Source organism: Pavona decussata, unplaced genomic scaffold (assembly GCF_977016875.1).
Source record: "Pavona decussata unplaced genomic scaffold, jaPavDecu1.1 SCAFFOLD_156, whole genome shotgun sequence".
NCBI lineage: Eukaryota > Metazoa > Cnidaria > Anthozoa > Scleractinia > Agariciidae > Pavona > Pavona decussata.
Genome location: NW_028145568.1, coordinates 4,432,501 through 4,692,500, shown reverse-complemented (window position 1 = coordinate 4,692,500; position 260,000 = coordinate 4,432,501). Strand labels below are relative to the sequence as shown.

General features: G+C 38.9%; 17 protein-coding genes, 2 long non-coding RNA genes and 2 other non-coding genes across 32 annotated transcripts in view; 11 read left to right on the top strand and 10 right to left on the bottom strand.

Annotated features, from left to right (window-relative positions):
• LOC146465449 (uncharacterized) overlaps positions 1–3,189 on the bottom strand; it is a 4,585-nt gene extending 1,396 nt beyond the window's left edge. The window contains exons 1-2 of the mRNA XM_085128635.1: positions 2,767–3,189; positions 481–813 (exon numbers count right to left, since the gene is read on the bottom strand). Coding sequence (XP_084984761.1) covers positions 481–813; positions 2,767–3,126 — 693 coding nt within the window. The 5' untranslated portion in view covers positions 3,127–3,189. The remainder of the gene's footprint in view (positions 1–480; positions 814–2,766) is intronic.
• Positions 3,190–8,656: 5,467 nt separating this feature from the next.
• Positions 8,657–12,116, top strand: LOC146465448 (putative myosin light chain kinase DDB_G0292624). Its single transcript, XM_085128696.1, has 2 exons — positions 8,657–9,077; positions 10,984–12,116. Exons 1-2 carry the CDS (start codon positions 8,712–8,714, stop codon positions 11,605–11,607), a joined length of 990 nt encoding a protein of 329 aa, XP_084984822.1. The 5' UTR covers positions 8,657–8,711; the 3' UTR covers positions 11,608–12,116.
• A 524-nt stretch (positions 12,117–12,640) lies between these two features.
• LOC146465447 (uncharacterized) lies at positions 12,641–14,930 on the bottom strand. The gene is made up of 2 exons (XM_085128841.1): positions 13,584–14,930; positions 12,641–12,670 (listed from the first exon to the last, which is right to left on the bottom strand). Exons 1-2 carry the CDS (start codon positions 14,928–14,930, stop codon positions 12,641–12,643), a joined length of 1,377 nt encoding a protein of 458 aa, XP_084984967.1.
• Positions 14,931–15,100: 170 nt separating this feature from the next.
• LOC146465444 (neuronal acetylcholine receptor subunit alpha-7-like) lies at positions 15,101–35,146 on the bottom strand. 3 transcript variants are annotated; one of them, XM_085128886.1, is made up of 10 exons: positions 33,366–33,477; positions 32,211–32,953; positions 30,205–30,344; positions 22,838–22,882; positions 21,460–21,569; positions 19,987–20,211; positions 18,018–18,291; positions 16,917–17,072; positions 16,411–16,504; positions 15,101–15,900 (listed from the first exon to the last, which is right to left on the bottom strand). In XM_085128886.1, the coding sequence occupies exons 2-10, from the start codon at positions 32,254–32,256 to the stop codon at positions 15,683–15,685; spliced, it is 1,308 nt and encodes a 435-aa protein (XP_084985012.1). In that variant the 5' UTR covers positions 32,257–32,953; positions 33,366–33,477; the 3' UTR covers positions 15,101–15,682. The 3 variants fall into 3 exon arrangements, with proteins under 3 accessions (XP_084985012.1, XP_084985013.1, XP_084985011.1); XM_085128887.1 differs by lacking the exons at positions 32,211–32,953; positions 33,366–33,477 and adding an exon at positions 34,983–35,146; XM_085128885.1 differs by lacking the exons at positions 32,211–32,953; positions 33,366–33,477 and having other exon boundaries at positions 30,205–30,715.
• LOC146465445 (uncharacterized) lies at positions 23,439–29,019 on the top strand. Its single transcript, XM_085128888.1, has 5 exons — positions 23,439–23,903; positions 24,816–24,968; positions 25,935–26,147; positions 26,775–26,890; positions 27,433–29,019. The coding sequence occupies exons 1-5, from the start codon at positions 23,544–23,546 to the stop codon at positions 27,665–27,667; spliced, it is 1,077 nt and encodes a 358-aa protein (XP_084985014.1). The 5' UTR covers positions 23,439–23,543; the 3' UTR covers positions 27,668–29,019.
• Positions 28,651–28,734, top strand: Trnal-cag (transfer RNA leucine (anticodon CAG)). The gene has a single exon. It is a non-coding gene; the product is annotated as a tRNA-Leu (tRNA).
• On the top strand, positions 34,237–83,506 carry LOC146465443 (voltage-gated inwardly rectifying potassium channel KCNH6-like). Of its 7 annotated transcripts, none has more exons than XM_085128879.1 (10): positions 34,237–34,372; positions 38,335–38,424; positions 71,628–71,853; positions 76,206–76,474; positions 77,654–78,050; positions 79,343–79,542; positions 80,168–80,420; positions 80,789–80,991; positions 81,613–82,883; positions 83,491–83,505. In XM_085128879.1, the coding sequence occupies exons 2-9, from the start codon at positions 38,362–38,364 to the stop codon at positions 82,252–82,254; spliced, it is 2,253 nt and encodes a 750-aa protein (XP_084985005.1). In that variant the 5' UTR covers positions 34,237–34,372; positions 38,335–38,361; the 3' UTR covers positions 82,255–82,883; positions 83,491–83,505. The 7 variants fall into 7 exon arrangements, with proteins under 7 accessions (XP_084985005.1, XP_084985006.1, XP_084985007.1 ...); XM_085128880.1 differs by lacking the exon at positions 34,237–34,372 and adding an exon at positions 37,667–37,738; XM_085128881.1 differs by lacking the exon at positions 34,237–34,372 and adding an exon at positions 38,050–38,244.
• Positions 83,507–88,116: 4,610 nt separating this feature from the next.
• Positions 88,117–123,634, top strand: LOC146465441 (uncharacterized). Its single transcript, XM_085128459.1, has 20 exons — positions 88,117–88,294; positions 90,035–90,245; positions 91,675–91,868; positions 92,276–92,443; positions 93,298–93,441; positions 93,875–93,997; positions 94,636–94,758; positions 96,397–96,534; positions 110,294–110,377; positions 111,087–111,170; positions 112,718–112,789; positions 113,429–113,560; positions 115,159–115,239; positions 116,022–116,150; positions 117,575–117,697; positions 118,098–118,220; positions 119,345–119,455; positions 120,255–120,378; positions 120,763–120,899; positions 121,404–123,634. The coding sequence occupies exons 1-20, from the start codon at positions 88,228–88,230 to the stop codon at positions 121,646–121,648; spliced, it is 2,613 nt and encodes an 870-aa protein (XP_084984585.1). The 5' UTR covers positions 88,117–88,227; the 3' UTR covers positions 121,649–123,634.
• Positions 99,073–109,201, bottom strand: LOC146465442 (LIM domain only protein 3-like). The gene is made up of 4 exons (XM_085128680.1): positions 109,059–109,201; positions 102,561–102,705; positions 102,026–102,242; positions 99,073–99,427 (listed from the first exon to the last, which is right to left on the bottom strand). Exons 2-4 carry the CDS (start codon positions 102,562–102,564, stop codon positions 99,196–99,198), a joined length of 453 nt encoding a protein of 150 aa, XP_084984806.1. The 5' UTR covers positions 102,565–102,705; positions 109,059–109,201; the 3' UTR covers positions 99,073–99,195.
• A 1,122-nt stretch (positions 123,635–124,756) lies between the features above and the next one.
• Positions 124,757–143,204, bottom strand: LOC146465440 (uncharacterized). Of its 3 annotated transcripts, XM_085128457.1 has the most exons (16): positions 142,826–143,204; positions 138,782–138,870; positions 137,244–137,706; positions 136,086–136,330; positions 134,438–134,602; positions 133,389–133,659; positions 132,615–132,886; positions 131,884–132,326; positions 131,032–131,197; positions 129,739–129,928; positions 129,194–129,241; positions 128,072–128,144; positions 127,664–127,713; positions 126,459–126,701; positions 125,379–125,496; positions 124,757–125,325 (listed from the first exon to the last, which is right to left on the bottom strand). In XM_085128457.1, exons 1-15 carry the CDS (start codon positions 142,911–142,913, stop codon positions 125,420–125,422), a joined length of 2,883 nt encoding a protein of 960 aa, XP_084984583.1. In that variant the 5' UTR covers positions 142,914–143,204; the 3' UTR covers positions 124,757–125,325; positions 125,379–125,419. The 3 variants fall into 3 exon arrangements, with proteins under 3 accessions (XP_084984583.1, XP_084984582.1, XP_084984584.1); XM_085128456.1 differs by having other exon boundaries at positions 124,757–125,496; positions 142,826–143,203; XM_085128458.1 differs by having other exon boundaries at positions 124,757–125,496; positions 129,194–129,232; positions 142,826–143,201.
• Positions 143,205–145,985: 2,781 nt separating this feature from the next.
• LOC146465439 (RIB43A-like with coiled-coils protein 2) lies at positions 145,986–150,448 on the top strand. The gene is made up of 6 exons (XM_085128774.1): positions 145,986–146,240; positions 146,509–146,590; positions 147,279–147,561; positions 148,434–148,842; positions 149,301–149,467; positions 150,095–150,448. Exons 1-6 carry the CDS (start codon positions 146,124–146,126, stop codon positions 150,174–150,176), a joined length of 1,140 nt encoding a protein of 379 aa, XP_084984900.1. The 5' UTR covers positions 145,986–146,123; the 3' UTR covers positions 150,177–150,448.
• Positions 150,449–151,512: 1,064 nt separating this feature from the next.
• LOC146465438 (histone deacetylase 11-like) lies at positions 151,513–181,015 on the bottom strand. Its single transcript, XM_085128772.1, has 14 exons — positions 180,782–181,015; positions 175,806–175,954; positions 174,485–174,585; positions 173,765–173,881; positions 173,378–173,420; positions 167,831–167,907; positions 167,028–167,090; positions 166,258–166,354; positions 165,694–165,763; positions 165,216–165,271; positions 164,702–164,754; positions 162,681–162,767; positions 155,929–156,010; positions 151,513–154,344 (listed from the first exon to the last, which is right to left on the bottom strand). Exons 1-14 carry the CDS (start codon positions 180,943–180,945, stop codon positions 154,277–154,279), a joined length of 1,227 nt encoding a protein of 408 aa, XP_084984898.1. The 5' UTR covers positions 180,946–181,015; the 3' UTR covers positions 151,513–154,276.
• A 1,819-nt stretch (positions 181,016–182,834) lies between these two features.
• Positions 182,835–182,906, top strand: Trnap-ugg (transfer RNA proline (anticodon UGG)). Its single transcript has one exon. It is a non-coding gene; the product is annotated as a tRNA-Pro (tRNA).
• A 192-nt stretch (positions 182,907–183,098) lies between these two features.
• LOC146465433 (ubiquitin-like modifier-activating enzyme 1) lies at positions 183,099–220,215 on the bottom strand. Its single transcript, XM_085128758.1, has 35 exons — positions 219,922–220,215; positions 219,764–219,834; positions 217,692–217,777; positions 217,062–217,144; positions 216,547–216,681; positions 215,163–215,269; positions 214,120–214,210; positions 212,956–213,039; positions 212,752–212,800; positions 212,519–212,616; positions 212,238–212,330; positions 212,101–212,154; positions 211,853–211,915; positions 211,477–211,587; positions 211,085–211,186; positions 210,574–210,654; positions 209,035–209,190; positions 197,783–197,879; positions 197,371–197,439; positions 196,564–196,646; positions 195,934–196,047; positions 195,751–195,815; positions 194,994–195,042; positions 193,420–193,566; positions 192,777–192,851; positions 192,058–192,121; positions 190,790–190,861; positions 189,655–189,711; positions 188,180–188,268; positions 187,430–187,522; positions 185,887–185,973; positions 185,175–185,279; positions 184,807–184,908; positions 183,836–183,936; positions 183,099–183,452 (listed from the first exon to the last, which is right to left on the bottom strand). Exons 1-35 carry the CDS (start codon positions 220,033–220,035, stop codon positions 183,317–183,319), a joined length of 3,183 nt encoding a protein of 1,060 aa, XP_084984884.1. The 5' UTR covers positions 220,036–220,215; the 3' UTR covers positions 183,099–183,316.
• On the top strand, positions 198,003–199,985 carry LOC146465436 (uncharacterized). Its single transcript, XM_085128808.1, has 2 exons — positions 198,003–198,271; positions 198,392–199,985. Exons 1-2 carry the CDS (start codon positions 198,120–198,122, stop codon positions 199,983–199,985), a joined length of 1,746 nt encoding a protein of 581 aa, XP_084984934.1. The 5' UTR covers positions 198,003–198,119.
• LOC146465435 (uncharacterized) lies at positions 200,200–201,701 on the bottom strand. Its single transcript, XM_085128673.1, has one exon. The coding sequence runs from the start codon at positions 201,670–201,672 to the stop codon at positions 200,464–200,466; it is 1,209 nt and encodes a 402-aa protein (XP_084984799.1). The 5' UTR covers positions 201,673–201,701; the 3' UTR covers positions 200,200–200,463.
• LOC146465434 (uncharacterized) lies at positions 201,712–207,974 on the top strand. The gene is made up of 2 exons (XR_014868292.1): positions 201,712–201,906; positions 207,924–207,974. It is a non-coding gene; the product is annotated as an uncharacterized LOC146465434 (long non-coding RNA).
• An 884-nt stretch (positions 220,216–221,099) lies between the features above and the next one.
• On the top strand, positions 221,100–242,472 carry LOC146465431 (IQ motif and ubiquitin-like domain-containing protein). Its single transcript, XM_085128637.1, has 13 exons — positions 221,100–221,823; positions 227,660–227,794; positions 228,434–228,601; positions 230,614–230,843; positions 231,264–231,362; positions 232,388–232,598; positions 233,192–233,367; positions 234,189–234,453; positions 235,267–235,349; positions 236,904–237,004; positions 239,238–239,385; positions 240,368–240,553; positions 242,093–242,472. Exons 1-13 carry the CDS (start codon positions 221,208–221,210, stop codon positions 242,255–242,257), a joined length of 2,583 nt encoding a protein of 860 aa, XP_084984763.1. The 5' UTR covers positions 221,100–221,207; the 3' UTR covers positions 242,258–242,472.
• On the bottom strand, positions 223,917–226,773 carry LOC146465432 (uncharacterized). Of its 2 annotated transcripts, XR_014868286.1 has the most exons (3): positions 226,340–226,773; positions 224,839–224,900; positions 223,917–224,764 (listed from the first exon to the last, which is right to left on the bottom strand). It is a non-coding gene; the product is annotated as an uncharacterized LOC146465432 (long non-coding RNA). The 2 variants fall into 2 exon arrangements; XR_014868287.1 differs by lacking the exon at positions 223,917–224,764 and having other exon boundaries at positions 224,844–225,170.
• Positions 242,473–248,277: 5,805 nt separating the features above from the next.
• Positions 248,278–249,390, top strand: LOC146465430 (uncharacterized). Its single transcript, XM_085128850.1, has 2 exons — positions 248,278–248,363; positions 248,935–249,390. Exons 1-2 carry the CDS (start codon positions 248,306–248,308, stop codon positions 249,267–249,269), a joined length of 393 nt encoding a protein of 130 aa, XP_084984976.1. The 5' UTR covers positions 248,278–248,305; the 3' UTR covers positions 249,270–249,390.
• Positions 249,391–253,668: 4,278 nt separating this feature from the next.
• The window catches only part of LOC146465429 (uncharacterized), a 7,652-nt gene continuing 1,320 nt past the window's right edge, over positions 253,669–260,000 (bottom strand). Inside the window, exons 2-8 of the mRNA XM_085128679.1 lie at positions 259,064–259,978; positions 258,260–258,403; positions 257,594–257,781; positions 257,108–257,159; positions 256,021–256,157; positions 255,226–255,315; positions 253,669–254,012 (exon numbers count right to left, since the gene is read on the bottom strand). Coding sequence (XP_084984805.1) covers positions 253,820–254,012; positions 255,226–255,315; positions 256,021–256,157; positions 257,108–257,159; positions 257,594–257,781; positions 258,260–258,403; positions 259,064–259,978 — 1,719 coding nt within the window. The 3' untranslated portion in view covers positions 253,669–253,819. The remainder of the gene's footprint in view (positions 254,013–255,225; positions 255,316–256,020; positions 256,158–257,107; positions 257,160–257,593; positions 257,782–258,259; positions 258,404–259,063; positions 259,979–260,000) is intronic.

Sequence of the window (260,000 nt, the reverse complement as noted above, 5' to 3'; positions counted from 1 at the left end):
GTCCCTAAAAACCTTGATAGATATTTTTCTGAATAAGTTCGATTGCTTAGTTTACGAAATGTTGCTAATTAGAGAGTTAACACCATCTCTCAATGTGCAATCGGACTCAATTCAAGCTACATTATATATTCAGACATTATGTTATTTTTTGGTGAACTATTTCTGAAATTGACTTTATTTATTTCTATCACTTTGAACTTAATAATGGCGTCATGACGACTCCGAAACGTTGTTCGTTTTTATCGTTTGTTTTTATTTGTCTATGTATAACTAAGCCTTGGTATCCCGAAGAAAAATACGGGACTGCCGGTATTCTAAGAATATAGCAGAAAACTATCAAGATTTCTTGTTCACCCAGAGATTTGTCTTCTTGAACTCAAGAGCAAAAGTGCATTTGATTTTTCGAGCAAATGGTTAACGCTAACTATAACTTTTCAATTGTTGCGTCCTCTAAGAAATATTCAAATTAGCTAACGTTACCCCAAAAAGACCGACGTTGGACAGGCTGAAGGACTCGATCAAGTTCCAAGCATAACCAGGCTCAGCGTGAAAGTCACAGAACACTTGCAAGGTTCGATTGCTGTCATCAGTGATGTTGTATAAGCCAGAGGTGACCTCGCCTGCTGCTTTGTAGGCCTGGCAGCTGGTGGCCCTTCGATCGCAGTGCCTGTCAATAAATGGAACGGGACAATGACAGCGGTATCGAACACTCGTGGGCTCACATACTTCTTCACAGGTTCCTCCATTGACACAAGGGTTGCTCTTGCAACAGCCATTAACGCATGTAGCGTCATCATCGCATGACGTCATACCCTGTTGTTATGGAAACAGAACAAACATTTGTGACTAACTGCAGTTTCTCGAAAAGGTCCTGTTACACCCAACAATTTTATGCAAGTGGTTTAGACCCAACAGCTGCCACTGAGCGCACAAGTTTTCGAAGACTGTGATAAGTCTGCCGGTCCTCTTATTTTTCCCTGGGAATAGTAAAGCAGCAAACCATGTGGGAGGTTGTTGTCTTGTCACACTCGTGTGTTGGATCGCTCAGTTTACTCTGTGCAAAATAAGAGAAAACTTGTAGCCTCAAGTTTTTTGCCGCATTAAACCTCCCTTGCCGTGGCACATGAAAGTACATGAAAACTTAAGATTATTTCTGGAACAATTTTTCCTAAGTTTAGCCACAATATATCTGTGACTTGTTCCTTTCACTGCTACATTGTGTTGAGGTACGTCCTTCATGCTTTTGCATATTGAGCGGAAGATATGGTCAATAGCGCCGGATCATTCTTTCGGCATTCAAATGAAAGCTAAATATCGAGCAGTGCTTTTTTACTAGAAGTATGTTACTGTTTATATCAAATTCTGGTTACAAATTTGTACGAAAACCCTTAAATTAAACTGAGCTTCTCATACGACTCGGCTGTGGTACAAAAAAAAAACTTCTTATGATTTTGTTCGCTCTTTATTATTTTGCCGAATCAAAATTGCGACAGGCTAGGGACACCTTAAAGAAAACCTCCTACCATATTGTCTCCTATGTTTAGAGATCGTTTCGTTCCTTTTTAACGACCAATGTTTAAAAGCTAACACAATATGATCTGTTCTGATGCTTGAGCGGAAAATTTAAGTTGCAGAAAGTTTTGAGAATTAAACGGAATACTCCTCCCCGAATTCACTGGAAAGCTTCTGTTGGCTTTATGAAAATGCTAGCTGACCTTACTTCGCATTTTTATTGAGATATTTGCCCCTCCGCAAATGATAGGAATTAGTTTTCCACAGTTGCGAAATTTTGAACTGACATTTTGCCGATAACAACTTAAGATTTTCTTTCAAACTTATTCCTAATTTCTGAGGCGATCGAAGCATTCGGAACAGATATGAACCGTTACGTGCTCCAATTACAGCTCTAAACCGTCTTGATTATTTTGGGATAATAGAAATGGAGGTTAGGCTTTTTTCCCGTAAAATATCCATCATAGACAGCTCTTAATAAGTCGTACACTTAGTCGAGTTAACAAAACGTATATCCAGAACTTAGTGACATCCTAGTCTCCAAATAGAGCCGGAATCGCTATACTCAGTAACACTTTCCCCGTCAACTCGACGAGAACTTGGCTTCCTCACAAGCTACAAGGATTGCAGTCCGGCGTCGACATGTGGTCGTGTGTGGCAAGCGGCCCTAGCGTTGGTTTCAGGGCTTGGTTATCTTTTATATGCTATGTTACGGGACATTTTTCGGTAAAAATAGATTTCACTCAGTTTAGGAAATATCCGGGAGCCTTTGTAGCCGTCAAGTAACACACATAGGTGTTGAACACCTGCTGTTCTTTCGAATGAGAAATGAGCTTCAGTTTGTAAAGGCGCGAAAAGTAATTTTTTTAGAATTTCCTCCATTTGTTAAGCTTACGCAAGTGAAATTGAATTGTCAAAATACTATTGGCTACGGGTCTTATATGACAAATGTTCTTCAGTAAAAGCTTTTGAGTTCTGCTTGTAAGAGAATGAGTCAAGATCTACAACAAACGCTATGTTCCTGTGAAGAAGATCTGGTCCACTTGATGTAAAAGATCCCGGTAGGTAGCAGGGCACCTCTCGCTTAGCCGCAGAGCTAAAAAAGCCCCAAAAGCCCCTGTTACAGCTATGACACTGCGCTCTTAAGATTATATATGTAGAGAATATGTTTCTGAAATTAAAGTTGTCTCTGATATCTAATGAAAGATAAAATTCACTATTCACACCGAACATGCAAGAACTGTATTAACTAACCTGTTTACTGGAGTTTCGTCGATGGTTATAATATCGTGAGCCGTGCGAATGCTTGAGGGAGCTCTTTTTGGTGATATGGCTTTCCTCGTTTAATTCGCAAACGTCTTCATTGGCATTTTCCTTATAGTTAAATGACAAACAACGACAATGGTCCACACACAAGCTATGGCAAAGAATTGGGTTCAGTGTCGCAGACTTTTTAAAAACATGACCAACTAACTCGGAGTTCTCCACGGCATCTCCGTAGACATCAAGTAAATAGTTTTGGCACTTTCCTTTGCTGCAGCTTGTTTCAGCTTCAGCAATTTGCAACTGAAGTAGAAAAAGGAGGAGAACAAATGTGTCAGACCTTGCGGCCATCGTCTTTCTAGCTAGATTACACTAGCTTCACATCAAGTTAAGTTTTGTAGCGTCATATGTGCTAATAATGTGTGCGAAGCAATCCTGTCGAAGTTGTCCATATCATGTTTTAAATTCAGTTACTTCTTCTCTTAAAACGATCATCTTCTGTTGCAGTCTTTTTCGTATTTGTCTAAGCTATGTCAGGTAATAAATAATTTAGAGTTATTAGCAAAGTTCGTCATTTTTTGCATCTATAGATAGATGTTCAGGTGGCTCCTTTGTATCGTTGAATTATTTCGGAGAATAATTTACTAAACTTTTAAAGCAGATGTACTGTTTTGCGTCAACATGCCACAAAACAAAACTCAGAACTTCCTTTTCCTGCAACATTGAATTTTTACTTTTTTAGCCAGTGTAGTTTTCTTTTGTGGTATTGAAAACCTAGTTTTGGTTATTATTAGAAGCTTATTTAGCAACACACAGTTTTTGGAAACGGGATTATATTCTCCGAATTTATTATCTAGCTGTTACTGGCCTTTTATCACATTTTTAACGACATATCAGCCTCTTCGAAAACGAAAGAAATTATTTTTGTAGTGTTAAGCGTGGTTCACACTATCGACAAAACGTCATCAGGGCGAAGTCACGCCCCGGGGGGGGGGGGGGGGGTTACTCCCATATATGGGCTAGATAGGTATGTCAGTGCCGCCCGATAGGGTATGGTTTTTGAGAGTCTCGATCCTTAAATAGGATATCATTTTTTGCACGTGTAAGCATTGTGTTCCTGGTGTGATCCTTAGATAGGGTACCTAAGTTGTATGAGCTAAAATTCAAGTGCGTAAATGCCCAGCTACACGAGAAACAAGTCATCTGTTATAGAAACGAAATAAAGCCGTTCATGATTTTCCATTGAATAAGGTGTCATTTTTCGGGTTTATGCCTTTAATAGGGTATCAATTTTTGTTTCTCTTATCCTTAAATATAGGGTCAGGGTTTAAAAACCTGGGCGGCACACACCTATCCGAAATTTATGGGAGTACCCCCCCCCCCCGGGAGTCATGCAATTTATGAGCGTGTTTCGTAGCTCTTAGAACCCTAGCCCTGACAAGTATCTATTTTCTTCTTGCAGTTATCAGTATCAGTGAACATACAAGTTATATCATGAGAACAATAAAACGGCTCGATTTTAAAACAAATTTCTCTAGCATACTGATTAATTGATAATGAGAATTGTATGCGTTAATATTGGGGTAAAGAGTGGACGTTGCAAAAGCAATAAGTTTTAGGCCACGTCTTTGTATATAATTTTAACTGACATTACTGATGTATGAAAATTCGCTGTATTTACTTTCCTCGCGACAGACCCAGAAAATTTTCCAAATATTGTCTCCAATTCAATGTGTTAGTGGTGCTTGCTACACGGTCAATTTTTAGTTTATCTATAACTTATCTCTTCAATGATTTGTTAAAAGGTAATTATGCATTTTCATTTTGGTAAGTAATATTAATTTTTCATTTGGTGTGTTTATAAACAACCTTACCAAATAAATAAAGTAAAAAACTGCAATAAAAGATGAAAACGAAAACTACAACATTTTCCTACGGTTTCGCAGAACGAAATGGACTAAACAGCTAAACAATGCAAGAAACGTTTATGCTCTATGTTATAATTAATAATTAATAAATAAAATAAAAAAACTGCAATAAAAGATGGAAACGAAAACTACAACATTTTTCTACGGTTTCGCAGAACAAAATGGACTAAACAGCTAAACAATTCAAGAAAAGTTTATGCTCTATGTTGTAATTAATTGACTTTTCCTGCAAACGTTTGTCCTAAAACGCGCGCGTGTATTAGTTCGACGCACACCGTTTCAAAATATAATTTGTATGAGCTAGTCGAATTGGATATAGAGTTGGGGTATCGAATGGTCCCTTAAAATTTTCTAGTGCTTGCAAAATTTTCGCAATTGCTCAAAATTTCGTAAATCATGCTTTGTACCTAGGTTTTTGGGTACAGAAATATAAATGTATCTCTGCGTAGTACTGAACTCCTATATGAATCTGGTTGTCAAGTTCAGTTGAAAGTACACGACAATAACAAAAGTTAACATCGAGATAATTAAGATGTTAAAAGTGTTGCGTATTGTGGAGGTGTCACTCAGACTACAAGTTGCATTCTAATAACTTTCACCGTTTCGAGAATTTAATGTCGATTTGCAGACTGTTCTTGTTAGACTAGAAGCAGTTCCTTAGTTTTCTCAGAACTCGAGAGAAGCGAGCGATCCACGCGAGCGAGCGCGCGAAAATTGACTCCGCGAGGAAACAATTTTCGCGCGCGAAAATTGCCTCCGTGAGTGAACAATTTTCGCACGCGCTCGCTTGGTTCGCTGGCTTTACTGTCCTAAAGAAAAATAAGAGATTTCTCGTAGTCTAATTCTCAAGGAAGTTTCATATTTACATATAGGTACACAAAAATAGCATATGCAAAACCTGTGAATAGCGTTTCTCTCTATTTTTTCAAAGCACGCTTTGGATTTTTAACAATTCTATGATCCTGCGAAATTGCGCGAAATATCGCCCGATACCTAGCCGACGAGAGCGTGGGCCAGGATTGAGGAAGATAATTGTTTTATTATTCAACACATTGAAATGAGATGATAGATTCTGGGAGCATCAGAAATTGCGTCACCTTAGGCAGTTTCAGTGGTGCTTGTGCTTGGAATCATTTCTTTCCAAGACAAAAACCAATCTTTAATATTACACCGGGAGCTAATAAAGTATAGGTCAGTTCTTTCCGGCACAGAACGTTTTGAAGCAAAACAATAATTATTTTGACAAAAAATTCTGGTAACGCGGGAAGTTTATACGGTACTATCAGCCGGAGTGATTCGGTACCAAATTACTCATAGACATTGGCACTGTGGAAGGAAGAGATAAAGTGTGATCACACAGAGAGATTCTAAGAGGACTTCCGCAGACAGTTTAATTACTGATTTTATTTCCACCGCAGAAGTAACAAAAAATTTTGTCGTCACTTGTTTTATGGTCTCTGAAATCGGACCGAATGACGGTATATCTTGTGGTTTATATTTATTTTTGGTTTAAAAATTTTCAAACCAGTTTAATTTTTCAGTTTCCTTTGTGCAGTATTCATTATCATAACATGAGACAAAGGGAAATAAAAATCAAAATGGTTTGAAAATTTTTAACCCCCAACAATTTTGAACCACAACACTGATACACGTACGCGGGCAGAAACTGTTGTTACTTTCAAGTCACTCGCAAGCATCGGATGCTATAGCTCCGCAATAAGGTAAACGCTTTTTAACAAAAAGCTTTTACTGATGTGTGTTGCCGCAATTCTGGTGGACATCTATTGAAGCCAAAAAAGGCGCTTGGCTAGGGATATTTGAGCTGTCTGGTTGTGACGACTTTATGGTAACGAATTTGCGTGTGGATTTGAAAACCCATCGCGTATGCGGGAGCTTAAATTCATTGCTGTGACTCAGATTTTTGTGAGCCGCTGCAAGAAATGGCTGTTGAGCCCCTTTATGCCATTTTTGTGGAATAAAAACAACGACAATTTATTATAAGAAAAGACAAATTACAATATTACATACCCACAATTAGCAAGGGCTATTCGAGGTGGGTAGCATTTACAGTTGTTTGCACGCTCAAAAGGAACGGAAAATTAACAGCACAAAAATAGAAATGATTCATTAAACAAAGAGAAAGAGAATTAAATAAGAAAATAAATGAATAAATAAGACACCTAAATGACTAAAAATTATTTAGAAAGTTAAATGCAAGCTAACTAAGTAGTGACATAAGATTGATACGAGTTACAGAGTTTATATCAACATACACCTTCTCAGTCTCCAGAACCTTTAAAAGCAATTCATGCAGTTTACGCTTGAAAAGTGTTTTACGTAACTTTCGTAGGAATAGGTGAATAGTCGGCGTCGATCCAGAATTTGTTTCAGTCATGGCTCTCGGCATTATTAGCGGAAATTTCCAATCATAAAGTTCGTCAGTTTCCGATTCGCACGCTTTTAATGTTCTTCTCCCAGTGCTGTTTAATTGGATCACACATTAGGTGCATCCGCAAGTAACCTGTAAGGTCCCTTATAAGATTTGTGGTAGGAAAATAAAGGATTACGGTTAAAGAAAACTCAACGAAGAACCCTCACCCCCCCCCCCCCAAAAAAAAAAAAACCCTGATATTGTGGGATAATTTCTGAATCAATTTCACGGATGGAACAGAGAGGCAAAATGTACAAGGCAGCGCTAACGCTGTATCATGAATGCAAATTTCTCCAGTATAATTAAGTCGGGTTGTAATTGAGTGTTAAGAGTTAAACCAGTCCTCCCACATTGCTCAGGGGATTTTGATCAATTTGAGCTGTGATCTGCTCAGTGGTATCGAGTATCTCACGCCAGGATTTTTTAAAAAAGCTGGTTAAGCCACTTTAAACTATAATGGGGTTTTAACTTTTGAGTCCTTAGATAAAACCCTCATGTGTGAGATTTTATAGTACTTTCCTATGGCAACACCCATTTTAATTAAAAAAAAAAAAAATTAAAGAAGTTTCCGTGTTTTGACTATTGTCTTGTTTGGATAACCCTATAGGTGCCAGAGGCTGACTAAACTAAACATTTGAAAAATCCACAGTCAATTTCCCTGCTACAATAGCTTAAATTACCTCCAATTAAATTGCATACCCCGAATTTTGTCTCCGTTTTCTTACCTTGAAGCCACGTTAAAGCTGAAAAAAAAAATGCCTCTTAAAGTTCACCTCTTCCCATCTGGAAATCGAGCTAACGAAGGCTAAAACACACAGGAGATGTGTCGCGCAATCTTTTCAGTGTCTTTTGCGGACTCAGCACTCGCCAGTTCACAAGCTGAAGAGGACTGTATTTTTCCTTTCCTGAAGGTTTATTCTAACATTCCAACAATCTCCGAGATCAAGTCACTATTCTCTATTCCCAGTAGAGAGTATTCCGTTCTCAATTCTATCGTTCTGACTCGATCTGCCCTTACATTACAATTGTTCTAAGATTTACTCAGTTTCATCTGAGCAATAAGTACTTTTCCTACAATCACGAGCATAGTAAAATCCCAAGCCTTATATAACACTATTGTAATGCTTCTAAATTTATGTAATTCTTATTATACAATTACACGCGTTTCTTTTCTAAATTAGGCTAATGCGTGCAGTTACATCATTGTCATTTAAGTGCGTTAGACTTTGCAGGTTTAGAATAGTTCAGTTGCGTTTTATTAAATGGTTACTCTTGAGCGTTTATCAACAGACACAGTAGTCAAAGATGACGGTCAAGCTTTGACTGTTGTCAAATGTTATCATTGGAGTGTCAGTAAATGGCGCGGAAGCATGTCTAAAAATAACGCGGATGAGCCCTCTTTTCATCAACGCCCACGGAAATACTGAAATGGACGCCTAATCGAAACGACGCACATCGATTGGCTGGTTTAAACGTGACGTTTGATGGGTTCTGCGACAATAAAAGGCGCGCTTCAACTCCATCCTGGGAGAATCAACAGAGAGTTCAAGCTGTGCTGGTTTATTTAACTTCCGAAAATGCCATCTCAATATTTTGAGTTCAGTAATTCACAATTGTTCGAGGAAGAGTTCGAAATTCAAGGACGTCTTGGCGAGGGATCTTTCGCCAAGGTTTACAAATGCCTCGAGAGGGAAAGCGGGAAAACGTTTGCTGTCAAACAACTGCCACGAAGTCTGGACTTTTCAGAGATGCAAGCCAGAGAAGAAGAAAAAGAAATTTGGAAAGATTTGAAGCACGAAAACATCGTCGCGCTACACAGAACCTTCAAGGATAATTCGTCCTTGTTACTTGTTTGCGAGTACATGGATGGAGGGAGTTTATTTGATGAGATCGTTGAGCAAAACGTCTACAGCGAGGAACAAGCTCGCTGCATTATGAAACAAGTAAGTAAACTGAAAAAACTTGTGATAGCGGTTGACTATCTTCTTTTTAATTGAAAGATACTCCATTCTTCAAGTGTTTCACAGTTGGCAATGATTCAAATGTTAGAGTTTCATTTGTGAGGTTCAAGAACAAGTCTACCCGCTAATAGCACGATTCCGTTTGGTCAAATGTGTAACAGTTTTGAAATGCCTTCAATCGCCCTCTTGTTGACCATTTTGTTGAAGATCTGTAATTCCCATTCAACTGATCAGTTTTGTTTTGCACGTTTTAATGCACAAATATGCGACTTCCGTTGTACGATCTCTATCGGCCTCAGCGTTCTTAGAATTAAGGAAGTGATATAAACTACTAAAGTTGGTGACCTGACAGCAGTCGAACCGAGTGTTTTCAATCGTCACGTGCACGTCACAAGAGAATCATGTGACCTTCCCACCCATGACGTTATCATTGATATATTATCATGATTCAAACAAAGAGGACAACGGAATTTGTTAATGGCCTTTTCTGCCAGAGTGATTTTAGCCGTTCTGTGTTTGTTTAATCGTAAAGACCCGTGACCGGGTGGTTTTCTCTATCTAGAAGAGTGGGCGTTGAAAACATTTTTAGTTATTTTTGGCATTATGTGACGACCAAAACAAAACGTCGAGATATGTTCATCAACGAACTGCGAGATGTGTTTCTTTTAATTTAGTTGGCAACCATATATTTGAGTCACATTTACAAATGTTTAACAGGCTTGAATACTGATTTTGAATAATTTTGTCACCAAAACCAAAAGTGTTTGCCTCTTGTAATCTGCATCCAGTGTATTTTATACAAAGGATGCAGTCATATAAACATGTGATCGGTTGAAATTTGACCATCCACGACACTTTCCAAATCCAAAAGTGTTTGCCTCTTGTTGAAGATCTGTAACTCCCATTCAACTGATCGATCAGTTTTGCCCTGGTCAAGCACTATGATAACGATCTGATCTCAAAAACATGCCCAGAATTTTGATTCAAACGAAGAGGACAACGGAATTTGTCAATGGCCTTTTCTGTCAGAGTGATTTTAGCAGTTCTGTGTTTGTTTAAAGGGGCAGTATCATGGGAGATTGATGGGAGATATCATGATTTTTGGCCAAAATTCACTAAATTTAAGCTTTGAACACTGTGTTAATTAATTTCTCAATCGCTAATTTAAAGAAATATTAATAGTGATTGTAAGACGAAAGGTTGAACAAAAATATAGTACAACCAAACAGCGAAATTTGAAAACGTCCGCCAGACGTTTTCAAATTTAAACCCCTCTCTATCTTGTCATAGGATAGTTTCTTTGCATTCTGATGGTCTTTTAATGGAATTTTGTCATTATATCTTGGCTGCAATCAACCGAATAGCGTCTTTCCGATTTTCGATGTGTTACTGAAAATAGCGTGATTCTGTCCCTCTAACCGTCAAGACCCGTGGCCGGAAGAGTGGGCGTTGAAAACATTTTTAGTTATTTTTGGCATTTTGTGACGACCAAAACAGAAGGTCGAGATATGTTAATCAACGAACTGCGAGATGTGTTTCTTTTAATTTAGTTGGCAACCATATATTTGAGTCACATTTTCATTTGTTTATCATGCTTGAATACTGATTTTGAATAATTTTGTCACCAAAACCAAAAGTGTTTGCCTCTTGTAATCTGCATCCAGTGTATTTTATACAAAGGATGCAGTCATATAAACATGTGATCGGTTGAAATTTGACCATCCACGACACTTTCCTGTGTGACTGTTTATTTGTTGTGCAAGGTCTTTCAGAGGTGCCCACGACCATTTGAAAACTAGCGCATTCATTCCTTCGCAGTTTCTTTGTTTTTTTATCATTTTTGATCTGACCTAAGTTTGTCTGACTCAATATTTTATTTTTGTGGCAGCTTTTACAAGCCCTGGAATACCTTCACGAAAAACGAATTGTCCATCGTGACGTCAAAGTAGATAACCTTCTGCTCAGCCGATCAAATGACTCCTATCACGTGACCGTCAAACTCGCTGATTTTGGTCTGGCGCGAGAACTGCCGGATAACTCTGACGTCATCAGTTGTGATGCAAGCGGCGCACCCCTGTTTCTTGCGCCAGAGACAATTTTGGAGGACATGATTGGCTTGCCAGTTGATATGTGGGCCTCCGGTGTCATTCTGTTCATTCTTCTAGCGGGTTATCCCCCATTTTGGAGCAGTAGCGACGAAAAATTATTGTTGTCTATTCTACAAGGACATTACACGATGCCTTCGCCATATTGGGACAATGTATCACGTGAGGCTAAAGATCTTGTTCAGCGATTACTTGTTGTGGAACCCAGTAAAAGACCAACAGCTTCAGAGGCGCTTAGCCACCCATGGTTACAGATGGAGGCGCCGCAGTTACCACAGAAACATATTCAGAGGAGAAACTTTGCAGCAGTGATTTGTGGTGTGCGCGCCATGTTGAAGTTTCGAAGAATGAACCTCAAAGACTCTACACTCAGAAGACAGCTGCCAGAGACGGACGTTTTAAGTTAGAGAACGTCAGACTGCTTCTGATGAAAACACGAACAATATAACAAGTTTAAGCTAAATGTTTCAGACTACTGCAGATAAAACTACGAAAAAGAAGACAATTTAAGATCTGCGTAGTTATAACCTCTAATATCTAAATATTCGTCAAGGTCCAAAAGACACTAAAAAAGTAGTCGTAAGTTTATCTGTAATATAATGTTTCACTATTCGTCAGCGATTGTCCACATTGAGACAATGTACGGAACCATCTTTTGATTATGTAACTGTAAAATGATTTTTCAAAGATCTCGACTTTTAAATAATGCGTTTGAGAACGTCTGTCCTAGTTATGTGATTTAATATTCATGTACTTTCAGGTTTTGTTCAAATCTCCAAATACGGGGATCTTCTAACACTGTCAAGGTGCTAAATATACGTTTAATTTTTCATGTTATATCAGTACATTTCAGTGTGATCAGTCGGCTTTGGTAAAGTTGTTCCATAGAAATGAAAGTGAATGGTGGTCAGGGTGAGATTTGTTTTGTTCGCTAAATTAGGTCACAAATAAAATAGTCCATTTGTTCCGAATTGCTGCGAACCTCATCAGGAAAACGAGGCTAAGTGCAAAGCTTTTCACATGGAAATTAGTTTTGTTTGCACATGAATGGAAACTAATTTTTATGATAAAAGCTTTGCACTTAGCCTCGCTTTCATAATGAGGTTCAAAGCAACTCGGAAATGGCCTATTCATTTTGGTGTTTTCCGCGCTTATAAACCCGGCAGTATTTCCAGCTAGGTCTAAGAAAATTGCTCCGAACGGATCGAGATTTATTTTGTTTTATTGACACGAAACTAACTAGGCCCTTTATAACATTTTAAATACTATGCTGAAGTTAATGATGAACACAAAAAAAGGATACGAGGAACAAATAGACCCAGGGAGAGATGGACACAGAAATGTTTCTGTGCACTGTTCAGACATTTCGCCGGCTTGAGGTCAGATTGTCTGTGTGGTGGCATGTAAAAACATTTAGCCCTCTTTTATTTCTTTCCCCATTTACATTCGTCCACTCTGCCGCGCATGAGTCTTGTACAGGTAAAACAAAATTAACGTTTGAATGATTTTTGAGAGAATTTGAGAAGAAAAGAATAGGATGGAGAATTAATCAACAACTCCAGGCAACAATACATCCACAAAGCTTTAAAATATATAACAATCCTAGATTTTGCGAGCATAATTACTCTGTTTCCACAGCGCACAGTGCAAAAACCGCCAAAGATATCGATTGTAGAACCACTTGTTGAATGCAAGTTAGTATGTAGATATTTCAGAAATATCAGAGATTAAATTTTACTGGACATATATTTGGACGAGATATGAAGGTATTCCACGTCATATGAATCATTTTTTTAAAAAATAATATGAATTCAAAGATTTTATATTGCCATTATTTATTTATTTATTTATTTGTTCATGTTGTCCTTCAGCAGCATGGTTAAAAATATATAAAAACTGTTCAATTGAGGCCTTACACTGCTGTTTAAAAACTAAAAACTAAAAACTGAAATCCAAGCTTTCGCCGATCAACGGCATCATCAGGGATGAGAAAATATTCCGCGCGCGCTATATATATATATATATATATATATACAAAGAGAGTGTAGGGTGAAGGGTGAAATGTGTAAAAAATGCGACGTATGTGTGAAAGCTATAGAAATAAAAATAGAAATAAACTGCGAGCGTATACAAGGTTCTAATGATGGCTTGTAGTGTCTAAAATTAAATATTAAAATAGCAGTTCCGCAAATTCAGTACATTCCTCTCGGGAATTGAGTGTCGGTTTGTATTTTCTGATATAAAATGCTTCGTAGAGGCGTAGATTAGCGGGATCGTTTTCGCTCATAATAATTTTGATGTTGATGCCTTTATGGTCGTTGTTCTGGCAGGAAGAGATGTGTTTTTTGACGGAGGAGCTATCGTTATGGATGTGTTCTCTTACGCGGTCATGGATGAAGCGTGTTGTGCTACCAATGTAATGTTGATCACAGCTGTTGCACGTGAGCTGGTACACTGCATTTCTTCGTAAACACAATCCGGTGTTAGCGATGGGGCATTTGTCTCTGGTGCATTTGCGCTCCGTGGAGGTGTGGGATAGGGCTTGTCTGAGCGTGTAGGACTTGTGGGCAACGCGTACTGGGATGTTTTCCTTTCTAAAAATGTTAGTGATCTTGTGATTGAGTCGCTCAGAAATGTAAGGGATCTTAAGGTACGACCACTCCGTGCCGGTAGGCTGAGAGTTGCGTTGAAGATTTTGTGGGCATTTAGTTTGCTCTATACTATTCTCTGGGTAGCCGTTAAGGCGAAGGATGTCATCGAATGCGCCCAGGTGTTGTTTTGTGGATGTGTTTGAGGAGCATCTGTCTTCAATGCGTTTTCTCTCGTTGCGAATGAAGTTGAGTTTGGATTTGGTTGGCATGGCTGACTGATAGTGGACAAATAGTGGTTTTTTGGCTGGCTTTTTGTAGAATTCAAAAGAGCTGTTGCCATCCTGTGATATGGTGACTTTGAAGTCCAGCAACGACAGCGACAGGCCATTCGGTGTTCCTTGTGGTTTTTCGATTTCAAATTTCAAGTTAGGGTGCACATTGTTTATTATCTTGTGGAAGTGGTCAGCTGTTTCTTCATTAGTCGTTTGGAGATAGATGTCGTCTACATATCTCTTGTAAGGGTTTATCATTAGGTGCGAGGAGAGGGCGATGGATTCAAGTTTATCCATAAATAGGATGGCCAATATGCTTGAAATGCTAGAACCCATAGGTAGGCCTTCTCTTTGGCGAAAGACTTGATCTCTGAAGGAGAAGTACATGTTGTTTAGCGTGACTTGGAGGAGGTCTGAGACGTCTTGTTTGGAGAGGTGGAGTACTGGGTTTTGGATTCTGTCTGTAGCGTTGGTGATGGCTTCTTGTATAGGTATTGTGGTGTATGAGGACACCACATCGAGGCTACATGGATAAGGTAGCGCTTTGTTTGTGGTGAGACCGCCAGCTTGGATGCATCTAATAAGTTCGAGACTGTTTTCTAAATGGGCTGGGACATTTTTTAGCATAGGTTTGAGGGCGTTGGCGAGAAGCCATGAAATCCGTTGGGTGGGTCCGTTGACATTGGATACGATAGGTCGTAGTTTGATATCGGGACCTGCTTTGTGGGTCTTGATGAGATGGTAGAATTTGGGCAGGTCTGTGTTTGACGCAAGGAAGCTCTTTTGGACAAAGGGAGGGAATTCATTTTGAGGGCAGATCTTCTTCCAGGCTGTGTTTACTTTATTTTCGACTGTCTTGGCTGACATGCGGGACACTTTTTGGTAGGTGTTGGCGTCATTAAGATGGTCAAGGGCGACCCGTGTGTATGTGTCCTGTTGTATGACGTAGAATTCAGTACCTTTATCGCTGGGAAGGCATACGTAGTTCTTCTCTTTAAGTTCTTTTATAGTTTTCTTGTCTGTTTGTCAATATTTGACCATTTCCGTTGGGGCTGTAGTGCTTTGAGAGTGACTTGGAGTTTATGATGTATCCTCTGCAACTTGTTCTCAAGTTCGTCTTCAGACTGGGGTCTGTAGATGTGTCGGGTTTGTGGATAGGTGAGAAAATCTGACCTTTGAGGGTTTGACTCGCTATATTATTTATTTATTTATTTATTTATAAAGTACTACACGACTTTCCTTATCAGTAGCAAGAACAGCGTGGGCGCTGCGTGGTTAAACTAGTGTCATTTGTTACTTCTTTCATCCAAAGAAAGCACGCTAAATTTTACGTAACTACTCTGAAAGCAGTCTATTCCTCTCTCCTCCGGAGAGGTTTCCTTCATAAAAAAAAACTTGAGGGGAGCGAAAAGTCGGAAATGGGGGAAGAAAAACGGAAATGGAGTAAAAAGGGGGGAGGGGCGGGGGACACTCTCCCCAGTCCCTTATTTGTCTCCGCTTGATCCCCGCGTTCCTAGAATACCCTTATTTATTCGCTCGAGCGCCAGAGGCCTCTGCGAAGGAGAGAGAGTCGATTCCATGATCTCTTTCTACATGCAATGAAAGAGCGTTCTAATCAGTCACAATTCCCCACTCCTAAATCGCGGCGACTTCAACAAAACGGCCAGCAGTGTTACGATAATAGTGAGAAGGTAAATCCAAGCAAAAAGACGGTTGATAATCATGGCAGCCATCCGCCATTCCTCCGTCATCGTGTCCGCCTGTTCTTGTTTGAAGATGTTGTCTGTTAGGATGGTCATGTTGGTTTGTTCCTTGCCTCTGTTTTCTCGCAGCTTTGCTGTAAAGACATTAAGAGCATGGCATGATTATACAGCTTCCACAAAGACGGCAATTACACGTAAAAACTTGCAAGTAGCAGTATGCTCAGCTGCCATTGCTCCTGAAGGTAATGTTGCAATATGTGATTTGTAACGCAGCGCATGGCCAACGCACGGGTTGTGCGTAGTTAAGTTTGGCCACGGAGAAATCGGAGCGATTGATACACGCATCAAGTCGATAGATTAACTCCTAAAAGAGAACTAAAATTATTTCGCGGCGATCGTTCTTCCGTAAAAGCGTGAAAATAACATTTCGAGCTGCTTTAATGCCTAACTTACGTTAGCCTGTATAGCTGGCGTTTTAATTCACGCGGGGTCAAAACTTTGGCGGCGGAGCCGCCCTCATTGAGCGACCAAGCCGTGAGAGGAATGGGGAGGAGGCAGCTGATTGTTTTCGCGGCTTCGCCGCCAAAACATTTGATGCATGACCCTGCGCGAAGAAAACCGCCAGCTACACAGGCTAAACTTACCTTGTCGAAACTCTTGGACGATCTGTGCTTGTCGTACTCGTCCAGCAGATGTGCTCAAACGCACCAATCTTGCACAGTAGTTAAGCACGCAAACCTATAGAATAAATGGAACTTAATAAAGTCAGAGAAAGTATTAAGGATATAAATTATCTGCTTTCATTGTTATGTTTTAATTTTCTTTAAAAAGAATTTAGTCGCAAATCAATCGAAATTCTTGCGCCTCTTTAGTAGTATTAATTTTGTTGAGGAGGTGAAATATCTAATGTATGCCAGCCCATTCTTTTGACGGTGCTTATTAGCTTATGGTGCGGTGATGGTCTGATGCAGGTGTGAAGCGCTCCTGTGTTCAATTGTTTCTGCTTTGAAACGTCAACCTTCCGGCTCTATTCCATTCTCTACGCTCCTTCTGTACCTTGCCATACATAACGCCCAAATCGAAGTTTGAGGGGGAAATCCCTCCTCTCGGGCCTCGGTTTAAGTCCATTAGAGAAATATTTCTGAATTACCCGGATCCACGCGGGGATTGGGGCCGAGGAGTTGTCTGGATGGTAAAAGCGCAGCATGAGGCACGCCATGCCCATTGCAGCTGACACCTCAATAATGGTGCATGCGTAGTAGACGGCAATCAGTGGAATCACCTTGGAGGTCGCGGGTAACTTGGCCTGGAGGTGAAAACAGGGTTAAAAGTATGTTAGCTTCTAAAGTCATTGGCACAAACCATTTTTTTTGTATGAGGATCATCCCATTACTCGCCAAATGCGCTGTTTTTAGCTAGCTTATTGGGTTTGTTGGAACCTCAATGTTTTTCAATAGTGCACACATTTAAAACTTCGCTTCCTCACACTGAGATCAGGGATTTTAGAAAAGCTAGATTTGTGCAGCCAATTCGATCAGCGTAAATTAATTCAGACAGCATTTTGCGCCAATGTAGCTTGATCAAAGCTTGAGAAGTCAAAACACTTTTAAGTGACTTAAAAGTCAGTTGTAGATTGATGATTCAGGTGAACTTATTCATGAAATCAAATTATAAGTTGATTCTCGTAACGTGTTTGTGATTTTCTATTGTGTGGATCAAATGTAAAGTGTTTTCATTCGAAAGAAAGCCAATGAGCAGCTCTTACGCTTTCTCTTAAGCCGTTTTCTCCCCACATCACTTAACATTTTTTTGATCCTATTTCGAAAATGTTTTGTAACTTTTCACTGCGATTGAATATGGCAAAACGGAGACACGTTTTTTTTAGCGCTTTGGGTCCGGAAACTGAGGAGCAAATTAAATTAGCGAAAAACAAAATTCGCTTTGACTTGTAGCTTTCAAAAGAAGATTCGGACGCTGACATTTAGAGGTGGTGAAAAATTTGCCAAATTATATTATTTTAAAATTCTTAGTATAGTTTGATAGCCAGCTCTATAAGCCTTAATTTGATATAGGGGTTTAGGTATCTACAGTTAAAACTGGACGCGCTACATCGCTTGGACGCGAGACACCTCTGAAGGTATACGGTAACTTAAGCAAAATTAATTTGGCATTTATATTATAGTTTTAAAATCCCCTTGGAAGCCAACACAGGAAAAACAACACATATAGTCATCAAATAAAATTCACTCACCATCAACATCAACAGGAGAATAGTGAAGGACAACAGGACTGTCACACCAAATGACATTCTCTCTCCAGACTCCGGCGGCAGTAAAAAGACGAGGAGGGTTAGGACAGCAATCAGCACACAGGGCAGAATGAAGTTCATCATGTAAAATAAAGTGCGCCTGCGCAACTCGAGGTGGTAAGTCACATCCGAAAACTTTCCCTCGCAGCAATCGTAAGACAAAAGATTGCGTATGGATTTGGCATCAAGAAGGATCCACTCTCCATTCTCCACATACCTGCCGGTATTGATTTTGTATGTCATTTGATGAGATATTTCTAAACTAGATGTCATTGTGTAAAAGAGCTTGACATGGTTATTATATCCCGGCCAATTTGATTGAAGGTCAATCAAGCTATGTGAAACAATCTTTGTCTTTTCTATGTCTGTTACTAAACTTGCCACAAGAAGGTAAAACATGAGCGACGAGCGAAGGAGTCCGGGAGGATACCTCTTTTGAAATATAGGTTCTTCACATTCTCTGATTAGACTCCGTCTTCTATTAACATCCCTGTTTTAAAGCCACTTCTCACTTCAATGTCACCGGTCGTAATTATAGAAGTTTTGACTGTTATGCGAGAAAAAAGTTGTGAAAGAAATGTGCTGTCATGCTTTTAGCCTGTTGAATAAATGATAGAGGAGAACGTAACAACGCATTTCTTTAGATGCGCATATGCCACTCATCGACATTCAATTCCTTGCAGTATGCAGGATGTTTGTCGCATGAATCTTAAGTTTCATGATAGCTGCAGACGAGTCCCTTAGAGCTCAGTGGTAGAACATCCCAACTTGTAATCGGAACTGAGCTCATAGAATCGGCTTCTTTTGGGAGAACTCGAATTTTATTTTTCCGAGTATGCCTTGTCACTGACTGAAAAAATACCTCGACTAAGAAACAAAAAAATAAAAAGGTTGCACGACAAAGTCTTTCAAACGGCGCCATTAACCGGCAAATAATAGGCACCTTACGAAAGCATGACGGCAACGCTAACTAAAACGTTACATAGAAATAAATCGTATTAAAGTTTTCTGATCTACTTTGCGATGATTCCAACCCGTTCAATTTGTAGAATGTGAACGAATAATCAAGGAAAATGATTAGTAGCAACGGCGTTCAAGTCCATAAAGAGAAAAGAGAACTTCATCGCCCTGTGCTCAAGTTCCCCTTGAAACTTTAAATTGGGCCATGTACATGTAGCAGCTCTCATACTGGTCTCACGAGACTGGCTTGTAATCCATCTAGAAAACAATTGCGACAAACAACAGAACAATACCCCCAGTCCTAAAACCAACAGCAGCTGTACACAATTAAAACAATTACAAGCTTACGAAGAGCTTCCGCACTTCTGTTTAAATTTGGTTATTTCTCGTCGTTGTCTTGCAGCGGATGACAAAAAATGTACTAATTTTTGAACAGGCACAATTGCAGAGCCAATGTTTAGCTCATTACACCTTTCGTCTTTTGACGTTCTCGTTGCCGTCGCTGTCGTGTTTTCTTAAGGCGGGGGTAAACCTGAAAGCCGTTTTCACGCCGCTTAAAATTGTTTTAATGGAAATATCTCGTTCGCGTTTCAAGCAATCTAAAAACTTGCTGCTCATCCCGTGAATCTATGTTGTGGGGTGTTTTGTGAATTTTTGCGTGATTTTTTTGGTATATTTGGAAGGAGATTAGAAGGATTGGTAAAATTAATAGAAATAAGAAGTATTGAAGATTTAGTGAAGTTTTAAAATTAGAAGTTGTAGTTAATAATTAATAGACGGATACCAAGTTAGTCCACTAGCAACCTGGGGTGTTCTTGCGTGGGTATCAACTCTCTGTTGGTGTTCCAAAAATCATTTTCTTTCTTTTATCCGTTCTTTAAACCTCTTAAAATTCCATTCAAATTCACGTTTAACCCCACCTTAAGGCCCCTCATATCACAAACAGACTTACGAGCTTAAATCTGCGCTAGCTCTGCGAGGGTGGACGTCCAGAAAGTTACTGCTGTAAGACCACGAGCCAAACTTCAGTTGACAGCTCTGATCGTCCAGCGGGAAAAACGTGATGTCAATTTCACACGAACTCGTGAAAATCATTGGATTCAACCACGAAACATTCCCATCATGCTTTACGATCAGGCGAGCTGCAGTGCCACGTCCATCTGTCATCGCCTCAGCACTTGAAAGAAAATTCAGTAATGAATAAGTCTCAAGGCTAACTGCACTGCTGGAATTTTCGTTGCCGTTTTGAAGTTTTCCAAGCTGAGTTTTTGTTTTCACTATACATTCCTCCAGCCGTACTGGCAGCCTTGCTCCATCTATAGTTAAGTATCAGAGCGGTTTTCACTTGAATGTCGTAACCAATTGCACTCTGTGATTGGTTTGCAATACTTGCGCAACTTTCTGCCGGAACTATTCAATCTCGTACCCAGAGTCCCCTGGCTCTTTGGTCAGCGACTTGTCACCTGGAGAGAATTATTCCTCTGTGATTGGCTGGCCTGTTAAAGGCACTGCTCTTCTACTGCCGGATTTCTGCGTTAAAAGTCCCTTAAATCAGGGTCTCTCCAGGAAGCCAACCGCTGACCAAAGAGCCTAAGGACTCTAGGTACGAGATTGTGAACCAATGAGAAACAAAACTGAAACCAAAACCATTCGCACGCATTCAGTTCCTGCGATAGGCGACGGTTACACGCATTTGCTTTGAATCAGTTCCGATTTGTTCAGTTTCGCTGTTTACCTCTGTTGTGACTGGTCAGAGTTATTGCGTTGGTTTTGCTTTTTCGACGAGCAACTGAAAACCGCTTCATTTTGTTAGTAGCCGGCACCTCTGCATTATTGGTTGGCCCGGCCCTTGTAGGAATTTAGAAGTATTCACTGGAAAGGAAGGAGTGGGGAGTTTTAACACCGTAAATTATTTTCCGTGATCCAGTCGCTGGAAACTAATTAGGAGTGAAATGAAATACACTAGCGTTGCGCTGGAAAGATTTTGTACAGATTAACAGCTGCGAATGAACCAATTTAAGAATAATGGTTTCATAATCATACTCTCATCTAACACAAAAAGTAACTCCCGCTCCTAAGTTTGATAAAATTTTCCATCATCGTTTGTTTGTTACACTTTTTACAGAAAATTGAAATACTCCATGGTCGAAGAAGACAGTGAGAAAGTCATTTTAATTTGTTTGGTTGAAAGGACTGTTCAAGTGATTCTGAAACGAAAACGTCCAGCTTCATTCGCTGAATGATTCATTTTCTGTCATTTTTTTCGGCTAGCTTTAATAAAGGAACCATTTTCTCTGACTTTGTTGCTTTCAATTAATAAAGAAACAACCTCGTTCCCAGGCCCCCTATTCCCGTCCACTAGGACAGGAAGAGGGGGACCCTGGGAATGAGGTTGCATTTTCTTCGTAATCGGGCCATTTCTTACCTGTTGAGCAGCATAACATCAGGTATCCAGGCCTTATCTGGATTAAGAATCACCTGAGAGATGCCGCCATACTGGGTTTTATCCCAAGAAAGTCGAGGATCACTCCAGTACTGCAAAAGAAGAGAACAATTAGGGAAATCAGAAAGACGAATGCTTGCTTTTATCAACAGACTTGATGAGGCACTGAAGGTAATTTGACCAACGCATCTGAGGTTTCACTTTTTATTTATATATTATTTATATATTATAATTCACAAAGGTTTCGCATCACTGTGAATCAGTGCATGTGAAAGATTAAAAATACAAGAAAAAAGCGGCGCTATTATGTTACAAAAAGAAATAAGTAAATAAATAAATAAATAATAATAATAAATATACAAAATCAGTGGGAGAGACTAAAATAGTTCGTCATAGCAGATTTGAAATCGTCCACAGATGGCTGATCTAATAAAAAAGAAGGTACAATGTTCCATTCTTTTAAGGTCCTGGTAAAGACGTTGTACTTGTAGATGTTACTGTTACTTTGGCCAAGATATTCGAGGTTGACGTTTCGAGCATTAGCCCCTTCGTCAGAGCAAAGATCAGAAAGCATATCGGGAAATTGGTTGACAGACTGAAAAAGCTTCAGAAATAGTTACTCTGAAATAAGTACAAACGCAAACATAAGAAAAGAAAATAGATTATTATATAAACACCAATGAAATACCAGGTGAGCTTCCGCGCGAAAACATGCTATCTTTACACGTGAAAATAACATGTTATCTTCAAATGTGAAAAGATCACCGCTGCTATGGTTACATGATAAAGCGCGCCTTTGCAATCGATTACATGGCCGCTTGGAGATACGAAATTTCTCTTTGAGTGTTGAATAATATTTCACTCGTTCGCTGTGCTCACTCGTGAAATATTTTTCAACACTCGAAGAGAAATTTCCCTCCGCGCGGTCATGTAATATCCTCTATTTCATTTCTTGGGCTTATTGTTCAAGAGTAAACCAGAGTTACGTGATCTAATCAGCCTGAACTATGTTCTGGTAAGTATACGGGGATCTGAAACAGTTCTGTTGAAAAAACAAACAAAAACAAAACAAAGCATTGTTTTTAGTTGGGAATTTTGTACATATTTTATGTGTGTTATTTCAATGTAAATTATATTCTTACTATCGATATTTAATTCAAGGGACTCCATTTAAACTAGATCTGCTGAATTGGACATAACTACTTGTTTCATTAAATAAATAAATAAATAAATAAATAAATAAATAAATACATAGATAGATAGATGGATAGATAGATAGATAAATAAATAATAAATAAATAAATAAACAAATAAATAAACAAATAAATAAATAAATAAATTAATTAACAAATGTTCTCACCTGTCTTATCCATAAATTTGTAGTAATGATTTCTTCTTTCTCATCCTTTGGAAGAAGAGAAGATTTATTACCAAAGGAATTGGCCTGTGTCGTTCGTACTGAGGGCGCGTGTTGCGAGCATTGTCTTTACTCATAAATTTGCATTTAAATTGCATTCACTTGTGTTGAAGTGACTCCTTCGAGATTGCAATCGTACTCGCGTACATGGTTCGCTCGTTCAGTACTTTCCCTAAGAAACCAAGGGACTATTCGTAGTGTACCTTTCAGAGAATTGAGCAGAGCCGATCACATGCTGGCAGTAAGGGTGGTATCTACGGTGGTCCAATATTTCGGTTTGACAAAACTAACCAGCCTTAATTTTATTGCCCAATATTTCGGTTTGACAAAACTAATGAGCCTTGCATTTGGTTATATTGCTGATCCTAATCTACAAAAAGCCTTGGATTACTCAAGAGTTGCCTCGTTAATACACCCTAACGCTGAGGCAATAATCATATTCCACGCATCTGCAATGAAGTGTGCATGTGATGTCAATATCGCTGCGTCACATAATAACGTTCGAGACTCCGACTTTGATCCCCTTGACTGATATCGCGTGACCATATTCTCCATGACAAGTACTGAGGAACAAGTACTTGTGCGCGCAGAGTTAAGTGGTCGACAGCCGTTTGAATTGTAGCAACGGATCAGTTGTAGCTTTGAAATAATGTCTAAAAGCGAAGAAGCTAGAGTTGAAAATTCCGACCATGCTAGTTTAATGAATTATAACCGTACTGCTTACGGGCCTGATTTGGTGAACGATAATGTAAAGCGTTATGTCAAACAGTTCGAGCGGGTTAAGGGGGAATCAGAAAGGGAAACCAGTAGACAGAAACGAATACAAGAAGTGCACGATATTTCGAACAACTTCTACACGCTCGTTACGGACTTTTATGAGTATGGATACGGAAGATCTTTCCACTTTGCACCGGTGTTAAATGCGACGAGTTCCATGCAGGAGTGTATTGTAGCCTACGAGAGAGATATAGCGAGCACAATCAAAGCTGGGCCAGGAATGAAACTTCTGGTAAGTAAATCTTGTTATTCTGTTATCCCACTTACATCATGTGCAAGGCTGTATGCATAGGATATCACACTGATCTCACAAATCTAACATTTAAAAAATGAATTAAATTTCTTGAATTTTAAATCCATTGTAGAAGCAGTTGTTAATGTATTCAATGCGTGTGAACCTGTCAAAATCTGGCGCTGTTTCATTGGCTGAAAGCAATCACCCCACCGCATAATTTCAAAGGGCAGTCAAGTATCGTTAAAAGTCACCGAATGTCAAGATTATGAACAACGAAATTATGAACGATATCAAATGGAAGCATTCATTTTAAATAATAATAAAAGAAAGGTTATGACTAAGTGCTTTTCCTAGTCTCCTTTGACTCTTTACTTCTCAGTTCTTAGGATAACAAAGCAAATGTGACAGTTTTGTAAACATTTTACAACTGAGAGGTCACGCTTCAATATTTTTGTCTACAAAACGATTAAGTTGTATGTATACGTCTGTATAGTGAGTGGAATACATTAGCTGAAGTGGTTTCAAGGTTTTATGCGGGATGTTCGCATAATTAAATTTCTTCCCAGTTATACTGAATTATAAGAATAGTCTTAGCCAGTATGTGTAGGAGACAAATGCTTTTCGTTATATGTTTTTTGGTTCATTTCATAACCACTCAGTGGCTACCATGATAATACATATATGCTAAGACTTTCAAGTGGCTACGTCGTAAGTGTTTCTTTGCGTGCACCGTAGTGAGCCTTTTTTTTGGGAAAAGTTTGTTCTGTTTCATCCCATGGTAGGGTCAATAGCTGCTTGACAATGGAAAATATCTCGCCCGTACGAGAATTTCAAGCGCGTGATAGCACGTGAAAACGCTCTTAAAGCCGCACCTTATTGATTCATGCTATACACACTGATGTGTTTTAGGATGCTGGTTGCGGTGTGGGGGGACCTATGCTGGAGATTGCCAAGTTTTCTGGAGCCCAAGTTGTTGGGCTAAATCCCTGTGAATATCAGCTCAAGCGAGTTAAACACCACATTGAACAAGACAAAATGCAAGACTACTGCAGTTTTGTCAAGGTCAGTTATAGACTTAAAAGATTGAGTAGTTTTTACGTTTACATTATAGTACAAAGTACATCCGTTCAGGACACAACATCACGCCGCACCACCCTCACTAGTGAGGATATGGCATGGAAAATACGCCACTCGGGTTCTGATAACTTTGGCGTGCAAAATCAAGAGTTGGAACTAAGGGAACTTCTCCTCTTGAACTCTAAAAAGTGTAGAATATTTAATTCAGTGCTGTCGTTGGTTCTATTTCTCTCTGAGGATACACGAGGGTCATCTAACTGTACGAGCCGTGTTTGCCAGCGGTAAATTATTGAGATATTATGTGATTTTTATGTTTTAAGTTATATTTGTATTAAGCGAAGGTCAGTATTTTATTCAGGATTAAGGACTTGGTACTAAGGATAAAAACATTAACCTTAATCCTGGTTTCCAAACGATCACACAATCGTCTTACGTTTTTCATTTGTTTGATTGCAAATAATCCCAGAGATCCATGTTTTTTGCATAGAATCACGAATGATCGCAAAACCAAGTGATATTTTGTGTAAAATTTCCCAGTGTGATTTTACATGGGATGAGGTTCGATTTCTACTGATCACAGAATTGCAGACTATCATCCGCCAAAGGATCGCAAGAGTTTTTTCGAAGTGGTCGTTGATTTTCTGGTTGGTGAATTTGCGATGGTCTGTCGATGTTTCACTGGATCATTTCGTAACCCTAAAGGGTTAATGCCCCTTTCACCAGCATAAGGCCAGTGATCAGTTCTTTCCTTTTTTTTTCTCATGACAACCGTGGCATCGTTTATTTTCTTGTTGATTTTCTGGTTGGTGAATTTGCAATGGTCTGTCGATGTTTCATTGGATCATTTCGTAACCCTAAAGGGTTAATGCCCCTTTCACCAGCATAAGGCCAGTGATCAGTTCTTTCCTGTATTTTTTTCTTACGACAACCGTTGCATCTTTGTTTTTGTAGGGAGACTTTCATCACATGGATTTTGACGACAACACTTTTGATGGAGGATATGCATTTGAATCCACTCTGTACGCGAAAGATCCTGAACAAGTGTACAGAGAGATTATGCGCGTGCTAAAACCAGGAGCTATCTTCGTTGATTCTGCCTGGGCTATGACAGATACTTATGACCCTCAGAACCCCGAACATGTCAAAATCAAGGAAGACATTGAGGTGATAAGTAGCAAAAAGAATTACTGACAATTTGATTATGATTAGCATAAAGGCGTCATACCGCACACCCTATCTCTTTTACAAACGATTACAATGAGATTGAACAGTATGAAATCACAGAGGTTAAACGCTACATAGTTTTGTAACTATCAAAAATTAAATCAAATCAAACCGTATCCATTAGCCAACAAACCAACCAGCCAGCCAGCCAAATAGTCAGTCAGTCAGTCAGTTTGTCAAGTCAGACAACAAATCGATCGATCGCGGTTAGTCAGTCAATCAGTTCGTTCGGTTGACAGCTCATCAGTCTAGCAGTCCATTAGTCTGTCCGTCCATCCGTCAGTAAGCCAGCTCATCTTCAGTCGGTCAGTCGTGTGGTCAGACCATCAGTACGTCCGGCCTTCAGTCAGTTAGTCAGTCAGTCAGTCTGTCCGACAGTCAGTCAACAATGATAATGACACGGAGAACTCTATGACCTCGAAATGTCTCTGAAAGCGTATTTTATCATGAGGTACAGAGAAGACGTTTCGCTGAGAATCTCAGTGCAATTTCTTCCCACCAATTAGCAAATTAACTCTGTTTCGTTACCTTCATGCAATGCCTTACTATATTTTCCGTGTTTTTCAGATTGGTAATGGCGTACCTGATATGAGAACGCAGGCTGTGCTGTTGGAAGCAATCAGGAGATCTGGATTTGAGATCGTAGAGTACAAGAATGCACATTGTGATGGCGAACTTCCGTGGTAAGAACTTTAGCAAGCTAAACATCTAATCTCACGAGTTAAATCCAAAGAGGCTTATCAGTTGTTGTTGGCTCTAGTCCTTGCTCCGAGAGGTTTTTCTCCGCGTACTCCGGTTTTCCCCTATCCTCAAAAACCACATTTCAAAATTCCAATTCGATCTGGAAAGTGTCCCCAATAAGTGCTCTGTGTTAAATACATTGACACTCAAATAAATGGATTTATAAAGTGATTTATCAACTGTTGTTGAGTTCTAGCACTACAACAGATACTTAAATAGAGTTAAAATTTCGGATGCTTTTTAAACAGCGTAAACTTTGAAATTCAGACCTTGGCTTATGTTTGTCAATTAATCAAACTCCGACCATGCTCTCTTTAGCAATCATGATCGACCAGCACGACTCTCAAATACTCCAATTGACCGCGTAAATATTTATCTACAGTGTAGAACGAAACTTTCGTTACTTTTTTTCTTATTCAGAGTGATTTTCAAATCATCTTTAACATGCTAACTTCTAACTTTTCACCTTTCACTTTCTTCAAAGGTACACGTTCCTAGTTGGCAAACACGCTTTCTCTCTTGAAGCTTTCAGAGTGTCATCCGTTGGTAGAAAGCTAACTCATTTCATGCTGTCAGCCATGGAAATGTTCCGTATTGTACCACAGGGTTCTACTGATGTACACAATGTGCTACTTACAGCAGCAGATGCACTTACACAAGCGGGAAGGAAAGATATATTTACGCCAAGTTTTAGGCTCGTGCTCAGAAAGCCTCAGTAGAGCGTTTCCATTTTGACTGAAAATTTGCGTGTTTGAAGTAACAAAATGTTACAATTTATAGGGCTAAAATAAGCTTTTTTGTGATTGCCATCTGGTTTTTTTATTATGCTGCAAGGTAAAAGGTGTTTCTACGCGTGCTTATAGTTCTATGGTAATTCTCAGCCACTATTTCTCGTCTCAACAAAAAGTGAAAAACATTCTCCGGCTATGACCGTCGTGAATTCCTTCTACAAAAATCAATACTTGTGGTCTTCCCAGGACGCCACTGAATCTCATGCCGTGATTAAGTCCCGGTGAAAACAAAGAATCCAGTCCAACCAGATGTCATGATTTTCTAATACTAACCGAAACAAGAAGAAAAAAACGACGGTATTTCTCAGTAGCTTACACTGATTTAAACGAGCACCGTCTGGTTCTTTCCCAAATTCAAACTGAAAAACCTTCAGTCAGATGACTGCATGGAAACGTGGCTTTGTTCTAGGTTTGAAAAACGAATTCCTCCGTTAACCTTCACGTGATGAAATCAGTGACATGCACGAGGAAAGTACAGGCTTCTTTGTAAATGACAACAAATTAATCGTCATGGGGCCTGTAAAGTATCTATGAAGCTCTTGTAACAGGCAAGACAAATAAGCTTCTTTATAATCGTATAGGCTTAGGTTGCTTGCGATTGACCACGTTCTGGAATAAGAATGAGTGGAATTATAGCTGTTAGATTTCTCTTCAAGTAAATTTGGGAAGACATTTCTGCAACCGTTTGCAGACACATGATAATTTTAGGGCCATTTGTACACTTCAGCAACTGCAAAAACCTCTTACGAGGGATTTATTGTCATCATTGTATGTATTCCTATTCCGGAATAGGGTCAATCGAACTTACCCTTAGTGTATTAAGCTTAGACTTTGGAGCTGCAACGTGCAGCAACTGGGCAAAAGGACTCTCAAATCGACTCTTCAATAATACGGCTAAGAGTATCAATGAGGTCAGGATGGCCGAGCGGTCTAAGGCGCTGCGTTCAGGTCGCAGTCTACTCTTGTAGGCGTGGGTTCGAATCCCACTCCTGACATGTCTCATTTCATTTTTTACATCCGGCGTTCAGAGAAAATGTGAGGCTGCAAAGCTTGTAAACAGCGTGTGTGCAGTGTTTGCCATGCAGCCTACTACATTATTATGGATTTTTGTTTTCATAATTACATTAGTATACACTATTATTATTATTATTATTATTATTATTATTATTATTATTATTATTATTATTGATGTTACGATTTCCGCAGGTTTAATTAGTAGTATCTTTGATTTGTTGATCGGCCTTTTCAGTTTAAATAAATTTTGTTATCAGTGGGGTAAATTGTGTCCAATGCATTGCTTGGGTGCGGCAAAGGCATGTTGATTGCGGGAAAAATTACTCAAGTGCTATTTTTTAGTAGCAAGGTCATAAACCAAAAGTAACATTTTCGTCAATGGGCGGTGAACCTAAAATAACTTGTGACTTAGTCCTGAACAACCAATCGTTATCACGCATTTTACATTTTAAATCTTCATTTGTAACGATCCTTTTATGTTTCTCTCACTTTTCTTTTTCGTTCAGCCCCCGGGGAAGGTTTGTATTGCTAACCGAAATATCGGGCAAATTTTTTTAAACAAATATATTTCAGTTATTCTAGCCTTTGTTAATTATTCTATCAAGCTCGTCACCTCCGCTGTTAGGATCAGTCTGCCGTCAGTATTTTGTATTTAAAATAATGGCCCAGATTTGTCAAAAGTTATCATACCAATGAGTGGCGAGGATGGAAATGAATTGCAATTGTCCAATTTTATCAATATCCTTTCTTTGTATCATTAAGAAGTCGATAAAAACTGATGATTATATCTCTCAGTTATTACGCGCGGTATGATTGGTCAATTTTGCGGGCCGCATTTCACTGTACGGCCCACTAAATTTGAAAGTTGTTCCTTTCCTCGTTTTTTCCCGTTGATTCATAAATCAACGAGTAAAAACTCGGTCCGTAATACAGTGCGGAGCAAGAAAACGAGGTTAGTAAGAGGTTCGTTCTTCCTTCAAGGGCGGTGACATCCTTTTGCTACTGCGCATTCGTGCTACGCAGCTCGGTGTGGGGTTTACAAAAATTCACAATGACGGGACAACCAAACTTATGGAGACTGGTTTTAGATGTACAGAATGCAAATGTTCACTGGCAACGCTATTTCGTTGTCTGTCCCAAAATATATTGGTCGGGATTGTAGGTTTTCTAACATTGCTGTCAAATCAGCAAAGTAGCTGCATGATTGTGCAAAGTTTTCATAATAGTTTTCATTGTAGTCTTAAGAAAGCTTTAGGAATTATTATTATTATTATTATAGCTTGATGCAGTGAGCTGTATCATAGATCATTTGTTAGAAATCAGCAACTGCAATTAATACCTCTCGGAAAGTTCAATGATGTGAGTGCCATTGTTAGAGTCTTTCAGTTACACCTTGCAACTCTAAAGCTAGCTTTCATCTAAATAACCAAAAAGACTTAGTATATACTCACCACTTTCATCAACTGTGGCAATGCAATATCAATGAAAATATCAACCACATCTGTCTCCTTCTGCACAGGGCGAGCTTTCTTGTTGTAGCCTTTTAGAATGGTGTTCATTAACCTCTCTTCCACGCGACTGGCATAACATACTAAGCATAGAAGAATTAGTAGTGATGGCAGTGTGATGGGTAACTGACTCCTAAGTTTCGTCATATCTTCTTGGAATCAGTTTGTTCAGGCTGTGCTAGTTTGCTACATTTGCATGCTTCAATTCTTGGCAAAGACCGTAGTACCCAATATGTATGCTTGCCATTTTTTTCGTTTCTTTTTTATCTATTTGAATTGATTTTAGTCTTGAGGGCTACAAGTTTATTAGTGTTAGGCACTATTCTGTATTACCCTCGCCAAAAACATACTCTACTATACTAATTCCATAATTACTTAACAAAAAATTACAAATTTACTTTATTTTACACATTTCTGTAGAGAATGATCAGACAATTAAATGGTTTCACTGCTCACCTAACAAAAAATGCGAACTCACAACGATGCCACATTGTTTTTCATGTCACGTGAAGTCAGATGTCTATCGTCTGAGCTTCATTTCGCTGTCATAGAATCTTTGCTGACGTAATTGTTTGTAGTTTGCCTCATTAGCATATATATAAAACAACTATTTCACAACACAGTTTAAAAGAACACGTCTCTTTTGGTAGTCAGTATAAATATTGGTGTCATATGTTGAATATTCTCAGAGAAATTAGCTCTCAGAAACTGTGAAATTTACACCGAATGTATGACTGCACCCAGCTACATTTCTTGTAAAATCTTGACCACTTAAAGGTACTTTTCTCCAAAGTTAATGAAAGGGAATCCTTATGGAGCCTGGCAAAACTTCTTTGTTATATGTTTTTGTTGGCAGTTTTGGCCTTGTCTGTGTACAAACCACAATAGAGTTTGGAATGTGTTGGAACAACTGACCAATAGAAACGTTCCTGAAGACATTCAACTGTAGTGTGAACGTTAAAACAAAGGACCGTGCAGGGTTGCGGCCCTTCCTACATAAATTGCGGCACCATTGTTGTCATGGCAAGGTTTCATAGCCAGTTCCTCATTAAACAGTATATGCTTTCTCAAAATACCGGGCACAAATTTTCAGAAAATGCAAAGTTTGCCAACCTCTTCCAGTTAATGGCAACCAATTCTTTGTATAGGTAGTTTTGTCGTTGATGTTAATGTTTCTAATGAGGCTACTGCATGTAAACAAACTTATGCTCCTACGCTCTCGCAGATACGGGAGGCCGGGTCGTAATCTGTTCCCCTCCCCCCTCCCCCGCGCACAGCTCAGTGGCTGGTGGTGGTGGATCCAGAAACGGTTGTCAAATGATTTAAAATTGGAAAACTAAGAAGAAAAAGGGGGGGGGGGGGGGGGGAGGCAGGACTTAGGCTCCACTAATCTACTACAGTGTTTTATATTAGAGCTGGAGATCCCTAACATTACCTAAAATTTAAAATTTGGGTGCACTGATCCGGTAGGATTAAAATAAAAAATAAGACAAGATCAGACTACGATTTGTTAAAAATTTTCGGCAAAAAATAGTTGTACTTTCTACATGGAGAGTTTAGGTGAAAGAATTTTAATCTCTGTGAACACTTAAGCAATGGACGCGCACTAGTTTATCGCGTTAGGGAGCTTCATGATTCTTTTGAAACGAATTCAGTTGTTTACATCCCTGAGAACATTTTGCCAAACAAGCTGACCGCGAGAATCAACTTACGCCTTTAATACTGAACAAACTGACGCCATGGAAACTAAAATTCAACGGAAAATCATATGTGAATTGATCATATATTTATTGCAGAGCGTTACGCGGGAAGACGATAAGTCTTCTCTTAGTATAGACCCGCTGAGAAATCATCACAAAAAGATTATAATTAAGAACCTAAAATTGTTATAGATGGTCGCGGTGCTAATTGTTTGTTTCGTGGTAACTAAAGTAATGTAAACCGCTTACCTTGGTTGATGAAGGCGAAAATCAGAAGAAAAATGATCAACGACATGTTCTGAATACAGCTAATTCGACGATAGCTTGATTCGCGATTGCCGGATAATAATGTGTTGTACTTGCAAAAATGTCCCTCAACTCAAAGCCGCAGAACAGGTGGTGTCATTGAGTATTTTTTTAAATATTTGCATAAAAACGAGTTCACTTGCAGGAAGTGACAGTTTTGGGGAGGGTAAGAACTGCGATGAAACTATATAAAGGTACTAACGAAATGTTTTATTGTGTTCTATGGGAAGTGGATGATATTATTTCATTGCAAAAAGCAACAAGGCGCGTTTTGAGCAGACGTGAACTGAAAATTGTATTTAGGTGTATAAATGTAGAAAAATATAATATGGCCATTTTGAGTGTGTAAGCCCTGCAGGTTACACTATGATTGAGAGAAGTATTATTATATATCCAAACTGCAAGGTGAACAGCGTTGATATTATATTAAGTGCTCTGACTACAGCATGGTGATCTGTATCAGCGGTTTAGCTGACTTCCCATACGCGTGCGCACTTCCCGCCATATTTTAATTTTTCCGCGGTTATTGCGAAAGAAACACAAATGTCCCGTAAAGGACTTCAGCCACATTTGAATCCTTTGAAAATTCGTTGTTATTCTACATCTGGGTAAATTGTTGAACAACAGAGTTTCCACAAGTGGTTTGTTCTCCGCCCCAAGAAAGCTCCACAGCAACACCTGTGCGCCTTAAGGTGGGGCTCTACCTGAATTTGAGTGAAATTTGAAGAGTTTTAAGAATGGATAGAAGAAAGAAAATGATTTTTGGAACACTAACAGACAGTCGACAACCACGCAAGAGCACCCCAGGTTGCTAGTGGACTAACTTGGTATCCGTCTATTAATTATTAACTACAAATTCTAATTTTAAAACTTCACTCAATCTTCAACATTCCTTATTTCTTTTAATTTTACCAATCCTTCAAGAAAAATTATTTCCTTCCAAATATGCCTAAAAATCACCCAAAAATTCATAAAACACCCCAAATCATTAATTTGTGCTATGAATGGAGGGTTTTTGTATTGCTTGAAATGCAAACAAGATATTTTCATTTGACCGATTTTAAGCGGCGTGAAAATGGCTTTTAGGTGAACCCCCACCTTAATATCAGTATATTTTGTAGATACCTTGAAAAGGACGAGGTCTTGAAATTACGCAGTAGTGAATTATGTAGTCTGAATGAGAGAAATAAAGAAATCTTTACCTTATTTTAAATGCCTTGCATTTTCTAGAACAATGATAAAAAACAACAACAATACCCAAGTTGGGACGGTTTAGAATTTAATCATTTTTTAGGTTGTTGCCGCAGGTTTGGAAATTTTCAGTTTCTAGAGTTTCTAAGCGAATTGGATATGCCCGAGAAATTAAACTTTTTTCAAATCGCTGTTTTCTGCAATAAATGCGAGTGCCATTTAATTTTTAAGAAAATGTATACAAAAGTGACATCCAGCTGCGATAGGGCTAACCATTTTCTTGTCCTTGAACTCGAACTCGTCCATTATTTGAAAGCCATGCTTGTTTCGCAAAAACAACGACCACTATCATAGCATGTACCTGTTTTGAAGAACAAACGACGAAGAAAAACAAAATCTGACAATGTATAAATAGGTTTGACACAGGCGCATTAAGAAATTATGATACGCAATTGATCAATCCCGCAGTTGTAAAGCTTCAGGCAAGAAAAGTGCGTGATTTTGAATATCTTATCATAATTATTTCATTTGTCAACAAGCCTCGAGTAGCAGCTCACGTGCTATATTAAAACAGGTACATCTGCTATTTGGCGCATATTTACTCTTAAAAACCCGAACTCGAACGCTGTGGTGAGAGCGGACTCTTGTGGCAATGTAAATATTTTCACAGAGAAAGCTTCCAGTTTCTTGCGAAAAACAGCAGCTACCAAAAGCTATTTAAAGTTAGAGATAAGGCTTTTTATTTCTCAGCTGTCACGCCACCAGATGATTGCTTTTTCTCACGTCATACAATTGTGTGGATTTAATTAGCTAAACGGTGTTTTGACAGTTATGAGTAAACTGACCCTGTTAAACTTCGAGTCAGTGTGTTCCTGCAGTAATTTTGGAAGCGAGCATTAAGGAGGTCTGTACAGGTAAGTAACAAGTCAATTTGTTTTTGCTTGATTACAAATTACATGTTGTTGAAGCAGTTACAGAATGTTTTGTGTTTTACGCGTTATTTGCCATGGTTTACCCACTGTACATAATGCGGCAATAATCGTAACACTGTTTCATTACTCACAATAGCATTTAGCAGATAATGTTCTGCTAATGTTGACGACAGAAATGTTAGCGTTTGAAAAACGTTTGTAACCAGCTAATAATTATCAAAACGGCACAGTTAAATAAGTCGATCGTCAAGGCAGAATTTAGAGTTTTCCGGCGCTGTTGTTGACCTTTCTTTTTGATATGTTGTGACAAGAGGTCTGGTTTAAAATGGTCATAATTCCTTACGGCCTATCACGGAAACATGCTGTTTTTTAAGCTTTGATCAGGGCATAATAAAATATAGAAGTTTATACCTAAATTTTTCACTCGGCTGGAGGAGAACTACAAAACAGACTACAAAGCAATCCGTAGAGACGTATTTCAAGTAGTGCACGCGCGCGAGACTTCGTGAATTCTCGAGAAGAGCTTATCTGTTGAAGATAACGACCATTGGCTCTCTAGAGGTTAACCAATCTAATATCAAATTATGCTTACCTCCAAAGTAGCGAAATTTAGATCAATCCTATGGAAGCGTCGTCTTGTTTTGCATTGAAAACTTAATAAATCTCCAATTTTACGCGCGCACTACCGAGTTAAAAACGTTGTACTTCGAACGCTCCGTGCATGCCATGGTATGCTTCATACGTTTCAGCATAGATCAGAGTGAAGAGGACTTAATTGCTCCCTGCCACTTCTCACTTAAAGAGTGTGGTTTTTCAGAATAAAACAAAAAATGTGGAATCCCAACAAAAGTGAAAACCAAACACTGGTTTGTGTGGGCATCAAGTTAGTGAAGAACTTTTGTCAGGGAAACTGATTATACAGTTTGGACAAGGAAAGTACAGTTGGAACTCTGTTTTATTCTTCTAGGTTTGCCACTGAACTTTCATGAGAAGAAAGGTTTTTTTTCTACGTTTCCAAAGGCTTTAAAGAACTTCTATGGAAAAAGGCATGGATTGAATGTCCAAAAGATGGAAAAAGTTAGTAAGCCTATTATGGCCAGTTTGTTTTCTCTGTTAAGTAACGTGACAAAAGCACTGGCTTCCCGTGCCAACTTCAATAACTCCTAACCAAACAAAGAAATTGATTGGCAGATAAATTTAGGATTTTTAGTGATTTTCTCCTGCATTCTGTGTGGTTTACATAGATTATCTGCGATCTTAAACGAACTGTTTGTGATTAAATTCACGATCGCTGAACACCTAATTACTGCTTTGTTATCTGGAGAATCCGAGGAGTAAGGAATAGGGGCTTGAGAGACCCTGTGGGATCTCCGTTACCTATTCAACGCAAATTCCACCCCTAATAACAATAATCAGTCTGGAGGATACCTACGTCACCAAAGTGCTATATAGGTTATAGATAACTCCTCGGAAAAATTTAAATACTAATGCTTATACTAATACTAATATATAGCCTGCGTAGCAAGCGTTTTCGGTGGAGTGTTTGACCGCGCGGAAAGTGGGACGAGAGAAAAAAAAAGGGAGAAAGGGGAATGGGTATCCCTGAGAAAAAAAGTGCTTGCTCATAATTTTCACTAGCGCGGCATACGAAAGGCTAGAAAAATCGTGAAAAGGCAAATATAGACTATCAAAGCGAAAGTCAGTGTGTATTATAAAGGTTCGCACAAACTGAGCAGAAATCACAATTCAAAGATTGCTGCGTATCAAACTGTGGCGAGTCGATATTCGTGACCTGTCTTCGCCTGTTATCTTCAAATTACAAGAATGGGGTGAATGTTTTGTTTTGTGCATGTGAATCTGAGTACCATAAGTACCATGGCGGTAACAAATGACAGGATGGAACCTCAGGGGAAATCAGTTGCTTTTTGCCTTTCAAATGAATCGAATTACCGTTCTTTTATTATGCGTATAATAATGTCTTTTTTTTGTTCAGAAATTAAATTAACCGCAGACTATCATCGTATTATGAGGCCCGTACATACTTCAACAATAGAGCAAGTAAAAACATATCAAGAATGAAAGCCCATGGCTATTATTTTTTTCTGAGACAAAAATGTGAGGGATAATTTGTTTTTAATCGGTCTGGTTTAGTAACTGCTATGAAGCGGCTATACAATGCGTCTTTCATATGCGAAAAAATCTTTTATGAAACTAACAGTGTTCTTGGCTATACATAACTTTGTAGTCTGTAGGGAGCAGAATGTTGTAAAGGAAACAGTTGTGCAACCTAGCTATTCATTACTAATTCTGAAACTTATTGGCTTACGAACATGAACTTGTCATTTCTGCACTACAAATCCTTGAAAGCCCGTTAAACCACTTAAACGAATGCAGTTTAACGTAATGGGCATTCGTATGAAGGTTATTTGGAAGGCATTGGTTTTAAAAAAGGGATTATCCTTTATATCTTTTTAAAAGACATCTGATATACGGTAGCTTGAACATTACTAGTGCCGATGTTGCAATGGCTCAGAAGGCTATCGATCGCCTGGGATCAGTCCTTAACTTCCTTGTGTCCTTTTTAACTGCAAAATTCAATTACCGAGTTTGACATTCTCTAAAGGGAGAAAAAAAAAACAGTTGATTATTTCTGGCAAATATATTTTTGTAAGTTCTTTGCCTCAGTCGCTTAGAGACGTTTTCTAGCTTTTAATTATCTGCCACAAAATAAACGAAACAAAAATTTTACAGCTTATTAGAAATTGAAGCCGGACCCCTGTCAGTTAAGAGCCGGTAAATTATTCATTGAAGCAGTGTGCCTTGCGATCTTTAGTAGGAAGATTTTTTACTTGCGTAGTCTCCATTTTGGAGTTTAGAAATAGTCATCGATGGATATCGATCGTAACCAGTTAGCTTAGTAAACGTTTGGTACTTTGCAGCATCGTTCAAGGACATTTGTATCGCGAGTTCAGGCAACAAAGGAACTGGTTGGCAACAAAATCGCTGAAAATGAGTTACGTGCAATTAGAGAATCATTCAATATTTAAGGGTGATATTTAGACATAAGAATGAGCACGATAAGTCTGTTATTACAAGGCCACTGTGATAGTTGGATACTAATACTTTGACAACAGATGGCAGTGATTGTGGTCAGCAAAGAACTGAAGCTTATTAGAAAACACAATTAAAGTTAAAAATAGGTCGACTGAGACTTGCTTCGCGTGACATCCGAAAGGTTTCATTTTTCAACAGTTTACGTGCACGATTTTTTACAAGGGGAATTTTTTTATACTCTAAAAAGTAGTTGTTAGGAAATTTACCCCGTCACGCAGATGCTGGGCCTTGGAGGTATGATATCGGAGTTGATATTAGTTAACATTAGTTTATACGTTTATCTTAGACTAATTAGGCCAAAAATATCATAGGGCCAGATGCTGGTTGAAAACCAATCCATTTGCCCAAAAATACACTTATCAGAATAATTATCAGTCATCATTAGTATAGCTTAGACTACCAAAGCGAAAAAGACGCTTTTGTTTGAATGTTACTAGTTTGTACAGTGCTCACATTTTCCAAACAAGCACAATCAAACAAAAGTAGCGAGATAATTATCGTTTACTGGAGAACAAGGGGCCCTTCTATTCCAACACTTGAATGTTTTCTTTGGACCAATACGTAAACGGAGTCAACAAAAAAATTGATGACGTCACCCCTGGTAGCGGCGGTGACACAAAAGAGAACAATTGTATATCACTTGGTCTTGTGTGAAGTCGTGATCCTTTTCACTTTTGTCTGACAATAATTTATTCAAACGATGCGTCAGTCCACAAACAGTGTGGAAACTGGTAATTCAGGCATATAATTACTCGGTAAATTTCACGCTGAGACGCGAAGATTTCGCCTCCAATCTGATTGTCTCTGTTGTTCCGTTTTCGCTCTCGCAGAGCTGCCACAGAAGCAAATTTACGAAGATGTCACAGAGGAAAGAAGCTTTGAGGGGATTGTTTGAGTGCACCTGGAGGCCGGACTTAAAGGTAATGATACTTTAAGGATAATGTAGGTATGAATCATCAGTGTTACTTTGCTGAGCGGTTAACATTCGAACACAGAATCTGTTTACATAAGCATCAACCGTGAACTCTCGGTCACGCAGGCCGAATAAAACCTTCGATTATTGTTTAGAGTCGAAGGCTGTACAAGGTTAAGCGCTCAGTCGCCAAATTGCGAATTGATTAACCGACGGTATTTAACGTTTTCTCTTCGTTATACCGTGAATGTGATGGAATGTGTTTGTTAGATGTCGTGTGAATGTCACCAGTTTGTTGACTGATTATCTAGCCGTGCCTTCTCGTAGCGGTGATTTGACACTTAAATTTTTTTGCGGTCGCTTGAGTTGATCGTTGCTAATGCAGCTCACGTCGCTTAGAGAAGGTGAACTCAACTAAAAACCTATTTACCTATTTACCTGTACTTAATGAAACTTGACAGCCTATGTATTTATCTGTTTTACTGCGCTTAACACTTGTCAGTTTGAATTTCTGAGCATCTATCCTAGCAGCGGAGTATATTTTGCTTGACAGAAATTTAGCACGCAAGATAGCATTTCACGCATGAGCGATTTGTTTTGAATATACCACATCAATTTCGTTTTATTAACTGTTTTTTTTCTCTTAACTCATCTTTGGTTGGTAACATACATTCGGTATATTTCTTCCAGTTGCGCGAGTTCTAATCTATGTTATGTAAGTTCCCATGGCTCGTTTGTCTTTTACAAGACATTTATCTCATCGCCAAACGTTTGCTTTGCATTTTCACACGGTGTGCAGCATTCAAACAGTTCAAAGAACCTTTTAACCATTCGTTTGTTGTTCATTTGCAATTGTAGTATGGGACGGCTTCTCTTTCTTTTCAACACAAAAGCTCACAATGGGAAAGAATGTTCCATCAGCAAATCTGATAAACCTTTGGCGTTTTTCTATTCATTAAGGAACAAGTTTAAATTGAACTCTTCACGTTTACAAAGAGATAAGGCCAACTCTTATCACATTTACCTGTTCCACTTATCTGACCATATACTTTCTTCCCAAGAGTGCCTTCTAGAAGAAACGTCTTCACAGAATTTGCTAAATGACATTAATTTCTTTCGAACCCTGTTTCTGAAAGTTCTCAAGGGGTGAGGTAAACAGAAGCCTAGTATATCCACTCCGTAACTACTGTGACTCTGGCAGAAGTCGAAGTAAGTTTTCTCTGCTTAAAATCCCGCCAAATGTTTAGATTTTTGGCAGTTTTTGAAAGTCCCGATAACTGTAGTATCGCGATGTTGCTCTGAAGGCCAATTTTTCTGGCCTCAATTCTGGATGCTTCACATATCTCTGCTGAAAGCCCTGGAGCCTTAACTGTATCCAGACCGGGTGGGAGGGCGAGGGAGAGAGTGAGGGGAGGGTGGGGGGGGGGGGGGGTAGATTCTACTCGCATGGACTAACATGAAATTCACGACAAAAGTAACAAACCTTTTGACGTTTCCTAGAATTTATCTGGGAACAGTTTACAGTGAACATGGTATTGATAATCAAATTGCCTATACAAGGCAACGGTATTTTGAAAGGTACACGTACTAGGCTTTACAAATGTTCTTTTCATTTTCTTGCGCCGGAAGGTTTTCAGTTTGTTCGTTTCTTGGTTTTGTTCACCTACTGGGATGCAGTTACTGCTTTGGTCACCTTTTGTTGGTTCAGTTCGGCTGTCAGTTGAATTCATCAACTCAAGTTGTAGACCTCAAATTTAGAACGTAGTTTTTGGACGTACATTAAGCCAATGATACGCGGTTCAACATTTGTTGAGCAACAAATGTTGCAGCTGCTGTTCAACTAATGTTGAACGTTGAAATATGCCGTTCAACATGTAGAAAGTTGTTGAACGAAAATAGAGCTTGGCTCTATTCCGTTTAACAAGTTGCCGCAACAAGTCAACAAGTCGCAACAATGTTCAACATTTGTTTATCAACAAAAGTTGAACGATGTTGAACCGTGTATCATTCGCTTTAGGGTTTCACTGTCCAGCTTTGGACTCCTGGGCCCAGTTGCTGGAAGCATGGCTAGCGCTAACCCGGGTTAAATACCATGACAACCTATAGGTTTTAATACCTCTTAACCAATGGTTAGTGCTAACCATGCTTCGAGCAACTCAGCCCGGAAGTTACAGATAAGGAGAATCCCCCCCCCCCCCCCCCTTTTCCTCTTACACCCAAAGACCAAAATAGCACTGTCTTAATAGGGCCAACCCCGTTGTACTGAAGATCAGAGGCTGACTGATAGTGTTTTCTTGGCACATTTCTCTGTTTCGAGAATTCAACGTCCCGCGCCAAGAAAGCCAGTGGAAAAAGTGTATAAATATAACTCAATACTTTTAAAGTGCATGAATAAACCTCGCTTGTTTCATTTCCAAAACAAAAGGTGATATTTTCCTTTCCTTTTAATTAAGCTGAAGATACCTGACATGGAAAACTTGTGTGAAAGGTCATTGCAGATAAAACCAGTAGATTTCCATCTCTTTGTCTATCTGTGTGTTATGACTTCCTGGCCTTATTAGCTGATGTTTCATTCGCTGTCTCTTGAAATGTTTCTTTGTGCGTCTTGTATTGAATGTAAATTAAAGAAATCTGTGCAGGAAAGAGACGGTAATCGTTACCTCCATAGAACCTAACTTCGGTTTTACAGATATGGAGTAGCCGTTGATCGTATGCGATCAACCACTCTCCCCTCCGAGTTTCTTTTCTTTGGGAGGGAGGGGGGAGGGGGGCAGGCGGTTCAGTGTACACAGTCTCTTAGGAATTATATGTATTCATGTACGCGATAATGGATTAAAAGATTTTGTGTTCATTTTGTTTTGACTTACATGACTTTCAGGGTGGGCAAATTGAGTGGACGAATCACGTGACTCCTTTCCTTACTAAATCTCGTTGATAAGGGAAATGAAAACGAAGAGTATCACTTGGACTAGAGGTAGTGTTATAGCTATTATAGGTTATTATTGTAGACTCGAAGTTTTAATGTGAAAGTAAGTGCTGCAATTAGAGCTGGAAGAAAATGCTGAGAGTAAAAGGCAACGAGAAATGAAAGATAACGGGTGTCATGCGTATTCATGAAACCTTGTCGGCGTTTTCCAAATTTTATGCTGTAAATGTTACAGCAATTACGCTTATGTTCTTCAGAAATCGCTAGCCGCCTTTCAGCAACACAAACGCATTTTAAAGAATCTCTAGTGTCAACGAGCGAACGACGTTTTAATACTGTGCTGGAGACTGAAGTTTTCTTTTCTCTCAACGTTTGGAAAACAATTTTGACTCGACGGTCGAATGGATGATCTCAAAGGTTGAGAACGACGTCTCAACGGGCGAATAATACTGCAAATAGTTTGCCTCAACGGGCTAAGAATGTTGTAAATGGACTGGAGCTGTATAAGATCTCTCTCCACGTGCAATTTTAAGTGACGTCTTCGCAGGTGTGGATAGGCCGGATAATAAAAATCCAACCAATTGCGCATGCTTCCGATCTTACATCCGACAAATTTTTAGACTTTTTCCGCTATTGTAAAGAATAGTGTGCTGCTCGCTAACGCTCGCCCGCAATTATTATATATTATATACATATATCTTACTCAATGGTTTTATATATATGCGCGGATATTTTGCGAGTTGCGTGGTATTTTTCCGAGCCCCGAAGGGGCAAAGAAAAATACGAGCAATGAGCAAAACGTCCGCGTGTAATATATGTAAAACCAAAGAAAAGGAGATTTATTATTCCACTACAAAAAGGGTTTGTTATATTTGTCTTCTCTTTTCTGGTAAGAGTGTTGAAATACACCCGGCATTATCTGTCCATCAATATATGGCGCGTGCGAAGGGCGTAAACAACACAGAAAGCCAGTGAAATGTCGTTGCCCGTATTCGCTGTTGTAGATCGGTCAAACTGGGACACATCAGTGTATCACGGTCTTATATTTTTTCTCTTGACCTCATTTGGTAAAATGACATAATAGTGGAATAATAATAGTTGTTATTTAACAAATCGACGGCAGTTTTTTATGGCCGATTCTCTTATAGACCATGAAATGGCGTCATAAAATGTTCCAAACTCAAGTGGAACCACGAGCCGCAGGGTGGTGGTTTCACTGCCATGTTAGGTGCCCGTTCCAGGGCCCTGTGCCCGAACACTGAAAAGGACGTTGTTCAGACTCCTTGGTACCTAAGGACCAATCCTTTCCTCGTTTGTGTATTTAGCGTCTGCATTTGTTCACTGGTCACTGTATCACAGGAAGGCATGAGTTAAAAGCGCGGGAACTGTTGAGACCAATAGCCATTGAGGTAGTGCCCATACACTGATACTGTGCTGAGATTTTTGCTTGTGCACCCAAAACAAGCTATTGTTACGTTCACACTAGTGCTTGGGCGCCGGGCACAAAATAGCAATGCGAGCACACAGGGAACCGGTTCCTACTTCAGTGCCTGAATATAAGGTCTCGTCCTTGTACTCGGGCAGGTACACCGTACCCGAATTCTGGCGTAGATACTTGATTAAAGGCTGCGTTCACATTAGTGCCCAGCGAGAATCGTTCTTGGGCACCGTGCTCGGGAACCAAGGGTGAACATAGCCACACTCACACTAGTACCCGTGCCTGAGAACCAGACCATAACAACTAGTCTGAACGGAGCCTAAGAGCCGTGCTGTCCAAATAGTTTTAGAGGCAATAAACGGTAAGAATTTTTCACTGAGTGGATAACACGTCAAACACAATAACGTCCCTTCACCTTCCAGGCCACGTCCTCAGTGATTCATAAAATAATGTCAAAAGAAAGATTTTTAACTGGCTTTAATGCGTGAAGCAAATAATTCAGCTTTTAGTACACGTGTATACTGTTGTTGTACAGCATCTTTATAAACAATATCTTCACCTTGAGTAAGATCCGTTTTCTTCAGCTCTCCTGAAAGTATTAAATGACATCAACAGCATCACCATCTTAAATTTCAGCACCTTTATACTAAGGGTATTTTGGCTTGGTACAACAGTCAGAATTGTTGTAATAATAATAATAATAATAATAATAATAATAATAATAATAATAATAATAATAATAATAATAATAATAATTTTTTTAATTAATAATATTTTTTTAATTAATAATATTGATCTATTTTATTGAATAACGAATAATAAAATGAATTTTACAATCAACATGACTCTAAGCGTACTGTACAAGTATGGTTGCATGCAATAAAATTCATAAACATAATTGGAAATCAATTTTTGCACACTGTTTATATCGTGAAATGGATAACAACTCAAGACATTCTCAGTTTACATTGCATTATCCAGCCTAAAAATACAGAGCTTATAAGAATACAACGCGACATTCTTCTTCTCTCCTCCTCTGCTCTATTTCCTACTTCATTTCTCACTTTCAATAGTTTAAAAAGCGTCGAAAAGTTAGTAAAAAATAAATAAATAAATAAATAAATAAATAAATAAATAAATAAGGACTTTCTAAAAATAATTCAGACTGACAAAAAAGTCACTACTTAAATTCTGGCTTGCGCACTTTCCAATGTATTAATAATAATAATAATAATAATAATAATAATAATAATAATCGAGTTGTATACAACTCAAGAAGCGGTCAAAAAGAGCAAAAAAGTTTCTTTTAACTTGGAATAGATGTTTTGATAACAATACACTATTTTTGTATAGCTCTCGACTGTTAAAGGATTGGATTTATATATCTTATTCGATGGTTTAACATATAATACGCGCGGATATTTTGCGAGTTGCGTAGTCGGGGCGAGGAAAAATACGAGCAATGAGCAAAATGTCCGCGAGTATCATATGTAAGAACATCGAATAAGAGATTTATTACTCCACTACAAAAAGATTTTGTTATTTTTGCTTCTCTGTTTTGGAAACAGTTTTGAAATACACCCGGCATTAACTGTCTATCGGTATATGGCGCGTACGAATGACGTAAACAACACAGAAAGCCAGTTAAATGTCTTAAATTTGATTGGATAAAATGAAAAGATAAATGACAAGTTATTGGCATGCTAAAAACTTTGTTTGAGCTTGCATCGTTTCAAAACTATTCTTCGTCCAGTCCGGCCATTGTTGCTCCTTTTTTTTGCCTTTTCCGTCCGTATTCGCTCTGTTATAAACCGGTCAAACCGGGACACTACAGTGTATTACGGTCTCATATTTTGCGCGTTCTCTTGACCTTATTTGGTGAAATGACATAATAGCGGAATAATAAGGATTGGTATAAGACAGCGATTAGGGGATTAAAATTATGAGTAGAAAAGTCAACGCATGTTAATTTCTTAAAATATACTGCTGACATCAAAAAGACTCAGATTTGATTTCACTTAATACACTCGATTGCAAAAACGTTGACACCTAAAAAGCATAACCCGTGAACGATGAGACCCAGCGGATTTGTAGGTAGTGTTTAAACAATAACCTCATTTCCATAACCAATAATTTACCATTCTCATTGTTTGCAATAAAATATACAGTGCGGACTTAATTCTTCCGAATATTTTTCTTCCAAATATTGCTTAAGTTCATTGCCTGTTTTGAACTGAGTCAAATCGGGAATGGTATGTCACTCAAATTGGCCCTTGTGGCCAACTTGGACACTTTACCGAAAGCTTGGACAGTTTCCATCATTCACCACGTGCAACTAATTTTTGTCATCAACCGTCGCACGAGAATAGAATATCATGCAAATAAATTTAGTACACTTATACCCATAAAGCCATTGGGTCTCATCGTTCACGGTTTATGCTTTTAGGTGTCAACGTTTTTGCAATCGAGTGTATATAGAAAATCAATACAATCAACAATATTTTTATCAGTTTCCGCTGCTCCGTTTGCGAGACATATTTTAGAAAACTGTTCGAAGACTCGGGCAACGTGAAGCTTTGTTATAATTATGTCAAGCTTTAAACATTTTAGTAAATCCAATGCAACAAATAACAAATTTGCAAAAAGGGATCCAGTAGGAGAGCAATTCGTGTATTCTTTTTCTTTTCTTTTTTTTCAAAGTTGATCGTTTTCGTTTTCAATGGGGCAAAAAAAAGGCATCGATTTATTTTCTCTGCTTGATCCTGTGCCAGATAAGCCCCCTGGCTTCGGCATCTCATTGTAATCGCTAGTGCTATGTTAAAGAGTTATTACAAAGCATTATTATTTTATTGGTATCATTATTATTAAGAAAGACAGAGAAGTTAGAAGAAACTCGAACTTATAGAAGCTGTTGTCAAACAAAAGGAATTGATAGCTGAACCAGTGCACAGGGGACATCACAAAAAGGAGTCCAAAAAGGGACAGCAATTGATGCATTCTTTTTTATTCTGGTTTCAAAGTCGATCGTTTTCGTTTTCAATGAAACAAAAAGGCATCAATTAGCTTGAGTCTTTAATTTAGATTCAGTAAACAATATTTCGCTAGTTAATTAGCATAATTCACTTTATGAGTATCCCGTGTACTTTCAAAAGTACAAAGCATTTATCACAATAAGATTGTGATGTGACTATCAAAGCCAATTGTCTTGCAAACATGTTCTATTAACTCATATCTTGCGGTATTGTTCAGTAGGTTCGAGCTAAGGCTGGCAAATAATTAAATATCTGCATTTAAGGTTGGCTAGTTCTTTTGTGTCTTGTGGAATGTCCTTATATTTGCATTGGGTTGTTTTTAGATTTTTATCTACCGCGGCGACCACTATTACGTCGTAAATTTACTAGTGAATTTACTAGATATAGGAAGCTTGTCCGCCTCCATATCTCTCCTATCTCGACGTACAATGATCAGTCAGTCTGAAGGTAGCATTCAGCAAGGGGCGTGATTAGTTCTGCTTCCATTGATTACTCCAGAAAAGTAACATTCGCAGCTAGACCAGTCCAGATTATCTTTTGATCACGGAGAAACGTACTGAACAAATCAACCACAGATTCTTCATGAAAACGTGGAAGAAGATTTTCCCTAAAATGAGGGATTACCAGGTATGTCATTTTGTCTTTTTGAGTCCTAGTCAAACACAACAGCGACTAGCGCATTGAAATTTCGTGGTACTCGCAAAAAATCGTACCAGGTGAATCAAGCGGTTGAAAGGTTGTTCGTGTAAAAGTATTTCTCCTTAGTGTACCAGACTGAGAGAACGATTCGGCCTCAGCAAAATGTGGATGGTATAAACGTGCTCTATGAAGCTCTTCGCCACGACCATTTGCAACAGCCCTTCGATTGCTTTCATGTTTGTAGCGATATATGCTTTAAACTATGTGTGAATTAAATAGCACCGTTTTATTTGTTACCGAAGGAATAACCCGTTTTTAGTCATTATCGTACAGTTTTTGTTAACAGATTTTTGTTCGCTGATTGCATATTTGTCAACCGCAATCTTTTTGAAGTATTCTTCCTCTGTTAGGGCACCGCGGGATTTATTTGGATTGTAGATTTGTTTACTGTCGAGAACTATTCTTCGATGTGCATAGTTTAGAAAGCTGATCGCTTCTTAGACGATCTAATTGAGTTAAAAAGTTAATTTTGAAGTGAGAAACTGTTGTGAGCATCCCGTGAAAATACAACTTGGAATACTTCGTTTGTTTGCTTCGGTAAACATTCACCATTCCGGTACTTGGCGTATAATTAAGGCGACAAGCGAAGTTTTCTGCTTTATTGGTTCAAAATTTAGATATTTTAGTAGCCTGTATAGTTTACCTCACGTATACTAAATAGCTTATAAACTTCAGAGCACGTGCTTTTCATTAAACCAGACACCACCAGTTAGGTGGTGCTGGGGTTCATTTCCAATTGAGAAAAAAAATTGAATCGTCAACGGGAAATTGGTGTGCTTTGTTTATTTCCAACCGAGGGTTTATATAGTTAAGGAAATTTTTAACCTCTGTTGAGCTTGAATTTAACTGCAAAGTTAGCATTAGGGAAGAAAGAAACGTTTTGTTTATTGTGTCAGAGCTACATGTATAGCAATATTTTGTTATAAGTTTATTTGTCCTTTCTGTTCCAGAAAGAAGCAGCTCAATATCACTTTCAATTGCTTAAAATTTCCCGACGATATTGTTACAGTTTTTTCCCTGATGACGTCAACTAAATTCACATCCTAACACCTCCCCTCCCATCCCAAATAACAACAAAATACAGGCCTGTGTAGATATGTAAATTAAGCCGGAAAAACAGGTTATTGATCGAAACAGCAACTTCAAAGGGTTAGTTGTATTTTTTCAGTTACTCGGTAACAAAATCTATCTACCGTTTCTTCGCGAAGCTTAAAGGTGTACTATCACGGAGCTTTTGCTGTCCAAAACAGCTCAAATATTTGAAAAGAGAACCCATTTTTTAACGTGAAATCACTTTTAGAGCAGCGGGAGGAAAATAGAAAATTATTTCTCCGGAAAATAACAAACTAGAATCACTTTTTAGCAATTTTGCCAAAATTCACAGGAGGAACGTGAAAAAAAATTGGCCAACTTTTTCAAGCTCCAATCCGTTTCCATCCTAGCCATCCGCAGACAAAAATGATTAATACTAGTTTCTGTGCCCTAGTAGGGTTATTTTTAACAAAATTGAACCATTATTTTAATGTTCCCATCGATACAAATATGTTTTTCCTCTATTCAAAGTGACACTAAAATAGCTGATAGCGCCCCTTTAACACATACGAGGGGACGCATTTATTTCAACTTCAAAGAAGCTTTCCAGTTCAGTAGTGTGAGTATTTTTTGAATGGGTAAATTCAGTGCAGTATCAAAAAAAAGTTAAGGCGGCATGACATGGCAACATTTTTCACAGCCACTACACTCTCCCTCTTCACAGCTAGTGAGGCATAAAGCCACAAAACATTTTTCCAAAAGCTGTCATAAAATTACATACATGTAGCAATACTTCCTCCACCGCCCCATCTCCCCCAAGCAAAAGGGAAAGACCTACGAAAGACGCTTATGAGCATTTTACAATGCCTGGACGTAGGTCGAATACATCCATTTTATTGAATATTGCCGGAAAGAAGAAGATTTTGAATGGCTAAATGATAAAAAAAGTTGTATTAATTGGGGTACATGTAGCAAATTCTTAATTTTACATAACTCAACATTGGGCAAAAAATCGACGTTACGTCACGCGTATGACGTTCAGCGTTTAATGATGTTGGTCTGAGAATTCCTTAGAATACCGACATTTCTGTTGAGTATTGAGAAACAAAAATATTTACACGGAAGTTGCAGGAAATGAGGTGCAAACATTTTTCATGAGCTGATATAACATCACACAGTAATATCACATATAAAAGGAGCGACGTAACTGAAGCAAGCATGAGCATTTTTGTGCCTTTCTCGTCGGGTATATCCATCGAACCCTTCTTCCTCTGTCTATTTACTCTTCATTTTTATTCCATTTTCGTGTGGTTTTCTCCGTTGTAGTAATAAGGACAATTTGTACAAGTATTGGAGAACTTCCGTAGGTCATATGTAACGCAAATGCTCGAATTAGCGTGCGGGGCACTTATTTAATTTTCTGGATCGAGAGGGGCGCTTATTTTGTTTTTCAAATTTTGGCTTCGGACTAATACTGTCTTTATTTCAAGGAAACACGAACGGTAACAAAAAGTAAGAAAACTGAAATGAATCTGTAAGGAGAAACACAAATCCGTGTGTACTTGAGGAGGGGTGGGGCCCCCCGCTTATTTGAACGGGGCGCTTTTTAAATATTTTTAGCCTCAAGGGGGGCGCTTATTTGAAGGGGGCGCTAATTCGAACATTCATGGTAATTCCTTTGCATACCATACCAAAAAAGGAGTGCTTTACATGTAATTCTGTTGTGAAAACAAAAATTAATTTTTTGCTTCTCGAAAAAATAATAGACTGTTTTTTCAAGTTTTTTACGAAATGTAAGGGAGAAAAGACACAAGGCTACTTCTCTGTCAGTTTAATGCGACTTAATTTGAGAGAAATTATCGAAATGCATTTTTCCAGAGCCCATGATGTGCGTGGAATGCATCAGGGTCAGTCTGGGTTGTTCTGATTGCGTTTTTTTTCTGTAATAGCGACGCAAAACGCAGCCGGCCTTTGCTCCTGTAAAACATATTTTGATTTGAGCAATTCATAATGGTATTAAGATAGGGTTTGTTTCAATGGTCTCCCTTGACAAGATTTCGCTTAGAAAGTTGCAGGGAAATTCAGTTTTATCCGGTACCACCGATCACTCTATTAAAAGAAAAACAAACAAAAACAAAAACCTGATGATAATGTCTCTACGCGTTTGGACTTATGCGTGTTGCATGAAGCAATCGCAGATGAAACTTTGATTGCATGAAAACGATTTTTTTTACTAAATTGATTGGGCAACAGGAAGTACAATCAAATCTCGAGCCGTTGATGAGGACAAAACAAAACCTATAATGATTCGCACTGAGTGTTATTTCACTCTTGTCCCGTGTTCGCGTTATTCGTAGGCTCAGATATCAAGAATTAAAATTAGTGATAAGAGTTTTGCACAACGCTAATTTTTATCCTTAATTGTTTGTCCAAATTTAATCTCACACAGATACCAACTCTCAAATACCCGAAGGCACCGAAAAGTGAAGACGACAGAAAACTGAATAAAATCTATGAAAACTCTTGTTTATCGTAAACTAAAATAATATGATGCCATGGAAATTTTATAATTAATTTCACGCGAAAGTACTTTAGAAACTTAACACGTAGACTGCTAAATAACGTTTGTGGCAGCTTATAAATATTTGAAGTGCTTTCTTTGTTTTTAAAATTTATCTGTTTGTTGGCAGAGCTACGAGTTAGGATCACTTTTTGAGTAAAGACTAGTAAGGAAAGGATGTGAGCTTCTTGGGCATTCCAATTAGATTTATGGATATTAAACACCAAACCATTACCCTTGGGTGGTTTCCATATTCTACCTATAGCTTTCTCGAACTTTTGAATTCACGGGCTATAAACTAGGCTCGATTACCAACCGCTGTTCGGGAAAATGAGTCCGCGCCGAAATCGAGCCTAGCTTCTGCTTCTGCTCCTAAAATTCTGTGTTGACGAAAGCATTTTCGCGCTCGTTAAAAATGCCACTAAATATCCGTCTAAGGGTGCGTCGGAGCGGAGTATACATGAATCGCATAATTTTCACAATTAGGGGGTGCGCCAGACCGGATGCAGATGAATTGGCGCGCATGACACAATGAAATATTTAAATTATCACTTATTGTAACTGCAATTTTCCCTGGTACTTATCTTGTATTTGGTGAAGATTCTTTTGAGAGTTCTTCTAATGGACAGTTACGGGGCCTTGAACTGTAGGTCACGTAAATTTTACAGGCTTGTTTTCACGTTTGTCACAAAGAAAACTAATCTCTTGGGCCGTTTACAATCGAGACAAATAACTCTTCTATTGTGTACGTTCGTGGGCGATTTAAATGGTTTAAGCACACCACGATCGTGAAGGGAGATACAGTTTTGCGTTGCACAACCATTACAGATTTCGAAGTTTCTTATTTAAATGACTATTCCCCTTGTTGAAATTTTTTTATTCATCAAATAAGTAAAAATTGATAGAAAATGCTTGTCCTGAGAAAAAAGTTTCACTCGAGGTGTAAATGGATCTGTTGGCAGGATATAGATAAGGCGTGTTGTTTATTCATGTATCATTCAATGCGTTGAAGTAATACAAGTGTTGTACCACTGTGAATTTTCATTCATTACGGTGAAATTCAATTACTGTGTTATCAGGTGCGTTCACCCTATCAATGGGCTAATGAACTTTTGTTCCCTTTTCCATTGGAGAACTCACCCTCATTAAGCTTGTTTGTCAATAATTTATGAACAGAATTCTCGCTTTTCAGCTAGACGAAGAAAACGCGAGTGCTTAATGAGATTTGTGATCGATATTGGCTATTAATACGAAAACGAGAGCGCAAACAGCGTTCGCATAATTATGGCATCGTGTGTTTTTCCTTAGAATGCCTTTGGAGGTTTATCGGCGTTCATTCAGCGAAACTGTTCTTGAGGTATGGGATGTATTTGTTGGTTTAAATTGTCTGATCTCTTTCGAGCAAATGCATGAGAGCGGGTATTATTCAAGGTCGTAAACATTTGTGCTGTAAATTCACTTATCGAAAGCGTGTCCTTATAAGAGAATTACTGGAAGTCAGTGACGAGAATTTTAGTAGTGAAATAATTTGTTTCTGTTACACCAGATCGAAACAAACAAAAAACAAGTAAAGACTGCCTTTTCTCTCGTGCTAAAAATTCTGCCGAGTAATTATAAGTCGATGTTGTTTGCATTTCGTTATCAAACTAATTTGATTAGCTCATTCGTTCTTCGATTCTGTTTGACATAGACTTTAAATTGCTGAGAACTTCAAAAAGAAGACCTTCAAATTGCCAATCTTAAAATCTTCAGACGAAGGTCTTGAAAAACAATTATTCATACAAAAATTTTGAACAGCGACTGAAGAATCTTGTGAAATCTAACCACGTTTGTTACGTATTTGCAAGCGCGCACAATTTGAAGAGTGTTTACAAGGCTAGTAATCTTCTTATGCCTCTGAAAACACTGAATTGGCTATTGAGCTATTGAAGTACTATTTTTTTTCCATAAGACTCACGTATGTATAGCAAAGATCAACAATATCCACACTTGTTACTTGAAGTAATTTAGCGCGTTTACCAAAACTTAACAATCTCGTCGCTTTTTATTTAAATTAAGTGATGTAACATATGTTCACAGGGGCTCTAATATGCTTGTATTTTTTCGTTTCACTCATTAATTACCTTTTTTTGTTTAGTTTCGTAGGGCACGCAACAATTTTTTTTTAATATTTGGGCACGTTGTGCGCGCAAAGGACATCCTAAAAGTGCACTGTTTTGTTTTTGAATAGTAACCCTCAACTTTGAGTGGGAGTTCTAAAGACTGCCGACGTTTTGACATAAGGCTTCCGCGTTGTGCAATACCTGCACATGTTTACGACCCGTGAATTGCCGCATCTCATTTAATAGGCAGTAAAATTTTCTCCAACATTGCTAGGTAAGCTGCAATTAAACGGTTTGAGAGTCGGTGAAGAACGAACGGGCCTTAATTCTTGCGTACGGTACAAATATTATCGGGAAAATTTCATCCGTCTCCTTTTTGGGTGTTTGAAGGCGAACGTGATTCAGATTTAATGCGAATGAGATGGCCCCTTCCGGGATACGGACCGTGTGAGCGCAGAAGTAATAGACTTGTGTTAAAGCTAATGCAAATTTTGTCGCATGAAATTTAGATCTGGGGCAGAGTAACTTCGTAGTAATTCAGTAAAAACTGATTCATACTCCAGCTGGCAGGCGAATAACTGACCATTGTTTCTACCCTCATCGCTCTCATCGCTCTCATCGTCATCATCATTGTTATTGCCATTGTCACACTGAGCAAGGAAGCGGACATTTCTGTCATCATGCTTCTGTGGAGAAAGGTAGTTGCATGCACTGTCCACGAGATGTGGTTGTTATCAGACGTAATCACAATTATGACATCTCAACAAAAAAAAAATGTTTAGTCATGTATGAGAACAAATCCCACCCCTTAATTTCGTTCTTTGTTTGCTTTCGTTTGGAAATATGTCGCGTTTTGAAATTTAGGATGGTTTGGGTTGGCAGAATGGTACGGTAACCTGACAACTTCAACCCGTTGATAGATTTTTATTCATAACAAGCCTTAAATTGTGAACTCAAAATAATACGAAATCTATTTACAGAAGTTTTACGGTATTTTTAGACAGTTTGTGGGCTGGTTATTTTGGCCGCCATGTTGTTGCCAAGAATCTGTACATCGACATGGCGGACTTAAAAGAAGTTCTCTAAATTATGAAATCTTGTTTTGTCAATACTAAACACGTTGTAATTCGTGTAAATGCGATAATGTGGCTTTAAACATTATCATTGTCATCGATATTCAAATTTAAACAGAATGCAGGTTGTTTATCATATGAACCTAGTTTAATGGGCTTAGCCCCCACGAGTCTCCTGTAGCTCAGTGGTAGTGCATCCGAACTAGAAATCGGAATGTCTTAGGTTCGACTCCTGATAGGAGCACTCGGATTTCTTTTTTTCCGAGTATGCCTGCGTCACGATACACCTGTCATTTATTCACCAGGCTTTAAACAAAACATCACGTCCCTTTTATGTATTCACATTGTTTAAGAATCAGTTGAAAAACAAGCTACATTTAACTAACTAATAAACTCACAGTTTACTAAAGGTGAACAATTACTGTACAAAAAACCAATTTCCACAGCTGCTAAGCCTAAGAATACAGAAAAAAAAACTAGTCACATTAGAAAACGAAAAAAAGTGTATGGATGGATGATTATGCGAATGTCCTTCACTTAATTGAATGCCAGCAAATTGTGGCATCAGTTTGTCAAACAAGATTATTTTAGAAATATTACAAATGGTTTAATAATATATTAAGTTATTTATCATGTCGTGACTGAGCTTAAAATTCACCATTTTTTCTTATTATCGCCGTACGGCATTGTAATTGACATTGCTGATCCTAGCGCCTAGCGCGAGTAGTTAGGAGTCGTGCTACATACGAACTAGGTGATGGGCCTAACTTGTCACGCGTCTCTCAGTAACTGAGTCGTTACAACATCCCTGTCGTGTATGGAAGGATTCAAGTCCCATCGAGGAGTCAGATTTTTTTTCGGCCTGTCGCTCGTGACATTACAAACACTACATCGCTCTCTCAGAATATTGTTTTTTCAATAATAAATGAATATGAATATATGCTGTCACATTGCACATAAGCTGCATATATAAGCTATGATCTCATGGTGTTTTTTAATTTCTACGGAACCGAACACTCTAGAATATATGTCTAGTGAATCACATACGAATCGAAAGATTTAACATAAACAAGGAAAGATCATCCGTACTTGATGGTTCAGTCTTTAGAATCATTTGTGGGTGACTGTTGTCACAAATAACCATGAATTTCTGTGCTGAATTCCTCTTCTCTCCTCCTAGAGAGGTACGTACATCACATCACTTATTTCTAGCAAGATAGTTGTATTTTTTTGTTCATGCTCTTGCTCTTCACTCTCACACTGGCTCGCCCTACCAAGCTCTGTAAATTTGCTTTATACGAGTTTTGAAGAAGATTGTATGTAAATAGACTCGGTAATTTGTCAATACAACCTACGTGCCAACGTGCGGGTGGATGCTTGGTGATGTCCTCAATCTGATATTTGGCAATTTTTATGAAGGCAGGAAGGCTGGAAATGAGCGAAAAATCCTCAGAACAACAATGACGAGAGAACGAAAAACAAAACTTAACCCAAACGCCGAGTAAGTGGACTTTTCTGTGGATGAAATTCTTGAGTACGATTATTCAAATGAAGCTTATAGAGTAATAACGTTCGGAAGTTACATGGTCCTTATTTCTTACATATGGATTTGTTTTTAAGAGTTCTAAAATGTGTTTTTAGCATAGACTTGATTTGTGAGCCGAAGATTTTATGTGTATCAAATAATACAAACTTAAGTCGAGGGTCTCTTGGTAACAGTCAGGCTTGAATACCATGCAGGGCACTTCAATGAAATAATTATGAATTCTTATTTCTGCGCCAATTTCCAATTTACAATGATAGAAAACAATCAGCCCATAAATTATAATGGCAGATGTGTTTTTCTTTTATGAACGCTTTTATAATAATAGTGTACAGGATGTAGGGCATTTTTTTTTCGACGTCTGCCTTACAGGAACTTAACCACAGTTTGTACTGAGATGCTGATAACAGAAGATCTTATATGGCTGTTTGTTGCCGTAAGACAACGATCTTATGTGGCCATATCAACTACAAAATACGGCCCGTTTCATTATCATTACGTTACCATGTTAGTGATGTCTTGAGCGAACTAAAGGAGAACACTTCTGAATATGTTACTAACCTGATATGTTGGTAAATTAGCAACGTTAATATAAATATTATTTATAAATTGATATTTTTGTAAAATTATCGGTAATCAGAACTCCATTTCATACTTGCTAGAAACCGTTCCTTTTGCCGACAAATTCAAACAGCGACATCAACAAGTTTATAATGTAGAAACATAAAGGAAAACTCCGGAGGCTGTCCCAATCAAGGATGTTTCGTAACAAGTAAATTTTAATAACACTAGAAAAAGTCAATGTATACAATTTTAAAATATGCCGTTAAAAATCGACAGCGTTCTTTTCTTTTAAAAAGAAGTACAGGCCCATAGCTGTACCAAAATTATTACCGAAGCAAAATTAAAAAAAGAATCACAAAAAAAGAAAAATTGAAAAAAAAAAAAAAAAGAGGCAAATTCTATGCAATCAATGGGCCTGTGCTTGAGTGAATTATCTTTTACCAACTTTTCAAACAAGTCATAAGTACGTAAATTATGATCATCTGGGTGAGTATAGTCCTGAGAAGGACTGTTTGAGGTGACTCTGACTGACGTTTCGATAACCTTAGCGGAAGTCATCTTCAGAGTCAAGTGAATTGTGGAACGTCAGTAGATGGTATATAAGTCTCTGGTTGTTAACCTAAATGATCAGCGAAATCGAGATTTTATTGATCGTTTGTCAGTAAGCCGTGATGTAATTGGCTGTGAAGATTGTAGAAAGTGATTTGTGCGTTTCGATCCGTCTTTTGCTAGTCAAAAGTCCGTGGGTCTATTATTAGTGAAATGTCTATTGTTTGTCTGTTTCGTTGATGTTGTCAATAAGTCGTTTGTATGGTGTAGGTAGTTGTAGGCAACGGTTGAGTGGCGTTTGTTGTAAGTTAGTAAACCAGCTTTCCAGAGTGAGTCGTTGATAGTAATTTGTACTGTAGGTAATGCACTTGGTAGAGTCCCAGTCGATTCTGTGCTTCGTTTGTAAATGGTGCTCAGTAATGTGATTGTTGATATCACCATTTCTAGTTGCTCGTTTGTATTCAGTCAGCCGTAGGTTTAAATTTCTGCCGGCCTTACCAATGTAGGTGGCCTGACCTGACCTTATGACTGGACTCCTTGTTTCAAACCATTTACAGTTTTCCGAACTAGGTAACCCTAATATTTGAAACCTTGAATAATCTGCAAGCTTTAAGCTCGCCTCGTACCGCAGCTAAATCAAATTTGACTGTGTACATCAAACTCATTGAGGGTGTGCTGAGATCTGGAGGGAAGACATTTTTCTCTCCTCGATCTCATCGGCGCAAAACCATCATGGCTGGCGATCGCCAAAACTATTTCAGTCTTGGAAATCTTTTCCAAGGTCCTAACTAAATTCAAAATGTTTTGCCGGACTTTCAAAAGAAAAAAAAAAAAAAAAACAAGAAAAAACAAAACAAAAAACAAATAGAAATTCTTGCACCTGCCGTTTTAATTCAACTATTAACAGGGGAATCCAAAGAGAACATTGTTTTCTGTGTTCTTAAATCGTTTTGGTCCCTTTTAAAGACATATCTGTGTAAGCTAATACAGATTGATCTGTTCGGGTGCCTAGCTCAAAATTTTGTTGCAGAAAGTTTTGGGAAACAGGAATTTTGTAGCTGTTGTTCGTTTTACGAAAATGCTAGCTTATTTCTTTTCGTATTTTTAAAATCTAGAGATTTTCTATACGACTATATTCGAATTTCTGTGGTGATTATAACCGAACAGATGTCCACCGAGATAAACGCTTGGGTTCTGTGGTTGGTCGTGGTTTGTGTTTTTTTGTCGTAATTCATGTACAGTTTAGGAACTTTCACATAAATTTTGCGTCTAAATCCAGTGCAAACTGACACCACTTGACCGAGGATACACTGGTTCACGTTTTGTATGTTGCCACAATGTCAATATAGTACGATCCGTTATCGTTTTATGTTACGTCAGGAACAAAACGTAGAACACCTTTTTACGTGCGCACGCCTCACGCTTACAATTTAGACTTTTGCCGCTCTCTAGCAATTAAGCCCCAGCGCAATTATAAATATGTACCCATGGCCTGCCTCTCACAACGAAGCAACAATTTACGAAGTTTATTTCCTATTTGTGCGCGAGTGACTTTGGATTTTTTGTGTAGCTTTGTTGATAATTTCTTCGGTCTAAATGAAATAGCTGAGTGTAATTTTATAAGTAGACAGGAACTGATAAACTGGTATTTCTTTTACAAAGAATGAAAGAAAATTATGGTCCAAATTGGTCGTCTTGCGTTGGCGGCTGTCTCAACTTGCAAACAGGTTTTTTGCGTAATTAATAGGCGGCGGGAATTTATGTAGTCTCCGATTGGAGGACAGTAATTAGAGAACACAGGATGAAAAAATGTCCCTCGCAACGAATTCTTTCTCTCCAAAATCATTGCCCTGGAGTTGGAAAGCAAGACTTGATCATTTTGGGAGAAAAATAGCGAGGTTAAGCTGCTGGTTATGTAATCCTAATAGGGATTTAACTTGGGTTTTAATGGGATTCGATTTATTTTGGTCACTGGCACAGATTTTGTGGTTGACCGACACTTTGTGAACATCGCTGTTGATTCCCGCTGTTTACCTGAAGTTAAAATGTAAATTAGGGATATCACTGTTTGAAATATCTTCCTTTCTTTGTACTATTTTTACGGGTTGGTGAATTGGCAGCTTGATAGCTTGGCATTGATCGCCGACTTATGGATTGGCTAAACCTCTAAACATTGAACACCGCATTTATCTGTCAGTCAGTCGTTATAACTTATATCAGTTAAAGCTGAAAAAGGCACAAAAAATGGAAAGGCAATAATAACAAGGCTTACAATGTCAACCGAGTCACTGATCGTCCGCACGGAGGAATACAGTCTTCTCCAGTTTCCTCTTAAGGTAAGCTTCTTACATACATCGCTTATTTTGGAGAACATAACCCGCTTCTGTAAAGCTTATTTTAGTTAACGCATCATAAAGTCAGAAGATGTCTTAATGCTTCGGTATCAGTACTCCAATGTTTACTTTTCAATTCAACGGCTTGTCAACAAATGTTGCAACTCTTAGTTTGGTGCTAATGACCATTTCAGTGATATCCAGCCATCGATGATTCTCTGAACTACCTCATAAGAGTTTTGTATGGACTCATCCGAGATTCTTATCCGTACTGAATAGTTTTATTTTACCAAGATAGACGCTGTCGTATTAAATTTCAAATGAATCATGTGTATGTCGGTAATTAAAATCCACTTGTCAAAGTTCTTCAATTTTTTCAATGTGTGTATATTAATATTTCAGTCTCTTGCGAAACTTGGCGAGCATTTTCCTTCACGTGGCATTTCTTGATTTTATTCGTTTAGCAGATTAAACCATTAGTTTGTTTCATTGAAAAATTAACCACTGTAAATCAAAACTTTTCAGAAAAGACAATTTTGATGCTGGTCCAAAAATATTCCACCTTTTGTCAAAACATTGAATGGTTATATCATGTATGTTTCGCGCCTTAGGGCAAAAATCGTGTTTGATTGCTTGTGAAGTGATTATTGTTGTACCATATGGATGGCTAATATATTTTTGCTCTTCTTTAACACTACTTTGTAACAAAAGTGTGAAGGGCTGTTTGCATTTTATTGTAAAGCTTCTTTTGTGCTGTAACTCTGATTATCGCTGACTGTGTTAATTCAGTCACATCTAATGTGAGGCATGAGGATTTTTTTTACGTTTCATGTACTGGTGAACGTACCGCCTTGGACAAAGCGCCTTTGCCGCGCAGTAAATATTTCAAACATTGTCACTGGTTTCGTGAAAACATGTCCTACTGGCTCCAGTCGAAAGGAGCGATACTTGTTTTGCTTACTACGTTAATAGTCATGACAGACAAATCGTTTGGAATCAAAATGATCGTTGAATCAGTCCTTCCAAAAGTATCTCATTCTTCGTGTGGGTTTTTGACATTCATTGTTTGTAGAAGACAATAAAAAGGTGAATTGAAAGTAGAAAACGGAGCACATGGGATCCAAAGTGGCACATATGTAGAAACGAACCGATTTCCATTTAAAAGGTGGGATGTGGGGATTGAACGGTATATGTTATTTAGTTTTCAAGTTTTTCAACAGATGTTTCAATCTAATATTCCGGCAAAGAGAATACTAAAGCCCATTACTTGTAATAAGGGTTCATTCTGTTTGTCTTAGATCGTTTCAGTCACCTTTTAGTTAAGCTGACAAAGTTTGTTCTCTTTCGAGGCGAAAGCCGAAATGACAGACCTTAGAATCAGAATCTGTACTCCGCATTTCCGAACTATTATTTAATTTATTGGCTTTCGGAAAACGAAGCTGGCCTCATTTTCTACTCAATTTGACAGCTCGAGCTGACATTTTATAAAAATTAACTCTGGTTTTTTTGTCGTATTGTCACCCAAATACTAGTGTCTACTGACACCTTACGGACAGATGCATGGTATTGTATGCGCTGAAACGAACCACCGTGTGGTTTCCATTGTTTTGATAGAACATAAAGCATTCCTTGACCGCAATGCAATTTACACAGCACGCCTTTTTTCCCTACTCTTTGTTTTGCTGTTTTCACCAGCACCAGTCAGTTCACAGCCAGTTTTGAATTCTTCACGAGGCAATGGACGGCCGTTAAATGACGGTCTTCCTTCTTTCGGTGGTTTTTATTTCAAAATATGATAGTGCAAGTGGGTGCATATTTTTAAATTTAGCGTGATTGCGTGACAACAATTAGGTCACGCAGGTGCGATAGCTAAAAGCTATATGGGGGATTTTTTCCATCTTTTTATGCTTTTTTTACTCGACTATTTAGTACGAACTATTCCTTCCCCACTAAAGCGTTTGACAACTCGGTTGAAATGATCGATTGATAAATTGTTCGGTTATGTAAATCGAAAAAGTATCTGTAACGCAATTGCACAATCGTCTTCGAAATGTGTATTTTCTTTTTTTTTTTTCTTTTTTAATTCTTTCCTGCTAGCACAGTGTTTCTTGACCATTCTTTGAGTTTTACGATTATTGAAGTAAAAAAAACATAGACTTCAAATTACCTTGTGCGTGAAGAACTGTCTCGAGTCCGATCTTTTTCTATGGGAGCCTTACAAAGATTTGGAAATATTACAACTAAAAAAAAAACTTATTGAATGAAGTTTACCGAAGCGTTGAGTAGAATTCAAGTTTTAGTTGAGAATCATATCTGAACTCTGTTCGAGTTTTCTGCCATTCACCTCTCATTCCTAATTGAAGTGAAATGTTTATTTGGTTGATTTCCTTCGATTTTTGTCAGTTTTCTGAGCTTCAATTTCTCTCGACGCAAGTGAAGTTCGTCGTATAAATCTCACCTTTGAAGGCGCAAACTTTAACAATTTTTTTTCTCGATACATAATGTTACACCAATTTCACCATCCTAGTCAGAGTTAAAAACTGAAGCTGGTGAGAATTTCAATTATCCGCTCCGGATTCACGGCCTCTTTCACAGTAGTTTACCGAATAAGCAAATTCAAGCGAAGGCTATTACCGTTGTTGCACTTGTCTCGTTGCCAGCTGTTCTAGAAATAAGGAGATTTGTTAAAGGCGGGCCCGGACCAATGAACTGCCCAAGCAATTGTTGTAAGATTAGGCGGTGATCACGCTGCAATAGCTACTTTTAAAGTTGACAATTAATTTTGTGTTGTTGACAAACGCTGCATATCAGTGCTTGGTCATCTTCGGAGCGTGGGCAAAAAAAGAAGCATCAAGGTAAATGTTATATTCCAAAGGGTCACTCTTAAAACTCGACCAAGAAAAATATTTCAATATGTATACGATACTTTGTCATAGTTGTCGAGAAACCCACACCACGAGTTGTTGTTTTGAGTGAAAGATAAAGAGCGATATTTGGCAGTCGAGCGGCAATTTATGCTGTTATAAGGAGACACAAGAAACAAACATATGCGATTCTTAACCGGACGCCAGAACTTATTACCACAATTAAACGTAAAAAATAGACCAACTGAGAGCCTCGCTCGTACTGTATATGTACTTTGTGATACCGACTGAAATATACTTTGTTCAAATTGGCTAAAAATTCAGTGCATGGTAATTATAATAACGTACGCCTATTTTAAGCTTACCATTCTCGCTTTCTACTAATTACATTTCCATACACGACGTAGCATTTGTCCTATTATAACAGTTTTTGACTGTTATCTTTGTAGTTATCATTTTTATTATCGTTTCGACGCAAGCCTTCAATATTTCTTGTATTTAGAATTCCGCAACGTGCAAGAAAAAGTAAGTTTTGCGAAGGAGGGGAAACATTTTCGCTGAATTTAAAGATGTAGACCAGATGTATCCACGTTAAAGATTGGTGACGCTTTTGGCCATGATGTAGGGAGGGAAAATTCGTGGCACCGCGTGAGTGAGTTGTTTATTTGTGGTTTCAACGTTTTCTTGAATTGAAATAATAGTACTTTTCGTTCAATTTTAAGTAGATTTAATTTCTTTTAATATTTTGGACATAACATGTAAGGACTTTTCTCCAAAATCTTTCTGGAGAGGTTGATCCTTGTATTAAACAAAATTGGAATCGGCCACCTGTCCTGTCGACATGGTTTGTTTTCCTTTTGCGGTTTTAGTCTTATCGTTTTTCAAATACATAAATATGCGCTACGTTACGAACTACTAGCTCTTCCGTTTTAAAATGCACTTAGGGGCGCAAATAAAATCACTGGAAATTAAACACAATTATCATTAAAACTGGTTCATAATAAAAAAGGAAAATTTGTTCAATTGCACCAGAGGTGTTTCAAGTGTCTTGAAAGCGTTTTAGATGAAACATGTCATCCAGGTTTTTTTTATGTAAAAGATGTAAAACCACTTAACAGGTTGACTAGTTTGGTCAGGGCAGGCAAACCCCAAACAAAATGTTTATTTTTTTTATGTTGTATTCATAGAGAGTAGATGATTTATATATATATATATTTTCTTTAGAAACAACAGACTTATAAAACGGATGTTGTCGGCATACGCCATTTCCACGTATGGCTTCTTTCACACAATTTTGCGTTTTGCTTACAGATAAATTGTCCAAGTTTTGTTCAACCGCAGATGGTATCAGAAGAGATTTATATGTATACAGTATCCAACTAGACCATGCAACGAAAAACTATCTAAACATTTCATTTCAATGGTCACACGTGAGGATTTTAGACTTACGGCCATTTTGTGCAGCACGATAAACAGTACATCGGAAAAATACGTAATTTAATAGCTGTCTCGTGCACACTTGATAAAACCACAAATTGGAACCACTTTACCTCCTGAAAAAAAAAAACTACGTTTAGTCGGTTATCGTTTGACTGGTAACATTTGGGAGAAAATCTAATTACAACTTGCATCGTTTCGTTGAGCAGTACAGGGAAGAGTGCCCCGCAATAGAATTGGCTGAATAGTCGCACTAGCAAGAATTTCATCCTTCAACTCGAAAGTTAGCTACTTTAGATGGTTCAAGGCTTTACCCAAGAGAAACTATAAACAGTGTGAGCCTCATTAAAGCTCGTAAACACTTAATAATTAATACACGGCTGTTTTCAATTTACCATCAAAGTTTAAGATTCATCACGGTAGGCCTGTAGAAGCAAAATTGTGCAACACTCTTCATTGGAGCCCTGCATTCAGTAACAAAGCTACGGGAAGGCCACCAAAAGTTGGGTCTTAATTAAAAGGTTTATTTCAAATTGTGATAATTGTGAGAAAGGAGATCCACCCGGAGAGAAAATAACGGAGGAAGGCAGCAGAAATTCGAAGACGAAATAACTTTAAAACCTGCTGACAAATACAGTTGAAACAAGAAAGGTTTGAAGTTTTTCTATTGTTAATTTTGCTTGCTTTTGTCACTTACGCACTGGGTATCTTCGAATGTCGTATTTTTTAGGTAAATTCGTGAAGAAAGTAACAGCTTGGGACTCCAGAAAGTCGCTCATCGGATTATTGAGGTTTCAGATATGACAGTTAGTTAACTCTCGTTTGACTTACAGAAAAAGTTGTCAGGTTTCAACTCAGTTTGTGGTTTAATTCAATTAACCCTGAAGTCCCAGTAGTTATCAAGATGAAATTTCGTCTTACATTGTCAATGAAATGTCGTGATGTTCAAAAATTATCCTTGCTGAAATTATACACGTACATAAAGGAGAATGTTCATGTTGATCTCGTCATGTTTTGCTATGTAATATTTTCTGAAAATTAAAAGATTGCTCAAAATGGCTAAATGGCCTGATCGAGATATTTCATCTCCCCTATCCTGGTTGAATTTCCTGTGAGACAAGTTCTAGTACTGGCCCCAGTTGTTCAAAGAGCGGATAACTTTATCCAGCGGATAAGTCGCTATCCAGCGGATAAAATGTATTGGTTGAAGTCCATTTTATCGGCTGGATAGCGATTTATCCATTGCTATCCGCCTTTTGGACAACTGGGACGACACCGTCATCGGATTTTAGGACTAGAACACAGTTTTTTCTCCATGTTCGTGCCGTCCGGCATTTTCCAGCCCAAAATACATTACAACGAAACAATAATATTATTGTAATAATACCGCCGTTTAAGTATGATTTAACATACACTTATTTAACACATTAATATTTCACTATCCATATTTTTAAAGGTAGGCACCTTTGTTTTTATTATAAGTGTACTATTTTTTTCCTTATTAGAAGCATCTCGTAAATAAGGCACTCGAATTTCCCGCGGCATTTCTTTAGGATGGCAAACTGCTCGTCAAGATTGTTCGGTCTTTGATCGTGTTGGTCCTTAAGATGTTTACCGATGACGGAATACTTGTGCTCCTCAATGCGGAGGTGGAGGTGACGGCTTGTGTAGCCTATATAATTCGCATCACACGAATTGCATTTAAACTCATACACAACGCCTTGTTGATTTACCAATGAGGGCTTTGTTTCCGTGACTTTCAGGTCTTCCGAAATTTTCCTACTTGTAAACACTGGTGGTAGAACACAATCGATTTTCTTTCCAAGATCGCTTAGTTGTCTGCGCACGGAGTCGGCGGATTTCTGATCTTTAAAAGGCAAGATGATTCGTACGGGGTTGTCGACTGGCTCAATTTGGTTTTGGTTCTGGTCTTGGGAAGCGTGGAAACTCTTGAAAATAGAGTCAATAAGTTTCTCAGGATATTTCAGTTTCAGAAACATTGTTCTCAGGTCCTGGCATTCTTTTGAGAAAAGGTCCGGTGAGGATGACAAGCGGTGTTTACAAGTAGGAAAATTTTGGAAGACCTGAAAGTCACGGAAACAAAGCCCTCATTGGTAAATCAACAAGGCGTTGTATATGAGTTTAAATGCAATTTGTGTGATGCGAATTATATAGGCTACACAAGCCGTCACCTCCACCTCCGCATTGAGGAGCACAAGTATTCCGTCATCGGCAAACATCTTAAGGACCAACACGATCAAAGACTGAACAATCTTGACGAGCAGTTTGCCATCCTAAAGAAATGCCGCCTGAAATTCGAGTGCCTTATGTACTATTTTTGGGATTATTTTTACATCAAAGTTTGCCACATTCGCGATCAAATTGTTTTGGTTTTACTTGGCTTCCAGACGTTTTACACTGCCATAATGATAATGATGATGTGATTATGATGACAATGTTAAATGGGAGAAATGTTACACATTAGATTTAGGATTTAGCAAGGGAAATAATATAAATGTTGGTAGTTTTTCATACTTCTAATTTCAGTCCCCTTGTAGCTTTGATATAAGACATTGTAAATTTACAAATTCTCTTTAAACACATTGTAATTCACGTTTAGGTGCGACTATGTGATATTTAATAAACATCATCATCATTATCATCAAATGAGAGAGATATAAAATACTAAAACCAGCTTCCTCTTCAGCGAGCAAGATGTATTTATTTCAGTACGATGAAGGACGTTGAATAGAAAATTTTTTTTATTATTATTTTGAAACGAATTAAAACGTATCTACAAGTTCTGCATACAAATCAACTTTAACAATATGTTTAATTTCAGTTTTTCAAAGTGCAGCGCGAGCCAAATTAGTGCTATACCCATAAGCATTGGTCGAGAGGTTAATTTTGTGATTCAAAAATATAGCTTACCAGCTGCTTCAAATGCGCTTTAGATTATTTTGCTCTTAACCAAAATATTGCGACGCCAACATGCTGTCATGTTTGTATTTCATTTGAAATGATAATTATGCGCCCGCTTCAATATTGATTAAAACGTTAAAATTGTCAACAGTTGATGAAGTTTATTTCGGGCGGCTTTCATGTGGAGCCAGTCGCTGAAGTCATGTCTGCCACTAGCTTGGACATTGTTTTTATCATTCAAACCTGGTATGTCGACTATCAATTTTTTAAATTCCGGGAAAAAAGGTAGCACGGATTTACAAAACAATTCAATAGGCGCTGTGATCCACTGTATCCGTATACGTGTATCCCTTTGTTTTGACACTTGTATATAAAACAACAGCTTAAAGCCAAAACTTTTCGGTTACAGCCACAATTACCGTGCGATATGTTTTCGTTACTCGTTGCCTAATCTTTCAAAGTATCTGCAGGGAAGCATGATTCTTTCTTAAAGTGCCCCTAACCCTTCAATTTGTTTTCTTTTGGTAGATTTCCATATCTTTCAAGAACTCATTTTCGAAAAAAATTTTGAGAAATATTGAATTCTTTTTTTTTTACGAGCGCTAGAAGTGAAGGCAGTCTTGTCGATATTTTCACCTATCGTTCGCATTAGTCCCCCACTCGGCCAAATGTGGAGCGTGACGTAAGAAAAGGACATCGTGCAAAAATATCCGAAGATTCGCGGTAATGCTTCAATTGTAAACAGAGAAAATGGTTGGAAAATGTGTGGTTTTTGGATGCAGCAACTCTCGAAATGTAGAGAAAGGAATCAGCATGCATAAGATTCCTTCTGAATCCTTCTGAATCCTTCTGGTGTCCTTTTCTTACGTCACAGCTAAGAAAGTGTCAAATATCGGACGCTTCTCATTGGCTCGTTCCTAATGAGCCCACGAGAGAAAAATTTGTCCAGCGGGGCTTAAAGGGCGCAAAAATTTAAAAATTTCAGTAACTTTTAGCGCTCGTAAAATAAAAAGGATTCAATATTTCTCAAAAATTTTTTCGAAAATGAGTTCTTGAAAGATATGAAAATCTACCACGAGAAAACAAATTGAAGGGTTAGGGGCACTTTAAGCTTTCGTGTTGATCTCGAAATTTCCCATTGTAGTTGCAAGGAAACGATTTTTAATAAGGGTCGCTCTTTGTTTACTAATCTTGTTTTGTCGTGTGTTTTTACTGATGCTCAATCGCATCATGCAGCCTTTACTAGCATTCTGTAGATGAAATTGTATAAGTGCGCCGGGACCACTCAAATGAAAATGATCGAGCGGGGCTTTCTTTGTTGCTGTTTGTCATGCTGTGCAATGTGGTTGCAACTTTGGATCTGTGAATGAAATCACGTGGTTTGATCATTCAATTGAAGTGCGACAGGTTTCCGTGCCGCCGTGTATTTTCAATTTTTACTTCAGCAAAGGAAATGACAAACTTTTGTGTCACAACATAAGGGTCAGAATAACATTCATCTGAACAGTATTGTTACCTTCTGGGTCTAAAGCTGTGAAACTGCATTGACATTAAACGTAAGCACCTTTCCTCGTACAGATGAGGAATGCCCCTAAAACACCAGGCAAGGAAGATGTTAAGTGATTTTGGAGCAAGGAGAACAAACAGTTTTCGCAATTTTGGCAAGACAAAAGCTATTCAATCCATTTCCATCCTTGCCCATCAGTAGCCAAACACACTTATTTATCGATTCAAAAAAATTAGTCAAGTAATTTTAAATTAACCATTAGTTTTAATTCAGTACAACATGCCTTTTTAACTTTTTTGTTTTTAAATAATACTAAAAATGGGTAGCATAGCTTAAATGATCGCGTTTGCGAAAAGAGAGAATAGTACATACAAACATACAACAGATATTTTCTGATTAGTTTTGCATACAACCAAGAACACCTGCCGATGCATTTAAAATTCAAAATTCTGATTTCATGTTTAAGTGAGATAAAATGACGTGAAGGCCGTCAAAATTGAGGATTACTTTAACCTTATCGATGATCTCGGTTTGGCGGAGTGGTTAGAGTCGTGGGCTCGTAATCTGAAGGTATCAAGCTTGAGTCCTTCTCTTACCCACTAGCTGAATTAAAATCGAACTGTGTTTAAAGAAATTTGCTTTACTTTGCTTTTTTTACTTTTTTTTACGACTCGTTAGTTCCTACAGATTTTTAGAAAATCAAGATCGTTTTGGAACTAACAGCAGATTTATTCATAGGTAATTTCACTACATCATCTAAAGATTATGGAACAATCTACCTGATTGTGTTAGGAGAGCCCCATCTCTTAATGTTTTTAACCCTTTAACCTTTTTTGTTCGATTTTATCGTTCGCCGGCGAACGATAATTTTACTCGATCGGTACAAGAGGAGAATAGCCTATGTCAGAAAACAAACAATGCCAGATACAATGTTTTATGAAGAGATTTCTGGCATTGGCAGGTCAAAAGGAGTACTTTTAACGTTCTCTGGCAATTTCTAGTAAACTTTGTACTCTCAAGGTAGTTTAATGCAAGAAAAATAGGTTTAAAATGCGACATGTTCATATCTGCCTGTGAAAGAAATCATTCATTGCATGCAACCCACATTTTGCTAAATACAGTGAAATATCGGGCCATAAATGGGGACGGCAATAAAAGGTTCTCAGCTTAATTTCTCAAGCTACCGCCTGGCAACATAATGCATTTTTCCTAGTTCAGGGACCAAAAAAGTGGAATATTTGACCTTGTAACCCCACGAGGGGCCAACTATCAATGCGAACACAGAAAGAAATACAAAGGTCTCTCGCTGTTCTTAAAAACGATGTGTTGTTGTTGACAGTCGCTGTCACTATAATGTTACAAAATCAACCCAGAACAAGGCGAACTCAAAAACATGCAAATAAAACGAACGTAGGTTTAAAGGGTTAAGTCAATGCTGAAAAATGAAAATTTGACAACTGGAGTTAAGTGCAATTGTAACCTCTGTACATAGTTTGGATTTTATATTGCTAGTTTTTCCCTCAGTATTGTTGGTTTTCGAATATTTTTTTGCTATTGATTTATTTAATACTTTTTAATAGGTACTGGATTTATAGTTATTTGGCACGTTCACGTTTAAACGAGTCTTGTAGTCATCCGTGTAATGTGGATAAATAAAATACCTACATACCTACCTACCTACAAACGAAGTGGGGCAATGTTACTTTGTGTTTGGGGAAAAACTGTTATTTCCTGTATTTTGTGTTTTGTGCCCTGGTGGACCATTAAAATTAAGTATTTAATCTTATCTAGACCGGGATTTCTTTTCTTTTCGTCTTCTCATCTTGTTGGGCCGAATCCGTCCCCCCTCAATAACTTTGCAAATATAAAAGCTATGACAGTGAAACTTCGAGGATAGATAGTTCGTCTAAAGATGTCTCCTTTGAGTTACGCAGCGCGAAGTGATGACTAACTAGGTCATGATTCCCAAATGGCGACCATCTTGGATCTCTGGATTTTCCCAAAACTGCCGAAATTAAACAAAAAGTGATCAAAACCAATACAGGAACACCAGTATAAGCTAATAGGATAAAAGTTACGGAAATAAAGTTATTTTTTTCTATTTATATCTTTTCACAGTTTTATCTAATCGCTTAGCCTTGTGTAGTTTATTGAGCTTTTTGCAGTAATCACTGATTACCCAGCATTTTATCGTACATATTTAATCGTCTCTTAGATTTACCGTATTACTTGTAGTCGTTGTAAGTTTTATGCAAACAGCTGCATTTATTTGTACCTTTGCTCATTTTCCTTTGCTTAATTTAGCGAGCGTTGAGATTTCTGGACGAGACAGATTTATGTTAAAAGTAAGGCGTTATACACAAAAAGGAATATGCAGCGCTTAGTTGAGCAAAATATTGTTTATCTTAGTCTGAGCAGCTGACGTACTGTGCACGTGTTAGTTAACTACTGTAAGATTCAAACAGACTCAGCATATCTTTTGTTCCACACTTGCAGAGTTAGCGTAGCTTTTGTTGATACGCAAACAGAGTCATTGTTTCCTTCCGTTCATAAATGCTTAATGTTGAGTTTTCTTTCAAGGGGAGTTCACCAGTTTGCACTGCCAATCTTAAGTTTAACAATATATCTCTCGACGTGAACTTTGAATGTTAAGTAGTTTGTTTTTTTAACACTTGTTGCACCTCGCGCTGTACTTTTATACAAAAACATTTGGACTCAAACCAAAGGACTGATGTACACAACTAAGAACATTAACGTGTGCTTGTGAATTGCTAATGTTGTGAGTCGGAATAAATCTATGCCGGTCTGAGTTTAGATTTGTTTTATGATGTCGTCTAGTTCCAGAAGCCAGATCCCGCGCACTGCAGAAGTTGTGACGAGCTTCTTTCCCGCGCGAGTGAGTTGCTCTCGAGTTAATCTTTCTCCCGTTATTGTCGCCGAAGTCGCCGAATTACGTTAAAAGTCGTTTTTAGCATTTGAGTCACACGAGTAAGAAAAATCTATCGTCGCATTTGAACAACCGAAACATATATTGTATTGGTTGAAACATTAAAATAATAGACTTATACTGCTAAAGTGCCAGTAATTAGGGAAGTGGTCAAAACTACTATACTCGAACAGGACTCACCGAACCACAAAATAGACGGTGGCCTCTGCCTGCACCCCCCCCCCCCCTCCCCTTCGTCAACCTCAAAAGATGGTGTCTCTATTACATAGCCACGCCTCTATCCAGCAGTAAAAAATGACAGTGAGATTCAAATATCACTTTTCTTTTTATCTTGCAATGCTGACTTTTGCTGAGTATTTCTGTGTCAACTCAAATTTTAAAGCCAATAAAAGTTTGTCGGTGATGTTCATGAGACAGGTGGTGTCTTCGATAACCCCCCTACCCCAGACAACGTGGGCCCTCTTCGAACAAACTTGTTATGACCAGTTCCCTTAGTATTAGTTATCTGTTGTCTGTGGATGGCTATGACATCATCTTATCGATTTTTAAAACTATGTAGCATTTCTACCAAGTCGTGCATTCATCGAATTGGCGAAGAAGAATGAGTATTAAACGAACGTTCTTTTTGGGTAAAAACGCATTGACCAATTTATGAGTATTAAATATTTCTGTAAGTCAAATTTCATTTTACATTCATTGTACACTCTATTGTTACCATGGTAATGAGGTAGCTAGCGTTTTTGTTCGCGTAAAATTAAAGTGGCACTTCTCAAAGAAAAAACCTCGATCTCGACGGAGCTCAGAGAATGAAACTTTTCTACAAGGAAATGTTTAGGGAATTGAAGTTGTCATCTTGTTGTATCGTTATGGTTAAATCTCGCTGTCGCAACGGGTGGCAAACTATGTGCGTGACGAAGGGCTTATTTATAAATAAATGTAAAGCAGACTTTACAATGGAATAACAATGAGTCATCAATTATTCAAGCCTTCTTGACAGATGTTGCTTGTGGCCGTGGCTCCTCGTATTCCCTGAAATTTACGTAATTATCCTGTCTTTTATCAACTTCCCATCACGTCTCCCACTGTTTTGAGATCGCTGCTGTGGTGACAGAAACGTTTTGAAAGAATACCGCAATCGTAATGAGACGTCCAATCCGCCGAATTAGACCATGAGCTATAAAATGTAGTCCACAAACGGGAACTGCAATTGCGTAAAACTGTTCCAAGATGGCTGGCGACTTTACAATTGATCGATGAACATCGTCTTATTTACTTCACGCATTTTCAAAGCCTTTGCTTAATCTGCTGTAGCATTATTATTAGTTGGTGCAGCGATGGTGAGAAATGGGGTAAGGGATGAACTGTGCTTCGTCGACCAGCGAGTTGCACTATGTGCGGAAAACATCTGCACAAAGTTGCACCATGTCTAATAATACATTTTTACGTTTTAGGTTTAAAGAAAAATTTGTGCAAGTGATTTATTCAACTTGGACGATTGTCAATGTAAATTGTCACTGACTTGGCGTGCAAGCTCTGTGAATGTCTCAAGAGGCTTTCGTGTTGTGCTTGCGGTGAAAGCCTAGGGTAACTTTCGCAGAGCTTATGACCACCGTCACCCACAATTCATTGAAAATGTGTGTAAAAGGGACTACTTTAATGAGGTTGTTTTGTTCGTTTCATAGATCATGGCAGCTTTCAAGAGATGGCGTTCAAAGTACAAGCGTTACAAAAGCCAAATACCCGATCAAATGAAGAACAGGATTATCCTGCACTATGGACTCTTTAAAATAACATGGGATTGGGTGATTTTAATATTAGTGCTGTACACTGCCATTGAGGTTCCCTTCATGTCTGCATTTGTGCTGACGCGCAACGACGAGAGCCCGGACAACACAACAAATAATAAAGGTAAATTAATGTGAACATAATAACTTATTTACATCACGGCCAAGATTGCTTGCCCTCGTTTCTACATCTTCACGCTATCAAGCGTTTGAAACGTATAAAATATACAATATTTTATTATTATTAATTCATGTATCGACGTTGGTTTCTATTTCTAATTATAATTTATTGCTCTATCCTTTGAATGCTGGTATCTCATTTTCTCGTTTATAACAATTAACTACGGGAGTTTTCAAGCTTAAAAATAAGGAAAATGTTTGGCCGACTCGTCAGTAAAACGTCTTCTTCCCGAAGTGCTCATCAAACGAAAACTGACACGGGTAGCTTTTAATACGCAAATATCTTCTTTGGCCAGCCGTTTTTTTGTTTGATGAGAACTCTTCAAAGACTGTCACACACAGACACAAACAATCAGCATTGCAAAGTGGTTCATGTTAAAGTACATAAGGCATCGCTTTTTCTCACAACTATTACATGTCCTCTAAGTGACGAATCTCTGCTCCAATAGCTGAGTTTCTCTGTTGCTAAGAATGCTTTATGTGGTGGTAACTTTGAAAACGGATAAAAATATCCTCAAGTGTGGCCATTCGAATAAAAGCTAACGAGGAGTACTTTCAAGTGGTACTGTCTGTTTCTTTATCTTTTGTGTTCGAAATTTGGATAACGTGAAGAATCATAATGTATGTTTCTCAGGCGAATGGCTTGTCTCGCTCGTTTATCTCGTGCTTTTTTTTGTTGTTGTTGTTGTTGTCGTTGTTTTGTTTTAGCGTGCACTTTCCGGGATGTGTATCGGTACTCTTCAGTTGCGTGCATGGATACGCTTTCTCTTAAAAAATAAAAAATCGCAAAGTTAGCCATCCTGCAGTTAGGCTTACGGAAGAGTTGGTCGCTAATCATTTGACGCTTGCCGTCAGAGAGAGAGAGAGAGAGAGAGAGAGAGAGAGAGAGAGAGAGAGAATGGACATTAAAAAAGCAAAACAGTCAGTCTTCTCAAAATTCATTTGACGAGAAATTGTGGTCTGGAGTGTGTGGTCGATTGTTCGAATACCAGACAGTTCTATTTAGTGGAAAAATTTTTCATCCAGTTGTTAAGTTGTACTTCAACTATAATTGCATTTTGAAAGCTGAAAAGCGCTTGACGACTGGATAAAATAGTTTCCTCCTTGCAAAACTGGTCGCGGCTTTATGCCTCACAGGAAGGCGGTGTAGATGAAAGAGTGAGTTGAAAAACTGGTCGGGTTCCTTAATTATAGAGGTATACTCTGTCATTACTCATCACTCCGGCGGGATTATTGAACGAGGTAGGTATCACCACTAAATTAAACTTTAAACCGCTGCGATATATCTGAGTATACGCCCATGTCGATCAGTGGCACCCAACCGTTCTTTTAGGTAAATATCTGTTGAGAATGCGTATTCGCCTCAGAGAGTCGGGGTTAATTGTGTTGAAAAACTATAGTTTTGTTTGGGGAATTCTCGCCTTTATCAGTCGCGATTCCTTTTGTTTTCGGAAGAAGAAAAGTGTCGTTTCGAGAAGGAAATTGTTCCAGCTAGGATCTTTGAAAAGCTAGCGCAGGAACTCGGAAATGCTGTTAAATGTTGTTAAAGCGAAGAATCCAAACGGATCAAACAGTGCTTGCTTTCAAAATATCAATTTAAAAGGCCCTGAAAGGGTCAGCTTCCTGAGTATCTTGCTTAACTTTCTTTCGCTTGGGGGAATTCCTATGAAGGTAATATTCACGATAATATCATTCGTTTTTCCTTACTGAAACCAGAAGTGAATACAGCTACTGCAATTAGACGAAAAGAGGAAGGATTTCCTTGCTTATTTTTATCAAAGAATCGTAAAAGTGTTTTGTCTGGTTTTGTTTTGTTTTCTCAAACGTAGATGACAATTAGTAAATCGTCGCTGTCGTTTCAGATATCGCTTGCTTTTATTTTGCCGGTGACATTCACCGGATAAGATTTCTCTATTCTCATTTAAATTATCATAACTAATTTTGAAATACAAAGAGGAATTTTCTTTACCGCAGCCTTGTTTCATATGTTAACTATCTTGCCTATTGTTAAGCGATACTCAAATTTTTTAAAGCGTTTTTCATAAGTAGAATTCAATTCAGCAGTTTCAGTGGAGCAAAATATCCATACAATTGTTTTTTGTCATACCGAAAATTCTTGGCTGGCCCCTAACAAAAGCTCTTATTCAATTTTGTAAACAACTTATCTTGCCAGTTGAAATATTGGTCGTTTTTTCCACTCCAATTTGAATGCAGAAAGACGGAGATGTTAAACAAGAGATAAGCCCTTTCTTGCTCAGTAACATGCAAGTCTTATAGAGGCATTTCTGGTTCCGTCATATATCAAAAGCGTTTTCTTTGACAAAATGCCTCAAATTTGAATTCTTACGAAATTGCTTGATTTTGTTTGAAATTTTAGCTGTCTTGAGATTTCAAGTCATCTCCACCTGTTCCTGGCGGGATGCCAACTTTGAAGAGTCCAAGATCGAAATAAAACATATTAAAATCCTAAATGTCATTCTCAAAATTGTCGAAAACAAACAGCTCTGAGTGCAACATTGTGCTCTTCAGTGACCTTCATGTGAATGGTCACTTGCGCTTACTGATTCCACGCACAGAATCAACAGCTAGAACCACCTTGTGCGCCATAGATAACAATCGAATAACAAACGGAACCGCAACAATATATGTACTTATCAGCTACTTTCTTCAATATTCTCTCGTAAGGTAATTCGTCTATAGAAGAATAAGGAGTTGGAACCATCTTGCAGAAGCATACAGTCGCACCAGAATGATGCGATGAGTTCATATTGACAATTTGCACGTTAAAAGTTATCCACACAGTCAAAACCTAGAACCATATCGCGTGATAAAATAGAGAGCACGGCATGAGTTTTCTCATTAACAGCTCTCATATTGAAATGGTCACGTCCGTGGACTAAACTATTAGAACCCCATTAAAAGAGTTAATATTGAGGGGAGTTAATAAAGGGGGGAGATACCACTCGTATATTAGTGTCAACCACGACCTGACGCTGTGACGGGTTTTAAAACTGAAATTTAAATTTATTTTAATATCTGAACCGTGCAGCAAAACATGTCAGACGTGTGACAGACGTCTAGAAAGCTTGCCTTAATATATATTTTTACCTGCTATTTCACCCAAATGTCTGACAAACCGGTGTTGTGATCACGAAACGCTTATTTTTGTATCGGAAGGAAAAGGGGGGGGGGGGGGGGAGGGGGAGGTGAAGGCCGGTGCTTTAGGACATTGGATTAGATCATTATAACACGGAGGTGTTGTTATCGTAGAGACGAATATAGCCTTTGTTAGCATGGCACCATGCACTGAATTGTGACTCTGAGTAACAAGGTCTACTCGTGAAAAGCAAACCAAACCGCAAATGGACTGAGGCGCAAGACGTAAATCACAAACAATGCAACAAATCTATTTATGCACATAACGATGTTAAGCCACTGGGGAGGGGGAGAAGTGTTTGGTGGGGGTGGGGTGGGGGAGGAGCTGGAGGTCGAGCGTAGGTGGACGATTGACAGCGATAATGACCATGAGGCCTGTGATAGTAGACTTTCTAAGAAATTTTAGTTTAGTGACTCTTTTGATCATCCGCGAATGCCCTCGGCAGTGTCGGGAGCTTTTGAACAAAATATCTCACTAAGCTAGTCTCAAGTGCCCTGCGGCTTAACATGGATAGGTGCATTAAGTTTGCCATCCATTAAGACTTTGACGAGATTGTGGTAAAAGGCACCTGAACGTTTTTAATTGTGATTCAGAAGAACTAACTTCTTCTGCATATACATGCTCGCAGCTTCGCTTGCTTACGTGCCTTTACATTTGTACTTCTTTTACAATCTTCACGCGTGAAACCAATTGCAAACACAAGCGAAAATAAAGTTCAAGAAAAAGGAAATATTCCCGGTTTCCTTTTCGTCTACATTTGCACTTGCGCTTGTGTTCGGTGGCATTTCCATTTGCGTCGTGGCGGTAAGCCACCAAGGATTTCCACCATTACTTACGGTTACCCTCTTTCCTTCCATACAAATGTTCTAGTAAAACGCTGGAAAATGTACACAGTCGTGGCATTCAACCAGACTGCCCCCTTAAATCGAAGTATAAAATGGGAGTGGAGTAACCTGCAGAACAGTCACGATTTTTATGCGTTTTTGGGGTCAGAAGTATGATGCACAAGCACTTCTCGCCCAGAAACGTGTAAAAAGTATTTCCTGTTCTGCAGGGTAGGAGAGTAGGGATCACGGTTTGGAGACGAGAGACACGGTAAGCCCCTCCTCTGAATATTGTCTTGTATTCTCTCTTTACAGATGCCGGTTCTTCTCTAGATTTTTTCGAGGATTTAAGGAGTCGTTATCCGGAAGCCTACCCTCTTCTCTACACCGACCTCATCATAGACTTTCTCTTTATGATCGACATTCTGATGAATTTCCGCACCACATACGTCAAGGAGGGCGAGGTACTCATCACCAATCCATGGAAGATTGCCGTCCATTACTTAAAGACTTATTTTGTAGTGGATTTCGTAGCCGCCATTCCCTGGGATCTGCTGGCCACGTTCAATTCAGGAAGAGAAGAGGTCAGTAGCCTGAGTAATCTTTCTCTTTCTCTAGCTAGCCCGCGTTCTTTTGGAACATATTCTGGCTATTCTCATTCCAGTTAAGTAATAAACAAGAGAACATAAGGGGACAGAGAGGAAAACTAGGGGTGTTGGCTGTGACATACAAATTTCACTTGATTTAATTTTAGACACCTGTTTCCCGAAACGTCCGCAAACAGTCTGTGTGACATCATGGGAAGTCACCGGAGCGTGCCAAAGTCGCATTGTGTAACTGACGGCTGTTGAATATTCAGTATGGTTTTCCTAAGCGTCTAAATACGTTTGCGGACGTCTTGGGAAACAGACTTTCGTTTGCACGACGTCTAAAAATAACTTTGAAAAAAAAAACTGAAATTCACATATCCCAAGGGCTACACTGGGGATCTCCCTCTCTGTCCCCTTATTTTCTCTTGGTAATAACGGAATACACAGAATATTCAGTTCCCAATAGAACAGAATTCTGCTTATTCCATGAAAGTAAACAGAATGAACGGATAGCATTCTGTTCATTCCGATAAAAGTATTGGCCCCAAAGAACATGAATACCTTCTATTTCGTGTATTCCTATTCGATTCCGAAATTCCCCGTTCCGAAGTTCAACTGGAGACCGGGGAGTTTATTTTTCTTTTAGTTTTCATTTAATCAGAAATTTGAGTCCATCACAAGAAAGATCACATTAAAATAAGTCAGTTTACCAAGTTTGAGGTTCTGTCGTTAGACTGCAACTATGTAAAAGGCTTTCAAAACTCGGAAAAATTAGAGACCGTATGGATTTGGATGACGCCATCTAAGAATTACAGACATTTGTATGGAATTTGGACGACCTTTCACAGCCTGGTTGCTGGTTACTACGCAGTGAAACAAAACTAAACTTGGTAAACTTATTATTTTTTATGTGATCTTTCTGGTGATGCGATTCATTTCTTCATATGACGCAATTTGAACAATGTGTAAACTGGGGTCCGGAGCGGGCAATTATCTAAATGTTACAAAGAACATAGAAAACCACTTTCTTTTTCGTATTTATGTACACGTTAAGAAGGAACGAGAAATCCTTAAAAGATCTTTCTCCATTTGCCTTTAAAAGTATCGACATTGTTTTGCCTCAGAATAAACTTTTCAACATTTTACAACTGCGTTCTCTTTCTCTCCCTCTAGAACACGATGTTGTTCAGCCTTCTGAAAACAGCTCGCTTACTACGGTTGTTTCGAGCCGCGAGGAAACTGGATCGAAACTACGAGTATATGACGTCACTGCTGTTTTTAATGATTATGTTTTTTATGCTGGTCGCTCATTGGCTAGCTTGCATCTGGTATGCAATCGGTGCGGAGGAGGCTCCTGAACACGACGGCTTGTCGTGGCTTAGTATTTTGTCATATCAAATGGAATTGCCGATTATTGAAGACGAACCGACCAGCGGTCCCACTCTTCGGACACGCTATCTGACGTCACTTTATTACGTCATGACATTATGTACAACCGTAGGGTTTGGTAATGTTTCAGCGAATACAGATGGCGAGAGAATATTTTCCATTTGTTGTATGTTAATGGGAGGTAAGTCATTTCAAAATCTTAAGAATTCAAAAAGGTGATCTTCAGGAATATCAAACATACTTTTTGCGAATAAAATTACGGTAAACCTCTTCTTATGGACACCTCTCTATTACGACATTTTTCTTGGTCGTGAAGATACCAAAATTCACACAATCCCTGGCTCAGAAGTACGAACATGACTGTAATTGCGATCACTTGGGTCAGTGCCTGTGGTGTCGATATTAAAGAGGTTCGACTGTACTTGATTATTGAAATACTTTTTCTCCATACCATTCCTCTGGGTGTCAGAGGGTATTTCCCCTGAACGACTTTCGCGATACCGAGCCACGACGATGAAGCCTTTGTGGTCGTATTACGCTTTTGCGGAACGGCCACTCCTCTGGAAGGAAAAAAAGAAATAGTTGTGTACCCAGGGCATTTATTTCCATAATCAACTTCGCATTAATGTGTATAGTTGGGTTGGTTATAAGACAAAAGTACGTTTTAATGAAAACAATGTATGGAATGTTTTTCCAAATTGAAGCTTGATTATCTCCGAAAAACGCGTGGTTAGCCCCAATTTTCTTTTTGGATTCCAAAAACACTTGCTAAGATCTTCTTTTGCCACAACAGTCAAATCAGAGCCAAGGTGCACAGAACGTAGGCGCAGTAGCAAACAAGAGGCAGCGTCCTTGACAGAGTTTTCTGATGGTGTACCATGTACGCTTCGTGAAAAATAATGTTCGGCTTTATAGATGGGTGTTTTGTCCGCAGTCGATATTTCTTGCTTTGGCATCACAGCTTTGCGATAAGGAGAACAGCGAGTTGTTCAGTTTACTTACTTCATGTCCAGACCAAGTTCCACTTTTATGACACTGTCTAAATTACCAATCCAAGCTGAGTATGAAGAACGCTTGTCACATTTGATACTAGTAAATATGGCCTACAATAGTCACCCCAGTTGCAAGGAACAATCGGCTAAAGATCAGAATATACCTATCTATATGCAAGGCTGACTCTCTTCCTTTAATTGTTGAGTCAACCAGGTTTTGGTGTTGCAAGTCATTCTTATCAAACATTTGGGTTGAGGCACAGAGAAAAGTGTCACAAAAAATGTGTCTATACTAATAGCTCGATAAAATCCTCCGTGTAGTGCAGTGCTTAGAGAATCCGATCAGTGTGTGGATCGTTCATCATTTCATCTACCATCGAAGACTCAGACGTCTTCAATATGGCCCCATGCTACTGATAAACCGATTATACTTAAGTTTACTAAGATGTCGGTTTTTTTTTTCTTTTTTTTTTTTTTGCAGCCGTGATGCACGCAGCTATATTTGGTAACGTGACAGCTATCATTCACGGTCAATACTCCAGTAACTTCCGGTACAGGAAGGAGTCTCTTCAGATCAACGAATTTATTCGTTATTTCAAGGTGAAGAATCCGCTGGCTCGGAGGCTCAGGGATTACTCGCGTCACACCTGGTCTCAAACCAAGGGGACAGATATGGCTAAGGTTAGTATCACGTGACCAATAACGTTCTGTTGTCCAAAGGTAGTCATCTTATCTTAAGCTATCGTAGCTATTAAACACCAGAGTCTGCTCAAACGAGGACACATTATTGGTGAAACATTGCTGTTCATCATGATTCCTTGTGCATACAACATTCGTTACAAAATCCGAGGTAATTTATTAATTGATCCAGAAACACTGATGTTGCGGTGCGTGTGCTTATGTGGTGATTAATTTGAAAACAATTTGAGATTTACAAACAATTCCGCAACTATATTACTTCCTCGTTTTGAAGATCGTGCAGTTGCTGAGCCGCTTGGGCAGGCAACAGGTGAAGAGACATTTAACCTGATTTCACTAAAATTACTGTTATTTTTTTGGAGAAAACATGGATGCAAGTGACTTCGCTCTCCCACCAAATCCGCCATTTTTCTTTACGAGAAGGACAAAACACCATTAATTCTCAGATAAAAGCATTTTTTTTTTACAGTGGGCGTGCGTCGCACTTGTTTTGGGTTTGCTTCTAATGCAAATGTCGACAGTGATACGTAGCCCGAAGTGGAAGTTTGATCAAGTAGTGACCACGAGTTTCACGCGACGTTTGATACCGGATTTTTGTTTCTTGCAGGTGCTCCAAAAGTTCCCGGATGGTCTCCAGTACGAGATCCACCTTCATATGCACTTAACAGTTCTGTCCGATTCATTTCTGTTCCACGACTTCGAAGACAGTTGCCTGAGAGCGCTGGCCAAGAAAATGCATCGGCATCATCATCTTCCGGGACATCAGATTCTACACGATGGTGATGATATTGATTCTGTGCACCTTGTGCGGCGGGGAAAGATTGATATCATGTTCCACGGTGAACAGCGCGGAAGAATAAGTAAGCTAAGCCTCGAATGCTTCCTTTCTAAGAGTTGAGCTAAGTCGAAAAAGAAAACAAAATCGTCATTTGAAATAGAAAAGTATCGAAAACGAAATAATACCAGTTAACAGTGCTTCTCGTAAGCTTTTTTTTAATGGTCACACTTTGGGGTTTATTTACAGACTTAATACATTGCTCGAACAGTGCAGGTTTCAAAAGAGAAGAAAATTTAGTGATTATGGTTTGCTCGATTCGCGCCGAGATCAAGTTTTTTTCTTTGCCTCGTGCAGCCTCCCATTTCCTTACTAGGGCTAACGCTCAATGTTAAGCGGAACGGCAGGTTGCAATTTCACGGTTCTAAACTGAGTCTCTTCCATCAATTCTAGGAGAAGGAGATGCATATGGAGCCAGTTTAAGGCAGATTTGCTCCCGCCCAAAAGCCAAGGTCACTTTACGATCCTCTACCTGTGTAGACTGTCACGTGATCAAGCTTAAGGATCTTGGAGATGTTATGTCTTCATACCGAGATCAACGAGCGCAGCTGCTGGGAATGATGGATGCGGCTAACCACAATGATGTATGTGATGAGGTAATGCCATTAGATTTGTTCTCTTTTTAAAGGGTTTGGTCTCTGAGCTGGGTAAAGTAAGGTATCTTCATTCTCTCCGTTCATATGGGCTTGAAGGGACTGAGCCGACAAATCAATGAATAGTGTTTTCTTGCGCTAATAGCGATCGACGTTTCAGAATGCACTTTCAACAACAACAACAACAACAACCTTTATTTCCTCATGGTAATTAGCTTGTTATAAGTACATTCTTGTATATTAAAAATTTAATTAAATTGGAATAATTTTGAGGTAACGATTGAGGATGAAGGGCAGGTTAACCATCCGATTTTCTAGTTATCCTCCATATTACGTAATGATGTTTAGAAATGAATGACAGGTGATGGACCAAAAATGAAGAGATTTAAAATAAAAAGAACTAAAGGATAAGTTACAATAAGTTTCACCAAATCTGTTAAATGTTTTGTTGTTGGTTGGCGTCCCTGCTCCGAGGGTGTTTTTTTTCCCTGGTTCCAACGCTTCCAAATTCCAATTCGACCTGGAAACAGTGGACAAAAAGCTACTCTGGGGATGTGCCCCTCAAATCTCCATTTATTGATTTATTATTATTTTTTTTTTTTGTCTTCGTGTTCTCTTTCGTAGGGTTTAACAGATGAAAACTTGTATGAAGCAAACAGGAATGGCTCTGGAAGCCATCCAAAAGCTGGAGCGGAGCGGAAGCATTCTTGCACCCACAAGAAAAACCGGTTAATGGTGGACCAAGAGTACGAGATGAAACCAATGCTTGGCGTCCGCAGCGGTAGGTTATTAGACAAAGAATCTCTTCATAGTTCAAAAGAAAGAGTTGGAAACGGAGATCTTCAGAAATACAACAGCCTTTCTATGGACGATACATCGACGGAGTTCCTCGGACGTTTCTTCAATGTAACGCGATTGAGTGACATCGCTTGTGCTGATGATAATGAAAATGTTCATAGACCCAGTGAAGAGAATAGTGCAGAAGAGGATGTCAGCGAAGGTGATTTTACAGAAGAGGCCCCACACCATAAACTCAGCGTTGCTAAGTCTACGTGCTCTGACTGTAAGACAAACGCCCGACGTTGTAAGTGCGAGGATTTAGAAGCACGTTTTGAAGAAATGTCTTCCAACATGCAGAGACTAGAGAACCAAATGGGAATTCTGATAAATCTTCTTGAAAGAAGCGGGGTTCCCAGCAATTCCCAGAACCAGGAAAGAGACTCGAGTGAAGCCAGGGAACGGAACGTTACTGTGACGTCAGTATGAGAAGGAGTCCCTAAAACGGAACAGCTAATTCGCGCGCTTTAACTTTTTGCGGAAAAGAAAGTGAATTTCGACGCAAAGTGCCCATCGCGAAAACTAACCCGTTGGTGACCAAGGCAAGTGGAGGCGAGATCATCCAGGCTGTACCATTCATCAGTTAATCGCTTGTGTTGTAACCAAGGTGTTCGACAAGATTTTCGTCGGTCTTAGTGAAATCTTCCCATTCCTCTGATGTTCGTGTGAGTTGAACTGTTTTACCAGTTCTCTTCCTCGAATATAGTAGGCCATGGGATATAATTTTCGTGGAATAAAAAGATCAATTTGCCCGAAACCGGAAGTTCAAGATTTGGAAGGTACAGTGAAGGTGAAGGTGAAGGTGTGGACCTTCTTTGATTTTGTTTGTTAATGCCACTACAAAGTTTTGTTTAAATTGACGATCTCTCAAAAGAGAGTTATTTTATTGGACCCAATTTAAAAATTCAGTCAAACTCTTTCCTTTCGTTAACGCGAATACTTATTAGAATGACTTTAACTTATCGATAATCAAATGTCAACGATGACCATGGCAGATTTGGTCAAATGACATGGTTCTAAAATGACTTTCGTTCTCACGAGAAAGCAGCAAATAATAGGTGGTTTTCACCTCACACATCGTCACGCAAGTGAAAAAATAAAATCCTCAACCATTCAATAGATAAAGTCAAGAAATTGATATGTTGTTGAAGAGTGATACGTAAACAACGTGTGAAAGCCACAGGGCTGTGCGATATCTCCTAATCGAATTATTCGAGAAAATGTACCACGGAAAATTACAGAGTTTAGTATGGGACGCCATGTTGGTGCCCCGTCTGATGGGCACCAACATGGCGGCCGGAAACCAGCAAAAACATCTGGTGTTTACCTTGGCTATTTCAAAGTCTTTCTTCTCTCTGCTGAACTTTCACACATTGACATTAACGCTTCTATTACATGTTAGCTGATCAGATTTAAAAAAAACACGAGGCGAATCGATGTTTTCATGTACGTGACATGTTTAGAGGAGCAATCCTTCTGTCACGCACTGCGCAAAAATCTAAAATTCAAACTGCTCTATTTTCAAAACAAAGGATGCTATCGTGCTGTAAACAAGCAAGCCGATGGAAATTCAGATTTTCTTATATGTGATGAAGAAAAAAACCCAAAATTGTCTTTAGTTATGAATTTCAGTTTTTTATGACGTCATGTGAAAACCAACAATAGCTGCTCTTTAATTTTTTTTTTTTATGGGGAGGGGGGGGGGGTACGAATTTAAACCTATATCGAGGGCCAATGTATCAGACAGGCAAATAATATAAGTTTAACTGCATAGGAAGAAAAATGCTTATTTTATACCCTGCATTTACTTCCTAGGTTTATTCTTTTATAACTACGAAAATTTTTAACACAAGTAAGACCTAAAGAGGGATTTCCTCCTTACCGTTTTAATACTTTAAAAGTTATTCGCCGTAAGGGAATTTGGATCAAAGCCCTTTTTTCTCGGTTGATCAAAATCTTAAATCTCGTGACCTGGGATGGAACCTGAATTAATCATAAAAACATTAAAAATGGTCATTACTAGTTCTGAATGAATATAATTGGAAGCTTAGAATTCTTAAACTAAGGTGGTTTGTATGCATGTGACGACATCAAAATTGTAAATTGTCAACCGCTTTCTCTAAAATCTGACTTCATCGATTAGCATATTTATAAGCAATAATCTCTTTTGGCACTAAAAGATGTCCGCAGGCATTAGCTGTTTCGAGAAGTGAACGGTTTCACAAAAGCGAAGCACGAGAGGGGGTGAGTTTTATGTTACAGACAATGTTCAAGGACAAATTTGCGTACATATTTTCACGGGAAATGAAGGTTATTGAGTTTATTAAACGGTTTTCAACTGAGTGTCGTTAAACCAAAATCAAATTTATTAGGCTGGCCAGTCACAACAGGCGTGCGCTATGAACCAATGAGAATGATGAACCCGGGTCAAGGGAGTCTAGGAGTAGATAAGTTAATGGTGCGTTTTAGTGAGGAGTTATTCTGGAATGAGGACCTTAAATGACGTGAAACTTAACTCGTGGTTAGTTATCCTGATCCTGGAATCGTTAGAATGTCGTTCCGGTCATTTTACGTCGATTTTGCCTGATTATAAATCGATTGAACAAACGAGGCAACAGAAAGAATAAGCAAAACTGCATGATTTTCGGGGCCAAGCAACCTTAGAAGAAAAAAAACAAACAAACAAACACGCACATCCTTTTCATTAATTCCGTCAACATTTTCTGGATAAACAAGCCACTAATCAGTTATTTGAAAAATAGTTAAGGCAGTAAAATCCAGTCTGAAATTTCCAGTTATTTGACCAGTGATATGGCGTAAATCCCATGACATACAAACGTCTTTGACTTTGCAATTTCTCGACTAAACGAAGGCTCTACATAACGAATCGTCGTAAGATTAGAAAAAGAAAAGAGTTTCTTTGGCCTTGGGTTTAAGCTCTTCGAATTCAATCTGTTTTAGAAAATGGACAGTTTTACTCAGGGGCCATTCAAGGGAATTTTTGAAATTGCTTCTTGTTTAAGGTTTCCCGTTTCTATACATTCTCATTCCAGAATAGTTCAGAAAAAGGAAACGCACCCTAAATTACTCAAGTTCTCTATTTTCTATGCAAAAACGGTAAATGGATTACTTAAACACTCATCAATTTCCAACGGCGATGTTATTTCTACAGAGAAAAGCTTGATAGTTTTTCAACTCCATTTGTAGTCGTTTTTTTAAAAGGAACGAACTGATTTGTAGATTGTGTAAATATACATTTTTATACCATTGCAATAGTTTTGGAAAAACCTGTGGACGAATGGCTATTTATTACCACTTAAGGAATTTTTATTGTATCATACCAGGATAAATATCTGCAATAAAGATTGTGTTGAATATTAAATATTATTTTACGTTTTCAGTTAATGTTAAAGATGGCACGACTCAGCCGAGCGGGTTAGGGGTAGGGCTACTTAAACGAACCGGCGAATAACCTTTGTCCTGTAAACCCAACTGAACTGCTGCAGTTGAAATTTACTCAACTGGATACCATTAAAGGCGAAAAAAGAATTATTATTATTATTATTATTATTATTATTATTATTATTATTATTATTATTTTTAGATTATTACTGACATTAAATCGGAAAGTGCGCAAGCCAGAATTTAAGTAGTGACTTTTTTTTGTCAGTCTGAACTATTTTTTAGTGTATGATTGGGAACACTGTGACTGGGCATTTATTTAGAATATTTTTATTATGAGGGTATATATATTTTTATTACATCTGAGGAAATTGTTCTTTTATCTTCTGAACCAAACCCATATGAATTAGCTTTTATATATGAGATGTTGATATTTCACAATTTTATGACAGCAAACTGTAATATCACTTAGGTTTTAATAGAATTCAAACTGTATCTAGTAGATTTTATTCTTGTAAATAATAAAGTTATTTCATAATTATTAAAATATTTAACTAAAAAATTATTATGATAATTATTATTATTATTGTTATTTTTTTTAATTAATTTTTTTCCGCCAACAATACTGTACACATAGTGTTGAGTTTTATCGTCTGAATAAGGTAATTTTGCCACCGACTGTTAGCCCTTTGTTAGAGAGAATCATCCAACAAACAGTGGTGTCACATTTGGTCAGAAAGCGAAGAGTTTTAAGCGGGCAGGACAACCTCGTACCCAGGAAGCGGGCAGGAAAATCGAAATTGAACGCGACAACCCCGTCCTCCCGGTGAGAAAAATAGCTATATCCATTCAAAAACAGGACTCGCTTTGACGAAAAGCTAACGCACGAACCGTCAGCTGTCGGATCTCTTTACTTTGGCCAAACTCAGTCGACACCAAATAATACACAACACATTGTAACACTGCCCAAATATGGTCATGGTACCTGAATATTCGTCGTCTGTAGTCAACAGTTATCCTGCGATATACGTAATTTCCTGTGTCGGGGAGAAAAATGGCAAAATAAAGATCGTCTCCAGCCTTTCTGCAATAAAACTGTGCTTTGTTATCAATGTGTTGAATAATAAAATATTTCCCCTGAATTTAAGTATCAGGCGACATTCCACGCGATTTCGTACGATAATCGTTCCGTATTTGTTTCCACTCCCCTCTACCCCTCCCCCCCCCCCCCCCCAACTCCCCGATGTAGCACTACAGATTCTTTGATTCTTAGTAGAAATTAACCCCCTTTTCTATTTGTTATCCAGTCGAAGCTCTCGTAAGCGACGACCTCGGAAATTGGAAAAAGTGGTCGCAACTAGAGCTGGTCGCTTACGAGAATGCAATCTCGTAAGGGACCAACAGCTGATATAATAGAAGCTAGCCGCTTACTAGAGCTTTTAGCATGAAGCCTTCTACCTCGGTCTCAGGGTAACACTCTTGATCCAGCCGTAAATCATCTTTGAGTATTAGGTTCGAGATCTTTACCTTCGAACATTACTAGACAGTGCTATAGTGCTGTAAATGTGATCACGAAGTGTATACTTTTATTAAAGAGTTGCCGTAATACGTATCGGAAGCTCCGAGTCGTCGCTTACGAGAGCTTTAAAACGAAGGAAAAGACCCGTTTGTAATTCTCAAAAGTGTTCGCGGTCGCTTATGGGAGCGGTCGCTTACGAGAGCTTTTGATGATGGTCATAACTCGGAGCTGGTCGCTTAGGAGAGTGGTCGTAAGGAGAGCTTCGACTGTATACTGATTTACGCCGTTACTATATAATTATTTAGTGGTTACGCATCTCATATACGTACTGCTTTTCAGTTACTTTTATTGTGCCAGCTCAGAGGCATTAACGCACAACTTCTACGTAAACCAGTTGACTCTTCTGAACTCAAAATGAGAAAAAAATCAGCGGAAATGATTGAGAAACGAGCCTTCAGAAAAATAAAAAGCCATTATCATTCTACCCAAGAGGTCAAGAATATTGAATTTCATTATGCTTTCTTACTGTTACGGGACATTTTTCGGTGAAAAAAATAGATTTCATTCAGTTTAGGAAATATCGGAGCCTTTGTAACCGTCAAGTAAAACACATAGGTGTTGAACACCCGCTGTTCTTTCGAAAGGCGCAAAAAGTATTTTCTTTAGAATTTCCTCCATTTGCTAAGCTTACGCAAGTGAAATTGAGTTGTCGAAATACTATTGGCCAGGGTCTTATATGACAAATGTTCTTCAGTAAAAGCTTCTGAGTTCTGCTTGTAACAGAATGAGTCAAGATCTGCAATAAACGCTATGTTCCTGTGAAGAAGATCTGGTCCACTTGATGTAAAAGATCCCGGTAGGTAGCAGGGCACCTCTCGCTTAGCCACAGAGCTAAAAAAAGCCCCAAAAGCCCCTGTTACATTACGAGGTCAGTGTTGAACGGCACGATGCTTAGGCTCGATTTCCGCCTCTCCCTCGGGTCTGGCTTTCCTTTCCCGAACAGCGGCTAGCAAAGAGGGAAGGGGAGTGATGGTGAAGGTACCCCTCACAACGATATAATCTTGCTACCAGATTTCGAAACCCTTACTCTTTCAGGACTAAAAGTACAAAAATGAAACAAACCAACAAAATAAAACACCCACAGTACAACAACAACAGCAAGAAAGATCGATAGAAGAGAACTGCAACTGAAGGCCCTAAAATGTACCAAAAGCGAACGATTTCGGTTTCACAAAGAAGAGGATCACCCGGGGGACCACCCCGATCCTTTTTACATTGGCTCTCCCCACCCTCAAGAGTCCGACTGACCTTGATCATAGGTGTCCGATTTCAGAACGTCAATGATTTCTGGCACTCAGCTTGCTAATGATCTGTATGCCACAGAAGCTTCGATTACAAAGCTCATCGTAAATAACTTCGCACGCAACTCATTGAGCGCGGCGCTTTCAAAGTTTATTTTTTATCTCGGAGGATTTTCAAAAATGGCCCGTTTGTCGGACATCGTGCTGCTTTTGCTGGTCTCTTTGGTGTACATCTCCATTGCCCGAGGTGAGTTAAACTTTTCATGTCACCTAATGGAAGAAAGCCATTAACCCAATGATTAATTACAAGATTTTGAAGGTAACTAAGGGCTTGTTTATATTTCTTTACCCACTGTTCATCCATCAAGTTGAAACTAGGAAGTCGTAGCTTACTTTATGGCGATGTTCTGCAGCGACCGACAAAGGCCGAGTGGATCTTAACCGAAACTAAAATGACTGTATGCTTCATGCACATGGAATACGTATTTATTTGATTGCATGGCAAACGTTGTGGCAGTGGGTCAAAGTGTGACCTTATATAAACAACGAAGTTTTTGTTAATAAGTACTTGGCTTTAACTAAGCACTGATGATGATCCTTGCCATTGATTTGAGATTCTCTGTGTGATAATTTTATTTGTGCGACTGTGCAAACCGCAAGGGTATACGAAGCTGTACGGGATTGTATCATATGAGCTCTTGCGTATACCATGTATCGGGGTGTGATAAATACTCATATTTCCTGTATGTAAACTTTACCTTTTACCTAAGCTTATTAGTATTATGTTGTTAAGTGAGCTTATCCAAGAAGCTATTAGCTATTCTGCTCTGACTAAGTTAGAAAAAAAGTTGTCAGATAAGTGGCTTATTCAAAGTACATTGTGTTGGTTTATTGCTCGTATTCCAGACGATATTCCATCGCGGTTCATGCAGGAAGACGTAATATTCAAGACATCTGGCGGCCTCAGTTGTTGTCTGAAGCAATCTAATTCAAGTGCTTGAAATTCTTACTCGGGCCCGACTAATAATGAGGAATGCGTCACGTTTTTATGAACCTCTGCGATTGATAAACTTTGACAATGAGTAGGAAAATTATATTAATAGAAAATAAAGAAAGAAACCAACAAAAAAAAAATCCGGAAAGAAATGAAACTTTCACCCGAAGATTTATATTCCCTTACTAAAACCATGTTATTTTTTTTTAATGTTAATTCAAGGCTTTGTCCAGGAGAAAACTCTCTAACAGAGGAACCTGAAAGCCACTGAGAAAAAAAATAATACCAATATACTGACAAATGTAGAGCCTGTGAAAACATTTCTGTAGAGTATTCTCAGCAAACATCTACTCTATTAAAAAATCATTTAATTCCTTTCTAAAATCCACATCTGTGGGAAACAAACTTCATAAACGAAATGCTATGTTCTGTTAAAAATTTTGTATTGTCACAGAAATTTACAGAAATTGACATTTTTATTGCAAACGCTAAAAGAAAAGATATTGCCTTTAAAATTCGAATGGAAGACCTGGCCTTCAAAGGTGGTGCATTTTCGGGGGTGGGGAAGGGAAGGGAAGGGGGGCGTTTAGTGCTATCATCGGAGGGAATTCTACGATTCAAAATTAATCAGCTCGAAATCCTAAGTTAACAGCTAACGCAAACAGAACCAGGGGCTTATATTCTTTGCGGGTGTCGGTGGGGGTGGTGGTGGTGGTGAGGAGGGAGAGAGGAGGGGGGGGGGGGGGTTAGAGTGAAAGGGCTAATTATCGGAAGGATTTTAGCGTCTAAGATTTCGAGGGCTTAGATTCAGGGAGGCGTACATTCGGAATTTACAGTATTGAAACAATTATAAACCCTAAAAATGACAGAACCTATTCCTACTTAAACGCAAGGAAGCACCTTATTATAACTGTCTGGGTTGAAAAACTTGAACCTAACCGATTTCAACAAAGTCAGGTATAAAGCATCAAATTTCTTTCTTCTTTTATAAAGCCTCGTATTTGAGCTGGGTCACCCGATGCTGCTCGAAAGGCCAACGAAAAGCAAAAAGGGCTAACAATCCTACTTCGTGTAACTCCGATGATTTGGATCGCAGACGATTTAATAATCCGATGGATCGCATCATCTGTCGACACGCCGAAAGAATTTGCTGCGTTAAAGAAATCCAGAAGCTGAGTTGCGAGAGTGGAAAATACGAAGCATCGTAAGTTTTATTATTTACTTAACTGTAAGTGCTTTATTATATGGACACAAGTGTTTTACTTGAAAATACACCTCTCGTTTAATTCATACAAAACTACATCCGTACTGCACAGAGGCAGTGGCCAACACGAAAGCCTTGCTCCCTTGGCCACTACGCACTTCTTCCCTAGAAGGTAAAATCACTTAATAAAATGCTCTGTATGTTTATTTTTTTCTTACCATAAAAATATATTGTATTTCATTCGAATAAGTGTGAATTAAAATTAATTTGAATTCAATTGGATCCGAGTGGCGTATTTTCCGTATCCTCACTAGTGAGGATATTGATGACGTCATTTCCCGCTTTTTCACGGTTGTTTATGCAAACAGTGGGTGAAAAATGGCGCGCGATAAAAAACAATAGTTGACTTACTCGCTGCGCTCGCTCGTACTATTATTATTATTATTATTATTATTATTATTATTATTATTATTATTATTATTATTATTATTATTATTACTATTATGTTAGAGTTTCTGTATGTGGGTGCTGGATTCTCAGCCATCAGTTAAAGTTTAAGCAAATTTTCCCAGCCCTCAATTATGCCGGATCTCAGTTAACCTTTACCTCTCAGTGTTTTTTGCGGTCCTGTATTGTATCATCGATGTCAATGTCGAATATCATTCGAATATTTTAGAAGAAACTTTCAGGTGATTTTAATCTCTTTCCGGACTTTTACCTGAACAATGCTTGTTATCTTCTGACGACCGTACGACTTTTTGAAACAAGTTGTGAGGAGCTCTGAGCCATTTTCGTTGTTAACTTACTGTCCATGTATTAACTTTACAGTTGTTAGCTAGCAGTTTTTTTAACGATTCCCAGCTTTAAAAACTGCCATGTCTCAGCTGACAGTTAAAATTTTGGCCAATTCTCAGCTATCAGTTACCCCGATGCAGATTCCCCCGTTATAATAAACAGCACTGCAGGAATGCAAATACTGCTCAGCATTTTTCAATTGAAAGGTCACATCGAGTTAGGATTTCTTGCACAGTTAAAAATTAGAGCCATTTTCCAGATCATACCGTAAAATTCCAAAAATAAGCTATCCACCACTCCCAACCTCCGCCCTTCGGGCCACCCCTTAAAAAAACGTTTAGCTGTTAGCATTTTTTAAAAGCTTTTTCTTACTGTTAAACCCAACAATTTTGAATTCAAAATACCTTTGAATAATAAGCTCCCTAGGAAATCAACTCCTCTCCAAAAATAAATCCCTATAAAGTCCTTTGAACGAACAATTAAAATTGTTTCAAAGCGGTTATTGTAGTCATCAGCGGTTTTAGGACCTATAATTTATTGGATAGACAACAATGTTATAACTTCATCATGCGTTTGTATGTAAGAGTGAAAGTGCTTGTTCGGAATTGAAGATAGTTTCCTTTCTGTTGTTTAGCCTGGGCCAACCCTGTGATTGGTTCAGACCTTTTGTTGGCGGTGATGATTTCCGCGAATGCTGTGACTGCTGTGCACTGGGCATCAAAGCAAAGGAGGACAAGGATGTCACGTGTTCTGTGGCTGTATTTCGGGATTTTGCCTCCCAGAACTTAAGTTTTCCCTGCTTGAAGGCTTTCAGCGAATGCTGCAGTGGTAAGATAACAGCGCCTTTTTGTTGTTACCTTCAGTATTTTTATGAAAGTGAAAGAATGAAAAACAATGCAGAGAAAAACAAAGCTAAGTATAAACAGTAGACTGTGAGCATTCTCTCTTTTGCTCGAAAATCCGCGGAGAAGAACACAAAAAACTCAACGAGAAAAAAATTCAAGCGCGCTGCTTGTGGCTCGCGGCTTTGTCCCATCTACGCGCGACTCGCGCTTCGAATTTCGCGCTTGCTTAGTTTTATTTGTTCGTTTTTCTTGCTTTTCCCCGCGGATTTTCGATCAAAAGAGAAAAAATAAATAGGTCTGTAAAAACGTCGTTACATCAGTCTACAGGAGTTGTGCGCTCCAAGTAATCGGCTCCTGCCTGAATTAGGGATCTGAACTTTGTCTTCACAGGCTCAGTAGCCAGGCCTCCAATCACCATTCCGACGATCGATCCCTCGCTGAAACCGAAGTGTTCCGCCAACTTTTGTCAGCAAGAGTGCAGGGATATACCGAACAAAGGCGCCCAGTGTTACTGTCGCAGGGGATTTCAAATTCAGGCAGACAGGGTGTCTTGTCGAGGTATGGCAGTCTGATAACAACTTGTAGTATTTTGTGTTTAGCATGTGATCCATATTTATTGTATCGTGCGATCTCATTGGCCGCACGACTGATTCCATTTCTTTTATATGCACTTCAATCTTCTAATCCAAATCGCTCGTTAAGTCTCGTAAAACTCGTGTAGTCACGCGCGCGAGAACGTCTCTTACTCTTGGGGTACTGATACGAAGGCAGCCTCGCCCTCAGTCATCCTTGGCGTACGGCCGAACGTGACGTCCACGTTGAGCTGACCGGGAAGCTAGGAAGCCTCGCGCTATCGCTCTAGGTCCCAAGTCTCAAATAGGTAGCTCGGCCCACTAGATAAGCACGATTAGGCATGGGAACTAGGGTGATACGGAAACTGATGGAATGTATCGGAATACCAACCACCGTATTTATTCGATTAACCGCCCACCTTCGAATAAGCGCCCACCCCAGCCCCTCCCAACAAAAAACATTTCTGTACTAGCCCATCGCGCAGTAAGAGGAGCGTCAGTTGTGTTCCAAAGTTCGTTTTAGATACGGTAGTGACTAGTCAATGAACGTTTATATTGTTTGTTAGATTTTGCACTTTCTTTTGTATTGTTGAAGCGAAGTGAACTTGTTATCCCTGGTTTTGTTATTCTCTAAAAATGTCCTCGCTTGCTGAAAATGTTGGGAAAATAATAAAGCCCACCCTTGAATAAGCGCCCACCTCGAGTAAGCGCCCACCCTCATTGGCCCAAAATTGAATAAGCGCCCAGGGCGGTTAATCGAATAAATACGGTAATCAAGACATTTAGTTAGTCATATATTTAATCTACAGTATTCCATTTGTATTCTCTGCCTTACTGCAGACATAGATGAATGTCAACTTAGAAACGGGAGCGTTTGTAGTCCTTTGCAACTTTGTGTAAACTCTCCCGGAAGTTACCACTGCGTCAATCAAACTGAGGCTGCGTGCAGACTGGGGGAAGAGGAACAGGGCGGCAGATGTATAGGTAGGTGTCCCGTAGCTTTAATTTGACGACTTTTAGTTTTATCTATTGACAAGGTTGTCGTGGCAAAAAAGACCTTTGCGCCTACAGAAACCAAGAGTTTTAGCCACTATTGAGAAGACATACATCATCTCTTGGATAACTAGAGAAATTTTCTGTTTTACGATGTAGTTCTGGTACAAAAATATGCCCTTGTGTTATAAGATACATAAACGCCATTTTAAATATCTCTCGCTTTCACCCGGAACCCATGATTCAATACTTTACGATACGTTCCAAATTATGCATGTGAAACAAACTCAACGCGACTCTGTACAATATGCAATGGTCTCGTCCATTTTATATCTGGCATCTTTATGCATGAAAAGCACCAATCCTAACGTTCGTGAGAGATCACGTGACACTGAAGATAAGGATCTGGTTTTCTGATTGACAGATGTCGATGAATGCGTCCGGGGACTTCACCGATGCGGTCGCCAACAGACATGCGTAAACAATGATGGATCTTATAGTTGTGTCTGCAGCAGGGGCTACGAAGCTTCTGGAAGTTCTTGTTACGGTCAGTATAGAATCAGAAGGAAGTTAACTACAAGATTGTTTTGTTTGTCGATCGTCCTGTATCACAGCTGGTGTATCTGTAATCGTGGAAACCATTAAAACTCGAGCGAAGCTTGTAACTTAAAATGCACATTAATTAACACGAAACACACGCGAGCCGAGTACGAAGCAGAAACCAGACTCACACCATGCGCATATGAAGCACGCTAACCTACGCAGTACATAGAAAGTAGAAACAAATGTACACGAAGGTAGCTAGCGTTCCCTGAGCTCACATAGAACCCACATAAACCTCACATGGAGCAGATGTAGCTCTCAAAACGAGGTACACACAAAGCTAACGGAAAAGACACGCAACGTTCACAGGAAGCTTTAACGAGAGCCGACTTGAAACGCAAACGAACCTCAGACGAAGCGCACACGAACCTCTCACAGGTTCCCACAAACATCTAACCAATGGCATATGAAGCACACAAGGGGTGCACATGATACGCACACGAACTACAGGGCATAAAGGAAGCGCCCAAGAAGCACACATGACGTCTACATACTATGCAGGACATGTACAGCAGGCAATAATATATTTCATTTATATAATAATGAGTGATTATACTTTTTTTTTGTTCTCTTAACCATCAGACAAAGATGAATGCAGGACACGGGAAGCCCAATGCCCACAGTACTCCACCTGTGTCAACACTGATGGATCGTATCGCTGCGAATGTGACAGTGGACGGACATTACAGAATAACACATGCGAGGGTAAGAATTCCTGAAACTTAAGAATTTCTGTTATTCGCTCGTGGCAGTAAAGAAACTTCCTTGAAGCCTACAGACTACAAATACCATTGATTGTCTTTTTTTTAGAACACACCATGAAGGGTATTATTAGACAACAGAGAAGCCATTGCTCTATAGAGCTGGGTCAGGTTCATCAAAGCAGAACTTAGCTGTTCCTGGTTACGCGTCAAGTTTAATTTGGATTCATTTTTGCGGCTTTGATTCCTATATGTTGATTTTAACTGTAAACAAAAATACGTATCTTAGACCCTGACATGTGCACTTAAGTATTAGCATGGGAAGTGAAGATAAAATTGTTGTCCAGTGGAACGAATCAAATCAGATAGCTGTGGCTCACCAAGGACGGAACCTCTATAGTTAGAGGCAGTTAGGAGCTTTGCTCTCCCCGCTCCCTCTCCACGATGTTGTTAGATTTCTCAAAAAATAACGGTGAAACGCCTCAAACAAGACAAACAGAAACCTTGGTCATCTATTGATCTGACATTTGCATTACTGGGATTTTCGATCGCCTATGGCTTTCTCCTCACAATTTATGAAGCTTTATTTACCATTGTTGTCCTTCAACAGGAGCGAATTACCTGCTTCGCTCCTAATTTCAGTCATTTCCTTCGTCTTTCAACGGACTTTTGGTCTGAAGATCGGGGGTTCGTTGGTTCGAGGCTAGGTCCCTGTACTGTCGTGATGTTTTGTCAGACAAGAAAATTTGCTCCGCATTGTCTGTCTTCACCCAGGTGTATAAATGGGTACTGGCGACATACTGCTGGGGGTAACCCTGCAATAGACTAGTATCCCATCCAAGGGAGTAGTAGTAACACTCCTAGTTTGCATAATGCTATAGAAACCCTGTCAAGTTTCGGCCACTTAGGATCGACGAACGAATTTTTTAAACCATTTTGAGAAAGTTTTAACCCTGTTCGCCCTTGGCTTTTAGCGAGTGCCTGTGCCTGGGGGAAAGGGGTGGGAGGACAGCTTCCGCTCACCTCTGCAACGTCAAGTGCATTAAATATATTTGCAACGAAACTGATGACTGTATAGTACGTTTTTCTTCTTAGATTCGTAAAATAGGACGGCGAAATCGAATGACGTAAGAGTTACGTCCGTCGTTATTCATCAACAGCTGCCTTCTTGATTCCTCAAAGTTCTCATAAAACAATGACTCAACAAATGACTCAAAGGTAATCAAAGCCAATAAAGAAACGCCGAAATGATATAAAAAAAATATCAATCAAAGTTTCGAAAACATTACTGTAAAAAAAAAAAAAACAGCCAGGTGATCAGTAAAATGTCATAACAGATTGCTGCCAGATAAAGTTTTGGTATGTATTTTGGTGGCTTTCAAACTTTTGAAGTCAGAACAAACTTCCTGCCCCCTCCTCTCCTCCCAAAACCATCAACCATCAACACCCAGACTGAAAAGGGTCAATGGGATTTGACGGTAAAAAAAAGTAGTATTTCCACCCTTACGGCTACCTTTGAAATTGTTAGATCCTTGACAGTTTAGCTCATTTTGGTCAGTCGTTCAGGACCGAAGCTATCCCGATAGTGGTTAGTGTCATTGCCACATTGCTTTATTGAAGTTATGTGTTTCAAAATGCGCAGATTTGGATGAATGTTCCGCTGGTCGGCATTCCTGTCCTCAGGGAACGAAGTGCGTGAATAATGAAGGTTCTTACAAGTGCACCAGTATAACGAAGTGTCCGCCAGGACAGGAACTCAGCGCTGATGGGCAATGCGAACGTAAGTGTTTAATGTCCCAGAAACATGCTTCAACACAAAGGAGAATAATCAGCCCTTCTTTTCTTCCCGCTGGTACAGTAGTGTAGCAGCCAGGGCAGCAACTGCAATCTTTCGCACTACAGCACAAGCTTTTTTAAGTTTACAGTAGGTGGACAATCTTAGGCTAATGTTGAGGGTTAATTCTGTGTTTAGCTGAAGATTGTTCTTTCTTCCCACTGACCCACTGACCCGGGGAAAGTTCATCAGGGCTGTGTTCACTATCACACTCATAGATACATTTAAATAAAACTTCCATTACAAATTGGTGTCTGATTAAGGACGGTGCCTACCTTTGTTGCTGCGCATACGTTCTGAGCATCTCGAGATACTCGAGTTTCCTATGGGTGGTGCCTACGAATACAGGGATATTTTTGCGCGGTTTAAAACAATGCGGAGAAAGCAGAATTTAGTAAGTGCCATTGGTATCCAAAAAGAAAATTGGGGGTACCCATGCATTTTTCAGAGATAATAAAGCTTCAATTTGGAAGAAAAACGCCATACATTGCTTGTATTTTACGGCTTTTCAGAATAATTGTGGCTTAATTATCTCTAAAAAATTCATAGTTACCCACAATTTTCTTTTTGGGTTCCAATAGCCCTTGCAAAGACCTACTTTTCCCGCATAGTCATAAACCACACAAAAATACTTCAGCATTAGTAGGCAACACCCTTAAGAGAAGTTTCCTAGCTTCTACGGTTTCGTTAGTGGAGGTCAAAAGATTCTTTCGCCTGTCAAAGGGGCCCCAGAAAGTGTGTGAGAGACTCTTTGTGTAGCCTCGCGTAACACGAGGAACTTTGTTTCATTTTAATTGGTCACTTATGATATATTTTTTACTGTAGGCTAATAGACTAATGGAGGTCGCATAGTTGAAACTTCATTGTTTTCATTACGTTGCTTTTATTTAAACTCTATAACGCATAATAATATCTTTACTGCTTTTCATTTTATATTATTTAGTTAGTGTTATTCTATCGGATTTTTTATTACAATTGTACGCTACAAAATTTATGATCTCGCCAAGGAATGCCCTATACATTGTTCATTAAAGTAAAGCAAGGCATTCTAAAACTGGACCTTAAGATTATAGGAATGGAGTGCGTAAAATTACAAGAGTATGACTGTGTTCACACTATCCAGAATCAACATTTTTTTGGTCAGCGCGGAAATCGTTCCGGTATATCTGAACGTCTAAAAGCAGTGCACAGTTGTTCACGCTAAACTGGATAACTTTCCTGCCGCGGCAAATCCGCAAGAGACTTTGTACAACAATAGCTTGCCTATTCGCTTACCTGTGCACATTACGCTCGAAGCGCCGCGAAAACCTATCCGCTACGAAGTGTTTTTCTTTCAATACTGGGGACTACGCAACCACGACGGCAAAGCCGACGAAAACGTCACTTGAAAATAAAAGTTCGTGTTACTTGTACTACTTTGCGCTTATTCCAATTCGTTCAACTTCTACAATGTGGCCGAACTATCCAGTAACAGAACTGGTGGGAACGATGTTCAAGTTAACACAGAGAATGAAAATTTACTGTCATGTGCTCAAGTTCTCCATAAAACCTTGAATTTGGGCATTTCCCGTTGTTTTTTGGCCGAAGATGGCGACGAAATGTATCAAAATTTGTAATGCACGTGCACAGCATTGTTTAGCTCATTAAGCCTTTTCTTTATTGACTGGTTTCCGTTGCCGTCGGCGTCGTGTTTACCTAAATTCTCTACTGAAGCGGAACTGCGCGCGGCACTTTGGTGCTAAATCAGCGTGTCATTTGTGAAAACACGCCTGTCCGGTATGGTTCTAGTATCGGTTCCAAAAAGGTCAGGCATAGTGTAAACATAGCAACCCGCGAGCTTTTAAACTGAATATGTACGTTTCGCGCCATTTTGGTTCCTAAATCCTGATTACAACTGTTACAATTTGAACTTTGAAAATGTAACGTTTTTCTTTTCTTTTATTATACGTTATAACTTTAGCCATTTTCTGTCCCCCAACTTTAGATTGTAACGTCGTTTCCGTTTAGAGTCATTATCCGTAATGACCGTAAAAGAAAGGCTGCGCCTTTCGAAATATTGAATTCTGATATATATATATTTCCCTACCTTGTTTTTTTTTTTTTTTATCGTAAATAATAACCACGAGAGGTTTAAAATGAAACGAAAATCTCTCTGTAACACAAAATGTGTTCAAAAGGTGAAGCCTTAAGAGAACGTTTTAATGCACAGCTCTCTAAGTAGAAGGTGTTTATATGATTTTTGTAGAATATTTTTACTTGCTTAGCAATGAGAACAACATAGGTTTTGAGTGCATTCACCAAAAAATCGTTTCCACAAACGCGCCGAAAAAACGTTTAGCGCGCTCAAAGATACGCTGATGTTTTGGAAAAAGGATTCCTCTCATTCAATTTTCAACGAATTCCTCTCCTAATATATCAGTTATTACGTTTCGACAGTATTATTCAAATTATTACCTTTATGCTAGACGGGTAGATACATTTATGTTAAAATAAAGAAGAGGCAATGCAAACGAAGATCCTTCCTCATATAACCACAAATGTTGCTTGGTCATCATTAGAGAAAGGCGTTCCAAAGATCAAACCGATTTCTTTTCGTCTGAGTAAGTCCTATTTTGATTCTTCTTTAGGCTTGTCTCCTTCCTTCTCGCTTCTATAATGCTCCGAACAAAGTACTTTGTTGTTGTAGAAATGAAAGTTCTCTCCAACTCTGAACCTCTGTCTACAGATCTGACAGCAGAAGCATTCAATGTGGTAGGCGTTTTTCGCGGCTCTCATTACGAATTCAAAAGCGGCTATTGGCTTGTTACATGCAGCACAAACACCGGGAATGCCAAATAATCTGCCAAGAAATGAAAAAAAGAAGAAAAGGTTAATTTATAACATCAACAAAGTCCACGACACTGAGAAGCTTGTAAAGTCGTTCCCAGTTAGACTAAGACTATCGCAGTTATGTGCGCAACTTAGGCAGCTGCGAAAAGAAAGTTTGAAAAAGATTCAGGCTTGAACGGGATTCGAACCCATGACCTCTGCGATGCCGGTGCAGTGCTCTACCAGCTAAGCTATCAAGCAAACTTGGACGTGGTCTTATTGCGAATTAGTAATGAACCCGTGGTGATGAATAACTTTGAGTAAATGTGTTAAATTTCAAATTTCTTATTTAGCATCCTACGCAGATCCTCTTCGACCTTGTGACGCAGTCCTTGCCCTCGTTACTCGAATATTTCGTGGTTACAGCTTCGAATGTGATTCCAATTCTCAAACATTGAAAGCACATTACGAGGCTCAGTGCTTGCGAATGCAAACTTGTCACACGGTTTGCAATGATTTCCACCGGCGAAACGACCACTAGGTTTCTAACCCGAGCTTTTGAAAGATTACCAAAGAACAACCGAAGACGTCCAATCGTATTTTGCTGATTCGCCTAAAAGTTTTCAAAACCTGGCAGATAATGGCGCCCAGATTAGCCATACTCCATCATTATCTAAAAGAGACACCACAATCGCTGGTTTTAAAAAACTTGTTGAGTAGTTAGGGGCTAATTTTGGCTGATAACAAAATTGTCAGGCTGGATTTTGGTTCTCAGAGTACAGGTTATTAGTCCATAGTAACTTCTTCTGCCAATCACATCACTGTGCATGTGAATCAACTCAAATGTGTGTATTTCCGCTGTTTGACTGCCTGAGAGCTAACATCAAAAATCGACTTTTTAGAATTACGAGCAAATTTTCCGCGCCCATAGACTGTTCACAGTCTCCTATTTTCCGTGGGATTTTGGAGACTAGGACGCCTCGATCGAACGGCCGTCATCTCCGTTTGTAACGACGAGCGCAACCTGGAGAGAGTCTCTAAACTACCGAGGGGGCCGTCGTCAAGGTAACTCTCCCCGTTTCCGCCCGCCGTTACAAGCCAAGATGGCGGAAGTTTGATCGAAGCGTACGAGTGTCGAAAATTCCACGGAAAAAAGGGGCTATGAACAGTCTGTCGCGCCCACTTCTTCATTGTTTATAGCAGTAAGCAAACTATTATCTATTGTAAAAACGTCGGTCTTGAAACTTCAAAATGTCCGAACATAGCTGACTGACTTGTTGAAAGCTTTAATATTTAATGGTAGCGTGTGTAATGTCTGGAAAAGGCGATCTCGACATTTGTTTTGTCCTTAATTATGTTCTTAAAATTTTGGCTAAAATCCCCAAACTAAACGTTCTTATCAAAACGCTCAAATAAAACAAACTCATTGCACCAAAGTGACTTGTGATTGTGAAAAAATAATTAAACCATCGTATTTTATTAGTTATTAACAGGATACTTGAAATTCAACACCAGCCCCTCTAAGACGATAGTCGAACCCCCCAGTAACGCGAACTAGTTTTGGTTTCCCTTGCGGCTAGTTCGAGTTTGCGTGGTTCGATTGTAATTAGATTCAAATAAAATTCGAGTACCGTCACATGGCTACCTCGCTTTCTCTCCCTTGTGAAAATTCCATTTGACGGCATTGTGGGCTTTCATTTTGTGTTCAAAACTGATAAATTGACGTCAGTATGGCGTTGTGTTTTTCTTCGTATTGGTGATAATTTTCTGTTATCATTTGACAATACCATGACGCAGTTTATTTTCAACAAGAGGATACACGCCAAACTGGCGCGAAACACGATCATTCTTTCGCTGACGTCAGTTTGTAGAAACTGGCGGTAGCCGGGTCGGCGTGGGTAGTCTTCGCATGCCATGAAAAATTCAACGAAGTCAGAACGAAGCAAAAAGAAAACACACAGTACTTGTTGTACCAGTTATCCGTCCCCACTTTGCGACTCCATTTGGCTAGCACTGACGAGTATAATTGTTATTCTAATATTGCGGAAATGAATTTCCGCATTTACTATATGGGACTTTGAATGAGTAATATCTTTCCTGAAATCGCGTTCGATGTATTTTGAAATTCAAGGAAGGAAATGCAATGATTTTGTACATTTTTAAACTTCAAGAAGATGGTTTGGAATAAAAAATGACGAGCTTTGTTGGTGGCTCTAACAGGTCAAGCAAATACCATTACTTTAACTTTCCCAAGGTTGAAAAAGATCTCTGAAAGTCAAATCTTAATTCACCGCGTTGCGCAATTTTGACCTCTAAGGTCATTCATTTGAAAGCTCTGCGCAGAACGCTTCTATATCTCTGTTTATTGTGCTGTGCAAGCTGGTTTTTACTGTTAATTCCGTGCATGAAATCTCAAGGCTTGTGACGATCCAAATAAAAGCTCAGTATGGACCAGTACCTTTCTCTGCCGGTACTTAAATTATCCTGTAGAAGGTGGTTCTACTGAGTTGTTGGATTATTTATTTTGACCGTTCAAAATGCTGTTGGTCAGCCTTTTCTTAATTTATCTTAAATGAAAACATAGAAAGCTTGGCGCTTTAAGAAAAAACCAAACATTAATTCTACTAACCTGAGGTAGTCCCTTTTGCATAGAATGAGATTCGCTTTACTGTACAGCGTTGAGCCGATATCCCCAAGTTTACATTCACAGCAGTTGCACTTTAGACACCCCTCGTGCCAGTACATTCCCAAAGCTTCGAGCAAGTAGCGATCAGTTATGGGCAGCTTACAACCACTGCATCGATGTTTGTGTTGTGTTTCCTTTACGAGCTCCTTGCTTTTTGAGGCTGGAAGAAGAGTAATTGAAATGCAGACAAAATTATAGGCTTGGATTAGCAATAAACAGACTCGGCGAGACGGTCGAGATTGAGTTCAAATGACGGTCGTATTCTTAGTTAGCATTGCTTAGATTAAAATTAACGTCTGATAAAATACATTTAAGCCTATCCTAATTTCGTGATCCTTCACTGACGTCGATCGAGTTCAGCGTCGAATAAATTGCCTCGTGTTTTTTTAATTTGTTTCCTGATGCGATTTTCGCCATGTGTACAGAACAAGCCAGCGTTTAGTTTTAAAATCTGGCCAAATTTCTCATGTTTACCTACCCATAATGGCCGCTTTGCGTCTCTGGAGCCTCAAGCAAGTCGCTAGACCGAGCACAGTTCGAACACGACAACTCTCAACCAGCAATGATATCGAAATTCATTGTTCCTCGGTATTTCATCATGTCTCGTTCTCCACTAATGATTTCTGGCGGCGTAATAACAAAAACACTGTTATTCCGCGAGGTAATTATCCCTAATGACGCACGCTATTCTATTGGCCGAGATAGGCTAAATAAAACAGGTATCCATGTAAAGGAAAATAAAAATAACAGCAATTATCAAACGCGGTAAGCGAGTTGGAAGAGAAAGGGTTAACCAAGCACGCGTTCCTGTCTAAAATATATATGCCCTGCTGGGCGATATCAGAGGTGGATGAGAGCGATATCGCACTTAAGGAATCAACATTCGCACATGGCCGCACAAGACCTTTAAAAGGCGCCTTTCGTGTGGTTTTTTAAATCAGAAAAAAACTGCAGTTTTGAGATTAATCTCGCAATATAGGAAAGAATAGTGGCTAATTGGCCATCTGTTCCTAGTTTGCATGCAAATTCTTTAAAGCAATTACCATTATAAGTTTTGTTTTATTTCGCTAATGGCTCCCTTTTTACGTTTTTCTGAAAACACTCTTTCAGTTACTGAAAAAAAAGCTCATAATTAGCGTTAGCAAGTCGATGCTTGTAATTTATATGTGCTTGTTTACATTGTAGTTCTGAATCAATGTGCGTTTGTCTTCAGCGAAATTGGAAATTTTCTGCAACTTGGCAAAGAAATACTTTTTTGCAGGATGTAATTAATATTTGAGAGATCAAAGGCGGGGAAAGTTCTACCCTTTGAAAGTAATTTGGTTTTGAGCGACATGGTAATTGCCTTCCATTATGAAATGACAAAAAGGTCTTTCAACGAGAGTAGAAAATAAGAAAGATTTCTTGCCACAAGCTATAGACACGGGTACCAAAATGAAAACAATAATATAAACTCCCCTCGAAGACAATAAAAGAGACTTCATAAATATATTGCTCTTGAAAATTTACATCTTCTTGGATAAATTAGTTTTTTGATCAAAAGAAAAAACCTAGATACCATGTGTGCCCGCTAGCCTTGTGATTAAACTGAAAACATTCAATGAAACATTCATTTTATTGACTCAGACAGCCTTAGGTTCGTCAGTAATGTTAGAAATGGTAAAAGAAATTATTTATTTACGATAGTCATCTCAAGGTTTCGTTCCTGTCACTAAAACTTCGCGTCTTCTGCTTTTAAGCTTAAACTCAATTTTCATAAAGGTTTTAACAGGCCTGTGGATTTCCAACGGGAATAAGAATTGAGAAATAGCTAATTACGATGTAGTTTAATCCACAGCTTTCAATCTTTTTAATTATGCATGCGCTGAAATTCATCATGTCTTATGGCCACTTGAAATGACTAGTTTCTATGTTCGCCAAATTAATATTGCTCAAGAAGTGGTTTATCTCGTCAGTAACATGGAGAAAAATGCTACACTTTTATATTTATTATTTTTCATCACTGTACGAAGGCTGTGTTTACGGTTTTAAAGTTTGAGAGTTCAATAAGTTTTCTCGTCCTCCAAAAATTAATTACCTTCTGTTGGCACCCTCATTCAAGCGACGCAGCAGGGAACGCATCTTAGTCCAACGTTAATTACATTCCTTTCACGTATGGAGAACGTAATAAAAAAAAAAACTAGAGCGAACTAGCACATGGAATTGCGATGGACATGTTTCTTGCGACGCTTCCCATTTTTCAGAACTGGCCAGCCAGTCTGGAAATCGAATGTGTCCTTTTAAAGGGATGGTTCTGCAAAATCTTGAAAAATAATCACTTAGAAAATGGTACGCGCTATTTTGAAGAAATTCGAAGGACTAGAATAAAACTTATCCTTAAAAATGACATATTCCGTTTACGAACTGACGGTCTAGTCACCCGGTTCTGACAAACGGAAAAGCACCCTTAGTTTATCTGTGAGATAGCCGGAAGAAATGGTTTAAATAAATCTGCAAAAAAAGCTCAATTGTCTCACTCCAAGAGGAGTCATACCTTCGCTTATATAGCATGGTTCTAGGTTTTTAGTCCATGCTTGACACTACAACGTTTGACCATACAAACGAAAGCCACCGAGCATTGATTTCATTTGGCACTGACTGACTCTACGCTTGTGTTTAAAACCTTTGCGTATTTGTCCTGATATTCAGATAGCTTGATCGCCCAAGATTTTGTATGTCCGACCGTAACCCATAACTTTGGACATTTTTTGGCAATAGGGAAAAGTGACAGACGCCGGTAGAAAATTATTCTGGCCACCTTTCATCATAGTAAAATTAAAAATCTAAATAGGCTGATTGGGAAACAGATAAACCATAGCCAAAGATTTACCAACAAACGTGTAACCTAACTGCCTAAAGAAAATACTGTGAGTAAAACCTTCCTAAACTTCAACGTGTTATGGTCCCAAAAGCTCTCATCGCTTCTCTGGTCAGTGATTTTTGCTGGTAACAGTTTTCAATCAAACATATAGTTTCAACTAAAATCAAATGAATTACACGTGCTTGCATTACTAATCACATCTATAGCTATGTGATAGGCTTTTTAGAATTGCATTGACGTTCCAGACTACGACATATTTTACCACGATTTCGTTGGTCGAAACGCATTGGCGCTTTCCGCCTCAATTTCTCTGGTCATGTTTCGACATTTGAAAGAGAGAGCAAGAGAGACATGATTTTGAGAGCAAATGAATTTCCTCGTTTAGGGCTTTTATGGTATTTCGCATTTTCAGGTAGCTATAAGATTTTGTGCCTCATCATAAATGTCTTGAGGAGAGATCTGCAGCAGTTCGTTTTCTTTTTATTACTGCTTCAACAGGTTTCATTTCAGATGCTTCATATCAGTGTTTCTATGCCATTTTCTTCTCTGTGCGTCTCTTAATGTTCTTTGTTTGGTGAAGGACTCCAGCGATAACTTCGAATTCGAAATACCATATTACAGAAGCATAACAAACATTTTTACAGGACATTCTGGGCTACCTCTAGCTTCCTTGAAGCAAATGCCTCATCATATATTACCTGGCCCATCAATCTTACTTAAAACTTATTTATTTCTTTTAAGGCCGATTTCCATATGATCTCATCGATCTCTCGGTCGCTATAGAAAGTCTTCGGCGATCTTAGGGATCATATCGAAACGTACTCGGCGATTCAGCGATTAAACACACTACAAATATTTCTATAGCCTGGCTCTATATGATCGCTGCCAATCGCTCAATGTTTCTAACGGTAGCAATTGAGTTTTACTGCGCACTGCAAACACTGTCATATCGCGACAGGGGAAATTCGGCAACACGACAAAAGGCACAGCGCGAACAAGGTGCTAAATTGTAGGCAGGCTGATGGATAGAATTTTCATCTTCTATTCCTTCAAGCGGATCAGCATTCCAAAAACCCTACCAACAGCTTTGCACTTGGTATATTCCTTTATGGCCTTGCAATTGAGAATTGTCAATTTATTCACGCTATGGGCGATCTTGTATGCGAGTCGAAAATTTCTCGGCTTCGAATTCGAAAGCGAACATTTGGAGATTTTTAGGGATTACATGAAACTATCCTTTGCTTCAAAAAACGGTGCCGGGTAATTTCGTTATTCAGAGCCGAGGCTTATGCTTTAGGACACGTCCATGATGTAAACTCCTACTTGCAAAGGACAGTTCAGTTGGCTCCTCTGTACATAATACGAAATTCTAAGTAACATAGAAACCTTGCGCTGTCGTATATTGTATTATTAAAAAGGTGACTCATTTTATAACACATAGGGCCAGTTATTTAAACAGAGTCTAACTTAGACCGCGGCTTAAGACAATCAGTGGGCCTCCAAATCTGTTTATAAGTGGGTTATTTTAAGCAGATAAATAGTTTTCTAGTGTGGGATGCAAGCCTTCTTGGCTTGGCTTGCTTTTCTGAAAACGGCTTAGAACATGGTTTTGTTAAACACCGTCTAAACTGTCTTTTAAAAACTGACCCATAGAGTTTTGGTTGGTTTAACAGCCATGCTAGGAGCCATTATACCATGCCCCGCAAATATAGTAAGATCAAATAGAAGAAAGATCCTCGCAGTTACTACGCAACCTAAGCGGTTGCGAAAAGAAAGCCTGTAAAATATCAGGCTTGAACGGGATTCGAATCCATGACCTCTGCGATGCCGGTGCAGTGTTCTACCAACTGAGCTATCAAGCTAACTGGGAGCTGGCTTTCAAGCTTTCTTTTCGCAACTTCTTAAGTTGCGTAGTAACTGCGAGGATCTTTCTTCTATTTGATCTTTCATCCGCATAGCATATAGTAAGAGTACGAGTTAGGGGTGAAAGAAAATATCACTAAATCAGCAAGATTTAGCGATTTTTTGTTGTCGTTTTTAATACATCAATTTTTTCACTCGCGCTCGTTGGTTACAAGAGCAGCGAAGTGTTGGCTATCCAACGTGCACTTGTCAGGGAATAATTATTAAATGACAGATGTCGTGAAATGTAATAAATAGCTGTCGTAAATTGTAATAACGCTTGTCGAATTTTTTTTAATTACACACCCGTCACAAATAAAATAATATCATAGTTGTCATATTTTGTAATAATCTGAGGTAGCGTAAATAGTAATAACACATTGTCGTGGTTTGAAATAAGTCCCAAAAATGGCTGTCGTTAATTGTTATAACGCTTGTCGAGTTTTTAATTACACACCCGTCACATTTGTAATAACCTGTTGTCGTATTTTGTAATAACGTGAGCTGAGGTAAATTATAATAACATATTGTCGTGTTGTGTAATAAGTCTGAAAATTCAACACGTGTAAAAAAAATCCATTAAAAATGTTGCAGCCATCCTAATTGTAGGGAAACTGAATAACAAGGATTAAAACAAGCAGAGTATTAAACTGATCGATCAAGTACAGAACCAACCAACCAACCAATCAATTAATCGAGTAATTTAATGACCAAACAAGTTTGTAAACCTTTTAAGGGGAGATGAAAAAGGAAAATTTCAAAAATATATTCTCTATCTAGAGATAAAAACCTTTCGGAGGACAAGGACCAATATACTTTCTTAATGTCTCATCAAGGATCTTTTCTAACATGGATTGGTGCGATACAGTTACGATCTGTTTCATGTATGGCTGGCGGTCGACCTGCTATGATGCTAGTGCCGCTTCATACATATTGGCCGTTTTCTTACCAGAGACGGATTATCTGTTTGAGTAGGATTATCCGTACCAGAAGGATTATCCGTCTGTTAACATGAAAACGAGACGGTTACAATTTTAGATGGATCATCCGTTTGATTAACAATTAGACGGCGAGCTCGAGGTTTATATCGGCTGATAGTGCCCCGAGCCAACTATCAAAGGCGATAGATAGATACCTCAGTGATCGATCTATCAAGCAAAAAAATCTTTTTATTTCATTAATTTTGATATATTTGTGCAATTATGGATGCTAAATCGCGGGCGCTCTGACAAACTGCCGTCTATCGATCGATAGACGTCACCTGTGTAGCCAATCAGATCGCGCGTTACGCGATAATCGGTCACTGAGGTATGCTTATTAAGATTATCCGTCTCCTGAGAAGGATTTTTAGGACGAATTATACGTCTGACATGGATAATACGTCTTCCATGAAGTTCTGTTTTCGCACTAGGACGGATAATTCATCAGAGGAGTTATCCGTCTTTAGTGTGAAAACGGTCATTAATCAAAATAAAGCCTGGTTCAATCTCGTATTATTGCTTTCAGTACCTTTACCAACTTATAATCGAGCGCGCAGGTTAAGCATCGTACAACAGCAAAACAGGTTGAAGTTGATATCACAAGCAAAGGAACTGATTGCTCATGTGAAAATGCTGGGCGTATGTAGCTAAGCTTAAAAATGGCCCGTTTTGGCAACAGCTCGGTAATTAGAGCAATCCACGAGAATCTAACAGCCTCCTTCCTTATCTGCAGCCAGCCGGCCGGCAGTCAAAACACCGGTAGCCCTAGCTTATCTTCAGTACACTGTAAACTGACCGCTGCCCCCTCCGTCACTAGCGCAAGCTACAAAGGGACGTATTGTTAATCACGATTCGTCCGATCGGTGTCAAGCCTCTCACGCAGGGATGGTCATGAATCCAATTCCCGTCGGCGTGTCTGGCTTTTATTCTTTTATACATGTACCACGTTTACATCCCTTGTTTTGGTTAAAGTGGGACCGAAATTTCAAAGAACTTCCGTTCGATTCATAGAACATCACAGCTTATGTAAAGATTATTCTGCGTGCACTAGCACTCCACTAAAAATTCGACAAACATTGACTGGGTTCAATATTTTTGTGATCTACGCCTTTTTGCAATAGCTCAAAAGAAGCAAGACCACTAGAACAGAATGGTAATAGGAGAGTCTCTATTTTAAAACATCTTGCAAGTGTGTTATCAGAAAGTATGAGATTAATATAGAAATAAAACTCACCATACACTCAGTCGAATAGTAAAGGAAAACCAGAGGAAGAAAAGAAGAATCCCTGTTGTGCTAAATATTTCCTAGAGTTTGTTGTTACCGGTGGAATACTGCAGCTTTTACAAAACGATGGGAACAATTTTATAATTATATCAAGCGATGTTTACCTGCTGCGTGTCAGAAAGAAAAGGATAATTATTCGGCATGTTCAAGACTTATCACGAACGCGACATTATGTTATTGAAGTTCACGACAGCTTGACATATTACAAAAAAATTGCGCAACTTGTTATTATAATTTGCGATAGGTCGGTTATTGAAAAAAAAGACAGCCGTTACTACAATTTACGACACGTATTACAATTCATGACAGCTGTTACTGCAATACACGGCAGGAATTACAATTTAGGACAGCAACACACCTTCTTGCCGATCGTTCACGTGGTCTTTCAGAGATCTTTAACCAAGTTAATTCTACTTGTACATAACAGACCTCTTCGTAATACCCCTATAGACTCCTAAGACAAGAACGTTTATGTCGGTTGATAGCTGCCCGCGGAACTGATTTGATAAAAATTACGTTAACAGCAAACGACAGAGGTCAGACCACGTGACCATGTTTATCCTTCATGTGCCGCTCGCTGTTTTTAGTTTCTCAGTAAAATTAGTACCTTTGCGTTAACATCAAAGGTCAGAATTGTTTTACACTATTCTCAGCTATGCCAGTACTCATTTTTTTCAAGAAAACGTAAAAGCGAATTTCACGTTTGCAGTTTGCCGTAAACGCGATTCTAAATGTCTCACGTGAAAGAAAGCACTCTATATTTTGCCTTGTCTTTGTTCACTACTAAATTCTCTTTCGAACAAAAATCACCGAAACTAGCCATGGCGTTTCAAATTTACAACTTCCCATTTTGACCCTTTAGACGAGCGGTTGAAACTACAAGATAGGAAAACCGTGAAGGCAACCTAACTGTTGATTAATTAATTATAAAATTAAATTCGAAGTTTCCTTCTTTTCTGCTTGGAAAAACTTTTAGTAATAAACTATAGTTAAGGGAAGTTCACTTGGTGCTGAAGACACAGAACTCACATTAACCTTAACCTCTGTAATAGTAATGTAAAGTAACATGACAATATCTGTAATTCCGTTCCGTACTTATGGCGTCAATAGTAAGACAAAGTGTTGTCTCTACTTTTAAATTTCTCCAAATGCTTAGTAGTCTTTGTTTTTTTTGTTTTTTTCAGCCAAGAAAATGGATATTTGCGCCAGCATCCAATGTGGATCTGGGTTTGTGTGTGATTCTAATAGCCCTGGGCGCCCGTGTCAAGGTAGGGTGGTAAAGAGTTTCGAAGATTTCCTTGGTTGTTGGGGTATGAACATACAAAATTGTTCTGAATTGAGCTGTAGACCTTGCGTCTATGTCCCTGAAATCATTATTTTTTATTTCATTTCTTTATTGGCATATTGGCAGAAATCTCCAAATGTTTTCATTAAATTCCCTAATCCAGGCGAAAGTTATCAAAATTTATACCATTTTTCAGACTAAAGCAGCTTAAAAACCTATAACATTTTTAAAATTAAGGGGTAACACCCTGGCCCCCACAAAACACGGATAACTCTATCCAATGAATAAATCGTTGCTATCCAGCGGATAAAATGTACTCCAATTAACCAATACATTTTATCCGCCAGATAGCAACCTATCCACTGGATAAAGTTATCCACTCATTGAACAACTGGGGCCTGGCCTTGATCCGGGATTGCAAAAGACGCTCGAAAGCAAATCGTTGAAAAATTCGTGAATCGTAGGTCGTACAGAGAACAAAACGTGCCTTTTTTTTGATGTGGTTTAGTTACAGCACTCGTAAGTAGTACATTTTCTATGATGGTTATTTTATGCGCCCATTGTTTTAGAAAGGACATCAAAAATTGAGGACATCCTTGTAAAGTGTTACTTTGCCCTTTCAACGCTCAATTTATGATCTTTAACCAACCATTTTCTGTCCTGTTATCCTTTTTGTTCATGTATTTCTCTAGATATTGATGAATGCAAGGAATCGCCTCCAAGGTGTAGATCAAGTGAAACTTGTTTGAACTTCATTGGAACATTCGAATGTCGAGGTTGGTAAGACAGTGTTGACGGTATTTTAGCTTTCAATACTTTATAAATTTATTCAAACATTCATGATTCATCCATCCATTCGTCCGTCCGTCTTATTTCGTTTGTTTCGTTGGTTCGTTACTCCAGAAAAATAATTAGTTTATTATTTTGTTCGTTGGGCTTTGAACCCATTTTTTCAAAAGAAACTGCCAAATTTCTGTTAACACTCCTTGCTCATTTTCTTCTCAAAGCAAAAACTCCTCCTTCAGGATTGTCGATTTGCTTCTAACTTGCCTCCATGACAACATTCTGATAAAGAGAAAAGAGGTGCTGGTTACGTAACTGAGTACAGTCGACAGCTTCCACGTTTGGTCCACAGCTACTAAATTAGACTGAGAAATAGTTGCATTACTTGAGTGTGAGACATACTTGGAATAGTACATTTGTGAGAGAATTAGACCAAGAAAAAGTGATATTTAAATGGGAGTACGAGTATGACATTGAACATTAGTACGAATCCGGCCACGTTTCCAGTACTCCCACACGGCCCTTCTACTTGCTAATTGGTCGCCCGGGAGGCTTTAAGAACAAAGTTGGTGTGACATATGATGATTTATTTAATCCGTGGGCAAAAGTTTTCAATCTCCTCCTCTTACTTTGAAATATAGCGCATTATAATTCAATTATGTTATTGCAGCTTTCTGTAATCTAATTCGCTTTACTCTATTTGAGAAAGCAAGATGTAAACTGACATGGACTCATAGGCAAGGTGAACGCAGCGCTGCGCGCCCCATTGGTTTTATAAACAATAAACTGTATTTGGTGTGGAAATAAGCACGAAGCCACGTTCGAGGAGGGGACAATTATCCGAGAGCAGAGCTAGAGCAAACCTTGGAGGTTCGAGGGACAGATTGTCTCCAAGGACCAACATCCGTGCATATGTGAAGCTAAAGAGAGGTTTTCGTCTCACTGGAGCCTAAGTGACACACTCGAGCGGAGCTTTAGCCGGTTCCTTAAGCGTGAAGCAACTTGGATTATTGCTACTACCCCATGGATGGGATGCTAGTCCATTGCAGGGTTGCCCCCAGTGGCATGTCGCCGGTACCCGTTTATACACCAGGGTGAACAGAAACAAAGTGGAGCTAAGTTTCTTGTCTAAAGAAAAAACACGAAAATGCAGAGAGATACCTTCCCTCGAACCACCAACCCTTAGATGTAAAAGTTTCTTGTCTAAAGAAAAAACACGAAACTGCAGAGAGAAACCTTCCCTCGAACCACCAACCCTTAGATGAAAAACTTTGCTCCACGTTGTCCTTCTTCTTCCGGTGACATAATACTGATGAGGGTAACCGTGTGTTGGACTAGCACTCCATCCAGGCGGGAGGGGTGGGTGGGGAGGGTGTTGCAATACTCCCAGCGACTTCATGTCACCGAAACTGGGTTTAACTCCGGCCGTTTCGGTCTCTTACGCTCAAAAGAGCGACTTTACCTTTTTTTTTTTTTGCTGTCGAGCACTTCAACGGATTTACGTAAGTCAGAATATCTATACGTTATTCTTGTCTTTTAGACCCTTGTAAAGATGTGGATTGTGGATCGGGGCTAAAGTGTGAACCAACTGGAAGATCGTACAGTTGTATGGGTAAGCATAAAAATCTTGTGTATATATAACAGTGCAGGTGTTTTTGGTCTCCTGAACAGGGGATATGGGTTGGCATCCTCCTCCCTCCTGTAAATTCACGAGTATTTATATGTCAGTGAGAGCCGTTGTACAACATGTTAATCATTGTGAAGAACAGGTGAATATCACTTCATTATTATTATTTACCAAAGGTCCGTCATCTTATATTCCATGGTTTTCCATGGCGTCAGTGTACTCAAATACAATCAAATGCGATGAGACGCTACTTATATGTCTTTAAAATGTCAAACAGTAATGGAGAGAAAGTTTTAGCTTTCGACAAAGATGCTCGTGAAATCGTGATAACCTTAGAAACATCGATTTTTTTGCGAATAATAACATAGAGATGTTTCAAGTCAATATTTTCGGTATGGCAAGTAAAAACGTTTGATGGTTATATATGTTGGTTGGATACGTTTCAAGTTATAAACGTGCGAAGTCCGCAAGTGTGGATCCCTCTCTTCATTTTGAAAACTTAAAAATAATTAAAGAAGATTTCGCACAAGTTGGAATCTCGCTCTTGCAGTAAGATTGTGGCGTGCGCGAAGTAGAGAACGTTCGTTTGGTAGAAATGCTCATGTCAAATTTCCGTGCTTGCAGACATTGATGAATGCAGGTTCGCTCCCAGGAAATGTACGGGTGATCATGAGATTTGCGTGAACAGATACGGGGGCTATAGCTGTCAATGCCGGGATCAGTTTAAGCGAAACACACAGACAAAGAGATGCGAGCGTAAGTTTATTGACGATATCTCTCTCTTTTGTTTAGTTATGACAATTGACAATGAAGATGGTAAAGACAAACGTGAATCTAGTTTAATGAGCTTAGCTCCCACGAGTCTCCTGGAGCTCAGTGGTAGAGCATCCGAACCTAGTAATCGGAAGGTCTTAGGTTCGACTCCTGATAGGATTTTCTTTTTTCGAGTTTGCCTGTGTCACTCACTGAATAATACATCATTCTCAATAACAATTTCGTTTACACCTTTTGCCCATCATTATCAGGAAATAAATTTTCATTAGCGCGAAAACGTTGGTCAATAAAATTAATGTATAATCAGTTCAACCAGGAAATGAAACATTTCAATTTGTGGCAGAGTCATTAAGGAGTTTTGCATCGAAATGAAGATTCATTAAGGCTAATTAGAATAGCGTTTTATCGAAAACAACATTCTTTAGTGCGAATGAAGATTCATTAACCTAGGGTTAACGTTCCATTGCGCGAATAAAATTTCAACTACAAAAGATTTTTAGTTACGTGGTTTCTGACTTATTTCCCAATGGATTTATATGGATGCTTAAATTTAAAAACGATGCTGTACATGTGCACACTTTTTCCGCAGTAATGGAGCACAGAGTTCGTCGAAAACGTATCCCAATTGAGCATCGTGAAAGGATAGTTAGGGCGTTTGAAGATCCCCGCGAGAAGAGGAGAAACGTCAACACGATAATTGCCAGAAAATGTGCAGCGTGGTTTAGGTTTATGCAGACTTACATATACCACGATGTTTGAATGTTGAGTTGATTGAAGGATAGAGCTAAGACTTGCTTGATTGTTACGCTGACTGTATCTCTGTTGTAATGAATTTTTTTCCTCGTTAAAGAACATTAAGAAGCGTCTAATGTTTGTTCATTCTCTTAAAAGTTAGTTATTTCCATTAAATTGAACTGATATTCGCATTAATGAACGTTCTTTTCTATGTAAAACGCCTTATTGACGACACCGAAAATTAAAACGTTTGTCTATTTTCATACAATGATTACACATTCGCTTTAATGATTTAATTTTTGACACTAATGAAAATGTATTTCCCGATAATGAAGGGCAAAAGGTGTAATACAAAGACAATTATAGTAAAATTAGAGTGCTTGTATTAATAAGGTTCAGAAACAAAGAAGTCTTATGGGACTTTAATGGTTTGTAAGAAAGTTTTTAGCAATTTTTCCAAGATACTCAGAAGAAACTTAAAAAAAATGGCCAATTTTTTTTAAATTGCAATCCTTTTTATCCGAACTCTCCGCAGCCAAAGACGAGTGACACGAGCTTCTGTGCACTAGTAGGGTTATTGTTAACAAAACTGGACTGTTATTTGAACGTTTACAACCATAGAAATATATTTTTTGGCTATTCAAAGTGAAACTAAAATTAGGTGACGCTGCCCCTTTAAGATTTAGAATTTTGATAACATCCCATGAAAACCAGTAATTTTATTATGCAGCAATGTGCATTATCCAGAAGCAAAATTTTACCTGATTATGCTAGTGGTGGTAATTTCATACTTTTTTACGACCGCTTAAATATTGAAGAAGTTCTTGTGATGTTTTCCTCTTCAGGTGTTAATCGCTGTACAGGAGTGACTTGCCCTCGAGGATATACATGCGAAATTATTGATGACAATAATTTTCGGTGTAAAGGTGGGTAACAAATAGCCCTCCGAACTGTTTTTCTGGTATAAAACTTGTAAGATTTGAATTCTTAGCTTCTTCCGCAGATCTTGTTCCTTGTAATAGTTTTATTCTCGTAATGGGATAAATAATATGTGGGTAAAAACTAGCTATCCCAACTGTTGTTGAGGATAAAATTTGAATTCTTAGCTCCTTCCGCAGATCTCGTTCTTTCTAATAGTTTAAATCCTCGTAATGATTCTCCCAAGAAGTAATAAAAAGTAATAGAAAGCTGCTCTAAAATGATCATACGTCTTTTGGCATGGTGTGCCTTTCCTCTCTCTTCCCGCCTTCTGGCCTTCGCCACCCGCCTTCCACGTTCCATTTACCGCTTTCCCTCTTTCCACCACCAACTGGCCATTGCCTCATTTCACATTCCTCCTGCCTCCCACCGTGAATAAACAATGATGATAGGCCTACAAAACTTGCCACCCTGCATTTTTATTAAGCATAATCCTTAAAATGTAGCTTCCTCTGCTCCTGCTCCCAGACTGCTTTATTTGAAATTTCAGTCGTTGTAAGTTTTAGATAAAGTAATCTTTTCCTCGATTTTACTAGCTGCTGTTAACGAAAATGCTAGCTGTCCTTATTTTCGCACCTAAAACAACAGAGAAATAAATCCAAATTTCTGAAAAACTGTTAAATAGAAATGATCCGTAGGGTACTGCTGTAAGGTCTGCAGTTTTACCCCAAATTTGTAGACCTATTGCGTAGTGGACCTTAACCCTGTTCATTTTTGCTTATATCCCCAGACATCAACGAGTGCCAACAGTCTCCTCCGAAGTGTCGGAAGGATCAGAGGTGTGTCAACTATCCTGGCAGCCATTACTGCACGTGCAAGGCCGGACATCGACTCAACAGTCTCACCAACAGCTGCGAAGGTTCATTGTTTATTTACCTATTTATAGTAGTCTAATTCAAGGAATCCCTGTAGATTCACTAGAACGCAATGGAGTGCTTTCCATCTGTACGGAAAACCTGGTAAGCATTATCCTTCAAATGGAACAGTGCAATTCTCGAATGCTTTCCATTTGTATAAAAAAAAAACTGTTGTTCCGAAGGAAAATCAAATGGAAATTCCACATGCAATTTTAGGAAACAACCACGTATTTCATCAAGGTTGCATTGGTACAAGTGTGCCGAAGCAAATGGTACAGTGATATTCCGGTAACTCTGGTAAAAACGAGAAAAGAGGAGTCCTTCTATTTCTCTTTTTGTCGAAAATTTCTCATCGAAAGAGTGGTTCCATTTCATTTTCCGGAACAACTGATTTTTCCATAAAAATGGCAGGCACTCATGGCGTGCCCACCGAAAAGCACTTCAAAACGACCGGGATTTGAGGCATTTTTGCCCTTCGTAACTTAAGTTATGGAAGCTATGGCACTGAAATTTAGAAGCTGTACAGCAATTCCAAACCTGTGGCCAGAGACTTCGCATCATGACCTAATCACGTCACATGACACAGGTTCTCAAAATGTCGGCAATTTTGGATTCTTCGATTTTTTAAAACTTCCAAAAGTCACAAAATTGCCAAAAAGTAATCCAATATAAAAGTAACGTCAAAGAAAGTTGAAAAAGTTCCATTAACAAACAGAGAAATGCAAATTTTTGACAAAATTTGACTAAATGATGGGCCATAGCAAAATGTTTCAAAGAAAATCAAACAGCTTGAGTAATGGTTAAGTAATGGTTTTCTGCTCGTGCGTTTGTCCATATGCTTATACAGCTAGTGTTCTCACTTGTTTATCTGTTTATGGTTATGTCCTATTGAAAACCAGCCTTAAATTACACAACTAGGAGTAAAAAACGTTTGATGCTGCTCTTTATTTCGTCTCAGCTCTTTTCGTTCAATGAAACAAGTCTGCTTTCCTCAAAGCGTTTTATCATGAATTCCTCATACCAGATGGAAGATCAGTCGTCACTTATCCCACTCTCAGTGCCCTGAAAACTGACATAACTGATTGATGACCGAGTTTTTGAGACTAGCTTCTCGCCAGTTATGCACGCATTAAACAAAGCACAAAGTGATTAAAAGAAGGTAAAATGCTTCAAGTAGCGATAGTTCGAGAATGCCAGAATGTCATCCAGGAAAAGTGGGTTGAGATGGACTGCAGCTATACTTGTTTTTTATTTAAACATCAATAGCCGACCCACATGTAAAACTTTCTCGCGTGCTCTTTGTCTGTCCTTTGTTAATGCCCTAAGTTCAAGGTGGCGAGATGACGAGCGGTGAACTTTTTAATTTGTAGGGAGAACGGACGAAATGCAAAATACACAAATGATCTTTGAATTTTTCTTTTTTCAGACATCGATGAATGTACTGAAAGGAGGTCAGGATGTAATCAGATTTGCGAAAACACGCAAGGGTCATTCCTTTGTCGTTGTAACAGAGGCTTTCAGATGAGTTCCAACCAAAAAACGTGTCGAGGTATGGCTAGGGTAATATTACCTATTTTAAGCGTGACTTTAAAAAAAAGTGTCAATTGAAACATTAAAACGTTAATAAAAGTCCCCTATAATAAGATATTAAAAATAGGTTACAATAAAAATTAGGATCTACGATAAAAGTATGCACACTAACCTAAAACAAGTCACATAAAAACTATTTAGATTCCTTTTAAAAATCGCGTTTGGCGTAAGTCTTTTTTATTCATTAGGCAGGAAGGCCCAATTGTTCAAAGCTCTGAAGTATGTAGTACGTTTTCCCCATTCCGTTCGCGGCTTGGGAAGTCTTAGTATAATTATGCAGTTGTCTACTACTACTACTACTACTACTACTACTACTACTACTACTACTGCTGAATAAACTTGTGTTATCTCCTCACCAGATATAAATGAGTGCACCAGTGGTACTTCAGGATGCTCCCATTTCTGCGAGAATACTCTGGGATCGTTTATCTGCAGGTGCAGGAGGGGATACGAACTCAACTCAGACGGACGAACCTGCAGAGGTGTGCATGATTATTATTGTTTTAATAGTAACCAAGCGTTTGAGTGGAGGTGAGGCTGTAGATTCAAAGTAGTTAGAATATGAACAGTACTTGAATATCCCCATTGCCGCGAATTATATACCTTAATTCCCACGACCAGCTCCCAGCTGACCTCTTAGCTCAGTTGGTTAGAGCGTTGGTGATCTTCTCCAGAGGTCATGGGTTCAAATCCACATTTCCTTCACAGAGCTTGCAAGCCCGGGGGAATTAGTAGGAGAGTAGTCCTCACGGCACTCAATAAAAATAATTTCATTCCATTTCTATCGCAGAATACAGTGAACAATACGAATTTAAGTCGATTTCAGCACAGTTGGTAGAGCACTGCACCGATTTTGCAGAGGTCATGGGTTCGAATCCCGTTCAAGCGTGAAGTTTTTCAGACTTTCTTTTCGCAACTGCTTAAGTTGCGTAGTAACTGCGAGGATCTTTTTTCTATTTGATCTTTCATCCGCAGTTCAAAATATATGTTTCATATATTTACATTTATTTAATACAATTCCATATCAAAAGCGGTAACATTGGTATCACAGCAGAGTCAATTCCAGCGTCGTTTCCACTCAAAGGGCCAGACCAATACACACAAAACTGTAAAACGGGTTGTTAGTCCAGGGAAAGAGAGGAGCGGTATATGTTGCACGGAATTTAAACGATTATAACTTTCATAATGTTCTAGGAAAAACCACCAGATGTTGTAACTTTTCCTGGAATTTTTTCGGAACGAATCAATGATCATGATATTTGTTGCTACCATGGCAACTTTTTTTTCAATATTTCCTAAACAAATTTCCAACTCCTTTCCTTAATAGTCAGAAGCAGTTTTATAATTAAACGAATACAAGACCTCCACTGTCGTCACTTGTTTAATTCCAAGGTTCCCATTCATGTTAACATATGTTCCATGAAAATTTTAAGCAGTTATCCCATTAATTTTCTTTATTCTGGACAAGTGGTGACGTTAATTTAGGTATCGTTATCTCAGTAACCACAAGCGTTGATTTCCCTATCCAAAACAAATACATTGTCAAGCCTTCTAGTGGTTGTTCATATTATTTGTTGTTGTTGCTATCCTCGTTTTATTCTTGCAGACAGGAACGAGTGTGACTCCGTGAGCTGCGCTTATCGCTGTGTGAACGAGCGTGGAGGCTACCGCTGCGTTTGCCCGAGAGGTTACAACTCTACACACTTCTACTGCTCAGGTGAATTGAAAGCATGTTAACACGATCAGTTTTAGCAATCTGCATTCAGACATTGATAGTTAAAATTTCCGCCTGGAAGAAAACCCCGACCAGCACCATTGGGGGCTATGGACGAACTAGTACTACAATTTGAACGGTCGCACTTTAAAATTATATTCATAGACTCAAATGTTAATTCACCTTAAACAGTATCCATTCTTTGATCTGATTCAACAATCTCACCTCTTTACTTTAAAAATTAATTTAAGCTTTCGAAAGGTAGTAAATCCAAGTGCCTTGTTTCGTTTAATGCAAACGCTCAGAAATAACTTAAGCGCAAATTCAAACGCCCTCTTAGCACAAATTTACACTTTTTTTCAACAAGCAAACGCGTCTTTGAAGAGTCAGTTCAATACTTCAAGATTGCCACTCGCTTGCTTTCATTAACGTTTTGTTTCCAAGTGAAGCAGTTTCGGAACTGCTGTATTTTCCGACTTTGAAGTTAACTTGTACATACTTACCCTTACATGCGCTTTTCGTTTATCCTGACTGACTTACCGACCAGTTGGCGCACGAAAAGATTAACAGATGGACAGATTGACAGACTAACTTACTAGCAGACCGATCCACTAAATGACTGACCAACTGTAAGACTGACCGGCTGACAGACTGATCGTCTAACGGACCATTTGACAGACCGACTGACTGACTGACTGACTGACCGACCGACCGACTGATAGACTGACTGACTGACAAACTGATTTAACATTACAAATACTTATACAACATTACAAAGCATTTCTTTTCTCTTGTGCTTAAGATTTTGACGAGTGCGAGGCCGGAGCCAAGTGCAAAGAAAACCAGTTCTGCTTTAATACTTACGGTGGTCACAGATGTATTCCTAAAATACAGTGCCCTTCAGACTACGAACAGATCTCGGACACGTAAGTAATAAAACAAGTATGTATATCAGTTGCAAGAAACACAAAAGGACTTATGATCGGTATAGGACATGGTATAATTAACAATTATTCCACGAGCACTCGTTGGAGATGAGATGATAGATAACCCATGAGGTGCTATAATCATGTCATAAATCCAACAAGCGCTAGTTTAATAATTGTTTTATTAACAACAATTAAGAAATATTGCTAGATCTGGCTGATTTCGTTTTGTAAGAAGAACGAGAAGACAATTTAATGGGCGGTATTCCTCGGGCATGCTATAATGGCTCATATACCCCCAGCCGCTAAGCCAATCAAATTCCTGGAATTGCATAATCCAATGATCCAGTTTTTAATTCCTTCCATTACACCACTCTATTCTAGGAGATGTGACCGGCGCTGTCCCCAAGGTGACCAGGCTTGTTACAACAAGAAGGTTCAGCGGTACAGTCTGTGGACATTCAAACTACGAAACAACGATCCTCCAGCGAGAATCTTTAGTTATCGCATCGTAACCTATGGTAAGTTTTTGTAACTTTTGGGAATAGCAATCCCGGCAGCATTAGCAGGATCTTGTATGTACTCCATCCTGTTTTTGTTGCTGTTATTGTTTTTTTGTTGTTGACAAGGACAGAATGGAATTAATAAGTCAGAATTTCTTGACGTATAACTTTTTAATATGAACACAGAGTCAGTGTAAAACTGGAAATCTAGTCAATGCCATTTGTTTAGGATACCTGTAATCATGTTATCATCATCATCATCATCATCATCATCATCATCATCATTCTCCTTTGATTTTGTTCGACTGCTCTAGGATTTTTTTTCTTGATTTTTCCCTCTGAGCATACACCCACTCCACCCCTCCCCCTAAGCAAAAATGATCCCTGGTCATATTATTCGAAGTTTACATGATTATACAAGAATGCTGTCTCACGAGATGCAGGGTCTAAAAAGGTTCCTTTATGTAAAGAAGTCTGCACATTGCAAAGCATAATATTAAAGAACTGTGTTTATTGTTCCAGGGTACAGGAAACGCCCACAGGTTAAATATTACTTCCACCGCGGCAATGACGAAGGAAATTTTGAAATAGTAACTCAGGACGAAAGTAATGGCGTGTTCGCCTACATCAGAAACAAAAACAGGATCAAAGGCCCCAAGATCTTCTACCTAGAGTTCCGAGGCGACGTCATCGATACACAAAGTGACGACTTGGCGTCACGCTTCGTGCATCGCATGTATGTGTTTGTGTCGCGTTACGAGTTTTAGTTGGCTTACTTGTGTCACGCAAACGAAGGTTGTTTAAAATGTTTGTGTTAGCTTATTCCCAAGATAATGGGGAGACTAGATAAGAATATTCAAGCTATTTAAAAACCTTATAAGTCTGGGAATGTTTGAAAGGTCTGTTACGTTGCAAACTAGTAGTTGTAGCTGTATTACAACTGATGACATCACAACGCTCTGTAGTTGAAGGTTTCCCGCGGAAAATATTTACTGATAGTTGTCTGCTGACAGTTTTCTGTGGAAAATTATGTTCTTTGAATAAATATTATATTCTTAAACAATAGCGTATTACTGTGGCGAGATTATCGGCTAATAGCTGCCCCGCGGAAATTTAATTTTCTTACTGAACTCCCTTCTTAGGCTCAAATCCTAGCTCAAAGAACATCAAAATTCAGCGGGGCAGTCATTATCCGATATTCCCTCGACGGAACACTCTATCGTGTTTATTGTCCACCACTAAATTTACTTCCGAACTAAAGCCGTCGAAGCTGGCTTTTTAAATTTGCAGCTCACAAATTTGATCTTTTAGACGAAAGTTTGAAATAAAAAAAGCTAAAACAAAGAAATTCGAATATACCCACGAGATAAAACTGCAATGGAAGTAAATCGTTTGTTAATGAATTGGAAAAATAAGTTTGAGGTTTTTCGAGGACGAATGCTATCCATCTCTGAAGTCGATCATGTCACGTGGTCCATTTAAACCAATCATACTCGGGGAAAATGTTTTGTTGAGCTAAAACGAAAGTCCAATTTCCAAAGGAAATTTTTGGACCGATAGTCCATAGTTAATCGAGGGCCTGGTTATGAAACCTTGCCATGACAACAATGGTGCTGCAATTTATGTTGGAAGAGCCTGGACCGTGCACAATCCTTTGTTTTAACGTTCACAAACTGCAGTACATCAGGCTTCGCGTGTCCTGTATGTGGGAGTGCCTTCAGGGCCCTGATTGGCCTTAGCAATCCTCCCTGGACCCACAGTTCTGTTCATCAATCTGAAATGGAAGCCGTGGTCATCCTCGACTCCGAAGGACGAACATCATCACACTACAGTTGAATAAATTAACAGGAACGTCGTTTTTGTTGGTTTGTTGCCCTAATACATTTCAAAATCTGTTATGGTTTGTGCACGGTCAAGGCCAAAAAATGCTAACAAAAACATATAAAAATGCGGTTTGTCAAGTTTCATTAACCATTGCCTTTAAATTAATTATGGAATGTCCCAAGTAAGAAGCGCTCCACTGTTTTTATTTTAAACCAGTAAGCTAAAATTGTTTTCCAAACAAGAAGAATCGTTAAAACTGGCACGTTGAATTTGCAGCTCATCAATTGGGCTTAACCGGCGAAAAGGTGTAAATGAAGACTAATTACAGTGAAAACAACCTGTTTCTTGATGAATCTAAGAACAGTTTTATGCGTAGGAACCCTATCCATCCGAGAGACCCACTTAGACAACATACATCCTTTTATGTGTTTGCTGTCGTAAGGGTTGGTCGATCGTAATACGAAAGTTAAAAAAAATAATGACAATGATAGTCGCGGTTTCAAAACCAAGATGGACCTCATTATGAAAGCGAGGCTAGTTAGTTTTCAAAGTTATCACTTTTCATTCATTTGCAAACAAAACTAATTTTCATATGAAAAGCTTTCCCTTAGCAACGCTTTTATAATGAGGGTCACAGCAACTCGGAAATGGAATATTGGGAGACCTTATTTTCGGTATAGCTTACTGATAACTCAGGGGGAGGGGGTAGTCGGACGATGGTTAACGAAGAAAAACTGGGGTACGATTAAGAACGACTTTGACAAGTTGCTGAATGGCTAAATAGTGGACAAAGCCATAAGTGTTTGTTTGTTAGCTCTTAGGCGTGTATAACATTTGTTGCAGTGTCTTAATAAACGGAGATTGCACGCGATAAGTTATCGTGGGACTTCTCCCCTCGGCATTAAACTTCCGTTAAGAGTAAAAAACAAGTTAAGATATATTTGATATAAAAATAGCGTTTAAGAGGTTCGTACACAGGTTAGTACAAACCGCGAGAGTAGTTTTAAAGAAAGTTGAGAATCTTATTTCTGCTAAGCCTTGTGCCTGCTTTTTTGAAGCAACCGTAGAGAAAAATAAAAAACAATGTTGGGCGGATGGAAAAGTTGGTCTTTATTATCGTGATCATTTGCTAGCCCTATTCCTTCTTGGACCAGGGATTGTGGAGATTTCCCCCTCCGTAGCTCCTAAAGCATTAAACCTATTAGGCCGAAAACTTTGAAGGTACATAGTTTATCCAAGATTTCTTTCTTTGTGGTCGGCACCGTGGGCTGATGAAGTTAAACGAAGTGGGAGGAAACCTCAAGACAAACTTGGTTGAAAAGTAAGCAAACTAAGCAATAAAGGAAAACTCAAGTAATCCAAAATTAAAAGACAGGGTAATTTGAAGTCTGAAAAAAGATGAATGCTCAAGTTGTTGTTACCATAGCATGTTACCATGGAATGTTGCCTCAAACTGTTCCCAGAAGAATCCCTTCCCCTGGTATGAATAGAGCTCTATATTTCATTTAATGATCTCCAAACACGACAAGACGTACTTTACACTTAGGAACGAACGAACCATTGCGATGAACTGTAGCATCCATCTAGCAACGAGGGTAGGGTGGGGGCAAAGACGCACTTCAAGTGGCCCATACAGCCGGGTTACCCCCTCCCCTCCCCTGGTAGGGAGAGACAAAATGTGCAGTACTAACGTTAGCACTCGAATCTCTTTACGGTGACCAATTTACTCTTTACAACGGTTTTCAGTTGATTGTCGAAAGTAGTTTTGCATTTGCTTTGATTTTTTTTTTATCGCACTATATGATGGTTAGCAAAATTCGTGCCACTCAACGAATGAGAAACAAAACCAATCGTGACTTGTTCGCACGCGTTTTCCCGCGCTCAACTTGGTATTTGCTTGCCGTTCTGATTGGTTTATCGTGCTATTTGCCTCTCTCGTGATTAGCCAGTGTAAAAACTTCGGATTTAGTTCAACGACACTCAATTGAAAACCACTCTATTTGAAGTTAAATATGTTGCACCAGTTCATCAGTCACAAAAGACACTATTGCTGCAGGTGTGTAACGTTTATTTTGTTCCGTCACTCATTGCGGGCTGTTTTTTCAACAAGGATTTACTGGCCGCTGTCACTGTGGTTTGTTACTACATGATTCGACTTCTGCAGCAAAGCATGCATAAAAGTAAACTACGATTCAATATAAATGTTTGAGGGTGAGAGCCCCGCTCCTCCTGAACTTATTTTTTTGGTTGATCCAAAATATATTGCGTGGAAGTAATATTGAAATTAAGGCAATTATTTTAGGGGAAGGACTCTCTTGCCTCTATTTTTTCTTATTGCGCTAAGGTCTTAAACAGCTTTGAAGCTGGTTTATTTTAGTTATACTGTAAAGTGAATTCCAAGAACATCAACAGGGAAACGTTCCGGTGTTATACTTTAATTTCAAGAGGTTCCCGATCAGCCAGGGACCCACCTACCCCCTTGTGCAAATCTATTATTTTTATTCTCAAACTATTTACAATAATTAACTGCTAATGAACGCGTTTGAATCAGAGATACTCTTACAAACCATGCACTTCTAAGAGGACCTAATCGAAGAATTTTCATGCAAAAGGTAAGTTAAATGTACAACCAGGTTTTTAAACGACTTTTGATTTCTAAAAAATCTATCTCTATCCTGGCTGAAAAATGTAAGATTTTGTACAAAATCGTCTCCTTAATTTCCACAGCACTTCCACTGAGCCTTCAAGTTCCAGTTGGCACCAGATTTAAAGTACACACCCTCTTTATTAGCTAAGACAAAATGTAAAAGAACATGCTTTAGTTGTCTAACATTACCAATGTATTGTAATCTTTTTGTCCGTCTTCTATATTCACTGTTTTCCTAGTCCTGAATGAGTTTTTTCTGATTTATTTGACATCATTCCACAGTATGGAGCATCAAAAAGTATAATGCTCTTCCCCGCCTCTTCCATATGGAAGCTCAGCATCTCATTAAGGTTCGAAAGGGGTAATCCTTTATCCTTTATTCTTCACCTTCTGGCGATAACTTCCAAGGCTTTTATTAGATGCAATTATCAAAGCCTGTTTCCCATACGCAAACAGTTGAATTCAGAATACTCGTGCGCAACTTGAATAAAAGATCCAACAATTTCACCGGAAGCCATCAATTTTCAGCACATGCAGGGTACGCAGTGAAACATCCATCATCCATTTTTTCCCTGTTTCCTTTATTTACCACTAACATTAGCGAAAACGTGTATTAACGAACTCAAAACTTATAACCGCCCTGAAGATTTGAAAGATTTCTTCGAGATACAGACTCAATAGTTATTTTGAAGCCTTGAACATGTACAATTGCAACTTAATAAAAAGTACCACATGAAAGTACCAATAGCTTCGATATGAATGGCCACACTAAATAATTTTACCCCTAGACTCAAAACTTAGAATCACATGTGACACTCAACACTTGATTGTAGCAGTTTAAGCTGTTTAAGGTTTAATCCTTATATTTCTGATAAACTTCCTGACAAAAACAACGGTAAAAAAAAAGGCCCCAGACATTTCCACTAAATTGACTGATTGATTTGCCTTTCAAAAACAGCCCTTATATTAGCATGAATTTGTTGAGGAAAAAAAACATAGCGACCGGCAAAGGAACTGGAACGAACGAGGATGAAAATTACGAGTAGTAAATGGGGAGCAATAGATACTGACATTTGTAGCCTACTTTGGAAAACCAAGTTACTTACCTCCCCATTTGTCCTGGGTCTTATTTACTTCCGGGTTTCCGCTGTGTGAGTAATTGTCTTCGATTTTGACCGGGTTTGCCATGACGCTGTTCCTTGACTTGGCGGCTTCCCATACCTCTTTTTCGATCCCGTACCAAGCTCCCTGGGGGCCTGTCTTGCGCATGTAGGCTCGGTTATTGCATGCTATACCATACAGATCATTTCCATCTTGTCCGATAACGTGGCAGACTTGTTGGTCCATGGCTGGAATAAAGTTAACATTTTATTTTAAAAGAGTGCCGAAGGAAAACCCTGACAAGTCGTCTACAGTTTACTCTTGGGAAAATTAAAAAACAACAACAACAACAACAACAACAAATGAACAAACAACAAAACCATTTTAATGATCATACTGGATTATCAGTGCGAAGTAGCTTTCATTTCAATGCTCACTACCTCTGGTACTTTCTCCAGAAAATTTAAAGTATTAAAAAATCACCTTGTACAACATAATAATCAACATTAACACCACAGAACGGTCGCACTTCAGAACTTCATCTACCGACCGGCGTTTTCCGTTAAGCAAAAAGTTAATTATGAATTGTTTTTTAACCAGAAAGGTGTAAGCCCTGTAATTGGCCTCCAGTGTACCAGTTATTATCTCCTTTTTCCACTGATCAAATGTGCCTTTTTGTATTTTAATATTACTTTGACGGTAAGGAGAGAACAATTGCCCTCATCTCGTACCCTGATCTCAGTCAGTTCGGGAATGTCGAAATGTGAGTGGGAGATCTGGGTACGAAATTGCCCTTTCCGAAGTTCATAGAGGGACTGGGCCCTAGTTTACACATTGTTCAAGTTGCGCCATATGAAGAAATGAACCCCATCGACAGAAAGATCACATAAAAATTAGTCCGTTTACCAAGTTTGGCTATGTTTTATTTTGTAGTAACAACAAGGCTGTGTTCTGTCAAAGGTCGCCCAAATTCCATGCAGATGTCTTTAATTCTGATACGGTGTCCCCCAAATCCATACAAATTTTCTAATTTTTTTAGATTTTTGAGAGCCTTCTACATGGTTTTTAATCTAACGAAAGAACCTCAAACTTGGTAAACGGACTAATTTTAATCTGATCTTTCTGTCGATGGACTCCAATTTCTGACCGAAACGAAAACTAGTCCCCAGTCTCTATTTGAACTCCGGAACGGGCATCTGCCTTTTGTTACCAATCCAGGAGGCTGCCTCGTCTGACGTAGAAAAGCAGCTTGATTTCAACCTGAGTAAAAATATACAAAACTCTTTTTAAAAAAAGGTTAAATCCGCTTCTGGTCATATTAAAAATAGTTTCCTCAGACGTTTTCCCTGACAATGGCTATATTATTGTTATTAAAACTATACATTCATCAGACACATATACTCAGTTTAGTGAAAGCCTAGGAAATTACAACTGCTAAACCATTGTGCACTTTGATCTTTGATACAGACGTTGCAAGAACAATTTCAAGAATAAACATACTTGTTTTATTGAGAAGCAGAATTGTGGAAGGGGTTCACGGGTAGGATGCCTGACAAACTGTCTCCCGGCAAACACAGCAAAGTTAGAGCAATGTGCGGTTGCTTTTTAAGATATTTACCTGTCGTTTGATTCCTGGCAAATGTAAAGAATGTCATTCGTTTTATCGAGAAAAAATCCTCGCTTATAAGCCTCTTTAAGAGAAAAGGAGAAAGAAATAGAGCGTTAGATGTTATGATACTTTGTAATTGCTGCGCTGTGTAGCTTCCGGTACAGCTTCAAGTGAAAAGATCTATACCGAGACTCAAATCTTAAAACGAGGGTGCAAGTTGTTAGCCTGCGAACGGAGATGTATTTCCCCCGGAAATAAGTCTGCGTTTGCAGGCTGGCAAGTTGTTGGGTAAAGAACTACTACGAGAATGCGTCTACATGTCAACTAGTGATCAAGTCAGTCAGTCAAGTGGCCCTCAGTCAGCCAGCCAGTCAGTCAGTCAGTCAGTCTGCCCGTCAGTCCGTCAGTCCGTCAGTCCGTCAGTCAGCCAGTCAGTCAGCCAGTCAGTCGGCCAGCCAGTCAGCCAGTCAGTCAGTCGGTCAGTCAGTCAATCAGTCAGTCAGTCCGACAAATTTGGCAATAAGTCAGTCAGTCAATCAATTAGCCATCAGTCAGCCAGCCAGTCAGTCCGTCAGTCCGTCAGTCCGTCAGTCAGCCAGTCAGCCAGTTAGTCAGTCAGTCAGTCCATCAGTCAGTCAGCCAATCAGTCTGTCAGGCAGCCAAGCAGTTTGGAAAATCAGTCCGTCAGCCAAAGAACGCTGAGACAGGCAGGCAATAAGCCACTCAGTAGGTCGGTCCCTTAGTCAGCCATCCATGTACTAGTTAGTTACAGTCGACTCCCGATAACTTGAACCCTCGCTTCCTCGAACCAATTTTCCTTTCTTTTCAGGTCATTTTCTATATAATTTTACCCTCGATAACTGGAACCTTTTTCAATTTCCCTTGAAGGTTCGAGTTATCGGGAATCGACTGTAGTTAGTTAGTTATTAAAGTCAGTCAGTCACTTAGTCAATCAGGCCAGACACTCATCCGTCCACCATTCAGAAAGCCACTCAGTCAGCTAATCAGTCGGTCAGTCCATCACTCAACCAGCTAGTCTGAGTCATGTAATCATTCAGTTAGTCCGATCAACGGTGTTCTAATGAAAGCTGAAAGACTAAGTTCATGAGAGTGGTCATTGTGTTGACGTACCAGGCAAACGTGAAGACGTCATCTCAGGAGCACCATTACCTGAAAGATTTGAAGTAAATCAAATTGAGATATAAAAGTTAGTTGTCTGTCCTTCCTTCGATATTGCAGTTAAACTTTGGATAAAGATGTATGTGTCAATCGTTGTGAAGTTATTATGATTCAATCATTTTTTCTGCCTTTAATTTTCCTCCTCCTAAGCAATTGTAGACGTTAGGCAACAGGTTTGCATCAACTGCTTGTCTTCGAATATAATTTTAGCCTACGAAAAACACCTCGAAGTGGAACAAAGCACTAACAGGCTAGTATGACGTAAACATTAAGATATCTTCTCTTCCTAAAATCCTGAATGCGTTAATAAATTTCAGAATGCAAATTATTGTTGTCATTGCAATCTAAGAAGTATTCCGTGCTATCTCAGAACGGAAAACCACTCTGTTTCTTAACTGATTATAACTGCATGGGAAACGCCATTACCTCATAACTAGCCCGTTTCAACCCGCTTTTACCCTGCTATCACCCAAATCACACGCACTCGTCGACCTTACCTGGTGACGTGAACTTAAGGGAGACTGGGACGAGTGGAGCTCCAAACACCGCTGACATACTGTACGGACTGTAGGACAGTTGTATCGGAGACACTGCGTAATTATCCCCTGGGGGCATTAAACCATCAGGGTCCAGATTCCCCTCCACAGAGAACGACAGTCGGTCCAAGAAATGCAGCCTTTTGTTAAACTAGAAATAGAAAATATTTTCCTTTAGACGAAAACAAGAACAACTTTTTATCGTTTCCCTGGTCGCTTGTTCCAACTCGTTCATTCATTGTTTGCCGGTCCAATTCTCCCATCCATCCTTCTTTTATTCTACCTTTTGTTCCTCTTCATTTCATTAAATTCACTGACTAATTTTATATGTACTGCTTTTCAACTGAAGGTGATTTCTTTAGATTGTATTGCGCGTTTTGATCGAGATTAAAGGCAAGGAAAAAGTGTTGTCAAATGTTTGTTTGGCTTGTACAAAAATATATTTCACGCGCACAAAAGGTGTAGCACCTTTTATGCACGTTAAAGAGCTGTCAAAGATGATGTAAATGTGCTACTATCAAGACATATAAGCGTTTGTTTCGCACGCCATTGCCACGCCTTTGAGGAGAAGTAAGGGTGATCAAAGCCATTATTACCAAGGGTAGCCCCAGGAACAGCCGTGAAGTATCACGCAAATTTTGTGTCGCTACAAAATCCAAAAATGCTTCTCTAAACAAAAATATAAATCTCTAGTTTTGTTACAACTTATCACCCCGGTGCAATAGGACTGTTGATTAGTGCCTCTGGCCAGAGACAGAGTAGGCCGGTGTGGATTGAAATTTGAAAAATGTTAGGCTAACGTTTTTCAAGTTCTCGCATTTTTGTTTCCAAAATGCCATAGAACAGATCACAAGTTGTTCCTTTCAAGAATTGAGTTGATTTATTCCTCTTTTTGTTCTTGAATTATTTTGAAGCTAAGTGAAGGTCTTATTTCACTATACCTTAAAAAGGTAAATGCAATGGCAAATTTTCAACATTTTTTTCGCCCTTCAAACTCTATCTGCAGTAAGCTTATGCAATGTAATATGCATATCTAGTTTTCTTTTTCGAATTTACCTTCGCGTTAAAGAAAAATTCTCATCGAAAATTGCTTGATTTACCGGAAGTTCAAAGAGACATTTTCATTTCCGTCTCTAAGGAAAGGCGGCAGGAGAGCAATTTGACTCTTCTGTTCAGCGTGAACCCAAAATAGGTAAAAAAAAAAAAAAAAAACCCGCGGCACTTCCTGTTGAACGGTATCAGAGTAATACTCACGCTAAACTTCGGTCCCTGCTGAGTATTTTTGTATGACAATTCCGGATCATGATCAAGCTTCGAAAAATTCACATATGGTGGCATCATCCAGAATACATTGACGTTGTCTGCGTATTGCTGTGAAGTTTGATCATGATAGACCGTTCCGTTGAAATACACTTTGGAGCTGAGGAGAAGAATTTGACCAGATTTTGTTCAAACATAGTCAATGTTAAGTACCCACAAAGTTAACCAGCTATTTCCAATTTAGTTTTGGAAGCAATTTTCATTTACTTTGGTTGAGCTTTACCACGCTCTATGATTGGTTATAGAAAAACAGTGCCATTTTCTAAACCAATCAGAAGCAGGACTTAAACCAGTCGTGACTTGTTCTCACGCATTTTCCCGCGCTTGGCACAAGTTTTCGCTTCGAATTCTAATTAGCTCAATGCGGTGTTTGCGCCTAATGATTGGTTCGAGTCATTACTTTACTTCTAGTTTATTATCAACTAATTAGTAATTAGTAATTAGTTAGTTATGTAATAGGATATCAAATGTATTCTGCAGTATTCAGGATATTTGTCCCATGAACCTGGTCAGTTACGTTCTTAGCTCTTACACAGGCTCTCACAATTCTCCTGTAGCTCAGTGCTAGAGCATCTGAACTAGAAATCGAAAGGTCATAGGTTCGACTCTTTTTTAAAGAATTCTGATTATCTTTCTCTATCACAAAAAAAAACATCTAAGAACTTATATATATTTTTTAAACTCAGTTCCAGCTACTCTCCGAGAAAAAAATTGCGTTCGCTTCCCGCAATGTTACGTAACGAATGCAACATTACAAAGATATTTCACAAAAATTAAAGAATTCACCTTCTTCTGAGACTAGTGGAATCTTTACAAGCCAATTGAGTGCCAGGTAGAGCACAAGTCGCTAAAACCTTTAAAACCGGTCTTCTGTCCACAGGAACATCCGCGATCAGCGCAAAATCACCAATCCACATCATACGCTTTCCGCCACGAACCCCAACCCCTACCCAGTGCTTTGAACCATTTGTCACGTTCGCGTGGTCATTGACAATGATCTCGAACTCCATCATGATCTTGTTATCGGGGTGGTCCACATTTCCGACGTCATTTTCGACCAAGCCGAAGTCGATCACGCCGCGATCGTAAAGCTTCGGGTCTCCGACTGTGGAGTTTAGTTGCGCCGTTACCTTGCTAAGCGCGGGGTTGTTTTTTATGTTTTTACCCACTGAGTTGACTTTGAATGAAATGAGAGACATGATTGATGTCTCATTCACTGGGAGGATAACCTGCGAGGAATTGTACAAAAAAAAAACAATTGTTTATCTGAAGGAGCTATAATTGACTTTCGTCGTTACAGTCCCTAGCCTTATTTACACTTTTTCCAGCCTACAACGGAGAAATAGAAGCATTCTATGTTTTCAGGACATTCAGAAATCAACTGAAAAATTTGAGCTATTTCCGTGTGGCCGAACGATTTTAGTCTGTCACACGCTTAGTATTTCGCGGACACTAGCAAGGGTTCCGAAGATGTCCACTTAATACAGGTTTCACGGCATCTTGTTTGCAATACATACCTCTACTTTCAGTGTTGAAGACATTTTCTTCATCAGAATATTGAAGAAAAACTTGGCGCGTCCGCCGATTCGAATCTGATTGGTTGAGGCGTTATTTTTCAGGGAAAAGCCTGGCACCCCAGCTACATAAGGCGGTGAAGGCTTGTGGGTAGTGTTAAGCTTTTCAACTCCTCGCACGTTCTCGTATTTAAGCTGCAGGAAGATATCCAGAGACTCTAGCGGGGAGATTTTGTCACTGACTTCCAGGATTAAACTTCCAGTGACTTGCTGACCTAAAAAAAAAGAAGAAGCCATCAAGTTGTAGAACCCTTGCGCATTGAAAGGCTTGCTAACGGTTTGACTTGAGGAGCTTAAGTTGACAGGGATGAAGTTAATCTCGTACCGGACTCAGGGGCCCACTTCTCGAAAGTCCCGGTAACTTACAGGGCCCGGTAAGTGTCTTTGGTGATAAATGTTTCTTCTAAGAAGTCAACTTTTGTTAGCTTTGAATACTAAACTTTTCAATCTTATATTTCTATGAAAACATTGGCCAATAACCATGTCTGATAATCATACTGGCAGGTTAGACTTTTCTTTTCAAGTGTGTCTCAGCCATGATGATGCTTGTTTCTCTTTCTTAGTACTTTCTATGATCATCAAAATCACCAAAGTGACTGAGCGTGGAACATCCGAAATGTGCATTAAGTTTTTCCCAGTGCTTTTATGATCGAAAGAAAACAATTTTCGAAGTTAAAACAGCGATTAGTCAGGTTGTCGTCAATTTAAATCACATACCTTTCGTCAGCGTTGACACGTTAATTTCACCCGAATGAAAAGCGTCATTTATGGTAAGTGATTGTGTCGAGTTGTCTGATTCATCGTACGTTCCTTGTAAAAGCTTCAGCGTGTTGGAGTAGAATGATATTCGCACATTTTTGGCAACTTCATAGGATGTGTTGTACGTATGTTGAACAACCCAGTTTACGTGCAACTTATCTCCGATAAAGTATCGCTCAGTTGAGGTCTCATTGAGGGTCGTAAAGTTTGCTGTCAAGGATGGCTCACTCTGTTTATGATAAGAACAGATGGAAATATAATTTAATTTTAAACTTTTATTAGAAGAAAACGGGACAATAATTTCTTATTTGTATTTGAAGGCATGCTTTGGCTGTTTTGAGTCGGTAGTCAGTTTGTACTGTGCAATGTTGCTGTACTGTACAAGCTGGTTAGAGCAAGACTTATACCTTTTACACTAAGAGTATTCTCTTATTTTCTCAAGGATGTATGAACACGAGAACGCGCGAGAATCTCCTTCCGCGCGACGAGACGCCACGCGCGAGGGACGATAAAAACTATCGACACCTAACGTCTCTATACGGGGAGGGTGGGGAGAGGGGAAGGTGATTTTCAATCTCTTTAGTGTTTCTTTCGCTGAAAAAGATAAGGAATTATTCCTAGCTTATATACAGTGAGTCATAATGATAAGCAGAAGTTAAAGCATTTGTTGATAATTTCTAATGGAGGGCAAGAGAGGATGAAGGTATTTGTGGAGGGTTAATTAGCAAGCTATTCCCGTCTGTCTGGCCTAAAATCTTGCTGGAAAATTTGCAATGGTAAAATGAGCGATTTATTATTTCACTTATCTTTCGACTTAGCCAGTAGTACAAGCGTTTGCCGTTGTAGATCTAGACGTACTATGTTTTCGAAATTTGTAAAAGAGTAATCTCATCCAACTAGCTTCTTCGATCTGCAATTGTAATATTAGTCTCAGACTGTTTTTGCAAGTGTACAAGTGGACTTGGGGTATATGCCAATCCGAGCTAAGTTGGCAAAATGTTTCTCACCTTGTAAACGTAGAGGGCCTCTTGACCCACCCACAGCATCTGATAGCCACTGCGCATGCCTGCCCCTACCCAGTGTTTGGTGTTGTTTCCCAGGTCAGGGTTATCTCTGATGGTGACATTGTATTCAATAATGATCTTCCTGCTAGCCGTGTCTCCGCCTGAAACCTTAGAGAACAAAATGGAACTTTCAGAGTAAGCTCAAAATAGGCTAGCTTGACAACGCCACGGTTTGAAATCGCAGCTGTTCTACCGACCCTGGGTTAAGAGTCTGCTCCCACAGTTGTAGCCGCTCCACTCGCGCTTTGTGAATTTACAAACTGTGAAATTTTTGTGTGTCATACTCCGTTTAAGTAAACATTTTCATCAATTTTGGATGAATGTAGCATTATACTCTACTCCGTTTTCTAACACCATGCATGTTTAATAAGAAACATGTTCTATACGTAACACTTAAATTCAGTTATAGCTGACTGCAATGTGGTTACTGAACAGTCTTCTATTTATTCATTTAACTGAACTATCTATTGTATTCTTATTAACATTTGTATAATTAATTACCGGTATCTTATTGCCGTTCTCAATACGCTGAGCTACCATGAGGAGGTCCCTTCGCTATAAGCCTTATGCCGTTCTGGGGACCTCCTCGCCATAGTTTATTTTGAATATGAATATATGAAACATATATTTTCAACCGCGGATGAAAGATTTAATCCTTTTTCCTTTTAATTTCCTTCTAATTCCCAAACTTTTAGCAAATTATTTATACTATTTACTTGTAACTTTGCCCTTAACTATATTAAATAATTTACTATATCATTGTAAACACTCTGGTGGCAAAGAATAATAACTAAAATTTAGTAAAAAAAAAAAAAAAAAAAAAACTCTTGAACGTGATGATCCAAGATGGCAGCTATACAATGGTTTGAGTTGTTGCTGAAAATATTCGTTGCTTAGCGCACAGAAGGTAAACTTTCTTGTCTCAAGCCTGTCCGACTTGTGTATTCAAAGTCAGGGGGCTGTGGAAACAAGGCTGTTAGAGGCCCTGCATACCCAGTGACGTGATCTAAACACTGAGACAAGCTTCTAATTAAACTTATAACCCGCCGATTAATTTCTTCGTGTCCTCACTGGACAAAACACGTACAAAATCGCCAGACGGTTATCAGACGATAACAGATCTGCCTCAACCTAGCTTCCTATTGAGCAAACCACTAAATCTGAAGTCCATGAGCAAAATCCAAGGGACTATATCTATATTGATTTGAACAATACGTTCCTGTGGTGTTGTTTAAAATGCTGTACAACGTGGCTCTAACGTTTGAATCTGTGCCTTGGAATCCTACTAATTGTAACTCCAATTCAAATGAAAGCTACTGAGCAGTACTTTCCTGTGGTGGTGTTAAAATTAATAAAAGTTGTGCAAGATGGTTTCTACTTTTGAGTCCGCGCGCCGATCAAATCCTGAAGTGGGACCATTCAATCAGTGTAAGCTACTGAGTAGTACTTTCCTATAGCGTAGATTTTTTAGCATTTTAACAAAAGACGCTTGGCCTCCAGTTCTTGGATTTTGTTAAAATGGTCAACGATGTCACAATGAAATTAAACAAAGTAGATCTCAACGAAATTAAACAAAGTAGATCTCACTTACAGTCAAGTTTCCAAAATCCAAAACAGCGCGATCATTGAAAGGCACTTCCTCGCTGGAATCGTACGATGGAGTAACACCTCCGTCCTTAGTCTTGATGTTACTTCCCACGTTCCTCACTTGTACATTGTGCAGCTCCATGAAGGAAAAATCATTGATGTTTGTAGTTATTTCCACCAACAGCGAGAAGTTCAGTGTAGGCATGGTAATGGTCATGGTATAACCTGTCGTATTTCCCACCCACAAGTCTGAAAAATGAACATGAGTAAAATTTAAGATGAATTGCGCATTAAACTTCTTGAAAAGTATTGCTTAGAGTTTATTAACTGGGTATATATTTGTGTTTGCCGTTAAACTAAATTCCATAAAAAAACTCTACAGCCACCCATATGAGGGTCAGATTTAAAGATCCCCCCTCCTCATCCATTTTAGAAAAATACAAAAGAAATATTCCAAAAAAAATAAGTCGCACCATCATATCATAGTGCCAAGTTCCCAACAACGACATTTGTGATACTGACTCGTTACTTCTATGTTTTTAAAATCATTTGTGAGCTGAGGTAGAATTTCTTGGATAAGCAAGTTCAAGTTTTGTTAAAAATAATAGTCAAGAGCTCTTTACGGTAATCAAATAATTAAGACCGCATCAACGTTAGTATTTTATCATAATAAACTATTTAAAATTCTGTATGGACATTGAATTATTGTATTTTTATTCTGTGGATGTCCCCGATTAGAAAGCCTTGTTGGCAAGCTCGGAAGTTTGACACACTAATAAAGTTGTTGACTAACTGATTGATTTATTGATTGATTGATTGATTGATTGATTGATTGACTGACTGACTGACTGACTGACTGACTGACTGACTGATTGATTGATTGATAAATTCACTGACTGACTGACGGACTGACTGACGGACTGATTGATTGATTGATTGATTGATTGATTGGTTGATTGATTGATTGATTGATTGATTGATTGATTGATTGATTGATTGATTGATTGATTGATTGGGACAAAAAGAAACAAGGGAAGATGAGCTCACAATTTTCGCATTCATTCAAGACTTTGAAAATGCTCCTATGATTTGTGATAGCCGCTTGTTGTTGAGCCACAAAGACACATTGATGATGCTTACAAGAGGAATAACTGATACTTACAATCGTACGAGGTTCTGGTCAGTGAAACCGCTGGAAACACGGCGTACAATGTCGGCAGCGAGGGGGTTGGTCCATGATAGAAATAATTGTTGCTGTTATCTTGACCCCACACCAGTACGGTAAAATATAGATTCGCCAAAGGATAGATTTCGGCTGTAACTGTGGCCTTGAAAGTGACGGACACCAAATCTGGTTGTGTTAGGGCTGCTATGTCGAAGGAAATGGCACTTGAGTTGTCGGATGCGCCGCTGAAATTGCCCACCTCTGCTTGCAGGGAGTTTGCAACCGGCGTGAGATACTGGGACGAGAGGACTACCTTTATGTTTTTTATTATGTCGACGGACGCTGATTGGTTATGCGTCAGGTTGAGGCGAAATGTGATCTCGTCACCAGTGTTGTAGTAGGTGACATTATGCACCACTGGGATGAAATCTGCTTTGAGAGATTTTGAGCTTTGCCAGGACTGAAACAGAATAGGATAATACATTTGAAGAGGAACCCTCACTTTAAAAGGGATAGCTCTCGCCACCTTTGTCACACAGTTACCCCTTCAACGTCGCATTAGGGATGGCGGACATAGTGAGCAAATAGGAAGTAAACGTTGTGGCATCGGTTTTTTAAGAAACAAGTCGAAACGTGTCTTGAAAAAGTAACCTAAGCTGTTAAAAAAATATTTTGGACAACATATATTGTAACTGAACCGCGAAAACAAATTAGCAAATCTGAAGCTTTATTCAGGAAGCAAACACCCATACGAATTTTAAATCTATTCTGCCAATATTCTATTGTATCTTGCCGCACGGAATCTGCGATGTTCACAGCTCAGTATCCGTACAATGAAATAACGGGTTGTTTGGGTACAGGCCAAGTTTCCTTTTATAGTGCGTCTCCGTGTTTAATCACCTCTAGACTATCCATTATCTGACCAGATTCACAGAAACTGATCCCTGCTTGGATTTTATAGTGAAACAAAACAAAAACAGTAGTATCCTCGGTATGAAGACGAGTCTTCATATCACACCACTGAAAAAGGAAGTCGGGGAAGCTCCAAAAGCTCAGTTGGAGTCTCTTCGTGTTTTGCTGATGATTAAGCCATCTTCTTTGTACTGATACACTACTGCAGGTTAAACGGATGAGACTAGAAGTCTCTAAAAGTCTCTGGTCCGAAGTATCTCTACGTCTGACCGCCGCTCAGATGTGGCCAAATGTAGATATTTTCACAATTTCCAATTGAAGAGTCAAAAGAGGACTACGGCGCTTAATCGCACTGGCTAAGGTTAACGTTTTGTAGAAGCAAAGGGTGTTAACCCGACCAGCGAGTTTCATTCCCATAGCTCTTATGTTTGAACTTCAAATGGCGGACAAACGGTCTTGAGATAAGTGTTACAAAGTATGCTATTCATAAAAGCGATTCTGAACCTCTCTAATTTCTTTTCTTGAACTACTCCGCTTTGTATAATCATTCGTATAAGCAAAACCTTTCTTCTAAACAAATAAAGAAAAACTTTGCAAGATTACACGAAAGTGAAGTAACTTACACTATGAATGGACCGTCTCATAACGTGATGCAATCCTCCGGATTGGCCATCATCACAGTCTGCTTGGAATTCATTTACACAGGCGGCGTCTAGATTAAAAGAAAGCGTGTTGAAAAGTAAAACAAAACTACCAAACGAAAGCAACAGCTGTCAATAACTGAGGAAGAATAAGCGATACCGGTAGAAAGATATTCTAAAGTTTTGATCAGCTTCAGTAAAAGGCCACCAGCTCTGGCCCGACAAATTCAAAGTTATTCAAAGTCTATTTAGACGGCCTGTAGGTAGCGAGAGCTAATCTAGGCGGGATTATATTTATTACAATCAAAGACAGAGGAAAATAAAGATATCCAATTCAATGAGAGCCTCAAAGGCCTGACTCTGGCCTAGGATATACTCTTATGAGAACAGCTCTACGAGGTCATGATCCGTATGCAAGTTGGCGACTCAGAAGCAAGAAAGTGTCATTGGAATCAACGGTCATAAACATTGCTGAGCAAATATTGCCTCTGGAACATGTTTGCCAGCTGTGCCGCCTTAATGTACAATAACCAGTTTTTCCCCAACAATATTTCTTAGCGGGCTAGACAGCAGGACTCACAATTGACGGGGAAATGAAGACAAACATTTGGGCACGCGGTGTCAAAATTGATTCTAGGGACCGATCGACCCTTGCACGGATAAATTTTCTCCATTTGTACGGACCGGCGTTTGGCTCTGTAATGAGTGAATTTTATTGGCTGATTGGCGATATTCTTGTCTTTAGAAACAGAGCCAGATGATCTAGTCAGACTGCTGTCTAATTCTAGTCTAAGCTGGACAATGTTTTCATTGTGCTGGTGTGAGTTTACTCCAGGTTTACATGAAAATGGCAAGTGTTTTCGTACCGGAATGTTAATATAGCGATCCAGTGCAGATACCGATATGAGAGTTTCTGGCCGGGTTCATGTAAACGAAGGTAGAGCAAGAGAAAGAAATCGGGAAGAACTCATGCCGGATTGAAAGCCGTACCGTTATCGGCTGAACAACTTATAACTTATGACGATTATCGCTGTTTTTGGGCACGACAGCACTGCCTTATAATTAGAATCGAGCTGTATGTAGATAAATGTGAAACGAGAAAGAATCGATGAGAATTCGAGCTCTTTGAGGCCGCAAATCGCGTGGGAGTTAATGCATGACAGGGCATGAGAATTATTGGTGCAAAATGTCAGGCCGAATGGCGTGATCTGAACAGATCTTGAGTCAAGATTGTCTCAACAAGAAACTGAATTTTGGGCCAAAAAAAAATTCAGCACAGCTTTCTTGAGAACGAAGTAAGTGTCGACAAGAGGACTTGCAGGTGGAGCGATTGTAAAGAGTTTTTAGTCTCAAATACTGGTTAACTCTTGTCAAAGTTAGTCGACTCTCCGGTCAATCTTTACTCTCGTTAATAGGACCGGTGTGTCAAGCTGCTAATCAACTGTCAAGGCAGTTTCTTCTATCTTGCACATAAATCAGTAAATTGCTAAATAGAAATAAACAGACCTGGTTATATTTACCAACTAGATTGAATCCACTGCATCGAAAATCAAAAGACGGACAACTTTGTTCCAGTATCAAAACCAGCTTTGGAAGTATTGCCAAACTGCTGGTAGTTAATTGGAAAATTTTGACAGACAGATAAATGTTGTTCAAACAATGCTCTGTCCACTTCAAACAAGTTTCCAACGGAGTTTGACTTTAAAACTATACCACGTCAGTCTTTATGAGCCTGTCATTGTATTGGACGTGCCTACTGTCCTATCGGTAACGTTTTTAGACACCTGTAAATCGACAAAGAAAGTTATAACTTAAAAATTTTTTTATCGCAATATTTTAAGACCGTGAGCTCGCTAAAAGGTCAAAGCCGTGTACAAAAATAATATTTGAATTTTTTTTTCATCAAGCAACTATAACTGAAATTACACGCTTTGCAACTAAAAAAGAGTATAGTTTCTATTTGTCTACGTTCACCATTCCCCGATTTCAGTTTTCGTTCGATACGAGTTTCCTTACACATAATTGCAACCATCTCATCGATCTTAATCTCCAGGAAAAACTAATATATTGACGCTGAAAATATTGCACAATTTTGAGGTTTTACAAACGTTGTACGTTCAGGGTATTAATTGTCGCGTACACTTTGGACAAAGAAAAATAAAATTTTGAGATATTTGGTGTCGATGGCGTAATATTCCGAATACCTGACAGGGAACTGAGCTGGCATTGCTGTGCCGGCTTATTTGGTTTAAAAGCAAAGAATCGTCATGGATATGAGAAAAATAAAACTTTTGATGTTTCATTTGTAAGGTTAAGATCATTGCAATGTCTCTTTCTGTCTGCCCTTGGGTTTGCGAGGATACTGAAGGGATTCTTCGTCCCGCAACGAAGAGTGTCCCGGTGTAAACTAAATTGACCGTGAACTGTATTCTTTCGACGCATCTAACAAACTATGGAGGCTCTACACCTCAAATTAATTGCATGAGGAAGACACTTGCTCTTCCAGGAGAGTGCATTGCGTTTTGTCCAAATCGAGTAACAAAGTAATAAAAGTGAAAATTGTTTTCGACGGCTATTGTTAGAGTATTTTGTTTTAGTCAACTCACTGTCACTCCATTTCCAATAAGCTACACTGAAAAAAGCACTACAGCAGTCAACCAGGGATATCAATTCGATTAGAATTTTATCTGAAACATTTAAACAGGTTGTAAAAAATTACGGATGCAACTGAACCAAAACCAAAGCAAAATGAAAACAGACAAAAAAAAAAAAATGTTTCTATTCTTGCTGACTAAGTAACCTGTTATAGTGTTAGCAAGGCCGGTTTCTTTTCGCTTTCCGTAATGTGTTTCTCTGATACTCAACCTCAAATGTATAGCGGTATAAGTTTCATTTCAGGGTAGAATACTGATGAATAACTTCCAAGGACAAAACTCACGAATGCAAAGAAAAGGTGGTGCGATTTTTAGGCTCCGTAAGCTATTTACCTTAACAAACAATAATTTCTACTGGGGTCTTCTGATGTGCTTCTCCGATACTCAAACACAAATATATAACGGTGTAAGTTTCATTTCGGTGGAGAACTTTGACGGATTGCACGGATATATTTATAACCTTTTGAAGAAATTTCCGTCGTACTGATTGCATGACAATTGAAATAAATGAATTTTGTACTAAGGCGTTGAAAGCAAATTCAAAGTAAACAAGCAGAGTATACTGGTAAGAACTACTTTTAATTTTACATTTTTCATATTGGATGCACTTCACAGCTGGCATTAAAGCGTATGGAAAATTTTAAGCTTACAACCAACCTCCAGGGAAAAAGTCGTTTTAACCGTTACCTCTAAATAATACTACACAACAACATCTCGGGGCTTCCTTGCCTCATTAGCAACGTATGGCAAGAAAATTTAGACCGGGTTATATATCATACGACCGACATCCTTGTAACCTTTCAAACCATCGTATGAAAAGTTAGAAAAAATACATACGATAAAGCCTAAAGACGAACGAAAAGAAACTGTGGATTTATTGCTACACAAATCTAGTCCACGAAACACATATTCAGATGTGCTTGGAAACGGGCAAGTTAGGAAGCAAATTAATTTTCACGCGTTAGACAAAAACAGCTGTTGTTTTCGCATCAATGTAAATGCAAAGAGGGGTATTCTTGTGCATAGACCACAGTGCTAAATGAAATATGTTACAAGCAGCAGTTGTTTCGTGTCATAACCATGTTTCTATACTGAACCGAGGTTAACTACAGCATGGTTTCTATTCGAAATTTCGTTCAATCGTCTTCTATACAAAGCTCCAATTGATTACATGTCAATTTCTTTCGTATTTCGTAACTATCGTTGCAATTCTTACTTTCCTCGTTTCCGTATTCAGAATCGGTGTGAAATAAAGAGCGCAACTGAGTGGTCGTTAAATTAAAGCGGTCTGCGGTCATGGATTAATCGAAAAGTTTCGCTAATGTCCGTCGAGGATTAAATAGAGAAACAAACTTGCTGCCTCTATACTTACGAGCCATGGAATTGCTGGCGGCGAAAAAGGTAGAAAAGCAAGCTGCGAGGAAATACGCTCCACGCGTAGATATTGTAGAAGTGCCCATCTTTTGTGCTGACAGATAGCGTTTTAAACCATGAGCAAATTTTTCTTGGGAACTTTTTGCTATTTCACCTGTCCGATGTTCCTCCTATCGGACAAATCTTCGCTTTAAAAGACGTCCAAGTCGTGAGTTAAGGAGGCCAAGCGCTGTCTGCTATTGGATAATTTTGACACGTCGCAGTGGCTTGAAATTTGAATTTCAAAGGAGCGTCAACAGATGATATGCAAATTTTCCCGTTTGCCTTACGCTTAGGCAAACAAGAGTTAAACACAGCAAGCCTCGCTAAATTTTGAACCCTCGACCACTGCCGGGCTCAAAACCTAAAGTACTATTTTCTTTCAGACGGCAATGAGTGAAAGACAATACAACGGAAACGAAGTTACAGCTGCACAATCAAGGTTAAAATAAAACCCAGGGTTTGTTAACGTCTATCAAAGGTAAATAAGTTGCCAAAAATTAATTGCCGAACTATTGGTAGCTTAGAAACTACTATTGTTCTAACACTAAGGAAAAACTGCATGGCTTGCGGTGAATTATCTTAATCACATCGGGTAGTCTCACTTTATTTTGAAGTTATTTCGGTAATAGTTTCAAACAGGGAGGATTTCTATTCACCTGCAAGTAAACATATAAATCATTTAGTCATACATGACGTCTAAAGTCTTTTTCGCACGTAAGGAAGAAATGACTGAATTTATTTTTTCTCAGTTGATTGTTTAACATAACACATAAGGCAAGAGGTTTTTGTTTTTGAATAAAAAAAAAGCTATTGAAAGAAAATTGCTTTTACTTTGCCTTTCTTGTATCTAGTTTTCTCCGCTGAAGCGAAAAAGCTATCCTGAATAAATATGGCGTTATAGCTGTTAAAGGAGTTCAGTTTACTCAAGATATTCTAAGCTGACATTTGTGAACAAACCCACTTTTTGTTGATTCAACTCAAAAAAAAAAAAAAAAAAAACTCAAGGAAAGGTTTCAACTGGAAGATTGACATCAGCAGTTCTCAGAGATGTATGCTATCAAATTAAATTGAATTTCTTTGCGTTTCGGTGAGCTTTGCCTTCGGTTGCATTGCTGATCGGGTGACCTTTTTTTTTTCAAAATACTGAAATATCCTGCCAAATCAATACTCCAGAGGTGTAGCCTCCTCCCCTCCCCCCCCCCCCCCCTAACCCCACTAGAAATCAGAAATCTGGAGAGTTTTTCTTTGGTGCCACTGTCTCCAACCCCTCCCCCCAAATGGCCCATATCAACCGACCTGCTCCGCCCCCACCTTCAAATCTTCACCCAACTTCCCAGAAAAGCGACATTTCCCGTGGTTTCTATAAACGTTGCAACAGATTGGGTCAAGATGCCCAAAAATGCACTCAGGGACGTGACATGAAAAAGACAACGCGATTATTTTTTTATTTTGAGAAAATTTGGGATAAAAATCTTTGTTTATTGAAGAGAAGTGATCCAAAATCGCGTTTATCCAGGAGACTATAAAGTGCGACAATGTTTAATCCAGAAACCTATCGAATAGTTCAACTTTATTCTCTTGACTTTATAATGAATGTTAGTATAAATCTACTAGTGTTCTATCACGAATGCCGTTCTCTGATTGGCTACGCTACTCGCTATCTATTCTGTGATAGATAGTGAGTAGCAATTTTCAACAAAATGGCGGCCGCCTCTTCGCGTTTTCGAAGTGTCTGCGATGAGGAAATAGATAATTTACTTGTTTAGTTTTGAACGACTAGTAGATTTATACTAAAACAATTAGATTATTCGCTCTCGATTTCTATGCGTGATAGTTGATTCGGGCTTCGCCCTCATCAACTATCACGCGATAGAAATCTCGAGCTCATAATCTAATTGTTAATTATTAAATTCTCAGCCTCGGATATTGCATTTCTAGCGTTCTGATTGGTTCACTAAATCTCGGTTATCAGCTCATTTACCGTAGTTTGACCTTATATGGAAAACGAAAGCCCCAGGTGTCGCTAAGCTAATTTTTTTTTCGGCGGGAAACAAAAGTTTCTTTGGAAAAATGTAGCAAAAAAAAAAAAAAAAGGAAAAGAAAGAAATACCAAACAATGCCATCTCAAAATAACAACAATAAAAGCCACAAAGTTCGGTATGACACTATTTAATGGTACGTATCTCTGAACTTTCCTTTAAAATCTTCAAAATTGCAAGATTTTACGATTTTTTAGATCACATAACAACAACAATAACAACCGGTTACCTTCAAAAATTTCAGGATGGCTTGCAAATCCTGGCGGTAAGAGGTTAAAGCCAATCGAAGAAATTTCTCAGGAAGAGCTTCATGCCTGCCTTTATGTTTTTTTCGCTCGGCACCACACAGCAGAACATCTGCTCAAATGTGCACAACTATTACGCTTCTCGATGAGCTGGAACTTCAAAAGCACTTGAATGCTAGTCTCAGAAAGGTTATAATTCGTACATTTAAACGTTTCTTGAATTTTAGATGTCCGACTGTGTCCGATTTTCTTCGCTTTCGATTTTTCATTCAACTCCGTTTGCAAAGCGCTGCGCGTGTCATGTGATCATTTGGTTTCACGCGCTTTGGTCGGAGGTTGCCTCAACATCCGATCGTTTAAATTTGAAAGAAATTTTTTCTTAAAATATAAAAATTCAGTAAACTTCAACAGCAATGTCCAAACGCGGAGAATTTAATAAAACAATTACTCCATTCGCGCTTGTTGGATATGAGATTAGTTATAGCCAACTCGGCGCTTCGCACCTCGTTGGCTATTTACCATCTCATATCCAACGCACGCTCATGGAATAATTGTTAAATATTCTCCCTGAAAATTTCGGCCGTACAGAATGCATATGATAAATGATAGATCAACTTTGAAAATTGGCTTTCAAGTTTTTTGCTTTCATCCTCCAAAAAAAAAATTAAATTAAATAAAAAAATAATAATAATAAATAAATAAGAAAATGGATAAAAAATTGTGGAAGAACTGGAAGAACTAATTCCCAGTCTTCCCTCCTCATTTCCTTTCTAAACCGGTTTAGGACTGAGGCGAGTTAAACTACACGCAAAGCATGATGGTGTTTTTCAGTGTTCCCTTAGCAACCGTACAAAGCGAAGGAACTGATTACAAAAGGCAGCCAACAACACAGTTTGCTGTAGAAACAGCTAAAGAACAGAACATCTAGCTTTATTTTAGCACAGTGAAAAATCTTCAGTGAAAGGCAAAAATGTATAAACTCGATCTTCCGATCGACATGAAGGAGACGGCCGCCATAGAAAGGCGGCGCAATCGAGAATTGCAGCGACAAAGTCGAATTTTCAACGCGCGGGTTCGAACCATTGGGGTAAGGTTTCGGGTCTTCTTTTCTACAAAGTGCTTGTACTGAGCACTGATAACTTAGGGTTAATTATAGTGACATAAAAGTGGCTTAATTTCTTATATATGTCGCTCGTTTATTTTATACAACCCAAGCAATTTTGCACTGATTTTATCGTAAAGTTTTAGCTTCCCATGTTCTCGGTAAATAACCGAACCACCTGTAGGTTGTATGATCGTTCTTCTTGACAATTGCTTCAGAGAGTAAGAGTTTGTAATAATGTTATTTACGTTAGATCGACTTGCAAGCATTGAATGAACAAGTAGATGATCGTACACGACGCGAAGTTGAAGAGCAGAGGCGACATAATGCTTTCGGTAAGGTTCAGTCTGTGTTTATGAGATGTGATTACGCCCAAGGTTCCTTATGACCATTCAGATATCCCCGATTGTTTCAAACTATGTTGTCAAAAGCGATAGGGGCAGTGTTAACGATCGACTGCGATCGCTGTAGAACCGATCAAAATGGAAACAAGATGGAAACAACTGTCAGACGACTGGAGATGATTGAGGCGACCCCTATTCCAAAAGCATCAATTTTCATCGATATCCCAGTGTTCTCTTTCTGAGTTGGCGCCAGCGTTGTTGGATTTAACTTTCCACTGTGCATGATCCCCTTTTGGCATTATTATAAGCATACACTTATATGTAAGCTTATAAAAGTGAATTTAAAATCTGGGCTGCTTTCCATTCAACCAAAATTGTACGTTCCGTGAGAAACAGAACGGCTTTTATATTACATCCATTCGTACCATGGCCAAACTTGCAATCTCATTGGTAGATAACAAATAATTGACATGATGGCGCAAATGATGGGATAAGAAGACAACAAAGTTGAAATGAAAATTTTGTTTAAAAGGAAAGTTGATATTTCCATTTTGACCAGTTGGAACAGAAAAAGGAAGGAACCTCCGAAAGTCGACCATTTGTTTCATTTATTTGTTTGGCTAAATTTGTAACTTGAATTACACTAATACTTTGGCCTCCTTGTTTGCAATGTTTGTAGCTGCTGACATGACGAGGAATGACAAGATCAGTGTCCTGCTTCAGAAGCGTCAGGAACATGACATCCGTGAACTGAACAAGGCAGTAAATGAGTTTCGCCAGTCACACCAACAGCCAGACGGTCGACGCGAGTTTGATCTGAATGATCCTGATGCTTTGAAGAAAGACAAGCCAGCTAGAGTATCAGATGATGACCCACGATGTGGTGTATCTTCACTTCAGAAGTTTGTTGGTGAAGATTTGAATGGCAAGTCCAGAGAAAAGCTACAACAGGAGCAGGCACGGTGAGTGTGGGCAGAATTCTGAGTTAATTAAATTTCTAGCCGTCAATAGCAAGGTTTTTTTCAGAAGGGTGCCCTGAGGCTGATCTTATGGATAGGCTATCAGCTACCTTTGGAAAGAAATTTATTGCAAATTTACCTACAGTCTTATTGAAAATATTTACAGAGATGCCTCCTTTTAATGTCTGGTTAAAAGGTTGTCAGGATAATTAAGTGGCATGAGCTATGAACATAAATCCTTTCAGCCTCCAGTAAAAGTGCCAAAAAGAAGGAAATACTGTAAACTACAGTAGCTTGGAGAAAAGTTAGCAAAAGAATGAATTAACACAGTCAAAAGGCTGAACCACCCAATTAACGTTTGATGACAAATTGACAAATTATACACTGCAGCTTAAGGAGGGTATTAGCTCATTTCCCAAACAATAGCTACTAATTTATAATAATTATCAAAACAAGACTTCAGGTTTCCCTAACAGAGCAAGAAGGAAAGGGAATCAATGACAAATTTTGAATTTCCCAAAAAAGTTCATACCCCCAATTCCTCATAGAAGGTACATAAACAAGTAAAAACTAACGATATAAAGGTCCGATGTTTTGGCGACCTCATGACGTCATTATCAAGGAAAGAATAAATGAAAATTCATTGAAAATTCTGATGAGGAGTGAGGCTCTAAAACCAATGCATCATAGGAAAGTATGAAGAGAAATAATGGAATTTCCCTGGGGGGAGGGGAAGGGATTCACCATTAAGATTGCACGGTGGTCCATGCAAGGTGTGTATCAAAATTTTCTGAATCAACATGCACTTACAAAATTATGTCTTCTGGAGCATTAATAAAGATATTTATGTTGCAAATATGTTTAATAATTTGCAGTGAATGGATGAAACAGCAGACAAATGAGAAGAATCAGGCTGATGCAAATCAGAAGTATGCAGACCACTTACATGAATTAAAAGCCAGGGAAATGGATCAAAGGGCTTGTGAACTTGCACAAGCAGAAGCAGATTGTCGTCGTGCCATCAACATGGCAACTAAAGATATGAATGAAGCTTTAGCCAGAGAGAGACAGGCCAAGGAAGATGCTGAGAAACGGCAGGAGCAGGACGATAACTTTACTGAAATTTCTAATCATGTGTTTGGCGACATGCTTACAGAAAATCCTGATGTAGCTCAGAGTGCGTTCGGACCACACAGGGTGATCACTGATCGTTGGAAGGGAATGAGTCCAGCACAGCTCGCTGAAATAAGGCGCATTCAACAGGCACAGATTGAAGAGAAAGAGGTGAGATACTGTCAGTTGGTAAATGTTACTGTCAGTATGTTTAGGGTTTCCCCTATCGTAGTACCAATAAACAAAGAATCATTCTCTGTTTTTTAAATAGGAAAACTGACTGCTGCACTGGGTAGAGCCCAGTGTAATGACATCACCAGTCCCCGTTTATTCATATAAACACTTGATCATTGTCAATCAATTGTCTTAAAAATGCATGCCTGTTGCCCGTCATAAAAACCCCCTTTTCTTTTGGAGAAAACCTGAACCTTTCTGAATTCAGAACCACTTCACATAAGAACCTTGATGGAGAGTGGTTGAAGAAACAGAAACAAAAATTGTATATTTATACAAACTGTAATACATCTGTAAACTGTAATGTAGTAGTAGATAACTAGAAACACGGAAAAACCGAGTACCAATTGACTACAACTCAGATTGTTTCATTTGTGCTTTCCCTCATTTCACAGAGACTTAAACAGCAAGAAGAGGAACAAGAGAAGGAGTACAACAGACTGCGGCTGACACAAGCCAAGGCAGGAATCCTAGCTGAGCGCAGTATAGAAAGAAAGAAGAAAGAGATTGAAAGAGATCAGGCTGATGAGAACAGAAGGCTATCGGCTGAACAACAAGCAAAGTAAGTTCTTTAAACTGGATAAATTTACAAAGATTTTTCTACGAGCAACTGTCTGTGGTGAAAGCAAAGGAAACTGCTTGTTTTATTGTAGTGAGGACCGAAAATCTGGTTCCTTTGCCTATTCTGATGCACAGTCAATGTTCCTCTTACCAGGCGTAAGGCATGTGTTTCTCAAAACTTCCGAAGAGTTTTTGGGTACAGAAAGTATCTGTTTTTTTAAAAATCCTTGATGTAATGGCTGATTAAGTTTTTTGTGCAAACTAATAATTATAACCCAATTGATATTTGTTGAATCTTATAAAAATTTCAACATTTCTTTTTTTAAAAAAACTTTAGTGTCTTATTAATGGCCATACATGTAATTGTACATGTATAATGAGATTTTCGGGGCCTAAAATATTTGCAGGAATTTTGAGATATGCAAGTCTGATCCTCATTATTATTTCCACCTTTTGACACAACTTTAATTTAATTTGTTTTCCTTTTGATCAGGACTGTTCAAGAAGGTGTTGAATAATAACTATAGATACATTCTGAGGCCTGACTGAACATTAAATATGTACCAAGAAAGGACTCAATAGATTACAATGCTAAATGTAGTTGACCTTATTGTTATTTTCCTTGCAGACTTGAGTACATTGACAAGGAAGTTTACACCAACATTCCAACAGCAGCCTACTTTATGCAGTTTAACACATCTAGCAGATGAAGTATCTTTGACAGACAATGTGAACTTTTTAAATCAATTTGGGAACCAGCATGTGTACATATTGACTTTGACAAGATTTCCGCAAGCTTTTGATACCGTGACAGAATTGTAGATACTCGCAAAGCTTGGGTCTTTGTGACTTCTTTACAGCAAGATGTCTCGACCTTTTAAAGAATTTATTTACATGTAGTCACAAGAAGTTTATTTTAATCGAATGTATCTCTTGACGGTATCATTCATGAATTTAATTAAAAGATTACATCAATGAACAAGTGTGTTGGTGTTTTTATACATGTACTTTATCGTGGTCTATTGCTTTAGTGCTTATATATTAATGTTGGGTGTCTGCAGTGAAATTGCCAAATTCACAGGGTTACTCTTCAGTGCAGTGCCTTCCAAGGGTGAGTGTCAGTGGTGCTTTAGTTCTACAAACTTAGCAATGAAAAACCAATTTGAAAAAAAAAAATGATCTTCATTAATATTCATTGTGAAGTCACTCTCCCAAATTGAAATGCAAGCAAGCAACCTCTGAAAGTGTGAGAATTGGCTATTTGTTATCAAAATGCTTTTTATTAGCGGGAATTTTGTAATTTCCCTGAATTAACATTGGAGGCTGACTGTCCCCAGTTGACTCTGTCATTGGCAACGATGGGGAATGAATCAGGGTTTTTTGGAAAATCTGAGAAAGCAGTGAATAAAACATCCCGGATCCAAGACCTTGCTACCTGATTCATTTGCTAGACCAGAAGCTCTAATACAATTAATTTCCTCAGCTTATCTATTATCATGAAACTGAAGAATTGTCAAGCAAAACTTTAACCAGTTATATGCACGTCATTTCTGTGAATCTAAATTTGACAAAAACAATTTAGGCACTATACTGGATGCTACATGTATAAAACAATAAATTAAACACTAATTTTGACAATATTGATTTAATGCACCATCAACTCTTCAGAAACAGCAAATAGATGTTTAAGAAAGAGAGAAAAGATGAGGTTGCTGTATCCTCCCAACATTCATACTTTTGATTTTGCCATGGATTTATGTGTTGAAAGAGCAACTATTAAATAATAATGTTTGGGAGAATTTGAAACATAGGCTGTCCTTTGGCTTCTATATAGTTCTAAGGAATTCCTCATTTTTTGCCCAACTTTCAAGGATGTTCAGTATGTTTTTTTTATTGTTGTTCCAGAAAATAATAAAAATGGACTTCTGTAAGACAGTAATAAAAATCCATATAAATTTTAAGGTTCAGGAACATGTCAAATAAAATAATGTTTAGTATTTTTATAACCGAGGTGTCAACCACAATGTAGAAACTAAGAAACAGTAATAATATATGTTCAACAGTTTATTTTGTCCATTTTACTTACTGACAATATATACTGAGCTTTAAATTAATACACAGTGAATAAAATTAACAATTAGATTATGAGCTCGAAATTTCTATCGTGTGATAGCTGATGAGGGCGAAGCCTGAATCAACTATCATGCATACAAATCGAGAGCGAATAATCTAATTGTTTTAGTATAAATCTACTAGTCGTTCAAAACTAAACAAGTAAATTATCTATTTCCTCATCGCAGACACTTCGAGAACGTGACAAAGCGGCTGCCATTTTGCGGAAAACTGCTACTCACTATCTATCACAGAATAGATAGAGAAGCGTAGCCAATCAGAGAACGGCATTCGTGATAGAACACTAGTAGATTTATACTAAATAATAATAGAATGCAACAGTTAGTTTTGGTCTACCTGCAGTACTAGAAACAGATGTACCTAAGAGTGCTCTCATAAGATTGCTGGTCTTCTTGGCACTAATTCTTTAAGCTCCAGTATCAATTTACATATTCTCCTAACTGCTCTTCAAATTTTGTATTGTAATAGTTCAAAGAATATTTTGAACATCCTTACGACGATTCCCTCAAATAAAAGTTGTAAAAAATTATTGAACGTACTGTGTATGTTTACTAGTATGCATTATTCCAAAAAATGCAATGAAAAAGATCAGTGAGTGACTGTGCCAGTGAAAGAGCTATGATGCAATATATTAATTCACTTTCAAAAATAACAAAAATAAAAAAAACATACTTATGAGTCTATTTGATCAGTCCATGCCACGTCTGGTGGTAACAGAAATTATACAAAATATTAGATAAACCAGAGCTGAAAAAAAAAGTTATACATGGAAGGTATGAAGCATCAGCAGCAATTAAAGATAAATTTCTTGGCAGTGTTCGCAGTAAGTATCACTATAAAATTTTTATGCCCGTGAGTGGCAGGCAATCTGGTATTTCTAGCGATGATTCATTTTTCCGTCATCGATTTTTTCTAAAAAAATTTAAACATAAAGAGGCCTGATAATAACTATTAAACTAAAGTTAAAACAACAAGGTAAAGACAACAGTCCGCAGTGCTTGTTTAGGAGAAAATAACTATTTCAATAAAAATACACTATGTTTTCAATTTGCATGCGCTAATGAAGGAAGATATATTATGCACAGTAAGAATGTGCAGTGCAATTCAGTGGAATCACCTTAAGTATGTTGATCATAATATTTTATTCCTATGAGCTACTTGTTTGATCTAGTAGTGAGTAGTAATATGTCGTAAGATAGATGCTCATCACCATTGGGGCTTAAAGACAGGGTTAATTTACTGAAAATTCCACATTTGGATAACTAAAGATCAAGAACAGCTTGAGATAGCCTGTGAATATCTGCCTCCAGCTCAGGCAGATGTACACAGGCTAAACTTATAAGAAGGCAGTTTTCAGTTCAGACCAGTTTGCCAAGAAGACCTTGTAGGTGAACATAATATTTTCAATGATTGCCATTATATTATCTTAGAGTGATTTTCAACTGAGTGTAGAAAGAAATTTCGTGTTTGTTTTGGTTTTGCATTACTACGCTCTGCGATTGGTTAACAAAACTTGCGCCACTTTCTCAACCAATGGGAATCCAAACCAAAACCAATTGTGTTTTTGACGCACATATTCTCCTGCACTTGGTGCCAGTTACATGTATTTGCTTCGAATTCTGATTGGCTTGTTGTGAAGTTTACATCTGTTGTGATTGGCCAGGGTAATTACTTTTTAATTGGTTTTGGTTTACAACACTCAATTGAAGCCACTCTATGCCTGCGCCATTTATTTATTAATTTTTACAAACTTAATATATAACAGAAGGGGGCATTTTGAAAACAAACTTAATGTGAGTACAGAGAATAATTATTATGGATTGAAAAAAAAAATCTGCTATGAAAAGAATAAAAAATAAACTCACTTAAATGTTAAGCACAAACAATCCAATTCTGTCACAAACATTGTATACATCTGAACGTAGTGTTTTAGTAGTTTGTGCTTGTTATTTTCTTGTGTTCGTCTTACGCTGCCTAGACTAGCTGTTACAGTAGCTATTTACAGGGCAAGTAAGCTAGCCCTTACTCATCTTATTTTTGAAAATAAACATAAGATTGTTCTGTTTGTAATATGTTCCAACTTTAACTATATCTGACAGTGTCTTGAAGTCATTTAGAGTCATACGACTAACAGTTTACCTTAATTTTAGTTAATTTTCCATCAGCAACGTTCATGGACATTAATTTGGTCTAGTAGGTTTAAACAGTGTAGTTTTAGATATTAAACATAATTTAAGGACAAAAATTAGTGAAATTAAACAATGTTTTGATATCATTACAATATCATTTTCATGTGAAGAATTAAAATTAAAATGTTGACATTAAATATATACCACTTTTTTGGTACGTAACCTATTTATTTTTTCCCTTGAAAATGATATCATGAACGATGATATCAAAACGTTGTGTAATTTTGCCACGAGTGGGTTTAAAGAGAGCTTAAATAGACCAGTTTTGTTTGCTAGTAGACAAGTTAAATTGAAAAATTAAGCTACACTTTTGAAAGCCATCAGAAAATTAACAGATGGAAGTTGTTTTGATTAGAATTGTATAGCCCAAAGAAGATTAATAACTAAATATAATTAATTTTTTTCCTTCTGGATTCCCACTCATCCAATTTCCAATAACAGTGCTTGATTCAGTCCCTCTTCTATTTAATAATTATTAATTTTAGAAATTAGAGATTGTGTTGGAAAGTGTTGTATGTTGTTTGTTTGTCGCTCTTTCCTTTGTTTCCTCTTGGACCTATATGATAATGAAAAGAAAATTAAAATCAAATACCATAAAATTTCTGAATCTAAGTGCCATTTGTCTTTAACCCTTTAACCTTTCTTTTTATTTTCATGTTTTTGAGTTCGCCTTGTTCTGGGTTGATGTTGTAACATAGCGACAGAAACTGTCAACAACAACACATTGTTTTTAAGGACAGCGAGAGACCTTTGTATTTCTTTCTGTGTTTGCATTGATAGTTGGCCCCCCGTGGGGTTACAAGGTCAAATATTCCACATTTTTTGGTCCTTAAACTAGGAAAAATGCATTATGTTGCCAGGCTGTAGCTTGAGAATTTAAGCTGGGAACCTTTTATTGCCCTCCACATTTATGGCACGATATTTCACTACAATTGGCAGAATGTGGGTTGCATGCAATGAATGATTTGTTTTACAGGCAGATATGAACATGTCGCATTTTTAACCTATTTTTTCTTGCATTTAAGTACCTTGAGAGTACAAAGTTTACTAGAAATTGACAGAGAACATTAATGATACTCCTTTAGACCTGCCAATGCCAGAAACCTCTTTAATCAACCGTTGTATCTGGCGTTGTTTGTTTTCAAACATAGGCTATTCTCCTCTTGTACCGAGCGAGTAAAATTATCGTTCGCCGGCGAACAATAAATCAAATAAAAAATGTTAAAGGGTTAATATATTCAAGGTGGTGGGGGGTGGGTGGTTCTTGCTTAAATTCAGAATTTTAGGTAATGTTTAAAAATCGAGCAGGAGTGTTTAAAACCACAAGGCACAGCCGAGTGCCTTTAGACCCGATAAAACAGTGCTGCGAGTTTTTTGAATGGCTTTGAAAACATTCATGGAAAAAAGGCGTGTGTCAAGAGAGTTCATGTAACAATAATGCTTTTGTGAACATTGGAAATTAGCATAAGAGAAAAACACTGCAAACTAATGAGAGTGTTTTATCAGCTGATAAAACACCGCATACTAATAAGGAGGCTTATGGATGTAGTCACTGCGCGTGATGTATTATCAACCATTTGATACCTATAAATGGGCTTATGAATTATTAATAAGTTTTTGACTGTACATACAGTATTCAATAACAATGCACACTTGGGGAAAAATATTAGGCAGTGCCTTACCGCCACCTGGTCCATACAAGAAATGCAATTGTGCAGTCACTATGCAATCTGATTGGTTCCGGCAGACAAAAGGAATTTTTTATCTTTTCCGCGAACCCAGACAGATTTGCTGCATAATTGTTGCAAGACCTGGGACTTGTTTCCTTGCAGAAAAAATAATGTTATATACACTTGCGTAGGTCAGTCTGTATTGGGAAAAGTTGTGCCCTCTGCCTTGAATACAGTCCAAGGCCACAGGCCAATGGCCATACACAATAATTTGGATTTAGTTTTTCCAAATATGGACAGGTCTTCCAGCCAATGAATAACAAATATGTAAATATGGAGGTATATTTCTGGTTAGGTTAATGTATACCAAAATAGAGCCAATTTGAATCAATTCAGATCTCAAAGCCAAAACTGCACTAAACACCCCTGTTGCATTCAGTTATCATTTAAGTACATTCATGAGGTCTTACCAGATTCTGAATAATTACAGCTAATGAGACCTTGCTCTTGCAGGTTAAGGATGGAGTCTGCAATGATCCTAGCTGTCCTTCTCTGAAAACAATTAAATATATAAGCTGCTGCAGAAAAATCAAGTACAAGGTACCACCCCCCCCCCCCCCTTTATTAGACACATTACATTCATTATTTGGTTTCCTTGTAATTGTATTTGTAACTGTGTTGTAAATTGTTATTTATCTTGCCATAACTAACTTAATCAAACTAGTGGTAAAGGATTTTATACAATGAACTGTGTAAAACGCATGTTTTGATTGGTCTAGAGGAGTGTGTGATTAGAGTATAGATGCACGATTAACGTCATCGAGTGGTGTGACCGGTGCACTTGATCAGAGACTAGAGTCCAGCCAGAGTGACTGGTCAACAAAGTTTTGCCTTCAAACTGGAGAGAGCATGCGCGAGGCAGCCGAGTAGACAGCGTGGACAAACTGTCCGCCTAAGCCTTTAGTTTCTGAACACTTTATGGCTGAATCACCCGAGGTTTTGACACAGAAGAGAAGAAATAGGTCTTCCAATTCATCCACCAATTCACCAGATACAAAGAAACCCCGAAGCGAAGAAGATCACGACGGAGGTATCGACGAATCCACCGTAGTGGCACCAAGCATGGCGGAAAAGTTTCAAGATACACTACAAGAAATACTTCAAAAGCTTGAGAAACTCGACACCATCGAGCGGGCGGTAAAAAATCTTGAAGCTACTCTGTTGAATCTAGAAACGAGAACCCAAGCTCTAGAAAGTTTCCAAGCGGGTGCTACAAAAGATATCTCTGACCTGAAAGAGAGTACGAATTTCGCCGAAGAAATGTACAAGACAAAACTCCAAGGCATCAATAAACAGTACGACAACATTAACGCGAAGCTTCTAAACCTGGAGACAGAGAACCAGACGCTAAACAATACAATAAAAGAGCTGGAAACCAAGAACCTGTACTTGAGGCGTACTCCCGGCGGGAGAACATTAAGTTTGAAAACATTAACGAATTCGAAGATGGCAGCAATAAAGAGGACGCCAAGCAGGTCCTCCGTAACTTTATGGATATCGAGTTGGGTTACATGGACGCGATGACAGTGGAATTCCAAAGAGTTCACCGACTGGGAAAAAAGAAAGAGAATGAGCCAAGACCTATCCTTGCCAGATTTTTGAGGTTCAAAGACTGCGAAAAGATTCTATCACTGGGAAGGCGCCTGAAAGACAGCAACTACAAGATGTACCAAGACCTACCACGCGAAATCGTCCAGAGGAGGAAAAAGCAAATGCCCATTTTCAAGAAAGCGAAGGAAAATAAAATTCCTGCGGCCTTCAGTAAGGCGCAACCAGATAAACTTTTCGTTAGAGGTAAGCTGTGGCCAGTAGGAAAAGCCTTAGAACTCTAAAGTAATCGGTAATAAGCATTGTTATTTCGGTCAATGTCAGCCGACTTAGGAAAACACTTGTTTATCTTAAGTGCATAAATTTTCTTTATTATATTGCTTCGTGTTTTCTTTCAAAATATTCAGTTTTAATAACGGCTTATGCGGACGACATCCTGATTATAAACAACAGGCACCGACGCCGCGCATCCTAAAAGCGAAGTTTTATTGCACTTTAGTAAGCTATAAGTCTTTGTTGTTGTTGTTTTTCTTTTTTTTCTCTGTTTAAGGCGTTCTTTTGTCGATTTTCTTAGCTAAAACGCCAAGCCTCACTGCAAAAACTATTTTGTTTTGTGTGTGTTTATATGTGACTGTGATTTTTTTTTTAGCCACTGGTCTCGAAAATTTATTCCGCATGATATTTTGCATATTGAATTGTGCGCTTATTTAAGCTCTTGGTCTCTCGCATGGGTCACGCATCTTGATCTATACTACATTTCTTCAAAATTTGTGCACTAAATGGAAGCTCTCCTCTTGGAGAGGTTTTGAAACGAAAAGAAATTTTCAACTGCCATCGAAGTAAAAAGCTCTCGATATGTATGCTACAAGAAGTACATTGCACGGAAAACAATATTCATTTGTGGACCGCTGAATGGGGATATAAAGCCCTTTTCAGCTGTTGCACAAGCAACAAAGCAGGCGCATGCATCCTTTTTAATAACAATTTTGATTTAGAAATCATGAAAACATGCTCAGATCCTAATGGGCGCTTCATTATCTGCGACATCAAAGCAAACGGTAAAATGATCACTCTTTGTAACCTTTACGCACCAAATGACGACAAACCTGATTTCTTCAGAGATATATCTACTTATCTACGCGAGTTTCAATGCGACAAAATAATTATAGGCGGAGACTTTAATTTAGTACTGGATATTACGAAGGATAAGAGAGGAGGCCGTCCCACCACACATAAGAATTCTCTTAAAGAGGTTAAAGAAATTTGCGAGACCTGGGATGTTATTGATATATGGAGAACACTAAACCCAGAGGAAGAAAGATTCACTTGGCGTCAAAAGAACCCTAATATTCAATGCAGGCTTGATTTTTTCCTAGCGAGCCAGAGTTTAATGGGCAATATCAACACTGCAGACATTGTCCCTGGATATAAAACCGATCATTCAATGATAACTATGGAAATCACAACCAATTTTAACCCCAGGGGCCCAGGTCTCTGGAAATTAAACACATCTTTCCTGTCCGAAGACAATTATGTTAGCAAAATTAAAGATATTATTGAACAAACAAAAGATGAATATGCAAATGATCCTTATGTTGGTCCCTCTCTCCTATGGGAGATGATAAAATTAAAAGTGAGAGAAACATCACTAATTTATGCACGACAAAGGAAAAAAGAAAGGACCCATCAAGAAGAGGAAATTGAAAAGAATATAGCTTCGCTAGAAAGAGAACTGGAGGGTGAAAACATTAGTGAATTACAACGAGGAAAGGTCTTAGATATGCTGAAAATCAAAAAAGAGCAACAAGAAAAAATTTTAGAATATCGAACAAAAGGCGCCATTTTAAGATCACAGTGCTGATGGTACAATGAGGGTGAGAAAAATAACAAATATTTTCTCAATCTCGAGAAACGACACTATAAACAAGGAACAATAAACCAGCTCAAAACAACGCAGTTAACTGGCGTGCAGGATCCACACATAGCCAACCGCTTTTTTCCAAAAGAGAATAATGTACACCTATCGCAGGAAGAACAATTTTCGTGCGAAGGACTGCTAACAGAGAAAGAATGCTTTTCGTCCTTGAAGCAAATGGTGAACGGCAAAACTCCCGGAACAGACGGGCTACCGGTGGAGTTCTACAAAACTTTTTGGCATGATATTTCGGATGCTCTTATCGCTGCCCTTAACTTCGCATACGAGAACGGTCACCTGGCAATTATTCAGAGACGAGGGATTATAAAACTTATCCCAAAGAAAGAAGCAGACCTAAAAACCCTTAAAAATTGGCGACCTTTATCTTTACTAAATTGCGACTATAAAATAGCTGCGAAGTCAATTGCAAACAGAATCCAGTCAATTCTTCCGAAACTTGTCAATAACGATCAAACAGGATTTATTAAAGGAAGGTTCATTGGTGAAAACATACGACTGATTGACAGTGTCATAAATTACACCGCAAACAAAAACATTCCTGGTCTGATTTTGCTTTTAGATTTTGAAAAAGCATTTGACACACTAGAATGGCCTTTCATTGAAAAAACCTTACAACACTATGGCTTTGGTCCTTCAATCCAGAAATGGATTAAAACTCTCTATAATGATATTGAAAGCTGCGTAATAAACAACGGGTGGACGAGCGACTGCTTTAAAATAGAAAGAGGCGTAAGGCAAGGCTGCCCCCTCTCCCCATATTTATTTGTTCTTTCGGTAGAAGTTTTAGCTAGCGCAATCCGAAGAGACCCGAATATAAAAGGCGTGTCAGTCGGCCAAAAAGAAATCAAATTAAGCCAATATGCAGATGATACCACTCTAATTCTCGATGGCACAAAGAGTGCACTAGAAAGTTCACTCGATGTTATTGGAAAATTTAGTAAAATATCTGGTCTTAAACTCAATAGCAAAAAGACTGAAACGTTATGGATAGGTTCAAAGGCGAGAAGTCCAGAGGTTTTATGTCCAGAGAAAGGTTTTAAATGGCGGCAAATAAAAATTAAAGCACTTGGAGTTTGGCTTTCAATAGACCCTGAAGAAACTGCGAATTTGAATTTCCAAGAAAAAACGGAAAAAGTTCTGAATTTACTAAGAAACTGGCAATACCAAAGACTAAGCCTACTCGGGAAAATCACGATATTAAAAAGTCTAATCGCTTCACAGCTGGTTCATATCCTTTCTCCCCTCCAAACAAATGACCAAGCTATTAGAAAAATAAACAACGCTTTCTATCTTTTCCTCTGGGATGGGAAACCAGATAAGATTAAAAGAAATATTATGATCAATGAGTACAATAAGGGCGGCCTGAGAATGATTGATCTTTTCTCGTTTAATAAATCCTTGAAAACTATTTGGATCAAAAAATATCTCGATAAAACAAATTTAGGAAAATGGAAACTTTTCTTCGATTTGGAACTCAGTAGATATGGTGGAGAGACGGTGTTCCTAGGCAACCTGGACAAGACAGATACTAAGCGCTCTTTCCAAACTTCCGATACATTCATCAATGAGATATTGCAGATCTGGGCTGAGGTTAATCATACCGACAATATACTCTCCTTGCAACATTACAATGAGCAACCTCTCTGGAATAATTCTCTGATTAGAATTGATCGCAAACCTGCTTTTATTCGACAATGGCTCAAGGAAGGAATTTTGTCGATAGAGCACCTTAAGAAAAACCTAACCACATTCCTTTCCTATAAAGAGTTCCAAACCAAATATTCACTTAAACCCTGCTTTCTCGCTTTTAACGGAATCATCTGAACACTGAAATCCCTGAGGGAACGATTCAAAAACAATATAACCAATATTGAAAAAGAAGATGTCAAGTCTTTCAACAAATCATTCTTGGTGACGAAAAAACCCAGCAACTTAGTTTACAGAAACCTTGTAGCACTTAAGAGTGAGAAGCCGCTAAGTTCTCAAGCGAAATGGCAGAACGATTGTAAACTAGAAGATGAAATTGATTGGAAAAAAACTTTTCAACTGGCAAGAACGTGCACAAAAAGCGCCAAGATTATTATTTTCCAATTTAAACTTCTCCATCGACGTCTTGTAACAAACTCCTTTCTATTTAAAATTTCAGCTAGAGATAACGATCGTTGCACTTTCTGTGGAGGAGAAACCGAAACTTTGCTTCATATTTTCTGGAATTGCACGTTAACTTCTCTTTTTTGGAAAAGTATATTCAACTGGCTACGTGCTTGCTCACTAATTCCGAACGAAAACCTTGACATGATCACTGCCTTAGGCCTTAGCCCTGACACCTCAGATGCTAAGCTCCAAATTAATTTTTGCTGTTTGATGAGCCGATATCACATTTGGCTTTGCAAAATGAAAAACGAAATTCCCCACTTTCCACAATTTCTACGTTTTCTAAAGAAAACCTATGAAATTGAGAAAAACGGTTCCAACGACCCTCCTGAAAAATGGAAACCTCTCCTTGATCACCTTTAACTTAAGATATATGACAATTCTAAATACGGTTAAGGTGCATGCCTTTTGCTACTTATTTTGCAAATCTAATCTAATAAAACGTCGGAGACCTGCTCAAGCTAGATCAAATAAGAGTACACTTAATAACTGTCCTTTTCGCACTTGTTTATTTATGTCTTATTTCATGCTCATTTTCAAGTTTTTTTTATATACTTTTTTTTTTTTTTTCAATGACCAGTAATACATTGTTCTTTGTTTTGCTTTAATGAAACTTTCGCCTCTTCTCTTTTTTTTTTTCCCTTACATCTATTAAAAAAGTGAAAGTAAAAGAGTATTGTAGTGTAAGTGATTTGTAACTAATGTTAAAAGCAATGTACTTTGTTTGTAAGTGGTGTTTTGTTTGGAATAATAATAAAAAAAAAAAAAAAAAAAAAAGTTTTGCAAACTGTTTTTGCGAGTAGCGAACAAACACAGGTAAATTTTCGCAGGAAAGGAGAACTGCCCAATAAAAAAATTGGACAAAGACCGTTAAGAGTGATCTCAACCAGGACAAAAAAGCTAGAACTTTGTTGTCACGTGAAAAGGAAGCAAATATTTGTCGAAATATGTCGCCGATAGAAAACCGGTAATGGCGAGTAATCGATTATAAATCGCAGAGAAGCGACTTACGTGCTGTAATATTTTGGGGTCAAGATTTCCTTCTGGAATAAAGGTTAGTTTTGAAAACATTGTTAGTGAAATTCTTTCAGATTATACTCTAATTTAGAAGATCACAATTGCATGTGTGTAGTAGTCTAAAACTGAGTTTGCTAGAAAGTTTTTGGCTTAGCTCAGGCAACGCGATGCTCGCTTACGAAATGTGTTGAAATGTCTTGGTTATTGTATAAAACAAAAAGATTCCATTTTGCCGTGGGTCTGTACTCTGATAACGCACAGAGGACGTCAACACGTAGTGAAAACATCAGTCACGCTACTTGCCTGCGGCTTGTAGCGTACTTCTTTGTTCTCACCACGTTTTGACGTCATCGGTGCGTTATCAGAGTACAGACGCACGGCAAAATGTAATGTATTTGTTAAGTAATGTATTGTTTATGTGATTCTTGATAAAATAAAAATAATAAAAAGAGAAAATCCAGCACACAGTATTGAAAAAGGTACATAATCTTTATAGTCTCTGATTACCTGATATCCTCCAGATGTTAACATGAAGACTGGAATTCCTCTCTTCCGAGCCTCTTCAAACACAATCTGGTCTCTTTCAACAATTCCCTGCAGTTTTAGAACAAAGTTTGTGACCAAATGCAGAAGGAGTGTGAGGGAAAGAGTAAGAAAGGAGTAAAAGAAAGGAGGAGTGGGAGGGAGGGAGAGAGAGAGAGACAGAGGAGGAAGTAGGTAGGAGGAGTGGAAGGGAGAGAGGGTGGAGACAGGAGGAAGGATGAGTGGGAGGGAGAGAGGGAGAAGACAGGAGGAAGGATGAGTGGAAGGGAGAAATGGAGGAGGTATGAGGAACCCGTGGGAGAGAGAGGAACAAGGAATGGGAGGAAGAGAGGGATAAGACAGGAGGAAGGAGAAGTGAGAGGAACAGGGAGACAGAGACAGGAGGAATGGGAGAGAGAGTGGGAGGAGACAGGAGGAAGGAGGAGTGGAGAAGGGAGGAGGTAGGAGGAGTTGGAGAGGGAGAAGGAGGAGTCAGGAGGAGTAGGGATAAGGAGTGAGAGGGAGAGAGGGAGGAAGGAGAAGGAGGAATAGGGAGTGGGAGGGAGAGAGGAAGGAGGAGAAGAGGGAATAAAGAGTGGGAGGGAGAGAGGGAGAAGGAAAGAGGATCTGGAGTGGGAAGGAGAGAAGGAAGGAGGAGCCGGAGAAGGAGGAAGAGAAGAAGGAAGGAGGAGAAGGAAGCAGGATCCGCAGTGGGAGGGGGAGAAAGAAGAAGGAGGAGAAGGAAGGAGGATCTGGAGTGGGAGGGGGAGAAGGAGGAAGGAGGAGAAGAAAGGAGGATGCGGAGTGGAAGGGAGAGAAGGAGGAAGAAGGAGAAGCAAGGAGGGTTCACAGAGGGAGGGAGAGAGGGAGGAAGGAGGAGAAGGAAGGATGATCCAGAGTGGAATGGAGAGAAGGAGGAAAGAGGAGAAGGAAGAAGGATCCAGAGTGGAAGGGGGAGAAGGAGGAAGGAGGATCCAGGGTACAAGGGAGAGAAGAAGGAAAAAGGGTCCAGAGTGGAAGGGAGAGAGGGAGGAAGGAGGATACAGAGTGGGAGGGAGAAAAGGGGAAAGGAGGATCTGGAGTGGGAGGGCAAGAAGGAGGAAGGAGGATCCAGAGTGGGAGGGAGAGAAGGAGGAAAGAGGAGAAGGAAGAAGGATCCAGAGTGGAAGGGCAAGAAGGAGGAAGGAGGATCCAGAGTGGGAGGGAGAAAGGAGAAGAAGGAAGGATGATCCAGAGTGGGAGGGAGAGAAGGAGGAAGGAGGAGAAGGAAGGAGGGTCCAGAGTGGAAGGCAGAGAAGGAGGAAGGAGGATCCAGAGTACAAGGGAGAGAAGGTGGAAAGAGGAGAAGGAAGAAGTATCCAGAGTGGAAGGGGGAGAAAAAGGAAGGAGGATCCAGAGTACAAGGGCGAGAAGGAGGAAGGAGGAGAAGGAAGAAGGGTCCAGAGTGGAAGGGAGAGAGGGAGGAAGGAGGATCCAGAGTGGGAGGGAGAGAAGGAGGAAGGAGGATCTGGAGTGGGAGGACAAGAAGGAGGATCCAGAGTGGAAGGAGGATCCAGAGTGGGAGGAAGAGAAGGAGGAAGGAGGATCCGGAGGGGAGGGAGAGAAGGAGAAAGGAGCATCTGGAGTGGGAGGGAGAGAAGGAGGAAAGAGGATCCGGAGGGGAGGGAGAGAAGGAGAAAGGATCATCTGGAGTGGGAGGGAGACAAGGAGGAAGGAGGAGAAGGAAGGAGGATCCAGAGTGGGAGGGAGAGAAGGTGGAAGGAAGGAAGGAAGGAAGGAAGGAAGGAAGGAAGGAAGGAAGGAAGGAAGGAAGGAAGGAAGGAAGGAAGGAGGATACAGATGAACAAAGGAAGCCAAGGAGGACCAAGTAGGAGAAGAGAAGATGAGGGGCTGAGTTCCAGTTATGTGACCAACAGATAATATAAATTCATTTGCCAAACACTGCCAAGAAGTTCAGAATTGGTTTTATTAAAAAAACCAGACATTGATAATACTTATTAGCATACCTGAGGTGAAATCGATAAATTACCAAGAGGATCTCCCACAAGAATGTCTGTCCCTTAGGGAGGAGAAAAAGACATGATGACTTTTGTGTAACAAGTAAAGTTAGAATGCGATCATGACATACTTAATCAGCAGACAAAGTTGTTAAAAAAAAAGCGAAAAAAGAAAAAGAGGGCACAAATTCAATCCCAAATATGGTGGTAAAACCACCCCCTACTTTCATATGGGAGTCATCCCCTCCTCCCACCCCTAGTAAATGTTTTCAAAGTACTTATTAACAATCAGTTTTTCTGATCTGCTATGAACATTTTTAATTTAAAAGCTTGATTGGAACCCCAAGAAGCTCCAAACACCCAAAGGACATGATTGTTATCCTAGATGCTGATGCATGAACATGTAGTTCATTAATCCACCTTAAATAAATTGAATGTATTGAGAATTTAGAAAAAAAATTCTCACCATTTCAGATCAAATCAGCAATCTACCGAGGTAACAAATTTTCTGCTGTTTTTTTACCTGCATTATATGCAATAACATCAGGTTTAAAGGCATCCAGTGCTTCTGGAATGTGCCTGGAACAACGTTAAACAACAGCATCAAACACATAAACATTGATAGACAAGTAATTTTCACACTCTATTACGGACAGTTCACTTGGTCCCTAAGAGCCCGAAACCCATATAAAGCCTACCTCTCTAAAACAGACACCTCTATAATGCAGACACTTATCCCTGTCCCCCTTGGTGTCCGTAATAAAGAGATTCGACTGTAATAGATTTAAGATAAGGTTTTTCGTTACAAAATCTTTGATAAAAGTTGAATTTAAAAACTCAGAAATAGCTTTCAAAATCAGCAAGTCAGTGATGAATTTTGAGGAGTTAGTAGGCATTGATCTCTTCAGATCCTATTAAGTTTTTACCATAATGATTCAATCTGTCGGATCAGAAAGCCAGATTTCTTAAACTGTGACCCCTTTCTTATCAGAAGTACTTACTTCCTTAACAGCGGCATGTATTCTGCATCTTCTGTCCCATGCCACAACTCAATATTTTTCTTTATTGCACCTAAAAATTACCAAATGCAGTCAAACTATCAGAAAGAGCCTGTATTAGAAAGTGATATCCATATTCCACACCAGGAAGTCCACCCCCCCCCCCCCCCAAAAAAAAAAAATTATATATTATATTATTTAATAATCATTAGTAATACTTTTATTAGTAAACCAGTCCCACAACTCTACTTTATGAGACGATGGGTTGAAATTCACATTATATTCTTATTCCCCTACAACAAAAGCAACCAAGAGTTAAGTGGCTGGCAATCATTTAGTAACTCAAGAATATAGTACTTGTAAGTCCTGGGAAAAGCATCCAATTTCTTGTAAACGTGATAATATACACAGTCATACACTGTCTTTTATAGTCATCTTTTACGAGTCCCAATTGCTTGGTATTAGGGTGATTCTAAAATCTCCTGATCCACTCTAGGTGGTGTGAAATATTATGAAGACATGTATGTAAGTATAAATGTGACAACACACTCAACAAGGGTAACTTACTCTTGACTTTTATATCTCTTGGGTAGATATACGCATTGTAAGCATCTACAATGTACACTTGATCATCCTTGTCAAAATCTGCCTCATGCCCATTCCCCTATTAAGACAGTGGTAAAGTCTGATAAATCTTCAGCTGAGGATGCCTTTAATTTTATAATCTGTTAATGTATGTTGTTGTTAAATTGAATACTTGTTGAGATTTTTGCAGTTATTGAATGAGAAAATATTGAAGAACAGCTCCCCAATAAACCTGTTGCCCGACTGTCGCTAAACTGTTGAATGAATAAAACCAAAATCAGGTAGGACAACTTTCACTCATTTGTTACTTTTTAACCCTCTGGTTGCTGATTGCATTTCAGACTGACAGTCCATCAGCGATATGACTTTAAGACCCATTTCTTCATTTTACTGTGCCAGTGATCTGTCAATAATCTGTTGGTTGACTGTTGGTAATCTGTCGGCAAACTGATGGCTAACAGGTTTTTGGGGGAGCTGTTCTTCAATTTTACCATTGAATGTCACTGCAAAACTTGCACAATACTTACTTGAGGAGATTAGGTTAGGTGATTATATATTAGATCAGCATGGTACATGTCAAAGGCTGGGTGTGTGAGAAACAAAATAATGATACACCTGACCACAACAAAGATGCCAGTTACCCACTAATTACACCAACAACAGGTAACTACATAATTATATTAAATAGTTTAGAAATGATTGATTTTCAATTTGATATAAATTTACATGACCAAATTAGTAAGAAACTTCACCTGATGAGCATCCAGATCAATGATCATGGCTTTGGACACACCTTCCACGTGCTTAAAAAGAAACTGGAAAAAGACACAATATTAACTCTGGTCTTGACTCACTTGTCTACTTACATGATTGTATGGAAATTACCAGGGATGGCCAACACACCAACTAGTCATGAATGTCATGTTTAACTATCAGCCTTCCACCGTGAGCACCCCCTCTACCCAGCTGTACAAACTGTGTCCTTCCTTATGTACAAGTCTTGGAAGATAATCACGCAAACAGTGCCAATAGAAAAATGATAATCATTGGTTTTGGTTTAATCCTTGACCAACTGGGGTTAAAGGTAACTAGTATGTCTTTGATCATCATTACATTTAAGTGGATAGAACATGTAATTAGCATGCATGGAGAATTCAGATTAAAGTGCATGTTATAATTTATTATTACATGCTTATCACATTACATTATTCTTAAAAGCTCCACAGACTGGCTGTATGGCCGTTTTGGCTGCTGTAGGTTAATACAATTTCATTTTAACACAGGCACACAGTGATGAAAATGAGCTAGACTAAGTTTAATATTATTGTACAAATTGAGAGTGGTGCACCCACAAATAGCCTGCTTAGTGTATAACCTACTGTACTGCTTTTAAACAGTAGCTGGAGACAGTTTGTATAAAATTCAATAGACAGCACTCTTGAGAGTGACTTGACACATAAGCAGCAAACACATTTCATACATGTACTTTTGACTATGAATAGACAGACATTGTAGAATGCTCAGTTCCACTGGATGTGACCTTGCTTATATGTACCTTGATTGCTAATGTTATATCAGCATAAGCACAGAAGCCTCCTCCACTTGAGCCAGAACAATGATGAAAACCGCCACCTAAAACAGTCATGGCAATGTCTTTTAAATCATATATTTCATTCATTTATAGCTGTTACTTAACAGTTATTTAAATTTATTTTAAGTTTGAAAAATGTTTCAACCAGTTCACTGCTATTTTCCTTTGTCTTAAATTTACTAAGGTAACCATAATGCATAACAAAGGAAAATAAAGTACTATAATTTTAAAAGGTTTGTAAATTTTAACATATGTCATATGTACATGTACATAAATGTAAGTATTAACCAAAAACAAATTAAAGCCACAACTTTTACCAATAAATTGAACTTATTTCATTTGAATGGATGCACAACACGTCAACGGGACATTATCTAATGGCTTTAAATAATAACGATAGCTACAATAAAGAGAACATCCTGATAATTATTCTATACTGGGAATAATATTTATTTAATATTGTCATGAATAAAAACTTAACGTTTATTACAATAACCTAGATAGAAACCAATTCATGAGAATATTAAGTACAACACTATCATGGATATGTATTAACAATATCAAATACTGATTGTTCATTAGTTAAAACGTATTTATCACGATAGTAATTAAATAAATATAATTTTTAACTATAGATAGATTTCTATAAGATGGTTTGTATTGTGGCGCAATTATCATATATTTGTACAGCGCTATATTAACTAAAGGCATTTTATTGGATATACGGCTCTATATATTTTTAAGTATAACTAAATAAACATTCTAACATTCTTATTACAGGTAAATTGTTTAACATTCTTATAATTATTATAAGATTATTATAATTATTATAAGAATGTTAAACAATTTACCGGTAATAAGTATTCTCATTCATTCACCAGGCTGGAAATATACCATCACATTTCTCTCATATACCACACGTTCGACATTCAAATCCTAGCAGTATGCAGGATGTTTGTCCCATGAACCTAGTTTAATGACCTTAGCACCCACGAGTCTCCTGTAGCTCAGTGGTAGAGCATCCGAACTAGTAATCGGAAGGTCTTAGGTTCGACTCCTGATAGGAGCACTCGGATTTCTTTTTTCCGAGTATGCCTGCGTCACTTTCTTGAATAATCATCATTCTCATTCATTCACCAGGCTGGAAATATACCATCACATTTCTCTCATATACCACACGTTCGACATTCAAATCCTAGCAGTATGCAGGATGTTTGTCCCATGAACCTAGTTTAATGACCTTAGCACCCACGAGTCTCCTGTAGCTCAGTGGTAGAGCATCCAAACTAGTAATCGGAAGGTCTTAGGTTCGACTCCTGATAGGAGCACTCGGATTTCTTTTTTCCGAGTATGCCTGCGTCACTTTCTTGAATAATCATCATTCTCATTCATTCACCAGGCTGGAAATATACCATCACATTTCTCTCATATACCACGCGTTCGACATTCAAATCCTAGCAGTATGCAGGATGTTTGTCCCATGAACCTAGTTTAATGACCTTAGCACCCACGAGTCTCCTGTAGCTCAGTGGTAGAGCATCCGAACTAGTAATCGGAAGGTCTTAGGTTCGACTCCTGATAGGAGCACGCGGATTTCTTTTTTCCGAGTATGCCTGCGTCACTTTCTTGAATAATCATCATTCTCATTCATTCACCAGGCTGGAAATATACCATCACATTTCTCTCATATACCACACGTTCGACATTCAAATCCTAGCAGTATGCAGGATGTTTGTCCCATGAACCTAGTTTAATGACCTTAGCACCCACGAGTCTCCTGTAGCTCAGTGGTAGAGCATCCGAACTAGTAATCGGAAGGTCTTAGGTTCGACTCCTGATAGGAGCACTCGGATTTCTTTTTTCCGAGTATGCCTGCGTCACTTTCTTGAATAATCATCATTCTCATTCATTCACCAGGCTGGAAATATACCATCACATTTCTCTCATATACCACACGTTCGACATTCAAATCCTAGCAGTATGCAGGATGTTTGTCCCATGAACCTAGTTTAATGACCTTAGCACCCACGAGTCTCCTGTAGCTCAGTGGTAGAGCATCCAAACTAGTAATCGGAAGGTCTTAGGTTCGACTCCTGATAGGAGCACTCGGATTTCTTTTTTCCGAGTATGCCTGCGTCACTTTCTTGAATAATCATCATTCTCATTCATTCACCAGGCTGGAAATATACCATCACATTTCTCTCATATACCACGCGTTCGACATTCAAATCCTAGCAGTATGCAGGATGTTTGTCCCATGAACCTAGTTTAATGACCTTAGCACCCACGAGTCTCCTGTAGCTCAGTGGTAGAGCATCCGAACTAGTAATCGGAAGGTCTTAGGTTCGACTCCTGATAGGAGCACGCGGATTTCTTTTTTCCGAGTATGCCTGCGTCACTTTCTTGAATAATCATCATTCTCATTCATTCACCAGGCTGGAAATATACCATCACATTTCTCTCATATACCACACGTTCGACATTCAAATCCTAGCAGTATGCAGGATGTTTGTCCCATGAACCTAGTTTAATGACCTTAGCACCCACGAGTCTCCTGTAGCTCAGTGGTAGAGCATCCGAACTAGTAATCGGAAGGTCTTAGGTTCGACTCCTGATAGGAGCACTCGGATTTCTTTTTTCCGAGTATGCCTGCGTCACTTTCTTGAATAATCATCATTCTCATTCATTCACCAGGCTGGAAATATACCATCACATTTCTCTCATATACCACACGTTCGACATTCAAATCCTAGCAGTATGCAGGATGTTTGTCCCATGAACCTAGTTTAATGACCTTAGCACCCACGAGTCTCCTGTAGCTCAGTGGTAGAGCATCCGAACTAGTAATCGGAAGGTCTTAGGTTCGACTCCTGATAGGAGCATTCGGATTTCTTTTTTCTGAGTATGCCTGCGTCACTTTCTTGAATAATCATCATTCTCATTCATTCACCAGGCTGGAAATATACCATCACATTTCTCTCATATACCACACGTTCGACATTCAAATCCTAGCAGTATGCAGGATGTTTGTCCCATGAACCTAGTTTAATGACCTTAGCACCCACGAGTCTCCTGTAGCTCAGTGGTAGAGCATCCGAACTAGTAATCGGAAGGTCTTAGGTTCGACTCCTGATAGGAGCATTCGGATTTCTTTTTTCCGAGTATGCCTGCGTCACTTTCTTGAATAATCATCATTCTCATTCATTCACCAGGCTGGAAATATACCATCACATTTCTCTCATATACCACACGTTCGACATTCAAATCCTAGCAGTATGCAGGATGTTTGTCCCATGAACCTAGTTTAATGACCTTAGCACCCACGAGTCTCCTGTAGCTCAGTGGTAGAGCATCCGAACTAGTAATCGGAAGGTCTTAGGTTCGACTCCTGATAGGAGCACTCGGATTTCTTTTTTCCGAGTATGCCTGCGTCACTTTCTTGAATAATCATCATTCTCATTCATTCACCAGGCTGGAAATATACCATCACATTTCTCTCATATACCACACGTTCGACATTCAAATCCTAGCAGTATGCAGGATGTTTGTCCCATGAACCTAGTTTAATGACCTTAGCACCCACGAGTCTCCTGTAGCTCAGTGGTAGAGCATCCGAACTAGTAATCGGAAGGTCTTAGGTTCGACTCCTGATAGGAGCACTCGGATTTCTTTTTTCCGAGTATGCCTGCGTCACTTTCTTGAATAATCATCATTCTCATTCATTCACCAGGCTGGAAATATACCATCTCATTTCTCTCATATACCACACGTTCGACATTCAAATCCTAGCAGTATGCAGGATGTTTGTCCCATGGACCTAGTTTAATGACCTTAGCACCCACGAGTCTCCTGTAGCTCAGTGGTAGAGCATCCTAACTAGTAATCGGAAGGTCTTAGGTTCGACTCCTGATAGGAGCACTCGGATTTCTTTTTTCCGAGTATGTCTGCGTCACTTTCTTGAATAATCATCATTCTCATTCATTCACCAGGCTGGAAATATACCATCACATTTCTCTCATATACCACACGTTCGACATTCAAATCCTAGCAGTATGCAGGATGTTTGTCCCATGGACCTAGTTTAATGACCTTAGCACCCACGAGTCTCCTGTAGCTCAGTGGTAGAGCATCCTAACTAGTAATCGGAAGGTCTTAGGTTCGACTCCTGATAGGAGCACTCGGATTTCTTTTTTCCGAGTATGCCTGCGTCACTTTCTTGAATAATCATCATTCTCATTCATTCACCAGGCTGGAAATATACCATCACATTTCTCTCATATACCACACGTTCGACATTCAAATCCTAGCAGTATGCAGGATGTTTGTCCCATGAACCTAGTTTAATGACCTTAGCACCCACGAGTCTCCTGTAGCTCAGTGGTAGAGCATCCGAACTAGTAATCGGAAGGTCTTAGGTTCGACTCCTGATAGGAGCACTCGGATTTCTTTTTTCCGAGTATGTCTGCGTCACTTTCTTGAATAATCATCATTCTCATTCATTCACCAGGCTGGAAATATACCATCACATTTCTCTCATATACCACGCGTTCGACATTCAAATCCTAGCAGTATGCAGGATGTTTGTCCCATGAACCTAGTTTAGTGACCTTAGCACCCACGAGTCTCCTGTAGCTCAGTGGTAGAGCATCCGAACTAGTAATCGGAAGGTCTTAGGTTCGACTCCTGATAGGAGCACTCGGATTTCTTTTTTCCGAGTATGCCTGCGTCACTTTCTTGAATAATCATCATTCTCATTCATTCACCAGGCTGGAAATATACCATCACATTTCTCTCATATACCACACGTTCGACATTCAAATCCTAGCAGTATGCAGGATGTTTGTCCCATGAACCTAGTTTAATGACCTTAGCACCCACGAGTCTCCTGTAGCTCAGTGGTAGAGCATCCGAACTAGTAATCGGAAGGTCTTAGGTTCGACTCCTGATAGGAGCACTCGGATTTCTTTTTTCCGAGTATGCCTGCGTCACTTTCTTGAATAATCATCATTCTCATTCATTCACCAGGCTGGAAATATACCATCACATTTCTCTCATATACCACACGTTCGACATTCAAATCCTAGCAGTATGCAGGATGTTTGTCCCATGAACCTAGTTTAATGACCTTAGCACCCACGAGTCTCCTGTAGCTCAGTGGTAGAGCATCCGAACTAGTAATCGGAAGGTCTTAGGTTCGACTCCTGATAGGAGCACTCGGATTTCTTTTTTCCGAGTATGCCTGCGTCACTTTCTTGAATAATCATCATTCTCATTCATTCACCAGGCTGGAAATATACCATCACATTTCTCTCAATGTTTATTTAGTTATACTTAATAATATATAGGACCGTATATCCAATAAAATGCCTTTATTATAATATTAAATACAAATTAAATGATATTTTGTCCCAATTTTAAAATTCATTTCGTCTTTCCACAGAGAACAGTCACTGTATTATTTTCATTGTAAATTAAAAAAAAGAAAGAAAAAAAACAAAAACAAATTCTCACCAATATTGATTGCCCAGCCTCTCTCAACTGCAAGCCTGGCTGCCTGAAAAAAAAAAAAAAAAGAAAAACAAGTCAGAATGGTCATTACCTTCGGAGTTATTTTAATTTTTACTTCTCAATTGGTGGTTGACAACTCGTGACAGCTCTCAGATCATACCATGACATCTAACATGGTTACAACTTGGAGATGATCAACAGAAAATGAATTTATTTTATTTGAGACATCAAACATTTAATGAAAATTTGAAGACAAAACTGGCCATTACAAAACACAGTAGATGACTTTCATAATAAATGCTGGATTTCATCACACTTGCGTACTGTGTTAATTCGTGCAACATATTTACTACATGTAGTAGATAACAGCAGTAGTAGAAGGTTGTTTACCAGTATTGATCCACCAGTCTGTATTCTCATTGGCTTGAGCACTTTCCGTTGCACAATAAAGTTTGGCAGAAGGGCAAGAGGGGGCACCTCACAGATCATGGCAACACGAGCACTCCACTACAAAACAGAAAGTTAATTATTTTTAATGACGATTGAGAATTGTATTAAATATTGACAAGTATGCAACACAATGAAATTAATATGTTATGGGTGGTGTCATCAAGCAAACTTCAATAAAAAGGCACAAAAATTTAAATAATGAAATTATAGGTTTTTGACCATTATCATGTCTGCCAACTATTTATTATAAATACCTGTACATGTACAGACGCATTGTACGAGTATTAGAGATTGACCACCCACAAGCTAATTTATTAGAAAGCTGGTGCTAAAAACAGACCTGTAACTCACAAAATCCTCTCACATCTTCCCTGCTTGGCACAGAATGGATTGCAAATCCCTGGAGGGGGTGGGGGATGGCAGAGGGGGGATGGGAGAAGACTCTAACATGTACATGTAAATTGGACTTTAAGGGGGTCCATTCCGCTGGGAGGTAGGGGGAGTTGGATGGATATTAACTTTTCCATCAACAGAATAAAGAACTTGTCTGTGACTGTCTGGACAAGAAGACCACATCAAAGATGTAGAGGCCTCAGCGAAACCTGTTTACTATGGGTAATGGTGGATGTACAAACTATTTAAGAAAATAACAAACCATACTCTTAGGCTGTCTAAGTAACTTGCGGTATGCACAACCAGTAGATCTTCTTGAGTAGCTTCTTTGGGTGCCACAACACTGTCATCATTTACCATCTTTGCATCTGAGACAACAACATTTACAATATTTATTTAATTAATCTGAAATATCAGGCAAAATGAAGGTTGACCACCTTGTCAAGATCTTGTATGATCATGAAAAATCTTGGCACACCTTGTCGTTGGTAAAATCTTAACAAAATCTAATTGGTAAGATCCTACCAAGTTCATGGGCAAGATCTTCAATATTATCATGCAAGAACTTGCAACTTCTTGGATGATTTTACAGGATCTAGTCTAAGATCTTGCATGATCTTATGGGAGATTTTGGCAAAATAAGATTATACCAAAGATCTTGTTATGATTTTGCCAAAATCTTGTCCAAATCCTACCAACTTGAAGGCTTTTAACCTGGGAATGGACTCCAAGAGCAGTGAGTTCTTTACAGAATGTTAAGTCATTTGTAATAATTAAATAAATAATTGATTTCATACTAAATATACTGCTAACATGAAAAGAGCTTAATATATTTTTTTATTAATAAGCAAGTGCCTCCAGTAAATTAATATTAAATGTTTCTAATAGATACACTTCAATCCCCAGTGAACCTTACAGTCAGACTGTTACAGACTGTAGACTGTTACAGCTGTGTTTAGGCAGTAAATGACAGAAGTGTTCAGTTTAAAAGATAACTTTCCAGACAACATATAAAATATTAAATGTTCAAAACAATCAAAATGATTGGTCAATATCATCGCAGTTTGAGCAACCACACCTCAACTTGAATTTCTCTGCTGTAATTTGTTCTCTTCAAAACAAGTTTCTTCCTGGATTCATTCATTCACCTTTTCCTGTATTTTCTACTCTAACTTGTAAATTATCTCAAAGTGGCGGACATTCAAGAAACAACAAGAAATTACATTTAAAATGTGAGAAATTATGAGAAACCACAATCTAAGATTATTATTGATTGGCTTTTTGGGAGCCAGCAAGCATAAGTCAGTCAACAGTTGGCATGCATACAATAGTAGTTAACTGGTTGTTGTTGTTATCATAGGTCGCTTGCATGCTATAATTTCATATTAATTTAACTCTTTTGCTAAAAAATTAAATATGTACAACAAAGTTTCTTACATGTACATGATAATGGGTCTCTGTGCCAAAATATGGCTTAATTTTATAGCTTTATTTGGAGAAATTACAATTTTAAGGCCAAAAATGTCTCATACACTACATGTAACTCTTCCTGAAAATCCTTCAATAGTAATTATTCATAATTTTGTACCTTTGAGATACTGGAACACTTTTCCCCATTTTCCTGAATCAAAAGGATGGAGCCTCTCCAAACCCAGGAATCCAATGTTATAGTCCTGACAGTAGACTATAGGCCACTGATTTGCTTTCACTTCCACATATAAATGGCATTCTTGTGTGCTAATAAAAAATAAATAAATAAATAAAAAAATAAATAAATAAAGTACTCATAATTATCTAAAGGAGGTGTTGTAACACCGACACTGTAGAAATGTTTCATGAAATATATAACCTGTCAAGATTGCAGTGGCATATTAAATATTGCATGGAAATGTTGTATCAAACTATTAATGATGATTCAACATAGCAATGCATTAATAACATGTACCTTTTGTGTTGGCAATAAATTATTTACTGCCAAAAAAATATACATTCAAATTTTTATGGCAAAGCAATTTTTACCAGCAACATTCTGATGATCACAACAAGGTAAATGTACTCAAAATTACCTCTATTGGTATTATGTGATAAGCGAGTCCATGCTTTTTCCACTCCCTCAATTGAGTGTAAAATAATTGAGGTGTTTTAGGCAACTAGCGGCATAAATGACTTTTTTGCCTTAAGGTTACCATATACCTTCATAGGTGTCTCGCATCCAAGCGATGTAGTGCATCCAGTTTAAACTGTAGATACCTAAACCCCTACGACGAATTAAAGCTTATAGAGCTGGCTATTAAACTCTACCAAGAATGTTGAAAGAAAATAAATTGTCGAATTTTTCACGACCTCTAAATATGAGCGTACGAATCACCTTTTGCAAGCTACAAGTCAAAGAGAATTTTGTTTTTCGCTAATTTAATTTGCTCCTCAGTTTCCAGACCCAAAGCACTAAAAAAAAATGTCTGCGTTTTTCCATATTCAATCGCAGTGAAAAGTTGCAGAACATTTTCAAAATAGGATAAAAAAATGTGGAGTGATCATACAAAAATCGCTCTGGGAGAAAAAATATGAGAGAAAAAAGAAAAAAGAAAAAATTTGCAGACACCTTTTTGTTGTTTGTATGTTAAACTAGCTACTGTCCAAATTTGAGGGCAAACAAACAAATTCCCTTTGAGTTTTAGCTCTTTAAAGTGTCTCCTCCATGTGAAAAAATTGATTTGAGAAAACGGTGCTAAAAATTCCCAATCAGCAATTCATTTTATTTTTAAAATTCTTGGTATAGTTTGATAGCCACAGCTCTATGAACTTTAATTTGATATAAGGGTGTAGGTAAACCGGATGCGCTACATTGCTTGGACGCGAGACACCTCTAACGGTATACAGTAACCTTAAATCAAAATAATTTCCTCTGACCAAATAAGCTCTATTTTGGCACAGAGAGTGGTTGTCATTGATGTAAGAAACTTAATTTGGGAATTTAATTTTTTACACAAAATACTAAATAAACAAGAAATAGCTTATCACTTCTAGAAACTGCAAGCAACCTACATGTACAAAAAGGAGATATGGACCCTTGACTGATTTGTTCTGTTCACAACCACCAATGGTACTTGGTTTAGTCTCTTACAGAAAAGAAATCAGTTGAGTGAGTTAATTGCATCTCTTTTGTACAGGTCCCTTGCACTTTCATACAAAAGCAATACGCTATTTTCTTGTTTATTTCGCATCTTGTTCAAAAATTCAATATGCAACCAAGAGCCAGTCTCTGTGCTAAATACAGCTTATTTGGAACAATTTCGTTTTAAGGAAAAAATAAAGTCATTCAGGCCTCTCTTGCCTAAACACCTTTAGTATTAAACTGTTATTTTCATGTTGACAAAGATAGAAAATTGGTTTAATATTCTCACTGTTCGGGACCCATGTATTTAGAAATTTACAGTGTGGAACTACATGTAGTTCAATGGGAGTATTTGTTTAGTGATCAAGATATTTTATCTTTTCTGATCATTTCCACTGTTCTTGGCCTGCATTGTTATCAAGTAGTGATATTGGAACGAGAAAGTGTCTATACATGTTGGCCACTTTTGTGGCTGAAAGGGTTAATTTTATTTATTTACCTTTTTTGGGCTATCTTAGTTTGTACAATACACTGACAGTAGCTTTGCACTATTAAAGCCCGGTTTCCATATGATCTTCCTGATTGCTCCAGTCGTTTCAAATAATCTTCAGCCGACCAGGACGATCATATATAGAAACACTACCCAGATGATTGCTAATGATCCGGATGACTGGGATGACCGCGATCATTTGGATAGAACTGAGTTCTATCTGGATGATTGGGATGGCTGTGTAAAATTTAAAGTGATGATATAGAAACATTCTCAGACGATTGGGACGATTGAAGGCTATCCCAGAAATCATCATTCTTATCTCATGATTCATTCCTTTAAATGTGTTCCAAAATGGCGGCTTCAACTACGGAATTGACAACTTCATTCTTTATGGAAGAAGTTCAAAAATATCCTTTCATTTACTACAAGAACAAGTTTATAAGAATGAATATTTGCTGGAAGGTAATTGGGGAGAACTTCAGCTTAGACGTGGCAGAAGCCAAAAAAAAAAAAAAAAATTCAAGAATCATCGCGTCTGGCCGATATCTGAAAAAGAGAAAGTCAGTTCCATCAGGTTCTGGACGTGAAAATAAGCAGATAGCAAGCCACAAGGTTCACTCTCCGATTGACATCTGCCATTTTGTTTGCGAATCTAATACCAAAATTCCATTGTCAGACCCAGGAACATTGTAGATGACCACGCACTAAGGCGATCGAGACGATTATATGGAAACTAGCAAAAGCGCTGTGCACTAATGACGTCACAAGATTTCACACTCCGTCGAGACTCAGACAAACAAAGTCGAATTCTGTAAGAGATATAGGGAAGAACATGTGAATGGCAAGCAGTTCGCTTCGATCTTTAACAGTTTTAACCGACGACGACAATGTTCCTGGCTCTTAATTCGAGAGAGAACCAGAGGAATACACAGTTGAGCAACTAAAACGGTGGTTAAAGTGCAGGGGCTTGAAATTTAGCGGTAAACGCAAGAACTCATCTCTATCATTTCTCAGGAATCGGCAACTGAAGAGATCCACAAGATTAGGATTGAAACTGCGGTCTTGCCTGACCATTACCTAAAATGCCACAGAATTTACTTACGGCTGAAGGACTCGTAGCAGCCCCTGGCCAGAGCAACACAGAAGAATTGCCTCAGTAATCAGTCCAAGGTGTAATCAAAACACAGGAGGAAAATACTAAAATCCCGCAACATAAACACAAACCACACAGCCACAGAGCGGAGCGATAAAAAAACACAGCAGTAACAAAAGCGCCCTTTAGCCCTCAAATTAACACATTGTAGAGCTTTTAAAGAAGCTACAATGCTAAAGAAAGGATTAAGAGACAAATAACCGTGATAAGTAACACAACATCTTGCCACAAAAGCAAATAGCCGGGCCCGGCAATACAAAAGCTGCAAGATAATGATTATTACACGGTTCAAATCCTATCCTTACAAAGATAAAAAGAGAGGCTATACTCCCTCAAGACACACTGAAATCAGTGTCTTGCTGCAGTATAGCCTCTCTTCTTATCTTTGTAAGGATAGGATTTGAACTAAATGCCACAAACGGCATAAGAATGACAGTCGCTACACACAAAACAGCAAGAGGTCAATTAAATAGAACACAAAACCCAGACATGACCTTTGAGATAAAAATACAAAACATGCGACATTTAAGCACGTGGCTTTGTTCAGTTACTATCGCACAAATCCTCCAAATCATAAATGGCATTTAATAAGAAGAAAATAGAGCGCTAAAAGAAAATTTACCGGCAGCGCCGCTCATACAAGAGTCAGGGCGTTCCTTAAAAGACATACTCGTTATAGCAAAACTATAACTGAACATGGCTAAAACACGCGAGTGGGAGTCGCGCAGGCCTATCTTCTTTCCTTTTTACACTGGTTATGTTTTTCTCCGTAAAGAAATCCCGCGAACAAGCAGCTAGCCAACGCTTGCACTTCGCGATATCTTGTGTTGGTTTCAGAAATGGAAATACTTTCTTCCCTGGTTGCTCAACCTTTTTGAGGGATTTCGGCCACTTGTCAGGATACCTCACGTCTGTTTTGCATTCACCCCAACAGCAGTGTTTGGTGGTTACCATTTCGGTCCGTCTTGGACGCTAACTGCACGATTTCACCAAGTTTTTCGCTTTTTGGTATTGCTACGGAGTAGTCACTCATGCATTTTCCTTTATCACATCCTAATGTTTGTCTGAGTCTGTGCGGGGGGTCTCATGGGATCTCATGTGACAAAATATATTTTTAGTAATAGTGCACAGCGCTATTGTCCCAATTGTCCAAATCATCTCAAAATTTTTACAATCAACTGGGGCCATCAGGATGATCCGGACGATCATGAAAACCAGGCTTTAAGCTACATGATACATTAAAAGGCAGGCAAATTCAACATTGAAATCCATTTTCCATTTTTGCCAAAGCAAGTATTCATTATAAATAACTCAATGCACTCGCTGCTGGGTTGTCAAAAAGTTGTCTACCTTTTGAAAGTAACCGCGTGGATATACAAGCATATATTTTCATTGGCTGTTTTATTTTATAGCCTGGGTTAATTCCCTATTTCACTTTAAATAAGACTGAGAATAGCTGAGAAAGCGAGTTACTGTCATGTAACTGTGCATGTTGTTAGAGCTAAACACAACTGTTGTCATAATAAAATAACGTACGCCCATTCTTACTGATTTCTATTTAGCCAGCGCTATAGCTAGCTGAAGCTAGCCGATCGCGAAGCTTTTAATTTAAACGAAAAAACGATAATTAAGCCCTTTTATACCTTAGCTTGCGAATTGTAATTTTAATATTGCAACAGAGGCCGCTTCAATTTAAGTTTAAGTAATAGAATAATTGAAATCCACATAAAATATCGGACTGCAATTTTGATGAGAATGTCGACCCGACTCGAGAGGTAGAAACTGTAATTATCGATCACTCACCTTTCATTTTCATCATCCTTTTTCTTGTAAAGTTTTTCTACTACTGACATATCACGCTTGGTTTTTTGATCGTTCAGGATAGCCCTTGTGATAAGAAAGACTGCATATTGCGCGGAAAAGACAACAGAGGAATACTTCAAAACCCGGAACAGTTTATGCAGCATTATTTGTCCCCCGCCATTTTGTTTTTTTAGAATCCAGGACTATTCGGCTCAAACATTTGAGACCCTGGGTACGAAAATTTGTCCTGGTTTTTTGTTTTCGTTCCCTTTCCTCCGCCGTCACTCGCTTGGCCCTGAACTCGGAGGAACCTCGTTCCCAGGGTCCTCGGACCCTGGGAACGAGGTTGTTTCGACAGCCGTGTAGCACGTGACATCATCAACTTGATGACTTTCCTGATGAATGTCTTCGAATCAATTTTAGTTTTCTTATTTCAGGGTGGTGAAGGGCTTATATGTGACGCTTGATTTGAGCAAAATTTGAGCTCAATTGTAGTCGTGATCCGTGAATTGATAGCATAGCAAGACCCGTGATGATTGTTGGCGATGATGTCATCCGCCCCTGCAAAAAAGTCTGCGGGGATGCCAGAGATCCATCCATTCATTCAATCCGGCAATCAACGTTGTCCCATACAATCTCGACTCCAATCCGTATTAGGAGTGCGTTCTTTCTACGCCGAACGCAAATATAACATTTATCGGTATGGATGACACCTTGGAAACTTGGAAACGACAGCCATTCCTTCAAAGTAACAGCCATGCATGCATGGATAAAGATAATATCTAGCTTGCCAGTATGGTTGAAAATCAGTTTACTACTTTATTTTGTTCTCCTATTTTAATGCCGTAAAGACAAGCCCTTTTATATGCAATTGTTTTTGCAAAAATTAATCCGAGCTTGTCACTTTTTCTATCTAGCGGACTTTTTAATCCCTACATTGCCAGTGCAACAAAGTACGAAATTTAAATTAAACCGACAATTATTCGAAACTTGATCTAACTCCAGTTTTTGGACGCACTTCCTAAGACAGTTCAAAGCCCCCTCTTTTATGCATGTAGACTGAAGCATCGATCCTAATTTCAGTTATAGGCGCACTGAGTTTCCGTTGGCTTTCTTCCTGATGTTAATCTGTGAAAAAAAGTATTGCTTTAGCTTGTTAACAAGAGGCAGGGTAATCTTGTTTTGAACAAAATTTAAGAAAGGATAATTCCACATGCAAGGTGCAATCAAGATCTCCTCGGTCCAACCGATCCAGTACAAACCTGAAGAAATCTCCTTTGTCCGTTTATAGCGAGAGAAAAACCTCAACTAACAGTGGTGAAGTTGGCGGGGGCGGGGGGAGGGGGGCGTCCTAATCACGAATCACGAGCCTATTTTTCCTCAGATTACGATTCACGTGTGTAGTTTATGCCATTTCACGAAAAACGTATTTAGCAATCTCCAAATAGATTTAGGAATATGCCGCTAAGACCAGCATTAAGACAAATGCAATATTAGACACAAGGCATGACGCTTGCTCCTGAGACCGCCCGCAGCTGACATGCGCCATCCGAGATGACTGACTGCATTCGCTCTAGCTACACGTAGGCTATATTCGCTCAAGATTAACTTTGCCCAAATTTACATTTCGCCACATTAAAACCAAACATTCATTTCTACTCCCCCACCGTCGCAGCACCATAGTTCCTTTTGGAACTCAGTTAACATTCTTATCTGCTAGTCGTAAATATAAACAAACTTGGGAAAGGGTTACCCAAGGAATTAATACAGATAGAGGCTCCCAGTCTTGAACTCCTGGAAGCCGACAAGTTTAATTCAAATTTATAAGAAACAGAGCTTTGGGGTTCATGTAATCCTCGATTTTCACGTCGCTAATTGTTTCAGTAGCACAGAGTATATTCAAAACAATATCACCAAGTCTCGCTGCATAAATAAATTATGCTTGTCTTTGAAAACAATCACCCCCCGGTAAGCTTTTGTCTGTCCGTTCTATTGTATACTGGTACCTGTTATATGTTTAAATACAAAAAATTGAGCCATCACCTCTGTCTGAGGCCTGTTGGTCTAGTGGCATGATTCTCGCTTTGGGTGCGAGAGGTCCCGGGTTCGACTCCCGGACAGGCCCTGAGGTATTTCTTTTGCACAAATTTCACACAACAAATTTTTCTTCACAAGTTTATTTTGTTGTAGTGTGTATCTTATTTATCGGGAACACAAACAAACCACGAAGTCAAGCAAACTCGAGGAAGACGCGAGGTCTACACCACCGCAATTTGAGTGCACTTTTCAATTGAACAAGAAAAAAATTACTACAGCATTAATGTCACTTTCTTTATTAAACCAATGGTGCTTTTACACCGCAGCTGCTCAGTAACTTAAACAAACTAACTTAAAAAAAATTAATATTACTGTAACACTCGGGCTTTAAGCCACAATGTGCTGCATTAATTCTCTAACTAAATAGTCATTTCTTCCTTTTTCATCCAAGACACTCAGTGAGAAGAGAAACCACATACGGGACTTTGGATGCTGACTCTACCGGAAGAGATATCGCACATACGGGACCTCAACATCTTCTCCATCTTTGTCATTGCAGCACAACTCGAGCACCAGGGCTTTGACGTAAGACTTGATTTTCTTCTTGGAGATCCTTTCAACAGCCACGGAGACTCTGTGGGAAAGAAATAAAAATTGATTAACAAAGGCGAACTTGGGACGCGTAACCTTCTCTTGCAACAAATTTTCCGGGAACAACGCATTCAAAGTTCAGCCAAATCTCATAAATTTCAGTCGTAACGAGGAAGGATTTTCCGTTCTCTTTCTAAAGAAGTCGCCCCTACGAATTCAGCTCCAGGATAGTTCGGCCGCATATCGCAAATTAAATGAGTCAGAATTATTGCACGTTAGTTCAGTGAACGTGAATTGAATTTTCACGTTGGCGCGTCGCCAGCTTGGAAACCTCCTTTTCTCAGCGCGATAAGTTTCTTCTGTGTTTGTAAAGCTTAGATGACTGTAATTTCAATAAAGGAAAACAGACGGAGTTTAGGGACATACTTTGTCGCCAATCTTTCCTTCATCTTGGCAGGAGGCATAAAGAATGAGTACAGCATACAGACACCTTGGGACAGCATTGTCACTTCAAGCCCGTGCTGGTTCTGCAAAGAATATTACCACATTATCAACTATTTTACAGAAACTCAGGATTAGCTTATAAAGACCTCGGGACGGTTTGTTTCACGCGCATGAAGGTCTTTTCACGGCTGCTGTAAGACATAAGGCAAAGCAATCGAAACACTGGACTTCCTTTAAAGCTCCACATGTAACTGGCGTCTATTTCTCCCACTTGATCAAACACAGGGGAGCAGGGATGGCGCAGTGGTGAGAGCACTCGCCTCCCACCAGTGTGGCAGGGGTTCGATTGTAGGTTGATGATTCTCGCCCTCTAAATGAAGTCATTTATTCATTTTTTAATTTACATACAGGCGATACGAAATGAAGAAATGATCACAAAAGATGAAATGTCTTGATGTTTAAACAAATAAAGATAGAACAGTGAGCAGAATGTACCCTTCTGTATTGGGGCTTAAAAGGGCTAAATTCGTTTATTGTGTAGCTCAACTGGTCCATTATGAAAAGCAGCATATGATTGTTTCACTAAGGCGAGCCGTCCGGACAGCTAAGACGATCTCCGTCTCCCCGGTTTTCACTTCACAGATTTGATTGAGTGTTTGTTAAGTTAGAACCTACAATTTTAGCACAACGTCTTTGAAAGGGGCATAACAACAATTATGCTTACACTAGCTTTCATCTTCTTGGTGCGCGCGTTTGCCAATATAGATACAGTATAGTTACTATCGGCAAATTTATAAACGAGCTTTAATAAAGTTTTTATTAAACTATTGGTAAACTATTGCTCTTAGCCGTGTTCTTTTTTTTTCTTTTGTACTTTGTGTCGTTTTTCTGCAAGTTAACGGACTCGATAACTAAGGTCCTCCTTGAATCGCTGAATGCTTTTAATAAATCACCTTAAAGTAGTCAAACAGATCCTGCAAAGTCATCTCCTGGCCAGCTTCATTCAAACCGTTTACCTCAAACCGATCCCACAGGGTAAATTCTGTCTCATAATACTGAAAAGAAGAAACGCAGGTTAATATTTCTTGATATTGTTAGGGAAATCATGTTCACAAACGGTAAAGAATGAAAGCACAGCAACTAAAAGGGTCGTTTAAAAAGAGAGTTTCTTAAAACTCAAAATGAACTTGAATTTCAAGCTAAAGGGTTATTTTACGTCTAGAATATTTATCAACAAAGACTCAACTGGCATCTATTTTAGAGAGTAAACACTATAATTCCCATGGTGTTTGAAAACAATGACTTGGGCTAGAAAACTTACCTTGTTTTTCGGTGCGGTGATTGGCTCAGAAAAGCCAAAGAATGGCAATGCAAGATTGATGAAACCGTTCTTGTAAGTCTCCAGTTTTTTGTTGCCTTGGACGATCTGAAATAATCACGAATGACGATGAAAAAAACATGATAAAATATGCGATTAAAAAACGTTCAAAACCGTATATTTGGATGATTGCAAACAGGCGTTTATCCACAACTTCAGAAGTTAGAAACACATTGTTAGGCCTCGTAAAGCCTGGGTTTCACTTGCAGCGCAGTCACAGACGCAAGTACAAGCGCAAGCATAAGAATGCTTTTTTCCCCTTGAAAACAGCCTCGACGCAAGCATAAGCACAAGCGCAAGGATCAAAATTTTTCCTTTTCTTGTGCTTGTGCTTGCGTCGCGTTCGTTTTCACTTGACATAAAGCTCTTATGCTTGTGCCTGTGCTTGCGTCGCTAGTGAAAACCAGGCTTAAACAGCAGCAAAAGGGAAAATAACGAACAGCGGTTTTCATTTGAATGGTCACACATAAGGGATTTCATCCATGGACTCACAAGTGTACAAGAATCCCTCAACAACTTTGAAGTTGAACAGTGACACTTACGAGGTTCAGCTGCCGAATTTGAAAATAAGTCGTACTACAAAGTGCAGATTATGACACATGGTTTGACTTCAGCAAGGAAACATGGTAAGTGAAACAGTGAACAACATACTAACCTTGTACATTTCCAGTGCCACTAGCCCGCTGACCAAGGCAGTTGTTGTAGCAATGGCTGGGATGATCTTGCCAGCAATTAATTTACTCTACAAATCAATCAATCAATCAATCAATCAATCAATCAATCAATCAATCAATCAATCAATCAATCAATCAATCAATCAAGCAAGCAATCAATCAAGCAATCAGTCAGTCAGTCAGCCAAGCAAGCAAGCAAGCAAGCAATCAATCAATCAATCAATCAATCAATCAATCAATCAATCAATCAATCAATCAATCAATCAATCAATCAATCAATCAATCAATCAATCAATCAGTCAGCCAAGCAATCAAGCAAGCAAGCAAGCAAGCAAGCAAGCAAGCAAGCAAGCAAGCAATCAGTCAATCAAGCAATCAGTCAGTCAGTCAGTGAAACAAGCAAGCAAGCGTTTAATTCAAAGATTTGCTAAATAGTCGAGTCTCCCTGTGCAAGCACCTCTCTTAAGCGACCACCTACGTTTGACATTTTCGGTGTTCAATAGCGGGATATCGTACATGAAATGCTTTTAGATCGCCATTAAGGACAGTGGCCCCTTTTTAATTCGTGAATGCGCGCATGCGCAATGAACGAGTTATAGCGATAGCTGGCTTTTGACTTGGTCGATCAGTCGGTTTTTGTCGCTAACTTTCGGGCGTGCGCAGTGAGTGAGTTTCAAATTCAATTAGTGGGAAAAACACGCGAACATTTATTGTTCACGGCGCATCAGGAAATTCTTATTCAATATGTAGAGAATAATTTGACGATCATTTAGTGCAAGAATGGAGATTTTTCGTTCAATCTGAGCAAAGTTACAAGTTTTTTCAGTTTTTCAGAAAGTCCGGGGTCGTAAACTCAATTAGTGAAAAAAAAAAAAACGTGAAAATTTTTTTTCACGACGCGTCAGAATTCTCTCATTCATTCTGTAGAGAATAATTTGACAATCATTTCAGTGTAAGAATGGAGATTTTTCGTTGAATCTGAGCAAAGTTATAGGTTTTTTTCGTTTTTTTCTACAAAGTGCGGTTTCTTTTAAGAATTAAAAATAATTTAATTAAAAATAATTTAATTTGTCAGTTTTCACGCGAAAGCGGAACGTGCCATGTCACGCATCATTGACGTCGTAAACAAAATTATGCAAATTTCTGGTGAAATGAACACTTTAAGATCTTGTTCTACTGTGCGTACTTCCTGCGCATCTTGGGATAGTCCGAAAAATACGGCTTTCTTAAGGACGGTGCCTGGTAACGCAAAGGTATTTTATCGCGGTTTTTGACCATAAGGAAAAAGCGATCTTAACAAGTGAAATTTAAAGGAACAAAGAGCCACAATAAGTTAGTTATCAATTTTATACAAGACATAAGGGAATAACTTAGTTGAAAACGATGTCCCCCGACTTTTCAAGTTTGCATCAATTTTTAACTTGATCATTAATTTTGTGAATAGTTTGCAAACAATAGTCAAAGAATGGCCGTTTTACAGAACATTTGGCCATAAGTTTTCGAACGCCATTGATGAAGGAGTACCTTGTGTCTGTCAGCTGGTGCTATGTCGTAGTTAGCTGCTCTCAGGTTGGACGATGCTACGATGAAATCCATGTGGAAATTTGTGTCATCATCCTTCAGGAGACAAAACAAAAAAATCCTCAGTCACTACAATATCCATAAATACGTATATTGTGAAGATGACTTCCGCTCAGGTTATCGAAACGTCAGTCAATGTCACCTCAAACAGTCCTTCTCAAGACTACACTCACCCGGATGATCATAATTTACGTACTTATGGCATGACTCCTGGGTTGAAACAATTTACAGTTTTACTATTATATTCAATTCAGGCACTTTTGAGCAAAACGAAAAATTGGCCGAAAATTCGACACGAGGCGGTTATACTCAGCCCTTCCACTGTAAAATGTACACAACACTTATTTATATATTTATTCATTAATAGACAGATAGTTGGTGTACGTCAATTGATTGATCAAAATTGCCTTAATCACTACCACCAAGCAGTACAACTACGCCTTCGACGACCAATGTCGCCCAGGTTTGATTCCCGGACTCGGCATGAGTTTGATATTGTTGTTGGTTCTCGTCCTTCCTTGGGTGATTACGGTGGCAATTTCGGCGATGTGAATGTAAAGGGTACAATGAATGCTGTGCCTTTAGCACTAATGACGCAAATGATAGATTAGAGAATTAACTCTGCAGTGTATTCCTTTAAACGCCAGTATTAGTTTACTATGTATTTTCAAAACATCAACAGAAAAAGCGCACCTTTTCAAAATCAACCGGTGACATCTTGAAGCCTGTCATTTGGTCTGGCTTAGGGAGACTGCCTTTGAGCTTTTCAATGTCATCGTCTTCTGCAAATAGGTAACAAAATGTCGCAATAAAAATCCTGAAACTGAAGTTGGCTACACGGGGTGTACCTTAGTCTGAAATTTCACCCGTCGCCTCCCTTTAACCCACAAGTGCGCGGGCCCGCGCCCCCTGCGGCAAACTCGGCAAGGTTTATCGGTTAGCGGTACTGCGCAAACTCGCGGTTATCACGAAACGTCCCAAAACAGGAAATCGTTCATTAAGGACGGTGCCTAATATCGAGGAATTTTGTGCGGCTTATTGCTATGCTGGGAAAGCAGATCTTAGTAAGAGATATTGACATCCAAAAAGAAAACTGGGGTTAGCGGTGCAATTTTAGAGACAATTAAGCGACAATAATTTAAAAAGTTTTAAAATACAAAGCAATGCATGGCGGTTTTTTTGTCAAACTGAACGTCAATTATCTCTGAAAAATGCATAGTGAACCCCAGTTTTTATTTTGGGTACCGATAACCCTTGCCAAGATCTGCTTTTCGTGCATAGTTATACACCGCGCAAAAATGTCCCCGTAGTAATAGGCGCCGCCCATTGGAAATCATCGCGAGATGCGCAGAACGTATGAGCAATAACAAAAGAAAGGCCCCGCATAAAATCACAAACGTTAAATGACAGTTTGGTAGTAAATACTTTTCACAGCTTTCTATTTGATGTTCTTGTCGAAGAAATGAACAACATCCTAGAGTCACTGTGAACTTCTCCAATAACGTAAATGTCGTTAGATATTTTTATTTCAATTGTTTGATCACATTATATGCACAAGAATCCATTCCATGGTTGAAAGTAAACCAAAGGCATACATGTAAGTAAAACGTAAAACGCTGACTCTTCAAATGCAGGAAACACGAACACGTTGTGGAAAACACGGGGAGAATTGAGACTAATCGCAAAAAGATTCCCAAATGTTGTCACACGAGTCAACACGAGTTTGAAAGGTGCTCTTTGCACACTTAAGTTTTTTATGGAAAGCTATAAATTTAAATCGACGGCAGTTTTTTATGGTCAATGCTCTTATAGACCATATAATATGACGTCATAAAATGTTAAAAAAATCAAGTGGAACCACGAGCCACAGGCGAGTGGTTTCACTACCAAGTTTTGAACATTTAATGGCGTCATTTTACAGTCTATAAGAGTATAGACCATAGAAAACTGCCGTGGATTAGTTTTTACAATTACATGGAAAAATACGTGCGGAATTGACTTTATTTTCCCTTCAGAAAACGGGCGCGTTACATCTGAGCCATTTTTTATTGTCTGCATTCTTTTAGACAACAGCTACGAGTCAATCAGCGCGCGAGAATTTTGACAGTTATTGTAGATAAACAGAGTACAATATTTTAGAGAGCGTTTCCTACGAGCACGTGACTCACCAACACTGCCTGAGTTTTCTTGTGCTGCCTCCTCGTCAGTCACAGATATTTTCACACCTGAGAAAAATGGCAATAAGAGGGAAAAAAAAAGGAGAAATTAAAGAGGACCCACGTTGTCTGGGGTAGGGGGTTATCGAAGACACCACCTATGAACATAACCGACCATCAGCAAGCGAACCTAGCGTACAAAAGTTTTAGAAAACTTCTTTAATTAGTTCTTTCCTGGATAGACGAATTTCTTGGATATTAAGAAAAGTGAGGTTTGAATCTCATTGTCATTTTTTTCTGCTGGTTAGAGGGGTGGCTATGCAATAAAGACACCATCTTTTGAGGTCGAGGAAGAAGGGAGGGGGGGGGGGGGGGTGCAGGCAGAGACCACCATCTATTTTGAGGTTTGGTGGTCTCTGTTCGAGTATAGTAGTTTTGACCAATTCCCCCACAGGCTGGGAAGCGTTCTAAATAAAAGAATCCGAGCCACGAGTTCAGATAATGCGGGATCTTTTCATCTTTTCATAGTGTTTTAAAGGGGCAATGCCACCTGGTTATAGCGTCACTTTGATTAGCCAAAAATATATATATTTGCATCAATGGAAACGTTAAAATAATGGTTCAGTTTTTTTAACATTAACCTTACTAGTGCACAGAACATAGAATTAATTATCTTTGGCTGCGGATGGCTGGGATGTAAATGGATTGCAACTATTTGCGTGGTTTCGACTAAAATACAGCGAAATCTCCGTGACAGTACCAGTTTTAAGTGCAACCTATATACAGCTATTTCAATTGACGTTGTCGGATTAAAGCTTAAAGCTCAAAGACATCTTCAAAAGGCCACCTCATCCATTTGGTATCCTGACATTTCTTTCATCCAAATGGCTCGCCATCGTATATCTTCAGTGGACGAACGAGGCATAGCTGATTTTGATGAACTTATCCATAAAAAATCCACAGAATCTTGAGGTCTTGTCTTATAGCTTTATACTTTGTTCCGACAACGTTAATTGAAATAGCTGTATGTAAGGTGGACTTTGTTCAAAAGACACGGAGGTTTCTTACAGAGTCTGGAGCGTATAAACAGCAGACGTTTTAACGTATACTATGATAAAAAACAAAAGAAGGAAACTTAGGAACAAACCTGACTTGGGTTCAAACTTTGGGACATGGACAGTTTTCAGACAATCAAGAATTAACTTTTGGTCTCTTGACCCTGAAACAAGAAGAGAGAAAAACAACAAGTGTAATCACATTGATGTGCTACCATTTAGGCGGCTAACAGTGGGAAATAAAGCACTGTGAAAAGTGACAAAGCCTCTTGTTTTCGTCTACGTCTACGTGTCTCGAAGCACTTGGGAGATCCCACTGATTTCTGGTTGTTATACAGGGTTGCGGTCTTATTCCTCATTTCAGAAGCCTTTCAAAGTTTCACGCCAAGCTGACCACATACTGGCTCTGAGGGTGATCACAACCGGGGTTCGTTACGTCCTCAATGGTTCTTTTACGTTCCCTAATTGGAAACAGGACCGCCATTTCTATGTGGTCATCTGAGCCACATGAAGGTCTAACCATTTGCAGATGTCAAAGCAAAGGCAGCACCTTCTTCTCAGTTATTTTAAGACGCTGAGTATTGGTTCGGCCAGGGTTCGAACCTGCGACCTTCCACTCAGCGGTCTGGTGCTTTACCAACTGAACTGCCGAGTAAAAACTAGCCTGCGAGTGCACTGTCTCTCAAGGCTCACTGGAGTGACAAGAGACTTGTGACTTCATTTGCGGTGATCCATAAAACCAACAAACATTTACAAGTAGTAATAGCGCTATTCTGATAACAGCAACAACCCTTTTCCATTCCCTCACTAACGGATAAAAGAGTGGATCTCATTCAGATATAGAGTTTTTTCTGGAGTATTAAACAGGTAAATGAGAACTCTAACCTATTACGTCCTGAGGACGACAGTCACCTTTCTTACATGGAAACTTTCAACTGAAGAGCCATCGTAAAAATGTTATAACTCAAGCTACATTCATTTGAACTTGAAACGCAACTCTTACGCAAGCAATCCTATCGCAGAATCAATAGCCAGCAAAAAAAAAAAAAAAAAAATCTGACAGTGGTTAGGGATCAAACTTTGCGGCAAATCTCATCCAATGCGACTTCCAAAATCCTCTCAAGGACAATCATTTGTTGGCAATACCAATGCAAATAATATCCTCACAGTATCTAGATACAAGTTTCTTTCACAGCGCAACAAATGCTACACAATGGCGAGACAAACGATTAATTTTGGCCTATCATTTCAAACAACGATGACGAACATCTTTCATGACAAGGTTCTTTCAGTCACCAGCAAAATCCTCCATGCACACTTGAGCCGTTATCGCAGACAACAACAAAGCATAAATAATTACCTTTGATTCCATACATGTAAGCCCTCAGATTAGCTGCAGCAATAATGTAGTCCATATGCGCTTCCTACAAAGTGAAGGAAGGATTTGTTTAGATCATCCATTGCTAATCATCATTTATTCGTTTTAACCAGGTCAATGGAGCAATCAAGTTAGGAAGTTTTGCTTACTTTTTGGAATGCAAAATATATTATTATATTTTTATTACAATATTAATTTATTAGATTAAAATGCTTGTTTCACATACAGTCGATCCTGTATTAAGCGATCAACCCCGGGAAATCGCTAAGTGACCGCTAAATACTGGTTGCACAGAATACACGTCAAACACAATAAAAACTAAAAGCTGTTTACATGTGGAATCCATTGCAAATTCCCCATCAACAAGCTGATCTTTTCTACAATTTTTACAAGTCTAAAAGTCAGTAAGTCAGTTTAGTCAGTAAGAGCGGGGAGGATTTAGCAACTGATCATGATTCCATTCATTTTCAGTCAGGATCACCCCACTACTTCCCTGGTCGACCAGTGATGCACGGCCAAATCTCGCAAAGGAAATTAATTTTTAATGAGTCAGTAAGGAAGGAGAGAGGATTATTTAGCAACTTATTGCATCATTTTCTTTGGTCACCATTCTACTCTCCTTTGGATGGCGATTCACCAGGGATTTCTGAGAAAGAAATACATATTATTATAAATATCAAATTACACACATGTATCCTTACCTCACAGGGGTCAAAGTCCAGTGGATGTGGACATCTTTTTGGGCCTGACCAAAACGGCTGCCCTGAACTTGTCAGCTGTGAAGAGTAGAGAGGGTTAAGATGAGTTGACAAGAAAAAGTCACAGTTTAAAATCTATCGTTAATACTGAAGAAACTCAGCTCTGTGAGGAAGTTCTCCAAACAGCTTTGATTTGAATGTGATTGGTCACATTATTATTATCCACAACCTCCACCAAACATTGTGACAACTTTAAAGCATAGCACAATGCAATAGGAAAGAACTACTCAGTAGCTTCCATTATTTTTAATCTCACACTTTAGGGTTAACTCACAAGATCAAGGACAAAGGTGAAACCACCACACAGAGAAACAAACATCACCACAGGGAAAGTACATTTTAGGATTCCAATAACAGACTCGAAAGACAAGCACTGCTTACAAGCTCTAATTTGAATGGCCACACTTTAAGTTTTCATCCACAGACTAGCGAGTGCCATCTTGAACAGCTTAACACAGCACCAAAGGAAAGTAATAGTCAATAGTTTTCATTTGAAGGGTCGCTCTTGCACAAAAACAAAAATTAGAGGACTACTGACAGAAATGGTTACAAATAAAGTACCAAAAGCACAAAAGTCAAGTGTCACCTGGTCTTTAGGAAAGTTGTACAGCAGTTGTTGAATGGTGTTGTGGTAATTGGCTTGGAACTGTAATCTAGCCCATCTTACACAGTCAGCAAATTCACTGGGACGTTCATCAACAAGACATTTCTTGATGCAGTCATAAATGTCAACCTATGTGGTGTAAACGATAATAACCTGGAGTAAGAAACTTGAAGGTGGGAAGCAATACAAATGTTGGACACCTATTCACAGACACCCCCTGTCCATGATACCAGAAAGGGAGGAAGGAGGGGGGGGGGGGGGGGGGAGACTCTATACTGGCTTTAAGTTAGAATTTCGGAATTTCCTTCAACCTGAAAAAAAAATTGTCTTTCCCAGTGTTTCTGTGGTTGTGGCAAATTCTTTGCCTTACAGCCACATTGTAAAAACCCAAACAAACTTTTGCAGTAATTTTCTTATTTAGAAAAACCTTGTTAATCAGACCATTCCATTAATAAATTAAAACCAAATGGCAGAGGTAGTATTAGTCCTTTATGGATGGTGCCTCCTTACACAGATATATCTTTGGACAGTTTATAACTATTCAGGAAAAAGCAGATCTTGGCAAGGGTTGTTGAAATCCAAAGACAAAATTGGGGGTAACCAAGTATTTTTCAGTGTTCAATAATAAGCAACAATAATTGTAAGAGCTTTAAAATACATAGCAACTCATGATTGAATTTTTCCCAAATTGAAGCTTAATTTCTCTGAAAAATGTGTAGTTATCCCCAATTTTCTCTGTGGATTTCAATAGCCCTTGCTAAGATCTGCTTTTCCTGCCGTCATAAACCACACAAAAATACCTTTGAATTAGTAGGCACCGTCCTCAAGAAAACTGAGTTTCTCGGTCCATCCTAGATGCGCAAAAGTATGCGCAGTAGCAAGAGGAGGGACCGTCCTTAGCTTCATTGAACTTCTCCTTACAATGCAATATTAAGGACGGTGCCTACTAATACCGAAGTATTTTTGTGCGGCTTATGACTATGCGGGAAAAACAGATCTTAGCAAGGCCTCTTGGAATCCAAAAAGAAAATTGGGGGTAACCATGCATTTTTCAGAGATAATTAAGCAATAACATCTCTAAAAAGCACCAAAATATAAAGCAATGTATGGGATTTTTTTCCTAAATTGAAGCTTAATTATCACTGAAAAATGCATGGTTACCCCTAATTTTCTTTTGAGATACCAAAAGCACTTGCTAAGTTCTGCTATCTCCGTATAGTTTTAAACCGCGCAAAATTATCCTTGTATTAGTAGGCACCACCCATAGGAAACCCGAGTAGCTCGAGATGTGCAGAACGTATGCGCAGTAACAATAGTAGGCACTGTCTTTAATCATACGTTCGCGACACAAGAATGAAGAGAATGATAAAACACGAGAAAACGTCTTCATATCAGCTAACTAGTGCCATAACAAAATGATATACAGGAAGAGAGAGGAGAACATGCATCCTGATAATTGTGGCTTAAGGGGTCAACAGGGCTCCACTTAAAACTATGTTTACACACACAATTTTTTTTTTCCATTATGCGTGATGGTAATGAAAAAGATGACTTACTGCTTGCATTCCTGGAAGTTTATCTGTCCTTTCGACAAACTTGGGGTCACTAAACACAATATTGAAATAATAAATCAGAATCCTGTGACAAATTAGTTTGGTAAGGCCAATCATCTTTCTCTGCATTTTGTAAAAACTTCAGTTAACAACCCTGAGTGTACAAATGAATGTTGAGCCTTAGCACTAAGGACACAAATGACGGTCCATTAGAGAATTAACTCTGCTTCAGAGGTTGCGGGTTTGATTCCCGTCCAGGCCGGAGATTTCTTTCTTTTTCTGTGATCCATCATTTTTATCCTTTGTGCTAGCGGCACAACATTCGTTTGTACCCATTACATTCACATTTGCCACAATTGCCACCATAATCACCCACAACTTGCTCCAATCTGGCCTCATAGCCAGGTCGGTAGAGCAACGGACGATCAAACGTGGAGGTCATGGATTCGATTCCTGCTGAGGTCAAAGATTTTTTTATTCACCTTGTGTGGTCTCCCATTTCCTTACTAGGGCTAACGCTCAGTTGAAAATTCATGGGTTCACTTTAGCACTTTAACATACACTGCAGAGTAATTCCCGATCCATCATTAACATCCCTGAGTACTGGCTTAAAAGGTAGCATCAGTGTTTTTGTAATGTGTTGGGGAAAAGTTTGCATTCACACTAATGACGATTCCCAAGCACCATTTCCAGTTTTCACAACTACTGAGACTAGGCTCAAGAAAATGAAGGAAAAGTAAAAATTTGACATGCTTCTCACCTGACATACTGATTCACATTTTCTGCAGGAATAGTGAAGAGTCCTTCAAAAGCATCTCTTGCCCACTGCAAATTATATGCAAAAGTTTGTAACAATGATTATTGAAAGGCTGGGTGCCTTACTTCAACCATTCCATTCTGCATAATATGATCAAGTGATACAAAACAAACATCTCACACTTACCTGTAAAGTGTGTTCAATGGCATTGGGAAAATTTTTCAGAGTGCAAATGGGGATGGACTTCTCAGGTGGATCCTGCGAGGAGCTATAAGATTCCGTCAGGAAGGGCAGCACGACCTGGAAAAATACATCATGGTAATTAGCTTTTGGTTTGATATGGACTGCGGTCAAATGTAAAATCAATAAGAAAAGTCTCAGTGTTAAAGGGAACCTCTGCTCCAAAAACAAATGGACGGCAAATTGTTGGAAATAGTGTCTAAATTCTAAATTTTAGTTTAAGAAGTAGAAATAACATTCAAGTGTGCCTAAAATTAGATATGATGAGTTTTAGGGCACTCTTTCCAGCTGTGTCAAAAGGTTTTTATTTCTTGGCTGCAGCATACATCAAAATTTTAAAGTACCATGATAAAGGTCTGTGGTTTGCCACCATCCATTAATATCCTGGATGGAGAGAAAGAATCTTGCACAAAGTTTTGTGTTCACGTAAATGACAGGATGAAGGAAAAGGGAGATGAATCACTCACTGGTCAATCCAGCCTCAAGGGCTACCATAATACTAGATCTAGGCACTGTATTTTGTGAAAGTCTTTATCTGTGGAACATACTGTGATGTGAATGTCTTAAAGATTGTACCTGGACATTTCCTTTTGTTCCTAAAGTTCCTGATTCCAGTAGAGGTTTGCGATAATACACACATCGCCTGTCCATGTACATTCCTGGACAAGAAAAGTGAGATAGTCTGCTACAACAATTTGATGCAACTCTTCAAAGACGCTTGTAGATCGGTGTGTATACACTACAGTACATGTATGTACATAATTTATATAAATACAAGTACATTCTATAAGTACTCAACTATAAGGGGCTGTTTGCATGGAGGGAGGAAGATCCTAGCACCATGTAAACTACTTTTGCTCGGAAGATCCTAGTACTAGGGACAAAAAGAACAAACATCATGGTGGCAGCAGGGTGTTCAGCTGCTCAAGGCCGACAGTTATTCTTCTCTTCCTTGTCCACTTGGTAACCACTTTGGCCGAAATTTCTGCATGTATATCAAACGAAACGTTTTTCCACCTTCTCAGATCTTCCTCCCTCCATGTAAACAGTCCCTAACACTCCCTTTTCAAACTTAACACCTCCGACCTGAAGAATTAATAAAACTGGATGATATTAGGTTAAAAATGAAATTAATGGCCTTGGTTTCATTAAAAGGTGGCAACAGGCCGATTTTGCCATTTTATTTCACATTACCTGAACTCATCATTAGAAGACACATACTTTTTTTTAATTATTATTTTCAGCTAAATTCTTAATAAAACCTGTCCAGGTTGCTGCCTACATTGGTTATCTCTGTCTAAAAACTACTTAACAGTCAAGAAATATTAGAGAGGCTGAATGAGCCATGGGTAGTAGACGTCAAGTGAAAGCCAAAACACTTACTCGCATCAATGTTATCCAATGCATTTGTCACACCATCAAGTGCTTCAAAGAAGTCATCATTGTATGTTTCTTAACATGTTAAGAAACAAACATTAACTGTACAAAAGGCAGGGGTTTCATTAGAAGCCGGGACCCAGGCACTGGTATCCACTAACGCTAAACATGGTACCTGCCTTTGGAAAGATTTAAAGGGCTCATGTCTAGACAAATTCAAATTCAACCAAATACGAACCCTCCTACTACAAAAATTAATGAAAACCCTGATTAAAGGGCAGTGACAAAAAAAATACACACAAAAAAAAAAACAGCAAAAAAATAAGAACAAGATACTTCTGAAGTTAAAATAATGGCACACATGTTTTTCTAATTAGCAATAAAAAATATTTATTTAGCAACTTGGTGTAAAGGATACTTTCTGTTTCTGGTCCAACTCTGTTTTGATGTGCTATAATATTTATCTCAGGATTCATGACCTTCACTGCTCTTGCCGCAACGTCTGATTTCATTTGCTATCGAAGATTAAACATAAATGTCTTATACACAATAGTCACATGACTTTGTATTACGATGTTATTATGGTTGTGGCAGGCAGCAGGGTTTTAACCAAGGAGGTATCCAGATGCCCTATACACCGTATTCACAAATGGCGGCCGACCTGGGGCGAGTGCGCGGCCAAACATGTAATCGAGGCGTTTTAGGATAAGAATTACAGATCATCGAAAGAAGAAGAAGAATTGATTGGAGAAGTTATGTCTCTTGAACTTTGTGAGGACGATATTCCGGGTTCCTCTTTAGGTGGGAGAAACCCCTCACAGCTGAAGAATGAAGAATTACGTTTTTGGCTTAAATGCCGAAAGGATCCAGCCAAAGGACTACGAACAAAAGCTCAACTTGTCAAGCGGTAAGCTTGCATTTAATATTCATTGCGGTGATCCGCAGTTTCACGTGTTGTGGCTAGAATATTTTGTGCTAGCTCTGAGTATAAGCTAAGTCTATGCTTTCGTGTTTCTGAATTCCCTAGAGTTGAAGAATACATCAGTCAAGGAAAGGATCGTTTCATTGTTGATCCGGACCCAAATTTACTCTATACGAAACGAAAACTTGCTAAGCAACGTGTCGCTGCAGTCGGTGAAAACATTGCAACAAGTTCTGCAATCGCTTCGAGTTCTGTTGTTTCTTTCGAAGAAACTGTGAGGTTTCCTGATCGAGGCTGGGGAAATCGCTTGGAAAAGATGCCGCTTTTTACCAAAGCCGAGGTAAACAGATTTATTGCAAACAGCGGAAAGCTTTTAGGAAGTAGTCACCATTCAGTACCGACAAGCTGGAAGAAGGGGAAAACCTTTCTTGAAGATGAGTATCTTAAAGACATCGAATGCACCAGTGATGATAAACACTTCTATTTTCGCTGTAGGTGTCATCATTCTTTCAGAAAAAACGATGACCCACATGTTCTTAGGCTTGCATTGTGCATTGTATCAGGAGAAGTTGTTCAATCGACATGTTCATGCGTCACGGGGAAGACTGGCTACTGTAACCATGCTTTAGCACTGATGCTGAAACTTTGTAATTATTCTCTGTATGAAAGCAAAAGTACACTCGATTTGCATAATGATCCTGACCAAAATCCTAATAAAGCGTGTACTTCAAGACTTCAGACGTGGCACCGAAAAGGGAGGGGAGATACTATTGTGCCACAACCAGTCATGGATATAATTGTCAAAAAAACAAAACTGACAGACGATGAACCACGAAGAGATGGATTAAAGTGTCTGCTTTATGAAGCAAGGAACAATGCGATAGTACAAGAGACTGAAGAGAAAAAATTTAAAGATACTTTAAGGAGCATAAATCCAAACCTAGGATTAGCAAAAATCTCAAGTAATCATGTTGATTCAGTTGACACTAAGTTTGGCAGAAGTCCTGTTGGTTCCTTTTCAAGCTATCAGCTGTCGATCACTGAGTCAAATTTCGATGTTTCTGTTAACATTGATACAGTTCCCAGAAGTGGCACAGGCAACCAACAAATAGAACGGTTTCCTCGGTTTCCTTTACGAAACCAAGGCGACAGCGATGGACGAGACCTGTCTAATGAGAAAAAGGAGTTTGTTAAGAGACTGTACGTGGACGAAGATGATGATGAATATGAACCCGAAGCAGTCCATGCATATATGAAATATATGAACGATAGATCAACGCCAGTTGAGGTCTTTAAAAGTGGTCTTGTTGTGTACAAAAAAGAACCAGTTTTGGCCTGCTCACCTGACGGGAAAGTGTTTGATCCTGGTAGCACCAAGCCATTTGGCCTGGTAGAAGTTAAATGTCCCGAGACAAAGTTTCTCGTAACCCCATTGGATGCTTGCTCAGATATTAACTTTTGTTGTGAGAACATCGATGGAAAGTGTAAATTGAAAGCAACCCATCCCTATTATGCACAAGTCCAAGGTCAAATGGGCGTCACCGGTGCTGATTGGTGTGACTTTGTTGTATATACCAAAAAGGGTATGTCAATAGAAAGAATCCCTTTTGATTCCCAGTACTGGTATGAGCTGGAAGGGAAGCTTCTTCGTTACTATTATGAAAATTTTATTAATTTTGCCATTACTGAAGCCTTATAAAGTAGTTAGTGATTTTCTACTGTTCCCTTGTTTAGGACTGTTTAGTCTTCCTCTTTCTGTAGAGTAGACACCGTGAATTTGATTCAGATCAAACTAAAAACAGGTTTAACTAGTTTTTTTTTACTACTATTTGAGCAGAAAGGCCAGAGAAAAACGGAGAAGATGATTTATCTTTCTATCTTGATATGGTAACAAAACCATAGCAAAGGAAGATACAACTGAAGTTGTACAGTTACTTTTAGGACTCACAATTTATTGTTAATGGTAAAGTATACTGAGTAAATAATACAGATACTTTTTCAATGGACAATGTGCTTCCCTAAAACTCGGCACGTTCAAATCACGCTACTGAAAATAGAAACAATTCAGTTTGCAAAAGTTATCAGAAACTGTCAGTGTACTGAATAATGGTAATTTTGTTTTTTCATTGACGTTTTTAACTCACAGCCTGTGAGTAGAAATTACATATGCTACATCGCTATTCCGATAAAATGGAGTCCTGAATGTTACATAGAAAGGCACAAGTGGCCCACATTTGATTGACCACAGGAAATAGAGATAGTGGTACTATTCTGTCCCAAATGTGAAAATTTTTTATCTTGTTGATAGCTCTCTCCACATGAATACGTAAAGCAGCAACAACTTGTGTTTTGACCACATCTTCTGGGGGCATTTGCTGAGCTTGTCCAAGAAATGGAGGTATATTTAATGAGACCCCTAGCGGAAGTAGGTCTTCGATCGTAAAACCTTTGTCGGCCATTACATCATCACCTTCGTTGAAGGGTAAGTCTAGGATTCCACTCCTTTCGACAATCTCTCTGTCCGAAATACTCCCGGTATAAAGCTGACTTATAAATGTTGTTGCTCCTGAAGGGGCAATCCCAACGAGACCTTTGAGTGTCGTATGATTCTTGTATGAACTAAATAATCTACTATTAAGAAGCAGGCTGCTCGGCATTTGGCATTTGATTTCTGTGCAATCAAGGATGACGCGTGTCTTAGGATATTTTGACTTGAAATCTTCAGGCATAGTTTGGTCCACTTGCTCCCGGTTCGGCCAAATGTTTACGCTGCCAAATCGAAGAAACATAAAGTTGATCCAGGATATAAAAATTCTACTGACTGTTGGCTGAGATATGCCAAATAAAAATGCTAAATGTTTCTCATGGAATCCTTGCCGCAAACGACACATAACCAGAAGAAATTCTTCTTCCGGTTTAAGAGTTCTCTTTCGACCAGGTTTGTTTACATCTCTTTGTTGATTGTTTCCGTCGTAATGATTTCCGTCCACTTTTTTCTCGACTGAACGCCAGTAACGAATATTTTCACCATTTACCCCGGGATTAAGATATGACAGCGTTGCCTGGAATGTTTTCAAGTTTGGAAAGCCAGTGTAAAATGAAATCGAGTCATCATCTGCTAAATTATCTATGCAAAACGCACGCGATTTCAAGTTGGCTTTCTCCTCGCAATGACGCTTAATTTCTGTCTTAGCGTTTGCTAACTCCACCTCAGTTGTCTCTAAACGTTTCTTCAAAATTGATAACTCCTCATTTAAATCATCAATTTTAGTTTGAGCGTGTGATAGCTGGACTTTTAATGAATCACATGAATCTTCTGCTTCTGCAATTTCGACTTCAACAGAAACGGTGTCGTCCGCTTCAGAGGTTAAACTGCCCTCTGGCATATTAGCACATGAAGCCACCGAAACACTTGAGTCTTGTCAGATTCTTTATACTTGTGTCACGAGGCATACAAGGACAGTCATGTTTTTTGGACATGTTATGCAATAATGTTTTGTTTGTATAGTTTTCAAGATTGACATTTGAAACCAATTATGTAACAATACACATGATCAGTACTGTGCATGACTCGATATCGGCAGGAACACATTCAACGCGAGCGATCAAACAAGTTCTAGGTTCTAGGTTCTAGGTTTAGGTTCAAAGGTGTAATATAGGCACAAATAAATCGACGTTCAATCAATCGACTCGACGTTTATTACATGGCGCCCAACGTGGGGCAGGACTCACTGGCTAAACGAATCGACTGAAGAAGACGAACAGGACGAAGGATCTGAGCAAGCGACGTCATGAGTGAAAAGGAACTGAAGGAGAAACTGGACAGGCTTAAAGCTTCTCGAGGAGCCCATAGAGGTGTAATTACAAAGAGGATTGGAGAAGCAAACACGATACTCGAACCTGAAGGTACGCTTAATAACGAACAGGCTAAACAGTTAGATGTATTACATCGTTTACTCGAAAGCAAGTTGAAACTGGTTGAGAGCCTTGACGAAAGCATTTTGTCATTATGCGAAGTCGAAACAATTCAAGCTGAAATAGAAGATTCAGAGAGGGTTCTAGAAAGGGTGGTTGCATGCCAGAAAAGTATTCAGGATGCCTTAACAAAAAGGAACAATGAATCTAGCGCGCAAGAAAGCCAAATCAACCCCAGCCAAGGTTCACCTGGCGTGGCACAACAAGCGAAAGCCAAATTACCTAAGTTGATCTTGCCTAGGTTTAGAGGTGATGTAACTAAGTGGACTAGCTTCTGGGACTCGTATAAGACAGCAGTGCACGAAAGCAAGGCAATTTCTACTATCGATAAATTCAATTATCTCAATTCCCTTCTCGAAGGCCCCGCATCTCGATCAATTCAAGGTTTATCTTTGACCGAAGCGAATTACAATTCTGCGATCGAAATACTACATGAGAGGTTCGGAAAAACGCAGCAAATCATTGCCGCGCACATGGAGGAACTGTTGAAATTACCAAGCTGCTCGACCTCGGAACGTTCCAATTCCTTGAGATTTGTGTACGACAATATCAGCGTCCACATTCGCGGCCTGTCTTCATTGGGCGTTGCATCTGATCAATACGGTGGTTTATTGATTCCAGTGGTTATGTCTAAGCTTCCCAATGAAATTCGTGTTAGAATCGCTAGAGAAACGACAAGTGCTGTTTGGAAAATTGAAGAACTAATGGATGTAATCAAACGAGAAGTTGAAGCAATAGAAGTTAGCGAGAATGTCAAAATCACAGACGATCGAAATCAGAAACGTCCACCAGCACCGCCCCCGAAACCTCGATTACCGACAGCTGGAACATTTTTTGGTGCCACTTCAAAACCAGAGGCGAATGTTCCAAAATGTGTTTACTGCTCTGGAAGGCATTACTCAGCGTCGTGCGACAAGGTTACAGATATTAACACCAGGAGAGACATACTAAGACGCGACAAAAGATGTTTTACGTGCTTGAAAAGGGGACATTTAGTTGAACACTGCGACAAGAGTTGTAGGATCTGCAAGCGAAGGCATCATCAATCGATCTGTCAAGAAAAATCGCCCTGTGACCCACCGAATTCTTATACGCCCACTGAAGAACAAGGATTCTCGAATCGAAATAACGAAGAAGCATCTGGTTTGGGGAGCGCCACTACCACCGCAATTTCAAGTACGAAAGGAACCAAGGGTAGCATATTGTTACAAACCGCCACAGCGATAGCAACAAGCGAAGACGGATCCAAGTCTATTCCCGTCCGAATTTTGTTCGACAATGGTAGTCAACGCTCATATGTGACCGACCGCATCAAGGCAAGGCTGGGATTAACTGCGACGTCGACTGAGACCCTTCACCTAAACACGTTTGGTGAAAACGCCTATCGAAAACAAAAATGTCAAGTATTTACTTTACCGCTACGAAGCAGAAAAGACGAGTTCGTGGAGATTTCCGCCCTCAATTTTCCTGTCATTTGTTCGCCACTTCCAAAGAGAATAGATGTCACGAAATACCCGCATTTAACTGATTTAGATCTGGCTGACAGTCCAGCGAACGAACATGACTCTATTGACATTCTCATTGGATCGGATTATTACTGGGACATTGTCACTGGAGAATCGATTCGAGGTGAATTCAGTCCCACAGCCATCAACAGCAAGTTTGGTTGGCTTCTGTCAGGCCCTACGGGCGAGCAACATGTACACGCAAATTCTAATGTCGTCTCAAATCTTGTCATCTCTGGTGAACTGGTGTTAAACGAAGCGAATCAAGTTGACGAGATCACGAATCTGCTGAAACAGTTCTGGGAAACCGAAAGCATCGGAATTAAAGGTGATCTGAATTCTGCAAATCACTCGCCAATTGAAGCCAAGCGAAACGAAGAAATCTCTTTTGATGGCCGTCATTACGAAGTTTCACTGCCATGGAAGGAAGACTGCTTACCACGTACTAATAACTATCGAATGTGTGAAACCCGACTGCGATCTTTACATCACAAATTGAAAGGCGAGCCGAACTTACTTCACGAGTATGACAAGATTATTCAGGAACAAGCGCGAACGGAAATCGTCGAAAGGGTGCCAAAATTGAACGATGCGAACAAACTTAACACGAAGGGGATTTACTATTCACCTCACCACGCTGTTGTACGAAAGGATCGAGAAACGACAAAGGTGCGCATCGTTTACGATGGATCGGCCAAGAATTCTAAGGAAGAAAGCTCTCTGAATGATTGTCTTGAAGTTGGAGACAATCACATCCCACACATCTTCGACATGTTAACTAAGTTTCGCAGGAACGCCGTCGGAATTACTGCAGATATCGAGAAGGCATTCTTAATGGTGAGCATCAAAAAAAAAGAACGGGACATGCTCAGATTTCTGTGGTTCGAAGATCCGTTCGCGAAGAAACCAGAGATTGCAGAGTTTCGATTCAACCGACTTGTCTTTGGTCTGCGCCCGTCGCCTTCGATCCTGGGCGCGACGATAAAGCATCATTTGCATTTGTACAAGCAAAGCGAGCCTGAGATGGCGGAAATGCTAGAGAAGTCCTTGTACGTTGACGACCTGATCACTGGAACAGAAACTGACGAAGAGGCTATTGATGTCTACAAGAAATCCAAACAAATCATGGCCGATGGCGGATTCAACCTTAGGAAATGGAACTCAAACTCTCGCACCCTGGTGAGAGCGATCGAGAATGTTGAAAATTCAAACGAAGCAAAATCGAAACAAGAAATCACTGCAGAGGATGACGAGTCGTACGCAAAATCGTCAATCACACCAGGAAACTCAGAAACGAAAAGCGACACTGTGGTCAAGGTTCTTGGAATGAACTGGGACACTGTTGAAGACGAGTTTTTCTTCAACTTTACTGATTTGTACAACTATGGAATGTCACTTCCGGCGACAAAGCGATCTGTTTTGAAGTTGACAGCGACGGTATTTGACCCGATTGGATTTCTCACCCCGTGCACTGTAGAGATGAAAATTCTCTTCCAGGAACTCTGTCTCGACAAGATTGACTGGGATAGTAACCTGCCTGAAAACCTTCTTGGAACTTGGAATTCATTACTGAACGAATTGAAGTGTTTAAACGATGTCAAAATACCCCGCTGCAATTTCCGATCAAGGCCTGTGCAATTCGAGCTTCATGGATTTAGCGACGCCTCTCACCGCGCGTATGCTGGAGTTGTTTACGTTCGATCTTTGTATGAAAATGGTGAAATCGATGTTCGTCTCGTTGCCTCGAAAACAAGAGTTGCGCCGCTAAAGAGACAGACCATTCCACGCCTGGAATTGTTAGGTGCTCTTATTCTCGCCCGTCTCATGAACAGTCTTAATATGACCGGAAGTAATGTTAAGACCATCTGCTGGACCGATTCGATGACTACGCTGTGTTGGATCAAGAACGAGCGAACTTGGAAACAGTACGTTCAGCATCGTGTGGAAGAAATTCGAAATTTGACCTCCAAGGATGATTGGAGGCATTGCCCTGGAGAGTTGAACCCGGCTGATATACCGTCTCGTGGTTTGTCTGCAAAGGAACTTTCCACTAAAACGACTTGGTGGAATGGCGCAGCATTCCTTTATCAGCCAGAATCTGAATGGCCCGAAAACCGATCGACACAAGCCGAAGACAAGGTTGCCCTTGAAGAAGCTGTAAAGAATCCACTAGCTATCACTCATTCTCTTGTGAATAATTCAGATGACAACTCAGTGCCAGAGAAGAGAATCGATCAGATAATCGACATAAAGCGATTTCACGACTTGACAGATCTGCTCCGCGTAACAGCTCTTGTTGTCAAGATTGCAAGGAAGTGGAAGAATCAAATTCGAAACGAGGGTACAAGGGGAGAAGAAACGAGTTTAAACGCCGCTGATTTAAAGGAAGCCGAGAATCTCTGGATCAAGTCAGTTCAAGCAACTTCGTTCGCCAAGGAAATTGAATTCCTCAAGCGTAAGGATCAGAAATCGACTCCGCCAACATATGTCACGCAATTCGGGTTGTACATTCAAGAAGGTATTGTGAGATGCAAGGGTCGAATGAACAATGCCAATCTACCGGGGAGTACAAGAAACCCAATTCTTCTGCCAGCTAAACACGAATTTGTTCAATTGATTATCAAGAAAGGACATGAATCAGTGAAACACTGCGGATTAAGGGACACTCTTACCACGCTAAGAGAGCGCTTTTGGATCTTGAGGGGTCGCGAAGCAGTAAAACGAGTAATCAAGAAATGCGTGATTTGTTTGCGAATCAATGGAATGCCGTACAAAGCTCAGTCGACTCCTGATCTTCCGAGTGAACGAGTTTCAGACGACCCGCCCTTCACACATGTAGGGTTGGATTTTGCGGGACCACTAAACATTGTCAATGAACATGCGAATGAATCAAGCAAGGTTTACGTGTGTTTATTCACATGTGCGTCGACCAGGGCTGTACACTTAGAGCTATGCAAAAGCCTCGATGTTCAAGATTTTCTGTTGGCATTCAGACGATTTGCCAGTCGCCGAGGGCTACCAGCGACCATTAATTCAGACAACGCGAAAACTTTCAAGTCTTCGAGCAAGGAAATCAGGAGGATCACAAGATCTAACGAAGTGTTGCGTTACCTTGTCAACCAGAGAGTCACCTGGAAATTTATTGTTGAAAAGGCTCCCTGGTGGGGAGGTTTCTGGGAGCGATTAGTCAGAAGTGTCAAGCTACCATTGAAGAAAGTGCTCGGTCGATCATCTCTGAGTTTTGAACAATTGCGAACTTTGATGGTAGAAATCGAGTCAGTGATCAACGCGAGGCCGATCACTTACGTGTACGACGACGCGAATTCAATCTCTTATCCATTGTCGCCTTCTGACCTTGTTTATGGACGACGTGTCACATTGACCCCAAATGACGCACATTACGAAATTGTCAGCACTCATCAATCGTTGACAAGAAGAGCTAAGCACCACAAGAATTTACTACAGCAAGTCACGAAACAGTGGAGAAAGGAATATCTCACCAGCTTACGTGAACAATCAAGTCCGAGAAACAAAGGAATTTCCGTTCAAGAAATCTCAGTTGGAGATATTGTGCTGCTCAAAAACGATTCTACAAATAGGATTCACTGGAAGATTGCAAGAGTTGAGGAACTAATTCCTGGAGCTGATGGAAAGGTTCGTGCTGCAATCGTCAAAGTCGGAAACAGCGACAAGCGACCAAGTTATTTACGGAGAGTCATTCAACATTTGATTCCAATCGAGGTCAAGTCTAGTACAAACAATGTGGATACACGTCATGTTGCGGATGTTTCAAGTCAACTTGCGGATGCTGCTCGACCTCGACGAACAGCGGCGGTGATCGGGGAGATCGGTCGTCGACAAATGAACATTGTATAATCATTGTAAATAATTTCGATAAATCAGGACGGTGAAAGTTTGTCACTGCGTGGAAAACTTTGGGGAGTGTCAGATTCTTTATACTTGTGTCACGAGGCATACAAGGACAGTCATGTTTTTTGGACATGTTATGCAATAATGTTTTGTTTGTATAGTTTTCAAGATTGACATTTGAAACCAATTATGTAACAATACAGATGATCAGTACTGTGCATGACTCGATATCGGCAGGAACACATTCAACGCGAGCGATCAAACAAGTTCTAGGTTCTAGGTTCTAGGTTTAGGTTCAAAGGTGTAATATAGGCACAAATAAATCGACATTCAATCAATCGACTCGACGTTTATTACAAGTCTTTTCCAACAGTCTCTTGCAGTGCTTCTTCCAGCTGCTTCCTTTTTTTGAGTACTGGAGATATTATTCTTGCGGATGGTGGTGGTCGCTTTCGCGGAGAGGTACGCCACGCAAACTTTGAAGGAATTGCACCCTTTGCCAGATCCATTTTCTTCCCTCCAAGACCTTTTTTAATTTCGCTTTTGGAGAAATGTAGCGAACATACCTTTGTAGCTGTTGTTAGTTTGAAGTTTGGTCCAACATCTCTTCGAATTTTATGAAGCCATTGAGCTCGAAGACTTGAATCCACTGGAAAACCAAAAAATCCTACTCTGTTTTCCTGACAGTCTATATTTCCTTTTTGGTTGCAAAGAGGTACGCAACAATAAATATTAGAACCTGAAGACATCCCGACTCTTATAAAATTAACCTTCTCTGAGCTATAATACAAGAAACCGCGCTAAACTCCCTGTAAGTTCACTACAAGTTCGTGCTTTATGAAAATTACGATTTCTTGTTTATCCTAAAACGCCTCGTTTTGATGACTGGCTACCAGCTTTTTTCTGCGCGTCCGCCATTTGTGAATACGGTGTATGGGCATCAAAAAATCAACTGAAAAGTCACCTAATTTTCGAAACAGTTTATGTACAGTATTCCTGGCAGACATGCCTTTTGGCAGTGTTCCAGATAACTTTCAGAGTCAGGGAGTCCATGAAAAATTTCAGGGGGTGTGGTTCATTCCTGATCTTCTTAACTTCATCATTCAGTTTGTCAAAGCCAGCCACTACTCCTTAATGAAGCCAGCTAATTTGTTGGGTTTTTGACCTGAGGTTTAATATTTCTCCCGTATTTTGGGCACTCAACTTATGTTTCTGGTTAAAAGCCTGGTGGGCATATGTAAATGTACGCACAGACACGTAAGGGACACCTTCTCTCAAACGCAAACTGCACAGTAAAAGTAAAGCTGTACCCAAAGAAAATATTACAACAACATTATTTCTGAAAACATATTGCCCTGCAGAAAACTCTAAGCTTCATTCACCAGCCCATGATCTAACCTGCACATCAGCTGGTCTGAACAGAAACTGCCTGTTGAGGTTGGATTTTTCAATGGTGTCCATGTCAGTGACAAACACTGTTCCTGCATCACTGCACGCTAATCCCATCATGGCAAAGTTTTTCAGATGTTCACATCCAATGGCACCCGCACCAACCTAACAAAAATTGACATTTAACATCAAGAAGATGTAATCACACTGTGCCTTGATTGTATGGTTAGACGTACAGAGTGCTGTAAAAATTTTTAGTATTACAGTCAATTCACATCACGCGTGACCAGTATTTCCGAGAATGAAATGAACATTCAAATTTCTTTTTGTAATGTTCGACATGTGAATGGAATGTTGAACATTTCTCTGGAAAGCTTTCCCGAAAAAGACGCATTAACAGAAAAAAAGATTCAAAATACTTATTAGGAAACAATTATTGTTATTCTTGAAATACTTAATACTGTAATGTAAAGAAAACTTCATAGCTTTATACTGTCAATAAACTAGGGAAATTTCTACGGGAACTCTGAAATCTCCTTGGCGATGTTCAAAACTGACATGTAAATTTCAAAACTCTGTTCAAATTTCAAAAATACCAGTCACACATGATGTGGATCGACTGTAATAATTTGGAAAGTACAGTGACTTTTGTCTTCCAGTTGGACTGCAAGCAGTCCCTTTCTGGTCAGTTGAGAGGGTGCGCTCACAGCGCAGCGAGACTGGAGCGAGGAGAAATAAACGAAAAGAGACTGGGGGAGAGGCCTCTCCCCAAGCCCCCTCCACTTGTTCGCTCCATTTTTTTCGCGCTCGGCTATTTCGCATGACCTCTCGACTATCCAGAAAGGGACTGCTTGCAGTCTATCTTCCAGTTAGTGTACTGCACTTGAGAACTGGTGGCTACAATCGTGTTTTACTTGTTGAGACACATTGCTTCACAGTTTCTCTTTGCCCTGGCCAATGGCATAAATCAGTGAGAAGATACCTCTGTGAAAACCCTATATCCTATATACCTTCCTTGAATTAACTGCTTTAATTTATTTTTTCTCAAGCTAAATTTCTTATTACTTAGAGGAAACCTCCACTCTGACAACAAATGGACGGTAAATTGTTGGAAATTTATTGTGTCTAAATTCTAAATTTTGGTTTAAAAAGTAGTGCTAAAAATTAGATATGATCGTCGCCAATTTTCACTTTTAAATTTCCCAGGCACTGCCACTTTGGATTTTATGACGTCATTTTGCCGCTATTGATAGTACTTGCAGAAGTTCTTTTGTGTGAAATAATAAGGCAACCATATTACGCCATGAAATCAAAGATGGTCACGCCCGGGAAATTTAGAAGGAAAATAGGTGATAATCAAATCCTGTTTTGTCCCACACAAGAATCTTATTTCCATGTTTTCCAATGAAATTTGAAACGAGATTGTATTTTTAACAATTAGACATTAATTTATTTCAAATGTGGAGGTTTCCTTTAAGGATTATCTGCGTAATTATATAATTATTTGAAAAAATATGATACATGTGTGACAGACTCAAGAGCACTCACAATAAAGTACTTCTGTTCCGACAGCTTCTTTTGGAACTCACTTCCAAAGACTGCAATTTGGGCATCATATCTTGAACCAGTCTAGTAAGAAAAGCAATTTATCATTCCGTGTAAGACAAAGTAGACTAAATCAAAATAAGCTTAAAAAAATATTGATTTACAACGTACCACTTACATGTAGTAAGTGGTTGCAGCAAGATGGTGCCAGTGTGCTCAAGGATTTGAACTTCACAAACAAATAATTCAAATTGAAATTAAATAACATGGTTAAAAAACCCAGTTTTTCCAGCATAAGGCAGACCACCTGGCTATTATTTACAAGTGCGGCCATGGCATTGAACTCAAGAGTACTGTGGCACAACACACAGATTTCACTTGGACAAGGTCCTTAACCGCATAATTTGTCTACTGAAACACTTTACCTGTACATGTATACAGTTACCTTGATTCACTGAGGTTGACAAAAAAAAAATAGATAATGGTGACAACTATTAATAAGCAAGTATCTTACTGGCTGGCATGATGCTTCTGAAATGTCCCCTTCCTCTGGCAAGCATTCTAGACTATCAAAGTAAAGCAGCTGAAGTATGGGGTGGAACTTTCCACTACATGCCTAAAAACATGTAAAACAAACAAGGGTTGGTCTAAACTAAGGTACATCATTTTTTTAATTTTTGATAATTATGGTACTTGCAATTGAAGTGGTGTGTGGAAAAAGGCTCTAAGTGACTCTTCATCACAAGTTAAATTCTCCCCCTTTTTGCAAGGAAACAAGGTAATTTGGAAGGAGAATCTAGCTGTTTATCAGAAGTCACTTAGGGCTATTTTCCAGGCACCCCTAAGTGGCAATTTGCATCATGCTAGAAAATTTGACAAAACAGTAGAAAATAAACTCAAAAGCACCTTCATAACTTCCTGGGCAGTGATTCCTCCTATCACTCCCTGCATGGGGCAAATGTCACCTCTGGCATTGTAGGCCAGCTGCGTCAAGAGACTCTCATCCACTTTGTCCACCTGAGACAGTGGGGAAAAAAAAAATTCAAAATAAAATGCCACCGTACACATGAATTAATATTGGCAACTACAATTGAGAAAGGTTGCCTGTATTCTCAGGCCACAAGAACACCTTACTGTCAAAAGAACATTAATTTTTAATTAGTTACTACTAATAAAAGATTTTTATCCCCGGGAATACAACACTCCATACACCATACCCACCATTCCTTTCTTTAATGCTTATTTGTAATTAAAAAATTTCAAGTACACTGAGTTTACACACCTGTGAGCATATCCTCTCTGAATTGAGCTTCTTAGCCAGTGCAACAAATTTCTTGGCATCTTCCTTTATGGGGAAAACAGAGATGTTTAAAAGTAATGACGAATTCAATCACTTATTATAAATTAGCTTCTAGGCTTCTTGCCACCTCCTTTGTACAAAAAAAACAATATGAAGTTAAATGAAGAATTCCACTAGAGCCAGTGTAAATTACAGAGCCTTTTGATTCAAGTCTGATATTAGAAACAAACCTTGTTTCTTGGCCTTGGTAGAGATCCAAATTCACTGACATATTTATGAAGAGCCTAGTGGAAAGAATGGGATTGATGAAAACATTTTCACATTAAAATGCTGCAGTGCCAACTCAGAAAAGATGAAGATAACTCACTACGTATCCTAGGTGAAGTTGCCCAGGCCTATCCATTTTTCCAAAGTCTGTCAGTACAAATTCTGGGGCTGTGAGGGAATCCCTAAATGATTTCTAGTGGAAACAAGATGAAGCAAAGTGATGAAAATGAACAGTCTATTTACATTCAGAAAATACCAAAAATATAACAGCTCTGTTTATCTCCTGTAAGAGTTTTAAAAATCAAGAAGAACAACTTGTATATGTATATATATATGTGTACAAGCAGAAGCACTGGTGATAATTTTAAATATGGTACTTACAAATTTGACTATTTTGGGCATTTTAACTTGAGTGACTATACCACCACGGACATAATCTGAAAATCCTCTGGTGTCACCAATACTGAAGGTATAAGGACCTGTTTGGGAGTAAACAAGTTGTGATTCATTGAGCACTCATGTAATACAATGCACAGTGTGGTAAGAGTACAATAGACTAGAATGATTATTGAGTGATGCAACTCAGAACAATGTAAAGGTCAATATATGCCCACCTAAAACTTTAATTTTTCGTGGCTCACATTGATTCAATTCTGTCATTCCCTGGAAAGAAACAACAACAATAACCTTCAGCATCTTAATGGAGGATACCATGTGTGAAATATAGTTTTAGCAAGTGTTCTGACCTGTTGAATTTCTGCTACTTGAGCATGACTAAATGTATTCCAACTGGTTCTAATAATTTAATGTAAATGTACCTGGACTTCAGAGAATGTGACATAATCGCCAGACTCGTAGCTGTGTCTTTGTTCATCAAGACAAGTCACAACACCATCCTCATCCTAAAATTAACACAAAATAATAAATTACTCAGGACTTTGGTATTTTTTAACTAACAAATGAATATTCTTCCATGAGCATGTGTCGGATATAAAATAATAGATAGCCAGCTTGGTGCGTAATCATCTCATATTATTCAACAAGCGTGAGCGGCTAACTGTTTTATTAAAAGCAATCAAGAATATTGCTGCATGTAGATCTGGCTGATTTCGCTTTGCAAGAACAGTGAGAAGACAATTTAAGGGATCGCTTTTAATTTTCTAGGGCATGGTATAATGGTTCATATACCTGACCATGGCCGCTAAGCCAGTCAAATCCTGGCAATTGCGTTATATAATGATTCAATTTTTAATAATGACTGATATCCCATGGCTGCTAAGCCAATCAAAACTCTGGAATTGAGGTACAATAATTTCATTATCACAGCGTTAGTACGCTTGCAACATGCAACATGATGTACACTAGATTGTTTGAGAAAGGGGAGTGTTTGAGTGGTATACACTCGATTGCAAAAACGTTGACACCTAAAAGCATAAACCGTGAATGATAAGGTCTACCCAATGGCTTTATGAGTATAAGTGTACTAAATTTATTTGCATAATTATTAGCATTCTAATTCTCGTGTGACGATCGATGACCAAAATTAGTTGCACGTGGTCAATGATGGAAACTGTCAAAGCAAGTTGGCCAACAAGGGCCAATTTGAGTGATATATGATTCACTATTTGCCTAAGTTCAAAACAGGCAATGAACTTGCACTATTTGGTAGAAAATTATTTGGAAGAATTAAGTCAGCACTGTATTTTTTTATTGCAAAGAATGAGAATGGTAAATTATTGATTATGGAAATGGGGTTATTGTTTAAACACTACCCACAAATCCATTGGGTCTCATCGTTCACGGTTTATGCCTTTTAGGTGTCAACGTTTTCACAATCGGGTGTATAAACAGGCATGTACATTGCAGCATTGCAGGGAGAGTGTCTGTTGTATCCACTGTTACTGTCTGGAAATCTAAGACCATATTATTTAATTTTCAATTAGCAAATTTACTTTAATCAAAAATGTTGTACTTTGATGTACCTTTGTAACAGATGAAATCATGTTGCTGATGGGCTGTTCTCCATTCGTATCTACAACACTGAAACTCTCACCAAAATCACAAAATATTTGTCTAAAGGAAACAAAATAATTCAAAATATTAAATAGTTATAATTGTGGTTCACTAAATACACAATCAAAATAAATAAAACAGTCAAGTTACCATTAATGATAATGTACTGTGCATTGACTGTGAGGCTGTACAATTTCATTTTAGACTTATGTGCAAAAATTATCACGGTTATTTCTCTCATCTTCAGTCATCAATGCAAAAATCTTGTCACATAGTGGAATTATAATATTTGAATGTTAAGTAATATTGTTTAGTTCCAGAAAATATCCACACCCCTCCCCCTAGGGTGGAGGATCCTCAAAGGCCTAAAAAAGGAGCTCAACTAAAAATTCCAAAGGGGTTGGGGGAGAGGATTGGTTTAGAGAAAACCTTCTTAGTGAAGGAAGGGCTTACACATTCTACAGGAAATGAAACACTGTGACTGCATTTTATGGTAAGAAGTCGACCGGTAATGGTCAAAATTATTGCTCTTTGACTACAATTCAACACATAAATAAATGAAACTGTAAGTAACATAATGATTAATGTACAAATTCAGATAAAAACAGTGTTGAATCTGTTATAACTGACAATCGGGAAAAAATGGTTGCCTAGAAGAGATTCTATCAAGTAGAGGTTAACTTAAAAACAGTTTTTAAACACACAAAAAAAGGTTATTCACTTTCAACCCTTTCACTCCCATGATCTGAATGTTAAGTCCCCTGACTGTCAGACATGTGCTTTTATAGTTAGTTCACATGATTTGGTGTTACATCAAACAATATCACCTAGTTGATGATTTTCTTTATAATTCTCATCTCCTGTCTGGTTGACAATGTATTGATAACGTAAGGACAAAATTACATGAGTGAATGGGTTAAGGGATGGTCACTTACATGGCGTGCATGATCACTGAGAGTAATTAACTGTCATTGAACATGATATATAAAGTTCTTAATAGCACGAGACTAACCCAAACAGTCCTCTTGTATCAGCAATAATGAATTTGATTCCTCTTGCATGACAAAAATCACTGGCCCAGAGCTGTTCCTCTAGGCTTGATTGTGTAAGTACTACAACCTAACAAGCAAATAAAAGCCCAGCTTACTAATTCAGTGACAGATTTCTCAGATTTCACTGAAGACAGCTGCAAAAGGCAAATGCCACTTTTATATGTAATGCGAAGCAACTAGGCTGACAGTGGAACCCCTACAATTTTGTTTAGCCTACCAGGTAGAAAGAGATACATGTAATGTATAGTGAAGATTTTTAATGCGGCTAAATAAAAAGTTAGCCAAATTTACTTCGAGCCAATGTGGTCTGCAGTTTTCCTCATTGTGTACATGACCTGCAGTGGGGAGTTTCATTGCTGATCAGCGTTTCTCAAATTTGCATTTGTGTTACTTTAGCTGATCATTGCAGATCATTCAATGTGAATCTTTGTGGATTCTGGCCCCTCTCCCTCCCTCTCTCTTGGTGTAAGGGTACAGGTAAGTACTTTGGTCAGGTAAGTATGATTTTCAATGCAATTCCTTTCAGTGTGACAGTGCCTGTTGGCTGGCTGCTGCAGGAATGGTTCCCGCTTGCATGGTTGTCAGGGATACCTCAGTGCTCTGCCTGGACTGTGTCAGGCCTCTGCCCAACACCATAGGCACCAATTCCCAAGCTCATCTATTGGCGATGGGTTTAAACTAAGGAAACAGCACAATGTTTTGCAGACAAGCCTTGGATCACCATGCCCTCCCATTTACATATTAAAAGAAAGACAGAAAAAGAGAAGGAAAGAAAGAAAGAAAGAAAGAAAGAAAGAAAGAAAGAAAGAAAGAAAGAAAGAAAGAAAGAAAGAAAGAAAGAAAGAAAGAAAGAAAGAAAGAAAGAAAGAAAGAAAGAAAGAAAGAAAGAAAGAAAGAAAGAAAGAAAGAAAGAAAGAAAGAAAGAAAGAAAGAAAGAAAGAAAGAAAGAAAGAAAGAAAGAAAGAAAGAAAGAAAGAAAGAAAGAAAGAAAGAAAGAAAGAAAGAAAGAAAGAAAGAAAGAAAGAAAGAAAGAAAGAAAGAAAGAAAGAAAGAAAGAAAGAAAGAAAGAAAGAAAGAAAGAAAGAAAGAAAGAAAGAAAGAAAGAAAGAAAGAAAGAGAGAGAAAGCAGGCAGGGAGCTACATTGTCCATGTAGGGAGGGAGGGAGGGAGGAAGGAAGGCAGGAAGAAACTACAACCATGTTGAGGTATATACAGTATACTATTTAACAACAATCAAGTAAATGGTTGCAAGGGCCTTAAAGTTTGAAGTTACATGTACTTAAATGGTATTCTTACTGGCTGACAGTTACATTGCAGACAATTAAGGAAATTGAAATATCTAACCTGAAATTGTCCTAAAAAGTTTTCTGTAAGCTTTTCAGTATGAACAGACATACGGACATAACTGTTGAGCTCTGAAATCCTGGGCAAGGATACCTCTGCCCTGTTTTTTCCAATGTCATCAGCTTGAAGAAAGAACTGCAAGAACCAAATTTAATGAACACTAATAAATCATTAATAATTATATTCTTCTTATTAACAGAATGATAACACTTGGGCAAGGTGCCAGTTTTATTATAGTTGGTAAAGCCTAGAAATAACCCACTTAACAAATTGAAAGCAGTTTTGTATGGTCTATATGAGACAATAGAATGCTGCCAAGTTTTGGGCATTGTATGGCGTCATTTTATGGTCTATAAGAGTATAGACCATAGATTTGTTTTTTATAATAACATGGAAAAAGTACGAGCGGAATATTGGCTTTATTTACATCTGATGTCATTTTTATTGTCTGTACTCTTATAACAAAAGATTTCTGCATCAATACTATTACAGTATACATGACAGTAAGTTCCTACCTGGGAAGACAAGTCTGAAATTTCAACACATCCTGTATCGTGTAGGGTAACGGACTTCACACCACCCAAGACAACATTTTTTGCTGAGGACAAGTTCAGGAGCAAATACATGTTAGGTTTACTTATACACCGGTATTTAGCACTGATTTTTTAAAAACGGAACTTCTCACATACAAAGTTCTGGGAGCTACACCAAAAAGCCAAGCTGAACCACGTGCACGCAGCCTGACCTTTACTACAAAACATCGGAATATTACAAACAACAGGAAAAAACGCTCCTAGGATTATGTGCCACAAAAACTCAAACAACTACTATATAATGAAAAACTCACAACCCAACAAAGGCCTTACCAGCATAAAAATAGTGAACTAGAGGTCTAGAGGCGCACCAAACTATCAATCTAGAAGGGTGGATGAGCAGGAGGTCACGCAATGGCAAACAGCAACAAGAAAACTAGTAAACTACGAAAAACCATGTGACTAGACCCTCAATGACACTATTGCCCTGCATACTCCCAGACGTGTGTGAGAAAAATGTTTTCTGCTTCTCTCATTCCTCAGCCAGCAGAAAACAGAACTTTATTAGAGTAAACAAGATCAGGGATCTGTTACAGTACACGTAGTAAATACCTATTTCTACTCCAAGTCCCTTCATCCCAGAAATGAGGATATTGGAAACAGCCATTTTTTGCATAGCTTCATGGCCAAGAACATACCTAAAACAACAAAAAAGTAACATGAAAAATGAATTTGTGCAATCGCATTTGTTACAAACATCCACTAATTTTTTTGCAAGAGCTTGGCACATGAACTCAAGACTAATTGTTGCTAATTAAGTCTGGGAGATTGTAGTACAGGGAAACCAATTACCAAAAAGCTGACAAGCAGAGCCAGGTGAGGTATTTTGGCAAGTAACATTCACCAGCCTGGGCTCAGCCTTACTTCCGATATTGGCTTTACAATAAAACTTTTAAATGTAAATATATGCAGATGATGCAGGGTACACCCTAACAAAATTAACAAGGATAACGGAATACATTGTAGAAATTTGGACCCCTGGATACGACCAAGGAGAACAACAGAAAAGACCAGGGGTAACTGCAGACTGCTGAGGAGACAGTTTCCCCTTGAAGCAGCGAGTATTGATATCAGCCAATCACAGCTGACCTTTGTTATAAATAATGAAGCATGTTCAGTTGACCTAATCATCTCCTGAAGACTAGCAGTTAGCAGTTGAAATGTCAGGATCTACAACTCAAGTGACTACATAGTGCTCAGACAAACAATATTTTATGAATTATTATTGTGATACATGTACTTTGCAAAACCTCAGTAATGCATGAAATGGTGGCAGGACCATGAAGCCACTACACACACACATTGTTTCATCACATTGAATAAATCTTTTTAAAACTGTAACTGGCTTGGAATTAATACAAGATGCCTATACTGGCATGTACGCGAGATGCTGTGGCTGATTCATTTATTCCAAATGTATGCCTCGCAGATTGATAAAACTATACTTTCTAATAGAATAGTTTGAGTCATGAAGAGCGCCTTACGTTGTTTCCCTTGTGTTACGCTTCTTAGGGTTTCACCGGAAATTTCGGAAATTCCATTATGGTAGCGTAAGCTCCTTAATGACCTCCTTTCAGTCTCCCATCGTGGTCTAAGACTGTCAAACAAAGCACGATTCCTTCGCCAGGAACTCTCCAATTTCCACCGTTGTAAATGTCGAGTGCTTCTCAGAGGTCATTCTTTGGATTTACCGTTTCAAAATGGTGAAATTTCCGTTTGAAAACGGCACACTTGAGTCCACAACATGTTAACAATATGGCACCACAAATTAATCCATTTTTAATGAATAAATCAAATGGTGCTTTGACGTCACACAGGTAGGGGTGAGTGGGTCCCCTCCCTTGCGATATAAGCGACAAGAATGGATTTTGATTGGCCTGCTTTTGTTAAAGACAATCAGAACAATACATTCCGAGTAGGGGAGGGGAGACTTTAATGAATAAATTAATGTACAGATTTGTGGCTACGACAAAGAAAAAAAAAACAAATCGACCCGTTTTTAAACATGGTATGCCTGCGTAAAAAGTTGCTTGATAAAATTTTACCTCCTCTAAGAGGGTAAAATTGTCAATATTCTGGCAATGGTGGCTTGAAATTTTCTCAGAATTCAAAATAATTTCAAAAGCTATTCTTTGATTGACATCCACCAAACTAAACTTGGTCCGCCTTGTTTAAAGGTGTTGGGTTGCAAATCAATCCCTTTCTTGGGTTTTAAGAAAATGAAGTGAGCATGAAGGCCTTTCGTTTCCGCTTTCTAAGCTGTGAGATGAGTAAACATTATTTATTTTGTTCCTCCATGGAACCTTCAACCACAATTTCTGCTCAGACATCTACATGTACTGGCAGCAGTGAATTTAAGGGATGGACATTATTTAGAGAGCCTAAACACAGGAGAATGATTGAGATAACCATTTATGCCAATGTATTTCACCTTCCTTTCCGATAAGACCGCGCAAAAGTCATCAAAACTGAAAGTGCTTCAAGCAATAGACGTGTCAGATAAAAGCTGGCATGCATGAGTAATTTCATAATTAAAAGATGTACTATGCTTGTACATGGTAACTTTGGGGTTTAAAGAAGTGTTGATTTTAAACAGATTTAAAAAGTCGTGCAAAATGACTCACAATTGTCGGGAGTAAAGTCCTTCATCGATCTGCATTTGATTGTCCACACTTCCGTTATCCGCCATTGTGGCCTGTTCGGACGCAAAAACCAAATATTATTGAAAAAAGTAATCAAACCACTGAGAATGTCTCCGAATTTTAATAAGAATTCCTCCTACCTTTCCTGCTGAATGATTTTCCTGGGATACAGAATTCGTAGCACTGTCCGAGTTTGAAGTTTTTCTCTTTTTCGCTGGAGGCGCTGCAACCGTCTCCTCAGAATATGATGACATCTACTGCACTCATCAAGCTAAATAGCGCTGTTCCTTGTAGTCTTTTATTCACTGGTGGTGTGCAGCTGTTTGCCTTAGACCCAAACAATGGCTTACCTCAGCAAAATCCGGAAATTTTTCGCCTGCGAAGAGACAGTTTCCCAACGTGACTCACCCGAAGATGAAAGAGAAAGATGGCTATGTGACCAGGCCTTTTCATAGCTGTGTGACCACGCGTTGCACGTTCTTCATATTACGTCCCCGGGGGGGGCACTTGACTCATGTTTGGGTGTAGGGGTGCCGCTGGGGGTTTGAAACCCTGACCCTGTTTAGGACGAAAATAACCTTAAATACCTACCCTGTGTAGGACAATGTCCTCAATTTTAAGACCCTATTTAGGACAGAGGACAACATCTAGCTCTTGTGTTACACAAGTGTTTATTGGCAATAATAATAACATTTAAAGGCCCACTGTCACTTACCGGACGTAATGTTCCACGCATTGAAACGCGAATACCAATTACAACATAAAATAATACACTTCCTAGAAGTGATGGCGAGAAATCCCAAAATTTCGCATTAACAGCGGTGAACCTTAAGTGGAAACTCAATTGACGTGAAGCATTGTTCACTAAAATAAATGCAGACTATTAGCGTCTCTGATTTCGGATTGCCAAATACTCGACGACAGTCTTGCAACCATACCCTGTCTAGGACGGGTCCGGGACAGACTTGCTTGAAATTATATACCCTGTTCAGGACAGAGGGGCCAAAAACCATACCCTATCCAGCGGCACGTCCCCGTATAGCCCATATAGGGGAGTACCCCCCCCCCCCGGGATTACGTCACAAGGTATTTGGTCGATATTTGCTCTTATATCTGCGGTGAAGTTATCTTTTTTTCCCTAAATTATTCCTATTTTCTCATCTTCATTTGTTTTATTTTTGTCTGAGAAAAAATTCTGTTTAAAAACAGTCCACAAAACGCCACAATTTTGATCGTTTTGCACTTACTTTTCCCCAATTTTAGCGGGAATCGCTACCTTGAGCCCTCGATCTTTTTAACCAGCTATTTCTATGGAAACGACAATTGCAGCAACAGCAAGTGAAAAGAAAATCAGTTTTGGAGTCGCGCATTTTTGTGCCCACAAACTTGGTTTTATTATCCGCTATCGGACGATTTTAGCCCAGAGATGTCTGCGGCGGACGAAAGCATAAAGAATCAAGTTGCAGACGAAGATAAAAGCGAGGAGCAAACGGCTCAAGGAACTGATGCTCAAGGCGAGATCAGCAACGAACCACCGCAATCCGTCGATCAAAATGGCGGCGATATTGCAGCTGGGGATTCTACACAAGCTGCTGAGCTTGGAAAGGGATATGAAGGAGAGAAAGTAGAAATGGATGAGCAAGAACAAAAAGAGGAAGTTTCTGATGCGAAAGATGATACAGAGAACCCGAGTACAGTTGAGCAGAAGGACGAGAGCCCTTCCGAAGTAAAAGAGACCACACCGCCGGTCGAGGGAGAGGATTCAAAAGCCGAGGAAACAACCATGTCTGTCGTGATTTCAGAACCTGATAAAGACGTTAAAACGCAAGAGGCAAATGCTCAAACGGAGGGAAGGGAGTCGCCCGTAGGAAAGGATGCGGATTCCTCCGCGGGCAGCCCAGCTAAAGTAGTGGAGTCTCAGTCTGAGAGCGAATCCCCTCTGGTTGCTCCTCCGACTTCTAAAGCAGAGAAGTCTATTGACAGTGAAGCAGTAGCTGGAGATCAAGCTGTGGGCATTGCAAAGGATGGTTTTACAGCTAACGGTAAGTAATCTAAACAGTGTCAACGTGTATCTGACAAGAAGAGTTAACATTGTTTTGGAAAATCACAATTGAAAATGGAACCGGCATTCTGTTTGTATATCATACACCAAATCTGTGAACTTGCGCGTCATAAATTTTTAAATTATTATTTTTTAATTATTGTTATTACATGTATAACAGTAAGAAGTGACAAAAAAGATTCTTTGTGAGGAAGAAAAGGAGAGACCAAGAGCCAACTGTGAAGTTACTTGACAAAAAATGTTGTCATGTCAGCTGGGGCATTTCCAGTGTTAATGTTCTTGGCTCACCTTTTGTCACAGGTAGCCCGAGCCCTAAGAACATTATATATTTGTGTTGACCTTTGCAATGCACACGCACACACTGTAGTCACGTAATTAATATAAACATCATCGTAAACCGTTTTGTAGTAACGGTAATTGTAAGGTTTTGTATGAGAGAAAAGAACATATCATGCTTCATCCTTCTTTGGGTGTCTTTTTGTGTCTTGTGTCGTTTTTGAGTCAAGTTTAATACTGTTCCAATGTTGTTGCTCTAATAAATTATACAGAGTATAATCAGTGGAACTAAATCTCCTTGTAGTCACTTTGTATCCACTCAAAAATTACACAATGTGTAACACCTAAAGACACCCAAACAAGTTCAGGTGGGCAAAGTTTACTAAAAAAAAGTGTTATTTTCCCTTCAAAGAGACATCTTTCTCTTATACAAAACCATATAATTTCATGTTACGTAACCATTAATGGAATGTTCAAAAAAAAATTAATGGCATGTTCAAATTATGTGATTTTAGTGCTGCCACTCATTACAAAGGTCAACATAGCTCAGACTACCTGTGATAGTTATAAGAGACGAATCTCTTTATTTCATAATTCAACTTTATTAAAATTTTGGGGTCTTTATTGAATACGTTATGAACCAGTACATGTTTTCTGTATGAACCAAACAAAATTGAACTAATCACGCCGATTTAGTTCGAATGTTTTCAGTGATTGAATTCACATTTGTTTGGTAATCAAACTAAGCCAAAAGTTTTAGTTCACTGATCTTTGATAGTTGAACTAACCGCAAACCAATCAAATCATTGCCGGTTTGATTGAGTGGAATTGATTTAAAATTTCCTTTACCTTCATTCAGTTGATTCAGTTGACTACAAATATATGCCAGCAATAATACAAAATCTAATGTTAGGATAAAATGTGGTACAATGAAGAGGCTCATGCAGGATTTTTTTTTGGGCATGAACCTCGAATGTGCAGTTTTCAGTATACGTGGGTGATTTTTGAAAGTCCACAGGTCTACATAATAAATCTCAAACATTTCTAACATTGAGAAAGATGGGTTGTTTTTATCACAGCACAAGTGTGGAGTCCCCATTGAGATATTAAAGCCTTGATTTTCCATACACCAGTTGAATGCTCTAATTGCACGCTAAGAGACTTGTGGCATGCTAGCCTGGCTGTTTTACTAGCTTTCATAGGTGCATTCTGTTGGATTTTTATTTGTTACCATGCAGGACACTTTTGACATTGCTAATCCAGCAGTACACGTGGTGCATGTCACATCCCAGGTGGAAATCTTATTAAGATCTTAGTAAGATCTTATTAAGTTTCTTATCAAGATTCTTATTAAGAATCTTATTTAAGAATCTTACAAGAATCTTACAAGATCTTGTCACAAGATTCTTACAAGATCTTACAAGATTCTTACAAGATCTTGTAAGATCTTATAAGATTCTAACAAGATCTTAAAACATTCTTACTTAGATCTTACAAGATTTTATAAGATTCTTGCCAAGATCTTACAAGATTTCATAAGATTCTTACCAAGATCTTATAAGATGTCATAAGATTCTTGCCAAGATCTTACAAGACTTCATAAGATTCTTACCAAGATCTTACAAGATTTCATAAGATTCTTGCCAAGATCTTACAAGATTTCATAAGATTCTTACCAAGATCTTACAAGATTTCATAAGATTCTTACAAGACTTTATAAGATTCTTACCAAGATCTTACAAGATCTTACAAGATTCTTTCCAATATCTTACAAGATTTCGACAAGATCTCTTCAAATGTTTTTCTAAGATATTGTCAGGATCTTACCAATTAAAATTGTAGAAAGTCTTGAGAGATCCTTGACCAGGATAAATTGAAGGGCCAAGATTTGATTTTGCTTTTCAATCAAGCTGCAAAATAGGGAAAAACCTGAAGTGTATACTTAAATTTTCTTTTGGATTGCCTTGACATTTCTGGCAATGACCTACACTGGTTCATTCAAAATTAAACTAGAATCATGTGTTCCTGAGAGTTTGATCACAGCTTGCTTGCAATACAAAATCTATACGTACCTAGAAACTGACTTGAGGTGGATATGCTCATAGCACTTAGATTCAAAGGATGGGCCATGTTAAACCATAACCAACAAGAAAAATCATGTGTGATAACCTTTTTATTGCTAAACCTTGGCTTTTGTGAAATAAATTTAACACAACAATCTTTACAAGTTAACATGATGGAAACTTTCATTGACTACAATGCCATATACAGCTTTTTTACAAGGCATATATTCAAGTTCTTGTGATGCATGCTCACAAGATCAACAGCACTATAATTGTTATTGTAATCCACAAGAGTGACAGAAACAGACCTTTACCAACAAATGTTCTCTAGACTAGGATAAAGTTCTACATGTAACTTTTTCTCCTATTTGCATCAATTAATGAAGCACTAATAATAATCTATTTGACTTAATTAATCTGGCAGCTTTAAAGCCTTTCTAAACAATCCAGAGAATTATTATTTGCCAGTATTATTTTCCCAAGAAAGAAGCAACCTTAAAAACACTTGTACATATGAATAAGAGCTTGGTTTCCACTGGTACAATAATGTTCTTTAGTGTTAAAAAACAAACAAATAAATAAAAAATAAACATAAAACAAAAACACCAATAATTCCTTTCAGTTGCATGTTAAAAGCAAGAATCTTGCTTTTAACATGCAACTGAAAGGAATTATTGCTAAAGAAAACATGACAGCTTGAAATTATCCTGTATGGCCCCTGTGGAGAAAAAAAGAAAAATAATTAAAAACAAAAGAACAAGATATCATTTTTTTATGCTATTTTCCTAACTTTTTTGCTAATTTCCTTGCTAAAAAAGCTACCAATTAGAACAATTATTATTTATTAACTAAGGTTACATAAGTGTATGCCTCCATTGGTCAAATCATCATGTACTCTTTGCCTCTGAGCAAATGCTGACAGCAGCCTTCTATTGGCGTCAAAATGTTGAAACACTGTTTGTTAGAAGTGTCTCCCTCCCTCCTCCTCCTAAGTAAATTACAATGGAAGCAATGATGACCTGCACGCCAATTTGCCCAAACAACATTGACCAAGAGGAAAGGGGAGCAGCGTTTCAACAACTATTGAGTCAGTTTAAACTGTTTGTGAGCAGAGCCTTTCAACTTTTCAGCCAAAAGAATGGCACCAATATACAAGAGATACTCAGTGAAGCAACTAAAAACAATAATTATTTGTTGTGCAAATGTTGGGGGTGGAATGTAGCTGGATTAAGCCACAACCCACTGAAGAGCAGGATTACATCATCATTGTGTGAACCGCACGAGAATGCCACTTTTCAGTTTATTTTGTGAGGATTTCTCTAAGCCAATTGCCCATTTACATTTCTTTTATCCTTACAAAACTCCAGAGTGTAGGCTGAACCATTTACAATGAATGTGCTAAATATTACCATTCCTAATGCAGGTTTGACAAGTTCATAAATGCCTAATTTATAAGAAAAAATGATTGCATTGATCAAAAGGATTGCTACTTAGTGTTCCCTTTATAATTTGTTGCTTGCTGTTTTCAACTATGATATCAAGTACTGATCAAATACTGCCATTATGTAAGTTACAAAATTTTATTTAGTATTATTGTTACTGAGTAGAATTAGCAGAAGTCGCAATTCACGACATATAAGTGACTTCATTGAGCAGGATTTGTTGACTTGACTCTGAAGTTGCAGTCTTGAGTCTCAACCTTGACAACAAAATGGAGATAGGAGTTGAAAATCTACAGTAAAACAGAAAAATTGTGCACTTTAAAAGAGTTCTTCTAAGTGATCACAGTGACCACTAAGCTGCCATTAACTTTAATTTAGACAATGTGGCAGTGAGCTTCTCACCCATAACAATCTTGTTAGTTCCTGATGTGAGTAAAATGAGTCATACACTCCACGAAGATCATAAACTGATCTTCAAGCCAAAACAAGATCGATCACTCAAGTCTTCAGCTTATACCAACTCTGTCATGATATCAACCCGGCTACAAATTACTCCGTAAAAACGCTTGCAAAGGCTTCATATAAAAACTAAATAGGGAATGACCACCTCAACAATCTTCAAGAAGCAGCATGCATATGTAAATGTCTATAATTCGCGTGGACGATCATACATTTTCAAGCAGTCTTTCACAAAATAATTGGTAAAGAAACTTACCTCTTTCTAAAAAGTGGTTGTCCACAGTTTGCTGCTTGAAGCCATCGTTTTTTTAGCTTAACTGAGGCAAAATCCAGAGGAAATGTGTGCTGTATACTTGAAACCCGCCTAAAATCCAACATGAAACGGCCTTTTCTCCGAGCCTGCAGTGGCATATCTGCTGACCAAAATAGTGCCCAGTCTTCCCAGTCTGAATGAAATCCAAGATGGCTGCCGGTGTTGCTGTGATTCCACGCTTTTCCACGTTTTCTTGCTCATTTTAAAAGCTAGCATTGTGCATGAAAATCGTAGAAATTATGATTTAAAGCATTTTTGTTCTTTCTGGCATTAAATGGAGTTGAGATTCATTAATTCAGGTTTGTAAGTAATAATATTTTCACAAATGAGTTTCAGTGTAGGACTGTGCATTTAATTTTTTTTTTTGCAAATACAATCTGTAAACTGCAAACTGTAAGTCTTAACAGTCATATCTTTTAAGCCTTTGTTTGGAAACAGACATGTCCACATAGCGTTTATCAACTTAGAACACTGAAGAAAACATAATTTTTACGATGTATTAAGATCTTAATCAGAATGGTTGTAAGATCTTGGTACAAATTTCGGTTAAGGTCTTATTAAGAAAACATTAGGAAATAGGTAAGATCTTATCAAAATATGTTCATGATCTTATTTTTAATTTATAGTAAGATCTTAACAAGATTCTTGTAAGTTAATTCTTAAGATCTTAACAAGATTGCTAATAAGATCTTGTCACAAATTTTGATAAGATCTTAATAAGAAAATATTAAGAAATGGATAAGATCTTATTAAAAGCTGTTTAAGATCTTATTGATTGTTAGGTTGAGGATTTTATCAAGATTCTTACAAGTATCTTACAAGAATTTAGTAAGATCTTGTAAGATCTTATAAGATCTTAAAATGCTGAAGATTGTATAGTTTGTATTAAGATTTTATTAAGAAGTGTTGTAAGACTTATTAAGATATGAAATCTTAACAAGATCTTATTAAGATCTTAGTGTTATTTTCATTCTTATAAGATTCTTACAAGATCTTGTAAGATCTTACAAGATCTTAATAAGATTTCCACCTGGGATGAAATTGTTATTAAAAGTTAATTATTAAATTTGATAGCCTAGCCTGTTAGCTTGCCATGACAGTTATCCTTGGCTATACAGTGTACACGTAATTGTGATTGGATAAACACAATCATTGTTTGGTGCATTATACATATCCTAATCATGATTCCAGTTATAATAAACAATAAACTGTAATCTACAGTAAGGAATTACAGGAATTCACAGTATTGTTTTTCTTTCCTAGTCAAGTTCATCATTATGCCAGATGGTAATGTCCAGCATATGACCTGCTCATTGAAGCAGTCCTTCCTAGAGCTTAGAAACCATTTTGCATCAGAATTCAATCAGCCACCCCAAGTGATACTGATGGTTTTTGATGGTAAGTTACATGTAGGGAAGTGTTACAAGGAATGGGCAATGTAACAGCGTCCATAAGGTCTCACGTGATTGGCTTGCAACCCTTTTAGAAAATGATAGAACAAACAACAGAACAATACCCCCAACCCTAAAAACAATAGCAGCGGTTACACAATTAAAACAATAATATTATTACGAGCTTACGAGAGCTGCTACATGTACAGTACTGGAGGAAATTCTATGCATTAACCTTAATTGAGCAGGCAACATTTGCATGCATCTATTGTGCATCTACACTGTACTGATACATACAAAAAGTTTATAAGGTTAAATGATACTGGTGACGGTGATCAGTAGCATTTGTGAATTAAATGTAGACTGCTTGCAGACACCCATTTTTTCTTCCATTGAGGGTTAATCAATCTGTTGAGCACAAGCTACAGTAGGGGTATGAACAAGAAGGGGTCACATAAACTTCGAGAGAAAAACAGACTACAAGGGGTCTAATTAAAACAAGGTTAAAATAAATGTGCATGCTTGCAAAAAGCTGCTTCTTACATTACATGTATAATGTAGATCATAATTATATTACTTTCAATTGGAAATAATTCTGAATTCATAATAATGACTAAAATATATGTGAATTGCTTTTTCTTTCAAGGGAAAATTGTAGAAGACCCAACAGTGTTATCAGATCTGGGTGTCTTAGCAGGACAGACAGTTCAAGTGGAAATTCAGTCAGCAGATCCAATCAATAGACCTCTCCACTTGAGGAAGGCATCACCAGCCTACAAACTACCAGACAAAATCAAAGTCAGAGTGGAAAGTGGTAAGTATTACAATGCATATAATTTTTTACCATGCTTACTTAAGAGAAAAACATCTTACTTAAGACAAAAACATTTGAGTGGAGGGGGAGAGTGGAAAGAATATAGTAGGGTGGAAACTGGGAGAGAAAGGTTGGGATCTGGGAAATAAGGATAGGAACTGGGAGAGAATTGGTGAGAACTGGGAGGGAAAGGGTGGGAACTGGGTTAGAATGGGTGAGAACTGGGAGAGAAAGGCCGGGAACTGGGAGAGAAAGGCTGGGAACTGGGAGAGAAAGGCTGGGAACTGGGAGAGAAAGGCTGGGAACTGGGAGAGAAAGGCTGGGAACTGGGAGAGAAAGGCCGGGAACTGGGAGAGAAAGGCTGGGAACTGGGAGAGAAAGGCTGGGAACTGGGAGATAAGGATGGGAACTGGAAGAGAATGGGTGGGAACTGGGAGAGAATTGGTGAGAACTGGGAGGGAAAGGGTGGGAACTGGGTTAGAATGGGTGAGAACTGGGAGAGAAAGGCCGGGAACTGGGAGAGAAAGGCTGGGAACTGGGAGAGAAAGGCTGGGAACTGGAAGAGAATGGGTGGGAACTGGGAGGGAAAGGGTGGGAACTGAGGGAGAATGGATGGGAACTGGGAGGGAAAGGGTGGGAACTGAGCGAGAATGGATGGGAACTGGGAGAGAAAGGCTGGGAACTGGGAGATAAGGATGGGAACTGGAAGAGAATGGGTGGGAACTGGGAGAGAATGGGTGGGAACTGGGAGGGAAAGGGTGGGAACTGAGCGAGAATGGATGGCAACTGGGAGAGAAAGGGTGGGAACTGGGAGAGAAAGGGTGGGAACTGGAAGAGAATGGGTGGGAACTGGGAGAGAAAGGGTGGGAACTGGGAGAGAATGAGTGGGAACTAGGAGAGAAAGGGTGGGAACTGGGAGAGAAAGGCTGGGAACTGGGAGATAAGGATGGGAACTGGAAGAGAATGGGTGGGAACTGGGAGGGAAAGGGTGGGAACTGAGGGAGAATGGATGGGAACTGGGAGAGAAAAGGTGGGAACTGGGAGAGAATGAGTGGGAACTAGGAGAGAAAGGGTGGGAACTGGGAGAGAAAGGTTGGGAACTGAGAGGGAAAGAGTGGAAACTGGGAGAGAAAGGGTGGGAACAGGGAGACAAGGATGGGAACTGGGATAAAATGGGTGGGAACTGGGAGAAAATGGGTGGGAACTGGGAGAGAAAAGAGTGGGAACTGAAGAGAATGGGTGGAAACTGGGAGAGAAAGGGTGGGAACTGGGAGAGAATGGGTGGGAACTTGAAGAGAAAGAGTGGGAACTGGGAGAGAAAGGCTGGAAACTGGGAGAGAAAGGCCGGGAACTGGGAGGGAAATGCTGGGAACTGGGGGAGAATGGATGGGAACTGGGAGAGAATGGGTGGGGACTAGGAGAGAATGGGTGGGAACTGGGAGATAAGGATGGGCTCACAAGAATGATTATAAGCCCTCAATTACTCAAAATGGTTTGTTCCTTATGAATTCTTGGCAATAGTTAACTTTGCATTCCCTGGAAAACAAATTTTACAATAACTGTCCAAATTTCTGCGCGCTGATTGGCTCGTAGCTATTGTCTATAAGAGTACAGACAATAAAAATGACGTCAGATGTAACACGCGCGCTTTCTCAACAAAAAAACTTGCCAATTCCGCTCGTACTTTTTCCATGCTATTGTAAAAAACAAATCGACGGCAGTTTTCTATGGTCTACACTCTTATAGACCATAAAATGACGCCATAAAATGTCCAAAACTTGGCAGTGAAACCACTCGCCTGCGGCTCGTGGTTCCACTTAAGTTTTGAACATTTTTTGACGTCATTTTATGGTCTATAAGAGTATAGACCATAGAAAACTGCCGTCGATTTGTTAATTAAACTCTGTATTTTGCAGTTATCTATTTTAGAAAAAATAAAATAAAGGCATGAATCCTTTATGTCCAACTGCTTAGCATTCAACTGATGATCACTTTGTACTGTATAATTTCAGGTGGAAAAGAAGCAGAGGTTGTCGTCCACATTGTGCAAGAGAATAAAAAGAAGCCATTCCTTGGCGGCTACAAGCACAGGCTGACAGGAGCAGAGTTCCATAATGCTACTGCTCAAACAATTCCCAAGATCCGTGTACCATCTTCCGTGGAGAAGTTCCACCGAGACACTCAGACATACAAACTGAGAAATAGAGTTCAACAAACAACAAATACAACTTCAACGCAAATGGTAATTATTAAGAACTGTCAATGAGTAAAATCATTACATGTAACACGGTAATCATTTTAAAATCCTCAGTATCAACCAATTTGCAGTTAGAAATCATGAATAGCTAGTTCACTTTTCATCTTTCAAATGTAGTCAGGTTACATCAACTTATTTTTTTTATGAATAACATAACTAGGGAAACATTTTGTAACAAGCGACAAATGCTCATAATTTTGATGTCATGAAATTGTATGTCGATCTATATGATAAGTTGTAATCTAATTCCATTTGAGGCTTTTCCTTTGGCTGATTACCCTTCTCAATACTGCTAGATAAGTATACTGTACATACAGTGTATATATTCTAATCAATGAAATGAAAATTGAATTTTAACCATGTCTTAAGCACAGCAACCTGAATATTTTTGTTTATCTTTTTCAGACAAAGGATGGCTGCTATGTATCAAATGTTACTGACAAAATACTGATTCCTGGGCAATATGTCACAGCTGAACAACACCACAGACGAATTTTAAAGAAGGTAAGTTCATGGTAAATATGAAACATGACAGTGCACCAATTAGACAACCAAGTGAGCCTGACACGGGTAGTTGCTGGTACTCTGCATATGATGGTCGGAGTTAACCTGAGTTGACCCCTAATCAAATTAAAGAGATTGAATCATCTGGAATCAATATTATTACTGGGAACACTTTTATGTGGTCGGACAGTGTTCATTGACTTATAATGTTACCATGGCAACTAATGCTTGACAGGCAATTTTTTCAGAAAATGGAAAATCATATTCTGAAATGAAGAAAACAACTTTTCTTACAGTTACTTATATCAGTGTTCTTTTATTGGTTTTGATTACTTTTCGTTCAATTTTGGCACTTTCCTGAAGTTTTGGGGAAACCCTGATATCCAAGATGACGGATCCAAGATGGCTGGCATTTGGCAATTATTACATAATTACCATTTAATATGACGTCATTACTTCCCGTTGCGGACCACAATGGAAACATCTTTGGGCTTACTGTGTCATTGTCATCACTTTAATAGTTGCATAGTCGTGGAGGGGTTTGGGGAGGGGAGTAGAGGGCAACAGAATTCCAGTCTAGATAGGGTTTTTTTAATGTATCATAGTTTTAACCAGTTCCCAAACAAGTCCCCCATTTGAAAATCTTTTCTTTTTTTTTTTGTTTTTCAATGCCCCCATCCCCCTTCCCCAGTATTATCCAGTTGGTCCATAGAGGAACTTCACTTGACCTTCAATGTGCAGAAGTGTTATTGTCCTAGGATAAAATGACATTGTATTTATGATGTGAGGTTAATTTTTGAAAATAACCCCACCCCCACTCTCTCTCTAATAACCCCCACCCCACTCCTTTCCTGAAACCTGAAAAAGTAACCCCACCCAACCCCCTCAAGAGCTTAATTGAGCTTTTGTGATACCATTCAATGGTACATCACATGGGGTTCATAGTTAGCAATTAAGAAAATTTTGGCATTTTCCTTAGTGCAGGGATGACCTTAGGGCTTACAGAAGCTGACTTGAATTTACAGGTCATTATTCTTCAAACCTATTGGAGAAGGTGGCTGGCAAAGAAGTATGTGCAGAAGCTTAGAGAAGATCGCATACGACGCCAGGAATGGGAAAGACAGGAAGAGCTCAGGAAACAGAAAGAAAGAGCAGAAAGAATAAGAAAAGAGTGGGAAAGGAGAATGAATCCAAAAACAAAGGAAGACTTTGATCTTCTTTACGCACATTTGGAGAGTAAGTTGATGTTGAGATATTTTGTGTTTCAGTGAAGAAAATAGAAAATGAGTGTTCTTACATCACATGTTGCATGCACAAGTGCACAAGTGGATGGGAAGAGAAGAACACACCTGCTTCATGGCATGGAGAGCCTTAAGTAGTGTATTGTAAAATTCATGTATATGAAAAAGCTGATACAGTCATTCAAACGCAAGAGCAAAAAATTACCCTTCTAGATGAGTTACATAAAGCATAAAGAGATTAAAGCTGTCACACCTTTTTAGGGTAGTTTATTAATAGAGGCTTAATTCCTAGTCATTGTGGTTTAATTCTAATTTAATTGCCATTTTAAAGGTAAAGAACATGAACATCAAGCAACAAAGTCACGCAAAGTCCGCTTGGCTGGACTACATGAAAACGGACTTAAAGAAAGTCTGACCATGTTCATGTAATTCCTTTTGTTCATATCACTGACAAAAGGAAATGATGGCTGTTAAATACAAACATGTTGTAGTTAGAAGCCTGAGAAAAAGTCAACTCTCTGGCGTTGTTAGGCTTTTCCGAATCATTATGATTTCATTCTAATCTAGTTGTGTCATTCATCTGATCAGAGTGGCGTAAGGATGAGATGGCTCGTATAGATGAGTTATACTCTGGCCCTGAAAGGAAAGCTGCACTTGTAGGGCTGTTAGAACAAGAAGCATATCTGATTGCCTCCATTGATAGACATAAGCTTGTTGCCGATGATGAAAACAAAGACAAGAGGATCAAGAACTTCTTGAACAAGGTTTGTGTAGATGGGTGTGTTTTTGTAAGAGTGACTTAGACTTCAGACTTTTTAAAGCAAGATTGAAATCCTTTCTCAAAATGTCACTATGTGAATAGTGATATCGTCTTTTGTTTGTTTGTTTGTTTCTTGTTTTTCTTTTGTCATATAGTAGTTTCTCATATACACTTTTTTTATTGTTATTTTATTTATGGAACGTTATAGGTCGACCTCCTGTTCCTTTTCAAGATGTTCATGTATATTTGTTTTTGTTTTCTTGTCCAACATTTTGAATGAATGTTATGTTATGTTATGTTTCATTTTGCCACGTTACATTGTTTACTTATGTTATATTACATTTACTTATGTTGTCATGTTACGTTTATTTATGTCGTTATGTTATGTTATGTTATGTTATGTTACGTTTACTTTTGTTAAGTTATGTTGTTTCATTTTGTCATGTTACATTTACTTAATATGTAATGTCATGTTACATTTACGTTATGTTACGTTCACTTATGTTATGTTACGTTACGTTTACTTGTGTTATGTTATGTTATGTTACATTATGCTATGTTACGTTACGTTATGTTAAATTATGTTATTTTATGTTGTGTTGTGTTGTGTTATGTTATGTTATGTTATCTCAGGCCCCTTTCACGCTATATTTTGCACTCTAGTTGAGTGAAGAAGTGTTTGTCTTTTGTCGAACAAGGATTTTCTCAGGCTATGGTTTTCATTGTATCTGACGCTTATTTTATGGTCGGAGTCAAACCCCGATTATCTTGACTGCTTTATTATCTCTGGAGATTTGACTAAATATTTCATTATTTTCTCCAAAGGCTGCTGCACCAAAACAGTGGAAAGCTTACGATGGCAAGGTCACTGAAATGGATACGCCCTACACAATCCGCGCCCAAGAGTTAAGGGATATTTACAGTACCCTCAGCATGAAGTACCTAACGCAGGATGAGAGACTTGATGTACTGTTGACGCTGAAGCATACTGTGAAAGAACATGACTGTAAGCTTACACAAGAGATCATTGAACTGATTGATAGAGAAGCTGATTTACTGATGAGGGGAGTCAAGGAATCAAATTTAGAAGGTACTGAGGAGCTGGCCACAGGGAGGGCCAGCCCAGATTTTTAAATAAGTAACGAGAGAAAGTATTTGCGGTTTTCGTTAACTCACAAACTAAACTCTGGTTGCTTTTATTAGACACTCTCACCAATCATCGTTGAAGACACTTTTCATGATACACTCTTTTTTTACAACAACTTTTTTATAAGAACCTTGAGGCTGAGATTAACTAAAATTGAAGAACATACTAAGAACATCACCCAGGCTGAGGGTCAGTTGAAAACATTTTTATTTTGACCGAAAGTTTTTTTTTAAAACGAACGGTGTAAATACTAATACACCACACTACGGCTCGTATTGTTCTTTGATAGGTGTCTTGCTCACGTCTGCATAGCTTTATTGAAATGCTATAACATGTAACTTATTAGAACATCTGTAAGAACGTTTTCAGGTTCAAATTTCCAAAAAAAGATAAATAAATAAATAAGTAAGAAGAAGAACGTTCAGCCTCAGCTCCAAAATTAGACGTTCTTACAAAAAGGAATGTATGACCGAGCTGATAAATAGATGCATGCACAACTTCGTAATCTTTCGTTGACTTTGTTTTTTTTCTCCATCTGTTGGTTGTCGTTGATCCATTGTTTCACATCTTAGAATGTGAATCAACAAAGTAACACGCAGCTGATTATTGAGATTGGAACTTTTATTCCTGTTGCCAACTAGCAAACGATTAATTCTTTCAGCATCCCAGATGATGATGTATCATTTCTACTAGAATAGTCTTCGAATTATCTACATTTTCTGAACTGTCGTACTTTTTTACCTAACTTTTCCGTAGGTTTGCGCAAGAGAATTTTAACCCTCTTCCTTCAATACTGCAAAACTCCTCTCTTTAACCCTGAAGCGGCTCGTCTAATCAAGGTAAGTGATATTCGTGTTTCTTTAAGTCTCAGGGTCACCCAGCAAGAACGTTAAAATAAAAATAGTTGAAATGTTATTACCTTCATCCCCACGTCATATTATGTAATGTTTAAAACACGAGCAGCAGTGTTTTATCGGGATGCCGAGTGGTTAAAACACGTGCTGCGAGTTTTTTGAACGGCTTCAAAAACATTCCTGGAACAGCGTTTGTCGAGCGAGTTCATAACAATGATGCTTTTGTGAACGTTGGAAATTAGCATACGAGAAGAACATTAAACACCACATACTAATAGGGAGGAGGTTTTATCGGATATAAAACCACTTCACGTGATGTTTTATGGACCATTTGATAGGTCAATGGGTTTATGAATTAATAAGGTGTGTTGTGAAAGCTTTCTAAAAGCTCATGCAAAATCACATAGTTTGATCTGTTCCGCATTCCTTAGCTGAGAATTTATGAATTTATGAATCGTATGCTAAAAATGCTAAACGATAAAGGCGTGATCTTAACTTTGTCTTAAAGTCACCAACAGTCTTAGCGCTTCTGACATCAAGAGTCTCGGTTGATTGCTGTGAGAGATATTTCCTGATGCGACCGAACGGAATCTTATTCCCCGAATTTACGAGCTGCTGTCGGTTTTCCAAAAATGCTAGCTGGCATTTTTTGAACTTTAAACGACGTATTTGCCCCTCCAAAAACAAAAGGGATTAGTTCTTAAGCGTTGCGAAAGTTGGAGGTGACCTTACGCTTTTAAGCTGTTTACATGGAGGGAGGAAGATCCTAGCACTAGGAAGATCCTAGAGGGCGGATCATTCTAGCCTGCAAGCAAGCTCTCTTGGGGGTGAAGAGCTTGCTCGCAGGCTAGATCATTCTAGCGCCATATGTTTTCTCTATTCAGTTTACATGCAAAAAGTTGTACTTGGCCCTTGCGCTAGGATCTTCCTAGAGATAGGAACTTCCTAGCTGAGAGATAGGAAGATCCTAGCACCATGTAAACTACTTCTCTCGGAAGATCCTAGTACTAGGGACAAAAAGAACAAACATGGCGGCAGCCGGGCGTTCAGCTGCTCAAGGCCGACAGTTATTCTTCTTTTCCTCCTCCACTTGGTAACCACTTCGGCCGAAATTTCTGCATGTAAAGCAAACGAAACGTTTTTCCGCCTTCTCGCATCTTCCTAGTGCTAGGATCTTCCTCCCTTCATGTAAACAACCCCTAAGACAACGCTAGGTTTTCTTCTAATTTCTGAGGCGGATGATGTCTTTCAGAACAGACCCCAGTTGTTCAAAGAGCGGATAACTCTGCCCAGTGGATAAATCGCTATCCAGCGGATAAAGTGTACTCCCACCAATACATTTTATCCGCTGGATAGCGATTTATCCACTGAATAAAGTTATCCGCTCTTTGAACAACTTGGGCCAGATATTCTACCGACGGAAACGGAACATTGGGTGCCCATAAGTGCTAGACTGTCTTTCCTCATTCAAGTGGAGCACTGCTGTTATTGTCACGACTCTTTTTACTGACTCGTTTCTGGTGGTTTTTGTCCCTTTAGGTTCCACAGGATCCAACAGTTCTACGCAAAAATATTTACTTCTGTCCAAGCTGTAACGCCTACCTGCCGTCAACGGAGTTCCAACTTTCGTCTAATTCTAGGTAAGACAAAACGGGTAGAAATGCAAATCAGTGAGCTGGTAGCAAAAACGTTATCACGATTGTAAAACTTGAAAGGCTAGTGAAATAACGACTAAGATTTCCGAGTTTAAGCCGAACACGTCGTGGGACACGGAAAATATTCTAAGTTTGGCAAAAAGTACGGAAAGAGTTGATACCGCGATTGTTCGAAAGGCGATAAGCGATAATCCATGGTGAATTGCTGATGAAAGTTTGTAGTACAACAACAACGACAACAATTTATTTGAAAAATAACAGAATGAACTGTTTGTCCCGCAAATATTTACAAAACTAATCGAGGCGGGACAAGACGAATATAGGAACACTTGAGAAAAGCCACAAAAGTACTTTCGATTGCCGTGTGGTGGGAAATTTGTGTGGGTTCTCATTGCTATTCGCAAAAGTAAGCTCCTGCGAAATTTGTTCCCGGATACTTTCTCTGCAAAAATTACTTCACCGTAAATTTTCCATTAACGGTGTTTTTATACAAAAGCGTGTTTGTTTCCGTTTAAGTTAAAAGAACACAGTCAAGAACTATAATAGCGCAGAAAGGAACTTATTCGTTTTCCGCAAGTTTACAGCATGCATGCGTGCATGCGTGTTTTGGTTGTGGTTTCTAACAGCTGTGGGATATACTCGACTTGTTCGATATTACCAAAAAAAATAGTTTCTCTGTGCAGAATATCACTTGTCCCCCAAACGCAAAAAATTAATTATCGGAAAACAAAAACAAGCAAACGAATGCCAAATCGCAAAATGGAAAGTAGGAAAAGTTTCAGTCTGTACAGTATTTCCGAAGTAAACCGGAGGCTTATTCGAAATTGCTCGATTTTGAATTAGTGTGACTTAGGCCTAGGGCAAACGTCGAATCTTAGTCGAACTTAATTCGTCGAACCTATTAATTTTGAAATAGGCGCATGAATGGTGCGACGTTTGCCGCAATTAAAGGCTGGTTTCCATATGATCGCAGATCGCAATTATTGCGATCTGCGATCATATGGAAACCAGCCTTAAGTTCGACTCAAATTAATTGGTTCGACTCCAGCATAAGTTCGACTTGCCAAGTCGGATAATGCGACAGTGGTTCGGCGTTACAGCAAACGCCGTTCTAAACACGCGCTGAACTCAATTCATAAATCATGCAAATTACAAAATAATTGATTCAAATGTGATGGACTGCGCAAAAGTCACAAAAATACCGACTCCCCTATCTGCCAAACGCTATTTCCCCCCCTGACGAGCATGCGCTGTACAAAGACAATTTCGCGACCAGAAATGGCGAGCTATCGAGAGTCATTGCTGACAGCGCATCGCACAGCGTGATGGAAATGTGTTTTTCGTGTTTCATTAACACCAAATATAAATGATTGAAATGCAAATTGCCTATTTGCAATAAATGCTCAGTGTTTGAGTGTTTTCTTTCTATTTTTCGCAATTAATTGCCAAAGAAGAGCCCGACGAGCACTGTATTTCGGCATTTCGCTAGCAACTCCTAGCAATAACTAGCCGCACATCGAGTGAATAGGGACCTTACGAATGCAAGACGGTGACACCAACGCAAACGTCATTTGAAAGTATAACTTTATTTCATTTGTGCTACTTCGCGATTATTTTAACTCATTCAACTTGTATACACAAACGACAAACTAGCCAGGAACCAAATTGGTAGGAGTACCGTTCAAGTTAAGGAAGAGAATGAAAAATTCACTCCCGTGGGTTCACGTTCTCTACAAAACCTTGAATTTGGTCATTTCACGTTGTTGTTTTGCAGAGGACGACAAAGAAATGTACCAAAATTTAAAACGCACGTGCAGAGCGATTGTTTTTGCTCATTAATCTTTTTGTGTTGTGGCGTGTTTTCGTAAGGTCCCTAATAGCACGGGGACACGTGCTTATTCCCGTGTTTCACGAAGTGCAACTTGAGAATTAGGGTCGACGCAGGTTCGACGTTTGCTACCACACTGGAATTAAGTCGACTCTTTGTCGAACCTATTTTTAATAAATTCGACGCGACTTAGATTCGACGTTTGCCCTAGGCCTTAATCACCAACGGCTCACGTACACATACATGGTCTTTTTCATAAGAAATCAATTTGTTGAGCACTCAGGGTGCCTGAATTCTATCGATGTTAGTCAAGAAAAACAGTAACTTTGAAAGCTCTTTTAATTACTTGTTTGACGTTGAAGTCACGTCGAAAATCCTCGTTGTCTTTAGGGTTGTCGGAAGATGTAGAAAGTGTACGAAGTTGGACAACGACGCCAGGTTACGACATGACTTCTCGCAGTACAGAGCTATGTTGAAGGAACTTAGACGATCAGAAGAAAGCTTTGAAGATGACTCCAAGATCGCTTACTTGCTTCAGGTATGGATGTCAGATCAATTGACTCAAATTTTTGCTTACAGATAATATATACTAGGCTACGTGCATAAGGACACTTGCCAACTTAAAGTGATATTATCAAACACGAGGAAGAATGTGTCATCCGATTTCCAAACACCGAGAATTGCGCCGAGTTTTTTTTAAACCAACTTCGAGGAGTTTGGAAATCGGGTGGAACACTCTTTCGCGTGTTTGATATAGCTTTTCTCAAACTCATTAATAATTCATCAAGAGAAAAGTAAGAAAATCACTACTGTTACCGTGGTTTGGATATGTGTTCCTAATTACCATAAAATTTTACCAACTTTAGCCTTGAATTTCTCAAGAATTATTAATCATTTGAGAAGCCATATCAAACACTCGAAAGTGTGTTTCATCAGATATCCAAATACCTCGAAGTTGTTTATAAAAACTCGGTTGCGCCTCATTTTTTCAACCTACTTCTCAGTGTTTGGATATCTGATGAAACACACCTTCTCCTGTTTGATATATTACTTCAAGCCGGTTTTCATCCCTTTTCATGACATGTTACTTTTAAGGTAAATTTTAACATGGTATGTTAACTAAATTATATGTCACTGTACATTCTAGCTATATTGACTGTTAGTTTACCCTCAGTTGGTTATGAATTTCGACTTACAAGTTGTAATAAATGACTTCAGGAAAAATAGGCCTTTAGAAGATCCTTTTATGCTTAAGTTGGAGTAAGGAGGAAAAATTCGCTTCCACTATAGTTGTAAAGTAGTTCTGAAAAACTAATAAATTGTGTTGTGTTGTGTTGTGTGGAGTTGCGTTGCATTGCATTCATTGCATGCGACACTTTGTCCACGCTGAGACAAAAAAGATGATGAATTAAAGTGCAGTTGAAGTACACCAAATTTTAACCAAGTCCATATAGCTGAGTTCACGGAAAATTGAATTCTCTATGACAAACTAAATTCTCGTTTCTCTTGCCTTTCTCTAGGAACCCGACCTTCGCTATCTTGTGGAGAACATTTGGAATAGTCAGAGCGTGCTGAGTGCACATGAAGACCTGTTTGACTTGGTGCTTGTTCGGTGGAACAAGTACGAGGAGTGGTCACCTTGGAATTGTATCCTGCTCACTAAAGAGGAGGCCTCTGCACACGCCAAGCTAGAGAACGTCACTGAGGTGCTTATTTGCTGCTATTGTTTACCGTATTTCTTTTATAAAGGGCCGGCCAAACGATTGCAACATCATTTAACATTGTTGGACGATGTTGCATGGTGTTGAACGAGGTGACTTGGACTCAAAGGTCTGGGACCAAAATCTACCCAGAATCCTTAGCAATCAAACCCGCGCCATATTGGTTTTCCCAAAAAAATGGCGCGAAACCGATCGATCTCCGGGTGGGAGCATCTTCTCGTTTTTCCTGATCTTACAGCTTCACTTACTCCTTTGCCCTTTCTCTTTCTGCTGAAGAAAGATTGCTTCTGTTTAAAGTGCCCATAACCCCCAAAAAAGTTTTCGCTTAAATAAATCTTTGCACCTGTTCGAAACGCATTGAGCCTTTTTGCGCCTTTTTTCAACTTAATCTTGGCTTTTTATAAGCTGTAAAAGTTACGAAATCTAGCCATCATCTGTCCCATGACCGAGCTGGTAAGGGGCATGGGTCTATTCCTTACAGGACGTCACAAACTGCTTTGCATGCATTTTCACAAAGACTTAATGCAATGCAAATCAGTTTGTGACGTCAAGTAAGGAATAGACTCATGCCCCTTACTAGCTCGGTCATGGGACAAATGATGGCTAGATTTCGTAACTTTTACAGCCTATAAAAAGTCAAGATTTGGTTGAAAAAAGGCGCAAAAAGGCTCAATGCGTTTCGAACAGGTGCAAAGATTCATTTAAGCGAAAAAAATGTTTTGGGGTTATGGGCACTTTAAGCTTTCGTCATTGGCGTTTTGCCGGGCCTTAAAGTTGCTGTTTATTTTCTTGTGTGAATTGTAACTGATACCCCAACGTACTGGCAGTCCTTATCTCTCTGTCAGTGGAAATTGGATGTGCACAGGACCGATAACCAAACTATATAGATAAATCTTCGTTGTCAAATAAAAACGATTGAAACTAACACCTGTAGACGGAAGCTTAAAGGGGAGGTATCACGTGAATTTGATGTCATTTCAAACCCCCAGCGATGTTTGTCGGTAAACAGAAACAAAACAAAAATACTTGTCTGGTTTTGAACATGAATATATGGAACATATATTTTAAACTGTAGATGAAAGATTAAATAGAACTAACTGCGAGGAGCTTTCTTCTATTTAATTGTCTGGTTTTGTTATAAATTATCACCCAGTGCAATAACTGTCGATTAGTGCCTTTGGTCAGAGACAGAGTAGGTCAGAATGGAATGAAACTTGAAAAATGTTAGGCTAACGTTTTCAAGTTCCCTCATATTTGTTTCCAAAATGCGCTAGGACAGATCACTAGGTGTTCCTTTCAATAAAAATTCCTCTCGTTGTTCTAGAATTATTTTGTGGCTGAGTGAAGGTCTTTTTTCACCATTTTTAACAAAAGAGGTCAAAAACCCTTTATGACACTTCTCCTTTAAACTAGCCGAGAATCTCCCTGACTGTTAGGGTGCGATACTTTGTAGCAAGATGTTGAAACCAGAATTGCCATCGTCCGCAAAATTTTCTTATCTTAGTTTTGCATTTCTCTTTCTAGGCGTATGGGAGAATGTTTATTGGCAAGATCCTTCACAAGCACGTGCTAGCGAGAAACCACTTTTCACGACTGCCCGGCATGGCGGAGCACATGAAGAAGAAAATATCCGGCCAGACACGAGGGTTAGCGAGCAACGGGGCGAGACCGGCGACATTGAAAGCTTGATCGGTGCAAATGAACTTAAATGGATTTGAAATATTTCGCTCCTATTTTTAGCCAGAAATATAATGTATATTCACCCAGGAAACGTTTCCACGAGGAGCAAAGTGAAAGTTTGCAGGTGGATTTTGTTCGCCAATGTACATAGATGTATTATATTCTTTGTGGATCTGTAATGAAAACTGCTTCATGGTGTAAATAAATTTGATGATTTAGTTGAACTGAAACATGGTACTTTGCTAAGGGTCAGATCACCTTCTAGGTTTTTCCTTATGGACGGTTTGTCAACCATCAGTAATATTTCCCCTTCACGCAACTATATTTGTTGACTCAGTCCCTCGAGTGTCAAGACCCAGTCTTCCGTTTCACGCGGTCACAAAAATTTTGCAAAAAGCGAAAACGAAGTCGAGCCATGATTAACTAAACGATCACTGAAGACTCTTTTTAACGTTGCAGTGTACATTGTAGCGTATGACAGTTGTGTGGGCTACAACTTATCTCGCGGTGCTGTCCTTGTCATTGCGTTGCAATTTGCAAGAAAATGCGCGTTATTTGGACGGTTTTGGGTTCTCGTGTTGTTGTATCCTCGGTTTACGAGCTATTTTTGCCTACACAAGATTTCTACCCGGATTTTTGAAAAGGTTGCCAATGAAAACTTGAGTGGTCATCGAGAAATGACATCGAATCACGGGTTTTATGGCCCTGAGAAGGTTCTGAATGATGCATAAGAGAGGAGATAGGAGAAGAAAAACTATGCAACCTTTTATCTTTGTATTGGCAACTTTGAAGAAAAAAAAAACATTCGTACCGCGCTCTCAAAGAAGCTTGACTTGAGCGGGCCCGTTTTTAAAACTCCGGGTAGATTTGCATTACTGAGATGGAGAAACCGTACACCAAATTTACCATGAAAATTAAAACAATCGAGTGATTGTAATTTCTTCAAATCCTATGATTGATTTCCAGTCTCCTTAATTTTCTTGCTCCTCCTCCCCACTCCTGACGTACCCTGACTAGGGCCCCCCTTAGTAGTTTAGACTCTCCCCAGGTTGCGCTCACCTTTACAGACCAAGGTGGCGGGATACGAGTCTCGAAAATCCCACAGAAAAATAGGGGACTGTGAAGAGTATTTTCTCGACACCACGCTTCACCGGATGTGGCTGGCAGCGGTTTCTGACTTCACATTAGTGAGCAAGTGACGGTCATTTTCTCGACATAATAGGTTACCATAGTAACAAAATAAACCGAGCTTGGAAAGCCCCATTTTTTTTATTATGGAACTGTAATCAGCATGTTCAAGTACAACTTATTGCAAGGTTAAATAATTATGTAAAAAACGTTCAGTAGGAATGTTACAGATAAATCATTTTCGTTTACTTGATTGGTTGTTTAATGATTACATTTTCTTTAGCAAGGAGAAAGCGCTTTAATTTTAGACATGCCTGAGTCCTGTAGCCATCAATTTTCTTCACGTTTCGCTCCACTGCATGGCTTCATCTTACAGAAACAGAATAATTGACGATAATCGGAAAAGGTTTTTATCATTGAGCCGAATGACCGATCCGCCTAGACAAGCGATTGATATTTGCGGGTCAATCCAATCACTTTTTTTGTTTTGCCTAGAATTAAATGTAGGTTGTTGAGGTCGTGACATGTTAACCAGTTTTTAAGACTAGCGAGGTCGGTCACCAAAGTCACTTGATTTGAATTTCTTTGTCATTAAAGACAATAAGAACACTTCTTTTGTAGCCAGACAGTAAAAAGAGCTTTTATCCCAAAGAAAAAGCGCCAAATCGATATTGAACTTGAATCTATACAATAAAAGTAGCGGCACCCATGGCTTTTATATTTTTGAGAAGCATTTTATCAGTATAGCCACAATTCACAAAACGTCAATCTATGTTGTTACTGAGCTTTACAAATTTACTCAAGGTAAAGCTACTTATTATTGGAGGGAAATGCAGTTTTGCCACCTGATAGGCAAGCCCTGTCCGGCGCCTGGCTTCCTAGCAAAACATAAAAGAAGAAAGTTTATAGAAATCGGCTTTCTTTAGTGGCTAAAAACCACTTTTGTATCATTTGATCCGTAACGGAGATTTGACTGAACCCTAATGTTGCATGATCTTGGCCTGATGAAGGAAGGATAGGTTGAGTTAATTAAGGTGGAACGCTTCAGTAAATTGAGCCCCAAAGCGGTGACAAGGCGCTCAAGAATGGCTTGTTGTCGCCGCTACGAGGCTCAGGGGGTCACTCTCTGTCAGGCCTCTACCCTTTGACCGGTTTGGCATGGGTGACCCTACCAGGAGTGAAAGACTCCCGCCGACGAAGCTCTAGGGGTCACTGACTCGGACACGCAAACCGCCCCATCACGCCGGATAAGGTGGTGACCCCAATCGGAGCAGGGCTCTATATATATTAAAGGAAAATTTAGTTTAGCCACTTGAGGAGCAAGCCTTGTTGCATGACTTCCTCGGAAAACACAAAAGAAGAAAGTTTATAGAAATCGGCTTTCTTTAGTGGATGTGTTGCACTGTAATATCATTTAATCCGTAACGGAGATTTTACTAAACCCTATTGTTGCACGATATCGGCCCGATGAAAGGAGGATAGGTAGTTAATTAAAATGAAAACTTAAATGAATTATCATATATACTCCTTCATCAATCATTGGGCTTAAAACAAGTCAAATCAGGTTTGCTTAATTAGTTTGTTTGTGAATTTCGTACTGCGAACATCTCCAAACTCTGCTGCAAATCTTCAAAGGTATAAGAACTTTAAATATGCTCACTGTGATCAATTTTGCAAGTTATCTAATCTAAACTCACATACAGGTAACCAAAGAGCGAGTCGATATGCTTATCTTTACGCAGTTACAGGCCGTCGACAGTTGTTAAGTTGTTTAGTCACAATAGATTCCCTTTCTTAGTGTGTGTATATCTCTTGGCCGTCTTCTCGATTGCTGCGCGCAAAGTTAGGGAACAGTGATTTACCCACGTAGAAAGTAACTTTGAATTTTCATGGTCGAAATTATATATTCGAAACTGAAGTACGTCAAAAGCTTTTAACTTGAGCAACCACTTTTTTATTCTTGCGATTGTTCAATCTTTATTATATTTCGTTTAGTTATGTAGTTTCAGAAAGTAGTCATAGACCTAAATTCCTTAATTCTGAGTTGAACTTGCCACACACCTCGATTGCAAAGTTCGCGGCAAAAAACAGGTCTTCAGTTTCCAAAATGTTTCAGTCTCCGATTCATGCGCCAGTAGACGTTTTTCTTTTTCAGTCACTTTTATTGAACGATTCTGCGCAGCTGCTAAACAGCTATAATCCGCTTAGCTAATACTGTTTGAATCACTACTGTCTTAAGGAACGAACTGTTGTACGGAATACTAAATTATCAAGATTCACCGATGGCGTTTTCAAATAAATGGCACCAAATTTACGGACCCAACGCCTCTGATCCCCCTGGTCGATAAAGTTTTATTTCTTCTTTCTCTTCAAACAAAATTGATCCCCAAAGCGGTGAGAAGGCGCTCAAGAGTGGCTTAATTGTTGTCGCCGTTACGAGGCGATCACTTCTACTTGAGGAAGAAATTTCTTTCAAAAGGGGAGCCCAGTTAGAAACTCTGTATAACTTGAGTTTTTCCTTAATTATACTTTATGGATCCCACTTTGGAGCTAAGAATTTAATTGCACTACCGTGTACTACATGCATGAGAGGGCTATCCTGACAATGATTGTATGTATAGAAACTTGTGCAGGTTCATGCTCCTTATTAGAGGGAAATTTAGCTTTTGTCACCTGAGAAGAAAACCTTGTCACCTGCCTTCCTAAAAGAAACCTAAAAGAAGAAAGTTTATATAAATCGGCTTTCTTTAGTGGCTGTGTTGCACTTTAGTATCATTTTATCCGTAACGGGGACTTGACTGAGCCCTAATGTTGCATGATCTCGGCCAGATGAAGGGAGGATAGGTTAAGCTAATTAAGATGAAACAATTGAGCCCCAAAGCGGTGACAAGGCGCTCACTAGAGTGGCTTGTTGTCGTGTTTAAGCCGCTCACTTCTACTTGAGAAGACAAGGGGAGCCTGGCAACAAAATCTGAATAACTAGATTTTTTTTTCTTTTCTAAGCCAACTGTACGATTGACTTATGGATCGCGCTTAGGAGCTAATAATTTAATGGCACTACCGCGTGTTTCATGTGTGAGAACTTAAAACATCGTTATCCGTTCGGTAATTTTATGTTCCAAACTTGCGCAGGTTCATGCTCCTTATTAGAGGGAAAGTTAGAAGCAAGCAAGCCTTCTCGCATGACATCCTAAGAAAAGATAAAAGAAGAAAGTTTATAGAAATCGGCTTTCTTTAGTGGCACTTCAGTATCATTCACTGCACGAAAAATTGGATTTGCTCTTTTTTTGATCCGTATCAAAGATGAGGTCAAATATAATAACCTTTTTAACAACACATTTGATGCGCATCAAATATGTGACGCCTTTGCACATACCTTTGACTCGAATCAAAAGTGAGTTCAAATGTATTAACAACTTTGACCCTACCTTTGACGCGCGTCAAATTGAAATCAAACAACTTTGACTCCGCCTATGACGCGCATCAAAGGTGATCAAATATATGATATCTTTGATTCGAAACAAATTTGACTCCACCGTGAATCAAATGCGGCCTTAGTCACCTGTGATTCGAATCAAAGGTAATCAAAGGCGGCCTTTGACAGTCTTTGTCCACACATTTGATGTGCGCAAAGGCGTTTTTTCGTGCAGTGATTTGATCCGTAACGGAGATTTCACTGAACCCTAATGTTGCATGATACGCCTAATGAGAAGGGAGGATAGGGAGTTAATTAAAATGAACACTTAAATAAATTATCATGTATGTTCCTTCATCCATCATTGGGCCTAAAACAAGTCAAATCAGGTTTGCTGAATTAGTTTGCTTGTGCATTTCGTACTGCGAACATCTCCAAACTCTGCTGCAAATCTTCAAAGGTAAGAACTTTAAATATGCTCACTGTGATCAGTTCTGCAACTTATCGATCTCATCAAACCTCACATACAGGTGAAGCCATACAGAACGTCGATATTTTTATCAGTTTACGCAGATTCAGGCAGTCGTCAGGTGTAAAGTTCTTTATATTATATTCCCTTTCTAAGCGTGATCGCTTGGCCGTCTTCTCCATTGCCGCGCCCTAAACAGCGAATAGTGGTTTTCCTATGAACACAAATTAGTTGAATTCTGATGGTGGCAATTATCTTTAAAACTCCAGGACGTCAAAATCAGTTATTTTCAGCAACCGATTTTTGTCTACTCTTATTTGACTTCGGCATTTATTTCGTCATGTGGTCTCAGAAGTCGTAGAACAAAGCTTTTGGCGACGCACCTCCATATTCTGCGTGCATCCACATCTGTCCAGTGGCGAACAAGTTTGACAAAATAAGTTATGCACGTTGCATCAGTTGACCCATTTTACTTGTATAAACTGAGTGAAAGTAAATCCATCGAAAAAGAAGCTGTAATGATTTTTTTTTTAACGGGGCGACCGTGAAACAAACCCAAGTGTTCAGAGCAAGTGCGGTGCGCCAACGCAAGGCTAAACTTAGCCTCAAAACAAAACCTCAATTTCCTTGTGCTATGCTATTTAACATGTCAATGTCAGTTCTACACGTACTACGGTTTCAACTTTAGGGTTTGTGGATTATATCATGAAGTGTCATCAATAAGTTGTTGCGTCTTTGTTATCTTCAAACATATTTTTTTTCTAATGTTAGAGCTTTGGATAATATACTTAGGCTTAGCCATTAAAATGACAATTTTTTACTTGACAATTTACACTACCTATCTGGCTAGGGTTTTGATAAGCTTGTATGATCATTTCACAGACTAAGGACTGAACCACAGTGCTAAAACAGCTCAAATAGCGTGGTTACAGTTATTTACAGTGAAGCTAGCGCTATGTAAAAATATGGCTGATTCACTTAATATGAATATTCGTCGCTGATTGGTTCTTTACTTTCCAGAGGTTACCCACGTGCTTACTGAAGTATGTCTCAGACTCGAATGTTTCTTGTCCCTCTCCTGATGTTGGCCATCGTTGCCGTTGGTAAGAAGACTAAATGAGGGTGCATTTAGTTTAATTTACATTTCGAGGGGAAGTTGTTGTTGGTTAGGCGCTATAAAAATACGACACCATCTTTAGATGTGTATGTCTGTCTGTGCTTAAGAACGACCAGACACTTGCCTCACACATTAGACAATTACTAGCAAAGTACCTTCAATCTCAAATGGCGGACGGCCCAGAAGTCAGTGGTGATGAACGTTGAGTACGAACCACTTGCGTAAAGTTGTTTGTAAAGATGAGGGAAATAATTGTTAGTGGCCTAAGAAGATCATTTAATGCGATGATACGACTTCGTGTATAAATAAAGATGATGGTGGTGATGATGATGATGATGATGATAATGAGAGGCGCTACACAAACGGCATATTAACTATCTTTAGATTTATCTGTATCTCTTTGTGCTGTGTAGTAGGGTGGGGTGGTTGGGACTGCAGGAAAGGGTGAAATATTTTGTTATTTTTCCCGTGATATTGTACGTTAAAGTAGTTTCACATTCTTATGGAGTCCCGCAATTTCGGTCTTAACCTATAATTTTTCTATTTTTGCATTCCAGCAAATTGTATACACCCGACAACATGCAAGGGCTCGAAAGAAACTCGTTACGGAGAAGGCGACCAAAGTGCCGACAATCCCAAATGGGAGGAAAACGGCTTGTCAGTGGTCATGAGTGTTGAGTACGAGCCACGAGCGGAACGTTGCTTAGTAGCCTGTGGGAGACACTGCAAAGGTCAGTGGCCTGGCTGTGCTGCTTTCTCGTCGTGGATCAGCAAGAGTTACAGTGGCCAGTGCTACTGTTACGGATGGGATCACAAACCCGCTTTCAAACCTTGGAATGGCTACCGTGCCGGTTGGTGTATGTCAGGCTGGTTCGAGACTGGCACTTTGTAATCTCCCTTCCCATCTCGGATTGATTGTTTTTTGCGAGATTTTAGATGTCCATGATTGAGTCAAAGCGAAAACAAAATTTGTGTTGCAGACTTGTATTAGTGTGTAATAAAGAAAAACTTCAATCTTCTTGAAAGACCTCAGAGTGGTGCCGGACTTTCAGACATGGATTAGCGAATTATTTCAAATGCAAAACTCAGTGATAGACGGCCGACTGATCCTTACGGCGGAGGAGGCGAAATTAGAAATGAACAAAATGGCTAGAACAACTAAAATATATTTATAAACAAAAACCTTCCTCGGCGGTTGAACGGAAAAAAGATGTGAAACTAAAAGGGTCTATCGGGCAAATTGGAGTCTAGCCATTTTGTACATTTTTCGCCACCTGCGCTGTTAGTACCAGTCTGCCTCCTGTATTTCAGCATATTTTACTTTTAGCGCATTGAGTGGAGTGATTTAGCAACAGCGAATGAATCAGTAATCAACAGCGAATTAGGCTTAACAGCCCAGGCGAATTGAATTTAGCGGCAACGAATTGAAATTGGCGCCAGCGAATGGATTTGAGCAACAGTGAATTGAATTTAGCGGCAGCGAATTCAGCCTCATTTATTCCCACTGTACGCCTCGTAGATTTTTTTTAAAAACCTTTTCTCCCGGCGCGATTGAGCTAAGATAGCGTGATATTGTTTTGGTAACCTTCCGTTACGCTGCTGACCTCATTCAATAACGCACAGATAGCCCAAGCAGGAGCGTTTGTAAGACCTTTTAAAAGGTCACGTTGTAATGTGAGTGTCACTATCGATGCGTTGCACGGCCCATGGAGTTGGAAAACGACGTAAATTATAAGGGGTTTGTATGGGAAATTACGAACATGTTCAGGGGGCGAAAATAAAGAACACGAATCGAACAAAAATGCCTTACCTCGTCTCCTTGATAGCTTGTCCGTGTTTGTGTTTCTCACAGCGAACCTAAAATCCACTGGAGCAGCGCCGAAACGGCCAAAAAACGCCACACAAACACTGACAAGATATCAAAGAGACAAAGTACATTCGTGTTCCAGATTCCTGTTTTATTTATTTTTTTTTTTGTTCGACTCTTAAACACGTTTGTAAATGCATAAGACCGCGAATGTATGTATGAAAGGAGGAGAGACGTAAAACACAGTGATTACAGACATGGTACTTGGCCAACGTTTTCATAGAATTATAAACTTTTAAAAAACTAGTATTTAAAGCTAACAAAAATTGACTTCTGCCGCAAGAAACATTTATCACCAAAGACACGTATCGGGTCCGGTAAGTTACCGGGGCTTTCGAAAACGCGCCCCAGGGACCCTGGGGACAAGGGAGCCCATTCCAGAGAGAGAAGAGGAATCCATGATGTTTTTCCCTGAGGTCCTTAAACAGGATAATTTTCGCGTTGTCCTCAGTTTTTTGGGGAACAGTTATCAGGTGAATTATGTCAGAATTTTAAGAAGGGTGCCGTGCCTGACTTTGCCAAAAGATTTCTTTGAAGAGGTTGGTGAGGGAAACTCCTGGAGAACAAGCAGATCACACTTTCTCTGGTTAGCCTCATCGACGCAACTTGAAGTCACGTTGTACATTTAGTATTGCTTAGATGTGATGAAGGTCAATAAAACCCATCCTAAGAAAGGTCACCTACTAATACCAAAGTATTTTTGCGCGGTTTATGACTATGCAGGAAAAGCAGATCATAGCAAGGGCTATTGAAATAAATAAAATGGGGGGTAACTACGCATTTTTTTTTAGAGATAATTAAAGGGGCAGTATCATGGGAGATCGATGGGAGATATCATGATTTTTGGCCAAAATTCACTAAATTTAAACTTTGAACACTGTGTTCATTAATTTCTCAATCGCTAATTTAAAGAAATATTAATAGTGATTCAAAGACGAAAGGTTGAATTAAAATATAGTACAACCAGCGATTTTTGATGCGTTACAACAGCGAAATTTGAAAACGTCTGCCAGACGTTTTCAAATTTGAACCCCTCTCTATCTTGGTCATCTGCCGGCGAAAATATCCTTGGATAGTTTCTTTGCATTCTGATAGTCTTTTAATGGAATTTTGTCAATATATCTTGGCTGCTATCAACCGAATAGCGTCTTTCCGATTTTCGATGTGTTACTAAAAATAGCGTGATACTATCCCTTTAACTAACAGTTGTTCTAAAAAGAAGTAAAATATAAAGCAATGTATGGTGTTTTTTCCAAACTTAGTTAAAGCTTTATTATTATAATAATATAAAGGAAAATACAGGGAGATGTGAGGAATCAACCATAAGAGGACACAGAAAAAAATCTGAGACCCAGACGGGATTCGAACCCACGACCCTCCGTGTTCATGGGCGAGACATTTCTTGCCATTAATGTGACTGCGTGATGCAGTTAAGCCTTAATGTGTTGCTTATGATGGACTGCGTGACCACGTGATGCGGGTCGTAAGTCCAACCCACAAAAATGACCCTTGCTCGCCAACGAGTCCTCAGTAGCTCAGAGGTTAGAGCATCCGATCTAGAACACGGAGGGTCGTGGGTTCGAATCCCATCTGGGGCTGACATTTTTTTCTGTTTCTCTTATGGTTGATTCCTTACATCTCCCTGTATTTTCCTTTATAAAGCTTTATTGTCTCCGAAAATGCATGGTTATCCCCAATTTTCTTTTTGGATACCAAACGCACTTGCCAAGTTCTGCTTTCTCTGCATAGTTTTAAGCCGCACAAAAATATCCCTGTATTAGTAGGCACCGCCCATAGGAAACCCGAGTATCTCGAGATGCGCAAAACATATGCGCAGTAACAAAAGTAGGCACCGTCCTCAAGCCTGGCTGACCGACGCGCACCTAATCACCAAACTCAAAAGCTACAACACTGCACGAAAGTTCAGATGAACATACAGTGAAATTCCCAGACCTTGGAACCGCCAACGAAGACACAAATGAAGGAAACGGCATTCAGGTCAAGTTAATGATAAGTCGAATTAAGTTACTGGGGTTCCACACTCTATCGTAAGGTAGCCTGATTGGTGTGCCTTTGAATAGCGAAAAAGTACTATTTGTATCAATGAAAATGTTAAAACAATGGTTCAGTATTGTTAACAACTGACCTACGAGTATATGTATAAGCTAGTATGTGTTATCTTTTGCTGCGGATGACTTGCGTGAAAATGGATTACAACTTGAAAAAATTGGCCATTGTTTTCAAGTTCTTCCAGTGCATGTTGAAGAAATTGTGAAAAACTGATTTATGGTGTGTTCTTCATTGGAGAAATCAATCAATAGTCTTCTCCCGGTTCTCTACGAACAATTTCATGTTGGAGCAAAGGTTCTATGCTAAATATTTGAGTAGAAAACAGGAAACTCGCCGTGACAGTTCCATTTCAAAACTATGATCATATGTGATTTTACTATAACACAACACGCTGTACATGTGAAAAGTACATTTCTTTAATTTTTGCTCACGAGCTATGCGATAACAAAAATCATTCATGGTTTATCATTCTTAAAATATACATTTACCATTGCCATTTACAAGTGTAAAACAATCTACTACTGGAATAAGAAAATATATTTACCAACACGAATTCAAGTATTATAGTCATTCATTCTTAAAATTCAAACTTCACGTCACCACTCAATTGAGAAAATTTCCGATGTAATAGTAGTGTTCACGGGTCTGTTGTTAGCATGAGATGAAACCAGCTACCAATCTTCTTATTAATAATTATTTTTAATTACTTTAATTTATAATTTCATTAAAAATTTCATAACAAAAAAGAAACTATTTCTAAGATTCGACAACGGATTTTTTTTACTTCAAAATTTCAAAAAAATTAACAAAGGAAAGTTCTAAAACTTGTTGGATGGTCCAGCTTTTGCACAGGCGACAACTTATTTGCAAACAAATCAATTCAGCTTAGGACTTTTGATAAGATTCCTAGTATATCGGCTATTTAACAATTACTCCACGAGCGCGCGTTGGATATGAGATGATAGATAGCCAACGAGGCGCGTAGCGCCGACTTGGCTATAATTATCTCATATCCGACAAGCGTGGGTGGAATGATCGTTTTATTTCAAACAATCAAGAAACATTGCTAGATCTTGTTGATTTTGCATGCAAGAACAACCAGAAAACAATTTAATGGTCGCTATTTTCCCTGGCATGGTATAATGGCTCATATAGCATGGCCGATAATCCAATCAAATCCCTTCAATTGCATTATACAATGATCCAGTTTTAATAATAACGGATATCAGTACGGTTCTGTTAACATTAGAATTATAACATATTAACTGAAAGTTTCAATTTATAAGATCTTAAAAGCCTAACACACTGAGTTCATAAATATGGACGGGTTCTTTCGATCATTTTTTTTTTCGATATGGCGTCGCCTGTCCAGTAATTGTTACCAAGAGAAAATGATAACCTCTTGAACTCACATGTGCGAATTTTCCCACGTCCAGGCGGCGTGCTGGTCTTCAACCCACCTTCACTTCTTCAAGCTTCTGTGACTGTAGAGTTTTCAAGGAATTTCAAGGTAAGGCCATCATATCAAGAAAACAATTAATTTTAGTATTAAGCCAGGCCACTTGTTTTGGTAGTAAGCCATCGATCCAGTCTCGAGGTAATTCAGAATATCCAACCTTGCAGCCCAAAATGGCGCCTGCGACTGTAGCGTTACACGTTGCGTGCCCTCCCTCCATTACAAGCTCGGTTATCGCTGTTCTGTTGACATTGAAGAAAAACTTAATAAATAAACAAATTAGGGAAAATGGAAACATGACATCTTTTAAAACAAATCCAAGTTATTACACCTTCATGTCACGGTGAATCACAAAAGGCAGAAATAACGGAATAAGCAGCCTAAATTTTCGAGAAGTTGAAAAAAACTTGCTTGAACTGTTAATTAAAAAAAGCAACTGCCTTCATTCCCAGCAACAAATTTTGGCGTAAAAAGGAGAAAAATAAAAACAAAAAGAGAAAGTTTGCGCGAAGAATTGCAGATAAGATTCTACAATAGGCTATTTCCGAGTTGCTGTGAACCTCCCTATAATAGCGAGGCTAAGTGCAAAATTTTTCATATGAAAATTAGTTTTGTTACATATGGATGAAAACTAATTTTCATAACAAAAACTTTGCACTTAGCCTCGTTTTCATAGTGAGGTTCAAAGCAAATCGGAAATGGTCTATATCCATATCGCCACAGCGCTCCTCACTGCTCTCCACTCACTGCCCTCCATAAATTCCTTATGGTAATGTACTAGTTGGAACAGTTTGTTTGAATATCAATACACTTGATCCTTGGCAGATAAAATTCTGCAATTTAGGGCTGCGATTATCCAAATCGTCACAGTCCTTTCACTTCTAAACCTGATATCAACGAGCCAATTCTCCTCACCACACTCCATATAATCCTTATGGAACTAATTTGGAGAATTTGTTTGAATATCAATACACTTGATGCTCGGTGATCATTTCCCTAATTCTCATGAGCTGTATGAGTGCTTGATTGAGCAGTGCTATAGTCAGCAGAAATCAGATCCACGCTCGTTACTAGTAGGGAACTTAAGCAGGGACGACGGCAACGCCAACGAAAACGTCAACTGAAAATATAACTTTATTTCATTTGTGCTACTTCGCGATTATTTCAACTCGCTCAACTTCGACAGAAACGGCGAACTATCCACGAACCAAATTGGTAGGAGTGGCATTCAAGAAAATAATAAAAAATTCACCGTCTGTTCTCCAAAAGACCTAGAATTTGGTCATTTCACATTGTTGTTTTGCAGAGGACAGCAAAGAAATGTACCAAAATGTAAAACGCACGTGCAGAGCGATTGTGTTTGCTCATTAGACCTATTGTTTTGTGGCGTTGTCAAATTACAGGCTTTATCAATATGCCTGTGCTTCACAGAGAAGTTGTTGCAGAACGACTTACTTGTAATCTTTCATGCATCTAAGCGCCACAAGTCCTGCTCCCAATGGTTTGAATGTGTAATCGGTTAACCTTGGTTCACAAAACTCCACGCTAAAAAATATCAAAAAGGTAGCTTCACTGTGTGGAATGGTCAACTAAACAGCAGACAGTCCTTCAAATACTACCCTTTCTTTTAAGCTGTTGTAAGAAAAAAAATCCTTGAGGCTCTCATCTGTCTACTGCTGTCCATCATACATCGCAGCCTGTAGCTACATTGTACATGCAGCCCCTCTTGCTTACAAATCACAAAGGGCAGTACACAATATTTGAGCAGTGCCAGTCTCGTACAACGGTGCCTGCTGGGGGGGTCAAATCCTGACTCAGCCCTTAATACTGTCTTAAGGTCACAACAATAACAACGGAATAAAACTGAAACACAGACTACACTGTATACTTTCAAACATGTTACCAGACAGAAAAAAAACCCTAAAAGGATTAAGAACTATGTAACAACAAACAATACAAGCATACTGCACACAACAAGTCCAACCACATTACTTTACCAGGACCATCTTTTCATCAATGCCTTTTTGACCATGAGAGGCGAGTTTCTGGACATAGGAGCTAGAGCGAGGGCCAATTCATAACAGTTAAAAGTAGCACCAAATCCTCCAGTGATGAAAAGTGATAAATGGGCAATCTCACTTGCACTCCAGCAAATAGCACTGTTTCCTTCTCTGCATCATATACCATTCACGTATAAAAGCAAATAAAAATAAATCTGTTCGATCAGTGTTTGACAGAAAGGGGACTTACTCTTCCCATGTCTGGCAATTGAAATAGTGGTGGAAGTCTTTTTGATGAAAAGGTTCCTGCAAGTAAGTTTTGCCCTTCTCTTTTGCCTTCTCTAGCAGCTCCTCAAGAGATGACTTGCTCTTCAAGTCGTGCTGTCCCTAAGGAAGAAAATAGTTTTACTTTATAACAAGAGTTTATTGTTACTCGGTGGTTGGCAGTCTGACTGAGTGCTGTGGATCATGTATAATGGTATAGCTGGAGCTGTTCAAAATAGACCCAACCACTCTGCAAAGTAGTTTGGTTTTCATTACTCAAGTGGTACATGCCATTACCTGGAGCTCAGGAGCACATGGCAGGATACCCATAAAACTCAAGGGGATGCCAACTTGCCTGTTTGTTGGTTTTATCCTCCCTCCCTCCCTCCTTTTCTTTCCTCCTTCCTTCCTTCCTTCCTTCCTTCCTTCCTTCCTTCCTTCCTTCCTTCCTTCCTTCCTTCCTTCCTTCCTTCCCTCCTTCCTCCTTTCTTTCCTCCCTGTCCTCCCTCCCTCTCTCCTACATGTACCTCCCTCCCTCCCTCCATCCTTCCTTCCACCCTCCCTCCCTCCCTTCCTTCCCTCCTTCCTTCCTTCCTTCACTCCCTCCCTCTCCCTCCCTCCTTTCTTTCCTCCCTGTCCTCCCTTCCTCTCTCCTACATGTACCTCCCTCCCTCCCTCCATCCTTCTTTCCTCCCTCCCTCCATCCTTCCTTCCTCCCTCCCTCCTTCCTTCCTCCCTCCCTCTCTCCTACATGTACCTCCCTCCCTTCCTTTCTCCCTCCCTCTGTCTTTCCTTCCTCCCTCCTTCCTTCTTCCCTTCTTCCCTCCTTCATTCCTCTCTCCCTTCTACATGTAACTCCCACCCTTCCTTCCTTCCTTCCTTCCTTCCTTCCTTCCTTCCCTCCTTCCTCCTTTCCTTCATTCCTTTCTTCCCTTTTTTTCTTCTAGCATTCCCAATGTTTTTTGAGGCACTACTATCTTTAATAGCTAAGGAATGCAGGGAATGTAACTTTGTAACAAATTATATACTAAAAGTCCACAAATCTTGATAATGTAAACTGTCATAATAATTACCTGCAACATCAGTGCAATGATAATGCATGCTGAAACACAGCTTGCAATGCATCTGACAATCAAATTAAGAAAAAATAATTATTATTTTCATTAATGTATTCCATCCTGTCTCATGTTTCAATGACGGTGTTCTCTAAAAATTATGAGTAAACTTTGATTTATGGGATTGTCAATGCATAGTGCTGAGTGCAAATACTGGTCAGTTTTTTCCTTTGGCCCATTGGTTGTTTAAGGGACTTCATGCCCCAATTTCACAATTCAATCATTGGTTACTGGTGAACTGTATTTTAGTTTATAAAATTTTCAATGGCAAACCTAGCACCCAAAAATGTGAATAAATGCAGTATCGTTGTTCCAGATGCATCATAATCTTCCAACATATAATCTTTTGAATAGACTAACTTTGGCAAGCCCCTTTGCACTGGCTTCATTTTGGACCAGGGGTGAAGCTAACTGACACATACAGACAAAGTAATCTAGACCAACCTGGGGTCACAGTGTGTAGCCTTGCATATCCTAACTGCATTAGTAGCTACTTCATTTAAGTCATGAAAGTGGACAATACCAAGAGCTGCAACTCTCATTACACCACCATTAGATGGTGATTCCAACTTGTTTGCTACTGATCTGGCTGCTCCATGAGGATCATTGAGAAACTTTGGATCACATACAACCTGTTAAAAAAGTAACATCCAGTACAAGTCAGAAATAAGCGAACAATGTACATGCAAAATTCATGAACCTTTTTGGCACACATCCTTCTGCCAATATGTGTTGACACATGCATCTTATGCATGCATTTACTTTTGTCTGACAGTCAAAGAAGCTTTGGTTGGCATTGTTTTGCTAAACGAAATACAAATCATAACTCCCAAAAAACCATTAATTTAACCTTTATTCGTAAATGTCTTCAAAGAAAATGATCATGATGGATGGGGCATTCCAAAAGTCGGCAGAAGATGGAAATATGAGACACAGAAAACTGTGCTGCAAAGTTCTGATGCAAAAATTCATGTGTCATTTGTCAGTTTACACTAATCACTGTAAAGTAATGAGGGACACGTCTTCACCTCTGTACAACTCAACACTATGCACCATGTATCCAATGCACACTTGTGGCCTTAAACTGTTAAAATTAATATTACAGTGTACCTTGGCAAGAACACCTCTCACTCCTCTCCCCACGCTATCACCCAGTTCAGGAAATCCATGTTTGCACCAGTTGAGGAGGCTTTTTGCAAACTCCAGTTCATCCACAACACCAGCCCACTGAATGATATTTTCAAGGATTAACATCTAGAACCAAAGGAAGAACAATTTGATTGTCTACCAGATTTAAAGACAATTAAATTGGGCATTTAACAACTACATACATGTATATTTAATTTTGTCAGTTTAAAATGGTAGTTATAGTTGTATAGCACTTTCAAAACTGATCCCATACAAAGTCCAAGGTTTCTTACAGTGTATGATTGTGTATTGTACACTGTGGCATAGTGGGATTAAACAAATATTTTTTTGTGCAGAGATGTAAAATTTTCACCTGTAGGCATGTTGAATTTGGCAAACAGATTTCACATTTTCAGGAAGGAAATGTTCCTCTCAGAAATAGATTTGATGACTGAATTCCCTAATTGCAAGCATGGTTATACATGTGTTCATAATCTTTCTGTGCTACACATCTGAAAATGCTATTGAACAAACCTCGGACTAGCTCAGAAAGCAACCTACATGTATACAAAGTTCCATATCTCAAATATATTAAAAACATTTTTTACTGATGTCCAATTCAGCACCAATTCTTATGCTCTGCATATCTCCAAAAGAAACCAAATACAGTGTGGGCTCTCAGAAGCCAATTTATAAAATAAACTCAGAAAGCCCCAGAAATCTAGAGAGAAAGTCAATGAGGAGCTCAGCAAGTCTGTCATATAAGCAGGTGTTTTGTATACTTACAGTTTGGTCAAACGAATCAGTCCAGTCTCCTTTTCGCCACTTACTTCTGTGTCTGTCTTTAATCATCTGCTCACAACATAACGATTCTTTGTCATAATGAAAACGACACTCATCAGGCATCATAAACTCAGTGCATAGTCCAATAGCATCACCAATAGCTGCTCCATACAAGCAGCCAACTATCTTGTCCACAAGCTCATCTGGGGGAAGCTGATGAACATTTGCAGGTGGCCTCAGAGGAGTTTTAATACGACTTGTGGCATTTGTGTTTGTTTGTGTCTGAACATAATGGGCTCTTGCAGTGTGGGGGTTAGTGGGTGCTAGTACCAACACATCTCCTCTTACACGAGGAAACTCATTGCTCCTGCTAACAAGCTTCCGTTCTGGATCCTTTGGGTTTTGATTCCGCAAATATGCCAACACTGCATCCGAGCCCTGATTACAAATTTGCTGTGGTGGACATTTGCACTTGTTAAAAATTGCCAGGATGAGTTTCAATGTCTTTGATTTTCCAAGTGTTAAAGGAAGTGTATCAAGGTCATTGTAACTGACATTTAAACTCTGGAGTGACTCCATCATACCCAGATTTTGCGGTAAGCATTTCAACTGATTGTGCGACAGGTCTGCTTTCTCAAGTCTGACAAGCAAGCAGAAAGTTCCTGGAAGTTCTTGCAGTCTGTTGTTATTTAACAGCAATGTCTTAAGGTGGAACAAGTGGCCAAAAGATTCTGGTAAACATGTAAGGCGATTATGGCTCATATCAACATATGACAGGTGAGGAAGGTAGACCGCAAATTCAGATGGAATGTACGTAAAACAATTAAATGATGCCTCAAACTTCTCATAAAATGAGACACTGCTGAGTAACTCCAGTGGATAATCAACAAGCGCATCTTTGCCGTCTTTTATCACATGCTATATATACATGAAGAAATCA

Coding starts and splice junctions, on each gene's coding strand:
- LOC146465448 (XM_085128696.1), top strand. CDS start 8,712: ATGCCATCTCAATATTTTGAGTTCAGTAATTCACAATTGTTCGAGGAA. Junction 9,078..10,983: donor CTCGCTGCATTATGAAACAA/GTAAGTAAACTG, acceptor TTTTTGTGGCAG/CTTTTACAAGCCCTGGAATA.
- LOC146465447 (XM_085128841.1), bottom strand. CDS start 14,930: ATGTCAGCCAAGACAGTCGAAAATAAAGTAAACACAGCCTGGAAGAAG. Junction 12,671..13,583: donor CACGCTTCATCCATGACCGC/GTAAGAGAACAC, acceptor TACCTGTACAAG/ACTCATGCGCGGCAGAGTGG.
- LOC146465445 (XM_085128888.1), top strand. CDS start 23,544: ATGTCTAAAAGCGAAGAAGCTAGAGTTGAAAATTCCGACCATGCTAGT. Junction 23,904..24,815: donor GGCCAGGAATGAAACTTCTG/GTAAGTAAATCT, acceptor GATGTGTTTTAG/GATGCTGGTTGCGGTGTGGG. Junction 26,891..27,432: donor TGTGATGGCGAACTTCCGTG/GTAAGAACTTTA, acceptor CTTTCTTCAAAG/GTACACGTTCCTAGTTGGCA.
- LOC146465444 (XM_085128885.1), bottom strand. CDS start 30,408: ATGACGAAACTTAGGAGTCAGTTACCCATCACACTGCCATCACTACTA. Junction 16,505..16,916: donor CAATCCCCGCGTGGATCCGG/GTAATTCAGAAA, acceptor TTTATTCTATAG/GTTTGCGTGCTTAACTACTG. Junction 15,901..16,410: donor CGTCCAAGAGTTTCGACAAG/GTAAGTTTAGCC, acceptor ATGTCTTTACAG/CAAAGCTGCGAGAAAACAGA.
- LOC146465443 (XM_085128879.1), top strand. CDS start 38,362: ATGTCACAGAGGAAAGAAGCTTTGAGGGGATTGTTTGAGTGCACCTGG. Junction 79,543..80,167: donor AGGGGACAGATATGGCTAAG/GTTAGTATCACG, acceptor TGTTTCTTGCAG/GTGCTCCAAAAGTTCCCGGA. Junction 80,992..81,612: donor ACAATGATGTATGTGATGAG/GTAATGCCATTA, acceptor TCTCTTTCGTAG/GGTTTAACAGATGAAAACTT.
- LOC146465441 (XM_085128459.1), top strand. CDS start 88,228: ATGGCCCGTTTGTCGGACATCGTGCTGCTTTTGCTGGTCTCTTTGGTG. Junction 119,456..120,254: donor TACACACTTCTACTGCTCAG/GTGAATTGAAAG, acceptor CTTGTGCTTAAG/ATTTTGACGAGTGCGAGGCC. Junction 120,900..121,403: donor TTATCGCATCGTAACCTATG/GTAAGTTTTTGT, acceptor TTATTGTTCCAG/GGTACAGGAAACGCCCACAG.
- LOC146465442 (XM_085128680.1), bottom strand. Junction 99,428..102,025: donor TGCAAAAGGGACTACCTCAG/GTTAGTAGAATT, acceptor ATTTCTTGGCAG/ATTATTTGGCATTCCCGGTG.
- LOC146465440 (XM_085128457.1), bottom strand. CDS start 142,913: ATGGGCACTTCTACAATATCTACGCGTGGAGCGTATTTCCTCGCAGCT. Junction 129,242..129,738: donor CCTTAAGTTCACGTCACCAG/GTAAGGTCGACG, acceptor GATTTACTTCAA/ATCTTTCAGGTAATGGTGCT. Junction 128,145..129,193: donor GACGTCTTCACGTTTGCCTG/GTACGTCAACAC, acceptor TTTCTCTTAAAG/AGGCTTATAAGCGAGGATTT.
- LOC146465439 (XM_085128774.1), top strand. CDS start 146,124: ATGTATAAACTCGATCTTCCGATCGACATGAAGGAGACGGCCGCCATA. Junction 147,562..148,433: donor CTACAACAGGAGCAGGCACG/GTGAGTGTGGGC, acceptor AATAATTTGCAG/TGAATGGATGAAACAGCAGA. Junction 149,468..150,094: donor TCGGCTGAACAACAAGCAAA/GTAAGTTCTTTA, acceptor TTTTCCTTGCAG/ACTTGAGTACATTGACAAGG.
- LOC146465438 (XM_085128772.1), bottom strand. CDS start 180,945: ATGCTGCATAAACTGTTCCGGGTTTTGAAGTATTCCTCTGTTGTCTTT. Junction 174,586..175,805: donor AGTGTTCCAGTATCTCAAAG/GTACAAAATTAT, acceptor TTGTTGTCTCAG/ATGCAAAGATGGTAAATGAT. Junction 167,091..167,830: donor ATATAACATTAGCAATCAAG/GTACATATAAGC, acceptor GTCTTTTTCCAG/TTTCTTTTTAAGCACGTGGA.
- LOC146465436 (XM_085128808.1), top strand. CDS start 198,120: ATGTCTCTTGAACTTTGTGAGGACGATATTCCGGGTTCCTCTTTAGGT. Junction 198,272..198,391: donor AAAGCTCAACTTGTCAAGCG/GTAAGCTTGCAT, acceptor TGAATTCCCTAG/AGTTGAAGAATACATCAGTC.
- LOC146465435 (XM_085128673.1), bottom strand. CDS start 201,672: ATGCCAGAGGGCAGTTTAACCTCTGAAGCGGACGACACCGTTTCTGTT.
- LOC146465433 (XM_085128758.1), bottom strand. CDS start 220,035: ATGTCATCATATTCTGAGGAGACGGTTGCAGCGCCTCCAGCGAAAAAG. Junction 213,040..214,119: donor TGATTTCATCTGTTACAAAG/GTACATCAAAGT, acceptor TGTTAATTTTAG/GATGAGGATGGTGTTGTGAC. Junction 212,801..212,955: donor TCACATTCTCTGAAGTCCAG/GTACATTTACAT, acceptor GTTTCTTTCCAG/GGAATGACAGAATTGAATCA.
- LOC146465431 (XM_085128637.1), top strand. CDS start 221,208: ATGTCTGCGGCGGACGAAAGCATAAAGAATCAAGTTGCAGACGAAGAT. Junction 231,363..232,387: donor ACAGACGAATTTTAAAGAAG/GTAAGTTCATGG, acceptor TTGAATTTACAG/GTCATTATTCTTCAAACCTA. Junction 232,599..233,191: donor TCTTTACGCACATTTGGAGA/GTAAGTTGATGT, acceptor TCATCTGATCAG/AGTGGCGTAAGGATGAGATG.
- LOC146465430 (XM_085128850.1), top strand. CDS start 248,306: ATGTCTCAGACTCGAATGTTTCTTGTCCCTCTCCTGATGTTGGCCATC. Junction 248,364..248,934: donor GTTGGCCATCGTTGCCGTTG/GTAAGAAGACTA, acceptor TTTGCATTCCAG/CAAATTGTATACACCCGACA.